Source organism: Anolis carolinensis, unplaced genomic scaffold (assembly GCF_035594765.1).
Source record: "Anolis carolinensis isolate JA03-04 unplaced genomic scaffold, rAnoCar3.1.pri scaffold_14, whole genome shotgun sequence".
Taxonomy (NCBI): domain Eukaryota; kingdom Metazoa; phylum Chordata; class Lepidosauria; order Squamata; family Dactyloidae; genus Anolis; species Anolis carolinensis.
The window spans coordinates 10,653,554-10,891,439 of record NW_026943825.1 but is presented as its reverse complement, the minus strand read 5'-3'; the positions used below and the strand labels follow the sequence as shown (position 1 = coordinate 10,891,439).

General features: G+C 42.2%; 2 protein-coding genes across 5 annotated transcripts; both read left to right on the top strand.

Moving 5' to 3' along the window:
• The first annotated feature begins 24,340 nt into the window (after window positions 1–24,340).
• On the top strand, window positions 24,341–48,353 carry ecm1 (extracellular matrix protein 1). The gene is made up of 6 exons (XM_062965132.1): window positions 24,341–24,661; window positions 30,143–30,262; window positions 32,458–32,762; window positions 40,370–40,590; window positions 42,339–42,426; window positions 45,367–48,353. Exons 1-6 carry the CDS (start codon window positions 24,424–24,426, stop codon window positions 45,562–45,564), a joined length of 1,170 nt encoding a protein of 389 aa, XP_062821202.1. The 5' UTR covers window positions 24,341–24,423; the 3' UTR covers window positions 45,565–48,353.
• A 57,311-nt stretch (window positions 48,354–105,664) lies between these two features.
• On the top strand, window positions 105,665–237,215 carry adamtsl4 (ADAMTS like 4). Of its 4 annotated transcripts, none has more exons than XM_062964805.1 (19): window positions 105,665–105,865; window positions 108,755–108,854; window positions 158,859–159,031; window positions 167,667–167,736; window positions 173,361–174,043; window positions 175,129–176,119; window positions 184,534–184,636; window positions 204,804–204,940; window positions 206,440–206,644; window positions 207,276–207,448; window positions 209,252–209,360; window positions 210,259–210,570; window positions 213,621–213,750; window positions 215,809–216,013; window positions 218,217–218,390; window positions 220,031–220,204; window positions 225,967–226,146; window positions 228,968–229,112; window positions 232,414–237,215. In XM_062964805.1, exons 3-19 carry the CDS (start codon window positions 158,982–158,984, stop codon window positions 232,551–232,553), a joined length of 3,981 nt encoding a protein of 1,326 aa, XP_062820875.1. In that variant the 5' UTR covers window positions 105,665–105,865; window positions 108,755–108,854; window positions 158,859–158,981; the 3' UTR covers window positions 232,554–237,215. The 4 variants fall into 4 exon arrangements, with proteins under 4 accessions (XP_062820875.1, XP_062820874.1, XP_062820873.1 ...); XM_062964804.1 differs by having other exon boundaries at window positions 105,665–105,924; XM_062964803.1 differs by having other exon boundaries at window positions 105,665–106,070.
• Window positions 237,216–237,886: the final 671 nt, after the last annotated feature.

Sequence of the window (237,886 nt, the reverse complement as noted above, 5' to 3'; positions counted from 1 at the left end):
ATAAATCATAGTGAAAAATAAATGTATTAATAATAATAAAAATAGAGTACAATAAATGTAATAGTAACAATAATAATAGAGTAAAATAATAAATGTAATAATACCAATAATAATAGAGAAAAATAATAAATGTACTATATATTCTCAAGTATAAGCTGACCCAAATATAAGCCGACCAGGACCTCCACTCGAGTATAAGCCAAGGGGGGCTTTTTCAGTTCTAAAAAAGGGCTGAAAAACTTGGTTTATACTCAAGTATATACAATACTTTAAATTGAAATAAACAAATATTTTTTGAAACACCATTTTGTCTCCGAGATGACTGGATGCTGGGGATCCATTTTATTTTTTGTTTATTTATTTGAGATCTATATCGTGGGTTTTCCAGCCCACAAAAGCACCCCAGGCAATAAAAAAAAAATATTATTAAAATACTGTTTTATCTCCGAGACTCTCGAAACCAATAATGAAAGGACCAAGGCAGTGACATCTCCGGCCCATCCTCTGTTCGGATATCAGCCAGCACGCCAATGACTTAAATCAAGAAATAGTTTTCTAAGATGTACAGAGATACTTGCAGGAACACCTCAGCAAGCAAGAGTCCAAAAGTGGCAGAAGAGCAAACCACAGACTACCTACTCCAATGCAGCCTGAGCCCTGCCACATGCACAATGGATGACCAGAAGCACTCCCAAGTGGCCAGCTACTGGTCAAAGGACATTTAGTATAGTTTTTAACTTGGTTTGTGATTTTAAATACATTACAACCGTTCGCTTCTGACACGATAAACAAATAAATATGTCGACATCATTGGTTGCCTTTCCCCCATCTCCCCAATTCATAATACTCTTTAATTTTAGCTTGCTGTATTGCGAAACCAGGCTTCAGGATGTCTTGACACATCAAAAAGGGTTTTATTTGTTATTGTGTCAGAAGTGACTTGAGAACATACTGCAAATCTCTTCTGGTTAGGGTTAGATAAATAGAAGACAAGTTACAGTGGGGGGGGAAAGTATTTAGTCAGATATTAATTGTACAAGTTCTCACACTTAAAAAGATGAGAGAAGCCTGTAATTGACATCATAGTAATTGTAATTGACATCAACTATGAGAGATAACATGAGAAAACACATCCAGAAAATCACATTGTCTGATTTTTCACAAATTTATTTGCAAATTACTAAATACTTTTCCCCCCACTGTAGTTAAGTCGATGTGTTCCTGAGCCTGACTTCTTTAACCCAATTTTGTTTATCTTGGAGGTAGAAATGGTGTAGGAAGAAAAGGGATAGATGTTCCGACATATTTCAGCAAGACTTTGGTTCGAAACGGACAAGATGCTCCCATAGAAAGAAACCGCCAGGTCAGGTGAGCCTTGAACAGTAATAATAAATTAATAATAATAATAATAAATAATTGCAAAGACTCTGGCACAAGCCATTCAAGGTGGTCCCAGTGGTGATGGGCACACTGGGTGCAGGGCCTAAAGACCTTGGCCTGCACTTAAACACAATCGGCGCTGACAAAATTACCACCTGCCTGTTGCAAAAGGCCACCCTACTTGGATCTGCACGCATTATTTGCCAATACATCATACAGTCCTCTATACACTTGGGAAGTGTCTGACGTGTGATCCAGTACAACAGCCAGCAGAGTGTCTGCTGTGGACTCATCTTGTGTTTCAAATTATTATTATTATTATTATTATTATTATTATTATTATTATTATTATTATTATTAATTATAATTGGATCATTGATGTCGCCATCCCAGGTGACAGTCGCATTGACGAAAAACAACAGGAAAAACTCAGCCACTATCAGGACCTCAAGATTGAACTTCAAAGACTCTGGCAGAAACCAGTGCAGGTGGTCCCCGTGGTGATGGGCACACTGGGTGCCGTGCCAAAAGATCTCAGCCGGCATTTGGAAACAATAGACATTGACAAAATTACGATCTGTCAACTGCAAAAGGCCACCCGACTGGGATCTGCGCACATCCGAAAATACATCACACAGTCCTAGACACTTGGGAAGTGTTCGACTTGTGATTTTGTAATACGAAATCCAGCATATCTATCTTGGTTGCTGTGTCATACAATAATAATAATAATAATAATAATAATAATATAGGAGCCCCTGGTAGTGCAGTGGGTTAAAATACTGAGCTGGTGAGCTTGCTGACCAAAAGGTTGGCGGTTCAAATCCAGAGAGTGGGGTGAGCTCCCGCTGTTAGCCTCAGCATCTGCCAGCCTAGCAGTTCGATAACATGCAAATGTAAGTAGATCAATAGGTACCACTTCGGTAGGAAAGTAACGGAGCTCCATGCAGTCGTGCCACTGGCCACATGACCTTGAAGGTGTCTACGGACAACGCCGGCTCTTCGGCTTAGGAATGGAGTTGAGCACCAACCCCCAGAGTCAGACACGACTGGACTTAATGTCAGGGAAAAACCTTTACATTTATCTAATAATAATAATAATATCTTCTTAATTTCTTATTCGCCTCTAATCACATAATCATTAGATAAAATATTAAAATATATTTCTACAAATCTACACATAATAGAAGTGAAAATGTGTATGTGTGAGGCTGGGGTGTCCATTACACAGACAATCTCCCACTTCTACTACTCAATAGACACCTCCCTCCAGTGACATTGCAGGTTATTGCGAGCACCATGAACATGTCCAAGAGCCCTGACAACGTCCTCCACAAACACCATTACCCAAGAGAAGGCTTTCAAACAGGGACAATTTCATCTTGGATTTTATGTGTTTCCTCCACCACAGACATCCCAGTGTTTGTGACTCTGTGGGTGTAGGCTCCATGTTGGCACCTGGAGGACCAGATTTGCCTGCAGACACCCACGCACCGTTTCGGGGCATGCAAAGTTGCAAATTGGAATTGCGTTCTTCTTCCCCGTGAGTCAAAAATTACTCACAGTTCCTTTATCAAGTTGCAAAAAGTGCGTGGGAGCGTCAAGTGGCTGCGTGGGAATCTGACCCTCATTCGATGCTGTGGCTTTCCCTCGGACTTCCTTTGGAGCCAGGGCCGGCCCTGGGTAATTTTCAAGTGTAAGCAAACAGTATTTTGTCCCACACAAACAAATCACTGAAAAATATGTATATCTATATCCATATATACTCGAGTATAAGCCGACCCAAATATAAGCCGAGGCACCTAATTTTACCACAAAAAAACTAGGAAAACATTGATTCCAGTATAAGCCTAGGGTGGGAAATTTCAGAAAAATAGATACCAGTAAAATTACATTAATTGAGGCATCCGTAGGTTAAATGTTTTTGAATATTTACATAAAGCTCAAATTTAAGATAAGACTGTCCAACTCTGATCATATCATTATTCTCATCTTCTTCAATGTAAATGTGCTTATGTATCCTTTTAATAAAAATAGAGTAAAATCATACATGTAATAATAATAATAAATACAGGAAAATAATACATGTAATAATAAATAGAGTAAACTAATAAATGCAATAAGATCAGAGTGAAATAATAAATGTATTAATAATAATAAAAATAGAGTAAAATAAATGTAATAGTAGCAACAATAATAGAGAAAAATAATAAATGTAATAATACCAATAATAATAGAGAAAAATAATAAATGTACTATACATTCTCGAGTATAAGCTGACCCAAATATAAGCCAACCAGGACCCTCACCCGAGTATAAGTTGAGGGGGGCTTTTTCAGTCTTAAAATAAGGGCTGAAAAACCTGGCTTATACTCATATATACCGTACAGTATATGCAATATTTATCCTACTGATGCCTCGATTAATGTAATTTTATTGGTATCTATTTTTATTTTGAAATTTCCCAGGAGCTGTTTCATTTCCCACCCTAGGCTTATACTCGGGTCAATAAGTTATCCCAGTTTTTTGTGGTAAAATTAGGTGCCTCGGCTTTTAGTCCGGTCGGTTTACACTTGAGTATATATGGTAAACTCCACTTGCCTAGTTTCCAACAGACCTCACAATCTCTGAGGATGCCTGCCATAGATGTGGGCGAAACATCAGGAGAGAATGCTTCTGAAACAAGGCCAGACAGCCTGGAAAACTCACAGCAACCTGATGAATTTCTTGTTCATTCAGAATGCCCCTATTTGTCTCTGACAGGGCATCTGTGCATGGACAGAGTGCTTCCCTGTGAAGTAAACATAGACAGCCCTTGTTTGGGTTTTCCTCCTATTTCTTCTTACTGGAAACGCTGGCTTTCACGATCACAAACGGAAGCGGAGTCATCTGAAAAAACCTTCGGAAAGTTTTTACGGGCTGCAGAGACTCTTGCAAAAAATGGGGAAGGGGTTGAAAGGTCCCAAACGTTGCAGCGAAAGGTGATTTGGGACAAACCGGTCGCAAAGACTTCGGCCTTTGGTGACTCAGTGGTATGAGAAAACAAAGTGATGTGCTCACGTCGCGTGGGAAGCCTGACGCGCCGCTCAAGATTGGTGCAAACGCAGCGTCCGGTCATGAGTGAACATCCAACGGAGGTGGAGAAATCCCCGAAAGACGGCCCCACGCATTCCACAGATGGAAAGATTGTTTGGCCAAATAACATCGGAAATGGGGTCAGAGTGGCCACGGTGGTGATCCATGAGCTTGGAGAAGTTCACTGCACTTCACTTTATTTCTTAATTAGTCGCTCTCCACCAGAGTGCTCCGAGCGACTTACAATTTAAAATATGAAGTCTTCGCTTCCAGGCTGGTCTTCCCCGGGATCCGCTTCCCTGCGGGGATCTCGTCCGGACCCTTGAGGGGAAAGGCAGCTCTTGGGCCGTCGGTTCGACCCCCTATGGCAGGGGTCCCCAAACCTTTTAAACGGGGCCAGTTCACGATCCTTCGGACCGTTGGAGGGCTGGACTATAGTTGGCCACCGAGCAATAACAATAATTAACAACAACAACAACAATAAAGAGGGTTGGCAGAGACCCCTTGGGCCATTGAGTCCAGTCCCCTTCTGCCTTTGCACAGCACCCCTGACAGATGGCCACCGAGCCTCAATGTTAATAAAATAATAATAATAATAAGAATAATAATCATCATCAACATGATATCAACATGGAGTTTGGTTTGGACAAATGTTCGACAGTGGCATTGAAGAAGGGAAAAATCATTGAAAGTGAGGGCATAAATATGCCCAATGGCCAAACAATAAGGTGTCACCAGCCAGAGGCCTATAAATATCTGGGCATATTACAGCTGGACAACATCAAGCATGAACATGTGAAGACTGTGGTCAGCAAAGAATACACACAAAGGGTCAGAAAAATGCTCAAAAGCAAGCTCAATGGAGGCAACACCATCAAGGCCATAAAGACCTGGGCCATACCTGTCATAAGATATACTGCTGGCATTATAAATTGGACACAAGTGGAACTGGACAATTTGGACAGAAAAACAAGAAAACTCATGACCATTCATCATTCCCTGCATCCTCGCAGTGATGTTGACCGGCTATATCTGCCTAGAAGATCAGGGGGCAGAGGACTCTTGCAAGTCAAACAAGCAGTCAAAGAAGAAGAACATGCCCTGGCAGAATATGGAAAGCAAAGTGAAGAACCTGCTTTGATTGAAGTCAAAAATCAGAAACTCCTCAAAGCACAGCAGACAAAAAACAGTACAAGAAAGCCACACTACAAACTAGAGCTGACAGCTGGCACAACAAAACATTGCATGGAAAGTTCCTTGACAAAATTGAAGGAAAAGCTGATAAGGAGAAGACCTGGCTTTGGCTCAGGAATGGGACCCTGAAGAAGGAGACAGAAGGCCTGATCCTTGCAGCCCAGGAGCAAGACATCAGGACAAAGGCCATTCAGGCCAAGATCGAAAAATCAGCTGATGACCCAAAATGCAGACTCTGCAAGGAAACCGATGAAACCATGTATCATATCCTCAGCTGCTGTAAGAAAATTGCACAGACAGACTACAAACAGAGGCACAACTATGTGGCCCAAATGATCCATTGGAACTTATGCCTCAAGTACCACCTCCCAGCAGGAAAGAACTGGTGGGATCACAAACCTGCAAAAATATTGGAAAATGAGCACGCAAAAATACTGTGCGACTTCTGAATCCAGACTGACAAAGTTCTGGAACACAACACACCAGACATCACAGTTGTGGAAAAGAAAAAGGTTTGGATCATTGATGTCGCCATCCCAGGTGACAGTCGCATTGACGAAAAACAACAGGAAAAACTCAGCCGCTATCAGGACCTCAAGACTGAACTTCAAAGACTCTGGCAGAAACCAGTGCAGGTGGTCCCGGTGGTGATGGGCACACTGGGTGCCGTGCCAAAAGATCTCAGCCGGCATATGGAAACAATAATTGACAAAATTACGATCTGCCAACTGCAAAAGGCCACCCTACTGGGATCTGCACGCATCATCCGAAAATACATCACACAGTCCTAGACACTTGGGAAGTGTTCGACTTGTGATTTTGTGATATGAAATCCAACATATCTACCTTGTTTGCTGTGTCATAATAAAATAATAATAATACAGGGTTTTGGAACACAATACTCCTGACCTCACAATTGTCGATGTTGCAATCCCAGGTGACAGAAGGATTGAGGAGAAACAACTGGAAAAGCTGACACGATATGAGATTTAAAGATTGAATTACAAAGACTCTGGCACAAGCCAGTCAAGATGGTCCCAGTGGTGATCGGCACACTGGGTGCAGTGCCTAAAGACCTTGGCCTGCACTTAAACACAATCAGAGCTAACAAAATTACCATCTGCCAGCTGCAGAAGGCCACCTTACTGGGATCTGCACGCATTATTCGCCGATACATCACACAGTCCTAGACACTTGGGAAGTATCCGATGTATGATCCAATAAAACAACCAGCAGAGTGTCTGCTGTAGACTCATCTTGTTGTGTTTCAAATAATAATAATAATAATAATAATAATAATAATAATAGCTTTAAGAGAAGAAGAGACCCTTCATTTAGCCCAACCCCCTTCTGCCCTTGTGCCGTGGGGGCCGGATAAATGGCTTCGATGGGCCGCATCTGGTCCCCGGGCCTTAGTTTGGGGACCCCTGCCCTATGGGTTTGCGACCTTTCTGGCCTCGATCCGCCAGTGAGGTGGAGGTAAACACTCTCCAGATCCTCAGAGAGCCGTGGTTTTGAGAGAGCCCGATCGACCACCTTCCCGCCGCCATATCCCCCACACGGGAAGTTCCACTTCACTTTATTTCTTATTTTATATTAAAAATTGTAAATAAACAACAATTTGTACGCTATTGTAAGCGGCAGATTACTTTTCTCTCAGCTTATCCCTTTTAAGCACACCAATACTGCAGGAGGATCAATTTTCTCTTTGAGCCAGTATTATGAAACAAGCTGGGCTAAGAGGGATAGTCAAAGATACGAGAGGCTAACTTTGCCTCTATAAGTATTGTCCTGTCGTCCCGATGTTTTATTATATTACTAGCTGTGCCCGGCCACGCGTTGCTGTGGCAAAGTGGTAGTGGTATTGGTTAAAACTTGTTGTGTAATTTTTATTTGACGTTATTTGTATTTTTAAATTAATTTTATTGTAAGTTATCTTTTTATTTATTATATTTTATTATTTTCTTGTATTATTTTTAGTTATTTTCTGTTATTATAGTATTTTATTGTATTAATTTTTTAGCTTTTTAAATTATTTTTTAGTGTTTTTTATTATTTTTATTGGGTTGCTAGGAGACCAAGTTGGAGGAGCTTAGCCTTCTAACTGGCAGCAATTGGATAAAAGCAATTATTCCTCTCTCTCTAATTAGGACTTTATTTTTCTTTTCCTTTTGTTGTATCAACCTAGAGCCGTGGGTGATGGGTTGTGTCGTCAAATTTCGAGGTTGGGGGGCCTGTAGTTTTGTTGTTTTGTGGATCGCCGTGATGCCATCACTCTATATATATGATTGTATTATTATATTATTTCCAAATTTTTCTGTCAGCCAGTATCCACATTTTGATTGACCAACTCTTTTTATATTGAACGAGCCGGTTGAAAGTCACCGTTTACCCGGCTCCCAATTGTTTGCTATATTTACTGCTTGCCATATAATAATCTTTGTGGAAGTTAGTGATCCAAAAAGATATTACTTACATTCCTATCCGGACCCCCCGTACTCCGGATACTCTATTTTCTTGTATTCCTCATTGTATTTTTGAAGTGAGCGGGGCGACCGGCTTGTCCTCCCACTTCACTTTATTTCTTAATTAGTCTCTCTCCACCCGAGTGCTCTGAACGACTTAAAATTTAAAATATCATTCCACAATATAAAAACATTCAACATAAAAATATTCAACAGTGACAAATTTGATCTGGTTTACTTAAATGCACAACCAAACAGCCAAGTCTTGAGCGCTTTTACAAAAGGTCGCAACTCTGACATTGCTCTAACATCTGGAGGCAACGAGTTCCACAGAACTGGAGCATAGTTGCCGCAGTGTGCTTTTGCCTCGTCTCATTCTGCCACGCATGAAGGCACAATCAGAGCCTTCCCAACAGATGGCCACCCCCGTTTTTAAGAATCTACCAAGAAGGTCTATTTTTATTTCTGAAATTTACCACCCTCGACTTATACTGGAGTCAATGTTTTCCCAGTTTTTTTGTGGTAAAATTAGGTGCCTCGGCTTATATTTGGGTCGGCTTATACTCGAGTATAAGATAGATATTTGTGGAAATGGGAGCCTGTTTGTAAGTGGACACCCAGCCACACACATACACTCCAGCCACATACATAGATCTATTTTTTAAGTTTCGTAATTGGAATGTTCACTTTTATTATGTGTATAGATAAGGGACGTGCTCCAAACAACTTGGGGCTTTGTGATCCTTGATGTGTTTCAGTCACGACTTGTGACTGATGCCCTTTTCTTGCACAAGGAAGGAGTGGTCGGGATCCTTCATGTGAGCACAGGATGACTTTCAAGGAGCCTTGTGCAAACCTTTTCGGGACCTTTTCGCTCAATGCATGGCTTTGTTCCTCTTGTGCAACACACTCTCTGGCAAGAAGGCTGCCTTTGCCTACTTCCCCCTCCCCTGGTCGAAAACACACAAATAACATCTCAATAACTAGCTTTGCCCGGCCACGCGTTGCTGTGGCTTATGGGAATCCTTGGTTGGCCAGGTGGAATAGCAGTGAATAGCCTTGCAGCCTCAAAGCCTGGCCATTTTCTGGAGCAGCTGGAGTTGCACCCTCAATCAAAGCCTCTTTGAAGCCCGGCTCCATCCTTAGTCGGGGAATCCTTGTTTGGCCAGATTGAACTGCACAGAATAGTCTTGCAGCTTCAAAGCCTGGCTGCTTTCTACATCGGGCATCATTGCTAGGCCAGGTTGAATGGGGCGAAGTAGTCTTCAAGTAGGCTTCAAAGCCTAGGGATTTTTCACTTAGGGGAAATCTTGGTTGGCCATCTTGAATAGCACTGAATAGCCTTGCTGCTTGCAAGCCTGGCTGCTTTCCACCCTGTTTCCCCAAAAATAAGACATCCCCAGAAAATAAGGCCTAGTAGAGGTTTTGCTGAATTGCTAAATATAAGACCTTCTCCCGAAAGTAAGACCTCGCAAAGTTTGTGTTTGGAAGCATGCCTGCCGAACAGAACACCAGAGCATGCAGGATCAGTAAATGTACATACCATAGAGTGTTGTACATGGAAATAATGGTAGTAACAAGAAATTCTTGATAGGATTCACAGTTTGTCTGGTTATGCTGGTTTGTGATGACAACTACTGTATGGTATATAATAAATGTTCATTTTTTTGTTCAACAATAAATATGAATTCTTCTTCATGGAAAAATAAGACATCCCCTGAAAATAAGACCTAGTGCATCTTTGGCAGCAAAAATTAATATAAGACACTGTCTTATTTTCGGGAAAACACGGTACCTTGTGGAATCCTTGGTTGGCCAGTTTGAATAGCAATTAATAGTCTTGGTGTGGCAGGTATGACTGCTGCCACCTTGATTAGCATTTAATGGGCTTGCAGCTTCAAAGCCTGGCTGCTTCCTGCCTGAGGGAATCCTCTTTTGGGAGGTGTTAGCTGGCCCTGGTTGTTTCCTTTCTGGAATTCCCAATTTCCCTGCTTTTAGAGTGTTGCTCTTTATTTCCTGTCCTGGTTTTAGAGGTTATATTGTTCTTTATTAGTAGTAAAGGTAAAGGTTTCCCCTGATGTTAAGTCCAGTCGTGTCTGACTCTGGGGGTTGGTGCTCATCTCCATTTCTAAGCCGAAGAGCCGGCGTTGTCCGTAGACACCTCCAAGGTCATGTGGCCACTGGCATGACTGCGTGGAGCGCTGTAACCTTCCCGCAGGAGTGGTACCTATTGATCCAATTCCAACATCACACGCTGCTGGTAGTTAATGTATATGTGCCCCCACTGAAGAGGAAACCACAAATCAGAGCCCAGTGATCCGATTTGGAAATCTATGTTGGGATCTCATAATGCGGAACTCAAATGCTTCTGTCATTTTGGGAGAAGACTTTAACGCTAAGATAGGCCCAAATCTACCCCTCCTTATGCGATAATATTGAAACCAGGAAATATTTTTATCTAATTTATTCATTTCCTGTTGTGTTTTTAGTGCCCAATTCCCATTTTTTATTATTAATAGATCTTTATATTTGAGCCTATTTTCCCACCCTATTCTTCTTCTTTGGGAGGCCTCTAATGGTGATATCCATAATGGTGTTTTTTCATATAACTTTTTTTATATTTCTCCCATATCTTAAGAATTGAGGACCTTATAAAACGAAATTATTTTCTATCTTTTTTTCATACCAGAGATAAGAGTGCCACCCTAATCTCAGGTCTATTCCCTTCAGATTCAAAATTTTTGCTATTTTCAAGTTTTGCCCAATCTTTGGCCCACAATAGTGCTGCCACCTCAAAGTATAGTTTTAAATCAGGCGTAGCTAGACCTTCCCTCCGTCTTTCATCAATCATGTATTTTACTTTAATTCTGGGTTTCTTTTTTTCTTTTTGCCAAATAAACTTCATTATAGCTTTATGCCCCCCCCCCCCCCCCCCAAAAAAAAGGCCGGCCAGAATCCTACACGGGATCTTTTTAACAGCTTGTTTATTTTAGCTTCTTTTGTACTGCGGGTTGTATGTTGTATGTATGTCTATGTGCTAAATGTTTTGATACGGCTGATGGGCTAATCAATAAAATGTGATTGATCTACTCACATTGGCATGTTTTCGAACTGCTAGGTTGGCATGAGCTGGGGCTAACAGCAGGTGCTCATTCTGCTCCCAGGATTTGAACCTGGGACCTTTTGGTCTGCAATTTCAGCAGCTCAGCTCTTTAATACACTGCGCCACCGGGCAAGGCATCCCAGGAAACTCACAACCCAGTGATTCTTGCCAGGAAAGCCTTCAACAACAAATCAAAGCCCTCCCGACAGATGGCCATCCAGCCTCTGTTTCTTCTCCTTAGAATTCATGCACAAAGTAAAGGTCAATTGGATACCGTGCCCATCGTCGGGAGACATGTGCCAGTTCGGGATGTGCCCATTAGCGCACAAAGCGTTGCTAAACTTTGCACCTGAAATTTCCTATTTTGTCGCCAAGTCGCAAGATTGGCACACATGTCAAAGGGAGACATTTCCTTGTCCCCGAACAAAGAGCGCAAACAGTGGCATCTTCCCAGGGCCTCCTCCCCTGTCTCCGAATCATTTCACCTGGAGCACACCTTGAAACCCTCCGCGAGAAACCGCAAAACGACAACACGATTGCAACAGCCTTTTGAAAGTCTGGTTACGGCTTGCTACAGTTTTATTTTATTTTCCTGTAAACATTCCTGTCCCGTCGGTAAGATGAAACTCTATCTCGGCGGGTTTACTACAAGGGGGGAGATCGGAGGAGATAAGCCCCGCTGAGTAATATCCTTGTGAGCAAGGAAACAGCCTGAGCGCATCTCAGTGAGGTGGGAATCCTGGAAATGGAGGCGGCAAGAGTGCCGGAGCACGTTCCTTGACGTCGGGATTGTTTGCATGCGTTTTTACTGATAGGAGAGAAAAGGGAACTTTGGGCATCCTTTAAACTTACCATATATACTCGAGTATAAGCCAACCCGAATATAAGCCGAGGCACCTAATTTTACCACAAAAAACTAGGAAAACATTGACTCCAGTATAAGCCGAGGGTGGTAAATTTCAGAAATAAAAACAGATACCAATAAAATTACATTAATTGAGGCATCGGTAGGTTAAATGTTTTTGAATATTTACATAAAGCTCAAATTTAAGATAAGCCTGTCCAACTCTGATCAAATCATTCTCATCTTCAATGTCAATGTGCTTATGTATCCTTTTAATAATACTGTAATAGAGTAAACTAATACTTGCATAATAATAGAAATAATAAATAATATAGGAAAATAATACATGTAGTAATAAATAGAGTAAAATAATAAATGCAATAAAAATAATATGATCAGAGTGAAATAATAAATGTAATAATAATAATAATAATAAGATAAAATAAATGTAATAGTAGCAACAATAATAGAAAAAAATAATAAATGTAATAATACCAAAAATAATAGAGAAAAATAATAAATGTAATACAGTAGAGTCTCACTTATCCAACATAAACGGGCTGGCAGAATGTTGGATAAGCGAATATGTTGGATAATAAGGAGAGATTAAGGAAAAGCCTATTAAACATCAAATTAGGTTATGATTTTACAAATTAAGCCCCAAAACATCATGTTACACAACAAATTTGACAGAAAAAGTAGTTCAATACGCAGTAATGCAATGTAGTAATTACTGTATTTACAAATTTAGCACCAAAATATCATGATGTATTGAAAACATTGACTACAAAAATGAGTTGGATAATCCAGAACGTTGGATAAGCGAGGCTTGGATAAGTGAGACTCTACTGTAATAAATAATACAGAAAAATAATACATGTAGTAATAGAGTAAAATAATAAATGCAATAAAAATAAGATCAGATTGAAATAATAAATTTATTATTATTAATAATAATAATAATAGAGTAAAATAAATGTAATAGTAGCAACAATAATAGAGAAAAAATAATAAATGTAATAATACCAATAATAATAGAGAAAAATAATAAATGTAATAATACCAATAATAATAGAGGAAAATAATAAATGTAATAATACCAATAATAATAGAGAAAAATAATAAATGTACCATATATTCTCGAGTATAAGTTGACCCAAATATAAGCCAACCAGGACCCTCATCCGAATATAAGCCGAGGGGGGCTTTTTCAGTCTTAAAATAAGGGCTGAAAAACTAGGCTTATACTCGAGTATATACAGTATTATTATTATATTATTATAAACCCCACTTCCCTAGTTACCAACAGACCTCACAACCTCTGAGGATGCCTGCCATAGATGTGGGCGAAACGTCAGGAGAGAATGCTTCTAGAACATGAGAACATGGCCATACAGCAACTCACAGCAACCCAACATATTCCAGTGTTGAACCGCTCTTGTCTGTTGGAGGCAAGCGTGAATGTTGCCATTGGCCAGCTTGGTTAGCATTGAATGGCCTTGCAGCTTCAAAGCCTGGCTTCTGGAACATGGCTTTATATACAGCCCGGAAAACTCAACAGCAAACAATTCCTAGGACCGCTGCACTCCAGCTGTAGCTTTCCAGTCAAGAACATCACCAATGGATCTTTGGTTCGGACAAAAAACTTGCCTCGTATCTCAAATGCTAATATTTCTTAATAATAATAATAATTCTATTTTACTTATTAAAATAATATTTTTATTATTTATTAAAATACATTATTTTTAATATAATGTAATACATTAAAATTATTTATTATTATTAATAATAATAAAATCCTAGACACTTGGGAAGTATTCGAAGTGTGATCCAATACAACAGCCAGCAGAGTGTCTGCTGTGGACTCATTTTATTGTGTTTCTAATAATAATAATAATAATAATAATAATAATAATAATAATAATAATAATAATAAAACTTTATTTCTAGACCGCCCTCTCTCTCCAGAGGACTCAGGGCAGTTAACATACATATAAACGGCAAACATTCAATGCCACAATTTCTTCATTAATATCAAAAGTATAAAATGACAATAACATACAAAAAAAATCCACATTAGAAAAACAATAAATTTAAACATTTTACTTATTGGGGGGGAAAGGCAAATAAAAGAAGAGAGTACCGACATAACATAACAGTTGCCACATTGAGTGATGACTCTGGAGACTTGAGTGCATCATCCAAGGACCTATGAGTGGTCATTTCCCAAACCCAAAGGGGAAACTGAGGCACGTCTCCAAAAATTTATTCTGAACCTGAGCTGCTTTTTCTGTGGCTTGCGAGCAGGAAACATCTCAGAATTTCTCCACTTCTGCATCCCGTCCACAGCCATGTGAATTACGAATGGGCTGACGAAAGGGGGTTTGCCTTGGGCAAGAAAGACTTCACTCTTGCCTGATTTTAATCCCATGCTGGATGGCCATCTGTCGGGGGTGATTGGGCTTTTCCTGCCGGGCAGAAGAGAGTTGGATTGCATGCCCTCGTGTGGCCTCTGCTATGATTCTATGACTCCTCATTCATTACAGCTGAGCATTCATCCAGATGAGACACACGTGTCAAAACATCCCCAGGGCCATGCGCTCAACATACTGCACATTGGTTTCGGAGATTGATGCCTGCCTAAGGGGCATCTGTATTGTCGAATGAATGCAGTTTGGCACCACTTTAATTGCCGTGGCTCAATGTGGTGGGATTCTCAAAGTTGTTTGTTTTGCGAAGCCAAAACAGAGAGTGCCAGAGAGGAATAATAATAATAATAATAATAATAATAATAATAATAATAATAGTAATAATAATAATGGGGTAATAATAATATAATGGGGTATTAATAATAATAATAAAAGTGGGGTCTTAGTAATAATAATAATAACAATAATAATAATAATAAAAGGGGTATTAATGATAATAATAAAAGTGGGGTATTAATAATAATAATAAAAAGTGGGGTAATAATAATAATAATGGGGCATTATTATTAATAATAATAATAAAGTGGGGTATTATTAATAATAATAATAATAATAACTCTCCCGACAGATGGCCATCCAGCCTCTGTTTCAAAGCCACCGACACCAGTCATTCCAGCCTAAAACTTCATAGATTGTGTTGTCGAAGGCTTTCGTGGCCAGAATCATTGGGTTGCTGTCAGCTTTCCCAACAAAGGATTCCCCCAGGCAGGAAGCAGACAGTCTTTGAAGCTGCAAGGCTATTCAATGCTAGTCAAGCTTTTCAGTAGCAACATTCACACTTGCCTCCAACAGACAAGAATCCTTTCTCCCACCCTGGACATTATTCCACAGATATATGAACCCCACCTGCCTCATTTCCAACAGACCTCACAACCTCTGAGGATTCCTGTTATAGATGTGGGAGAAACGTCAGGAGAGAAATGTCAGGAGAGTTACGAATTGGGTCGATCCAGGGAATGCCGTGAATGTAGCGTACCTGGATTTCAGTAAGGCCTTCGAGAAAGTCCCCCACGACCTTCTGGCAAACAAACTAGTAAAATGTGGGCTAGACAAAACTACGGTTAGGTGGATCTGTAATTGGCTAAGCGAACGAACCCAAAGGGAAAGAAGTCACGAGTGGAGTGCCGTCAGCAGGGCTCCGTCCTGGGCCCGGTTCTGTTCAACATCTTTATTAACGACTTAGACGAAGGGTTAGAAGGCACGATCATCAAGTTTGCAGACGACACCAAACTGGGAGGGATAGCTAACACTCCAGAAGACAGGAGCAGAATTCAAAACGATCTTGACAGACTAGAGAGATGGGCCGAAACTAACAAAATGAAGTTCAACAGGGACAAATGCAAGATACTTCATTTCGGCAGAAAAAATGGAAATCAAAGATACAGAATGGGGGACGATGCGTGGCTCGACAGCAGTGTGTGCGAAAAAGACCTTGGAGTCCTCGTGGGGAACAAGTTAAACATGAGCCAGCAATGTGATGCAGCGGCGAAAAAAGCCAATGGGATTTTGGCCTGCATCAATAGGGGAATAGCGTCTAGATCCAGGGAAGTCCTGCTCCCCATGCTCTATTCTGCCTTGGTCAGACCACACCTGGAATCACACTGTGTCCAATTCTGGGCACCGCAGTTGAAGGGAGATGTTGACAAGCTGGAAAGCGTCCAGAGGAGGGCGACTAAAATGATTAAGGGTCTGGAGAACAAGCCCTATGAGGAGCGGCTTAAAGAGCTGGGCATGTTTAGCCTGCAGAAGAGAAGGCTGAGAGGAGACATGATAGCCATGTACAAATACGTGAAGGGAAGTCATAGGGAGGAGGGAGGGAGCTTGTTTTCTGCTGCCCTGCAGACTAGGATGCAATGGAACAATGGCTTCAAACTACAGGAAAGGAGATTCCACCTGAACATCAGGAAGAACTTCCTCACAGTGAGGGCTGTTCACCAGTGGAACTCTCTCCCCCGGGCTGTGGTTGAGGCTCCTTCTTTGGAGGCTTTTAAGCAGAGGCTGGATGGCCATCTGTCGGGGGTGCTTTGAATGAGATTTTCCTGCTTCTTAGCCAGGGGTTGGACTAGATGGCCCGCGAGGTCTCTTCCAACTCTACGATTCTATGATTCTAGAAGGAGGCCCGAATGGACTGCTTAAATGTTGTTTACAAATAGATTTGCCATAAGTCAGAAAGGACTTGAAGGCACATGATGACTGTCTGTTTCACGCCATAGACAGACGTCTGACCATCCTTGCAACAGCGCTGGTCTTTCACCTGGATTTGTGGTTTCACGCATGCATCTGATGAACGCATGTTGTCCCCGTGCATCACCCAAACAGCCGTGTTGACGGTTTGGGTGACGCCGGGAGCGGGCCGGACGCATGTCCGAAAGTGAAGCAAGCTTGCAACTGTGACAAAAGTAGGGGAGACGTTTTTGAAACACAAAATTTTGTGCACTATGTCACTGAATCGCAAAGTTGGAAGAGACCGCATCGACCACCTAATCCAACTCTGCCATGCAGGAAAAGCACAATCAAAGCATCCCTGACAAATGGCCATCCAGTCTCTTGTTTCAAAGCCTCCAAGGAAGGAACCTCAGTCAGACTCCGAGGCAGAGAGTTATGTTCAGGTGGAATCTCGTTTCTTGTCATTTGGACTTGATTTCTCCTTTGTGTCCTAGTCTCCAGGTTAGAAGAAAACAAGCCGTCTCCCTCTTCCTTACAGCATCCAATATTTAATAATAATAATAATAATAATAATAATAATAATAATAACAATAACAATAACAATGTTCGACAGTGGCATTGAAGAAGGGAAAAATCATGGAAAGTGAGGGCATAAATATGCCCAATGGCCAAACAATAAAGTGTCACCAGCCAGAGGCCTATAAATATCTGGGCATACTACAGCTGGTCAACATCAAGCATGAACATGTGAAAACTGTGGTCGGCAAAGAATACACACAAAGGGTCACAAAAATGCTCAAAAGCAAGCTCAATGGAGGCAACACCATCAAGGCCATAAACACCTGGGCCATACCTGTCATAAGATATGCTGCTGGCATCATAAACTGGACACAGATGGAACTGGACAATTTGGACAGAAAAACAAGAAAACTCATGACCATTCATCATTCCCTGCACCCTCACAGTGATGTTGACCGGCTATATCTGCCTAGAAGATCAGGGGGCAGAGGACTCTTACAAGTAAAACAAGCAGTCAAAGAAGAAGAACATGCCCTGGCAGAATATGGAAAGCAAAGCGAAGAACCTGCTTTGATTGAAGTCAAAACTCAGAAACTCCTCAAAGCACAGCAGACCATAAACCAGTACAAGAAAACCACACTACAAACTAGAGCTGACAGCTGGCACAACAAAACACTGCATGGAAAGTTCCTTGACAAAATTGAAGGAAAAGCTGATAAGGAGAAGACCTGGCTCTGGCTCACGAATGGGACCCTGAGGAAGGAGACAGAAGGCCTGATCCTTGCAGCCCAGGAGCAAGACATCAGGACAAAGGCAATTCAGGCCAAGATCGAAAAATCAGCTGATGACCCAAAATGCAGACTCTGCAAGGAAACCTACGAAACCATGGATCATATCCTCAGCTGCTGTAAGAAAATCGCACAGACAGACTACAAACAGAGGCACAACTATGTGGCCCAAATGATTCATTGGAACTTATGCCTCAAGTCCCACCTCCCAGCAGCAAAGAACTGGTGGGATCACAAACCTGCAAAAGTCTTGGAAAATGAGCACGCAAAGATACTGTGGGACTTCCGAATCCAGACTGACAAAGTTCTGGAACACAACACACCAGACATCACAGTTGTGGAAAAGAAAAAGGTTTGGATCATTGATGTCGCCATCCCAGGTGACAGTCGCATTGACGAAAAACAACAGGAAAAACTCAGCCGCTATCAGGACCTCAAGATTGAACTGCAAAGACTCTGGCAGAAACCAGTGCAGGTGGTCCCAGTGGTGATGGGCACAATGGGTGCCGTGCCAAAAGATCTCAGCCAGCATTTGGAAACAATAGACATTGACAAAATCACAATCTGCCAACTGCAAAAGGCCACCCGACTGGGATCTGCACGCATCATCCAAAAATACATCACACAGTCCTAGACACTTGGGAAGTGTTCGACTTGTGATTTTGTGAAACGAAATCCAGCATGTCTATCTTGTTTGCTGTGTCATACAATAATAATAACAATAATAATAATAATTATTATTATTATTATTTTATTTTTATACCCTGCCTCCATCTCCCCTGGGGGACTCGGGACAGCCAATGCCTGGGCAAATACAAGAACAAACATAAAACAACATCAAATAACAGAAACCACGCGCAAATAAAAATTAAAAATTAACATAAAAGTAAAAATAACAAACATTAGTAAAACACAAGTTATAACACAACACTAGAATCATAAAAATGAACTGGGCAAAAGTGCGCTAAGTGAGTTTTGTAAACAAGAGGTAATTAAAAGTGCTCTAAGATCATGGGAGAGCACCTTGAAGTGGGGTGAACATGGTTCTCATTCCTCCAGGCAAGAAGCAGCCAGGCTTTGAAGTTGCAAGGCCATTCAGTGCTAATCGAGCTGGCAAATGGCAAGATTCATTGCCTCCAACAGACAAGAGTTCTTTCTCCCACCCTGGACATTATTCCACAGATAAATAAACCTCACTTGCCTAGTTTCCAACAGACCTCACAACCTCTATGGAGGATGACTGCCATAGATGTGGGCGAAACGTCAGGAGAGAATGCTTCTGGAACATGGCCAGACGGCCTGGAAAACTCACAACAACCCAATGGCTCTCCTTTCACCTCTCAACCATCTCGTCTGCAAAAGAATCCTGGTTCGAAAGGTGCCTCTTATCAGGCTTGGAATTTTCCAAAACAAAACCTCTTTCCAAGTCTCTGCAAGTCCTTGATATCTTCCAAAAATTGCACCCTGCAGGGAATAGCGTAGCGTGTTGAAACGCTAATATTTTGCAGGTCAAAAGTCGGACATGGAAAGCCTGGCAGTATAAAAATATGGTCAAACAGAACCAAAGGTATTAATTTGGGGAATCAGACAGGCGAAGATACAGCAGTTTGCTTTTACCTGAGCCTCCAGGGAAGGGTTTCTTTACCCAAGGTTTCATTTTAACATTTTCTAGGTTTTCAGAAAAGGAAGGAAGGAAAATTATAATATTTTTGCATATCAGGTCTGTGTGCCAAGTTGGGTCCAGATCCATCGGTGTTTGGGTTCACAGTGTTCTCTGGGTGTAGGTGAACTACAACTCCCCCAAATCAAGGTGAATTTCTCCCAAAGACATCCAGTATTTTTTGCTGGTCATGGGGCCTCTGTGTACCGGGTTTGGTCCAATTCCATCATTGGTGGAGTTCAGAGTGCTCCTTGATTGCAGGTGAACTATACATCCCAGTACCCACAACTCCAAAATGTCCAGGCCAATTCCCCTCCAAACCCACCAGTATTCTAATGTGGGCATATCGGGTCTGCATGCCAAGTTTGGTCCAGATCCATCATTGTTTGGATTCATGGATGGAGGTGAACTACAACTCCTCTAAATCCCTCCAAAGACCTCCAGGATTTTTTCTTGGTTGTGAAGGTTCTGTGTGTAACTGGAGTCAATGTTTTCCCAGTTTTTTTGTGGTAAAATTAGGTGCCTCGGCTTATATTCGGGTCGGCTTATGTACGGTATGTGTGTGTGGCTGGGGTGTCCACTTCCACAGACAAGCTCCCACTTCCACAAATAGCTCTATCGCCCACTACTCAGGAGACACCCAATCCCATCTGATCCCAAATGCTAAGCAGGGTCAGCCTTGGTTGCTTCTTGGATGGGAGACCGCCAGTGAATCCAGAGCTCTATTTTGGAGGAAAGAAACTGGCACATTTACTGAGGATTCCTGGCCTAAGAATACCCCGTGAAAAGTTTTATGGCGAGGCGGCAACTTCGCTTTGTAAGTCCACAATCTAGCTCAACAAGATACCAAGCGCCTTCCTATCTAGGAAAAAAAAGAGATTTAACTTGGGTTGCCCTGTTTGTTTAAGGTGCTATCTGATATCACACTGACAATAAAGGGCCAAGGAAGAAAGGCACGATTTTCCACTAGGAAAGAAAGACAAACACAATAATATTGACTTTTTTCTATTCCATGCCATTCCAAAGAAAAGGACTGCAGCGGGATCCAAAATCAAGCCACTTCCTTTAGCTTTTGAAAGTAATGGATAATTGCCTGCTTTGTTGGAAGAGCAATTATGTCATTTAATAGAGAACCCATCATTCTGGCTCATTGACTTGACGTGAATCATGCCCAAAACTATAGAGAAAAGGCAACGGGTGGAATGACACATGGGAGGCAAAATATAGTGGATTGTGCATTGGATGAAGACTCCAAAAGGCCAGGGTTCGAATCCTCACGTGGGCATTGGGCAAGTCGCACTCTCTCAGCCTCAGAAGGAGTCAATCGCATTGATCTTCTGGATCAATATTGGGGAGAAAGCCCTGCTTAGGGTTTGCTTTCAGTCACCTCGAAGGCCCAGGACAACAACATATAATGTAGGCAAAAAATTTCCTTTGCAGAGAAAAAAAGCGGGCTAGAAATAATAGCAACAACAACAACAACAACCATGGTTAGAATGCATTGATTTAGAGTGGAGGTTTTTAAGCAGAAGCTGGATGGCCATCTGTCAGGAAGGCTTTGATTTTGTTTCCCTGCATGGCAGAATGAGTTTCTACTTTGTGACCCAACTCTAATAAGATTCAGAATATATTGGACTTTCCTTCTCTGGAGGTTTTAAAGCAGAGGCTGGATTGCCATCTGTCGGGAAGGCTTTGATTGTGTCTCCCTGTGTGGCAGAATGGGGTTGGTCTGGATAGCCTTTGGGGCCCCTTTCAACACTAACATTCAGAATATGTTGGAGTTTTTTTCTCTGGAGGTTTTAAAGCAGAGGCTGGATGGCCATCTGTCGGGAAGGCTTTGATTGTGTCTCCCTGTGTGGCAGAATGGGGTTGGACTGGATGGCCTTTGGGGCCCCTTTCAACACTAATATTCAGAATATATTGGACTTTCCTTCTCTGGAGGTTTTAAAGCAGAGACTGGATGGCCATCTGTCGGGAAGGGTTTGATTGTGTCTCCTTGCGTGGCAGAATGGGGTTGGACTGGATGGCCTTTGGGGCCCCTTCCAACTCTAATAAGATTCTGCCATGCAAGGAGATGCAATCAAAGCCCTCCCGGCAGATGGCCATCCAGCCTCTGCTTAAAAACTTCCAGAGACGGAAACTCCAATATATTCCGAATCTTATTGGAGTTGGAAAGGGTCACAAAAGCCACCCAGTCCAAACCCATTTTTCCATGCAAGATAACACAATCAAAGCCCTCCTGACAGATGGCCATCCAGCCTCTGTTTAAAAACTTCCAGAGAAGGAGACTCCAATATATTCTCTGTGACTCTTTCCACACAGCCATATAACCCAGAATATCAAGGCAGAACATCCCACAATATCTGCTTCTCGGCAGTTCTTATATCTCAGGATCTGATCCTAGGTAAACTGGATTATATGAGTCCGCACTGCCAGATAATCTGGCATAATCTGTGGCACTTTAGTCTTTGAGTTTGCAATTTATAATGTGCACTTTGCTAATCTACCGTTGCAACCTCGCTGTTTTTAATTCTATGTTTTTAGTAAGTATGTTTCTTTCTTTTTCTTTCTTATTTTTTCCTGGTCAATGTTCAAATATTATAACTGGTGCATGTTATTGTACATTGTTATTGTTTTGTATCTGATATTTTTGTGAGCCGCCCCGAGTCCCCTAAATATTATTATTATTATTATTATTATTATTATTATTATTATTATTATTATTATTATTATTATTATTATTATTATTATTATTGTATGACACAGCAAACAAGATAGATATGCTGGATTTTGTATCACAAAATCACAAGTCGAATACTTCCCAAGTGTCTAGGACTGTGATGTATTTTCGGATGATGCTGCAGATCCCAGCAGGGTGGCCTTTTGCAGTTGGCAGGTCGTAATTTTGTCAATGTTTCCAAATGCCGGCTGAGATCTTTTGGCACGGCACCCAGTGTGCCCATCACCACCGGGACCACCTGCACTGGTTTCTGCCAGAGTCTTTGTCAGTCTGGATTCAGAAGTCCCACAGTATCTTTGCGTGCTCATTTTCCAATACTTTTGCAGGTATGTGATCCCACCAGTTCTTTGCTGCTGGGAGGTAGTACTTGAGGCATAAGTTCCAATGAATCATTTGGGCCACATAGTTGTGCCTCTGTTTGTAGTATGTCTGTGCGATTTTCTTACAGCAGCCGAGGATATGATCAATGGTTTTGTCGGTTTCCTTGCAGAGTCTGCATTTTGGGTCATCAGCTGATTTTTCGGCCTGAATGGCCTTTGTCCTGATGTCTTGCTCCTGGGCTGCAAGGATCAGCCCTTCTGTCTCCTTCTTCAGGGTCCCATTCGTGAGCCAGAGCCAGGTCTTCTCTTTATCAACTTTTCCTTCAATTTTGTCAAGGAACTTTCCATGCAATGTTGTGTTGTGCCAGCTGTCAACTCTAGTTTGTAGTGCGGTTTTCTTGTACTGATACTTTGTCTGCTGTGCTTTGAGGAGTTTCTGATTTTTGACTTCAATCAAAGCAGGTTCTTCCCTTTGCTTTCCATATTCTGCCAGGGCATGTTCTTCTTCTTTGACTGCTTGTTTTACTTGCAAGAGTCCTCTGCCCCCTGATCTTCTAGGCAGATATAGCCGGTCAACATCACTGCGAGGGTGCAGTGAGTGATGAATGGTCATGAGTTTTCTTATTTTTCTGTCTAAATTGTCCAGTTCCATCTGTGTCCAGTTTATGATGCCAGCAGTATATCTTATGACAGGTATGGCCCAGGTGTTTATGGCCTTGATGGTGTTGCCTCCATTGAGCTTGCTTTTGAGAATTTTTCTGACCCTTTGTGTGTATTCTTTGCTGACCACAGTCTTCACATGTTCATGCTTGATGTTGTTCAGCTGCAATATGTCCATATATTTATAGGCCTCTGGCTGGTGACACTCGATTGTTTGGCTATTAGGCATATTTATGCCCTCATTTTCAATGATTTTTCCCTTCTTCAATGCCACTGTCGAACATCATTATTATTATTGTTGTTGTTATTATTATTATTATTATTATTATTATTATTATTATTATATATTGGATGCTGTAAGGAAGAGGGAGACGGCTTGCTTTCTTCTAACCTGGAGACTAGGTCGAACATTTGTCCAAACCAAACTCCATGCTGATATCAGCGCTAAAAATTCAGACAGTGTTAGTCAGAGACTGGATTTCAGTTTCCGTTTTTCCATACAGCTTCAGGTCATCCATGTACATCAGATGCGAAATTTTGTGAGATTTCTTAGATGTTGTTGTTGTTGTTGTTATTATTATCATTATTATTATTATTATTATTATTATTATTATTATTATTAACAAATAAACTGGGATCAGATCCTGGGATATAAGGGCTGTCTGGAAGGGTCCTGGGATGTCTGCGTCCACACTGTGGAAGGGGCCTTAGATTCATAGTGGAGGCTTCCAAGCCAAAACTGGTCGTCTTTTGGGAGTGCTTTGATTGTGTCTCCTTGCAGGACAGAATGGGGTTGGACTGCATAGCCTTTGGAGATCCCATTACTGTGAAATAAGCTGCCAGTTGGGACAAGTCGGTGTTGTTGCTTGCGATTGCATAACGGCTTTCTTTCTTGTTTCTTGACAGCTCTGTAAGCTGATCCCTGCCGCATGCCTGGCCGTTGTGTACTTTTCGAGCAGAGAAGAATGACTCTGCCTTTTTCCTTCTCCTTCCCCCTTTGTGGTTTTTTGCGGGGTGGCGATGTGGCCCTTCGTGCGCTGGGCGGGACACGGTCCCACGTCAGGCGGTGACTCAGCCTGGGCCGCCCGGAGCCTTATAAAAGAGCTGGAAGCGCACGGCTTGGGCAGAGCAGAAGGCAGGACGAAGGAGGAGAAGCCCTTGCAGATCCATCTCCAGAAGACGCCTCCAAAGATGTTCCTGGGTCTCCTCTTGACTTCCTGGCTGGTCCTTGCCAAGGCGGCCACTTTGGCACCTAAAGGTGAGTCTGGCAGGCAAAGAGAAATATTACTCTTCCCATTTTCTTCCTCCTAAGAAGAGACCCCAAAGGGCCATCTAGTCCAACCCTGTCCTGCCATGCTAGAGGACACCATCCAAACTGTGGTTTTATATGTCTTTATGTATATGTTAAACCGCTGAGCTGCTGAACATGCTGACCAAAAGGTTGGTGGTTCAAATCCAGGGAGTGGGGTGAGCTCCCGCTGTTAGCCCCAGCTTCTAGACCACTTCATCGGTCTAGAAACATTTGCACTTTGTCCTTGACCCCAAAGCACTTTAGAACTATATTTTTGCACTTTAGTTCAACTGGTCCCTCCATGCTATCCCCTCCACCAACCTGATTGATCCATTATTCTATTTTATTTTAATTTGATTTTAATTGTTAATTGAGTTTTGATGGTCTGTTGCATTGTTTGCTTAAGGTAACTGTTTGTATAATTGTCGATTTTACTGTATTTTATCGTAACATGTTTTAACTGTTTTACCTGTTTGTATTTTCGGGCTTTTGTCCCATGTTAGCCGCCCTGAGTCCCAGATGGGAGATGGTGGCAGGATAGAAAAATAAAGTTACTTACTTATTTACTTCTGCCAATCTAGCAGTTAAAAAATATGCAAATGTGAGTAGATCAATAGGTACCGCTCCAGCGGGAAGGTAACGGCACTCCATGCAGTCATGCCAGTGGCCACATTCTGCCAACCTAGCAGTTCGAAAACATGCAAATGTGAGTAGATCAATAGGTACTGCTCTGGTGGGAAGGTAACAGCGCTCCATGCAGTCATGCCAGCTACATGACCTTGGAGGTGTCTATGGACAACGCCGGCTCTTCAATTTAGAAATGGAGATGAGCACCAACCCCCAGAGTCAGACTTAATGTCAGGGGGAAACCTTTAATCTGAATTGTTTTTAATACTAATGATGTGTTGTCGAAGGCTTTCATATCTGGAATCAGGTTGCTGTGAGTTTTCCGGGCTGTCTGCGATGTTCCAGAAGCATTCTCTCCTGACGTTTCACCCACATCTATGGCAGGCATCCTCAGAAGTTGTGAATGGCTGCCATAGGTGTGGGCAAAGCGTCAGGAGAGAATGCTTCTGGAACATGGCCATACAGCCCGGAAAACTCACAGCAAGCAAATTCTAATGATGTTTAATAGAGTTTTATTATCTGTATATCTTAAATTGTATTGCAATGCTTTTAATGTTAGCCACTTTGAGTACCCTTATGGAGAGAAAAAGCAGGATAATAATAATAATAATAATAATAATAATAATAATAATAATAATAATAATAATATCTCCTGACAGATGGCCATCCAGCCTCTGTTTCAAAGTCATTCCAACTTAAATGTTTCCAACCTAAAACTTCATAGATTGTGTTGTTGAAAGCTTTCGTGGCCGGAATCACTGGATTTCTGTGAGTTTTTCCAACAAAGTATTCCCACAGGCAGAAAGCAGCTAGGCTTTGAAGCTGCAAAGCCATTCAGTGCTAATCAAGCTGGCCAATAGCAACATTCACATTTGCCTCAAAGAGATAAGGGTTCTTTCTCCCACCCTGGACATTATTCTACAGATATATAAACCTCACTTGCCTAGTTTATTACAAACCTCACAACCTCTGAGGATGCTTGCCACAGATGTGGGCGAAACGTCAGGAGAGAATGCTTCTGGAACATGGCCAGACAGCCCAGAAAACTCACAGCAACTTCATAGATTCATAGAACTCTATAGATGGAAGAGACCCCAAGGTCCATCCAGTCCTTGTTCTGCCAGACAGGTGGATACCATCCAAACCCTCCCGACAGATGGCCATCCAGCCCCTGTTTATAAGTCTCCAAAGATGGAGACCCCACCGCCAGCCATTCCAACTTGAATTGTTTTCACCCTTGGAGTTCATAGAACTTCAGAGCTGAGAGAGACCAGTCCAGCCCCTTTCATCATGCAAAGAAGACACCATTAAAGCTCTCCTGACAGATGCCCATCCAGCCTTTTGTACAGCTCATAGTACAAAACCTTATTAGTTACATCTATCCTAGAGTCAGAAGGGAACCCTAAAAAGCCATCCAGTCCAACCCCATTCTCTCAGGCAGGAAGACACCATTAAAGCCCTCCCGACAGATGCCCATCCAGCCTTTGATATGGCTCATAATACAAAACCTTAATCGTTATATCAAATCTGATCATAGAATCATAGAAGGGAACCCTAAAAGGCCATCCAGTCCAACCTCATTCCGCCAGGCAGGAAGACACCATCAAAGCTCTTTAGACAGACGGCCATCTCGCTGCTATTTCTGCTGCCCATCATTCCATCTTGACGGTCTCTAGCCTCAAAGTTCATAGAATCCTAGAGAGATCCCCCAGAGCTCATCCAATACAACCCCTTCCTTTCGTTAGGCAGGAAGACATTATCAAAGCACTCCCGACAGATGCCCATCCAGCCTTTGTTTTGAAACCTCCTGAGGCGGAGACATCATTGGATTCCAGGAAGACATGTTCCATGGTTGAATTGTTTTGACTATCAGGAAGTCTGTAAATGTTTTGTTGCTGCAATTTGAATCCATGTCTTGTGGTCTCGTGGCCTTTGGAGCAGCACAAGGCAAGCTGGCATCCTTGCCCATCCCGAAATCGGTCCCTCTTTCACCTTCTCTTCTCCATAGAAAACAATACGCCGCTGTGTTTGGAATCAAGCCCCATTACAAGGCCTTGCGTCGTAATGCCTCCGAAATCAAAATCAAAATATCTGACATAGTTAAGATGTTTCGCAGTGCGTGGAAGAGGGTTTTCTTTCCCTTCCTGGTTTTGATTTGCAAAGATCTTGTGACTCCTGGTCTGTGTGTGTTTTGGCCTTGTTTGCAGGCCACCCAGGGATTCCTTGCATGTCTTTCCCTTTAATTCCACTTCTGAAGTTGCACTCTTGGGCAACATGTCAAAAAATAAAATCAAGGTCCTTGCTCCGCTTTCTTTTTTTCCTGCATGTTGACATCTGAATCTACATTGCACTCCCTTGAACTGCCCGGGCTCAATGTGGTTTTACAAGGTCTTTAGCCTTCTCTCCCAAACTGCAATTCCTAGCATTCCATAGCCTTGAGCGGCAGCAGTTCACGTGGGGCCAAAACTGCATTAATTCTACAGTGTAGATGCAGTGGTGTCTCCCAAGTAGTGGGAGCTAGAGCTGTTTGTGGAGCTATGTAAGTGGACACATACACACATACATCAAGGGAAGTCATAGTCCCACTCTATTCTGCTTTGGAATTATTATTATTATTATTATTATTATTATTATTATTATTATTATTATTAATACAATCCCAGGCTGCATCAAGATAGAGCTGAGATCAAAGGAAGTCATAGTCCCACTCTATTCTGCTTTGGAATTATTATTATTATTATTATTATTATTATTATTATTATTATTATTATTATTGCAATCCTGGGCTGCATCAAGAGACAGATAGAGCCGGGATCAAGGGAAGTCATAGTCCCACTCTATTCTGCTTTCAAATTATTATTATTATTATTATTATTAATATTAATAATAATAATAATAATAATACAATCCCAGGCTGCATCAAGAGACGGATAGAGCCGAGATCAAGGGAAGTCATAGTCCCACTCTATTCTGCTTTGGAATTATTATTATTATTATATTATGACACAGCAAACAAGATAGATATGCTGGATTTCGTTTCACAAAACCACAAGTCGAACACTTCCCAAGTGTCTAGGACTGTGTGATGTATTTTCGGATGATGCGTGCAGATCCCAGCAGGGTGGCCTTTTGCAGGTGGCAGATCGTGATTTTGTCAATGTCTATTGTTTCCAAATGCCGGCTGAGATCTTTTGGCACGGCACCCAGTGTGCCCATCACCACCGGGACCACCTGCACTGGTTTCTGCCAGAGTCTTTGAAGTTCAATCTTGAGGTCCTGAGTTTTTCCTGTTGTTTTTCGTCAATGCGACTGTCACCTGGGATGGCGACATCAATGATCCAAACCTTTTTCTTTTCCACAACTGTGATGTCTGGTGTGTTGTGTTCCAGAACTTTGTTAGTCTGGATTCGGAAGTCCCACAGTATCTTTGTGTGCTCATTTTCCAATACTTTTGCAGGTTTGTGATCCCACCAGTTCTTTGCTGCTGGGAGGTGGTACTTGAGGCATAAGTCCCAATGGATCATGTGGGCCACATAGTTGTGCCTCTGTTTGTAGTCTGTCTGTGCGATTTTCTTACAGCAGCTGAGGATATGATCAATGGTTTCGTCGGTTTCCTTGCACAGTCTGCATTTTGATTCATCAGCTGATTTTTTGATCTTGGCCTGAATGGCCTTTGTCCTGATGTCTTGCTCCTGTGCTGCAAGTATCAGGCCTTCTGTCTCCTTCTTCAGGGTCCCATTCGTGAGCCAGAGCCAGGTCTTCTCCTTATCAACTTTTCCTGCAATTTTGTCAAGGAACTTTCCATGCAATGTTGTGTTGTGCCAGCTGTCAACTCTAGTTTGTAGTGCGGTTTTCTTGTACTGATACTTTGTCTGCTGTGCTTTGAGGAGTTTCTGAGTTTTGACTTCAATCAAAGCAGGTTCTTCACTTTGCTTTATATATTTTTCATATTATTTTACATATTATTATTATTATTATTATTATTGTTATTATTATTATTGCAATCCCAGGCAATGCGATCCCACGGATCCCACGGATCGCATTGGCCTTTTTTGCTCCCTCCTCTCCTTTGAGCTGGATTTGCAGCTATTGCAAGGAGGAGAAAGAAACCGGGACATTTTAACATCGGCTGGGAAAATGGGACGGCAGAGGATTAGATGCCATCCTTTGGCCGAGATCGCCAAAGAAAACAGGGACCTGCCCCAGGAAGGCGCCAGAGCTGCCATCCTTTGCCGCCAAAGCAAATGTGCACCTTATTTGCTCCTTGCTGCCCCAATTCCTCCAAAAAGGAAGGAGATGAATCCATTGAGGAAACAGAGCCGGATTTTCCTGTTTGCTCTTCTTCCCATATCAGACAGCTGGCTTTGTCACGGAGAGAAGAAGCCCTTGGAACGGATCAGAAACCAAAACACCGTGACTGTCATATTTGTTTGGGGCTCTTTTTGCTTTCCGACTTCTTGACATCCCCAAACAGTTTTGATTTGATATATATATATATATTTTAAAATAATTTAATATTGACGAGTCACAGATCTCCCGGAGGAAATCGGTGTCACAATAATCGGAGATGATGTCAATCAACGCTGCGAAACACCCAAAAGACATTGGGCAATGCTTTGAGTCATCATTTTTTTGCATTGCAGCAAACTTGGGCCCTCCAGGTGTTTTGGACTGCAACTCCCACAATTCCTAACAGCCGGTAGGCTGTTAGGAATTGTGGGAGTTGCAGTCCAAAACACCTGGAGGGCCCAAGTTTGCCCATGCCTGGTCTACACTGTTGAGTTTAATGCCATTTTAATCCCGTATTTCTGTTTTTTGCAGGGGTCAGCGTTGAACAGGCCCCTCCGCCGGCCTCCTTCGATGGCGTCCTTCAAGAGCAAGTGCAGCCAGAAAAGATCCCGCTGGATTTTTTCCTCCAGAAAGAAATAGACTTGACGGAAGGTACGGATCCAGAGAGATTTACTTTTACCTTAAGTCAAATGGAAATGCGTATGGTTCTCCAAGACATTTCCTGCAGAGAGAGCACCTTTCTTTATAATAATAATAATAATAATAATAATAATAATAATAATAATAATAATAATAATAATAATAATAATACAGTAGAGTCTCACTAATCCAAGCCTCGCTTATCCAAGCCTCTGGATAATCCAAGCCATTTTTTTAGTCAATGTTTCCAATATATCGTGATATTTTGGTGCTAAATTCATAAATACAGTAATTACAACATAACATTACTGCATATTGAACTACTTTTTCTGTCAAATTTGTTGTATAACATGAAGTTTTGGTGCTTAATTTGTAAAATCATAACCTAATTTGATGTTTAATAGGCTTTTCCTTGATGAGTCCTTATAATCCAAGATATTCGCTTATCCAAGCTTCTGCCGGCCCATTTAGCTTGGATTAGTGAGACTCTACTGTATCACGATCTGCCAACTGCAAAAGGCCACCCTACTGGGATCTGCACGCATCATCCAAAAATACATCACACAGTCCTAGACACTTGGGAAGTGTTCGACTTGTGATTTTGTGATACGAAATGCAGCATATCTATCTTGTTTGCTGTGTCATAATAAATAATAATAATAATAATAATAATAATAATAATAATAATAATAACAACAACAGGAAAAACTCAGACGCTATCAGGACCTCAAGATTGAACTCCAAAGACTCTGGCAGAAACAAGTGTAGGTGGTCCTGGTGGTGATGGGCACACTGGGTGCCGTGCCAAAAGATCTCAGCCGGCATTTGGAAACAATAGGCATTTACAAAATCACGATCTGCCAACTCCAAAAGGCCACCCGACTGGGATCTACAGCATCATCCGAAAATACATCACACAGTCCTAGACACTTGGGAAGTGTTCGACTTGTGATTTTGTGAAACAAAACCCAGCATATCTATCATCTATCTTGTTTGCTGTGTCATAAATAATAATAATAATAATAATAATAATAATAATAATAATAATAATAATAATAATAATAATATTTTATACCCTGCCACCATCTCGCCAGAGGGACTCGGGGCAGCTTACAGATATAAAACAAGCATACAATGATATCAAATACAAAAAACACACAAATAATATTAAAAGGCATAAAATAAAATCACAATCATTTTAAGATTTCTAAAGGTGGATGCAGCCTGACACACTTTGGCAGGACTTTAAGCAGAGGGCTGGATGGCCCTCTGTCGGGAGGGCTTTGATGGTGTCTTCCTGCATAGAGAAAGGGTTGGACTGGATGGCTCTTGGGGTCTCTTCCAACTCAAGGATTCTAAGACTCAGAGGCTGGATGGCTATCTGTCGGGAGGGCTTTGAGGGTGTCTTCCTTTGCATGGAGAATAAGGTTGGACTGGGAGTTCCTTCCAACTCTAGGATTATATGATGTCATGACAGGCTGGATGGCCATCTGTCAGGAAGGCTTTGAGGGTGTCTTCTTTTGCATGGAGAATATGGTTGGACTGGGAGTCCCTTCCAACTCTAGGATTATATGATGCCATGACAGGCTGGATGGCCATCTGTCAGGAAGGCTTTGAGGGTGTCTTCTTTTGCATGGAGAATATGGTTGGACTGGGAGTCCCTTCCAACTCTAGGATTATATGATGCCATGACAGGCTGGATGGCCATCAGTCAGGAGGGCTTTGAGGGTGTCTTCTTTTACATGGGGAATATAGTTAGACTGGGAGTCCCTTCCAACTCTAGGATTATATGATGCCATGACAGGCTGGATGGCCATCAGTCAGGAGGGCTTTGAGGGTGTCTTCTTTTGCATGGAGAATAAGGTTGGACTGGGAGTTCCTTCCAACTCTAGGATTATATGATGCCATGACAGGCTGGATGGCCATCAGTCAGGAAGGCTTTGAGGGTGTCTTCTTTTGCATGGAGAATATGGTTGGACTGGGAGTCCCTTCCAACTCTAGGATTCTATCATGCTATGACAGGCTGAATGGCCATCAGTCAGGAGGGCTTTGAGGGTGTCTTCCAGCATAAGACAATGGGTTGGACTGGATGTTGGACTGGATGGTCCTTGAGGTCTCTTCCAACTCGATGCTGATGCTGATGATAATAATAATAATAATAATAATAATAATAATAATAATAATAATAATAATTTTCTCTTGTGTAGGTCTTGACCTCCCCATGCAAGTCCAGAATCGGCCATCGTCTCCATTCAACCCCAGAGGGTTCGATCCCTCAAAGCTCCCCCAATCCAACCTGGCAGAGTTCCCCCCGGCCCGCCCGGCCCCCTCCAACATCGCCAACATCTGCAGCGAAGGCCGGAAGAAGCTCTCCTACGGGCCCTGGAACCTGCCCCAGACCAGCTTCAGCCACCTCTCCCGCCAAGGAGAGGCCCTCAACGAGTTGGAGGCCGGGGTCAAGACGTGCTGCCAGCTGGACGAGGGAGAGAAGCTGCCCTGCTGCCTCGAAGCGGTAAGTTGGCAACCTCTTCCGCCAAGACGGTCGATTCACATCCCTGGCCACTTCAACCCAAGAGATCCCAGATTACACTATATACCGTATATACTCGAGTATAAGCCGACCCGAATATAAGCCGAGGCACATAATTTGACCACAAAAAACTGGGAAAACATTGACTCCAGTATAAGCCAAGAGTGGTAAATTTCAGAAATAAAAATAGATACCAATAAAATTACATTAATTAAAGCAACAGTAGATTAAATGTTTTTGAATATTTACATAAAACTGTAATTTAAGATAAGCCTGTCCAACTCCAATTAAATCATTATTCTCATCTTCTTCAATGTCAGTGTGCTTATGTATCCTTTTAATAATAAAAGAGTAAAATAAGACATGTAATAATAATAATAATATCAGAGTGAAATAATAAATGTAATAATAATAATAATAATAATAATAATAATAATAATAATAATAATAATAATAATAGAGTAAAATAAATGTAATTCTTAGATGAACATGTCAAATTAGTAAGACGGTCCCACCAAGTACTTGATGGTAGTACTTCCTCATTCCTTTCTGCACGTTGCTGGCAGTATTATGGTGTTGCATAAAGCGGTACCTAGAATTTTCTACTAAACAGATGCAACTGTTTTTCGAGCTGCTTAAGTGGGCAATAAGCTAGGCTATCAACAGTTGGGAGCTCAATCCAACCCGGGCTTCGATCCCATAACCTCTCTGTCAGTAGTGATTTATTGCAGCTGGTTACTAACCAGCTGCTCCACAGCCTAGCATTTTAATAACATTTCCCAGTGTTTTGATGATTTTTTTTCGTGTCAGGAGCAACTTGAGAAACTGCAAGTTGCTTCTGGTGTGAAAGAATTGGCTGTCTGCAAGGACGTTGCCCAGGTGACACCCGGATATTTGATGTTTTACCATCCTGTGGGGGGCTTCTCTCATGTCCCCGCATGGGAAGCTGGAGCTGACAGATGGAAGCTCACCCTGCATATTCAAGCTGTCAGTCTTTCAGTCAGCAGTCCTGCCTTTACAAGGGTTTACCCCATTGCGCCATTGGGAGCTCCTACATGTTTTGATGATAAAACCAATTGGGAAATGACATTTATAATCGAGCAACAAAGTCATGCTACATAGTGAAATCTGGGATCAGATCCTGGATTATATGGCAGTGTAGATCCGGCTTGAATATGCATTTGCCTATTAACTTCCTTCTTCCCTCCCGGTCCTTGTGGTGCCAGTTCTCACCCTCCACTCTGCTCTCCGTCTACCTTCTCTCTAATTCTTTCACATTTCATAATTCCATTGTTTGAACTGGATCGATGGCGGAAGTACCACACTTCATGAGATTTGTTTATTTATTTATAGTATTTATATTATGCGGGTCTCAAAACAAATATATGGCAAACATTCAATGCTGATTATAGCAATAACAAGACAGACAGCAGATAGAGGTATATATAGGCTTTTCCGTCTTTCGGCACCTTTGGAGGCTGTGCTTGGATCCGGCCACTGGGTGGTGCTGTCGCTCCGTCTCCGTGCCGAAGAGCTTTCTTTGTTTGTAAACTTCCTCCTTTTTTCTGATCGAAATGCCGAGCCTAAATACTTCCCCCCTTTAATGTGGTTCCTATTTATCTACTCACATTTGTTTCCAAACTGCTAGGTAGGCAGAAGCTGGGCTAAAGGTCAGGAGCTCACCCTGACCTGGGCTTCGAACTGGCAAGGTGTATTGCAGCGTGGTGATTAACCTGCTGTGCTAAAACCCGGCCCTTTGTAATCTCGTCATTCCTATGACGTTGCAAGGATGTCCGTCATGGTACGCTCCGATGCTTGCAGTGGACATCAGTAAAGAATTGTGTTTCCAAAGGGTTTGAAACCCTTCCTCATCCATGTCAATGTGGTGTGTTTACGTCCCTGTGTTGCCACTCTCGGCATATTCCAAGGGAAGCCATTCCTTTTCTCCTTCTCACAAGGAGTTTGTTTGCGCAGCCAACGTGCCATGCACGCAAACATAGTATCATAGAGTTGGAAGAGACCCCAAAGGGCAATCCAAGTCCAACCCTCTGCCATGCAGGAAGACACAGTCTGAGCCTTCCCGACAGACGGCCATCCAGCCTCTGCTCGAAACTTCACTAAACTCCGAGGCAGTATATTCAGCTCTGACCATCAGGAAGTTCTTCTCAATGTTTAAGTGCTGCAATTTGAATCCATTGACCCTCGGTTCCTCCTGCCATTGACCCTCCTCCGTCTCTCCAATCCTGCCCCAGTGGTCTGACGCCTTGGAGTACTACTGCTTGTCCGAATTTGCCGTGAAGACCACCCCCTACGACTGCTGCAAGCTGGAGGGACGACGTCGGGAACGCTGCTTCGTCCAAGGAGCCCGCTTCCCGCGATACGACTTCTAGGGACAAACCTCTCCCGAGAGGAAAGAAGAAGCCCTCCTCCTCCCAGCAAGAGGCTGAAGACCCCCGGACCTCTCCTTTCCAACCCACTCTCAGAGACTGCAAATGCCCACAGACAATTCTCTTATGGAAACAACCTTTATTTCAGCCTTCACAATAAAACAAAGAAAGCTAATTCTACCAAATCAACAATTCTTTTATGCCCCTTTGCTGATTTTGAAGATTGTGGGCCTCTAAAGGCAGCTTACTTTCCTAACAATATTCACTAAACTAGATTTACGGGAGGTGTACTATAGGATCAGAATTAAGAGGGGAGATGAGTGGAAAACAGCATTCAATTACCTATTGGGATCCTTTCGGTATAAAGTGATGCCCTTTGGATTAAACAGCTCACCTCGTGTTTTCATGCAATTCATCAACGAACATGACAAAAGCCAGCTGTCCCAGTACTTATCACCTCAACTCCACTGTTCTCCTTTTATCACCCTCCCTGTTCAAAGTTCTCAAAGCAGCAGCCTAATGACATGGATTCTCCTTTGGCTGCAACAACAGGCAAATACGGGATCCATGGCATATCTCCTCTCCCAAAGTGAGTCCAGCCCCAATAGCACTGACTGTAACAGGAAGAAAAAAGGGAGCAGAAGGGGGGAAATAATTATTATTATTATTATTATTATTATTATTATTATTATCATCATCTTTTTTATATCCCAACTTTCTCCCCATGGGGAGGCTAAGTGGCTAATGTCTATCCACACTAGATGTTAACAGGGGTTAGCCAGTTGGCATATGCAGGTAATTTTGGTGAAACAATTTCTTCAATCGAGAGGTGTGAACACGTTCAGCATCCAACCCAGTCAGGATGGAGAGAACGTGCTTTCCACTGTACCAAGTATTGTGGCTTTCCATTATATTTTCAAGAGTCAAGAATGTATTTTGATTTCAAAATGGTTATGTCCGTCCCCCCCCCCCCCCCCGCCAATAATGGGAATTGGGGCCTTCTCCCATTGTTTCAACGCATTGTTTTGCTGAGATGGCAAAATCCCAGCATTGATTGGAAAACAGAGATTTTTTTCTTTCTTGATGGGAGTTATCGGCCAAATAGAGGCTGCACAGAGGAGCAGAAGAAAGAAATGGCCGGGGTGGGGTTCAGTCAACAATGGGAAATCAGAGGAGGTGCCCCTGGATAAAATCCCAGCAGTTTAGCATGATTTTGATTTAAATTTGACTTGGGATTTCATTGAGCTGGCTAACTTTCCTATGGTGGCCCCTGTCCTGTTCCAGCCGAAAAAAGATAGTACACTAAGATTATGTACTGATTATCGTGGGCTGAACGCTGTTTGTACAACAAATAAATATCCATTACCATTGACCAAAGACATGCTAGCCCATCTAGCCCAGGCCACAATATCCACCAAACTAGATTTACGGGAGGTGTACTATAGGATCAGAATTAAGAGGGCAGATGAGTAGAAAAGAGCATTCAATTGCCCATTGGGATCCTTTCAGTATAAAGTGATGCCCTTTAGATTAAATAGTTCACCCCACGTTTTCATGCAATTCATCAACAAATTACTCCATCCGTGGTTGTACAAAGGAGTTCTAGTCTACCTTGATGATATCCTAATGTCAGGAAATTCTTAGATGAACATGTCAAATTAGTAAGACGGTCCCACCACCATCTCTAAAATGGTTGGTGGGGACGAGAGAGAGGGCCTTCTCGGTGAGGGCACCTGGCTCTGGAATGCCCTCCCTAGAGAGATCAAGCTAGCTTATTTGATTCAAGCCACGTAGTTCCAGCTTAAAAACATGGCATTTTAAGAAAGCCTTTAATCTTATGTAGGTTTTTTAGGATTAGTCTGAGGACTTACTGTTGGCATCATGTCAGCATTGGGCTATGTCAATCAAAACAACTTGTTTTTATTTGCAGCTATGACTGCATTTTATGAATTTTAATGTTTTACATTGTAATTATGTATATGTGTGATTGTAGTTCTATGGTTTTATCATTTTAGATTTATGTATTATCTATATGCACTTTGCTGTATTTTGTTAGCTGCCCCAAGTCCCTTCAGGGAGATGGTGGCAGAGTAGAAATAAAATTTATTATTATTATTATTATTATTATTATTATTATTATTATTATTATTATTATTATTAGACTGGTGTTGGGAAAACTGTATGCCAAATTGTCAAAATGCGAATTTCATAAGGAAGAATTGGATCATCTTGGGTTCCACATATCTCCCAGCAAATTGCAGGATGTACTGGACTGGGAGCTCCCCCCAAACTAGAAAACAACTTCAGTGATTTCTAGGATTTGCCCATTTTTATCAGCAGTTTATCAAATAGTTTGCTAAGATGGTACTGCCGCTAACTGATCTATTGAAAACAAAGGGAAGGGGGGAGACCTGAAAGTAAAAACTCTCAGATCAAAGTTAAATTGGATATTAGAATGCCAAAAAGTGTTTGAACAGCTTAAAACTCAGCCCATCCTGGTGGAAATAATCCTTTGCTGTAAGAGCCACGCTACTGATGTGGCGTAATTTTGGAGGAGACCAAAATACCCCTTGAAGTCTGAACCGATCACAAAAACCTCCAAGCCTTACAAACCCCGCAGTGGTTAAACGCTAAGCAGCTACACTGGGCCCAGTTCTTTAGTCGTTTTAACTCCACGCAGCTGCATTTTTCCCTTGGTAAACAGAGCTCCCTGTCGGATGGTCTATCCAAAATGCCACAAGCAGATAACAATTCCCCGGAAGTAGTGGGCACCGTGTTTGGCCCGCAGCACTTGGGCTTGGCAGCTCAAACGCTGTCCTAGTCTAAGATTAAGAATTTACCAGGGAGCATAAGATAGGGATGTCCAAGATATTGCAAGAGGATGCTAACAAAGACACGTGGTTCAAAGCGCATAGTGAGTGATGGACTGTGGTTTTGTGGGGATAAAATATGCATCCCTAGTGCACTGAGGTTCCCAACATCGGGAACATCTGCAAGCTGTGGAGATCTGTTTCCGGTGCCGTCCCTTTGCGGGATTCCACCCTGTTCGTGCACCGGACGCGGGTCATGTGTCGCACAAAGAAGTTCTGCCGGATGGAAGACGTCGACTGTGCCCTCAAAGGGGTGAGTTTGATCCGACCTTGGACTTCTGGAAAGACACGGATTCGTGTCCTCGATGCACATTCATCGGGTGGCCCCTCCTGGGTCGTAGAATCATAAAATCTTAGAATCGCATCTGAATCATAGAATCCTCGAGTTGGAAGAGGCCCCCAAAGGCCATCCAGTCCAACCTCCTTCTGCCAGGCAGGAAGGTACCATCCAAGCCTTCCCGACAGATGGCCTTCCAGCCTAAAACATCCAGACCCCACAAGAGGCCCGGGCAGCACATTCTGCTGCTGAAAAGCCCTCACCGTCAGGATGCTCTTCTCAATTTGCAAGGCTCATTTGTTTGCTTCCTGCAAACAAAAAAGGAGCAAAAAAGGAAGCCGTGCAAACTCCTCCTCTCTTCTTAGTTCAATACGCAATAATGTAATGTTGTAATTACTGTATTTACGAATTTAGCACCAAAATATCACGATATATTGAAAACATTGACTACAAAAATGCATTGGATAATCCAGAACCTTGGATAAGCGAGTCTTGGATAAGTGAGACTCTACTGTATTAGTATTGGAGACCCCGCTGGCACAGCATGTTAAAGCGCTGAGCTGCTGAATGTGCGGACTGAAAGGTCGCAGGTTTGAATCCGGGGAGCGGAGTGAGTTCCAGCTTCCGCCAACCTAGCAGTTCAAAAGCATGCAAATGTGAGTAGATCAATAGGTACTGCTCCGGCGGGAAGGTAACATTGGCGCTCCATGCAGTCATGCCGGCCACATGACCTTGGAGGTGTCTATGGACAACGCCAGCTCTTCGGCTTAGAAATGGAGATGAGCACCACACCCCAGAGTCAGACACGATGGGACTTCATGTCAGGGGAAAACCTTTACCTTTATTATTATTATTATTATTATTATTATTATTATTATTATTATTATTATTATTGTATGACACAGCAAACAAGATAGACCTGCTGGATTTCATATCACAAAATCACAAGTCGGACACTTCCCAAGTGTCTAGGACTGTGTGATGTATTTTCGGATAATGCGTGCAGATCCCAGCAGGGTGGCCTTTTGCAGTTGGCAGATCATAATTTTGTCAATTTCTATTGTTTCCAAATGCAGGCTGAGATCTTTTGGCACGGCACCCAGTGTGCCCATCACCACCGGGACCACCTGCACTGGTTTCTGCCAGAGTCTTTGAAGTTCAATCAATTATTATTATTATTATTATTATTATTATTATTATTATTATTATTATTAGATCACACATTGAACACTTCCCAAGTGTCTTAATAATAATAATAATAATAATAATAATAATAATATAATTAATGTTATTAATATTACTAATAACAATATTATTCTTTTTTCCTCTCCAGTGGGAAAAAGTCCTCATGTAGTACTGAGGGTGGGAGTTCTCCACCAATAATAAATAACAAAAAATTATAAATTATTATTATTATTATTATTATTATTATTATTATTATTAGATCACACATTGAACACTTCCCAAGTGTCTTAATAATAATAATAATAATAATAATAATAATAATAATAATAATAATAATATAATTAATGTTATTAATATTACTAATAACAATATTATTCTTTTTTCCTCTCCAGTGGGAAAAAGTCCTCATGTAGTACTGAGGTGGGAGTTCTCCACCAATAATAAATAACAAAAAAATTATAAATTATTATTATTATTATTATTATTATTATTATTATTATTGGATCACATGTCGAACACTTCCCAAGTGTCTATTAATAATAATAATAATAATAATAATAATAATAAATGTTATTAATATTAGTAATAACAATATTATTCTTTTTTCCTCTTCAGTGGGAAAAAGTCCTCATGCAGTACTGAGGGTGGGAGTTCTCCACCAATAATAAATAACAAAAAAATTAGAAATTACTATTATTATTATTATTATTATTATTATTATTATTATTATTGGATCACATGTCGAACACTTCCCAAGTGTCTATTAATAATAATAATAATAATAATAATAATAATAATAATAATAATATAATAATATAATTAATGTTAATAATATTACTAATAACAATATTACTCTTTTTTCCTCTCCAGTGGGAAAAAGTCCTCATGCATTACTGTAGGTGGGAGTTCTCCGTCAAGACCAAGCCCCACGAATGCTGCCTGAAGGACCAGAAGGAGGACCGCTTCAGCTGCTTCACCAACCTGGCCCCTTTCCCGGCTTACGATATGGCGTTCCCGTTGGTCAGCCTGGCCGAGATCAATCCCCAACTTCTGGACACGCTATGTGGCCAGTTCACGCTTCTGAACAAACAGTAAGTCGCCAGTCTTCTTACGCACAGAACTAGGATGCTATAACTCCCAGTTTTGGAGAGTTGTCACTCACAGGATCCCCCAATTGCGGGTGTCATACAGTTGGCCCTTTGCATTTGTGGGTTGAACTCCTGCAGATGTGATTCATGTCCTCACTATGGTCAAGTGACCCTAGGGATGCCCTGGAGGACATGCAAAATGCCTAGGGAATTTCCTGGTCCTCCAGTATGACTTTATAGTACAGTTGCCTATATTTATATTACATGTAATATTACTAATGGTATTGCAATATAATGTTATAGTACAATATCTATATATATAAAAGAGTGATGGAATCAGGGCACTGGACAAAACAAAAAAACTACAGGCCCCCCAACCTCGAAATTTGACAACACAACCCATCATCCACGGCTCTAGGTTGATACAACAAAAACAAAAGAAAAATAAAGTCCTAATTAGAGGGACAGGAATAATTGTTTTTATCCAATTGTTGCTAGTAGTAATATATAATGCTTATATTGTGCTATGCTAATAATATAATATAATATATGTAAATATAACTTGTAAGCCCCCCTGAGTCCCCTTCGGGGTGAGAAGGACGGAATATACTAAATGTTGCTAATAAATAAATAAATAAATAAATAATCTCAGCTTGTTGTCGACTTTCATAGCCAGAATCACAGTGGTGTTGTGTGTTTTCCGGGCTGTATGGCCATGTTCCAGAAGCATTCTCTCCTGACGTTTTGCCCACATCTATGGCAGGTATCCTTAGAGGTTACCTCACAACGCCTGCCATAGATGTGGGTGAAATGTCAGGAAAGAATGCTTCTGGAACATGGCCATACAGCCCGGAGAACACACAACAACCCTGTTCTCAACTTAATAACAAACCTATAAAACCCACCTTGTGCACAGAAGAATAGGGTTGGACTGGATGACCCTGGGAGTCCTATGATGCTATGACAGGCTGAATGGCCATCTGTCAAGAGGGCTTTGGGGTTAAGACAATGGGGTTAGACTGGATGTTCGACTGGATGGCCCTTGGGGTCTCTTCTGTTGGAAATAGCAACCTCCAAAGCCTTTCACTATTTATCTGCTAATGTATGTATTTGTTGACCTGTATTCCATGTGTATGTTGATTTGCCAGTTTGACTGGACCTCTTTGGTGTGGGAGGTATTGTACTGAGCATGTTCAGGCTCAGGACTCCATTTTGCATTCAGTGTCTGCTTTACACCTCAGTGGAGGTGGATGAATGTTGCTATTTGGACTTCTGTAGAGAAATATGCTTATGGACTTCAGTGAGTACAATTATACCTGTTTGTAATTTGGGGACTTTATTTATAGTGTATCTGCAACCACATGGCCTACATTACAGGGCTGTTTTGCAGGTGACGGGGATCATATAAATACCATCTTCCACAGACTTGAAAATCAATGAGAGGGATATGCATCTTAATAATTATTGTTCCAGTTCGGCACCATAGACGAGAAAATGACTGCTCCATGTGGCACTTCTGGTTTGTTTACAAGAAACCACAAATGACACATGTGCATACCAAGAATGCTGTGGGTGGGTGCGAAATACATCATTCGGATGGATTCAGTCCTTGCTGGGTTTGCTGCTCCCTCTTGCGGGCAAAATGCAAAACACCAAGGCCCTAGGAGCATTGATGAGGAATATAAATTGCATTGAATATAAATTAAATTAAATATAAGTTAAATACAAATGTCAATTTCTCCTTTCTCCAGGAAACTAATCCCCAGCCTCATTCAGAATATCACCGAATCCTGTTGCCAACTGCAAGGCAGTGAGCGAATTCAGTGCTCCAAGGATGCGGTGAGTCACTGGTTGGAAGAAAGGCACAACGCATCTTTAAGGGATGGTTATAGTGAGGAAAGCATTAGGGCGCTCCCCGATATGCACCTGGACCCTGGTTGGAAAGCGCTGAAACACAGTAAGAGTGCCCAACGGCCCTCTAAAGTCCTCAATGCGCATCAGGAGTCTTCAAGGCACATTGGAAGTCCTCAGTGTGCATTAAACGTCCCCAGGGCACACTAGAAGTTCCCACTGGGCATCAAAAGTCCCAAATTCACATCAAAAGTCATTAATTTGCACCAGAAGTCCCACATTATTATTATTGATATCCAGTCCTAATGGATGATACATAATGACATTATTATTGATATCCAGTCCTAAGAGATGATATTTAATGACATTGTTATTATTGATATCCAGCCCTAATGGATGATACATAATGACATTATTATTGATATCCAGTCCTAAGAGATGATATTTAATGACATTGTTATTATTGATATCCAGTCCTAATGGATGATACATAATGACATTATTATTGATATCCAGTCCTAAGAGATGATATTTAATGACATTGTTATTATTGATATCCAGCCCTAATGGATGATATTTAATGACATTGTTATTATTGATATCCAGTCCTAATGGATAATACATAATGACATTGTTATTATTGATATCCAGTCCTAATGGATGATATTTAATGACATTATCATTATTGATATCCAGCCCTAATGGATGATATTTAATGACATTGTTATTATTGATATCCAGCCCTAATGGATAATACATAATGACATTGTTATTATTGATATCCAGTCCTAATGGATGATATTTAATGACATTATCATTATTGATATCCAGCCCTAATGGATGATATTTAATGACATTATTGTTATTGATATCCAGTCCCAATGGATAATGCATAATGACATTATTATTACTGATATCCAGCCCTAATGAATGATATTTAATGATATTGTTATTATTGATATCCAGACCTAAAGTAGAACACTTAATGACATTGTAATTAGTGATATCCAGCCCTAATGGAGAACACTTAAGGATATTATTATTATTATTATTGATATCCATCCCTAATGGATAATATTTAAAGACATTGTAATTAGAGATATCAAGCCCTAATGGAGAACACCTTATTATTATTATTATTATTATTATTATTGTTATTGTTATTGTTGTTATTATTGATATCAATCCTTAATGGATAATACTTAATGACATTATTATTATTGATATTCAGCCCTAATGGAGAACACTTAAGGACGTTGTTGTTGTTGTTGTTATTATTATTATTATTATTATTATTATTATTGATATCCAGCCCTAATGGAGAATACTTAATGACATTGTTATTATTGATATCCAGCCCTAATGGAGAACACTTAAGGATATTATTATTATTTTATTATGACACAGCAAACAAGATAGACATGCTGGATTTTGTATCACAAAATCACAAGTCAAACACTTCCCAAGTGTCTAGGACTGTGTGATGTATTTTCCGATGATGTGTGCAGATCCCAGTTGGGTGGCCTTTTGCAGTTGGCAGATCGTGATTTTGTCAATGTCTATTGTTTCCAAATACCGGCTGAGATCTTTTGGCACGGCACCCAGTGTGCCCATCACCACCGGGACCACCTGCACTGGTTTCTGCCAGAGTCTTTGAAGTTCAATCTTGAGGTCATGATAGCGGCTGAGTTTTTCCTGTTGTTTTTCGTCAATGCGACTGTCACCTGGGATGGTGTGTGCAGATCCCAGTCGGGTGGCCCTTTGCAGTTGGCATTGTTATTAGTAATATCCACCTCTAGTAAAGAACACTTAATGACATTGTAGTTAGTGATATCCAGCCCTAATGGAGAACACTTAAGGGCACTGGATGGCCATCTGTTGGGGGGTGCTTTGATGGTGTTTTTCCTGCATGGAAGGGGGCTAGACTGGATGACCTTTGCTGGTCTCAATGCTAGGATCCTGTGCTTCTATGACATTGTTGTTATTGCTGTCCAGGCCTAATGGCATTATTATTCATGACATCCAGCTCTAATGGATTATACTTAATGGCATCACCAACGGGGTCCTTGTCCTTAAGGTTCAGCCTTGGCCAGAAACCTTGGAGCAGGGGTTCTCAAACCTTTTAAGTGGAGGGCCAATTCCCAGTCCCTCAGACTATGAAACAGTCCAAAATTAGGATTGTTGTTGTTGAGTGCCTTCAAGTCATTTCAGACTTAAGTCAACCCTAAGTCTAAAGTTTAGGACAGAGGCCAGGTCAATGAGGCCTTAGTTTGGGGACCCCTGATCTAGATGATCTCAAGGCCATAGGTAAGCAATGAGACCTCCAAAAACCATCTAGATGGTGTCATAAGACCATCAGTAAGGAAAGAGACCTTCAAAGACCATCTAGATGATCTCATAAGGCCATCGGTAAGGAAAGGGACCCTCAAAGGCCAACTAGATGATGTCATCAAGCCATCAGAAGACTATAGATAAGGAAAGGGATCCTCAAAGACCATCTAGATGGTCTCCTAAGACCATAGGTAAGGAAAGGGGCCCCCACAGGCCATCAAGATGATCTCATAAAACCATAAGTTAGTAAAGGAACCCCCAAAGGCCATCTAGATGCTCTCATATGACCACAAGTAAGGAAAGTGACCCCGAAAAGCCATCTAGATGGTCTCATAAGGCCGTAGCTAAGCAAAGAGCTTAGACCATCTGATCTCATAAGAAAAAGGTAAGCAAAGAGGCCTCCAAAGACCAGGTAGACTTAGATCAACCCTAAGTCTAAAGTTTAGGACAGGGGCCAGGTCAATGACCTTGAAGGGCGGCATCTGGCCCCCGGCCTTAGTTTGGGGGCCCCTGCCTTGGAGCTTGGAATGATGAACCAGAGACACTAAAGGGGAGTCCATGGCCCTCCAAAGCTGACACAGTTTTTCTTCTGCCCAGAAATCCCACTTGGTCTCCACTCTGTGCACCTCCCGGAGGAACACCTGGAAGGACCCCCAGCGGTGCTGTGCCCACGCGGAAGACGCCCCCCGGGAAGCCTGCTTCGGGGCCAACTACCTGGACAGCCTCCCCCTGGCCAGCCTTGCCGAGCCCGGCCCGGACCCCATGGAGATCGACATAGACATCCCCACGGAATGATTCCCGCATCGCAAAAAACCTCCTCTCCTTCCATCCACCGCTTGGCACGCCTTCAGCCCTTTCCCTGTGCTGAGAGTGGGGCACCGTATATGCTCATGTATAGGGCAGATTTGGAGGCCACGATTATAGCTTTTGATAGGACTTGTGGATAAGTAGAGTGGATTACCATATATATTCGTGTATACGTCGACCTCGTGTATAAATCGAGGGCAAATTTAGGAGCCAAGAGTATGGATGTTGAATAGAATCACTGATAGATTGCAGAGGGGATTACCGTATATATTCATGTATAAGTCGACCTCGTGTATAAATCGAGGGAAAATTTAGGGGCCAAGAGTATGGATGTTGAATAGAATCACTGATAGATTGCAGAGTGGATTACCGTATATATTCATGTATAAGTCGACCTCGTGTATAAATCGAGGGCAAATTTAAGAGCCAAGAGTATGGATGTTGAATAGAGTCACTGATAGATTGCAGAGTGGATTACCGTATATATTCATGTATAAGTCGACCTCGTGTATAAATCGAGGGCAAATTTAAGAGCCAAGAGTATGGATGTTGAATAGAGTCACTGATAGATTGCAGAGTGGATTACCGTATATATTCATGTATAAGTCGACCTCGTGTATAAATCGAGGGCAAATTTAGGAGCCAAGAGTATGGATGTTGAATAGAGTCACTGATAGATTGCAGAGTGGATTACCATATATATTCGTGTATACGTCGACCTCGTGTATAAATCGAGGGCAAATTTAGGAGCCAAGAGTATGGATGTTGAATAGAGTCACTGATAGATTGCAGAGTGGATTACCATATAAGTCGACCTCATGTATAAGTCGAGGGCAGATCAATTGAGGAGTGGATTACTATATATGTTTGTGTATAAATGAACCTTGTTTATCAATTGAGGGCAGATTTAGTGGCCAAGATTATGGATTTTGATAGGACTCATTGATAAATTGTGGAGTGGATTACCGTATATATTTGTGTATAAGTCAACCTTGTGTATAAATTGAGTGCAGATAAATCGAGGAGTAAATTACCATATACAGTAGAGTCTCACTTATCCAAGCTAAATGGGCCGGCAGAAGCTTGGATAAGTGAATATCTTGGATAATAAGGAGGGATTAAGGAAAAGACTATTAAACATCAAAATAGGTTATGATTTTACAAATTAAGCACTAAAACATCATGTTTTACAACAAATTTGACAGAAAAAGCAGTTCAATACGTAGTAATGTTATGTTGTAATTGCTGTATTTACGGGTTTAGCACCAAAATATCACAATATATTGAAAACACTGACTACAAAAATGGTTTGGATAATCCAGAGGCTTGGATAAGCGAGGCTTGGATAAGTGAGACTCTACAGTATATATTAATGTATAAGTCGAGGGCAGATTTAGGAGCCAAGATTATGGGTCTTGATAGGACCTGTAGATATCTAGGAGTAAATTACCATAAATATTCTTGTATAAGGCAACCTTGTGTATAAATCGAGCACAGATTTGGGGGCCAAAATGATGGATTTTGATAGGACCCTTTGATATCAAGGAGTAAATTATCGTATATGTTCATGTACAAGTCGACCTCATGTATAAATTGAGGGCAGATTTAGGAGCCAAGATGATGGATTTTGATTGGATCCATAGCTAATCAAGGAATATATTATCATATATATTCGTGTACAAGGCAGATTTGGGGGCCTAGGTTATGAGTTTTGATATGACGCATGGATTGACGCATGGATTAAGTCGAGGGTCGTTCCATGGAGAGGGGAAAGCATCGATGTTATCACTGCCATTTGCATTGCCAGGCATTAAAATGGCCAGAAATTTCGCTTCTATACTCTTTTATTTTGCCCCTCTATTCAGATACAGTAGAGTCTCACTTATCCAACACTCGCTTATCCAACGTTCTGGATTATCCAACGCATTTTTGTAGTCAATGTTTTCAATACATCCATGATATTTTGGTGCTAAATTGGTAAATACAGTAATTACTACATAGAATTACTGTGGATTGACTTACTTTTTCTGTCAAATTTGTTGTATAACATGATGTTTGGTGCTTAATTTGTAAAATCATAACCTAATTTGATGTTTAAAAGGCTTTTCCTTAATCCCTCCTTATTATCCAACATATTCGCTTATCCAACATTTTGCTGGCCCGTTTATGTTGGATAAGTGAGACTCTACTGTAGTTCCTTTTTTGATAAGTGTGAAGGTACAATATTTACACTGACCCAAGTTGGATTGATTTTTAAGCATTTCTAGACTTATACACCAGTATATACGGTAAGTCCCTCCTTGGCCCAAGATCTTGGATAAGAGTTACAGCACAGTATTTGCCCATGGATAAGTCAGTTTTGGGGTTGATATTTTTAATTAACGTTTCTAGACTTATACACCAGTATATACGGTAATGTGACCCCAGTGCCCTCCCTCCCAAAATCAAATGCAACCAGGAAAAGTGAATAGGCTTGATGCCTATTAGGAGGCTATTGGTTTGGGGCTTTTGAGGAAGACCCCCCCCCCCCAAAAAAAAAAACCTGAAGGAGTTGCGGAAGGGAGAGCAGTATTTATTTCTTCTTGAGCAGCTTTTCTTGCAGAGCTTAGGCGAGGTGGAGCACCCCCAAAATGAAATACAGGGGTTCATGACATCAGCCGAACTCCACGTCAGGAGAAACGTGTCCGCCTTTCTTGCCTTTGCAGCCTCCTTGCCGACGCTTGGTCAAACTCTTTGCTGGAAGACAAACGTTTCAAATAAACCACTTTTGGAAAGAATGCGCTCCTTGGCTCCACTCTGGCTTCTTTCTTTTCCGCCTTGGAAATAGTATCTAATAATAATAATAATAATAATAATAATAATAATAATAATAATAATAATAATAATAGTGTCCAACGTGTGATCCAATACAACAGCCAGCAGAGTGTCTGCTGTGGACTCATCTTGTTGTGTTTCAAATAATAGGAATAATAATAATAATAATAATAATAATAATAATAATAAGTGTCCGATGTGTGATCCAATACAACAGCCAGCAGAGTGAACTCATCTAGTTGTGTTTCAAATAATAATAATAATAATAATAATAATAATAATAATAATAATAATAATACTTTATTTATATCCCACTACCATCTCCCAGAGGGATTCGGTGCGGCTCACAAAACACTCAAGCTGTGACACGAAAATACAAAATACAACAAGTGCAAAACATAGGCAATAAACAGTCAACACAACATCATAAATTCATAGTAAAAAATTAGGTAAAGGTTTCCCTTGACGTTAAGTCCAGTCGTGACCGATTCTGGGGGTTGGTGGTCATCTCAATTTATAAGCCGAAGAGCCGGCGTTGTCCGTAGACACCTCCAAGGTCATGTGGCCGGCATGACTGCATGGAGCACCGTTACCTTCCCGCCGGAGCTGTACCTATTGATCTACTCACATTAGCATGTTTTCGAACTGCTAGGTTGGCAGAAGCTGGAGCTAACAGCGGGAGCTCATCCCACTCCCTGGATTCGAACCTGCGACCTTTAGGTCCGCAAGTTCAGCAGCTCGGTGCTTTAACACACTGTGCCACTGGGGGCTCCATGTAGTAATAATAATAATAATAATAATAATATGAATAATAATATGAAATCCAACATATAGATCTCATTTGCAGTGTCATACTATGTCTTTGTGTCAATAATAATAATAATAATAATAATAATTTATTTATATCCCACCACCATCTCCCAGAGGTGGTGCAAAACAAAACATAGGCAATAATCAGTCACCACAACATCATAAATTCACAGGACCCCTTGGTAAAAACAATAAAATACAGCAATTACTGTACATAGAACAGTATTCAAACCCATATCACACTTCATTGCACATATCGCATAGAATCCTAGACCTCACAACCTCTGAGAATGCCTGCCATAGATGTGGGTGAAATGTCAGGAGAGAATGCTTCTGGAACATGGCCATGCAGCCCAGAAAACTCACAGCAACCCAGTGATTCCGGCCATGAAAGTCTTCGACAGCAAAATACTAGAATTGGAAGAGACCCCAAGGGCCATCCAGTCCAATCCCATTCTGCCATGTCAGGAAAACACAATCAAAACCCTCCCAACAGATGGCCATCCAGCCTTTGTTTGAAAACCTCCCAAGAAGGAGATTCCACCATATTCATATTCCACAGGCAAACAGCTTTTTACCATCAGGAAGTACTTACTAATGTTTAAGTGTAATTCTGTTCCTACAGTTTGAGTCCTTTGCGCCACATCTTAATAACAGTGTGTATATATATATGTGTGTGTGTGTGTATATACATATAGCATGTTAAACCACTGAGCGGCTGAATTTGTAGACCGAAAGGTCACTGGTTCAAATCTGGGGAGCGGGGTGAGCTCCCGCTGTTAGCCCCAGCATCTGCCACCTGAGCAGGTTATTCCTACTTGTTGCACCGAGACTATTAATTCCTATTCAACCTGGCCAACCAAGAATTCCACAAGGTAGAAAGCAGCCAGGCTTGCAAGCAGCAAGGCTATTCATTGCTATTCAACCTGGCCAACCAAGAATTCCACAAGGTAGAAAGCAGCCAGGCTTGCAAGCAGCAAGGCTATTCATTGCTATTCAACCTGGCCAACCAAGAATTCCACAAGGTAGAAAGCAGCCAGGCTTGCAAGCAGCAAGGCTATTCATTGCTATTCAACCTGGCCAACCAAGAATTCCACAAGGTAGAAAGCAGCCAGGCTTGCAAGCAGCAAGGCTATTCAGTGCTATTCAACCTGGCCAACCAAGAATTCCACAAGGTAGAAAGCAGCCAGGCTTGCAAGCAGCAAGGCTATTCAGTGCTGTTCAACCTGGCCAACCAAGAATTCCACAAGGTAGAAAGCAGCCAGGCTTGCAAGCAGCAAGGCTATTCAGTGCTGTTCAACCTGGCCAACCAAGAATTCCACAAGGTAGAAAGCAGCCAGGCTTGCAACAGCAAGGCTATTCAGTGCTGTTCAACCTGGCCAACCAAGAATTCTACAAGGTAGAAAGCAGCCAGGCTTGCAAGCAGCAAGGCTATTCAGTGCTGTTCAACCTGGCCAACCAAGAATTCCACAAGGTAGAAAGCAGCCAGGCTTGCAAGCAGCAAGGCTATTCAGTGCTGTTCAACCTGGCCAACCAAGAATTCCACAAGGTAGAAAGCAGCCAGGCTTGCAAGCAGGAAGGCTATTCAGTGCTGTTCAACCTGGCCAACCAAGATTTCCCCTAGATAGAAAACCCCCGGGCTTTGAAACCATGAGGCTACCCATCCCATTCAACCTGGCCAACGAAGGATGCCCTATGTAGAAAGCAGCCAGGCTTTGAAGCGGCAAGGCTATTCAATGCAATTCAAACCATTCCCCTAGAATGCAAGTACCCAGCCTTCCAAGCAGCAAGCCTATTCTGTCGCATTCCAGCTCACCAAACAAGGATTCCCATAAGAAGAAAACGGCCAGGCTTTGATGCTGCAAGGCCATTTCACCTGGCCAACAAAGGATTCCCATAAGCCACGGCAACACGTGGCCGGGCACAACTAGTCCTCTCTAAATCATCAGTTAAACCATCAGCCTCTGGCGACTGATCTACAACTTGTAAATTCTAAGAATGATCCCCGCCAGAGGGCATATCGCAACCTCCGCACACTTTGGTTCATGCCTCGAAGGCTCTCTTTCGCATGAGCAAAGTTTTCTTGGCCGCGTCCACTTTGCACAGATCGCTGGAGATAGGCGCGGAGCCGTTGGGAAGGACAAGCTCTGTCCTCTTCTGTTTCCCACCCACCCTTCCCTTGCATCTGAGAGACTTGAGAATGACAGAAGACATCTGCCTCGGCGTGTATATGGTTTACGTCAACCTGGCCACAGCACAAGAGCAAGTCCTTGGAGAAAGACTGGAAATGAAAATCAAACTTTTAGGCTTTCTCTCTCTCTTTTCCCGGTTCAAGATCATCCAAAATCTGGGACAAAGTAACATCTACACACTAGGAATTTATTTACCATATATACTCGAGTATAAGCCAACCCGAATATAAGCCGAGGCACCTAATTTTACCACAAAAAAACTGGGAAAACATTGACTCCAGTAGAAGCAGAGAGCAGTAAATGTCAGAAATAAAAATAGATACCAATAAAATTACATTAATGGAGGCATCAGTAGGTTAAAAGTTTTTGAATATTTACATCAAGCTCAAATTTAAGATAAGACTGTCCAACTCTGATCAAATCATTCTTCTCATCTTCTTCAATGTAAATGTGCTTATGTATCCTTTTAATAATAATACAGTAAAATAATACATGTAACAATAATAATCTCCTGTCAAGTTCGAAAACATGCAAATGTGAGTAGATCAATAGGTACTGCTCCGGCGGGAAGGTAACAGCGCTCCATGCAGTCATGCCGGCCACATGACCTTGGAGGAGTCTATGGACAACGCCGGCTCTTCGGCTTAGAAATGGAGATGAGCACCAACCCCCAGAGTCAGACAAGACTGGACTTAACATCAGGGGAAACCTTTACCTTTACCTTACTTGTATATCTGTATCCATATATATACATTATTTAACCTACTGATGCCTCAATTAATGTCATTTTATTGGTATCTCGGCTTATACTGGAGTCAATGTTTTCCCAGTTTTTTTGTGGTAAAATTAGGTGCCTCGGCTTATATTCGGGTCAGCTTGTACTCGAGTATATATGGTACATGTAGATCCATGTACCTCTATATCTGTATCCATATATATACATTATTTAACCTACTGATGCCTCAATTAATGCCATTTTATTGGTATCTCGGCTTATACTGATGATGTTTTTACTGGGATAATTGTTTTATTGCTCTGTGACTGTTATTTGTTTGTTTTATCAGGCAAGGCCCCATGTAAGCCGCCCCGAGTCCCTTCGGGGAGATGGGGCAGGGTATAAAAATAAAGTTATTATTATTATTATTATTATTATTATTATTATTATTATTATTATTATTACTGGAGTCAATGTTTTCCCAGTTTTTTGTGGTAAAATTAGGTGCCTCGGCTTATATTTGGGTCGGCTTATACTCGAGTATATACAGTAATTAATATTATATTGTATTCTTATTAGTATAATATTGTATTACATTATAATATTACATTATAACATTATGTAAAATTAACATTAATTGGAATTCATGCAGTTTGATCTGCCATGGCTCTGTGGTAAGGAATCGTGCAAGTTGTAGTGTGACGTGGTTGTCTCTGCAAAAGAGTGCTGGTGCTTCACCAAACTACAGCTCCCATAAGCCATGCCAATGAACGTGGCACCAGTCGGCATTAATTTGACAGTGTGGATCAACCCAAAAGGGAAGGGCGCTGCCGTTAAGCATGATCCCTTAAGTAGCGGCCACAAAATTGCTTAAAGGGAGAGACAATTCCCTGTTTGGACATGGAGAGAGCAATCTTCCTTAAGGTGGCTGTTCTCAGATCAAGGTGAAGTAAGAGGATTAGTCCTTCTCACTTACTAAGACAGAGGATAAAGAACATTTAGGAGGCATCTACACAGTAGAAGTGATGCAGTTTGACACCACTTGAACTGCCATGGCTCTATGGTATGGAATCCTGGGGGTTATAGTTTAGGTAAAGAAGATCTTGGAAAACTACAAATCATGTAATATGAAGCCATGGCAGCTCAAGCAGTTTCAGACTCCATTCATCCTATAATGTATACACTGTATATACTTGAGTATAAACCTAGTTTTTCAGCCTTTTTTTTAAGGACTAAAAAAGCCCCCCTCGGCTTATACTCGGGTGAGGGTCCTAGTAGGCTTATATTTGGGTCAGCTTATACTCGAGAATATATGGTACATTTATTATTTTTCTCTATTATTATTGGTATTACTACATTTATTATTTTACTCTATTATTATTACATTTATTATTGTATTCTATTACAGTAGAGCAGGGGTCCTCAAACTTTTAAAGCAGAGGGCCGGTCCACAATCCTTCAGACTGTCGAGGGGCCAAATTATCATTTGGAAAAAAAAAACGAACAAATTCCTATGCACACTGCACATGTCTTATTTGTAGTGCAAAACAGCAACAACAATGAAAGAACAATACAATATTTAAAAATGAAAACAATTGTAACCAACATAAACGTATCAGGATTTCAATGGAAAGTGTGGGCCTGCTTCTGGCCAATGAGATAGTCAAGTTAAGTAGGATTGTTGTTGTTGTTGTGTGTCTTCAAGTCATTTCAGACTTTGAGTGAGTCTAAGTCTAAAATGAATTATTTATTTATTGCATTTATTTATATCCTGCCCTTCTCACCCTGAAGGGGACTCATAGCAGCTGTATGTATATACAATATTTTATATTATTATTATAGCACAATAGAGTCTCACTAATCCAAGCCTCGCTTATCCAAGCCTCTGGATTATCCAAGCCATTTTTGTAGTCAATGCTTTCAATATATCATGATATTTTGGTGCTAAATTCATAAATACAGTAATTACAACATAACATTACTGTGTATTGAACTACTTTTTCTGTCAAATTTGTTGTATAACATGATATTTTGGTGCTTAATTTGTAAAATCATAACCTAATCTGATGTTTAATAGGCCTTTCCTTAATCCATCCTTATAATCCAAGATATTCGCTTATCCATGCTTCTGTCGGCCCATTTATCTTGGATAAGTGAGACTCTACTATATTAGCATTATATATTACTATATTGAACTATACCACTATACTGTAATATTATATGTAACATATAACATATAATTAATATTATTACATGGTATAATTATTAGTATTATATTGTATAACATTATAATATTATTATCAATACTATATGTATATACAATATTTTATATTATTAGCATGGCACAATATTAGCATTATATATTACTATATTGAACTATATCACTATACTGTAATATTATATGTAACATATAACATATAATTAATATTATTATATGGTATTATTATTAGTATTATATTGTATAATGTTATAATATTATTATCAATATTATATGTATATACAATATATTATATTAAAACTGATATTAAAATATCATATTATAAAACTGAGGGCAGGGGCCAGGTAAATGACCTTGGAGGGCCGCAGCCGGGCCCCGGGCCTTAGTTTGGGGACCCCTGCAGTAGAGTCTCACTTATCCAAGCTAAACGGGCCGGCAGAAGCTTGGATAAGTGAATATCTTGGATAATAAGGAGGGATTAAGGGAAAGCCTATTAAACATCAAATTAGGTTATGATATTACAAATTAAGCACCAAAACATCATGTTATACAACAAAATTGACAGAAAAAGTAGTTCAATACACAGTAATGCTATGTAGTAATTACTGTATTTACAAATTTAACACCAAAATATCACGATATATTGAAAACATTGACTACAAAAATGGCTTGGATAATTCAGAGGCTTGGATAAGCAAGGCTTGGATAAGTGAGACTCTACTGTATTGTTGCTACTATTACATTTATTTTACTCTATTTTTATTATTGTTGTTAATACATTTATTTTTTCACTCTGATATTATTATTATTTTACTCTATTTTTTTACTACATGTATTATTTTCCTATTATTATTATTAATATTATTATTTATTACATGTATTATTTTACTCTATTATTATTAAAAGAATACATAAGCACATTTACATTGAAGAAAATAATGATTTAATCAAAGTTGGAAAGCCTTATCTTAAATTACAGTTTTATGTAGCTATTCAAAAACATTTAACCTACCGATGCCTCAATTAGTGTAATTTTATTGGTATCTATTTTTATTTCTGAAATTTACCACCCTCGGTAAATTTCCGTATATATTATTACCGTATATACTCGAGTATAAGCCGACCCGAATACAGAGGCGGTCCAACCATAAGGCGAAATAGGCATTTGCCTGTGGCGCCATCGTCCCGGGAGGAGGGCACACTCTCCACCTCCTTCTCTTTCGGGCCTTCCGGCCGGCGCAGACCCACCTTCGCACCACGCAAGCCCACCTTTGGGGCCTTCAGAGATTGTGAGGTCTGTAGGAACTTGGAAGCTAGGTATGTGGGGTTTATATATCTGTAGAAGGTCCAGGGTGGGAGAAAGAACTTTTCTTTGAAGCAGGTGTGAATGTTGTAATTAATCACCTTGATTAGCATTTAATGGCCCTGTGGCTTCAAGGCCTGGCTTCTTCTTGCCTGGGAGAATCTTTTTTTGGGAGGAGTTAGCTGTCCCTGATTGTTTACTGTCTGGATTTCTTCTGTTTTCAGAGTGTTGTTCTTTATTTATTGTCCTGATTTTAGAGGTTTTTTTTTTAATACTGAGGGCTATCTGGGTTATCTAAGTCCACACTGCCCTATATCCCTGTTCAATGTTTAGTGCTAAATTTGCAAATATAGTAATCCCTACATAACATTACCATGTATTGAACTGCTTTTTCTATTGATTTGTTGTAAAACATGATGTTTTGGTGCTTAATTTTTAAAATCATAATGTAATTTGATGTTTTATAGGCTTTTCCTTTATACTTCCTTATTATCCAACATTTTCGCTTATCCAACGCTTTTATTTTTCAGTGATTGGTTTGGGGGGGGGGGGGGCGCCAAAATTCTGTTCGCCTACACTTGAAAAATACCTAGGGCCGGCTCTGCCCGAATATAAGCCGAGGCACCTAATTTTTACCAGAAAAAAACTGGGAAAACGTTGACTCCAGTATAAGCCGAGGGTGGTAAATTTCAGAAATAAAAATAGATACCAATAAATTACATTAATTGAGGTGTCAGTAGGTTAATTGTTTTTGAATATTTACATAAAGCTCAAATAAGACTGTCCAACTCTAATCAAATCATTATTCTCATCTTTTTCAATGTAAATGTGCTTATGTAGCCTTTTAATAATAATAGAGTAAAATAATACATGGAACCATCTAGTCCAACCCCACTCTGCCAGGAAGGAAGTCACAATCAAGGCCCTCCCAACAGATGGCCATGCAGCCTCTTCTTCAAAACCTCCAAAGAAGGAGATTTCACTGGACTTCGGGACAGCATATTAGGTGATTTCCAAAGCTGTCCATCTTGGCTACAGGCTTCTTCTTCTTCTTCTTATTATTATTATTATTATTATTATTACTACTACTACTACTACTTGCTTGGGTACCCGGCATTGCTCGGGTTATTTGAAAAATGCATAAGGTTGTAGAAGAACTACAACTCACATCATGCCAGGTTAACCCCCAGAAACTCCATCAGTACTTAAAGTTTGTGATGTTGGGTGAGTTTGCTCTGGATGCATCAGTGGTGAAGTTCAGTGTGCTTTCTGGCTGTAGGTTGAACTACAACTCCCACTATAGTGAGTCTGTCCCCTCAAACCCCTCCAGTAGGTTGGGTTAGTCCTGGGGGTTCTGTGTGCCAAGTTTGGTCCATGTCCATCATCAGTGGAGGTCACAGTTCCTCTGGTTATGGGTGAACTACAACTCCCAGAAAGGAAGGTCAGTTCCCCCAAACCCCTCCAGTAATCAAATTTCAGAAAATCCAGTATGTGTGTCAAGTTTGGTCCGGATCCATCCATGTTTGGGGTCACAGTGCTCTCTGGATGTAGGTGAACTACAACTCCCCCAAATCAAGGTGTATTTTCCCCAAAGTCCTCCAGTACTGATTCCTGGCCATGGGGTCTCTGTGTGCCAAGTTTGGTCCAATTCCATCTGTGGTGGAGTTCAGAATGCTCATTGATTGCAGGCAAACTATAGATCCCAGTCCCTACAATGCCTATAAATCATGGTGAATTACCCCCAAACCTCTCTAGTATGCTCACTTGATGATCAATTCCTCTGTTTGCTGTGTGGCATAGAAAAGAGTAGGAAAGGGTTAAGGGAGAGGCAGTGGGCGGGGTTATGCAAATTCCACACCAATTGAGAGAATAAGAAACATTGGGATGTCTGTGGTGGAGGGAAAACAGAAAATCTAGGATTAAATTGTCTTCTACACTTGGTTGGTGGGCAGTGTGGTGTTTGTGGAGGACATTGTCAGAACTCTTGGGCATGTTCACGGCACTCGCCATAACCTGCAATGTCATTGGAGGGAGGGCCATTGGTGTCTCCTGAATAGTGGGAGCTAGAGCTGTTTATGGAGCTGTGTAAGTGGACACATACACACATACACATTTTCACTTTTATTATATGTATACATAATTATTATTATTTAACTGATGTCCCATTTTAGTTAATGTTTATTATTATTAAGTGTCCCATATTAGTTAATGTTTCAAAAGTTGCACACTTGGGCTATATTATTATTATTATTATTATTATTATTATTATTATTATTATTATTATTATTAAACTGATGTCCAATATTAGTTAATGTTTCCAAAGTTGCACACTTTGGCTGTAGGATTATTATTATTATTATTATTATTATTATTATTATTATTATTATTATTAAACTGATGTCCCATATTAATTAATTTTTCCAAAGTTGCACATTTTGGCTGTAGGATTATTATTATTATTATTTAACTGATGTCCCATATTAATTAATTTTTCCAAAGTTACACACTTTGGCTGTAGGACTATTATAACAGTAGAGTCTCACTTATCCAAGCTTCGCTTATCCAACGTTCTGGATTATCCAATGCATTTTTGTAGTCAATGTTTTCAATACATCATAATATTTTGGTGCTAAAATTGTAAATACAGTAATTACTACGTAGCACTACTGAGTTTTGAACTACATTTTCTGTCAAATTTGTTGTATAACATGATGTTTTGGTGCTTAATTTGTAAAATCATAACCTAATTTGATGTTTAATAGGCTTATCCTTAATCTCTCCTAATTATCTAACATATTCAGTTATCCAACGTTCTGCCGGCCCGTTTATGTTGGATAAGTGAGAATCTACTGTATTATTATTATTATTATTAACTGATGTCCCATATTATTTAATGTTTCCAAAGTTGTGCACTTTGGCTGTAGAATTATTATTATTATTATTATTATTATTATTATTATTATTATTATTAAACTGATGTCCCATATTAGTTAATGTTTCCAAAGTTGCACACTTAAGGCTATAGGATTATTATTATTATTATTATTATTATTATTAATAATAATAATAATATTTAACTAATGACCCCCTAGGGCTCCAGTTTATTTTGGCTCTGGTGCAGGAATGAAAGGCAAATGACCAGGGGGCCAAAAAGGGAACTTGGCACTTGCCGGGTTTCAAGCAAACACTTCACGGCGGGTGCCAAGGTCGGCGGGTTGGCAAGGCCTGGCTACAGGGTGGGCACAGCTCCCAAGCAAACAGCCCGCCGTTTATCCGAGGGCTCTTTGAACAACGGGACAGATGGAGACACCCACGCTCTCGCGTCCAAAATATCTCACTGCAGAGAGTTTGAAAAGGCAGGGTTGAGATGACAAGAGGGCCCGGGTCCCAGCCGAGACCGGACAGCGACCCGAATTGACCCCGCTTCCACTGCCAAATTCAACTGAAAGGGATTGTTTTAGGGTGACTGTTCCCCAAATCCCCCAAAACGACGGATCTAATAAATGCATACAATGCAAAATTAGATCTCAGCGAACTTTTCCATCTCTACAAAGAACTCCCTTTTGAATGAAAAGTAATGCCTCCACCTTCCTAACTCCTCAACAGATGGCAGTTCAGGTATGTCTTGTTCAGTAGACTCTCCTCTACAGTTAGTTCCATTTGGCGGGAAGCCTTAGCATTGAACAGTTGTGTTGTTAAAGTGCGAAGTCTGGAACCCTGCACAGACGGGGAAGCCTTAGCATTGAATGATTGTGTTGTTAAAGCGCGAAGTCTGGAACCCTGCGCAGACGGGGAAGCCTTAGCATTGAATGGTTGTGTTCTTAAAGCGCGAAGTCTGGAACCCTGCGCAGACGGGGAAGCCTTAGCATTGAATGGTTGTGTTCTTAAAGCGCGAAGTCTGGAACCCTGCGCAGACGGGGAAGCCTTAGCATTGAATGGTTGTGTTGTTAAAGCGCGAAGTCTGGAACCCTGCGCAGACGGGGAAGCCTTAGCATTGAATGGTTGTGTTCTTAAAGCACGAAGTCTGGAACCCTGCGCAGACGGGGAAGCCTTAGCATTGAATGGTTGTGTTGTTAAAGCGCGAAGTCTGGAACCCTGCGCAGACGGGGAAGCCTTAGCATTGAATGGTTGTGTTCTTAAAGTGCGAAGTCTGGAACCCTGCGCAGACGGGGAAGCCTTAGCATTGAATGGTTGTGTTCTTAAAGCGCGAAGTCTGGAACCCTGCGCAGACGGGGAAGCCTTAGCATTGAATGGTTGTGTTGTTAAAGCGCGAAGTCTGGAACCCTGCGCAGACGGGGAAGCCTTAGCATTGAATGGTTGTGTTCTTAAAGCGCGAAGTCTGGAACCCTGCACAGACGGGGAAGCCTTAGCATTGAATGGTTGTGTTCTTAAAGTGCGAAGTCTGGAACCCTGCGCAGACGGGGAAGCCTTAGCATTGAATGGTTGTGTTGTTAAAGTGCGAAGTCTGGAACCCTGCGCAGACGGGGAAGCCTTAGCATTGAATGGTTGTGTTCTTAAAGCGCGAAGTCTGGAACCCTGCGCAGACGGGGAAGCCTTAGCATTGAATGGTTGTGTTGTTAAAGCGCGAAGTCTGGAACCCTGCGCAGACGGGGAAGCCTTAGCATTGAATGGTTGTGTTCTTAAAGCGCGAAGTCTGGAACCCTGCGCAGACGGGGAAGCCTTAGCATTGAATGGTTGTGTTCTTAAAGTGCGAAGTCTGGAACCCTGCGCAGACGGGGAAGCCTTAGCATTGAATGGTTGTGTTCTTAAAGTGCGAAGTCTGGAACCCTGCGCAGACGGGGAAGCCTTAGCATTGAATGGTTGTGTTCTTAAAGCGCGAAGTCTGGAACCCTGCGCAGACGGGGAAGCCTTAGCATTGAATGGTTGTGTTGTTAAAGCGCGAAGTCTGGAACCCTGCGCAGACGGGGAAGCCTTAGCATTGAATGGTTGTGTTGTTAAAGTGCGAAGTCTGGAACCCTGCGCAGACGGGGAAGCCTTAGCATTGAATGGTTGTGTTCTTAAAGCGCGAAGTCTGGAACCCTGCGCAGACGGGGAAGCCTTAGCATTGAATGGTTGTGTTGTTAAAGCGCGAAGTCTGGAACCCTGCGCAGACGGGGAAGCCTTAGCATTGAATGGTTGTGTTCTTAAAGCGCGAAGTCTGGAACCCTGCGCAGACGGGGAAGCCTTAGCATTGAATGGTTGTGTTGTTAAAGTGCGAAGTCTGGAACCCTGCGCAGACGGGGAAGCCTTAGCATTGAATGGTTGTGTTCTTAAAGTGCGAAGTCTGGAACCCTGCGCAGACGGGGAAGCCTTAGCATTGAATGGTTGTGTTCTTAAAGTGCGAAGTCTGGAACCCTGCGCAGACGGGGAAGCCTTAGCATTGAATGGTTGTGTTGTTAAAGTGCGAAGTCTGGAACCCTGCGCAGACGGGGAAGCCTTAGCATTGAATGGTTGTGTTCTTAAAGTGCGAAGTCTGGAACCCTGCGCAGACGGGGAAGCCTTAGCATTGAATGGTTGTGTTGTTAAAGTGCGAAGTCTGGAACCCTGCGCAGACGGGGAAGCCTTAGCATTGAATGGTTGTGTTCTTAAAGCGCGAAGTCTGGAACCCTGCGCAGACGGGGAAGCCTTAGCATTGAATGGTTGTGTTCTTAAAGCGCGAAGTCTGGAACCCTGCGCAGACGGGGAAGCCTTAGCATTGAATGGTTGTGTTCTTAAAGTGCGAAGTCTGGAACCCTGCGCAGACGGGGAAGCCTTAGCATTGAATGGTTGTGTTGTTAAAATGCGAAGTCTGGAACCCTGCGCAGACGGGGAAGCCTTAGCATTGAATGGTTGTGTTGTTAAAGTGCGAAGTCTGGAACCCTGCGCAGACGGGGAAGCCTTAGCATTGAATGGTTGTGTTCTTAAAGTGCGAAGTCTGGAACCCTGCGCAGACGGGGAAGCCTTAGCATTGAATGGTTGTGTTGTTAAAGTGCGAAGTCTGGAACCCTGCGCAGACGGGGAAGCCTTAGCATTGAATGGTTGTGTTGTTAAAGCGCGAAGTCTGGAACCCTGCGCAGACGGGGAAGCCTTAGCATTGAATGGTTGTGTTCTTAAAGCGCGAAGTCTGGAACCCTGCGCAGACGGGGAAGCCTTAGCATTGAATGGTTGTGTTCTTAAAGCGCGAAGTCTGGAACCCTGCGCAGACGGGGAAGCCTTAGCATTGAATGGTTGTGTTCTTAAAGCGCGAAGTCTGGAACCCTGCGCAGACGGGGAAGCCTTAGCATTGAATGGTTGTGTTGTTAAAGCGCGAAGTCTGGAACCCTGCGCAGACGGGGAAGCCTTAGCATTGAATGGTTGTGTTCTTAAAGCGCGAAGTCTGGAACCCTGCGCAGACGGGGAAGCCTTAGCATTGAATGATTGTGTTGTTAAAGCGCGAAGTCTGGAACCCTGCGCAGACGGGGAAGCCTTAGCATTGAATGGTTGTGTTCTTAAAGCGCGAAGTCTGGAACCCTGCGCAGACGGGGAAGCCTTAGCATTGAATGGTTGTGTTGTTAAAGTGCGAAGTCTGGAACCCTGCGCAGACGGGGAAGCCTTAGCATTGAATGGTTGTGTTGTTAAAGTGCGAAGTCTGGAACCCTGCGCAGACGGGGAAGCCTTAGCATTGAATGGTTGTGTTGTTAAAGTGCGAAGTCTGGAACCCTGCGCAGACGGGGAAGCCTTAGCATTGAATGGTTGTGTTCTTAAGGTGCGAAGTCTGGAACCCTGCGCAGACGGGGAAGCCTTAGCATTGAATGGTTGTGTTCTTAAAGTGCGAAGTCTGGAACCCTGCGCAGACGGGGAAGCCTTAGCATTGAATGGTTGTGTTGTTAAAGCGCGAAGTCTGGAACCCTGCGCAGACGGGGAAGCCTTAGCATTGAATGGTTGTGTTCTTAAAGCACGAAGTCTGGAACCCTGCGCAGACGGGGAAGCCTTAGCATTGAATGGTTGTGTTGTTAAAGCGCGAAGTCTGGAACCCTGCGCAGACGGGGAAGCCTTAGCATTGAATGATTGTGTTGTTAAAGCGCGAAGTCTGGAACCCTGCGCAGACGGGGAAGCCTTAGCATTGAATGGTTGTGTTCTTAAAGCGCGAAGTCTGGAACCCTGCGCAGACGGGGAAGCCTTAGCATTGAATGGTTGTGTTGTTAAAGTGCGAAGTCTGGAACCCTGCGCAGACGGGGAAGCCTTAGCATTGAATGGTTGTGTTGTTAAAGTGCGAAGTCTGGAACCCTGCGCAGACGGGGAAGCCTTAGCATTGAATGGTTGTGTTGTTAAAGTGCGAAGTCTGGAACCCTGCGCAGACGGTTGGTCTATGCAACTTAAGCAACGTGCAGTCATTGAATTATTGACAGCAGAAGGTGTCACCGCAATGGAGATTCATCCGAGAATGTAAGCTGTTTAAGGTGATTGTGTTAATGTGAGTCCTGTGCGTCGTTGGGCGAGTAAGTTTAAAGTTGTTGAGATGGGAACATCGGACTTGTGTGACAAACAAAGAGTTGGGTGTCCTGTGACGGCAACCACCCAGTTTCACAAGCAAAAGGTCGACAGATTGATTCAGGACAATCGTCGTATCACTCAGTGAGAAATTTCAAGCACAATCGGCATTTCACAAGAATGTGTGGGTCACATGATTGCTTTGCTTGGCTATCGGAAGATTTGTGCACAATGGGTCCTGTAAGACGCCGGTTGCAGAAACAGAGTGTCGACTTCTTCTGTGACGGCTTCAGAAAACTTGTTCATCGTTGGCAGAAATGTATCCAATAGTGGTCGTTAAAGAGCACATTCTAAGGATTGGAGGGTTGTTGTATGTTTTCCGGACTAAGGATTATTTCTGCGTTTGATTTATTAAAATATTCTCATCCAAACCCAAGTAATGAATGTGGAGGCATTACTTTTCATTCAACCCTCGTAGTAATGGCCCAAACTTAGTTTTATGGGGTCTTCTTTCCATGCTCTTCAAGAACACTATTATCCCATATTGTTACGGAGCTGAGTTGATGTTTTTTTCAAAGCACTGGAATTCTAGGCCCATTAAGTCTGGGACAACATGCCCCAACATCCCCTATCTTTCGCAAGGGAATGATGGGTGTTGCACTCCCATCACAGATGGTTTGGCTGCATGACGCATTATATCCTTCCAGTTGCAACATGGGAGTTGTCCTAAACCTTTTCAGTCTCCATAGAATCCTTGAGTTGGAAGGGACCCCAAAGGCCATCTAGTCCAACCCTCAGTCATATAGGTAAAGTCCAGTCGTGTCTGACTCTGGTGCTCATCGCCATTGCTAAGCTGAGGAGCCGGCATTGTCCATAGACTCCTCCAAGGTCATGTGGGCGGTGTGACTGCATGGAGCGCCATTTCCTTCCTGCTGGAGCAGTACCTATTGATCTACTCACATTTGCATGTTTTCAAACTGCTAGGTTGGCAGAAGCTGGGGCTAACAGCGGGTACTCACTCTGCTTCCCGGATTCGAATCGGAGATCTTTCGGTCCGCAAGTTCAGCAGCTCAGCGCTTGAACACGCTATATATAAAATAATATAATATATAAATAATAGTATATATATTTACCATATATACTCGAGTATAAGCCGACCCGAATATAAGCCGAGGCACCTAATTTTAACACAAAAAACTCGGAAAACATTGACTCCAGTATAAGCCGAGGGTGGTAAATTTCAGAAATAAAAATAGATACCAATAAAATGACATTAATTGAGGCATCAGCAGGTTAAATGTTTTTGAATATTTACATAAAGCTCAAATTTAAGATAAGACTGTCCAACTTTGATTAAATCATTTTTCTCATTTTCTTCAATGTAAATGTGCTTATGTATCCTTTTAATAATAATACAGTAAAATAATACATGTAATAATAATAATAATAATAATAATAAATAGAGTAAAATAATAAATGTAATATTAAATAGAGTAAAATAATAAATGCAACAAGAAGAAGATCAGAGTAAAATAATAAATGTATTAATAATAATAAAAATACAGTAAAATAAATGTAATAGTAGCAACAATAATAGAGAAAAATAATAAATGTAATACAGTAGAGTCTCACTTATCCAACGTTCTGGATTATCCAACGCATTTTTGTAGTCAATGTTTTCAATACATCGTGATATTTTGGTGCTAAATTTGTAAATACAGTACAGTAATTACTACATAGCATTACTGTGTATTGAACTACTTTTTCTGTCAAATTTGTTGTATAAGATGATGTTTTGGTGCTTAATTTGTAAAATCATAACCTAATTTAATGTTTAATAGGCTTTTCCTTAATCTCTCCTTATGATCCAACATATTTGCTTATCCAACGTTCTGCCAGCCTGTTTACGTTGGATAAGTGAGACTCTACTGTAATAAATGTATTATTAATAATAATAAAAATAGAGTAAAATAACTGTAATAGTAGCAACAATAATAGAGAAAAATAATAAATGTACCATATATTCTCGAGTATAAGCTGACCCAGATATAAGCCAACCAGGACCCTCACCCGAGTATAAGCCAAGGGGGGCTTTTTCAGTCTTAAAAAAGGGCTGAAAAACTAGGCTTATACTCGAGTATATACAGTATATTATTAAGATATGGAGCAAAGGACTTAAACTGTAGGAACTGGGGGCTCCTACTCATTTAGGAAGATGCAATCCAAGCCCTCCCGACAGATGCCCATCCAACTAACCCGGTTTCAAGTGGGACAACAGACACAATCATTGGGTAATCCACCATTAATTTGGATTCAGAGGGAGATTAGATATGGAGGATTTATTACTGAGAAATCTATGGCAAGTCATTAAAAAAAGAGGAAAAGGCTGCTGTGCCTTTAATATTGTGCTACCTGTCATTTCGGTGATCAGTTTCACCTGTGGAAGGAGGCTTGAAGGTGCCAGAGAGATAGTTGATGGAGTTTGGCCTGGAAAAGGGCTTCTGCTGCCTTAGAAGGTAAGACAAAAATTTATTTATCGTGTCAGAAGCAAATTGAGAACACAGTTATAATATACTAGCTGTGCCCGGCCACGCGATGCTGTGGTAAATGGTGGTGATGTTGGAAATAAAGTACTGAAGAAGTGGCGGTAGTTAGTATACGTTAGTTTCTCAAGTATGTGAATATACAATATTTCTGGCTGTTAGTTGTTTTGTCTGTTGGAGGCAAGTCTGTAGGCCGCAGTTTTGCATCATTTTTTGGATGTAATGGGCGTTCAGCTTCAAACCCTGGCTACTTCTTCCCTGGGGGGATGTTTTGTTCTGAAGGTGTTAGCTGGCCCTGATTGTTTCATGTTTGGAATTACCCTGTTGTTAGAGTGTTGTTCAGAGTGAACCTGGTTCAAAGCAGGATATGGGTGATGGCATTCAGTTGTGTGGAAGGGACCCTAGAATATCGAGGTAGGCAAATCACAGTATCTGCTTTGAGCTGGGTTATTTGAGTCCAGACTGCTGTATAATCCAGTTCAATGGGCATTTTATTGAACTGTTGAAGCGAGTTTAGGCATTCCCCCCCCCCAAAAAATATATTATTTCCTTGGTTTGAGAGCACCCCCATTTACCGTTTGCTGTGAGGACCCTCTGTTCTTAGTGTATCATTATTATTATTATTATTTTTATTATTATTATTATTTTCTGTTCACCCCAAAGATCCCCCATTCCCCTCTGCATTGGCCCCATGTGATGATGATGACCATGATGATGTCTCCTCACCCCAAAGACCTCCCCCATTCCCCTTTCCCTCTTCATTGGACCCTTGTTGTTGTTGTTGTTTCCTCACCCCAAAGTCCCCCCATTTCCCCTTCCTTGTCCATTGGCCCCCATTTCCACTCTGTTCAAGGACACCCCTATTATTTTATCACCCCCAAAGAGACCTTCCAATTTCTCCTCATTGCCTCAGAATTGTTTGGAGGCCTAGTCGCATCCTCGGAGCCAGAATTGTTATTGCGGCCGAGGCCTAGTTGCGTCTTCGGAGCCAGAATTGCTTTGAGGCCTAGTTGCGTCTTCAGAGCCAGAATTGCTTTGAGGCCTAGTTGCATCTTCAGAGCCAGAATTGCTTTGAGGCCTAGTTGCATCTTCAGAGCCAGAATTGCTTTGAGGCCTAGTTGCGTCTTCGGAGCCAGAATTGCTTTGAGGCCTAGTTGCGTCTTCAGAGCCAGAATTGCTTTGAGGCCTAGTTGCGTCTTCGGAGCCAGAATTGCTTTGAGGCCTAGTTGCGTCTTCGGAGCCAGAATTGCTTTGAGGCCTAGTTGCGTCCTCGGAGCCAGAATTGCTTTGAGGCCTAGTTGCGTCCTCGGAGCCAGAATTGCTTTGGGGCCTATAATAATAATAATAATAATAATAATAATAATAATAATAAATAACAACTTTATTTTTATACCTCGCCCCATCTCCCCGAAGGGACTCGGGGCGGCTTACATGGGGCCTAGCCCGATAAAACAATCAAATATCAATGATACAACAATAAAACAATTATACCAATAAAACCTCAATTATCAGTAAAACATCGATAAAATCGACATGAAGCATACAATATTAAAACAGGAGACTAATTCATAAAACCCAGTGCAGAATGTGCCGGAATGGGGAAGGTATTTCACGGTTGAAATGGACAATAAAGTGCAAAATAACATTGGCAACACCTCAAGAATGGGGCTATTATAAAATGGGCAGAGAGATCAGTCCAACAACAAATTAAATGGCCTAGTTGCGTCTTCGGAGCCAGAATTGCTTTGAGGTCTAGTTGCATCTTCGGAGCCAGAATTGTTTTGAGGCCTAGTCGAGGCCTAGTCACGTCTTCGTAGCTAGAATTATTTTGAGGCCTAGTTGAGGCCTAGTCACGTCCTCGTAGCTAGAATTATTTTGAGGCCTAGTTGAGGCCTAGTCACGTCCTCGGAGCCAGAATTGTTTTGAGGCCTAGTCAAGGCCTACTTGCGGCCTCGGAGCCTTCCGTTCCGTAGACGGGCAGAGGACCCTTCGCTCTCCCCCCCCCCCCCCGTGCCATAGCAACATGCTATGCTAATTTTATATACATATATATATATATATATATATATATATATACACGGTATATACTTTATAAAAATTTATCAATATATAATATATTGGATATACATATAATATTGATAATATTATAATGGAATACAATATTATACTACTAATACTGTAGCGGAAGCCAGACTTCCCCTCTTCTCGGCTTCTCGTGTGTCTGTGCGGACGCAGTGGAAGTAGGAGACAGACAACTGGAGTTTTTTCCAAAGAAAGCAGTTTACTAAAATTCATGCAGCTGCAGAGGTTCATCCCACGCACAACTAGGTGCTGAAAAGGGAAAACCCCGCCGACAGGGTCAAGTGTCTATTTATACAATTCAATGGATTCGGTTTACGACCGCCCACATATCAAACCATTGGTGCATATTTGTGGTGCAGTATTACATTTCATTATTACTTTCGTTTCTCTCAAAACACATGATTTCGGGGAAATCATGTGATAACCCATTGGCTGTGTACCTGGCCTGCTCGTACCTCCTTATATGGCCATTTCCTCCTACCCCTTCATTCCTGCCTTAATACTACAATATAATAATACTAATTATATATTATATATTAAATGTAATATTACTAATAATATTACCGTATATAGTACAATATAGTAATTTAATGCTTATATTGTGCTATGCTAATAATATATTGTATGTACATTTGATTTGTAAGCTGCTCTGAGTCCCCTTCGGGGTGAGAAGAGCGGGATATAAATGTAGTAAATAAATTAAATAAATAAATAAATAAATGCACATTTTTCTCGGGAGAAGGCGATTATTTACAGTATCATAAGCTGCTAACAGGTCTAGGAAGACAGCAATTGCAGAGATGAAAGCGGGATATAAAACTACATGTTGCACCCCAAGGCAGCGTGAGCACTGGAAACTAGACTTTTTGGACCAATAATCATATAATATCTTTATTAAAGCAAATATAAATTCAGGAATGCATAAGCGGAATGGATGAGTGGGAAATAGTCCTTTGTGAAAAGATATGAATAAGTCCAAAAAGATGAAGGAAAATGTCCAATATTATTGTCCAAAGTCCAAAAACCGAAACACGCTCAAACTGTATGGGAAGTTTGAGCAGGGAAACAAGGCTGCATAACAAGGTCTCAAGTCACTAGGAGATCGTGGATATCAAAGCAGGAACAAGATGAAGCGAAGATCAAACTTGATTCAGGAACAAGGCAAGGAAGTGAATTTACTCCAGTTTAAATCGGGAGTCGCGGCTCGACTTGCCAGGAACAGGAAGCTTAGCTTGGTGAAATCAGGGAACTGAAGTCGGTGAAGTGTTCTCAGGAAATCGCTATGTTGACACCGCAAGGTGTATGCGTGCAAGACACTTTTATGGAACGAAGATCGGATCCCAATGAAGGGAAACCAACTCCCCAAAAGTTCCCAAGGGAATCTTCTTATCCACAATCCCCTCGAGATGCCAAGCGGTTACTCCTTCTAAGTCCTTGTTTTTCTGATCTCTGGCGATGCAGAAACTCCTTTTGGTTGAAGGGCACGTTCTCTGGGGAACTCTGGACATCTGCTCAGCCACGGGAGTAACATCTCCAGTATCTCTCCCAATTAAGGAAGCATCTGAACTGTCAACAAGCCGGCAGCTGTAATTGAAAAGAGCTCGGAGAACTGGGCAAAAGGTCAGAATAAGCTTCATCCTGGTCAAAGTTCATTTCTGGATCGGGTTCAGAAGCCAAAGGTGGCTGGGGGTATGACACTACATAATATAATAACAATAATGAAAAGCAAGCAATGCAACTTACGTATCCTCCCAACCACACTTGTGCAATGCCGGAGTGTGGTCCAACACGTCTACGCTATAGAATTAGTGCAGTTTGACTCCACTATGACTGCTATGGAGACTTGGGTAGAGGAGACCTCTCCAAAAAATAGGATTGCATTGCAAGTCACATACTGTGCCTTTCCCCAAATGCAACTGTTTTCCCACTGACTCCTGGAGTCTTTCTCTCCTAAGGAAAAGCTTCCAAGCCTGTAATTGTCACTAATAAATTACACGCTTCCTTCGATTACAAGCCCAGAAAGGAATCCAGTGTTTTTAATCTCTCCCTGCTCCCATCCCGCTGCTGCTTCTCCTTCGAAACAATTCAAAAAGGGGGATTGTTTCTTGGAAATAACTTGTGCCAGAGTCTCGTCAGTCCTGGGCACTTTTCTCAAATTGTGGTACTACAACTCCCATTATGCTGTTGATGTCCCCTAAGTTGTACTACAGCTCCCATCATGCCGGTGACTGAAATAAAGGAGAGTCACTTGAGAATAGCATGTGCAAGTTTAACCCGTTATGGGGACTTTTCCAAAATGTAGTACTACAACTCCCATCATGCTGGTGAGTGAGGTAAATAGGTATCATACTACAACTCCCATCACATTTGCTAGTGAGAATAAATGTGTTTTGTGCCTCCTTTGTGGAGAGAAATTGCAGGGTCATAATAATAATAATAATAATAATAATAATAATAATAATAATAATAATAATAATAATATATAAACCAGTACAAGAAAACCGCACTACAAACTAGAGCTGACAGCTGGCACAACAAAACTTTGCATGGAAAGTTCCTTGACAAAATTGAAGGAAAAGCTGATAAGGAGAAGACCTGGCTCTGGCTCACGAATGGGACCCTGAAGAAGGAGTCAGAAGGCCTGATCCTTGCAGCCCAGGAGCAAGACATCAGAACAAAGGCCATTCAGGCCAAGATCGAAAAATCAGCTGATGACCCAAAATGCAGACTCTGCAAGGAAACCGATGAAACCATGGATCATATCCTCAGCTGCTGTAAGAAAATCGCAAAGACTACAAACAGAGGCACAACTATGTGGCCCAAATGATTCATTGGAACTTATGCCTCAGGTACCACCTCCCAGCAGGAAAGAACTGGTGGAATCACAAACCTGCAAAAGTATTGGAAAATGAGCACGCAAAGATACTGTGGGACTTCCGAATTCAGACTGACAAAGTTCTGGAACACAATACACCAGACATCACAGTTGTGGAAAAGAAAAAGGTTTGGATCAATCATGTTGCCATCCCAGGTGACACTCGCATTGACGAAAAACAACAGGAAAAACTCAGCCGCTCTCAGGACCTCAAGATTGAACTTCAAAGTCTCTGGCAGAAACCAGTGCAGGTGGTCCCAGTGGTGATGGGCACATTGGGTGCCGTTCCAAAAGATCTCAGCCAGCATTTGGAAACAATAGACATTGACAAAATTACGATCTGCCAACTGCAAAAGGCCACCTGACTGGGATCTGCACGCATCATCCAAAAATATATCACACAGTCCTAGACACTTGGGAAGTGTTGGACTTGTGATTTTGTGATACGAAATCCAGCATATCTATCTTTTTTTGCTGTGTCATACAATATAATAATAATAATAATAATAATAATAATAATAATAATAATAATAATAATAATATATTGGGACCAGAAAGAGGTCTTCTTTTCCACCCCGTTTCCTTAAATGCTTGCACATGGCGCGAGGCGGGGAAGATGCCGAGGGGCCTGACGGGCTCCCTGTTTGTTCTCCTTTTTGCTTTTGGTGCCAGATTTGTAAGCCAGCGGGGTTTTCGGTGCCAAGGGTTGGAAATTACACGGAAAACAGCTGGCGCAAAGCCAAGCCTTGGCCTGGAATAAGAGCCACGGCACACGCTTCGGGGACATCTCATCCATAGGGTCCTATACGGCGTATGGATAAGAAAATAAACATTTTCTTAAACAGCAGTATTAAAACTCCACGTATGCAGAGAGCAGGATAAACAACGCCATGGTGGGAAGGCTCTCTTTGAGGCTGTCTGTCCTTCCTCTATATTTCCTTCTCTCTTCTTCTTATTTCATACACCTTCCCCTTTTTTTCTTTCCTTCTTGTTCCCTTCTTTTCTCTCTTCCCTTCCTTTCTCATCCTTCTGAGATTAAAATCCAAAACCAAGGCTTGACTTGAACCAAGAACAAGAGAATTCAGGCTTAGCTTCTCACTCTAACACAGCATTGCCTGAACTGACTTTAAAGTAAACAACTTGTTGTTTAATAGCCACCCATGAAAGCATTATGTCTCCTGTGACAACTTTCCGCCGTAATCTCTCAACACAGCATTAATCTATTTTGGATCTGATTTGTAAACAAAGGCTTTTGTTGATCTCCGTAACTACTGGTGGTTTCTCCTGGGAACCCTCCTTATCACTCAGCTCTTCACTCAATTCCTTATCTGCTGTTCCTACTTCTGGCTCCTCAAATTGGCCTTGAGGCCTTGCACTTTCTGAACCAGTTACTGTATATACTCGAGTATAAACCTGGTTTTTCAGCCATTTTTTAGGCCTGAAAAAGCTCCCCTCGGCTTATACTCGAGTGAGGGTCCTGGCCGGCTTCTATTCAGTTTGGCTTATACATGAGTATAAAGGTATTCAGAGTTGGACAGTCTTATCTTATTAAAGTATTATTATTATCTTAAATTGCAGTTTTATATAAATATTCAAGAACATTTAACCTACTGATGCCTCAAATGATGTAATTTTATTAATATCTATTTTTATTTTTGAATTTGACCCGTAGGTGCTGCATTTCCCACCCTCGTCTTATAAGTTTTCCTAGTTTTTGTGGTAAAATTAGGTTCCCCGGCTTATATTCGGGTCGCCTTATACTCGAGTATATACGGTAGATTGGTAGAAGCTGGGCTAATAGCTGGAGCTTACCCTGCTCCCCGGATTCAAACCTGGCAACCTTTTGGTCAGCAAATTCAGCAGCTCAGCAGTTTAACCCTCTGCGCCACTGCCAGTGGGTTAAATGATATATTATTATATTTAAAATAATTAAATATTATTATATTATAATATAATATAATAAAAATATATCTATATATATGAAAGAGTGATGGAATCCTGGCGACCAACAAAACAACAAAACTACAGGCCCCCCAACCTCGAAATTTGACAACACAACCCATCCACGCCTCTAGGTTGATACAACAAAAATAAAATAAAAATAAAGTCTTAATTAGAGGGAAAGGAATAATTGTTTTTATCCAATTGCTGCCATTTAGAAGGCTAAGCTCTGCCCACTTGGTCTCCTAGCAACCCACTCAGCCCAGGGGACAGGCAGAGTTAGGCCTCTTCCACACTGCCTATAAAATACAGATTATATTACTGTGGACTCATCTTGTTGTGTTTCAAATACTACTAATAATAATAATCATCATCATCATCATCATCTCCATCTCCCTGTGGCGCAAAGGCACCTTTCCCCATTCTCTGGAACTTATGGAGATCCCATGCATTTTGATAGAGTTTTCTACAGAGCCTGGTATTTCTCGGCGGTCTCCCATCCAGGTACTAACCAGGGCTGACCCTGCTTAGCATCATCAGACCAGACACAATCTGGGGGCTTCTTGCTCTCCGCACAGATTTTCTATAAATAATGTCTATAGGTAGTAATATGTCTATAGCTAGAGGAGAACGAGGGGAAAATTCTTCATGGCGCCTTGTTCCAAAATATTCCGATTTGTGGGACGATCCTACAAGGCTTCCTTTACTTAAACCTGGCCGAGTTCAAGCTGGGAGTCGCTGCCAATTCTGCAGGCCTTGGCTCGCAGGGCCTTTGCCGTGCTTGGCTCCGGTGAGGTGTGACATTCCCTTGATGCTGGGATTTGTTCTTATTTCTTTTTTTCCCTCATTGATCCCAGCTCCGTTTGCATTGGACAAAGAGAACTGGATCATCTTAAATCCTGGCTGCACGATTGAGGAGGGCTATTTAGAGTTGGCGGATTATTATTAGGCTTTTTAAAGAGCACGACTTGAAAATTCAAGACGGCTTTTTGCATTGAACTGGTTGTCCTTGTTCCACTTTTTCCTAGGGTTTTCAGTTGAGTCGCTGTGTGCCTTCAAGTTAATGCTTGAAAAGCTAAGGCCTATTGGACAAAGATACATAATAAAACACAAAAGATGTTACAAATTAATATAAAGCTGGACCCCAAATATTATTTATTAGGTCTGCTAAATATTGAGGAGGACAAAAACATAGAAACTCTTTTCTTCTATTTAGCAACGGCCGCAAGAATGGTGTATGCTAAGCTTTGGAAGGAAAAAGAAGTCCCGGAGATAATGAATTGGTACAACAAAATTCTTGAAATTATGAATATGGACAGATTAACATATTTATTAGCAAATAATTATGGCAGACCAAAAAGACAAACAAATTGGGAGCAAATCAAGATGTACTTGAACAATGTTAACATTAAGATACTGATGTAACTGACCTGATACGCCAAATAGAGGGAGAACATGAGTCCGGTCTATTAATATAAGACGCTCAATTAGGGAAGGTACAAACTATAAAGACATCAGACATTTGATGGAAGTCATGTTTTTATTTTTATGTTCACACAACTGGTCATAGGTTTGGATTTTGTCTTTGTCTATGATGCAACATACATACATATACACACACACACACATACACGAGGGAGTATATTGTTTTAGGTAACACGATATTATCTTATTTTATGCAAATCCCTTCCCATTTCCCCCTTTTTATTTTTATTTTATTTTTATTTTGTTTTTCTTCCCTCTTCTCCCTTTTCTCTCTTTCCTTCTCTTTCCCCCCTTCTAGACTTCTTTTAATCCGCTATTTCTTTCACTGGGGGACTCACAGGGGTGTTACTGTGTTGTTGGTTTTTTGTAAAGTCCTATTGGGTGTCCATATTGTCTTTGTGTATCATAAACTTCTTGGAACTAGAATAAAAATATTTTTTTAAAGTTAATTGTGTTTTTTATTTTAAATAAACCATATAATAATAATTTAATTTTAATATGTTAAAGGCTTTAGATTGCATTTTTAAAATGTGAGTTGCTTTGAGTCTCGTTAAGAGAAAAATTGGGTATGTATAAATGTATAGATAATAATCTATATATATAAATCTGTTCTGTCCATTTCTACCTTAATAAAAACAGCAAAACTACAAAACCCAGAACCACGAAACTTGGCAACAAAAGACATGGTCCTACCCGCTGTGTTTAGACGACAAAACCAAAACCCAATTCAAAGTCCATGTCCCTCAAAATCCAAAAATCCAAAAACAGATATGTGCGCATGCGTGGAGCTGGCCCTTGCCTCCACCCTTGGAAGACATACGGGTATTTCAGCAGTGTGTGAGCAGCCCAACCGCTGTGTCTATGGACAACGCCGGCTCTTCGGCTTAGAAATGGAGATGAGCACCAACCCCCAGAGTTGGACACGACTGGACTTAATGTCAGGGGAAAAACTTTACCCTTTTCCTTAACTACCACCAATTCCTCAATACTTTATTTCCCATAACACCATACTTCACCACAGCAATACATGGCCAGGCACAGCTAGTATATACAGTAGAGTCTCACTTATCCAACATAAACGGGCCGGCAGAACATTGGATAAGTGAATATGTTGGATAATAAGGAGGCATTAAGGAAAAACCTAATAAACATCAAATTAGTTTATGATTTTACAAATTAAGCACCAAAACATCATGTTATACAACAAATTTGACAGAAAAAGTAGTTCAATAGGTAGTAATGCTATGTAGTAATTACTGTATTTACGAATTTAGCACCAAAATATCACGATATATTGAAAACATTGACTACAAAAATGCGTTGGATAATCCAGAACCTTGGATAAGCGACTGTTGGATAAGTGAGACTCTACTGTATATACATTAATAATAATAATAATAATAATAATAATAATAATAATAATAATAATAATAGCAACAACATACATTTAAATTGTATCCGTTGTAGGTTTTAAATTGCATTTTATAATATTGTGACCGAGTCAGAAAAATAGGGTATTATTATGGGATTTATAGTTTGGTACTCAAGGACTTAGAAAATGACAACTCCGCGGAATCCATTGCATTGAGTCATGGAGGTGAAAGCTGGGGTCAAAGCACATTAATTCTGCAATGTAGATGCACCCACGGGAATGGGAGGCCCCGAGAATTGGCAATCTGAGCTCGAACCAAGAGTCGAGTCACCGTTTCGTGGATCTTGGGTCCTTGCTGCATTTGGAGGCCCGTCCTCTCTGCTCCGGCTTGCCCTCCTCACCTCTTCTGAGGACTCAAAGCAGCAAGAAAGCGAGATCCCAAGACCGCCTGAGGACAGGACATGGATCCGGGCGATCCCATCAAACCCATCGGCCTCCTCGTCTGGCCTTCCCCTTCGAGGCCTCGGCTCTTCCCTTGACCTTCCCTTCCTGGCGTGGCTGCCCCTGCCCTCCCGCTTGGCTCCCGGCCTTCTCTTTGCCAGATCTATCTTTAGAAGACTAAGTGCCGGCTGACCTACAAATGGGCCACTAATTCGCCCGCTGCTTATGAAGCCGCACCATGGATGGCACTTCTGCATTCAAGGGGACCTCACATGCCCATCGGTTAAAGGCAGTCAAAGGGAGCCCCAAAGGCCATCCAGTCCAGCCCCCTTCTGCTAAGGAGGAAGATCCACTCAAAACCCTCCCAACAGATGGCCATACAACCTCTGAATCATAGAAGAAAACCTCAAGGGCCATCCAGTCTAAATCCATTCTGCCAGATAGGAGGACACCATTAAAGCTCTCACGACAGATGGCCATACAGCCTCTGAATCATAGAAGGGAACCCCAAGGGTCATCCAATTTAAACCTATTCTTCCAGACAGAAAGACACAATCAAAGCCATCCCAATAGATGACCATCCAGTTTCTGAATCATAGAAGAGAACCCCAAGGGCCATCCAATTTAAACCTATTCTTCCAGGCAGAAAGACACAATCAAAGCCCTCCCGACAGATGGTCATACAGCCTCTGAATCATAGAAGGGAACCCATAGGTCCATCTCATCTAAACCTATTCTTCCAGGTAAAAAGACTTAAAGCCCTCCCAACAGATAACCATCCAGTTTCTGAATCAGAAAAGAGAACCCCAAGAGTGATGCAGTCTAAACCTATTCTTCCAGAGAGGAAGACACCATCAAAGCCCTCCCAACAGATGGCCATCCAGTCTGCAAATCATAGAAGAGAACCCCAAGGGCCATCCAGTCTAAACCCATTCTGCCAGACAGGAATACACCATTAAAGCCCTCATGACAGATGGCCATCCAACCTCTCAATCATAGAAGGGAACCCCATGGATCACCAAGTCTAAACCCATTCTGCCAGGCAGGAAGGACCATCAAAGCCCTCTTTACAGATGGCCATCCAATTGGTAAATCACAGAAGAAAACCCCAAGAGATATCCAGTCTAAACCCAGTCTTGCAGATAGGAGAACACAATCAAAGCCCTCCCGACAGATAGCCATCCAGCCTCTGAATCATTGAAGAGAACCCCAAGAGCCATCCAGTCTAAACCCATTCTTCTAAGCAGTAGTACACTTTCAAAGCCCTCCCAACAGATGGTCATCCAGCCGCTGCTTAATAATAATAATAATAATAATAATAATAATAATAATAATAATAATAATCCTAGAGTGGGAAGGGACCTCCTAAAGACCATCCAGTCCACCCCCCTTCTGCCAGACAAGAAGAGTCCATCAAAGCCCTCCTGACAAATGACCATCCAGCCTCTTAAACCCTGTGAGTTTTCCATTTTTCAAGTATATATCCTGACTTTTGCACCCAAGGAATCAAAGCAACCGTTCCTTGAAATGCCTCTTTGTGCAAAGGATCCATCCTGAGATCAAAGCGGGCCAAGTTGTATTATTATTATGAATGTTCCGCTATCTCAATGCTGGATTGAATAGATGTTTTCTTTCATTGCAAAGGGCTTGTTTCCCAGCCTTTGCCAAGCAAACATGTTTTCAACCCAAGGAAGCTTTTAACTCAAGTGAGAAGTGATGGGGACAAAGGGAATGCCAGAGGATCGGGTTTCAGAGCAAAAAAGGAGAATGGATGGGCAAGGCAGAAGGAACGGCCAGGATTGGAATCATCTCCTATTTGATTCGTGCCAGAAATGGAAAACAAACAAAGCAAAACACACACACACACAAAACCTAAAACAAAACTTGGACGGAAGGAGAAAGATATGTATTTATTTATTTATTTTATTACAACACTTATATCCCACCCTTCTCACCCATAGGGGACTCAGGGTGGCTTACAATAAAACACAATATAAAAATATTACAGACAATTCAATCAATTAAAATTAAATACATTAAACATTGATAAAATAACAGAGTGTGCGCACGTACATATACATACACACATATTATACATATACACACACACACAGAGTAGAGTCTTACTAATCCAATGTTCCAACGCATTATCCAACGCATTTTTGTAGTCAATGTTTTCAATATATTGTGATATTTTGGTGCTAAATTAGTAAATACAGTAATTACTACATAGCATTACTGTGTATCAAACTACTTTTACTGTCAAATTTGTTGTATACCATGATGTTTTGGTGCTTAATTTGTAAAATCATAACCTAAATTGATGTTTAATAGGCTTTTCCTTAATCTCTCCTTATTATACAACATATTTGCTTATCCAGCGTTCTGCCGGCCCATTTATGTTGGATAAGTGAGACTCTACTGTATATCTATATATATAAAAGAGTGATGGCATCACGGCGACTCACAAAACAACAAAAGTACAGGCCCCGCAACCTCGAAATTTGACAACACAACCCATCATCCATGCCTCCAGGTTGATACAACAAAAAGAAAAGAAAAACAAAGTCCTAATTAGAGGGAGAGCAATAATTTTTTTTATCCAATTGCTGCCAGTTTAGAGGGCTAATCTCTGCCCACTTCGTCTCCTAGCAACCAACTCCTAGCAAGCCAAGGGACAGCCAGAGTTCAGTTAGGGGACAGGCAGATTTAGGCTATGTAATTTGCACTGGATTATATGGCAGTGTAGACTCAAGGCCCTTCCACACAGCTATAGAACCCATTTATTATCTTATATTATCTGCTTTGCACTGGATTATCTTGACTCCACACTGCCATATAATCCACTTCAGTGGGCATTTTATACAGCTGTAAAGAAGGGGCCTCATATAATCCAGTTCTAAGCAGATGATATAAGATTAGAAATATACAGTAGAGTCTCACTTATCCAACATAAACAGGCCGGCAGGATAAGTGAATATGTTGGATAATAAGAAGGGATTCAGGAAAAGCCTATTAAACATCAAATTAAGTAATCGTTATACAAATTAAGCACCAAAACATCATATTATACAACAAATTTGACAGAAAAAGTAGTTCCATGCGCAGTAATGCTATGTAGTAATTACAGTAGAGTCTCACTTATCCAACACTCGCTTATCCAGTGTTCTGGATTATCCAACGCATTTTTGTAGTCAATGTTTTCAATATATCGTGATATTTTGGTGCTAAATTCGTAAATACAGTAATTACTACATAGCATTACTGTGTATTGAACTACTTTTTCTGCCAAATTTGTTGTCTAACATGATGTTTTGGTGCTTCATTTGTAAAATCATAACCTAATTTGATGTTTAATAGGCTTTTCCTTAATGCCTCCTTATAATCCAACATATTCGCTTATCCAATATTCTGCCGGCCCGTTTATGTTGGATAAGTGAGACTCTACTGTACTGTATTTACAAATTTACCACTAAAATATCACAATGAATTTAAAACACTGACTACAAAAACATTGATTATGAAAAGGCAGACTGCGTTGGATAATCCAGAACATTGTATAAGTGAATGTTGGATAAGTGAGATTCTACTTTAATATGAAATAATTACTGGGATAGAATAATGCAAAACAATATAATCTCTAAAACCAGGACAGTAAATAAACAGGGGAATTCCAGACAGGAAACAATCAGGGCCAGCTAACACCTCCCAACAAAGTATTCCCATCATCAAAGTCTGGCAAATCCTCTGTTTTCTCAGGGCCACAGACAGTAGAAGCACATAAAATATCGCAAACAACACCACTCTGAAAACAAGGGAATTCCAGACAGGAAACAATCAGGGCCAGCTAACACCTCCCAACAAAAAATTCACTCAGGGAGGAAACAGCCAGGCTTTAAAGCTGCAAGGCCATTACATCCTAATCATTTTTCCTAATTGCAGCATTCATATTTGCCTCCAACAGACAAAAAAAATCAGAAATATTGTATATTCACAACCTTTAGGAAATAATATCCCCTGATGGTGCAGCGTGTTAAAGCACTGAGCTGCTGAACTTCTGGACCGAAAGGCCACAGGTTTGAATTGGGGGAGCGGAGAGAGCCCCCACTAATAGCCCCCCAGCTTCTGCCAACCCAGAAGTTCAAAAACATGCAAATGTGAGTGCATCAATAGGTACTGCTCCGGCGGGAAGGTAACGCCGCTCCATGTAGTCATCCCACATGACCTTGGAGGAGTCTACGGACAACGCCGGCTCTTCGGCTTAGAAATGGAGATGAGCACCAACCTCCAGAGTCAGACACGACTGGACTTAACGTCAGGGGAAAACCTTGACCCTTTACCTTAACTACCACCAATTCCTCAATACTTTATTTCCCATACCACCAGACTTCGCCACAGCAACGCGTGGCCGGGCACAGCTAGTGTGTATGTATGTATGTATGTGTGTGTGTGTATATATATATATATATATATATATATATATATATATATATATATATATATATATATATTATATAGTATATATGAGTGTGTGTGTACATACACACATACACACACATATATATATATACACACACACATACACGCACATACACACCAGGGTGTGTGTGTGTGTGTGTGTGTGTGTGTGTATGTATGTATGTATGTTTATGTGTTTGTATGTGTGCATACACATATATGTATATATACATATACACACACACATACACATACATATCAGGATGTGTGTATGTATATATATATATATATACAGTATATACAGTAGAGTCTCATTTATCCAACACAAACGGGCTGGCAGAACATCGGATAGGTGAATATGTTGTATAATAAGGAGTGATTAAGGAAAAGCCTATTAAACATCAAAATAGGTTATGATTTTACAAATTAAGCACCAAAACATCATGTTATACAACAAATTTGACAGAAAAAGCGGTTCATTACACAGTAATGCTATGTAGTAATTACTGTATTTATGAATTTAGCACCAAAATATCACAATATATTGAAAACATTGACTACAAAAATGCGTTGGATAATCCAGAACGTTGGCTAAGTGAGTGTTGGATAAGTGAGACTCTACTGTATATATATACACACATATATACACACATACATACATGCCAGGGTATGTGTATGTATATGTATATGTGCGTGTGCATACTCCAAACATATACTTAAAACAGTGGTGATGCTGTGAGTAGTCAGAACTTTAAAGGGGCTTGGAAGGTGCTGAACCTGTCCCTACTCAGTTTTAGTGTCCTGCTTGTCACTCTGCATATAATAAAAGTAATAATAATAATAATAATAATAATAATAATAATAATAATAATCCTAGAGTGGGAAGGGATTGCTAAGTGTGGGGCTGAAAATGGCCAGAGGTCAAGACAAAGGAAAAGTGTTAGATGTCATTCTTTGTTATAGGATGTCCTCCAGGATTTCCTTTTTGGAAGCATAGAAGATATCAGCTGAGCTCCTGGTCCTGTTGACAGGACTCTTCGCCATCATGTCAGCCAAGCTGGAAGGAAGCTTGGCATGGAGGAAATAATAATAATAATAATAATAATAATAATAATAATAATAATAATAATGACTGAGGGCTGTGCTGGCAGTAGTGTAACTACCGGCAGGTCCAACCAAGCCAGAGAGGCCTCAGCTGAGGAGCAGAACTAAGTGCACCTAACCCATCAGCATTATGGAGAATCAAACCCAAACGAAGTCTATACTGGCTCAGTCGTTGCCCAGGATAACAAGGACCGCGGTGGATGCTGGACATCCATCGACAAGTGGGCTACGGAATCAAAATACAAATGAACAGTCACAGAAGCGGCAGAAATATACAATGCCAGACAACCGCACAGTTAATAAATGCTATTACAACTCTGAACCTGAAAAGCGCGGCTACCAAAAAAGGATGCATCAACTGTGGAAACAAGAGTACCCTGACTCACGGATAACAGAACCCTGACTGGCTGACCAACGAAGATTCATAATCAGAAACAAAGTGTTCAGTGAAGTTGAACTCGAAAAAATCCAGAAAATCTGCAAAGCAAATTACCATCAGACCACAGCACAGATAGCAGTAGAGACTCTAGCAACACTTGGAATGGTGGAACAAATTGAACCGGAAGAAAATGTGGAGCTTTTGCAAGAATTTGAAGAACCAGCACTTGAAACACCTGTTGAACCACTAGGAACCTTGACAGCAAGATAACAAGAGCTCAAGGATAAGATCATGGCTCATGCTGCAGCAAATGCAATAAGAAAGCGGCTCCCAACTCTAACAGTGCCCAAGAGACACCTGGCGCCTCTCATTTTCTTTGGGGCTGCCTTGGTTGTAGGAGCCCAAGTTCTTCTGTTACTATCACCGCTGCACTGTAGGCAAACTGGTTTGTTTGTTCAATTGATGTTATTTGGACAGTGGAGAGTACTGTATTCACATCTTTCATGAGAGGCGCCAGGTGTCTCTTGTGCACTGTTTTTAGAGTTGGGAGCCGCTTTCTTATTGCATTTGCTGCAGCATGAGCCATGATCTTATCCTTGAGCTCTTGTTGTCTTGCTATCAAGGTTCCTGGTGGTTCAACAGGTGTTCAAGTGCTGGTTCTTCAAATTCTTGCAAAAGCTCCACCCTTTCTTCTGGTTCAGTCTGTTCCACCATTCCAAGTGTTGCTGGAGTCTCTGCTGATGTCTGTGCTGTGGTCTGATGGTAATTTGCTTTGCAGATTTTCTGGATTTCTTTGAGTTCAATATTATTATTATTATTATTATTATCATCATCATCATCATCTCTTGTATCACAAGTCCTTCTGGCTGCAGTTGACATTATTATTATCATTCTTTCTACATCACAATTCTTTCTAGCTGTGGTTGATATCATCATCATTTCCCCTTCTTTATCATGATTCCTCCTTGCTGCAGCTGACATCATTATTATTATTTGATACACAACAAGATGAGTACACAGCAAACAAGATCACTATGCCGGCTATTGTATTGGGTCACACGTCAGACACTTCCAAGTGCCTAGGACTATGTGATGTACTAGCACATAATGCGTGCAGATCTGAGTAGGGTGGCCTTTTGCAGCTTACAAGGGGTGATTTTGTCAGTGCTGATTGTTTTTAAGTGCTATTATTATTATTATTATTATTATTATTATTATTATTATTATTATGTTTTTGTTCTTATTACCCCTTACTGGGAGAGGGGATAATAATAATATTCTGGGTCCGGTGCTGAGTGTAAGTTGTTTTTTACATGTTGAGTTCCGTCGGTTCTGCTCGAAGCCAAGTTGGAAAAGTTTTTAAAATGGTAATATACTGTATTTTGTATTTTACTGGATATTGAATTATTTAATTGTTCATTGTATCGATTGTTGTTTTAGCACCGTTTTTAGTTATTGATACAGTAGAGTCTCATTTATCCAACATAAACGGGCCAGCAGACGTTGGATAAGCGAATATGTTGGATAATAAGGAGGAATTAAGGAAACGTGTATTAAACATCAAATTACATTATGATTTTACAAATTAAGCACCAAAACATCATGTTTTACAACAAATTTGACAGAAAAAGCAGTTCAATACACAGCAATGTTATGTAGTAATTACTGTACTTACGAATTCAGCACCATTGTATTGTAAAGATTGACTACAAAAACATTGACTATTAAAAGGCTGACTGCGTTGGATAATCCAGAATGTTGGATAAGAAAATGTTGGATAAGTGAGACTCTACTGTACTTGTTTTAACTTGTTATGTTTTGTCTTGTTTAGGGCTTGGCCCCATGTTAGCCACACCGAGTTCCTTCGGGGAGATGGTGGCGGGATAGAAAAATAAATTATTATTATTATTATTATTATTATTATTATTATTATTATTATTATTATTTTATTATGACACAGCAAACAAGATAGACATGCTGGATTCCGTATCACAAAATCACAAGTCGAACACTTCCCAAGTTTCTAGGACTGTGTGATGTATTTTCGGATGATGCGTGCAGATCCCAGTAGGGTGGCCTTTTGCAGTTGGCAGATCGTGATTTTATCAATGTCTATTGTTTCCAAATGCTGGCTGAGATCTTTTGGCACGGCACCCAGTGTGCCCATCACCACCGGGACCACCTGCACTGGTTTCTGCCAGAGTCTTTGCAGTTCAATCTTGAGGTCCTGAGAGCGGCTGAGTTTTTCCTGTTGTTTTTCGTCAATGCGACTGTCACCTGGGATGGCGACATCAATGATCCAAACCTTGTTCTTTTCCACAACTGTGATGTCTGGTGTGTTGTGTTCCAGAACTTTGTCAGTCTGGATTCGGAAGTCCCACAGTACAACAACCATAATTCTTTATTGATTAGTCACTTTTGACCGTATCAAAACATATAAAACATGCAGGTTTGTGATCCCACCAGTTCTTTGCTGCTGGGATAAGCTGGATTTCATATCACAAAATCACAAGTCGAACACTTCCCAAGTGTCTAGGACTGTGTGATGTATTTTTGGATTATTATTGTTATTATTATTATTATTTATTAAATTAAATAAATGATGAATTGGTTTTTTTGTGTGGGCGGTCACATCTCAGTGGAAAATGGCAGGACTTATGGCTCCAAATTTCACTGTTTTACTAGGCCTTGAGCCTTCGCTGCCAAATAGTTCCTTTGCCAAACTTCAACTCCCATACTCTCATAACATGGACCCATGGCAGTTAAAATAGTGTCAAACTACATTCTACGGTGTATGTTCTGTTTCTAAATCTGTCTAGATCTGCTGATTTTTCTGCTTTCATATGTTGCAGGTGATGATATATTGCATCCTCTTTGCCAGATGGAATTACCAAGGTTCTTCAGAGCACGTGCAGAGTGATTTTCCCTTCTGTGAAAGAGGGTTCCCTTTTTAGATGCATCTCAGACAAGCATTGCATGCTGCCTTTCTGCGTTCATTTATGATAGGTAATAATATCAAGTATCCTTCTTGCTGCGTATAAGATAAGAGGGTCTCCAGGGCATGTGCAGAGTGATTTTACTTTCCATGTCACAGATGAAAGTTCCCTTTTGTGTTGAAATAAGCTTTGCCAGCTAACTTTGTACCTCCATGTGTGGCAGGTTATCAATGTGCAGTGTCCTCCCTGCTACATGTGATAACAAAAGTTCTCTAGAGCATGTGCAGAGTGATTTTCCCTTCCATTGCCCAGATGAAAGTTCCCCTTCTCTGTGCTGGGACAGGCATTGGCAGCTGACTTTCTATTGGCATATGTGGCAAGTAACGCTGTATAGTGTCCTCCCTGCCACATGTGAGAATAAGGGTTTCCAGAACATGTGCAGAGTGTTTTTCCCCTTCCGAGACAGAAGGTTCCCCTTCTAGATGCATATCTGAGATCAGAATTGCACGCTGACTTTCTGCCTGCATAACTGGCAGGTAACAATACATGCAACATGTAATAAAGGGTCTCCAGGGCATGTGCAGAGTGATTTTCCTTTCCATGTTACAAATGATGGTTCCCTGCTAGATGCATCTTTATGCAGAGATAAGCATCACTAGTTTTCTGCTTCTATCAGGTTACAATATATAGTCTCCTCCCTGCCACATGTATCAACAAAGGGTCGCCAGAGCATGTGCAGAGTGATTTCACCATCCACAATCTAGTTCGGAGGAGGCGGTTGGGCTCTGCAAGTCTTATTTTTAGGCAAGCGCTTCCGGACTTTTTAGCAGAGCGATAAAACCCAGACTGTTATCTCGGTGGCATTCGGTCACCCACCCACCACAATGTTCTGTGGACTAATATTAGCGCTCTTTTGTGTCCTTGTTGGTTTCCTGCTCCCATCCAAAGGAAATACGGGCGGAATGAGTCACAGACCTATCTATATATGAGAACACAGAACAGAGGGGAATGTTGTTTAATTCGGGTCAGGGTTCACTGAGCGGAGCCTGGGAAATGTCAATAATAATAATAATAATAATAATAATAATAATAATAATAATAATAATAATAATCTGATTGAAGTAAAAATCAGAAACTCCTCAAAGCACAGCAGACAAAAAACCAGAACAAGAAAACCGCACTACAAACTAGAGCTGACAGCTGGCACAACAAAACATGGCATGGAAAGTTCCTTGACAAAATTGAAGGAAAAGCTGATAAGGAGAAGACATGGCTCTGGCTCACGAATGGGACCCTGAAGAAGGAGACAGAAGGCCTGATCCTTGCAGCCCAGGAGCAAGACATCAGAACAAAGGCAATTGAGGCCAAGATCGAAAAATCAGCTGATGACCCAAAATGCAGACTGTGCAAGGAAACCGACGAAACCATGGATCATATCCTCAGCTGCTGTAAGAAAATTGCACAGACAGACTACAAACAGAGGCACAACTATGTGGCCCAAATTATTCATTGGAACTTATGCCTCAAATACCACCTTCCAACAGCAAAGAACTGGTGGGATCACAAACCTGCAAAAGTATTGGAAAATGAACATGCAAAGATACTGTGGGACTTCCGAATCCAGACTGACAAAGTTCTGGAACACAACACACCAGACCTCATAGTTGTGGAAAAGGTTTGGATCATTGATGTCGCCATCCCAGGTGACAGTCGCATTGACGAAAAACAACAGGAAAAACTCAGCCGCTATCAGGACCTCAAGATTGAACTTCAAAGACTCTGGCAGAAACCAGTGCAGGTGGTCCCGGTGGTGATGGGCACACTGGATGCTGTGCCAAAAGATCTCAGCCGGCATTTGAAACAATAGACATTGACAAAATTACGATCTGTCAACTGCAAAAGGCCACCCAGCTGGGATCTGCATGCATCATCCAAAAATACATCACACAGTCCTAGACACTTAGGAAGTGTTCGACTTGTGATTTTGTGATATGAAATCCAGCATATCTATCTTGTTTGCTGTGTCATAATAAAATAATAATAATAATACACTGTACTCTCCATCAGTTTATTGAGAGTTATAGCCCCAACTCCCAATAAACTCCCTCCGGGGAGAGAGGGTGGTCTAGAAATAAAGTTTTTATTATTAGTATTATTATTATTTATAAAAAGTGTGGTTTTTCCAAGGCGTTTGTGGAATTGGGTTGGTGGTGATGGTTCTTGTTGTTGTTGTTGGAATGCCAAGTGGCTTACCCCAGCTAAGCCCTTGCCACTTGGTCCATCAGAACCTGGTGTTTGTCTCCAAAGTGTTGGAGGGTCTTTAGACTCTCCAAGTGCATCTACACTGTAGATTTAATTCAATTTGACACCACTTTTAACTGTGATGGTTCAGTACTATGGAATCATGGGAGGAGCTGTGGTTTCACAAGGACTTTCGCCTTCTCTGCCCAAGAGTGCCAGTGCCTCTCCAAAATGCAACTTGTACTATTTCACAGCCTTGAGAAATGGAAGTTCAAGCAGGATCAAACTGCATTAACTCTGCAGTGTAGATTCATCCCTCATTCTTATAGATGCATCCCCTGTTCTTATAGATGGGTCCGCGTTCTTAACATTTACACAAAAGACCAGCCACTGCCAGAAGGGACAGAAAGTTTCATCTATGTTGACGATCATGCCATCACTGCCAAAGCAGAGAGCTTTGAAATGGTCGAACAGAAGCTCTCTGAAGCTTTAGGTGCTCTTACTGCCTATTACAGGGAAAACCAGCAGATTCCTCATCCATCTAAAACACAGATGTGTACTTTTCGCCTTAAGAACAGACAAGCATCTAGACCTCTAAGGATTACCTGGGAAGGAATCCCACTGGAGCATTGCAGCACAACACAATACTTGAGAGTTACACTGGACCGTGCTCTGATTTACAAGAAGCACTGTTTGACTATCAAGCAAAAAGTGGGTGCTAGAAATAATATCATACGAAGGCTGACTGGCACAACCTGGGGATCACAACCAGACACAGTGAAGACATCTGCCCATGTGCTTGGCTACTCTGCTGCTGAATACGCATGCCCAGTGTGGAATACCTCTGACCATGTTAAAACAGTGAATGTGGCTCTTAATGAGACATGCCACATTATCACAGGATGTCTATGCCCAACACTGCAGGAGAAATTATACTGTTTAGCCAGTATTGCATGTTCTGACATCCTTCGGGAAGTCACAGCATGTAATGAAAGGACTAAGGTCGTGACATCTCTGGCTCATCTTCTGTTCGGATATCAGCCAGCACACCAACGCCTTAGATCAAGAGATAATTTTCCAAGATTGAAGCTGACATTAGTAGTATTATCCCTTCTACATCTTGCAGCTGACATCATCATCATCATCATCATCATCATCATCATCATCATCATCATCATCATGAATATACAGTAGAGTCTCACTTATCCAACACTTGCTTATCCAACGTTCTGGATTATCCAACACATTTTTGTAGTCAATGTTTTCAATGCACTGTGATATTTTGGTGCTAAATTCGTAAATACAGTCATTACTACATAGCATTAATGTGTAATGAACTACTTTTTCTGTCAGATTTGTTGTATAACATGGTGTTTTGGTGCTTAATTTGTAAAATCATAACTTATTTTGATGTTTAATAGGCATTTTCTAAATCTCTCCTTATTATCCAACATATTCGCTTATCCAACGTTCTGCCGGCCTGTTTATGTTGGGTAAGTGAGACTCTGCTGCAGGGGTCCTCAAACTTTTAAAGCAGAGGGCCGGTCCACCATCCTTCAGACTGTTGAGGGGCCGAATGATCATTTGAAGAAAAAACATGAACAAATTCCTATGCACACTGCATATGTCTTATTTGTAGTGTAAAAACAACAACAACAACAAAAGAAAAATACAATATTTAAAAATAAAAACAATTTTAACCAACTCAAACCGATCAGGATTTCAATGGGACGTGTAGACCTGCTTCTGGCCAACAAGATAGTCAAGTTAATTAGGATTATTGTTGTTGTGTGCCTTCAAGTCATTTCAGATTTTGGGCGAGCCTAAGTCAAAAATTAATTTATTATTTATTTATTTACTACATTTAGATCCTGTCCTTCTCACCCCGAAGGGGACTCAGAGCGGCTTACAATTTATATCTATATATAATATATTATATTATTAGCATAGAACAATATTAGCATTATATATTACTATATTGAATTATACCACTATATTGTAATATTATTAGTAATATTACATGTAATATATAATATATAATTAATATTATTATATGGTATTATTATTAGTATTACATTGTATTACATTATAATATTTCTATCAATATTATATGTATATACAATATTATATTATTAAAACTGATATAAAAATATTATATTATAAAACTGAGGGCAGGGGCCAGGTAAATGACCTTGGAGGGCCGCATCCAGCCCCTGGGCCTTAGTTTGGGGACCCCTGCTCTACTGTATATTCACAGGAACACCCCAGCAATCGAGAGTCCAAAAGTGGCAGGCTAAAACCTGGAACCTCAGGTCATGGCTAATACCAAATGACAGGCGCTGAACAGATGGCACTCCGGCACCACGAGATGCAGGGCCAATGTTAGGAAATGGGGCTTCAAAGTGGAGTCCACGATATGTGAGTGTGGAGAAGAGCAAACCACAGACCATTGACTACAATGCAACCTGAGCCCTGCCACACGCACAGCGGAGGACCTTCTTACAGTGACTCCAAGTGGCCAGCTACTGCTCAAAGGATATTTAATATAATGCCAAGATTTAAAACTTTGTGTTTTCAAATACAGTACAACTTGTACCCTCAGTTCGCTTCTGACACAATAAATAAATAAAATTATGCAGATGGGAGAGAGACCTCCAGGGGCCATCCAGTCTGGCCCCCTTCTGCCAAGCAGGGAGACACAGTCAAAGCAAATTTCAGACCATACAGATATTTTCATGCAACCAGTTAATTAAATAAACATGACAACAACAACAACTGGAAAGGGACAACACTGCCACTAAGTAACTTCACTTAGGTCTTTTCCATCAATGACTCCTTGCAACATTATAGCAAGTGGCTGCTTCAATGTGGATCTTTGCACATGTCTTTGGAGGATTTCCTCTTTATTTCTGCAACCTGCAGGAGCACAAGGCCTATATTGATGTGCTGCCTAAAGGCCGGTCTCCATGGAAGCTCTCTATGATCCAGACCAGAATTGATTCCCGATCTTGCAAACTTTGTAAACCACACCGATAATAATATAATACTGGGTTGTCGTGTGTTTTCTGGGCTGTACGGCCATGTTCCAGAACATAACAACCCAGTGATTCTGGCCATATAAAGCCTTCGACAACACAATAATATACCATATATACTCTAGTATAAGCTGACCCGAATGTAAGCCAAGGCACCTAATTTTACCACAAAAAACCTGGGAAAACATTGACTCCAATATAAGCTGAGGGTGGGAAATTTCAGAAATAAAAATAGATACCAATAATAATAATAATAATAATAATAATAATAATAATAATAATAATAATAATTTTATTCTTATACCCCGCCCCATCTCCCCGAAGGGACTCAGGGCAGCTTACATGGGGCCAAGCCCAAACAGAACAATATAAAAACAAAACAATAAAACCAATCAATCAGACAATAAAAGCAAGTCATAAAAAACCACATACAAGATAAAGAGTTAAAATCAATTACATTACATTAATTGAGGAATCAGTAGGTTAAATGTTTTTGAATATTTACATAATGCTCAAATTTAAGATAAGACTGTCCAACTCTGATCAAATCATTATTCTCATCTTCTTCAATGTCAATGTGCTTATGTATCCTTTTAATAATAATAGAGTAAAATAATGCATGTAATAATAATAATAAATACAGGAAAAAAATACATGCAATAATAAATAGAGCAAAATAATAAATGCAATAATAATAATAATAAGATCAGAGTGAAATAATAAATGTATTATTAATAATAATAAAAATAGAGTAAAATAAATGTAATAGTATCAACAATAATAGAGAAAAATAATAAATGCAATAATACCAATAATAATAGAGAAACATAATAAATGTACCACATATTCTCAAGTATAAGCTGACCCAAATAAAAGCCAACCAGGACCCTCGCCCATTTATAAGCTGACGGGGGCTTTTTCAGTCTTAAAAAAAGGGCTGAAAAACTAGGCTTATACTCGAGCATATACAGTAATACTGCTTAATGCTTATCCAATTTGCAGGCGGGACACTCTATTCCATGATATCTCTCTCATAGAATCCTACGATAAAACACTCCCCAAGGGTCATCCAATGCACATCTCCTTCCGCTAACCAGGACAACACCATCCGATCCCTCCCGACAGATGGCCACCCAGCCATAGATATGATAAATATCTATATACTATGATACTAGAGTTGGAAGGGACCCCCAGAGGGCATCTAGTCCATCCGGCCATAGATATGATCGATATACGAAATTCTATACTTTTAATAGAATTCTAGAGCTGGAAGGGATCCCTAGAGGCATCTAGTCCATCTAGCCATAGATATGATCAATATACTAAATTCTATACTTTTAATAGAATTCTAGAGCTGGAAGGGATCCCTAGAGGCATCTAGTCCATCCAGCCATTAATATGATAGATGCATACACTATATTCTATAATATATCTATCATAGAGTTGGAAGGGATCTCCAAAGAGGGCCATCCAGTCTAACCCGCTTCTGCCGTAAAGGAAGACCCATCTGATCCCTCCCGGCAGATGGTCATCTGGCCTTTGATAAAAAACCTCTCCTGGCCACCTGTTTCCTCAAAGCCTTAAGCCGCAGTGGTTCAGGGGTTTTTCTCCAAGCAGCAATTGCTCAAACCTGACCCACACCGCAGGCAGTCTGGGGCTTTTCTTTTCTGGCCACTGTTGGGAGCGAAAAACATCCACAAGAGCCCACAAAACACTGGGTTCGGCTGCCAAAAAAACCAGTGCCGCTCAACTCAAATATTGAATCAAGGCATAGAGAGGGATCAGGGAAGTGGCTTCATTAGAGCTGTGTTTGCAACAGAGAAAAATGTTTTTCATTGAATCCTAGTACTGCAAGGGACCCTAAAAGTGATCTCGTCCAACACAGGGATAAACAACCTAAACCAGGGGTCCCCAAACTTTTGAAGCAGAGGGCCGGTCCACAATCCTTCAGACTGTTGGGGGGGCCAAATTATCATTTGAAAAAAACAAAACAAATTCCTATGCATACTGCACATGTCTTGTTTGTAGTGCAACAACAATAACAACGAAAAAACAATACAATATTTAAAAATGAAAACAATTTTAACCAACATAAACCTATCAGGATTTCAATGGAAAGTGTGGGCCTGCTACTGGCCAATGAGATAGTCAAGTTAATTAGGATTGTTGTTGTTGTGTGCCTTCAAGTCATTTCAGACTTTGGCCGAGCCTAAGTCTAAAATTAATTATTTATTTATTGCATTTATTTACTGCATTTATATCCCACCCTTCTCACCCCGAAGGGAACTCAGAGCAGCTGTATGTACATACAATATATTATATTACTAGCATAACACAATATTAGCATTATATATTACTACAGTAGAGTCTCACTAATCCAAGCTAAACGGGCCGGCAGAAGCTTGGATAAGCGACTATCTTGGATTATAAGGACTGATCAAGGAAAAGCCTATTAAACATCAAATTAGGTTATGATTTTACAAATTAAGCACCAAAACTTCATGTTATACAACAAATTTGACAGAAAAAGTAGTTCAATACGCAGTAATGTTATGTTGTAATTACTGTATTTACAAATTTAGCCCAAAATATCACGATATATTGGAAACATTGACTACAAAAATGGCTTGGATTATCCAGAGGCTTGGATAAGCGAGGCTTGGATTAGTGAGACTCTACTGTATATTGAACTATACCACTATACTATTATATAATATGTAATATATAACATATAATTAATATTATTATATGGTATTACTATTAGTATTATATTGTATAACATAATATTATCAATATTATATGTATATACAATATATTATATTATTAAAACTGATATAAAATATTATATTATAAAACTGAGGGCGGGGGCCAGGTAAATGACCTTGGAGGGCCGCATCCGGCCCCCGGGCCTTAGTTTGGGGACCCCTGACCTAAACCCTCCCGACAGATGGCTGTCCAGAGAAGGAGGCTCCACAACACACCCAGGTTGTGCAGTCCTGTATCGAACAGCTCTTACAATATGTTGTCGAAGGCTTTCATGGCCAGAATCACTTGGCTGCTGTGAGTTTTCTGGGCTGCCTGGCTATGTTCCAGAAGCATTCTCTCCTGACATTTCACCCACATCTATGGCAGGCATCCTCAGAGGTTGTGAGTTCTTTCTCCCACCCTGGACATAATTCCACAGATATATAAACCCCACTTGCCTAGTTTCCAACAGACCTCACAACCTCTGAGGATACTTGCCATAGATGTGGGTGAAACATCAGGAGAGAATACTTCTGGAACATGGCCATACATATATTGTTGTGTCCTGGCTTGGCCCCATGTAAGCCGCCCCGAGTCCCTTCGGGGAGATGGGGCGGGGTATAAAAATAAAATTATTATAATAAAATTATTATTATACAAAACTCATAGCAATTCAGTGATTCTGGCTATGAAAGCCTTTGACAACACAAAGAATTGAATGGATGGTTAGGGCTGTTCATTAGTGCCTGGGAGACTGGATGGTCATCTGTCGGGAGGGGTTGGATTATGCTCTTCCATCATGGCTGAATAGAGTTGGACTGGATGGCCTTTGGGGGTCCCTTACAACCAAATGATTGGCCGCCTTGACCTCCGCCTCCTACGGCTATAATACCAGGCCTTTTCCTTTCATTTCCAGCTGATTTGATTTGGGAATTTCTTGCCCTCCGAAGCACGTTTTGCACATAAAGCAGGGACTGTTTAGAAGCCGTCTCCCACAAGGAACAGACGGCGACTGTGCCTCCGACGGTCTCAACTCTCCAAAGGGACCCATTCCTCCCCATAGATCCCTCCAAGCCTGACTCTCATTCCTGGATGGGATTTGGGCACAAAAAGGAGCCTTCACAAGACCGGAGCCAAGCCAGGCCAAAAACAGAGTAGAGTGTTTACGTTTCCGATTTCCACCGAATTTATTTTCCCGAGGCTTAGCTCTCCTCCACTTTTAAGTTACTGAAATGAAAAGTAAATTAGCCTTTTTGGGGGGATGTCCAGGTTTTAAAAAGTTGCTCCCTTTTTGAGCAGCTTGCATGGACTTTTCCCTGTGATGCACAGTTCGAACTTCCTCAGTTGCGGCTTCAACATTTGTGGATTTGGATAATTCCTGGGTTCGATCAAAATGAATCTTGATGTTCTAAAGCAGGGGTCCCCAAACTAAGGCCCGTGGGTCATTGACCTGGCCCCTGTCCTAAACTTTAGACTTAGGGTTGACCTAAGTCTACCTGGTCTTTGGAGGTCTCTTTGCTTACGTATGGTCTTATGAGACCACCTAGATGGTCTTTGATGGTCTCTTTGCTTAGCTACAGCCTTATGAGACCGTCTAGATGGCCTTTGAGGGTCCCTATCCTTATCTATGGTCTTCTGATGGCTTGATGACATCATCTAGTTGGTCTTTGAGGGTCCCTTTCCTTACTGATGGTCTTATGACACCATCTAGATGGTCTTTGGAGGTCTCTTTGCTTACCTATGGTCTTATGAGATCGTCTAGATGGTCTTTGGTGGTCTCTTTGCTTACCTATGGTCTTATGAGATCATCTAGATGGTCTTTGGTGGTCTCTTTGCTTACCTATGGTCTTATGAGATCATCTAGATGGTCTTTGGTGGTCTCTTTGCTTACCTATGGTCTTATGAGATCGTCTAGATGGTCTTTGGTGGTCTCTTTGCTTACCTATGGTCTTATGAGATCATCTAGATGGTCTTTGGTGGTCTCTTTGCTTACCTATGGTCTTATGAGATCGTCTAGATGGTCTTTGGTGGTCTCTTTGCTTACCTATGGTCTTATGAGATCATCTAGATGGTCTTTGGTGGTCTCTTTGCTTACCTATGGTCTTATGACACCATCTAGATGGTCTTTGGAGGTCTCTTTGCTTAACTATGGTCTTATGAGACCGTCTAGATGATCTTTGAAGATCTCTTTGCTTAGCTACAGCCTTATGAGACCATCTAGATCAGGGGTCCCCAAACTAAGGCCCGGGGGCCGGATGCGGCCCATCGAAGCCATTTATCCGGCCCCCATGGCACAAGGGCTGAAGGGGGTTGGACTAAATGACCCAAGGGTTCTCTTCTTCTCTTACAACCATTATTATTATTATTATTATTATTATTATTATTATTATTATTATTATTATTATTATTAATAACATTAAGGCTGGGTGGCCATCTGTCAGGGGTGCTTTGCTTGTGCTTTTGTTCCGCAGAGGCAGAAGAGGGTTGGACAAAATGGCCCAAGGGGTCTCTTCCAACCCTCTTTATTATTATTATTATTATTATTATTATTATTATTAATTAACATTGAGGCTGGGTGGCCATCTGTCAGGGGTGCTTTGCTTGTGCTTTCGGTGCACAAAGGCAGAAGGGGATTGGACTCAATGGCCCAAAGGGTCTCTTCCAACCCTCTTTTTTATTATTATTGCTGTTGTTATTACTGTTGTTATTATTATTATTATTATTATTATTATTATTATTATTTATTAACATTGAGGCTGGGTGGCCATCTGTCAGGGGTGCTTTGCTTGTGCTTTCGGTGCACAAAGGCAGAAGCGGATTGGACTCAATGGCCCAAAGGGTCTCTTCCAACCCTCTTTATTATTATTATTATTATTATTATTATTATTATTATTTATTAACATTGAGGCTGGGTGGCCATCTGTCAGGGGTGCTTTGCTTGTGCTTTCGGTGCACAAAGGCAGAAGGGGATTGGACTCAATGGCCCAAAGGGTCTCTTCCAACCCTCTTTTTTATTATTATTGCTGTTGTTATTACTGTTGTTATTACTGTTGTTATTATTATTATTATTATTATTTATTAACATTGAGGCTGGGTGGCCATCTGTCAGGGGTGCTTTGCTTGTGCAGTCGGTGCACAAAGGCAGAAGGGGATTGGGCTCAATGGCCCAAAGGGTCTCTTCCAACTCTCTTTTTATTATTATTGCTGTTATTATTATTATTATTATTGTTCGGTGGCCAACTATAGTCCGGCCCTCCAATGGTCTGAAGGATTGTGAACTGGCCCCCTGTTTAAAAAGTTTGGGGACCCCTGATCTAGATGGCCTTTGAAGGTCTCTTTGCTTACCTATGGTCTTATGAGATCATCTAGATGGTCTTTGGTGGTCTCTTTGCTTACCGATGGTCTTATGACACCATCTAGATGGTCTTTGGAGGTCCCTTTCCTTACCTATGGTCTTATGAGATCATCTAGATGAAGAGTCCCCAAACTAAGGCCCTTCGGAGTCATTGACCTGGCATCCGTCCTAAACTTTAGACTTAGGGTTGACCTGAAACGACTTGAAGGCACTCAACAACAACAATCCTAATTTTGGACTATTTCATCATAGTTCAGTCCCACAGCAGTTTGAGGGACTGTGAAGCGGCCCTCCACTTTAAAAGTTTGAGGACCCCTGTTCTAAAGTATGAGATTACACATAAACATTAGGAAGAACTTCCTGAAGATAGGAGCTGTTTGCCAGTTGGATAAGATGCCTCAGTGATCGGTGGAGCCTCCTTCTCTGGAGGTGTATTTAAATACGCTGGATGGCCATCTGTCAGGTGGGGTTAGATTGTGGCTTCCAGCCTGGTAGAAGGGGGTTGGACTGGGTGGTCCTTGGGGGTCCTTTCTGACTAGGATTCTAGGATGCTATGACAGGCTGGATGGCCATCTGTCGGGAGGGCATTGATGGTGTCTCCTTGCCTTGTAGAAGGTGGTTGGACTGGAAGTCTTCTGGGGGTCTCACCCAACTAGAATTCTATGAGTCCCCCTGGGGAGATAAGTTGGCCTATAAATAAATTATTATTATTATTATTATTATTATTATTATTATTATTATTATTATTATCTGGATGGTCATCTGTCAGGAGAGCTTTGATTGTGCCTTTTAGTCTGTTAGGTTTGGACTAGATGGCCCCTGGGATCTCCTTCAAGTATAGGATTCTATGATTCAGAGGCTGGATGGCCAACTGTCAGAGAGCTTTGATGGTGTCTCCTTGCCTGGTAGAGGGTTGGATTGGATGGCACTTGGGGTCCCTTCCAAGTCTAGGATTCTATGATTCAATGAGGCTGGGTGGCCATCTATCAGGAGGGCTTTGATGGTGTCTCCTGCCTGGTAGAGGGTTGGATTGGATGGCACTTGGGGTCCCTTCCAAGTCTAGGATTCTATGATTCAATGAGGCTGGGTGGCCATCTATCAGGAGGGCTTTGATGGTGTCTCCTGCCTGGTAGAGGGTTGGATTGGATGGCACTTTGGGTCTCTTCCATCTCTACGATTCTTATATAGGCTGTATGGCTATCTATCAGGAGGGCTTTGATGGTGTCTCTTTGCCTGGTAGTAATGGGTTGGACTGGATGTCCCTTGGAGTCTCTTCCAAGTCCAGGATTCTATGATTTAGGGGCTGGATAGCCATCTGTCAGGAGGGCTTTGATGGTGTCTCCTTGCCTGGTAGAGGGTTAGACTGGATGGCCCTTAGAGTCTCTTCCAAGTCTAGGATTCTATGATTCAATGAGGCTGGGTGGTCATCTGTCAGGAGAGCTCTGACAGTCTCTACCTGCCTGGTAGAGAGTTGGACTGGATGGCACTTCCAATTCTAGGACTCGATTATTTAGAGGCTGGATGACCATCTGTCGGGAGGGCTTTGATGGTGTCTCCTTGCCTGGTAGAGAGTTGTACTGGATGGCATTTTGGGTTTCTTCCAACTCTAGCATTCTATGACAGGCTGGCCATCTGTCAGGAGGGTTTTTTATTGTGTCTTCCTGCCTAGTAGAAGGGGGTTGGACTGGATAGCCTTTGGAGGTCCCTTTCAACTCTAGGATTCTATGAAAAATAGGTGTGAATCCCACCGGAGCAGAACAAGAGTGACGCCAATATCTTAAAATTGGGGCTGAAATGAGGAATGGGTGTCAAGCGAAGCCACCGCTTCACTGGGGGGACACAATGCGGCCTGTCAGGCTTCATTTGGAGCGTTGTCGCGGACACTGTCATCCGCTGAGCCCAGCCAAGTGGAAACCCTTCTTGGACCTCTTCTTCTCTGCTTGCGACTCATTAGAGGCCCGGGCCACGGGTTCGAGGGGCACGCATTGCTTCCAGGCCAAGAGAGATGCAGAATTGCGGTGGCCTTATTTTTGTTGCAGACATAACAAAGGCTCGTCTGGCCGGGCCCAGTTTGGCAGCACTTCTTGGACTTGTGGGTTTTAGCCGGCTTTGGTCCCAAAATAGCCCCGGGAATTGGTTGAGCCAAACTCAACCTTGTTTGGTTTTCTCCTAACGTTAAGTCCAGTCATGTCTGACTCTGGGGGTTAGAGCTCATCTCCATTTCTAAGACAAAGAGCCAGTGTTGTCCGTAGACACCTCCAAGGTCATGTGGCCATTGGCATGACTGCATGGAGCGACGTTACCTTCCTGCCAGAGTAGTATCTATTGATCTACTCACATTTGCATGTTTTCAAACTGCTAGGTTGGCAGGAGCTGGGGCTAACAGTGGGCGCTCATTCCACTCCCAGGATTTGAACCAGGGACCTTTCGGGAACTTGCAAAATATGACACACCGTCCCAGTGAGCCTCGCCATTTGGGTCATGCTTGGCCTCCATCATTGCACCTTGCCATCACGTTGGTCCCAATGGCTGGAGAAGAGATTCCACCTAAACATTAGGAAGAGCTTTGTATGTTCCAGAGAAAGGGAATTGTTTCCACTGCAAAGTTTTGAAGTTAATCCCTGATGAGCAGTCCCAGCTCAGATTAAGTCCCGGCTCCACGTGGGCTCCTTTCCTTCCATTTTTAAAATCATTGCAGTTGCGTTGTCAAATGTTTTCATGGCAGGAATCCTTATTAACATCTTTATTAACGACTTAGACGAAGGGTTAGAAGGCACGATCATCAAGTTTGCAGACGACACCAAACTGGGAGGGATAGCTAACACTCCAGAAGACAGGTGCAGAATTCAAAACGATCTTGACAGACTAGAGAGATGGGCCGAAACTAACAAAATGAAGTTCAACAGGGACAAATGCAAGATACTTCACTTCGGCAGAAAAAATGGAAATCAAAGATACAGAATGGGGGACGATGCGTGGCTCGACAGCAGTACGTGTGAAAAAGATCTTGGAGTCCTCGTGGGGAACAAGTTAAACATGAGCCAACAATGTGATGCGGCGGCGAAAAAAGCCAACGGGATTCTGGCCTCATCAATAGGGGAATAGCGTCTAGATCCAGGGAAGTCTATTCTGCCTTGGTCAGGCCACACCTGGAATCACACTGCGTCCAATTCTGGGCACCGCAGTTGAAGGGAGATGTTGACAAGCTGGAAAGCGTCCAGAGGAGGGCGACTAAAATGATTAAGGGTCTGGAGAACAAGCCCTATGAGGAGCGGCTTAAAGAGCTGGGCATGTTTAGCCTGCAGAAGAGAAGGCTGAGAGGAGACATGAGAGCCATGTACAAATACGTGAAGGGAAGTCATAGGGAGGAGGGAGGGAGCTTGTTTTCTGCTGCCCTGCAGACTAGGACGCAATGGGACAATGGCTTCAAACTACAGGAAAGGAGATTCCACCTGAACATCAGGAAGAACTTCCTCACTGTGAGGGCTGTTCAGCAGTGGAACTCTCTGCCCTGGACTGTGGTGGAGGCTCCTTCTTTGGAGGCTTTAAAGCAGAGGCTGGATCGCCATCTGTCGGGGGTGCTTTGAATGAGGTTTTCCTGCTTCTTGGCAGAATGGGGTTGGACTGGATGGCCCATGAGGTCTCTTCCAACTCTACGATTCTATGATTCTACGATCACTGGGTTGCTGTAATTTTTCCGGGCTGTATGTCCATGTTCCAGAAGCATTCTCTCCTGAAGTTTCACCCACATCTATGGCAGGCATCCTCAGAGGTTGAGATGTCCATGCTCCTCTACTCTCCCAAAACACACTATATGGGGTTCCCCTACACACAAACTCTCTTTGGGGCTCCCCTATTCCCAAATAAACTCTATGGGGCTCTCCAGCCTTCGGACTCTTTATGGGGCTCCCTTGCTCTCTGAAAAAAACTATTTTGGGGGCTCCTAACTCCGAAATAAACTCTCTTGGGGCTATTGTATGTATTCCGGGCTGTCTGGCCATGTTCCAGAAGCATTCTCTCCTGACGTTTCACCCACATCTATGGCAGGCATCCTCAGAGGTTGTGAGGTATGGAGAAACTAAGCAAGGAAGGTTTATATATATCTGTGGAAAGTCCAGGGTGAGAGAAGAACTCTTTGTCAGTTGTAAACCAGTGTGAATGTTACAGTTAATCACCTTTGGAAAAGTTCATCTCCTGGCTTTTCCTGCCTGGGGGCATCCTTTGTTCAGAGTCATTAACTGCCCCTGGAACTCATCTGTTTTTAGAGTGTTGTTTCTTATTTACTGTTCTGATTTTTGAGTTTTTTAATACTCAAAGCATGTGGACAACTTCAGCAGAAAGGAGGAAACCATGAAAATGAACAAAATCTGGCTACCAGTATTTAAAAAACCTCAAAAATCAGAACAGTAAATAAGAAGCAACTCAGAGGGTTTTTAATAATCTATCCTGTATTTATTACGGTCTTACCATTTAGGTGTTTTAAATGTAATTTTTTATCCTGTATTGTTGTTTTAATTGATATATTACTGTTTATCTTTTTTTATATTGTGATTTGTATTATGTTGCTTATATTTTGTCTTTATGTTGTTTGGGCCGCTGCCCCATGTAAGCAGCCCTGAGTCCCCGCGGGGAGATGGTGGTGGGGTATAAATAAAGTTTTTATTATTATTATTATTATTATTATTATTATTATTATTATTATTATTATTATTATTAAGCAACACTCTAAAAACAGAAGAGTTCCAGGGGCAGCTAATGACTCTGAACAAAGGATGCCCCCAGGCAGGAAAGGCCAGGAGATGAACCTTTACAATGCTAATTAAGGTGATTAACTGCAACATTCACACTGGCTTCCAACTGACAAAGAGTTCTTCTCTCACCCTGGACTTTCTACAGATATATATTAACCTTCCTTGCTTAGTTTCTTCATACCTCACAACCTCTGAGGATGCCTGCCATAGATGTGGGTGAAACGTCAGGAGAGAATACTTCTGGAACATGGCCATACAGCCTGGAAAACATACAACAATCCTGCAACTCTTTTGTCAGTTGGAGGCCAGTTAATCACCTTAATTAAGCATTGGAAAGGTTCATCTCCTGGCTTTTCCTGCTTGGGGGCATCCTTTGTTCAGAGTCATTAGCTGCCCCTGGAACTCTTCTGTTTGCAGAGTGTTGCTTCTTATTTACTGTTCTGATTTTTGAGTTTTTTAATACTGGTAGCCAGATTTTGTTCATTTTCATGGTTTCCTCCTTTCTGTTGAAGTTGTCCACATACTTGTGGATTTCAATGGCTTCTCTGTGTCGTCTGACATGATAGTTGTTGGGTGGTCCAGTATTTCTGTGTTCTCAAATAATATCCTATGTCCAGGTTGGTTCATCGTATGGTCTGCTATGGCTGATTTCTCTGGTTGAGTGAGTCTGCCATGCCTTTCATGTCCTTTGACTCGTGTTTGGGCAATGCTGCTTTTGGTGGTCTCTTGGGGCTCCTCTACTACCAAATAATTTCCTTATGGAGCTCCCCAACTTCCTTTGGGGCTCCCTTGCTCCCAAAAGGGGCCCTTTCTGGCCTAAAATCAGACCGAAGTGAAACCTTGCATAAGCCTGACTTATCAAGGAAAAGTCCCACTGGGGATGGGAAAAACCCCGATGTTTTATGTCGCCTCTTGGATCCAGCGACAGACATTTCCTGGCAAAACATTTGTACATTTGGAGCCGGTGTCCCAGACCAAGGGGCGACAAGCATTTTTCCCAAAAGGATGGGGACAGCTGTATGCAAGGGTTTCACAATGCCTGTGTGTGTGCAAAGGGGGGGATTTGGTGACCCCTCAACCCAGTCCCACTCCCCCAGAAATTGGCAGCAAAGAGAGAAAGGAGATCCACTGAGAAAGAAGGAAGAAAAGGAGGAGGAGAAAAAAGAGAGAGGAAGGAATCTGGAAAGGATGGGGATAAGAAGTGCAATGATAGGTTGCTGTGAGTATTCCGGGCTGTCTGGCCATGTTCCAGAAGCATTCTCTCCTGACATTTTGCCCACATCTATGGCAGGCATCCTCAGAGGTTGTGAGGTCTGTTGGAAACTAGGCAAGTGGGGTTTATATATCTGTGGAATAATGTCCAGGGTGGGAGAAAGAACTCTTGTCTGTTGGAGGCAAGTGCAAAGGTTTCAGTTGGCCAGCTTGATTAGCATTAAATAGCCTGGCAACTTCAAAGCCTGGCTTTTTCCTGTCTGGGAGAATCCTTTGTTGGGAGTGGTTAGCTGGCCCTGATTGTTTCTTGTCTGGAATTCCTGTTTTCTGAGTAAGGTAAAACGTAAAGGTTTCTCCTGACGTTAAGTCCAGTCATGTCTGACTCTGGGGTTGGTGTTTATCTCCATTTCTAAGCCGAAGAGCCGGCGTTGTCCATAGACATCTCCAAGGTCATGTGGCCACTGGCATGACTGCATTGAGCGCCGTTACCTTCCCGCCGGAGCGGTACCTATTGATCTACTCACATTGGTATGTTTCCGAACTGCTAGGTTGGCAGGAGCTGGGGCTAACAGTGGGCGCTCACTCCGCTCCCAGGATTTGAACCTGGGACCTTTCGGTCTGCAAATTTAGCAGCTCAGTGCTTTAACACACTTCGCCACTGAGTATTTTTCTTTGTTTACTGTCCTGATTTTGGAGTTTTTTAAATACTGGGAGCCAGATTTTGTTCAATTCATAGTTTCCTCCTTTCTGTTGAAATTGTCCATGTGCTTGTGGGTTTCAGTGGCTTCTCTGTGTAGTCTGACATGGTAGTTGTGAGAGTAGTCCAGCATTTATATGTTGTCAAATAATCTGCTGTGTCCAGGTTGGTTCATCGCATGCTCTGCTATGGCTGATTTCTCTGCTTGAGCCAGTCTGCAGAGCCTTTCATGTTCCTTGACTCCTGTCTGGGCAATGCTGATACATCTGGGGATCTCTCTCTAGCCTTGTCCACAGCTGCATGGGATACAGTAGACTCCTGCTGAGATGAGAGGATCCCTCTTGTCCTTTGCTGAATGGAGAATTCATTGGATTTTCTTGGTGAGTCTTTAGATAGTTTGTCGGTTGTGTTTCTTCATTGGCTTCCCTATGCAGTCAGCAGTTCCCTTGATGTATGGTAAAAAACACTTTTCCTCTGGGTGGATCTTTGTCTTTACTCTCCATGTCAGGCTACACAAGAAGCATGAGGACAATTTCAACAGAAAGGAGGAAACCCTGAAAATGAACAAAATCTGGCTCCCAGTGTTCCCTCACTTATTGCTAGGGTTAGGTTCCAGGACCACCCGCAATAAGTGAAAATCCACAATGTAGGGACACTATGTTTATTTTAATATTTATACATTATTTTAGTAGTTATACACTATCTTAAGTCTTTATCAACCAATCGTGTGTTGATAAATCGCCTCCTTCTCCTCCCGTTGCCGCTTGGGCTCCTTTTCTCTCCCTTCGGCTTCTCCTTCCTCCCTTCCTTAGGCTATAAATTGTAATTTTTAATTATTTAAGAGTTTATTGAAAAACCGCGAAACAGCGAATGCGCAAAAAGTGACCATGAAGTAGTGAGGGAACACTCTATTTAAAAACCTCTAAAATCAGGACATTAAGTAAAAACCCCGGTGGCACAGCATGTTAAAGTGCTGAGCTGCTGAACTTCCAGACTGAAAGGTTGCAGGTTCGAATCTGGGGAGAGGAGTTAGCTGCAGCTTCTGCCAACCTAGCAGTTCGAAAACATGCAAATGTGAGTAGATCAATAGGTACCGCTCCGGCGGGAAGGTAACGGTGCTCCATGCAGTCATGCCTATGGCCACATGACCATAGTGTCTGTGTCTACGGACACAGGTGTCTACTGGAGGTGTCTACGGTCAACGCCGGCTCTTCAGCTTAGAAATGGAGATGAGCACCAACCCCCAGAGTCGGACACAACTAGACTTAACATCAGGGGAGGGAAAACGTTTACCTTTGCCTAAATAACGAACAGCACTTAAAAAACAAAAGAATTCCAGACAGGAAACACTCTGGGAATCCAACAAAGGATTCCCCCAGGCGGGAAGCAGCCAGGTTTTGAAGCTGCAAGGCCATTCAATGCTAATCAAGCTGGCCAATGGCAGCATTCACACTTCCAACAGACAAAGAGTTCTTTCTCCCACCCTGGACACTAATTCAGAGATATATAAACGCCACTTGCCTAGTTTCCAACACACCTCACAACCTCTGAGGATGCCTGCCATAGATGTGGGCGAAACATTAGGAGAGAATGCTGCTTCTGGGACATGGCCAGGCAGCAAGGAAACCTCCCAGCGACCCAGCCTATCTATCTATATATATATAGTAGAGTCTCGCTTATCCAACGTAAACGGGCCAGCAGAATGTTGGATAAGCGAATATGTTGGATAATAAGGAGAGATTGAGGAAAAGCCTATTAAACATCAAATTAGGTTATGATTTTACAAATTAAGCCCCAAAACATCATGTTATACAACAAATTTGAGAGAAAAAGTAGTTCAATACGCAATAAAGCTATGTAGTAATTACTGTATTTACTAATTTAGCACCAAAATATCACGATGTATTGAAAACATTGACTACAAAAATGCGTTGGATAATCCAGAACGTCGGATAAGCGAGTGTTGGATAAGTGAGACTCTACTGTAAAAGGGTAATGAAATTTCGGCCTAGGACAAAATAACAAAACTACACATCCCAGAAACACTAAACCTGGCAGCACAACCCCTCATCCATGCCTCTACGTTCATACAACAAAAATAAAATAAAAATAAAATCCTAATTAGAGGGAGAGGAATAATTGTTTTTATCTAGTTGCTGCCAATTAGAAGGCTATGCTCTGCCCACTTGGTCTCCTAGCAACCCACTGAGCCCAGGGGACAGGCAGAGTTAGGCCTCACTTAGGCCTCTTCCACACTGCCTATAAAATACAGATTATCTGATTTGAACTCGATTATATGGCAGTGTAAAAGGGGTCCCTGATGGCACTATGTGTTAAAGCACTGAGCTGCTGAACTTGCGGACCAAAAGGTCCCAGGTTCAGATCCTGGGAGCAGAGTGAGCACCCGCTGTTAGCCCCAGCTCATGCCAACCTAGCAGTTCAAAAACATGCCAATGTGAGTAGATCAATAGGCACCGCTCCGGCGGGAAAGTAAAGGCGCTCCATGCAGCCATACCAATGGCCACATGACCTTGGAGGTGTCTATGGACAACGCTGGCTCTTCGGGTTAGAAATGGAGATGAGCCCCAACCTCCAGAGTCAGACATGACTGGACTTAATGTCAGGGGAAAACCTTGACCCTTGACCTTAACTACCACCAATTCCTCAATACTTTCTTTCCCAGACCACCAGACTTCGCCACAGCGACGCGTGGCCGGGCACAGCTAGCTCTTCTTATTTCCCTTCGCCCAGCTGGGAGAAGGAATGCACCGTCGGTTGCCTCCCCAGCCCTGCCTTCGGGGCGAAGGAGGCGAGGGAAAAGGCAAGGGAAAGGCAAGCTCTTGCAGGAGGAAAAAAATTAAGACAGGGGGGGGGGGGGTGTTGGAGGGAAAGGGGCGGGGCTTACGGGCCCTGAAGGGGGCGTGGATGTGGGGCGGAGGGGCTCAGATTGGGAGGATCGATAGATCAGAAAGCGGGGCAGGCGCGAAGCGAGCGGAGTGGAGCCTTGCAGCAGGGAAAGGCTGGGACGGAGAAGGAGGGAAAGAAAGAAAGAAAGACAGGAAAGAAAGTGCGGGCATTTCGAGGGGGAGGTTTTGGGGGAGAAAGAGGCACAAGGAAGGAGAGAGTCAGGTTCTAGGTTTGTTTCTTTTTTTGAGAGGGGGTTCTATTTTTCCTTTTTTGGGCAAACCCGACCAAGTACGCAAAACTTTGCAGCAGCAGGAAAGAGAGAGAGAGAGAGAGAGAGAGAGACTCTTTTGGACCCCTCTTTGTGTGTGTGTGTGTGTGTTGGGGGGGGGGGTCTTCCACGTGGAGCCCCGGATCCGGACCCCAAGGGGAGCCAGGTGAGGAGGGGAGGGGGGGGGCTGGGCTTGTCACCCCTCTTCTTTGGGGCACCCCCCCTCTCTCTCTATCACTCTTCTCCCCACATTTGCCTCTCAGTTTATCTGCCTCCCTGCTCTGTCTGTCCATTCATCAGTATCTGTTTGCCTTGTCAATCTAGGTACCTACCTATCCACCCACCTACCTACCTACTCATCTAACTACCTACCTTTCTTCCTACCTACCAACCTACCTATTCGCCTACCGACTTAGATAATTATCTATTTATTTATCTACCTGTCTACCTATCTACCTATTTACTCACTTTTCTACCTATTTACCTACCTATTCGCCTACCTACCTGTTTATTTATCTACCTGTCTACCTACCTACCTACCTACTCACTTTTCTACCTTCCTACCTACCTTTCTACCTATTTACCTACCTATTTGCCTACCTACCTATTTGTTTATTTGTCCATTTATCTACCTATCTACCTTCCTTCCTACCTAACTTTCTACCTATTTACCTACCTATTCGCCTACCTACCTACTTATTTATATGTTTATTTATCTACCTACCTTTCTACCTACCAAACTTTCTACCCATTCGCCTACCTACCTATCTGTATCTATTTTTTATCTGATGATGCTATTTTTATATTGCTGCTGCAGTTCCCCCATCTATGAAGTCGACTGAATTGTACTTGGTGGTTGATTTATATTATTACTGTTGTATTAACTCTTGTATTATTGCCTTCTTGTGTTTTATCTTTTGTATATTGTGCAATGTATTTATGCTGTTGTTTTTGTAAACTATGCTGATCGGGCTTTGCCCCATGTGAGCTGCCCCGAGTCCCCGTGGGGAAATGTTGGCGGGGTATAAATAAAGTTGTTATTATTATTATTATTATTATTATTATTAGCTGTCTATCTACCTACTCACCTTTACCTATCTACCTACCCACATGTCTGTCTGTCTATCTTATCTGTATATCCAACTTTCTACTTAACTACCTACTCATCTATCTATCTAATCTACCTAATCTACTTACCTACTTTTCTATCTTCCTACCTATCCAACTTTCTCTCTAACTACCTACTCATCTATCTATGTATGTTTCTACCCAGCTTTCTACCTAGCAACCTACTCATCTTTCTATTTGTCTGTCTGTCTCTCTACCAATCTATTTATCTGTCTGTCTATCTCATTCCATCTACCTGTTATTCTATCTATCTGCTCAATCTTTCTGTTTCTCAGTCTATGTATTTACTATCTCTCCCCTGTGTGTCCATCTCCATATTTTTCCACCTCTCTATTTATCTATCAACATGTTATAATATATCTATCATGTTTATCTCTCATCTATCTTCTATTTCCATCATCTGTCTGTCTGTCTGTCTATCTCTTTTTCTACTTATTTATTTTTCTACTTATTTATTTTTCTACCTGTTTCCCATATCTGTCTCTCTGTCAGTCTCTCATCTTTTCTTCATCTGTCTACCAATCTATACAACTATTACTCCATCAATCTGTCTATCATCTCTGCTACCAATCTCTATATATCTATCATCTGTCTATCTGTCAATGGGTTGCTATGAATTTTCTGGGCTCTGTGGCCATGTTCCAGAAGCATTCTCACCTGATGTTTCGCCCACATTTATGGCAAGCATCCTCAGAGGTTGTGAGGTCTGTTGGAAACTAGGCAAGTGGGGTTTATTTATCTGTGGGAGAAAGAACTCTTGCCTGTTGGAGGCAAGTGTGAATGTTACAATTGGTCACCTTGATTGGCATTGCAGTTTCAAAGCCTGGCTGCTTCCTACCTGAGGGAATCCTTTGTTGGGAGGTGTTAGCTGGCCTTGATTGTTTCTTGTCTGTTACACTGTTTTCCGAGTGTAATTACTGTCCTGATTTTTTAAAATACAAATAGCCAGATTGTGTTTTCAGATTTTCATGGTTTCCTCCTTTCTGTTGACATTGTCCACATGCTTGAGGATTTCCGTGGCTTCTCTGACATGGTGGTTGTGAGAGCAGTCCAGCATTTCTATGTTCTCAAATAATATGCAGTGTCCAGGTTGGTTCATCAAGTGCTCTGCTATGGCTGACTTCTCTGGTTGGATCACTTTGCAGTGCTGTTCATGTTCCTTGACTTGTGTTTGGGTAACACGGCTGCGCTTGATGGTCCTTAATGTAGACTTGTCCACAGCTGCATGGGATACGCTGGACTTCTGCAGAGGTGAAAGGATCCGTCTTGTCCTTTGCTGAACGAAGCATTTGTTGGAAACAATCAGGGCCAGCTTCCCAACAAAAGGGTTGCCCCAGGTAGGAAGCAGCCAGGCTTTGAAGCTTCAAGACCATTCTATGCTAATCAAGCTGGCCAAATGCAACATTCACACTCAAACAGACAAGAGTTCTTTCTCCCACCCTGGACATCATTCCACAGGTATAGAAACCCCACTTGCCTTGTTTTCAACAGACTTCACAATCTCTCAGGATGCCTGCCATAGATGTGGGCAAAACGTCAGGAGAGAATGCTTCTGGAATGTGGCCAGACAGTCCGGAAAACTCACAGCAGCCCAGTGATTCTGGCCATGAAAGCCTTCAACAACACATCCCTAAAGTCTGCTGAGCTTTAGGTGAAATCTGGATACTTTCTCCGTTCACTTTCTTTCTTACCAGTTTATCTGTTTGTCCTTTTTGTCTATAGATCCGTACTCATCTGTATATATGTGTAAAAAACCAGAAATATCCCATCTTTCGAGAGTCAAAGACACAGGCCAACTTTCTCCAAACTCCAAGGTCTAAAGGTAAGTTCTGCTTCTATTTTAACAAGGAGCTGGCGTTGCTTCGAGTGGGGCAATGAACGTTTAAAAAATCCCAATTCACACTGTATTTAGTGCTGTTAAAATATGTGCATTTTGAAACACAAATGGAATTGTGGGAGCTCTAGTTTTCCATGGTCAAACTTCAGCCAAATGAGAACTTCCAGAGATTTCATAGCATAGAGCCCTGGACGTGTTGTGTATTTATGTTTACCATTTGTATTATTATAAATTGTTGTATGGTTCTGTTTATTATGTGTATTGTATTGTTTTTATCATGTTGGAAACCATCCTGAGTCCCCTGAGGAGATGGGGCGGTATATAAATAAAGTTTTATTATTTATTATATTACAGTAGAGTCTCACTTATCCAAGCCTCGCTTATCCAAGTTTCTGGATTATCCAAGGCATTTTTGTAGTCAATGTTTTCTATACAGTAGAGTCTCACTTATCCAACATAAATGGGCCAGCAGAACGTTGGATAAGTGAATATGTTGGATAATAAGGAGGGATTAAGGAAAAGCATATTAAACATCAAATTAGGTTATGATTTTACAAATTAAGCACCAAAACATCATGTTATACAACAAATTTGACAGAAAAAGAAAAAGAGAAAAAGAGATTCGCTTATCCAAGTTTCTGCCGGCCCGTTTGGCTTGGATAAGTGAGACTACTGTATTATAAAAGAGGATCACACAGCATTGATTTTGCACTGCGGAGAAAGCAAAAGACCTTGTAAAACTACAACTCCCATTCTTGCATAGCACTGAGCCATGGGAGTGAAACATTAGAAAGACCTTCCTGGTGGTAAGAACAATTGGTTTGTCATTGGGAATCCTTCTTTTGAGGTTTTTAAGTGGAAGCTGCATGGCTATCTGTCAGGCGGGCTTGGATTGTGATTTCCCAGAATGGGGTTGGACTGGATGACCTTTGGGGGTCCCTTCCAAAGTCAATCTGGAACTGATCCATCCTTTCAAAGCTATTATGTAATGACTTGTACAACTTTTTTTTTACTTGGAAGGTAGATAGAGGGATTGTGTTGTTTGGATGCATTCCTCGTGCCTTTGTGGATTAAATAATAATAGTAATAATAATAACAATCTGGGCACAATCCAGCCAGGGCTAAACTCAGTCCTTGGCTTTGGTGGCCGGCTAAGCCAGTGCTTAATCCCTCCTGATTGTAAACCAGTGCGACATTCTTTTCTTTCCCCCTCCTCTCGCTCTGTGCCTCTTTTTGTTTTCTCTGCCTTTGGAATAATTCTGACTTAGAGACCACCCACGGCAAAGACCGTCTATGGAGATAGACATATCGGGATGGGGAAAGCAACCTACACTGCGAAACTAATGCAGTTTGACACCACTTTAGCTGCCCTGGCTCGATGCTGTGGGATCTGCCGTTATTCTGCAGTGTACTTTCCACGATCCATCTTTTAATAGCATCTTGTTAAAGCAATGATCCTTGTTGCTATTGTCTGCCCCTTTCAACGAGTAATTTGAGCTGCAAGTTATGGGATGGTTTAATGCGCTCGAGGCGGCTCTCTTTGAGGCCGGAGGAAACGGCGTGGAAGAATGTGGTGTGCCATGGCATCTTATATAAGCGCTGCCCTTTCGGGATATTGTAAAAAAATGTTTTGGGTATTAAATTTCCAATGCTGGGCAAAGCAAAAGGCAGCGGAAATGCACAATCTATCCTTGCAATGGAGGATGGTATTGTTGAGGTAGACTGCTCCTGACTATGGAGGCTCCATCTACTTACTGTTCATATGTATTTCATTATGAAGTTATTCCAGAAGTAGTCTGCTCCTGAACATGGAAGCTCTATCCTTTTACTGTTTATATATATTTCATTATGAAGTTCTTCCAGAGATAGACTGCTCCTGAACATGGAGGCTTTATCTTGTTGTTTATATGTATTTCATTATGAAGCTATTCTAGAGGTAGACTGCTCCTGAACCCGGAGGCTCCATCTAGTTGCTGCGCATATATATTTCATTATGAAGTTATTCCAGAGATAGACTACTCCTGAATATGGAGCCTCTACCTAGTTACTGTTTATATTTATTTAATTATGAAGTTATTCCAGAGGTAGACTGCTCATGAATATGGAGGCTCTGTTCTGTTACTGTTTATATGTATTTCATTATGAAGTTATTCTAGAAGTAGACTGCTCCTGAATATGGAGGCTCCATCTAGTTGCTGCGCATATATATTTCATTATGAAGTTATTCCAGAGGTAGACTGTGCCTGAACTTGGAGGCTCCATCTGCTTACTGTTTATACTCTCCTCCTCTTTGTCTTGTTTTTATTTGTGTTGAAATGGTCATATGACTGGTCAAATAAATAAAATTATTATTATTATTATTATTCTGTTTATATGCATTTTATTATGAAGTTATTCCAGAGGTAGACTGCTGCTGAACATGGAAGCTCTATCCTTTTACTGTTTATATATATTTCATTATGAAGCTATTCCAGAGGGAGACTGCTCCTGAATATGGAGGCTCTATCCTGTTACTGTTTATATATTTTTCATGATGAAGTTATTCTAGAAGTAGACTGCTCCTGAACATGGAAGGTCTAACCTTTTTACTGTTTATATATAAAGTAGAGTCTCACTTATCCAAGCTAAACAGGCCGGCAGAAGCTTGGATAAGCGAATATCTTGGATAATAAGGAGGGATTAAGGAAAAGCCTATTAAACATCAAATTAGGTTATGATTTTACAAATTAAGCACCAGAACATCATGTTATACAACAAATTTGACAGAAAAAGTAGTTCAATACACAGTAATGTTATGTTGTAATTACTGTATTTACGAATTTAGCACCAAAATATCACGATATATTGAAAACATTGACTACAAAAATGGCTTGGATAATCCAGAAGCTTGGATAAGTGAGGCTTGGATAAGTGAGACTCTACTGTATTTCATTATGAAGTTATTCCAGCGACACACTTCTCTTGAATACAGAGGTTCTATGCTTTTATTGTTTATATGTATTTCATTATGAAGTTGTTCCAGAGGTAGTCTGCTCCTGAATATGGAGGCTTCATCTAGTTGCTGTTATTTGAAAGAGTCAATGTTTTAATTGTATGAAATGCATAAGATTGTGAATTAACTACAGCTCACATCATGCCAGGTGAATCTCCAAAAACTCCATCTGTACTTAAAGTATGTTATGTTGGGCAAGTTTGCTCTGGATGCATCATGGGCGGGGTTTATTGTGCTCTCTGGCTGTAGGGTGAACTACAACTCCCACTATGATGAGCCAGTCCCCTCAAACCCCTCCAGCAGAGGCATTCCAGAAGTTTTTTACTGATAAAATCACCGTGCTTCGGCAGGAACTGCCCCCTACAGCTGATACCTTAAGTGAGCTTGAGACTTTGTGGCCGCTTAGTGGGCCTATCTTTGACCGATTTACTCCGCTTGACAAGGAAGATGTCGCTAGAATCCTGGCTGTTGCAAAACCAACCACCTGTTCCCTTGATCCGTGTCCCTCCTGGCTGGTGAAGAGCTGCCTGGAAGGTCTACTCGATCCGTTGAGTAATATCATCAATGGCTCTCTTGAACAGGGGGTCTTCCCGGACATCCTAAAAGAGGCAAGGGTTCGTCCCTTGCTAAAGAAGCCTAGCTTGGATCCCATGACCCTTGCCAACTATCGTCCTGTCCCATTCTTGGGTAAGATGATAGAGCGGGCTGTGCTGGGACAATTGCAACAATTTCTGGATGATACAGCCGGCCTGGACCCTTTCCAGTCAGGCTTCCGCCCTGGCCATGGGACGGAGACAGTCCTGGTTGCCATTACAGATGAACTTCGTCGCCAGTCTGATAGCGGCGGATCAGCGCTACTGGTACTTCTCGACCTTACCGCAGCGTTTGACACCGTTGACTACGATCTAATGATTCACCGTCTCGCCATGTCCGGAGTTCGCGGTCAGGCCCTCAATTGGTTCAACTCATTTCTGCGAAACCGGAGCCAATGTGTGGAGTATATGGATCAAGTCTCTGACAGATCTCCCCTCCTATGTGGGGTTCCCCAAGGTGCAATCCTCTCCCCTCTTCTCTTCAACATCTACGTTAGACCCCTTGCTAGCTTGGTTCGGAGTTTTGGCCTAGACTGCTATCAATATGCAGACGACACCCAACTCCTTCTGCGCTTGGAGCCTGGAGCAACGTCAATACCAGAAAATTTCACCTTATGTCTGGAGGCTCTGTCGAACTGGCTACGTGCTAGTAGACTGAAGGTGAACCCGGCAAAGACTGAGATTCTCTGGCCTGACCCACTTGCTACCCACCTTCGATGGTGCTGCCCTATCTCCTTTGCCCACCGTTAAGAGCCTGGGTGTCGTTTTAGATTCGCAGCTGACAATGGAAGCTCAGGTCGCTGCTGCCAGCAAACTGGCCTTTTTCCATCTACGACAAGCGAGGCAACTGGCACCCTATCTATCTGATGAGGCTCTGGCAACGGTCATCCATGCCACGGTCACGTCTAGGCTGGACTATTGCAACGCCCTGTATGTTGGGCTTCCGATGTCCACGACCCGAAAGCTCTGTATTGTTCAGAATGCAGCAGCCAGGCTACTCACAAGAACACCCATGAAATGCCACATAACACCAGTGCTGCAGCATCTGCATTGGCTTCCAACTGATTACCGTGGTCTATATAAAATGCTAGTCCTGACTTTTAAAACTCTTTACGGCCAGGGCCCATCGTATCTTAGGGACCGTCTCTCCTTCTCCCATCATCGGAGGTCACAACGACCATCCCAATGAGACTTACTCTATGTACCGGGTCCTAGAGAAGTGCACTTGGAGAGGACCAGGCGCAGAGCTTTTTCTGTTTCTGCCCCTGCCTTTTGGAATGCCTTGCCGCCCTAGATGAGAGCCATGCGTGAGTTGGGGCCTTTTACCCTAGCACTCAAGACATGGCTCTTTACTAGAGCTTTTAATCTATTTTAATATTTTTTAATCAATATTTGTATGTATGTATTTTTATCTTTTACAATTTTATCTTGTAAATCGACTAGAGCATCGTGGATGGAGGGCGATTAATAAGTAATTAAATGATGATGATGATGATGATGAGGGTTCTGGGTGCCATGTTTGGTCCATCATCGGTGGAAGTCACCGTTTCCCTAGTAGTGGGTGAACTACAACTCCCAGAAAGGAAGCTTAGTTCGCCCAAACCCCTCCAGTAATCAAATTTTGACATATCTGGTATGTGTGCCAAGTTTGGTCCAGATCCATTGGTGTTTGGGTTCACAGTGCTGTCTGGATGTAGGTGAACTACAACTCCCCCAAATCAAGGTGAATTTCCCCAAAGACCGCTAGTATTTTTTTGCTGGTCATGGGGGTTCTGTGTGCCATGTTTGGTGCAGGTCCATCGTTGATGGGGTTCGGAGTGCTCCTTAATTGCAGGTGAACTATAAATCCCAATGCCTACAACTCCAAAATGTCCAGGCCAATTCCCCTCCAAACCCACCAGTATTCCAATGTGGGCCTATCGGGTCTGATGCCAAGTTTGGTCCAGATCCATCATTGTTTGGGTTCACAGTGCGCTCTGGATGGAGGTGAACTACAACTCCTCTAAATCCCTCTAAAGACCATCCGTACTTTTTGTTGGTCATGGGGGTTCTGAGTGCCAAGTTAGTTCCAGGTCCTTCATTGGTGGGGTTCAGAGTGCTCTTAGATTGAGGTGAACTACACATCCCGGTACCTACAGTTCCTATAATTAATGGTGAATTCTTCCCAAACCTTTCTAATATGTTCACTTGCTGATCAAGTCCTCTGTTTGCTGTGTGCTATAGAAAAGAATAGGAAAGGGTTACGGGAGAGGCAGCGGGCAGGGTCATGCAAATTCCACACCAGTGGAGAGAGTCAGAAACATTGGGATGTCTGTGGTGGAGGAAAAACAGACAATTAAGATGATATTGTCCTTATCTGAAATCCTTCACTTGGGATAATGGGCAGAATGGTGTTTGTGGTAAACATTGGCAGGGCTCTTGGACATGTTCACAACACTCGCCATAACCTGCAATATCATTGGCGGGAGGGCTTTTGATGTCTCCTGAGTAGTGGGAGCTATAGCTATCCGTGGAAGTGGGAGCTTGTATGTGCAAGTGGACACCCCAGCCACACATATACATAAATATGTTCACTTTTATTATATGTATAGATAGATAAAGAACATGTGAATGTGGTTGCAGAGCAGAGCAGAGGGTGAGCCTTGGCTCGGCGGGAAAGGAAAAGAGGGAGGGAAGCAAATCCATAGCACTCTGAGATAATACCGTATATACATGAATATAAGCTGACCCGAATATAAGCCGAGGCACCTAACTTTACCACAAAAAACCTGAGAAAATATTGACTCCAGTATAAGCCGAGGGTGGGAAATTTCAGAAATAAAAATAGATACGAATAAAATTACATTAATTGAGGCATCAGTAGATTAAATGTTTTTGAATATTTACATAATGCTCAAATTTAAGATAAGACTGTCCAACTCTGATCAAATCATTATTCTCATCTTCTTCAATGTAAATTTGCTTATGTGTCCTTTTAATAATAATACAGTAAAATAATACATGCAATAATAATAATAATAAATACATGAAAATAATACATGTAATAATAAATAGAGTAAAATAATAAATGCAATAATAATAAGATCAGAGTGAAATAATAAATGTATAGAGTAAAACAAATGTAATAGTAGCAACAATAATAGAGAAAAATAATACATGTAATAATACCAATAGTAATAGAGAAAAATAATAAATGTACCATATATTCTCGAGTATAAGCTGACCCAAATATAAGCCAACCAGGACCCTCACCTGAGTATAAGCCCAGGGAGGCCTTTTCAGTCTTAAAAAAAGGGCTGAAAAACTAGGCTTATACTCGAGTATATACAGTATTTGCAAACTGTAAATCCGGCACCGTTGGGAAAAGGAAGAATTCCTCCGCTGTCAGCTGTTTCTTTCTTTCTGCTACTCCGGAGGCCTTCTTGTCATTACCGCCCCGTTCTTGGAAAGCCTGGGATTGCTCATGTTTTCCAGGTATTATTTGGGCCTGGTGCGGAGCCAGGCTACGGTTTGGCTGACCGACCGTGGAAGCATTTACGGCTCGGTGGAAAAATCAAATCTCTTTCCTTTTTGGATGGAGCAGAAGGGGTCCTTTCGAGGGATGTTTGGTTCCGTCTCATGTTCCCAAACCGTTGCCTTTTGAATCCTAGGAGTTTGATTGCAGAGTGGTCCCCTCGGGGAGATAGGGCGGAATACAAATAAAGTATTATTATTATTGTTGTTGTTGTTGTTGTTGTATGACACAGCAAAGAAGATAGATATGCTGGATTTCGTATCACAAAATCACAAATCGAACACTTCCCAAGTGTCTAGGACTGTGTGATGTATTTTCGGATGATGCGCGCAGATCCCAGTCGGGTGGCCTTTTGCAGTTGGCAGATCGTAATTTTGTCAATGTCTATTGTTTCCAAATCCCGGCTGAGATCTTTTGGCACAGCACCCAATGTGCCCATCACCACCGGGACCACCTGCACTAGTTTCTGCCAGAGTCTTTGAAGTTCAATCTTGAGGTCCTGATAGCGGCTGAGTTTTTCCTGTTGTTTTTCGTCAATGCGACTGTCACCTGGGATGGCAACATCAAAGATCCAACCCCTTTTCTTCTCCACAACTGTGATGTCTGGTGTGTTGTGTTCCAGAACTTTGTCAGTCTGGATTCGGAAGTCCCACAGTATCTTTGCGTGCTCATTTTCCAATACTTTTGCAGGTTTGTGATCCCACCAGTTCTTTGCTGCTGGGAGGTGGTAATTGAGGCATAAGTTCCAATGAATCCTTTGGGCCACATAGTTGTGCTTCTGTTTGTAGTCTGTCTGTGCGATTTTCTTACAGCAGCTGAGGAGATGATCAATGGTTTCGTTGGTTTCCTTGCACAGTCTGCATTTTGGGTCATCAGCTGATTTTTCGATCTTGGCCTGATTTGCCTTTGTCCTGATGTCTTGCTCCTGGGCTGCAAGGATCAGGCCTTCTGCCTCCTTCTTCAGGGTCCCATTCGTGAGCCAGAGCCAGGTCTTCTCATCAGCTTTTCCTTCAATTTTGTCAAGGAACTTTCCATGCAGTGCTTTGTTGTGCCAGCTGTCAGTTCTAGTTTGTAGTGCGGTTTTCCTGTACTGTTTTTTTGTCTGCTGTGCTTTGAGGAGTTTCTGATTTTTGACTTCAATCAAAGTAGGTTCTTCACTTTGCTTTACATATTCTGCCAGGGCATGATGATGATGGGCATGATGATGATGATGATGTTGTTGTTCTTCTTCTTCTTCCTCTTCCTCCTCCTCCTCCTCCTCCTCCTCCTCCTCCTCTTCTTCTTCTTCTTCTTCTGCAGACAGGGATAAATGAGTGGCTTCTCATAAGGATGCCCTCCAACTTTGGCAAAGACAGTCCTGATTCGTTCTCTGCCTTCCCGCTTTTCCAGCTGCTTTGAAAAGGGCCCGGTTTCTTGCTCCCTCTTCCACTTTACCTTCAGCTTACTTCAATTAATATTAATATAAACAATATTAGGTAAAGGTTTCCCCTTGAGATTAAGTCCAATTGTGTCCGACTCTGGGGGTTGGTGCTCATCTCCATTTCTAAGCCGAAGAGCCAGCATTGTCCGTAGACTCTTCCAAGGTCATGTGGCCACAGGCATGACTGCATGGAGCGCTGTTACCTTCCCGCCGGGTGCATTACCTATTGATCTACTCACATTTGCATGCTTTCAAATTGCTAGGTTAACAGAAGCTGGGGCTAACAGCGGGAGCTCACCCCACGCCCCAGATTCAAACTGCTGACCTTTTGGTCAACAAGTTCAGCAGCTCATTGGTTTAACCCACTTCATATTAAACATATTGTTTACACTCATATTATTAATATTCAAGATATTAATAATATTAACATTGATAATATTATTAATATTACTAATGTTATCAATATGATTGATATCATTGATATTGATATTGATAGTGTTATCAATATTATTATATTTATAATCTTAATATTGATAATGGTATTGATTTTATTAATGTTATCAATATTATTGATATTATTGATAATGATATTGACAGTGTTATTAATGTTATTAATATCTACAATTCTATTAATATAATGATTGATATTATTAATGTTATCAATATTATCACTGATATTGATAATATTAGTAATGTTATCAATATTATTGATTAAAATATTGTTAACACTAATATTGTTAATATTCAAGATAATAATATTAATATTGATTGTGTTATTTATATTATTAATAATTATATTGATTAATGTAAATATTATGGTATCAATATTATTGATAATGATATTGATAGTGTTATCAATATCATTAATATTTACAATCTTATTAATATTGATAATGTTATTGATATTATTAGTGGTATCAATGTTATCAATATTATTTATATTGTTAGTTGATTGGTAATATTACTATTATTACTATTATTAATATTATTGACATTGATAATGTTATTATATGTTATATTAGTAATATTAATATTAATAAGGTGAGGTACAACTGTGTGGACGCAACTCATTGCTGTGGGACTCAGCGAGGTGGAAAGACTGCTTGGACTGTCTCCAAGGGTGAGATGATTTATTATCTTAGTCCCAAAGGGTTGCTGTCGCTTTGGGAATAAAAAGGCTGGGTTGGCGGCTTTGAACTCCCTTCCAGTTGTCTAACCCGTTCAAATAATAAAAAGTTTCTAACCCTTTTGAATAAAAGCGGCCTGGTCATCTGGAGCAGTGCTGGGTTCGGATCCTACAGCTTGAGCAAAGGGAAGGCCTGCAAACCCGGCCAAAGCGGTGAAGAAGCAAGACATTTCTGAACCAGTTCTGGGGTGGTGTTCATCACGGGACGCAAACTATTACTCATTTTCTTGGCGAGGTGTCTCTCCTCCTGCTCCAGTTTTGCTCCATTCCCCCACCTCCTTGCAGCTGGATTAGATGTGACTTTCAGATCACGTCCTGAGTCTGATCCCTGACGTGGTGGTTATCCCTACTCCTGGAGTCGCCCTTCTGTTGCTCCGTTCTTGGGGTCTCTTCCAACTCTAAATAAGGCTGGAGAGCTATCTGTCAGGAGGGCTTTGAGAGTGTCTTTCTGTGTGGTAAGGAGTTGGACTGGATGGCCATTGGGGTCTCTTCCAACTTTAGGATTCTATGATTGAATGAGGCTGAATGACCATCTGTCGGGAAGGCTTTGATAGTGCCTTCCTGGATGGTAAAGGGTTGGACTGATTAATCCTTGGAGTCTCTTCCGACTCTAGGATTCTGCTATTCAATGAGGCTAGATGGCCATCTGTCAGGAAGGCTTTGATAGTATCTTCCTGCATGATAAGGGGTTGAACTGGATGGCCGTTGTGGTCTCTTCCAACTTGATGGCCATCTGTCGGGAGGGCTTTGAGGGTGTCTTCCTTCATAATTATTGTGGTTTTTATTGTTGTTTTTATTGTTGTTTTTATTGTTTTTATTGTTATTTTAAAGCTAATTGTATTGTTTTAATCTATTTCTGTAAACCGCTCCGAGCCAAACTGGGAGTAGCGGTATACAAGTCTAATAAATAAATAAACTCAATGGCCATCTGTCGGAAAGGCTTTGAGGGTGTTTTCCTCCATGATAAGGATTTGGACTGGACGGCCTTTGGGATCTCTTCCAACTCAATGGCCATCTCTTGGGAGGGCTTTGATAGTGTCTTCCTGTATGGTAAGTGGCTGGACTGGATGGCCCTTGGAGTCCCTTCCAATTCTAGGATTTTGTGATTTAATGAGGCTGGAGAGCTATCTGTCAGGAGGGCTTTGAGGGTGTCTTTCTGCGTGGTAAGGGGTTGGAATGGATGGCCCTTGGGGTCTCATCCAATTCTATGATTCTGTCATTTAGAGTTTGGATGGTCATCTGTCATGAGGGCTTTGATGGTGTCTTCCTTCATTGTAAGAGGTTGGACTAGATGGCCTTTGGGGTCTCTTCCAACTTTAGGATTCTATGATTCAATGAGGCTGGATGGCCATCTGTTGGGAAAGCTTTGATAGTGTCTTCCTGCATGGTAAAGGGCTGGATTGAATGGCCTTTGGGGTCTCTTCCAACTCAATGGCCATCTGCCAGAAGGGCTTTGCGGGTGTCTTCCTGCATAGTAAGGAGTTGGACTAGATGGCCTTTGGGGTCCCTTCCAACTCTAGGTTTCTATGATTCAAACTTAGCCCTGTAAATGTCACTGGATTCAGGAATATGCAGATGGAACTTTGTTAGTTTGCCCATCACACTTGTCAACATGATGATAACTATATAGCAAGCCAATGCAGAATTTGCCAAACGGTTTCTGGAGGTGAGTGGGGATTCGAACCCAGGACTTCCCGGGTCTCAGTCCAGCACTCTGACCACTTGCACCATATTGGATCAGTTGTTATGGACCTGGAAACCCAAACCGAATTATTCCCGCACCTTTTTAGGAAATGCAGGCGTCTCCGTAGACCATAAACGGGACATGAGCCAAGAGTGTGATGCAGCAGCAAAAAAGGCCAATACTATTTGAGGATGCATCACTATTGACTTTGTTAGGACTTTTGGAGCACAATGAATGCCGTTTGACACCACACAGTGTGGGTGCACCCTTAAATTATGCAATACCTTGAAAGAGAAGAAAGAAGGTCCCCAGATCTGGAAGAGTTAATGCCGAACCCCGCAAAAAAAACTCATTTAGACCTTAATCCTGAGCCCAAAACCATGCAAATCCCTTTCCTGTGTCTGCCTGGAGCTAGTACAGAAGCCGGATTTAAATCTTAGCGGCAATATAGTGGGTGGAAGGCGGACTCCGGGCAAGCTGAGACGCTCTCGTCTGGACCGCTTTAAGGGATTTTGTTTGCTATAGTAATCACCTGAAAATTGCAAAAATGTGACCTCTTTGCATAGCCTGGGGGGATATGGAGGGGAAAATAGGGGTCTGCACATTGTTCTTAGCTGGGGTCTGAGACCTCAGAGGCCATCCAGTCCAAGCCTGTGGAGGAAGACACAATAAAAGCACTCCCGGCAGATGGCCATCCTGCTTTGATGTGGAAAGGAGACGCTAGTGGACTCTGAATCATGGTCATCAGGAACTTCTTCCCAATTTTTACATGGAATCCCTTTCCCGTAAATTTGCACTCATTGCCGTGTGTCCTTATCTCTCAATGCTCCTTTTGACGCAGCCCAGAATCGTATTGGCCTTTTCTGCTGCCGCATCACACAGTTGGCTCAGGTTCATCGTGGGGTCTATTAAGACTCTGAGAGCCCAAACCAGGTGCAAAGATATGAGTATGGGTGCCAATTGGGTGTGTACATATTTGTAATGCCATGCCAAGGTATGGGGTATGGAATGGGTGTGTTTGCATGCCCTCAAGTCACCTGCTAACTTGGGCGATCCCAAGCATTGCAGGGTATGTTCAAGAGGCCAAGAATCTCCAGACATTTTGCCAGTTCCTTCCTCTGAAGTATATTGCCTGGCATTCCTTGGCAGTTCTCCTGGGCTCTTTTGGGGTCTGCCAGTCTCAGAATACTCCATCCTTTATTATTATTATTATTATTATTATTATTATTATTATTATTATTATTATTATTATTTATATTGTATGACACAGCAAACAAGATAGACATGCTGGATTCCGTATCACAAAATCACAAGTCGAACACTTCCCAAGTGTCTAGGACTGTGTGATGTATTTTGGGATGATGCATGCAGATCCCAGTAGGGTGGCCTTTTGCAGTTGGCACATCGTGATTTTGTCAATGTCTATTGTTTCCAAATGCCGGCTAAGATCTTTTGGCACGGCACCCAGTGTGCCCATAACCACCGGGACCACCTGCACTGGTTTCTGCCAGAGTCTTTGAAGTTCTATCTTGAGGTCCTGAGAGCGGCTGAGTTTTTTCTGTTGTTTTTCATCAATGCGACTGTCACCTGGGATGGCAACATCAATGATTCAAACCTTTTTCTTTTCCACAACTGTGAGGTCTGGTGTGTTGTGTTCCAGAACTTTGTTAGTCTGGATTCGGAAGTCCCACAGTATCTTTGCGTGCTCATTTTCCACGACCTTTGCAGGTTTGTGATCCCACCAGTTCTTTACTGCTGGGAGGTGGGACTTGAGGCATAAGTTCCAATGAATCATTTGGGCCACATAGTTGTGCCTCTGTTTGTAGTCTGTCTGTGCAATTTTCTTACAGCAACTGAGGATTTGATCCATGGTTTCGTCAGCTTCCTTGCACAGTCTGCATTTTGGGTCATCAGCTGATTTTTCGATCTTGGCCTGAATGGCCTTTGTCCTGATGTCTTGCTCCTGGGCTGCAAGGATCAGGCCTTCTGTCTCCTTCTCCAGGGTCCCATTTGTGAGCCAGAGCCAGGTCTTCTCCTTATCAGCTTTTCCTCCAATTTTGTCAAGGAACTTTCCATGAAATGCTTTGTTGTGCCAGCTTTCAGCTTCAGTTTGTAGTGCGGTTTTCTTGTACTGCTTTTTTGTCTGCTGTGCTTTGAGGAGTTTCTGATTTTTGACTGTAATCAAAGCAGATTCTTCACTTTGCTTTACATGTTCTTCTTCTTTGACTGCTTGTTTTACTTGTAAGAGTCCTCTGCCACCAGATCTTCTAGGCAGATATAGCCGGTCAACATCACTGTGAGGGTGCAGTGAATGATGAATGGTCATGTGTTTTCTTGTTTTTCTGTCCAAATAGTCCAGTTCCATCTGTGTCCAGTTTATGATGCCAGCAGCATATCTTATGACAGGTATGGCCCAGGTGTTTATGGCTTTGATGGCATTGCCTCCATTGAGCTTGCTTTTGAGAATTTTTCTGACCCTTTATGTGTATTCTTTGCTGACCACAGTTTTTCTCCTTCTCCTTCTCCTTCTCCTTCTCCTTCTCCTTCTCCTTCTCCTTCTCCTTCTCCTTCTCCTTCTCCTTCTCCTTCTCCTTCTCCCTCTCCCTCTCCCTCTCCCTCTCCCTCTTCCTCTTCCTCTCCCCCTCCCCCTCCCCCTCCCCCTCCTCATTATTATTATTATTATTATTATTAATATTATTATGGCATTGTAGATTCAGCCTTTGTTCACTTGGGCCAGGGAATTTCGCTGGTTCTCCGCATCCACAGATTTTTGCGTCTTCGGATACAGCCATATATGACTTGGAAATGTATATTTTTGAATCCAAGAAACTAAGCTTGGCTTTGCATTTTATATAACTGATGCCACTTTACTGCATACTTATATATAAAGGGACTCATACATATACGTCATAGAATCATAGGTCTTAATGGCAGGGTCTCAATATGAATCTCAATGCAGAGTTTATGATAGGGTGCAGTATTAGTTAGTTAATAGTAACTCTTCAGCAACTGTAATAATAATAATAATTCATTATTATAATTGTATATTTATAAGGTAAAGGTAAAGGTTTCCCCTGATGTTAGGTCCAGTCATGTCTGACTCTGGGGGTTGGTGCTCATCTCCATTTCTAAACCGAAGAGCCGGCGTTGTCCGTAGACACCTCCAAGGTCATGTGGCCATAGGCATGACTGCATGGAGCACTGTTACCTTCCCGCCGGAGCGGTACCTATTGATCTACTCACATTGGCATGTTTTCGAACTGCTAGGTTGGCAGCAGCCACTTATGAGCTCCCGGGATTTGAACCTGGGACCTTTCGGTCTGCAAGTTCAGCCGCTCAGTGCTTTAACACACTTTGCCACTGGGGCTCTTAGTCGTATAGTATAATATAGTAATATATAATCCTTTTGTAGTGCTTATATTGTGCTATAATAATAATATAATTTATTGTATGTATATATAATTTGTAAGCCACCCTGAGTGCCCTTCGGGGCGAGAAGGGCGGGATATATATATGTCGCTAATAAATAATAAATAAACAAACTGGGAATGACACTGATCCTTGTGTTGTCAAAGGCTTTCATGGCTGGAATCACTGGGTTGCTGTGAGTTTTCTGGGCTGTATGGCCATGTTCCAGAAGCATTCTCTCCTGACATTTCACCCACATCTGTGGCAGGCATCCTCAGAGGTTGTGAGGATATTCCACATACCGTATATACTCGAGCATAAGCCGACCCAAATATAAGCTGAGGCACCTAATTTTACCACAAAAAAACTGGGAAAGCATTGACTCCAATATAAGCCAAGAGTAGTACATTTCAGAAATGAAAATAGATACCAATAAAATTACATTAATTGAGGCATCAGTAGATTAAATGTTTTTGAATATTTACATAATGCTCAAATTTAAGATAAGACTGTCCAACTCTGATCAAATCATTATTCTCATCTTCGTCAATGTGCTTATGTATCCTTTTAATAATAATAATAATAATAATAATAATAATAATAATAATAATAATAGAGTAAAATAATACACATAACAATAATAATAATAAATACAGGAAATAATACAAGTAATAAATAGAGTAAAATAATAAATGCAATAATTATAAGATCAGAGTGAAATAAATGTAATAATAATAATAATAATAGAGTAAAATAAATGTTAATAGTAGCAACAATAATAGAAAAAATAATAAATGCAATAATACCAATAATAATAGAGAAAAATAATAAATGTACCATATATTCTCGAGTATAAGCTGACCCAGATATAAGCCAACCAGGACCCTCACCCGAGTATAAGCTAAGGAGGGCTTTTTCAGTCTTATAAAAAGGGCTGAAAAACTAGGCTTATACTCGAGTATATACAGTATATAAACCCCACTTGCCTGGTTTCCAACAGACCTCACAAACTTTGAGGATGTGAGCGAAAGGTCAGGAGAGAATACTTCTGGAACATGGCTAGACAGGCCAAAAAACTCACAGCAACCCAGACACTGATCCTGCATGTATGGATGTCGGTTAGCTGAGAGTTTGCTGGTTTTCCATATGGCTGCATTTCCAAACCCCAATGCAAAACAAACAGGAACATCTGGAAATGCATTATTTTTCTGGAAGGGATGGAAATGCCTTTGATGCTCTTGGTGACCTCTGGCCCAACTGGCAACCTTTTCCCCAAAATCCACAATTCTTCAGCTGCGGAATGCCGGCCTCCGCCATCGGAAATCCCTCGGAGATCTCCGGTTTCGAGTAAGGAGATCGAACCGTTGCGGACCTCCGGGGTTGCAAAGCTGGCTCCCCCAAGGAAATTCCCCAAATCGGGATGTCCAGTCCAACCTTGGAGAGGTTGGGGTTGTTGAATCCGGAGACGTGGTCCTTCTTAAGCCTCGGGGTCTTTTATTTTCCCCAATTACGCACTTTATTTTTGCTCCGGTTGCGGAGCTTTGGGGCCACACCTGACACCTGGACATTGCAAAAAGAGGGGTTTTAGGTTGTTTTCATAGGATTCTAGTATTAGAAGAGACCCCCAAAGGCCATCTAGTCCAACCCCCTTCTGTTGTACAGGGGAACACAATCAAAACCCTCCCAACAGATGGCCATCCAACCTCATAGATTCCTAGCATTTCAAGAAATCCTTCCAGAGGAGGAAACTCCACCACATTCTCAGGTTCCTATGTCTCTTAGAATTGGAAAAGACTGTGAAGGCCATCCAGCCGAACCCTTTCTATACAGGGGGACACAATCAAAGCCCTCCCGACAGATGGCAATCCAGCCTTGGTGTAAAACCCTTCTCCAGAGAAGGAGACGCCACCAGACTCTTAAGCACTTTAGTGGGAGTCGGAAGGGACTCCAAAGACCATCCAGCTAAATCTTATTCTGCGATACAGGACACAATTGAAGCCTTCCTGACAGATGGCCATCCAGCCTTGGGTTAAGAATCTCCAAAGAAGGACGCCACCAGACTCTTAAGCAGTCTAGTGGGAGTTGGAAGGGATGCCAAAGACCGTCCAGCTCAACCTTTTTCTGCCATACAGGAAGACACAGTCAAAGCCCTCCCGAAAGGTGGCCATCCTGCTAATTGTAATAATACAGATTTCTTCCTTTTGACTCTCCTTCCCCATGCAAATACAAACACAGAACCTCTTTTATTGGAAATAACCTATTGGAAATAACTGCATCCAGTCTCTGGGTAGATATCCCTTTGAAAATAAATGGCAACCATAAACTTATTGAAAAGTAATAAATGATGTCATATCCGTTTGGCAAATTTGAATCTCCATGAACATGTGGAGACCACCTTTTGAAAACCACTAGTCAAGAAAAGCACGGCCTTGTTAGAAGCCAACCCTTTGAACAGGTGATATTCATAAGCATTCATGTAATGGCACACAGGTAACTCAGCTGTTAGACTGAAGAACCATGTCTTTGAACTGCCAAGGACCCCCTTCTACCAGCCAAGGAGACACCATCAAAGTCCTCTCAACAGATGGCCATCCAGCCTTATAGAAGCATAGAATTCTAGTTGGAAGAAACCCCCAGAAGACATCCAGTCCAACCCCCTTCTACCTGGCAAGAAGACACCATCAAAGCTCCCTTGACAGATGGCCAAACAGCCTCATTGACTCATAGAATTCTAGTTGGAAGAGACCCCCAGAGGACATCAAGTCTGACCCCCTTCTACCAGGCAAAGCCCTCCCAACAGATGGCCATCCAGCCTCATTGACTCATAGAATTCTAGTTGGAAGAAACCCCCAGAGGACATCCACCCCTTCTAGACACCATCAAAGCCCTCCCAACAGATGGCCATCCAACCTTATTGACTCATAGAATTCTAGAGTTGGGATCCCAAAACGCCATCTAGTCCAATCCCCTTCTGCCATAAAGGAAAGCAACATCAAAGCCTTCCCGACAGATGACCAAGAGAGCCAAAGAAGATCTTAAGATCATAAGGGGGGGGAGGCGGGCCCCAGTGGGGTGTATCTAGATGCTGTTTTCATGTTTTAATATCTTAATGTTAATTGTTTTAAATTCCATTTATATGTTGATTGTTTCTATTGATTTTATATTATGTTTTATTTACTTTGTATAATGAAGCATTGAATTTTTGCCTAAATGTATGTTGTATGCCGCTCTGAGTCCCCTGCGGGGTGAGAAGAGCAGGATAGAAATGAAGATGATAACAATAATAATAATAATAATAATAATAATAATAATAATAACAGCAAAGAATACACACAAAGGGTCAGAAAAATGCTCAAAAGCAAGCTCAATGGAGGCAGCACCATCAAGGCCATAAACACCTGGGCCATACCTGTAATAAGATATACTGCTGGCATTATAAATTGGACACAGATGGAACTGGACAATTTGGACAGAAAAACAAGAAAACTCATGACCATTCATCATTCACTGCACCCTCGCAGTGATGTTGACCGGCTATATCTGCCTCGAAGATCAGGGGGCAAAGGACTCTTGCAAGTCAAACAAGCAGTCAAAGAAGAAGAACATGCCCTGGCAGAATATGTAAAACAAAGTGAAGAACCTGCTTTGATTGAAGTCAAAAATCAGAAACTCCTCAAAGCACAGCAGACAAAAAACCAGTACAAGAAAACCGCACTACAAACTAGAGCTGACAGCTGGCACAACAAAACATTGCATGGAAAGCTCCTTGACAAAATTGAAGGAAAAGCTGATAAGGAGAAGACCTGGCTCTGGCTCACGAATGGGACCCTGAAGAAGGAGACACAAGGCCTGATCCTTGCAGCCCAGGAGCAAGACATCAGAGCAAAGGCCATTAAGGCCAAGATCGAAAAATCAGCTGATGACCCAAAATGCAGACTGTGCAAGGAAACCGACGAAACCATTGATCATCTCCTCAGCTGCTGTAAGAAAATTGCACAGACAGACTACAAACAGAGGCACAACAATGTGGCCCAAATGATTCATTGGAACATATGCCTCAAGTACCACCTCCCAGCAGTAAAGAGCTGGTGGGATCACAACCAGAGCCGGCCCTAGGTATTTTTCAAGTGTAGGCGAACAGAATTTTGGCGCCACCCCCAAAACCAATCACTGAAAAATAAAAGCGTTGGATAAGCGAAAATGTTGGATAATAAGGAAGTATAAAGGAAAAGCCTATAAAACATCAAATTACATTATGATTTTAAAAATTAAGCACCAAAACATCATGTTTTACAACAAATCAATAGAAAAAGCAGTTCAATACACGGTAATGTAGGGATTACTATATTTGCGAATTTAGCACTAAACATTGAACAAGGATATAGGGCAGTGTGGACTTAGATAACCCAGATAGCCCTCAGTATTAAAAAAACCCCTCTAAAATCAGGACAATAAATAAAGAACAACACTCTGAAAACAGAAGAAATCCAGACAGTAAACAATCAGGGACAGCTAACTCCTCCCAAAAAAAGATTCTCCCAGGCAAGAAGAAGCCAGGCCTTGAAGCCACAGGGCCATTAAATGCTAATCAAGGTGATTAATTACAACATTCACACCTGCTTCAAAGAAAAGTTCTTTCTCCCACCCTGGACCTTCTACAGATATATAAACCCCACATACCTAGCTTCCAAGTTCCTACAGACCTCACAATCTCTGAAGGCCCCAAAGGTGGGCTTGCGTGGTGCGAAGATGGGTCTGCGCCGGCCGGAAGGCCCGAAAGAGAAGGAGGTGGAGAGTGTGCCCTCCTCCCGGGACGATGGCGCCACAGGCAAATGCCTATTTCGCCTTATGGTTGGACCGCCTCTGATCACAACCCTGCAAAAGTATTGGAAAATGAGCATGCAAAAATACTATGGGACTTCCGAATCCAGACTGACAAAGTTAGACATCACAGTTGTGGAAAAGAAAAAGGTTTGGATCGTTGATGTTGCCATCCCAGGTGACAGTCGCGTTGACGAAAAGCAACAGAAAAAACTCAGCCGCTCTCAGGACCTCAAGATTGAACTTCAAAGAGACTGGCAGAAAATGTAGCGGAACCTTCGTGCTACGGTTCTTGTTGGCGCAGTGGAGGAATTTTGAAGACGGACAACTGAAGGAATTTCCCAGAAAGCAGTTTTATTTCGCTAATGGCCACTAGGGGTCCCCCTAGCACAAAGTAAGTGCTTCTCCAGGGGAACCGGCCAGTGGCATGCTGAGTGAACATTTATACACACTACAGGGTTCGGGTTATGCCCGCCCACAAGCAAATTCATTGGCTTAGAGTTGTGACGCTGCCCAATCTGTGCTGACCAGCAGGCCGGCTGCACCCTTTTTGTGCCGTGCTCACAAATCTTTCAGAGCGCCTGCGTACGCATGCTCTGTTTGTTTATCCTTAGCTTTCATTTCTTCAGAAACACATGATTTCCCAGAAGTCACATGTTTCTGTGAGTTTATGCACCCGGGTCGCTAGCTGTCGCCATCTCTGCCCATATATGGTATTTCCTGGGGTTCCTTAACCCCCCCCCGCCTCACTCCCCCATTTTCTTTTTGCGAAGCGCATGTACAAAAGCTGAAGCAAAGCATTATGGTTCCATCCAATCCCGCTTGGCTTGGAGTATGGCTATCTTTTTTTCAGGTAAAGATTGTGTGACACACCTAGTACACATTTGCATCATTATTGGAGTGCAACACATAACTATGAGAACAATGAACAATCCTAAAATCCCTACCAACAATATGTTCTTCAACCATTCTATTGAGGGTAACCAGCTAGTCACCCAGGAGAAGGGAGACCAACCTTCTATCTCCTGGACATTATTGTAAATTAACTTTTGTAATGACTCGATGTCATCTTCAATAGTATTATTCAAGTTATGAAATTTCACTACACAACGTCCTCTAACCATGGCGCATAACCCCCCCCTGGCCGCCAGTAGGTAGTCAAGGGCCAACTTATGCTGTAGGGCCATCTGGCTGATTTCTTCTACTTCAGACTGGATTTCCCGGAAAATTTTACCAGTGGCATTTATGGACTTTTCAAGGCGGCAAGTCAGGCCTAGAACACTTCTACGGTTTGCTTGAGCTACAATCCCTGGGTAAGCACCCAGTGTCAACAAGCCTGTGATCAGGCCTCCTCCTACACGGGAGGCTTCTGAACCTGACAGGGCCTTGTTGATAATGACCTCATCCGAGCATTCTGGTCCTAGAGGGCCTGTTTGCACAATGTCCCGTTTCAGGCGCTGATGCCCTTTGTGTAAGACCTGAACTGGGAATGTCAAATAACCCACACCGACACACTGGTAGTTGCCGGGGTGATAATTTGTGGCCCATTTATCAAAGAAAAACCATAGATTTGGATCCCTAATTTGCCATAACGGACAGAGGCTTTTACCTAGGCTCAGTTGGGTTAATTGTTGCAGTATGTTCATATAAGATTTTAGGCCCTCAATAGAATCATTCACACTAAATGTGGGATAATCTGGATACATGCTAGCCCACTCGGTTGCGGTTAGATTTAATCGTGAGACATAAGATGTATTAAATCGTCCATGTAGATAGAACCGGTCTCGACAATGGGAATAATTGCCTAATCGGGAAAAGAACGCCTGCCTAGTTCCCCAGTGTTTCCACTCAGAATTCCATATTCCCGATCCTCCACAACAGAAGCACAAACCCCTGGTGGAGGTATGGTATCTAAACCGTCGAAACCGAGTTTTATTTATCCTTTGCGGTATGCTAGAAAACACGGTAGGTGGACCCTCCTGAGCCTTGGACAATCCCTCCAACACAATCTGTGGTTCATCAATTAAATCGGGAAGAAATGAAAAATCTCCTACGGTGAGGGGGTGTTCATATATTAATGCTACCTCTTTCCCGTGCTGCTCAAACATATAATTGGCATGTTCTTTTATCCAATTCCCATGTGCTCTTTTTCCAAAAGAGAGAATAAAACTCAGCACAAATAATATACCAAACACAGTGCGCTTTCCTCCCCTCCTCATAGCTTGTCTCCCACTTTTTCCTCTCAAAATGTCTAGCCACCATCTCCCGGAGAGCGCCTTTGTTGGGCCATGCTGCGACATACTTGACCACCGACGCTCCGTTGCACCCGAAGGGATCAGCTTCATGGCCTTGTTGACCCCTTAGGGAGTTGCCGGATGATCCTGAGTCTCAGGTCCTCACCAGGAACTCGCTCCGTCCGCCACTCCTCAGGTGCTAGTTTTACACGGGTGTAATGTATCCACGGCTTAATCTCCTTCACCTTCACTGCAGTGGGGGTAGACAGGAGCACAACATAGGGTCCTCGCCACTTGGGTCCCAATGGCTCAATCTTCCAATCCTTGACCAGAACCTCGTCACCTGGTGAAAAACAATGTAGAGGTGTGGTAGGGAATGGTGGGTTCAATTCAGAAATGTATTTTTCTAACTGCTGCATTTGTCTGCCCAAAGCCTGAACCTGGGCCAATGTCTGTTTCTCTCCTATGAGGTGCTGCTCAGCTCCTGTCTCTAAGGCTCCCTTCAAGTTCAAAGGGGGTCGTCCATAGAGTCTTTCAAAAGGGGAGAGTCCTGTCCGTTTGTGTGGTGTACATCTGATTCCTAATAATGCCATGGGCAAAACCACCGTCCACGGCAATCCTGTCTCTTGGCAAAGTTTCCCAAGCTGAGCCTTTAATGTCCTATTCATTCTTTCCACTTTTCCAGAAGATTGGGGTCTATATGCACAATGTAACTTCCATTTTATGCCCAAAATTCTACATAATCCTTGCACAGCCTGTTGAATATATGCGGGGCCATTATCTGATCCAATTTCTAAGGGTATGCCAAATCTGGGAATAACATCTTTCATTAGAGCTCTTGACACCTCTACAGCCTTCTCAGTTCTTGTAGGGTAAGCTTCCACCCATCCTGTGTATGTGTCCACGAACACCAGTAAATATTTGTATCCTTTGTATGGGGGCATTTCTGTAAAGTCAGTGACTAAAGCTTCAAAGGGTACCCCACCCACATGTTGGACTCCTGGTGGCTTGAGGGGTCCTTCTCTGGGGTTATTTTTGATACATGTCCAGCATCTTCGGGCTGCTGCTGCCGTTAGGCTATGTAATCCATCGATATACAACTGTCGTCCTAGCAGATTTGCCAATGCCATTTTTCCTAAATGTGTGTTTTGGTGCATGTGTTGGACTAAGTGCCATGCCAAGTCCTTAGGGACGTAGACACGGGCGTCTGGCATCACTATGAGTTCTCCTGACCACTGACCCTTCTCCTTTAAGGCCCATTCTTCTTCCTCTGGTGTATATGTAATGTTATGTTCAGTTAATTCTACCTGTAGGGCCATTACCTGATGTTCAATATAGGGCAGCCTAGCTGCCTCTTTGGCTGCCAGATCAGCCTGCCTATTTCCTTGCACTACGGGATCGTCTCCACGTTGGTGCCCTTTACAATGCATCACAGCCACCTGCCTTGGCTTCCAAACCGCCTCCAGGAGATCCACAATCTCTCCAGCATGTTTCACGCACTTTCCTCCAGACGTGAGGAGCCCGCGCTCCTTGTACAGTGCTCCATGTGCGTGGAGGGTGGTGAAGGCATATTTTGAGTCTGTGTAGACGTTAACCCGCTTTCCGCTTGACAATTCCAACGCTCGGGTCAGGGCAATCAATTCGGCCTTCTGGGCAGACGTCCCCGGGGGCAGTGACTCTGCTTCCAGCGTCTCTCCCCCCCACCGAACAACCGCATAACCTGAGTGTCTTTGATTATTTTCCATAAAGGAGCTTCCATCTGTGAACAGAGTGTCGTCCACCTTAGTTAGTGGCACATCCTTCAAATCCGGTCGACTGGAGAATACCTCATCCATCACCTGGGCACACTGATGGATCGTGGTGTCTCCTGGAGTCGGGAGCAAGGTGGCCGGATTCAGAGTGGAGCAAGTTTCCAGGGTCACCAGTGGGTTGTCACACAACAATCCCTCATATTTCATTAACCTCTCACTTGTGAGCCAGCGCGGTCCCTTAATGTCTAACAGTGCCTTAACGCTATGGGGCACCTTAACTGTCAGTGGCTGTCCTAGGGTCAATTTATTCGCTTCTTTGATTAAATCTACTGATGCTGCCACAGCCCTCAGGCAAGGTGGCAATCCACGAGCCACTGTGTCCAATTGCTTTGACAAGTAGGCAATCGGCCTTTGCCATGAACCTAGTGGTTGGGTCAATACTCCAACCGCTGTTCCTTCCCGCTCTGCAGCGAACAGAGTGAATGGTTTTTCCAAATCGGGCAGTCCTAATGCTGGAGATGACATCAATGCTTCTTTTAATGCCTTAAATGCCTGTTGACATTCTTCTGTCCACTCAAATGGATCTTCTCTTCCACCTCTCGTAGCCTGGTACAGTGGCTTAGCCAACACGGCGTAGTTGGGGATCCACTGTCTACAATATCCTGCTGATCCCAAAAATTCCCGCACCTGTCGCCGGGTACTGGGAGTGGGGATGGCACAAACAACTTCCTTTCTTTCAGCTCCTAACATCTTCTTTCCTTCGGTCAGATGGAACCCCAAATATTTCACCGTGGGACAGCACAACTGGGCCTTTTTCTTTGACACTTTGTAACCCTTTTCTTCCAATGTCTTGAGAAATCTCAAAGTATGCTCTTTACAGCCCCCTAGTGTCCGGCAAGCGATAAGCAGGTCATCTGCATATTGAAGCCAAATTCCCTCTTCCTTAGGTATTACAAAATCCTGTAAGTCTTTGGCCAGGGCTTGACCAAAAATGGTCGGGCTGTCCCGGAACCCCTGAGGAAGGCGTGTCCAAACATACTGGGTCCTTTGCCCTGACTGCTGAGATTCCCACTGGAAAGCAAAGATCGGTTGGGATACAGGGGCCAATCGAATGCAAAAGAATGCATCCTTTAAATCCAATACAGTAAACCATTTGGCAAATGCTGGTACTAGACTCATCATGATGTATGGATTTGGCACTACCGGGGTTAGGGGAACGGTGACTTGATTTACAGCCCGCAAATCTTGGACTGGGCGATATTCTCCTTGTCCTCCTGGTTTCTTGACTGGGAGCAGGGGCGTGTTCCATGGGGAACTGCATGGTACCAATATCCCATGCTGCAGAAGTCGCTCTAGATGCTTTCTGATCCCCTGCACTGCCTCTCGACTGACGGGATACTGTGGCTTGCATATGGGCCCCATTCCTCTTTTCACTTCCACCACCACCGGTGGAACATATTTAGCTAATCCTGGAGGATTATCTTCTGCCCACACTAAAGGAGTCTCATGCCATGGCCATTGTATTTCTTCAGTAAAAATCCTAACTTGAAACAGTCTCCATTCCTCTTCCATGGGAAATGATAGCTCCACTTGTCCATTCTTCATGAACTGGAGTTGTGCTTGTAATTTTGATAAAATGTCCCTTCCCAATAAAGGGACTGGGCAGTCTGGGAGATATAACATCTTATGCTTGACCTGATGTCCGGCCAGATTGCAGGTGCGTTCCTTAAGGAAGGGGCACTTCTGGGTCTTCCCAGACACCCCTATTACTTTCGTAGTTTCCCGAGTTGGTGGACTAATTTTTGTATTTACTACTGATTTTTCGGCACCTGTGTCCACTAAAAAGTCCAATTGTTGGTCCCCGATTTCAAGTGTGACCATCGGCTCCCCGGGGTCCAACAAAACAAGAGCCTGGCTTCCTCATTCCTCTCCTCCATCCATATCTTCCCATTCTTCTTCCATCACAGCTGCTGCAGCTATCACCTCTCTTGCAGGAAAAGGTACGTAGTTCCCACGCCCTCTTCCCCTTCCTGGGTTTCTTCCTCTCTCAGGCCTTCCTCTTTCTCTCGGTCCTTCCTGACTTCCTTCTCTTCCTTCTCTTCCTTCTGGGCATTCACCTTTCCAGTGTCCAAACTTCTTACATTTAGCACATTGGTCTCGACCTAACCTCCGAGGGGGCCCCCTTCTTCCTCCTTGTCCCCCTCTGGCATATCCTCCTCTTCCTCTCTGTCCACTTGCACTTTGTTCCATCATGGTAACTAATGCTTGGTATTCCTGCTTCTTCTTCCTGTCCTTCTTCTCTTCTTCTACCTGGTCCCTCGCCATATAAACTTGATCTGCGAGTGCCAACAATTCATTCATAGTCTTTCCTAGAAATCCTGGTTGCTTTTGAATCTTTCTCCGGATGTCAGGAGCCGCTTGACTGATAAAAGACTGTTGAATCGCCCTCCTACCGTTTTCATCCTCCAAATTATACGGGCTATACTTTCTATATGCTGCCTCCAGCCTTTCCAAAAAGGCTGTTGGTGACTCAGATTTTTCCTGTACCACTCCCTGAATTTTTACAATGTTGACGGGTCGCGGCGGGCCCCTCTTTACCGCTTCTACCAATATACGCTGGAATCCTCTCAGTCTCTGCAAATGTCCTTCTTCTGCGGTGTCCCATTGGGGATCTATTTCCACAGGAAACCTCTGTGCTCCCCACTCGGCTGCATCACCATCTTGTGGGGCACCAACCTGGGCTATGGCTACCCCATTATTCAACACTGCTCTTCTCTCCTCTGATGTGAACAACATATTCAACAATTGTCTGCAATCTTGCCAGGTGGGATTATGGGTTGCCATAATCCCTTCCAATAGCCTAGCCATAGCTTGGGGTTCTTCACTATAAGGTGGAGTATTATTTTTCCAATTCAAAATGTCACTACTACTGAAAGGCACTACCTGGTATGCTTGAACTATCTCATTCCTGTTGTTTATCACAGGCACCGTTCTCAAGGGCATCTGGAGGGCCGGTCCGGTCGGTGAATCACCAGACCACACCGGAGCTCCATGTCTCCGAGTTTGTGCCGGAGAAGCATCACTGGGCATCCGTTGTGACTTCTTCTTTTCCTTTGTTTCCTCCTGATATTTTTCTAGGCTAGGATAGTGTTTCTTGGCCGCTTCGGTTGACTCCGAAGAGTAGGGTGGGGGTCTCGTTCCTAGTGTGGGGGCTGTTCCCTGGGGTGGGGGGGGGGCGGTGGCAAGGGTGGCGGCAATAATTCCTGTTGTCTAGCCTGTACACTCAACTGTAAATCTGGGTAGTCCTCCTCATTGGATTGGAAAACTTCCTTCTTTTTCCCCTCCTTCTTCACCACCATACATTTGCCATTCCTGCACAGTCGAACCCAACCTGGATCTTCTCTAACTACCCGTTCCCACGTAGCAATATAGACCCACTGGTTCGGATGATTCACAGCACAATATTCTTCCACTGTTCGGATCAGTTTCAGATCCCACGTTCCTTCTACTTGCCAACCTAAACCAAAATCTGGCCATTCTCCCTGACACAAATTTCTCAGCCTATAATCTCTTAGGTCCCTTGGATTCCCTGCTACGGCTCTGCTAGCAAAAGAGCCAAAATTATCTAAGATGCATTGTAAGGGAGTGGAGCTCTTTGAATTTTTCCCTCCCATCCTGCCTAATAGAGGGGACTGTCCTGGCCTGGGCACCCGGCCACTCACGGCATGCGTCAGGAAACACAAGACAGAACCCCTTTCTACCTCCCTGGGAACTTTTTTTTTTTTTTTTTTTGTCCCTCCCAGCGCTGGCGTTCCCTTAATATCTCATGCAAACCCCTATACTTGCCAGATTTCTGTAGACGTCGGACCAACCTTCGCCCCTGGGCTTTTTCCCCTGGATCCTTTTCCTCCTAGCCGGTTTCTGTGGAACCTCGCTGATGTTGCAGCTCTCACCGTCAGTCGGCGTTGGCAATCAGAGGCAAGCACCGCAGCCGGTCGTGTAGTATTCAGGGGCCCCTTCTCGTCTCACGGTAGTTGCCTCAGGCCCCCACCGCTGAGTTGAGGCCGTCCCGCCAACGGGATCCGTCTCCAAATCTCCTGGCCCGTCTTATAGGAAAAAATCACGTCGGGGTCACCAGAAAATGTAGCGGAACCTTCGTGCTACGGTTCTTGTTGGCGCAGTGGAGGAATTTTGAAGACGGACAACTGAAGGAATTTCCCAGAAAGCAGTTTTATTTCGCTAATGGCCACTAGGGGTCCCCCTAGCACAAAGTAAGTGCTTCTCCAGGGGAACCGGCCAGTGGCATGCTGAGTGAACATTTATACACACTACAGGGTTCGGGTTATGCCCGCCCACAAGCAAATTCATTGGCTTAGAGTTGTGACGCTGCCCAATCTGTGCTGACCAGCAGGCCGGCTGCACCCTTTTTGTGCCGTGCTCACAAATCTTTCAGAGCGCCTGCGTACGCATGCTCTGTTTGTTTATCCTTAGCTTTCATTTCTTCAGAAACACATGATTTCCCAGAAGTCACATGTTTCTGTGAGTTTATGCACCCGGGTCGCTAGCTGTCGCCATCTCTGCCCATATATGGTATTTCCTGGGGTTCCTTAACCCCCCCCCCGCCTCAAAACCAGTGCAGGTGGTCCCGGTGGTGATGGGCACACTGGGTGCCGTGCCAAAAGATCTCAGCCGGCATTTGGAAACAATAGACATTGACAAAATTACGATCTGCCAACTGCAAAAGGCCACCCTGCTGGGATCTGCGCGCATCATCCAAAAATACATCACACAGTCCTAGACACTTGGGAAGTGTTCGACTTGTGGTTTTGTGAAACGAAACCCAGCATACCTATCTTGTTTGCTGTGTCATACAACGTCATTGTGTCAATTATTATTATTATTATTATTATTATTATTATTATTATTATTATGTCCATTTAGCCTCTACTTAAAAAGCTGCAGAGAAGGTGACTCCATCCATATTCCACTATCAGACTGGAAACCCTTCCTAATTTTAAATGAGATCTCTTTTCGTGTGATTTGAATCCATCACTCTGTTCCATCCTCGTCTTTGGAGCGTCCTTTAAAACATTTCTCGGTCTCTCAGGTGCCCTTGTCTCAACCAGGCTCAACATCTCCTTGGGTTGCCTTTCTCTGGGCGTTTGTCCATCTTGTTCATATCTTTCGCGAATGGCTTTGCCGTGATCTGGAAGCCCCTTCGCCGTGGGGCTGAGAATAAATGACGCCTAATCGGCCTGATTTGCATAGATTATCTGGATGGATGCCTCCGAGTTATGCCGGCTCAGACATGTGCAGAGTGCCATTTCCCCCTTTCCAAATTCTGCAAATTCTGTGGGACTTAATGGCTGCATCTACACTGTAGAATGAATGCAGTTTGGCCCTGCTATAACTGCTATTGCTCAAGGATATAGACTCCTGGGAGTTGTCCTTTCGCAAGGCTCTTTGCCCTCTCTGCCTATTCGCCCTGACCAAACTACACATCCCAGGATGCCATGGTCATTAAAGTAATGTCAAACTGCATTAATTCTACAGTGTAGATAAGTGGTTCCCAAACTTATTTGGCCTGCCACCCCCTTTCCAGAAAAAATATGACTCAGTGCCCCCTGGAAAGGGGGCGTGGTTTAGAGGGGTGGGCGTGGCTCCTGTTCAAGAGGGCGGGGCTGAGCTTCTCCCCTATTCCAAGATGCAGGGCTGGTAGGGGGAGGTGGGCGGGGCCACAAATGGGCGGAGTTATGAGCTCTGAGGCAGGGTTGAGCTTCTATCCCTGTCCTGCGGTGCCTGCCAGGACACAGGGGGCGGGGCTAGAGGAGGGGGAGGGGCCTCTTCCCAAGTGCCTGACGGGGCTGAACCTCTATACCCCCGTGTTCTAACAAACGCCTTAGGGGAGGTATACAGAGGCTCTTGGGAAGAGGCCCCGCCTCTAGCCCCGCCCTTTACTCCTAAAAGGCCTCTCAGGAGAGGTATAGAGGCTCAGTCCTGTCTCAGGCTCTTGGAAGGAGGCCCCGCCCCCTTCCCTAGCTCCGCCCCAACAAGCGCGTCAGGAGAGGTATAGAGGTTCAGCCCTGTCTCGGGCTCTTGGGAAGAAGCCACGCCCACTCCTCTAGCTCCGCCCCTTGTGTGTCCTAGCAGGCACCTCAGGTGCTCAGCCCTGTCTCCGGCACTTGGGAAGAGGCCCCGCCTCCTGGCCCCGCCATCTCCTAATAGGTGCCATCACCACCCCAGGGGGCAGTAGCGCTCACTTTGGAAATCACTGGTGTAGATGCAGCCTAGGTTGTAAATATGACGCGAGACTATTACTTCCGTTGATGCCGCCTCAAATTACATTGGCCTTTTTAGCTGCCGCATTGCACTGTCGGCTCACTGTGGCTCCCTAGATCCATTTTGCACGGACCGTTTTCAAGCCAAGTCTCACCCATTGTCTATATCTGTTCCTTTTTATTTTATTTACTAGGTGGGTACTTAGCCTTGCCCGGATTATTTGAAGAAGTCATTTTTTACTTCAGTAATCATGTTTTATTAATTAACCAATCGGCCAATTTTTTACTTGCACAAAATGTATAAGGTTGTGGGTGAACTACAACTCACATAATGCCAGGTTAACCCCCAGAAACTCCATCAGTACTTAAAGATTGTGATGTTGGGCAAGTTTGTTCTGGATGCATCGGGGGGGGGGGTGGTGATTCAGTGTGCTCTCTGGCTGTAGGGTAAACTACAACTCCCACTATGTTGAGTCAGTCCCCTCAAACCCCTCCAGTAGGTTGAGTTAGTCCTGGGGGTTTTGTGTGCCAAGCTGCGTCCAGGTCCATCATCGGTGGACATCACAGTTTCCCTGGTGGTGGGTGAACTACAACTCCCAGAAAGGAAGCTCAGTTCCCTAACCCAAACCCCTCCAGTATTCAAATGTCAGCGTATCAGGTCTGCGTGCCAAGTTGGGTCCAGATCCATCGGTGTTTGAGTTCACAGTACTCTCTGGATGTAGGTGAACTACAACTCCCCCAAATCAAGGTGATTTCCCCCAATGATGTCCAGTATTTTTGGCTGGTCATGGGGATTTGTGTGCCATGTTTGGTCCAATTCCACTTTGTTGGAGTTCAGAGTGCTCCTTGATTGCAGGTAAACTATACATCCCCGTACCTACAACTCCAAAATGTTCAGGCCAATTCCCCTCAAAACCCACCAGTATTCAAATTTGGGCATATTGGGTATGCATGCCAAATTTGGTTCAGATCCATCATTGTTTGGGTTCTTAGTGCGCTCTGGATGTAGGTGAACTACAACTCCTATAAATCCCTTCAAAGACTTCAAGTATTTTTTGTTGGTGCCAAGTTAGTTCCAGGTCCATTGTTGGTGGGGTTCAGAGTGCTCTTAAATTGCAGGTGAACTATACATCCCAGTACCTATAACTCCTATAAATCATGACGAATTCTCCCCAAACCTCTCTAGTATGTTCAGTTGCTGATCAATTCCTTTGTTTACTGTGTGCCATAGACAAGAATAGGAAAGGGTTAAGGAAGAGGCAGTGGGCGGGGTTATGCAAATTCCACACCAATGGAGAGAGTTAGAAACACTGGAGTGTCTGTGGTGGAGGAAAAACAGAAATTTAGGACAAAATTGTTCCCGTATGAAAGCCTTCACTTGGGTGGTGGACAGGGTGGTGTTTGTGAAGGACATGGTTCAGTTTCTGATCAATTCCTCTGTTTGCTGTGTGGAATAGAAAAGAGTAGGAAAGGGTTATGGGAGAGGCAGTGGGTGGGGTCATGCAAATTCAACACTAATGGAGAGAGTCAGAAACAGGGTTGTTGTGTGTTTTCTGGGCTGTATGGCCATGTTCCAGAAGCATTCTCTCCTGATGTTTCGCCCATATCTATGACAGACATCCACAGGTTGTGAGGTCTGTTGGAAACTAGGCAAGTGGGGTTTATAGATCTGTGGAAGTTCCTGGGTGGGGGGATGAACTCTTGTCTGTTGGAGGCCAGTGTGAATCTTGTAATTAATCACCTTGTTAGCATTAAATGGTCTTCCCCGCCTCACATCCTGGCCTGGGGGAATCCTTTGTTCAGAGTTGTTAGCTACCCCTGGTTGATTCCTGTCTTGGATTCTTCTGTTTTCAGAGTGCTGGTCCTTATTTGCTGTTCTGATTTTGAGAATTTTTTAATACTGGTAGCCAACAACTATTTATTTATTTATTTACTACATTTATATCCCGCTCTTCTAACCCCGAAGGGGACTCAGAGCGGCTTACAAATCAAATGTACATACAATATATTATTAGCATAGCACAATATGAGCATTAAATTACTATATTGTACTATATTATTATATGGTAATATTATTAGTAATATTACATTTAATATATAATATATAATTAATATTATTATATTGTATTATTAGTAGTATAATATTGTATTCCATTATAATATTATTATCAATAATAATTATTATCAATAAACTATCATGTCAGACTACACAGGGAAGCCATTGAAATCCACAAGCATGTGGACAACTTCAACAGAAAGGAGGAAACCATGAAAATGAACAAAATAGGGCTACCAGTATTTAAAAAAAACTCCAAAATCAGAACAGTAAATAAGAAATAATACAGGGCCAGCTAACACCTACCAACAAAGGATTTCCCTAGGCGGGAAGCAGCCAAGCTTTGAAGCTGAAAGGCTATTCAATGCTAATCGAGTTCCAGACATGAATCAATCAGGGGCAGCTAACGACTCTGAACAAAGGATTCAAAGAAGAAAACCCTACAAATCACCGAAGGGTGTGGTGTGGTGTTGGGCAGAGCCATTGGGTGTCCAGGGAATGGCGTGGTGTGTTCAACCTTGGCTTCGAAGCCTCCTGTTCTGCTTTTTCCCGGGGATGAGAGGAGCGCCTCGCTTTCCAGAATCCCGGGCCAAGTGGCCGAGGGAGCGACCGGAGGGATTGTCCTCCCCTGCTTGACTTTGTTTGCAGTGAAGTCACTGGAGGGGAATGTTACTGTAATGCTCTGAGCCAAAACGGGAAAGAGTTGGCGGGTCTCCTCGCTGGACTTACGCTCCATTGCTCCAAAAGATGCTTTTCAATGAAAGGCCTTGGACTGCAACTCCCACAATCCCCAGGCCTGGGATGTCCATGCTGTGGATTCAGTGTCAGGGATTATGGGAGTTATAGTCCACCACCCATCCGAAATACACCCAGTCCTCTACTTTGACGGATGTGATTAATAACACTATGTAACAACATTTGCCATTTTTTTTCCAGTTCCTAGTTTGAAAGTATTATTTTCTATTTAATTGTGCAGGCCCTATTTTGGAAGTACAGTAGTTGCTCTACTCCAGAAACTTTGTTTTGGTGGAGAGGTTTCACCAATTCCTCCTCCTCAAATATGGCCTACCGCTATGCTATGTATGGATGGCCATCTGTCAGGAGGGCTTTGATGGTGCCACCTTTCCTGATAGAAGCAGATTGGACTGGATGTCCTCTGGGGGTCTCTTCCAGCTAGAATTCTATAGGTCAGTGAGGCTGGATGTCCATCTGTCAGGAGGGCTTTGATGGTGTAGACTGGATGTCCTCTTGGGTATCTTCCAATTAGAAATCTATGAGTCAGTGAGACTGGATGTCCATCTGTCAGGAGGGCTTTGATGGTGTCTCCTTGCCTGGTAGAAGGGGGTTGGACTGGATGTCCTCTGGGGGTCTCTTCCAACTAGAATCCTATAGGTTAATGAGGCTGGATGGCCATCTGGCGGGAGGGCTTTGATTGTGTCTTCCTGCCTGGCAAAAAGGGGGTTGGACTGGATGGCCTTTAGGGGTCTGTTCCTACTCTAGGGTTCTAAAATTAGGCAAGGAGTTCCATATCACTGCAATTTCCCCATTGAGCCGCATCCGTGGGATTCTGGGAACTGCAATCCATCCCAAGCAAAATTTAGCCTGATTTTTGGGGTAGAGAAAGAGGGGGAGATGCAGTCCTGCTTCTGCATTCTTTTGTCATCTTTTTCAGAAGGGCGGCTGTTTCGGCATCCCCAGCTGTCTTGGCAGCCCCGCTCGGCTCTGTCCATTGTTCTCAAATGAAATTTTGCTGGCAGCTTGGGATGCGAAAACATCTTCCTTTCTCCCTGTACAGTTTCGTCGCTCATTGAATCCTCTCTCGAGTGGGAAGAGGGAACCCCAAAGGTCATCTAGACTGACCCCCATTTCACCTTATAGTAAACACACATGCTTGGAGTTGGGTAACTCTCTCCTGGAGGCCAATTTCTGCATATTTCCTTCAAAATACTGTATATACCCAAGTGTAAGCCTAGTTTTTCAACCCTTTTTTTAAGACTGAAAAAGCCCCCCTCGGCTTATACTCGAGTGAGGGTCCTGGTTGGCTTATATTTGGGTCAGCTTATACTCAAGAATATATGGTACATTTATTATTTTTCTTTATTATTATTGGTATTACTACATTTATTATTTTTCTCTATTATTATTGGTATTACTACATTTATTATTTTTCTCTATTATTGTTGCTACTATTACATTTATTTTACTCTATTATTATTATTATTAATACATTATTATTTCACTCTGATCTTATTATTATTATTGCATTTATTATACTGTATTTATTATTACATGTATTATTTTTCTGTATTTATTATTATTATTATTATTATTATCATCACATGTATTATTTTACATCGTGATATTTTGGGGCTAAATTCATAACTACAGTAATTATTACATAGCATTACTGTGTATTGAACTACTTTTTCTGTCAAATTATTGTATAATATGATGTTTTGGTGCTTAATTTGTAAAATCATAACCTAATTTAATGTTTAATAGGCTTTTCCTTAATCTCTCCTTATTATCCAACATATTCGCTTATCCAACATTCTGCCGGCCCGTTTACATTGGATAAGCGAGACTCTACTGTATTATTATGTCTATTATTTTACTTTATTATTATTATTATTATTATTATTATTATTATTAGGATATATAAGCACATTTACATTGAAGAAGATGAGAATAATAATTTGATCATAATTGGACAGTCTTATCTTAAATTTGAGCTTTATGTAAATATTTAAAAACGTTTAACCTACCGATGCCTCAATTAATTGAATTTTATTGGTATCTATTTTTATTTCTGAAATTTACAACCCTACACTTATACTGGAGTCAAGGTTTTCCCAGTTTTTTTTGGTGGTAAAATTAGGTGCCTCAGCTTATATTCGGGTCGGCTTATACTCGAGTATATACGGTAGATTCAATTCACCATTGGGTGGGATTTGCCATTGTTCAGTCATGCAGAGAAGCCGGACAGATTACCTGAAACACCTGAAACACCTGATTATGGGTTGGGCTCGTATGGGTGTTCTCAAACGCTTTTTATTTGTCAGCTCACGTTTATCGAGTTTCCTTCAAGTTGATTCTGACTTTTGCAGCCTCTCGGGCCCTTCCTCTGAGGCTGAGAGAGTGTGACTTGCTCATCGGGTCTTTCAGAAGCCTAATCCAACACTCAAAGCTGCATAGTATGCGGGATCTACTCTCTAAGGGTGCATCTTCACTGTCGAATTAATGCAGTTTGCCACTACTTTAACTGCCAAGGCTCAAGGCTTTGGTGATGCTTTGGTGAGGCCCTGGCACTCTTGGGCAGAGAAGGCTGAAGACTTTGCAAAACTACAACTCCCAGCATTCCATAGCATTCAGCCCTGGCAGTTGAGGTATCAAGCTGCATTAAAACTACAGTGTAGAGCAGCATGGGCAAACTTTGGTCCTCTAAGTGTTTTGGACTTCAACTTCCACAATTCCTAACAGCAGAGACTAGATGGCCATCTGTTGGGAGGGCTTTGATTATATAGTGGAAGAAGGCTGAACTGGATAGCCTTTGGAGTCTCTTCCATCTTTAGTGGGATATAGACTGCCTGAGAGTCTGGTAGTGTCTCCTTCTTTAGAGCCTTAAAAAAAAAAAGATTGTACCGTATATACTTTGCACTTTAACAACACAACCGTTCAATGCTAAGGCTTTCCTCCAAATGGAACTAACTGTAGAGGAGAGTCTACTGAGCATGCCAGGACTGCCATTTGCTGAGGAGTTACGAAGGTGGAGGCATTACTTTTCATTCAACCCTCGTATTTTTGATATAAGACCTTTTGGTTTCTGGAACATCACCACATCAAACCATGTTTTTGCAATCTGGAACCCCAAGGTTCTAAGTTCTTTAAATTTCTCACATAGCTTTCTATATAGAAACCAATTGCATTTAAGTCCCATTTGGTTCAATTCTTCTCGGGGTTTCATTTCTGAGTTTTGTAGGTCGGTCTGACTCCTTGTAAGTTAACAATTTCCCTTGTAGGATGTTCTCCCTTTTATAGTATGCCTCATGTGAGGGCATCCACTCCGGTGTCTTTGTGTAAATTCTTCTTTTATATCTGTTCCAGGTGTTTAGAGTTGGTTTCCGTATGTAATGGTCATTAAATATGCCTGTTGGTTTGGCCTTTTGTATGTCCAAATATGCATGCCATCTAATTGGCAAATTTATGCCTTCTAAATTTAATAGCTCATTGTCTTCTAGGGGCTTTTAAGCCTAAACTGGATGGTCATTTATCTGTCAGGAAGGCAATAATAATAATAATAATAATAATAATGCGGTTTTCTGGCATTGTATATTTCTGCTGCTTCTGTGACTGTTCATTTGGGTTTTGATGATTCCGTAGCCCACTTGTCGATGGATGTCCAGAATCAGCATCATCCACCGCGGTCCTTTTTATCCTGGGCGACGACCGAGCCAGTATAGACTTTGTTTGGGTTTGATTCTCCATAATGCTAATGGGTTAGATGCTCTTAGTTCTGCTCCTTAGCTGAGGCCTCTCTGGCTTTGTTGGACCTGCCGGTAGTTACACTTCCGCCAGCACAGCCCTCAGCATCCTCGGAATGTTTAAGCCCCCCCACCACGTCAAGGTGGCACCTGCGGAAAATTTGGACAGGAAAAACAAGAAAAATCATGACCATTCATCATTCACTTCACCCTCGCAGTGATGTTGACCGGCTATATCTGCCTAGCAGATCAGGGGGCAGAGGACTCTTACAAGTAAAACAAGCAGTCAAAGAAGAAGAACATGCCCTGGCAGAATATGTAAAGCAAAGTGAAGAACCCGCTTTGATTGAAGTCAAAAATCAGAAACTCCTCAAAGCACAGCAGACAAAAAACCAGTACAAGAAAACCGCACTACAAACTAGAGCTTACAGCTGGCACAACAAAACATTGCATGGAAAGTTCCTTGACAAAATTGAAGGAAAAGCTGATAAGGAGGAGACCTGGCTCTGGCTCACGAATGGGACCCTGAAGAAGGAGACAGAAGGCCTGATCCTTGCAGCCCAGGAGCAAGACATCAGGACAAATGCAATTCAGGTTAAGATTGAAAAATCAGCTGATGACCCAAAATGCAGACTGTGCAAGGAAACCGACGAAACAATTGATCATCTGCTCAGCTGCTGTAAGAAAATTGCACAGACAGACTACAAACAGAGGCACAACTACGTGGCCCAAATGATTCATTGGAACTTATGCCTCAAGTATCACCTCCCAGCAGCAAAGAACTGGTGAGATCACAAACCTGCAAAAGTCTTGGAAAATGAGCACGCAAAGATACTGTGGGACTTCCGAATCCAGACTGACAAAGTTCTGGAACACAACACACCAGACCTCACAGTTGTGGAAAAGAAAAAGGTTTGGATCATTGATGTTGCCATCCCAGGTGACAGTCGCATTGACGAAAAACAACAGGAAAAACTCAGCCGCTATCAGGACCTCAAGACTGAACTTCAAAGACTCTGGCAGAAACCAGTGCAGGTGGTCCTGGTGGTGATCGGCACACTGGGTGCCGTGCCAAAAGATCTCAGCCGGCATTTGGAAACAACAGACATTGACAAAATTACGATCTGCCAACTGCAAAAGGCCACCCTAGTGGGATCTGCATCATCATCCGAAAATACATCACACAGTCCTAGACACTTGGGAAGTGTTCGACTTGTGATTTTGTGATACGAAATCCAGCATATCTATCTTGTTTGCTGTGTCATAATAAAATAATAATAATAATAATAATAATAATAATAATAATAATAATAATTTTATTTTTATACCCCGTCTCCATCTCCCCTGGGGGACACGGGGTGGCTCACATGCCCGGGCAAATACAATAACAACCATAAAACAACATCAAATAACGGAAACCACACACAAATAAAAATTTAAAAATTAACATAAAAGTAAAATAACAAACATTAGTAAAACAAGTTAAAATACAGCAATAGAATCATAAAAATGAACTGTGCAAAAGTGCACTAAGTGAGTTTTGTAAACAAGAGGTAGTTAAAAGTGCTATATGATCATGGGAGAGCACCTTGAAGTGGGGCTGAACCCTGTGGCTAAATCAGCGAGATTAACAATGCAAAGGTACAACCGATCAAGAATTAATCGCCAGTACGAAATTTATCATACAAACTAGCTGTGCCCGGCCACGCGTTGCTATGGCTTATGTAGATATTATTATTATTATTATTATTATTATTATTATTATTATTATTAAGAGGTTATTAAGAGGTTAAAATGATTAAGGGTCTGGAGAACAAGCCCTATGAGGAGCGGCTTAAAGAGCTGGGCATGTTTAGCCTGCAGAAGAGGAGGCTGAGAGGAGACATGATAGCCATGTACAAATACGTGAAGGGAAGTCATAGGGAAGAGGGAGCAAGCTTGTTTTCTGCTGCCCTGCAGACTAGGACGCAAGGGAACAATGGCTTCAAACTTCAGGAAAGGAGATTCCACCTGAACATCAGGAAGAACTTCCTCACAGTGAGAAGGGCTGTTCGACAGTGGAACTCTCTCCCCGGGGCCGTGGTGGAGGCTCCTTCTTTGGAGGCTTTTAAGCAGAGGCTGGATGGCCATCTGTTGGGGGTGCTTTGAATACGATTTCCTGCTTCTTAGCAGGGGGTTGGACTAGATGGCCCATGTGGTCTCTTCCAACTCTACTATTCTATGATTCTATGATTCTATTATTCTAGGTTGGATGGCCATCTGTTGGGAATGTTTGGATTGTGTTCTCCATGGCAAGAAGGGATTGGACTGGATAGCCTTTAGGGGTCTCTCCTATCTCTGTGATTGTAGGATTCTATTATTATTAGTGTGGAGATATTGAATGGCCATCTGTCAGGAGTGCTTGGATTGTGTCCTGCTGCATGGTAGAAGGAAGTTATATTGGATGATCCTGAGTGCAAACCTTAGGATTCTCTGATGATATTATTATTATTATTATTATTATTATTATTATTATTATTATTATTATTATTATTATTTCATTATGACACAGCAAACAAGATAGACATGCTGGATTTCATATCACAAAATCACAAAAGTGTCTAGGACTGTGTGATGTATTTTCGGATGATGCGTGCAGATCCCTGTAGGGTGGCCTTTTGCAGTTGGCAGATGGTGATTTTGTCAATGTCTGTTGTTTCCAAATGCCGGCTGAGATCTTTTGGCACGGCACCCAGTGTGTCCATCACCACCGGGACCACCTGCACTGGTTTCTGCCAGAGTCTTTGCAGTTCAATCTTGAGGTCCTGAGAGCGGCTGAGTTTTTCCTGTTGTTTTTCGTCAATGCGACTGTCACCTGGGATGGCAACATCAATGATCCAAACCTTTTTCTTTTCCACAACTGTGATGTCTGGTGTGTTGTGTACCAGAACTTTGTCAGTCTGGATTCGGAAGTCCCACAGTATCTTTGCGTGCTCATTTTCCAAGACTTTTGCAGGTTTGTGATCCCACCAGTTCTTTACTGCAGGGAGGTGGTACTTGAGGCATAAGTTCCAATGAATCCTTTGGGCCACATAGTTGTGCCTCTGTTTGTAGTCTGTCTGTGCAATTTTCTTACAGCAGCTGAGCAGATGATCAATGGTTTCGTCAGCTTCCTTGCACAGTCTGCATTTTGGGTCATCAGCTGATTTTTCGATCTTGGCCTTAATTGCATTTGTCTTGATGGCTTGCTCCTGGGCTGCAAGGATCAGGCCTTCTGTCTGGGCATCTGTTGGGAATGTTTAGATTGTGTTCTCCATGGCAGGAAGGGGTTGGACTGGATGGCCTTTAGGGGTCTCTTCTGTGATTGTAGGATTCTATTACTGTTATTAGTGTGGAGATATTGGATGGCCATCTGTCAGGAGTGCTTGGATTGTGTCCTGCTGCATGGTAGAAGGAAGTTGTAGTGGATGATCCTTAAACAGCGGGGTAGACCGCTCCCTGTAATTCGCTCCAGTTAGTTGCCTGGCTGCTGAACGCTGGACTAGTTGGGAGTTTCCGGGCCGTCTTCAAGGGCAGCCCCACGTAGAGTGCATAATCCAACCTAGAGGTAACTAAGGCATGGACCACCATAGCCAGATCAGACTTCACAAGGTAAGGTCGCAGCTGGCACACAAGTTTTAGTTGTGCAAAGGCCCTCCCAGCCACTGCCGACACCTGAGCATCAAGTGTCAGCCCTGAGTCCAGGAGGACCCCCAGACTGCGGACCTGCGCCTTGGGGGGAGTGCAACCCCCCCTCGAGCACAGGTGGCCACCCGATGCCCTGATCAGACGTACGACTGACCTGGAGCACAAAAAGAGGATGACAAAACCATGGTCAGCTCAAGGCCAGATGTGGGAAAGCAACGGGCTGAGCTCACACCACTTGTGAAAATGCCATTGTGCCCAGGGGATTCTTGGTGCCTGATTGACTTTCAGTGGTTCATGAAGTGGAAGAAGTACGTGGGTTTTGAGTATTGGGACCTGTATTATGCGGAAAAGCCTAATCTTTACCCAGGACCCATTGACAACGCAAAACATTTTGCAGATTCAGAAACTCAGACTTTAAAAAAGTATCGCATTAATAAAGTGGACTATGAGTTGGTTCTTACTGCAGCCTGGAATAAGTTAGTCAATTGGTATGGCTGTATAAAGGGACAGAGACCAATTGAGAGAGAAGTTGTGGAGTATGGAGAGTATTTCAAGTACAATAGAGTCTCACTTATCCAACATAAAACGGGCCGGCAGAACGTTGGATAAGTGAATATGTTGGATAATAAGGAGGGATTAAGGAAAAGCCTATTAAACATCAAATTAGGTTATGATTTTACAAATTAAGCACCAAAACATCATGTTATACAGTAGAGTCTCACTTATCCAAGCCTCTGGATAATCCAAGGCATTTTTGTAGTCAATGTTTTCAATATATCGTGATACTTTGGTGCTAAATTCGTAAATACAGTAATTACTACATAGCATTACTGCGTATTGAACTACTTTTTCTGTCAAATTTGTTGTATAACATGAAGTTTTGGTTCTTAATTTGTAAAATCATAGCCTAATTTGATGTTAATAGGCTTTTCCTTAATCCCTCCTTATTATCCAAGTTATTCGCTTATCCAAGCTTCTGCCGGCCCGTTTAGCTTGGATAAGTGAGACTCTACTGTACAACAAATTTGGCAGAAAAAGTAGTTCAGTATGCAGTAATGCTACATAGTAATTACTGTATTTACGAATTTAGCACCAAAATATCATGATGTATTGAAAACATTGACTACAAAAATGTGTTGGATAATCCAGAATGTTGGATAAGTGAGACTCTACTATACTGTGAAGTAGAAATTTACCCATCAAAGTTGAAACTATGTCAAAACAACGACTCTACTGATCTTGTAAGCTCTCATTTTAACCAAGCAGAAGGATCTGCTGGAGATGGAGGAATCATAAACCTCCAAGAGAAATTGTCTGCGTCGCAGCTTAAGATTCATTACGAGGCTGAAGTAAATGAAACACCAATAGCTGAAATCCCTATTCAATACCGTAATGGCACAGGAGTAGGGCAAGCTGTAGTAATGGAGGATTTAGAAGTACCAGTCATTCATGACAATGATTTACTTGAGCACTGTAAAGAAATGAATGTTATTACAAGGAGTCAGAAGTTAAAGGAAGATAGCGGTAGTTCAGCAATAGAAATGCCTTCAAGTGTTGTAGGTGAAACTGAGGATGCTGTAGCTTTAAAAATAAGTGGTGCGCATGCTAAGGCATTTAAAAGGGAACAGAGAACTGAAGAGACTTTAGAGGCCTCATTGGAGAGAGAGAAGGAAGATGAAGTTTTGAGGGAATTTTGGGAAATGGCAGAATTAAACATTTCAGGGCCTGACAAAGGAGAAGTTAGGAGTAATGTTTTGAAAAGTGTCTGTGCCTTAACAAAATGGCCAGAGAAAGATAGTGACATGAAGTTGCTTGGTGCCAACAGAGCAAACAATGTGGTTCCCAGTGAAGAAAAAAAGGAAGATGGCAGTTGGTCAGGACAGACTTTGCAGATAAAGTCCAGTACTACGAAGGGCAGAGGTCTGGATGCCTCTTCACAGTCTTCAACTGATTCTGTCTACTCGGTGGTTGCCTCCTTCGTCACCGCAAATACAGAACATGGTCAACAGTTGTGGCCAGAAAAAGATTTACCTCAGGAAAACACCAAATTTGGTCAATTTGAATTACTGTGTGCAGGAGAGCCTAAGGGACCGATGGACACCTGGAAGGAGGACAGAGCAGTGACCGGTACCTCAAAGGACATCTCTGTGAGAGAGAAAAAGAAGATGGACATCTTGAGCCCAAGAGTTTTTGCTGATTGCAGCGAACCATGTCTTGTCAGGATTAAGCTTCATCTTGTTTGCCCTCCTGTCTAACAGAAGAGGGTTGACTTGTTTGGGAATGGAAATATAGTGCAAAGAGTGTTTCTAGGCCTTTGGTTGGCGAAATCAGCAAGCTCTATCGTGCTTCAAACCAGCACTGATGGGCACTGGTGGAGAGGCGATGGGGCGAATACGATCCCTCCTTCTTCACCTTCTATCTCTTTCTGGCCTTCAATGCCAGATGGCAGATCTCCAGCCGGGCCCCTTTCCTCCTCCCCCCCCTTCCTTATCCCCGGCCACATTGCAATCTTCTCTTGTCCTTGGATCCCGGCCACTCTGTTTGTTTGCAAGCAATCCCGTCCCGCTCACCCGCCCGACCTTCGCTTTCCCGGGCCCGCGTGCCAACCTCCTGCCAACCCCATCATCCCCTCCCCGGGGGAGGATTAGAGCAGTGGAAGAAATGCGATCCCATCCCCAAAAGCGCTCCGAAAGTGGTTTAGCGCTAAGCTCCATCTGCGTGGGGCGGGAAGGCCACCCCAGCGCATGGGACGGTGCCATGGCTTTGGGGTTTGGTGCAGAAGTTGCATCTATTCTGTGGTTTTGCACTTTACTCGTCTTCCGTCTTCTCTTCTCCATCTATTCTTCCTTCTCTCCTTCCTCTCCTCTCTCCTCTTTTCCTTCTCTTTGCTCTTTCTCCTTCCTTCTCTTTTTCCTCATTCTCTTCTTGTTCCACTTCCTTCTCTTCTTCCTTTCTTTGTTCTGCCCTCTTCCATTATTTCATTTTCTTCCTCCTCCACCTCTTCTTTTCCCTCTTTCGCCCTTTCTCCTCCCCCTCTTCTCCCTTTTTCTTCCTTCTCTTTGTTCTCACTTGCTTCTTCCTTCTCTTCCTCCTCACTTTGTTCCTCCTCTTCCTTAATCTTCCTACTCTTTGTCCTCATTTGCTTCTTCCTTCTTTTCTTTCTTTCTTTCTTTCTTTCTTTCTCACTCATCCTTTCTTTATTTTCTTCTTCCTCCGCCTTCTCTTCTTTCTTTCTCTCCCTCATTTCCCCCTATTTTTCTCTCTTTCTTCCTCCCTTCCTCCTCTTCATCTTCTTCTGTGAACATCAGCAGCAAACAACTCAGGCCTCACTGATCTGCTTCAGTGAAGATGAGCAGCAAACAAGGCCTCAGAAATCGTCAGGCCTCTCTGAGTACAGAGCCGTTTTCTTTTCAGCCAGTACTCAGTGCATACACACAGAGAGAAACCTGTTCGAACTGTGCTGTCGAAGCCTTTCATGGTCAGGATCACAGGGTTGTTGTCTGTTTTCCGGGCTGTATGGCCATGTTCCAGAAGTATTCTCTCCTGATGTTTCGCCCACATCTATGGCAGGCATCCTCAGAGGTCGCCCACATCTATGCCTGCCATAGATGTGGGCGAAACGTCAGGAGAGAATACTTCTGGAACATGACCATACAGCCCAGAAAACAGACAACAACCCTGTCCGAACAGGTTCTCCAGCAGCAGGATATCAATAGTTACAAAACCAATTCCCCAGGTCCTTGCAAACTCATGCATTTGATTTTCCAGTTACCACACACATAGTATCTTTGCAAACCATGGCATTCATTTCTTCCTCCTTTATATTTTCCTTCTTTCTCCTCCTCCTCCTCCTCTTCTTTTTCCTCCCTTCCTCCTCTTCATCTTCTTCTATGAGGATCAGCAGCAAACAAGGCCTCAGAAATAGTCAGGCCTCTCTGAGTACAGAGCCATCTTCTTTTCAGCCAGTACTCTGCAGATCAAATCAAATGCATAAAGCTGATTGGCTGAGTTTGCAAGGGCCTGGGGAATTGGTTTTGTAACTGTTGCTATCCTGCTGCTGGAGAACCAGTTTGAACAGGTCTCTCTCTCTCTCTCTCTGTCTCTCTCTCTCTCTCTCTCTCTCATACACACACATACACACACACACACACAGAGAGAAACCTGTTCAAACTGGTTCTCCAGCAGCAGGATAGCAATAGTTACAAAACCAATTCCCCAGGTCCTTGCAAACTCATGCATTTGATTTTCCAGTTAACACACATATAGTATCTTTGCAAACCATGACATTCCTTTTTTCCTCTTTTACATTTTCCTTCTTTCTCCTCCTCCTCCTCTTCTCTTTCTTCCTCCCTTCCTCCTCTTTATTTTCTTCTGTGAAGATCAACAGCAAACAAGGCATCAGAAATAGTCAGGCCGCTGTGAGTACAGCCAGTACTCAGTAGACTCTCTCTCTCTCTCTGTGTGTGTGTGTGTGTGTGTGTGAGAGAGAGAGAGAGAGAGAGAGAGACCTGTTCAAACTGGTTCTCCAGCAGCAGGATAGCAACAGTTACAAAACCAATTCCCCAGGCCCTTGCAAACTCAGCCAATCAGCTTTATGCATTTGATTTGATCTGCTTCAGTGAAGATCAGCAGCAAACAAGGCCTCAGAAATAGTCAGGCCTCTCTGAATACAGAGCCATCTTCTTTTCAGCCAGTACTCAGTAGACACACACACAGAGAAACCTGTTTGAACTGGTTCTCCAGCAGCAGGATAGCAACAGTTCCAAAACCAATTCCCCAGGTCCTTGCAAACTCATGTATTTGATTTTCCAGTTAACACACATATAGTATCTTTGCAAACCATGACATTCCTTTTTTCCTCCTTTACATTTTCCTCCTTTCTCCTCCTCCTCCTCTTCTCTTTCTTCCTCTCCTCCTCCTCTTCATCATCTTCTCCGTTTCTCAAATGAGCTTATCTTGGGAGAGACTGCATCTTCAGATCTCTTGGACGTGAGCCATGTAGGGCTTTACCAGTCACCCCCATCACCTTGAACTGAGCACAGCAACAGTCCCATACATTCCCCTACATGAGCGAGGCCGATGGGAGACTCGTTCTTTCCCCTCGCTCTGTTTTCCCTGGCCACATTTCCATGGTGCTGGGTGGGTATGTGTTTTCTTGCGATGCCCTTTCGGGCCCTGTTTTGATCCCGCCAAGCCCCGACCTTTTTTCCCACACGTCCCCGGGACTGATTTGGAAAGATAGATGGGGAATTTAGCGGGGGTGATATTTGGATTGGCCACCCGATCCGGTGCCACATAACAAAGGATTTGGAGCGTGCCCAACGGGGATAAAAATACCCCGAGGACGGATTACGCTTGAGCCCAACAAACACACCGAGTCAAAAGACCGCAGTTTTTCCAGAGGTGAGAATCCTTGTGCGAATCTGCCGTATCGGGGTGAAATTTCGATCCTTCTGCCGTAATGAACGCAGGATATTAAGGGCATATTAAGACGTCACTGTCCAAAGTGTATAAGCATCCTATTTCTCATGCAAGAACAAATCATTTAACTCCTTTCTGTGCAAGAAGGAGGAATATCTGAGAATACGGATAACAAATCCCTCCACATTCACTGGGGTTCAGGATATAAGACCCCACAAAAGTGGAAAAACCACGAGGAATAACCTAAAAAGCCACCATGTTCAGTTGGCCATGGGTGTCTGTGCCAGATTTGGTCCCGGTCTATTGTTGGCTGTAGTCACAGTGTCTCCTGATGTAGGTGAACTACAACTCCCAAAAATGAAGATTAGTCCCCAAGCCCCGCCAGTTTGTTCAGTTGGGTATGGTGGTTCTGTGTGCCAAGTTTTATCCAGGTCCATTGTCTGTGGGATTCACAGTTTCTCTGGTTGTAGGTGAACTACAACTCCCAAAAATCAAGGTCAATCTCTCCCAAACCCCTCCAGTATTCAAATGTGGGCATATCAGGTATGTGTGCTAAGTTAGGTCCAGGTCTGTTGTTGGTGGGGTCCAGAGTGCTCTTTCATTGAAGGTGAACTATACATCCCAGTACCTACAACTCCCAAATGTCAAGGCTAGTTCCCCCCAGAACCTACCAGTATTCAAAATTGGGCATATCAGGTATGTGTGCTTAATTTGGTCTGGGCATATTGGGTAAATTTGGTCCAGATCCATCATTGTTTGCGTTCACAGTACTCTCTGGATGTAGGCGAACTACAACTCATATAAATCAAAGTGAATTCTCCCCCAAACCCCTCCAGTATTTTTGTTGGTTATGAGGGTTCTGTGTGCCAAGTTAGGGCCAGGTCCATTGTTGGTAGGAATCAGACTGCTCTTTAGGTGCAGGTGAACTATAAATCCCAGTAACTACAACTCCCAAATGTCAAGACCAGTTTCCCCTCAAATTCCTCCAGTATGTTCTGTCCATCGTGGGGATTCTGTGTGCCAAATGTGGTCCAGGTCCATTGTCAGTAGGGATCACAATGCTCTGTCTTGATGCAGTGTCAACTACAACTTCCATCCTGTTGGGTCAGTCCCCCAAACCCCTCCAGTATGTTCAGTTTCTGATCAATTCTTCTCTGTTTGCTGTGCGCCGTAGGAAAGGGTTAAGGAAGAGGTAGTGGGCGGGGTCATGCAAATTCCAAACCAGTGGAGAGTCAGAAACTTTGGGATGTCTGTGGTAGGGGAAAAACAGAAAATCTAGGATGTAATTGTCGCATGAAAGCCATCATTTGGGTCGGGGCAGGATGGTGTTTGTGGAGGAGATTGGCAGGGCTCTTGGACATCTTCACGGCGCTCGCCATAACCTGCAATGTCATTGGAGAAGGGCCATTGGTGTCTCCTGAGTAGTGGGAGCTACAGCTGTTTATGGAAGTGGGAGCTTGTCTGTGTAAGTGAACACTCCAGCCACACACAAACATATGTATTTTCACTTTTATTATGTGTATAAATAATGTATTCTTCAACCCCCTCTCTCTCCATAACACTACTACCGTGTTTCCCCGAAAATAAGACAGTGTCTTATATTAATTTTTGCTCCCAAAGATATGCTAGGTCTTATTTTCAGGGAATGTCTTATTTTTCCATGAAGAAGAATTCACATTTATTGCTGAACTAAAAAATAAACATTTATTATATACTGTACAGTAGTTGTCATCATAAACCAGCATAACCAGACAAACTGTGAATCCTATCAAGAATTTGTTGTTACAACCATTATTTCCATGTACAACTGGTATGTACATTTACCAATCCTGCACGCTCTGGTGTTCTGTTTGGCAGGCGCTGGGCATGCTTCCAAACAAAAACTTTGCTAGATCTTACTTTTGGGGGAGGCCTTATATTTAGCAGTTCAGCAAAACTTCTACTAGGTCTTATTTTTCGATGATGTCTTATTTTTGGGCAAACGGTAGTTGTGCCTGGACACACGTTGCTGTGGCATAGTCCTAAGTGGGGTTTTCTTCATGGCATTCAAGGTATCCTAGAAAGGATTCCCCTAGGTATGAGGTAGCCAGGCTTTGAAGCTGCAAGGCTAGTCAATATTCAAGTTGGATAACAATGGGATTTTTCTGGCCTTGTCTCTGTTTTCTTTCTCTTTTTTGATGGTCATTCCTTGGAAAGTGATGAGTATTGTGGCCAAATTTGGTGTGTTTTGACCCAGCGGTTTTGTTGTTAACTCGGTCCTAATTATGCACATTACATTTATATATACAGTACTAGCTGTGTACTACCGTGTTTCCCCGAAAATAAGACAATGTCTTATATTAATTTTTGCTCCCAAAGATGCTCTAGGTCTTATTTTCAGGGGATGTCTTATTTTTCCATAAGGAAGAATTCACATTTACTGTTGAACAAAAAAATGAACTTTTATTATATACTGTGCAGTAGTTGTCATCATAAACCAGCATAACCAGACAGTGAATCCTATCAATAATTTCTTGTTACTACCAATATTTCCATGTACAACACTCTATGGTACATACATTTACCGATCCTGCATGCTCTGGTGTTCTGTTCGGCGGGCATGCTTCCAAACAAAAACTTTGCTAGGTCTTACTTTCGAGAGAGGCCTTAAATTTAGCAATTCAGCAAAACCTCTACTAGGTCTTATTTTCTGGGGATGTCTTATTTTAGGGGAAACAGGGTAGCTGTGCCCGGCCACGCGTTGCTGTGGCGTCGTCCTAAGTGGAATTCCTAGGGGAATCCTTTGTTGGGAGGTGTTAGCTGGTCCTGATTGTTTCCTGTCTGGAATACCCCTGTTTTCAGAGTGTTGTTCTTTATTTACTGTCCTGATTTTAGAGATTATATTGTTCTGTATTATTATACCACAATAATTATAATATATGATATTTATAATCCTATATTATATGCTTAGGATCTCTGGTTTCTCTTCAGATCGTATAAATCTTTCGCTTAGGACTTGATTATACTATGAGGCCTTTTCTACACAGCTGTATAGAATCCACACTGAACTGGATTATATGGCAGTGTGGACTCAAGATAATCCAATTCAAAGCAGATACTGTGGATTATCTGCCTTGGCATTCTGGGTTATATAGCCTTGAGTCTACACGGCCATATAATCCAGTTCAAATCTGATAATCTGTATTTTATAGGCTGTGTGGAAGAGGCCTAACTGAATCTTGGCTGTCCCTCCACACCATTGTGGCCGAGTGGGAAACAGCTCTTCCTCGTCATCTAATTTGGACTTTATTTTTATAGGGTTTTTTTTGTTTGAAAGATGTAGATTGGATGACTATGTCTTTTGTGGCCAAATTTGGTGTTGTTTGGTTAAGTGGTTTTGGTGTTTACTCAGTCCTACAAACGTACATTACATATTTTTATATAGATAGATATAGATACATCATATGTATATCTATATATATAAAAGAGTGATGGAATCACGGCAGTGGACAAAACAACAAAACTAAACACCCCACAACCTCGAAAATTGACAGCACAACCCCTCATCCACGCCTCTAGGTTGATACAACAAAAAGAAAAGAAAAATAAAGTCCTAATTAGAGGGAGAGGCATAATTGTTTTTATCCAATTGCTGCCAGTTAGAAGGCTAAGCTCTGCCCACTTGGTCTCCTAGCAACCCACTCAGCCCAGGGGACAGGCAAAGTTAGGCCTCACTTAGGCCTCTTCCACACTGTTTATAAAATACAGATTATCTGATTTCCCATACCACCATACTTTGCCACAGCAACGCGTGGCCGGGCACAGCTAGTAGCATATAAGTTTCATATAATCTTTACTGTATAAATTAGGTTTGGATTTTTCCTTTTATGCTTCTTATGTTCTACAGTTCATTTTTGTGCAGTTTCCTCTGTAGCTGCTCCATATGTTTCATCACAAACATCATTGTCAAGAGATTGCCTTTTCTTCAATGGAAACTGATGCATTTTAGTGATAATTACTGCAGCTCAATCGACAAATTGTGCAAATTATAAGAGTTAGAACAGTCCCTATATCTGAACAGCACCAGCTCTTCATTTCTGTAGTGATTGAACATCTCTGGAGGTCTTAAAATGCTTTAATTCTGCAGTGTAGATGTTCCCACTGCCTTCTGTAATAAGGACGACATGGCAACCCCTGTTTGTGTTTACGGGCCCCTCTTCCTTCCCCATTTCATTCCTGAAAACATCCAATTCCGAATCAATAAAAGGCTTGATAAGGAATTTCTTGAGTTTCCTCTCTTCTCAATTCGGGCGGAGGGTTAAAAGTTCAAAAGTTTTAACAGAAGCCTGGTGTATATATAACACCGAAAAAAATGCAAATACGCCCCACGCTGAAGCTTTCCCCCTTGTAAAGCCCACTCCTCTAAGTCAATATTTAAAAGTGGCAAAACGAGATGGGAGAGAAAACTCCGTCTATTGACTTCTTCCTGTGTTTATTCTTTTTAGGAAAGCCGAGGGTCCGATGCCTCCATCCCGTCCCAGTTTGAGGACTGAAAAAGGCTTCGAGGACGGAATGGGGAGGTGAAGGCCTTGCCGAGGATTTTGGGAAGTCCGACGTCTTGGAAGGAAATGCATGAATGCAAAGTGACGAGGATGGCCAGTCGAGGACGGATCGGCAAGTAAGTTGGGTTAGCTTTGGTTAGCCATTGGACACATGGGTTGCTGTGAATTTCCCGTCCCGACAGACAGCCACCCCTGTTGTCCATGCAAGAAGATACCCTCAAAGCCCTCCTGACAGATGGCCATCCAGCCTCTGAATCCTAGAATCCTAGAGTTGGGACCCCAAAAGGCCATGTAGCCCAATCCCATTCTGCCATGAAGGGAGGCACCTCGCAACAGATGGCCATTCTCTGAATTATAAAATCCTAGGGTTGGGATCCCAAAAGGCCATGTGGTCCAACCCCATTCTATCATAAAGGGAAACACCATCAAAGCCCTCCCGACAGATGGCCATCCAGCCTCTGAATAATAGCATCCTAGAGTCGGGATCCCAAAAGGACATCTAGTCCAACCCCCTTCTGCCATAAGAGAAGGCACAATCAAAGCCCTCACAACAGATGGCCATCCTCTGAATCATAGAATCCTAGAGTTGGGACCCCAAAAGGCCATGTAGTCCAGCCCCATTCTGTCATAAAGAGAAGCACCATCAAAGCCCTCACAACAGATGGCCATCCTCTGAATCATAGAATCCTAGAGTTGGGACCCCAAAAGGCCATGTGGTCCAACCCCATTCTGTCATAAAAGGAAGTACCACCAAAGCCCTCACAACAGATGGCCATCCTCTGAATCATAGAATCCTAGAGTTGGGACCCCAAAAGGCCATGTAGTCCAGCCCCATTCTGTCATAAAGGGAAGCACCATCAAAGCCCTCACAACAGATGACTATCCAGCCTCTGAATAATAGAATCCTAGAGTTGGGACTCCAAAAGGCCATGTAGTCCATCCCCATTCTGTCATAAAGGGAAGCACCACCAAAACCCTCACAACAGATGGCCATCCTCTGAATCATAGAATCCTAGAGTTGGGATCCCAAAAGGCCATGTAGTCCAACCCTCTTCTGCCATAAAGGCAGGCACCATCCAACCTCTCCTGACAGATGGTCATCCAGCCTCTGAATAATAGCATCCTAGTCAGGATCCCAAAAGGACATCTAGTCCAACCCCCTTCTGCCATAAGAGAAGGCACAATCAAAGTCCTACCAACCAATGGTTATCCCAGCTCCAAGGGCCATTCAGTCCTACCCTGTTCTGTCATAATGGCAGGCATGATCAAAGCCCACTCGACTGATGGCCATCCAGCCTCATTGAGTGTCCAGAGAAGAGTGAGCGAAAGGATCAGTGGTTTGGAAAGTATGTTTGGCTTGGGCCCCTTGAATCCCTGCTTCATGTCCTTGAGATATTTGTAGTCCCTTCAGTGCTGAATTTCACACATGGGCTCTAAGGATGCTTTTAATCCCAATGGCCACCCAAGCTGAGATTTCAGAAAAAAGAATGCTTTAAAGTCTGCATTGGGCTCCCCTGGCCAAGCCTATTACAGAGACATAGAAGTTGAGAATTGGAAGTGACCCCAAGGGCTATTCAGCCCAACCCCCTTCTGCCACTCAAGAAGACACAATCAAAGCCCTCCTGACAGATGGCCATCCAGCCTTTCCAGCTTGTCATCCAGGATTATTCTAGGTGAGGTCTGTTGTTGTTGTTTCTACAGTGACTGGATAATAATAATAATAATAATAATAATAATAATAATAATAATAATAATAATATAATAAAACTTTATTTATACCCCGCCACCATCTCCCCACGGATGGATGGCTTTCTGTCAGGGCTGCTTTGATTGTGCTTTTCCTGCATGGCAAGGGTTGGACTGATGGCCACTGGGATTACTATTGTTACTATTACTATTATTATTATTATTGTTATTAAGAGTAATATTACTACTGTTACTACAGAGGCTGAGTGGTCTTTTGCCAGGGGTGCTTTGATTGTGCTTTTCCTACTGGGCAGAATGGGATTGGACTGGATGGTTCTTGGAGTTGTTGTTGTTGTTGGAATGGTTGTTGTTATTATTATTAGTATTATTATTATTACAGAAGCTGGATGGCCTTCTGTCAGGGGTGCTTTGATTGTGCTTTTCTTGCCTGGCAGGGGGTTGGACTGGATGGCCTCTGCGGCTGCTATCTGTACTATTATTATTACATTATTATTATTATTATTATTATTATTATTATTAGTAGTAGTAGTAGTAGTAGTAGTAGTATTGTTTTCACAGAGGCTGGATGGCCATCTGTTGATGGTGCTTTGATTGTGCTTTTCTTGCCTGGCAGGGGGTTGGAGTGGATGGCTTCTGGAATTGCTATTACATTATTATTATTATTATTATTACTACGGTTGTTGTTGTTGTTGTTGTTACTACAAAGGCTGGACGGTCATCTGTTGGGGTTGCTTTGATTGTGCTTTTCCTGCCTGGCAGAGGGTTGGACTGGATGGCCTCTGGGACTGCTATCATTACTACTACTACTACTACTACTACTACTACTACTACTACTAAAGAGATTGCATGGCCATCAGTCGGGGGTGCTTTGATTGTGTCCATATGGTCTCTTCCATTATTCTATGAGCCTATGACGTCCCTTGATCTAGACACTAGATAGCCTAGAATTGCATTGGCCTTTCTTGCTGCCGCATCACACTGTTGGCTCATGTTATGATCTGCCAAGATTCCTAGATCCCTTTCCTATAGACCAGGGGTCCCCAAACTGAGGCCCGGGGGCCGGATGCAGCCCTCCAAGGTCATTGACCTGGCCCCTGTGCTAAACTTTAGACTTAGGGTTGACCTAAGTCTACCTGGTCTTTGGAGGTCTTTTGGCTTACCTATGATCCTATGAGATCATCTAGATGGTCTTTGAAGGTCTCTTTGCTTCGCTACGGCCTTATAAGACTATCTAGATGGCTTTTGGAGGTCACTTTCCTTACCTATGGTCCTATGAGACCATCTAGATGGCCTATGAGAGTCCCTTTCCTTACCTATAGTTTTATGAGATTGTCTAGATGGCCTTTGGGGGCCCCTTTCCTTATCTATGGTCTTATGAAAACATCTAGGCGGTCTTTGAGGGTCCCTATCCTTATCTATGGTCTTATGAGACCATCTAGATGGTCTTTGGAGGTCTCTTTGCTTACCTATGGTCTTATGAGACCTTCTAGATGGTCTTTGGTGGTTTCTTTGCTTACCTATGGTCTTATGAGACCATCTAGATGGTCTTTGGAGGTCTCTTTGCTTACCTATGGTCTTATGAGACCTTCTAGATGGTCTTTGGTGGTTTCTTTGCTTACCTATGGTCTTATGAGACCGTCTAGATGGTCTTTGGAGGTCTCTTTGCTTACCTATGGTCTTATGAGACCGTCTAGATGGTCTTTGGAGGTCTCTTTGCTTACCTATGGTCTTATGAGACCATCTAGATGGTCTTTGGAGGTCTCTTTGCTTACCTATGGTCTTATGAGACCGTCTAGATGGTCTTTGGACGTCTCTTTGCTTACCTATGGTCTTATGAGACCATCTAGATGGTCTTTGGACGTCTCTTTGCTTACCTATGGTCTTATGAGACCGTCTAGATGGTCTTTGGACGTCTCTTTGCTTACCTATGGTCTTATGAGACCATCTAGATGGTCTTTGGAGGTCTCTTTGCTTACCTATGGTCTTATGAGACCGTCTAGATCAGGGGTCCCCAAACTAAGGCCCGGGGGCCGGATGCGGCCCTCCAAGGTCATTTACCTGGCCCCTGCCCTCAGTTTTATAATATAATATGTTTATATCAGTTTCAATAATATATATTGTATATACATATAATATTGATAATAATATTATGCTATATAATATAATATAACATATGGTATAATAGTAATACCATATAATAATATTAATTATATGTTATATATTACATATTATATAATAGTATAGTGGTATAGTTCAATATAGTAATATATAATGCTAATATTGTGTTATGCTAATAATATAATATATTGTATGTACATACAGCTGCTCTGAGTCCCCTTCAGGGTATAAATGTAGGAAATGTAGGGTGGGATATAAATGTAGTAAATAAATGCAGTAAATAAATAATTGATTTTAGACTTCGGCTCAGCCAAAGTCTGAAATGACTTGAAGGCACACAACAACAACAATCCTAATTAACTTGACTATCTCATTGGCCAGTAGCAGGCCCACACTTTCCATTGAAATCCTGATAGATTTATGTTGGTTAAAATTGTTTTCATTTTTAAATATTGTATTGTTTTTTCGTTGTTGTTGTTGCACTACAAATAAGACATGTGCAGTATGCATAGGAATTTGTTTTGTTTTTTTCAAATGATAACTCGGCCCCTCAACAGTCTGAAGGATTGTGGACCGGCCCTCTGCTTCAAAAGTTTGGGGACCCCTGGTCTAGATGGTCTTTGGAGGTCTCTTTGCTTACCTATGGTCTTATGAGACCATCTAGATGGTCTTTGGAGGTCTCTTTGCTTACCTATGGTCTTATGAGACCATCTAGATGGTCTTTGAGGGTCCCTTTCCTTACCTATGGTTTTATGAGATTGTCTAGATGGCCTTTGGTGGCCCCTTTCCTATGGTCCTATGGTCTTATGAAAGCATCTAGATGGTCTTTGAGGTCCCTTTCCTTATCTACGGTCTTCTGATGGCCTGATGAGATCATCTAGATGGCCTTTGGTGGCCCCTTTCCTTACCAATGGTCTGGACGCCTTCCGCCCTGCCCATCTCCTCCTTGCATTGCGGTGCCCAGTCCTTTGGTTCTATATCTCCCTGGCAACCCTCCTACCCTCCGGGGGAACGGAAATTCCTCATTTGTGAGTCACCTCCACAAAAAAACACCTGCTTTCCCCTCCTTGTGATCTCGGCTTTGCGTAGGTGCTGTTTGTTTGGCCCGTCCTAATCTAAATCAGAGAAGGCAAGGCGACAGTCCTGGCTCGCTTCCGCCTCGGTCTGAAATCACCCTTGGCTTGATGCACAGCTCCGTCACTTGGCCATCGATAAGACTCCCTTCTTGTCAAAACGCTCCGTTGGTTCCCGGTCCACCAATTCTGGCCCGTCCCAAGATAACATGTATTTATTATTGTTTTTTCTAAGCCAGGATCGGGAGGGTGGATGGATGCCCATGGGTTGGATGAGTCACTTCGGTGAAAGGACAGGACGTGCGTCCGGGAACGGAGAGAGCGGAGGATAAAACTGGAACCGTTCTGATCTAAATCACGGGAGGAAAGAGCCCAGAAAAGGACATTTTCAAAGTAGTAAACTACATTTTACACTCTATGGCCAAACTTGGGCCCTCCAGGTGTTTTTGACTTCAACTCCCACAATTCCTAACAGCCCATGCCTGCTCTAAAGAAAGTAATAAATAGTACTAATAATAATAATAATGAATAATCTTGGGAAGAGCCTGATATTCAGAGACGAATCCCAGGCCCTTGGACCTAATGTGCATGTGTTGTTATGTACATACAACAACAACAATATATTTGTTTGTCGTGTCAGAAGTGCATGCTCCACAGTGACTCCCAGGTATATTGGTGTGTTGCAATGCTCCAGTCGGATTCCTTCCCAGGTCATCCTCAGGGCCCAAGATGATGATGATGATGATGATGATGATGAAGAATAATAATAGTAATAGGGCCCCCGGTGGCGCAGTGTGTTAAAGCGCTGAGATGCTGAACTTGCGGACCAAAAGGTCCCAGGTTCAAATCCCGGAAGCAGAGTGAGCACCCGCTGTTAGCCCCAGCTTCCGCCAACCTAGCAGTTCGAAAACATGCCAATGTGAGTAGATCAATAGGTACTGCTCCGGCGGGAAGGTAACAGCGCTCCATTCAGTCATGCCAGTGGCCATGGAGGTGTCTATGGACAACGCCGGCTCTTCGGCTTAGAAATGGAAATGAGCACCAACCCCCAGAGTCAGACATGACAGGGGAAACCTAATAATAATAATAATAATAATAATAATAATAATAATAATAATAATAATAATAATAATAGTCCTAGACACTTGGGAAGTGTTCGACATGTGATCCAATTCAACAGCCAACAGAGTGTCTGCTGTGGACTCATCTTGTTGTGTTTCAAATAATAATTGTAATTATAATAACAACAACTTTATTTTTGTACCCTGCTTCCATCTTCCCGAAGGGACTCAGGGCGGCTTACATATGGTACAAGGTGCCTAATACAACACATAAAATAAACACACAGTATAATACAAAATAAAACCACAACAATTTGTACTTGGCACAGCGCCAATAACCTAAAGTGTCATCAGTCGTAAAAACATGGCCAACTGTAAACAAGAAGAAAGGAAAGGGATAGTGCAAGTCTGTTCATCTGTTATTAAGGGGAAAAGCACACGTCTGTGTTTTAGATAGATTAGGAATCAGCTGGTTTTCCCTGTAATAGGCAGTAAGAGCACCTAGACCATCTCATAAGACCATAGGTAAGTATAGAGACCTCCACAGACCATCTAGATGGCCTCAGAAGACCATAGGTAAGCAAAGATACCTCTAAAGACCATCTAGACGGTCTCATAAGACCATCGTAAGCAAAGAGACCTCCAAAGACCATCTAGACAGTCTCATAAGACCATTGGTAAGCAAAGAGACCTTCAAAGACCATCTAGATGGTCTCATAAGACCATAGGTAAGCAAAGAGACCTCCAAAGACCATCTAGATGGTCTCATAAGACCATAGGTAAGTAGACCTTCAAAGACCATCTAGACGGCCTCATAAGACCATCGGTAAGCAAAGAAACCTCCAAAGACCATCAAGATGGTCTCATAAGACCATCGGTAAGCAAAGAGACCTTCAAAGAGGCCTTAGTTTGGGGACCCCTGACCTAAAGCTTCAGAGAGCTTCTATTCAACCATTTCAAAGCTCCCTGCTTAGGCGGTGGTGGCACGATCATCAGCATACATGAAACTCTCTGTCCCTTCCGGCAGTGCCTGGTCACTTGTGTCAGTGTTAAACCATGCTGGAGCCAACAATGCTAATCAAGCTGGCCAATTGCAACATTGACACTCGCCTAAAAGTTTGGGATAGTACTAATAACGCAAATTATTAGTATCTGTATGCCAAATGCCTGCTTGGCTGTTGTGCACCAAGAAAGCATTTTCTCGCATTTTGAAAAGAAATCATAATGAGACCCATAATGAGAGTTTTTGGATTGGGGGAGAGGGATGTAGGGCGGAGTGCGCAATATGCAAAAATTAAAAGCAGAAAACAAGTGTCCAAGAGGAAAGGAATGTGAAACAACACAAGAATCTGGAATGGTTTCGTTTGACACCTTCAAGTCAGACTTGTCCAAAGAGGAGGGAAGGGGAGAAGATGCCCTTTGGCCCTGTACTAAGATGTTGACAGTTCATTAGGCCAGATGAGAGAAAGAGGGGCAAAAACAACATTGTCCCCATAAGATTTTCAACTCAGCTACAGTTTGCAAGGCATCTTTGATTTCTTGCTGCAGCTTCAAAAGACTCCATAGGCTTTACTTAGTTAGTTAACATCTTTGGCAGTCTTTGGCTTGCCAGGACTCACCTTCCACTCTGCTCTACATCCATTTTAAAGCTAGAAGTGAGGGACTAGATTCTATTATTATTACTGTATATACTCAAGTATATGCCGAGTTTTTCAGCCCTTTTTTAAGACTGAAAAAGCCCCCCTCGGCTTATACTCGGGTGAGGGTCCTGGTTGCCTTATATTTGGGTCAGCTTATACTCGAGAATTATTATTATTATTAGTAGTAGTAGTAGTAGTAGTAGTAGTATTATTTTACTCTATTATTATTTAAAGGATACATAAGCACATTGACATTGAAGAAGATGAGAATAATGATTTGATCAGAGTTGGACAGTCTTATCTTAAATTTGAGCTTTATGTAAATATTCAAAAACATCTAACCTACTGGTGCCTCAATTAATTTAATATTATTGGTATCTATTTTTATTTTTATTTTTGCAATTGACCCGTAGCTTATACTGGAGTCAATGTTTTCATAGAATCATAGAATAGTAGAGTTGGAAGAGACGTCATGGGCCATCCAGTCCAACCCCCCGCTAAGAAGCAGGAAATTGCCTTCAAAGCACCCCCGACAGATGGCCATCCAGCCTCTGCTTAAAAGCCTCCAAAAAAGGAGCCTCCACCACAGCCCGGGGCAGAGAGTTCCACTGCTGAACAGCTCTCACAGTCAGGAAGTTCTTCCTGATGTTCAGGTGGAATCTCCTTTCCTGTAGTTTGAAGCCATTGTTCCGCGTCCTAGTCTCCAGGGCAGCAGAAAACAAGCTCCCTCCCTCCTCCCTATGACTTCCCCTCACATATTTGTACATGGCTCTCATGTCTCCTCTCAGCCTTCTCTTCTGCAGGCTAAACATGCCCAGCTCTTTAAGCCGCTCCTCATAGGGCTTGTTCTCCAGACCTTTGATCATTTTAGTCGCCCTCCTCTGGACGCTTTCCAGCTTGTCAACATCTCCCTTCAACTGCGGTGCCCAGAATTGGACACAGTGTGATTCCAGGTGTGGTCTGACCAAGGCAGAATAGAGGGGAGCAGGACTTCCCTGGATCTAGACGCTATTCCCCTATTGATACAGGCCAGAATCCCGTTGGCTTTTTCAAGTGGTATCAAATTGGGATAATTCTGGAGTGTAGATGCACCCGTGCGTGGCAGCAACAATAACAAAACCAACGCGACGGCTGTCTTGTTTTTCTTTCCAGGTTTTCCTTGGCTGGCTTTTCGCTGACTCTCTCTGTCCTCATGGCCGGCTGCAGCCAAGGCCTCGAGAAGGTGAGTCACTCCAAAACAATGGGATTACTCAGAGATTGGCGGGGAAACATGCATGTGTTTTGCGTGTTACTTGTGTAACCATTGCCATGGCTCCCAGCTGCTGACTTTGCTGTTCGGCAGTGGAACTCTCTCCCCCAGACTGTGGTGGAGGCTCCTTCTTTGGAAGCTTTTAAACAGAGGCTGGATGGCCATCTGTCGGGGGTGCTTTGAATGCGATTTCCTGCTTCTTGGCAGGGGGTTGGACTGGATGGGGTGACCATGAGGTGTCTTCCAACTCTACTATTCTATGATTCTAACAATCATGGAATGATCCTTGGAAGGGGCTTATACTCGAGAATATATGGTGCATTTATTATTTTTCTCTATTATTATTGGTATTATTAAATTTATTATTTTTCTCTATTATTGTTGCTACTATTACATTTATTTTACTCTATTTTATTATTATTATTGTTATTATTAATACATTTATTATTTCACTCTGATCTTCTTCTTCTTAATATTATTATTGCATTTATTATTTTACTCTATTTATTATTACTTGTATTATTTTCCTGTATTTATTATTATTATTATGACATGTATTATTTTACTCTATTATTATTAAAAGGATACATACTGTATATACTCGAGTATAAGCCTAGTTTTTCAGCTCTCTTTTTAAGACTGAAAAAACCCCCCTCAGCTTATACTCGGGTGAGGGTCCTGGTTGGCTTATATTTGGGTCAGCTTATACTCGAGAATATATGGTACATTTTTTATTTTTCTCCATTATTATTGGTATTATTACATTTATTATTTTTCTCTATTATTGTTGCTACTATTACATTTATTTTACTCTATTTTTATTATTATTATTAATTCATTTATTATTTCACTCTGGTCTTATTATTATTAGATTTATTATTTTACTCTATTTATTATTACATTTATTATTTTCCTATATTTATTATTATTATTATTATTATTATTATTATTATTATTATTATTATATGTATTATTATTGCATTTATTATTTTCCTGTATTTATTATTACTTGTATTATTTTCCTGTATTTATTATTATTATTATTACACATATTATTTTACTCTATTATTATTAAAAGGATACATAAGCACATTGACATTGAAGAAGATGAGAATAATGATTTGATCAGAGTTGGACAGTCTTATCTTAAATTTGAGCTTTATGTAAATATTCAAAAACATTTAACCTACTGATGCCTCAATTAATGTAATTTTATTGGTTTCTATTTTTATTTCTTAAATTTACCACTTTCTGCTTATACTGGAGTCAATGTTTTCCCAGTTTTTTGTGGTAAAATTAAGTGCCTTGGCTTATATTCGGGTGGGCTTATACTCGAGTATATACGGTAACTTTCCCAAACTTTCCCAGATTTGTTCAGACGGGTTTACTGTATTCCAGTTTTGCCTTTGAGTGTGTGTATCTATATTTGTCTGCCCGAGAGTGTGTTTACACAATGGCGCTCATTTATCACCGATCCCCCTATTTTCTGCAAACCTGAGAGCGAAAACATTTTGGCATATTTTTGGCCCCAAAACGTGGCACGTTCCCCACCAAGTTCTTATCCATTGGATTAGCTGTCTCTTTGGCAATTCCAAACAATATTATTTCTGGTTCAGAGGGTATTTATATCTATCTAAAATATTGTGTGTATTCTATAATAATCCTGGCTCTCCGTCACCTCGTTTCCCCAGAAGGGTTGCGTGTCAGGATGTCCGTAGGAGAAATGGCTTGGGGTGCATCACGTCCAGCCTCTTGCGGTTGGGAGTTGTAGTTTTGCCCTCTTTGGCAGAGAAGGCGAAGAGTTGGAGGAGACCCCAAGGGGTATCTAGTCCAGCCACTTACCATGCATGAAGACACCCTCAAAGCCCTTCTGACAGATGGCCATCCAGCCTCTGAATCATAGAATCCTAGAGTTGGAAGAGACCCCAAAGGTCATCCAACCCCTTACTTTGCAGGAAGACACCCTCAAAACCCGACAGATGGCCATCAAGTTGGAAGAGACCCCAAAGGCCTTCTTGTCCAACCCCTTACCATGAAGGAAGACACTATTAGAGCCTTCCCAACAGATGGCCATCCAGCCTCATTGAATTATAGAATCCTATATAGAGCCCTGAGTTCCTTCAGGTGAGAAGGGTGGGATATAAATTCTGGAAATGAATAAATAAAGTTGGAAGAGACCCCAAAGGCCATCTAGTCCAACCCCTTACCATGAAGAAGGACACTATTAGAGCCTTCCTGACAGATGATCATCCAGCCTCATTGAATTATAGAATCCTAAAGTTGGAAGAGACCCCAAAGGTCATCTAGTCCAACCCCTTACCATGAAGAAAGACACTATTAGAGCCTTCCCGACAGATGGTCATCCAGCCTCATTGAATTATAGAATCCTAAAGTTGGAAGAGACCCCAAAGGTCATCTAGTCCAACCCCTTACCTTGCAGCAACACACCATCAAAGCCTTTCCGACAGATGACCATCCAGCCTCTGAATCATAGAATCCTAGAGTTGGAAGAGACCCTCAAAGGACGTTTAGTCAACCCCCTTCCTTGCAAGGAACACACAATCAAAGCACTCCTAGGATCCCATGGCACTGAGTATGGCAGTTTAAGTAGTACGAAACTGCATTAATTTGACAGTGTGGATGCACCCATGGTTGAATACATTGGTGCTATTGCCTCTCTTCAACACATGCTGCTACGGACCTGGCTTTGCAGGATGCACGTATTATTTTACTCTATTATTACATTTATTATTTCACTCTATTAGTATTATTACATTTATTATTTCACTCTATAATTATTGTTACTATTCTGTTTGTTTTACTACTACTATTACTACTACTATTGTTAACACATTTATTATTTCACACAGATGATATTATTGTTACATTTATTATTTTACTCTATTTATTATTACCTTTATTATTTCACTCTATTAGTATTATTACATTTATTATTTCACTATTAGTATTGTTACTATTCTGTTTATTTTACTACTACTACTACTACTACTATTGTTAACACATTTATTATTTCACACTGATGATATTATTGTTACATTTATTATTTTATTCTATTTATTATTATCTTTATTATTTCCCTCTATTAGTATTATTACATTTATTATTTCACTCTATTAGTATTGTTACTATTCTGTTTATTTTACTCTATTATTAATATTAACAGATTTATTATTTCACACTGATGATATTATTGTTACATTTATTACTTTACTCTATTATTATTAAAAGGACATTTACATTGAGAATAATGATTTAATCAGAGTTGGACAGTCTTATCTTAAATTACAGTTTTATGTAAATATTCAAAAACATTTAACCTACTGATGCCTCAATTAATGTAATTTTATTGGTTTCTATTTTTATTTCTGAAATTTACCGCGCTCGGCTTATACTCGAGTCAATATTTTCTCAGGTTTTATTGTGGTAAAATTAGATGCCTCGGCTTATATTCAGGTCGGCTTATACTCGAGTATATACGGTATTTATGGATTTGACTAATATGCCCTCTGCAAAAGTTACATGGCTGTCAATGGATCTGATTTTAAATATCCCATCAATCTCTAGGGATCGTTTGGCAGGGAATGCTCGTGAAACTACAACTCCCAGGATTCCATCATATTGAGCCTTGGCAGCCAAACTGCATCAATTTTACTGTGTAGATGCACCTCAGGATCAAACTACAACCTTCGCTTGATGTCATTGGAGGTCTCAGCAGCTCACATTCTGCATAACTAACTGGGATACTGGGAGTTGTAGGCCTTGAAAGAAGGCTTTTTATGCCAGATTCCGTAGAAAGACAATGTTTTCAGGCATCCATGGAATAATAATAATAATAATAATAATAATAATAATAATAATAATAATAATAATACTTTATTTGTACTCCACCCCATCTCCCCAAGGGGACTCGAAGCAGCTTACAACAGTATAAATAATAACAATAATCAAAATAAAACAATGATAATAAACCAATACACTAATTATATATATATACATGTAATGTTCGTTTTACTATGGAGCAAACAACAAAATCACTGAACCAAATCACACCAAATTTGGCCACAAAAGACATAGGCATCCAAAATATGTCTTTCAATCAAAAACATCTAGAAAAATAGTCCAAATTACAGAGGATGAGGAAGAGCCTTTGTTCCCCTAGCTGTCAGTTAGAAAGGTAGACCCGGCTGCCTTTAGGCCCCGCCCCCTTCGTATCCTAGCAACTCAGCCAAAATGGCACCCAGGGCACAGGCAGAGCGCACTTAGGCCTGATCCATACAGCCTATAAAATACAGATTATCTGATTAGAACTGGATTATATGGAAATGTAGACTTTATAATCTTATATTATCTGCTTTGAACTGGATTATCTTGAGTCCACACTGCCATATAATCCACTTCAATGTGGATTTTATACAGCTGTGTAGAAGGGGCCTCATATAATCCACTTCTAAGCAGATAATATAAGATTATAGATATAATATGAAATACTTACTGTGGTATATGGCCATTCAGTCTGGAAAGCTCACAGCAACCTAGTGATTCCGGCCATGAAAGCCTTCAGCAATGCATATGAATCAAATCCACAAATAATCTAGTACAAGTGTCAACCGCATTGACAAAATGTAGGGTTTGCTGTATTCTCAGGTATCTGTGGAGGGCCTTGGGATGCATTGTGTTGTGCCAAAATAGAAGAAACCAATGAGGCAGTTGGAAGGTGTTGACCCTTGCAGAAAACCACATGAATCACTTCCAAAAGTGCAAATGTTGAGTGCAAAGGGTTTGCCATATTCTCAGGTGTCCATAGAGCAGTGGATCCCAAACTTATTTGTCCTGCTGCCCCCTTTGCAGAAGAAATACTACCCAGCGCCCTCTGGAAAGGGGGGCATGGCTTAGAGGGGTGGGCGTAGCTCCTGCTCAAGAGGGTGGGGCTGAGCCTCTCCCCTAGTCCAAGATGCAGGGCTGCGAGGGGGAGGGGGAGGTGGGTGGGGCAACAAATGGGTGGAGTTACGAGCTCTGAGGCAGGGCTGAGCTTCTATCCCTGTCCTGCGGTGCCTGCCAGGACACAGGAGGCGGGGCTAGAGGAGGGGGCGGGGCCTCTTCCCACGTGCCTGACAGGGCTGAACCTCTATACCCCACCTATGTGTTCTAACAAGAGCCTCATGGGAGGTATACAGAGGCTAAGCCCTGTCTCGCGCTCTTGGGAAGAGGCCCGCCCCCACCCCTAGCCCCTCCCTTTAGTCCTAAAAGGTCTCTCAGGAGAGGTATAGAGGCTCAGCCCTGTCTTGGGCTCTTGGGAAGAAGCCACGCCCACTCCTCTAGCTCCGCCCCCTGTATCTTACCAGGCGCCTCAGGTGCTCAGCCCTGTCTCCGGCACTTGGGAAGAGGCCCCTCCCCTCCTCTGGCCCCGCCCCCGTGTCCTCATAGGTGCCATCACCGCCCCCCTGGATTGCTCCAGCACCCACTTTGGGAATCACTGCCATGGAGGGTCTTGGATGCCTTGTGTTGTGCCGAAACAAAAGAAGCTGATATGGTGGTTGGAAGAAGAGAGTCCGTAACCCTTTCTCCTTCCCCCGCAGACCCCGCAACGTGCACCCCGTCAGGCTTCGGAGGATGACAGCACGGGGAGCTCGGTGCCCGGCGTCTGGAGTGTTTGGGGCCCTTGGTCAGCGTGTTCCCAGCGCTGTGGAAGGGGCGTCTTGGAGCGGAGCCGGGACTGCCAATCCCCCCATTTACGTGTCCCGTGGGCCGGGAGAACAGACTCTGTCCCACCGCCGGTTTACCCGCCTCACCCAGGATCCGCCGGACCACATCCGGCCCGCCCGTCTTTCCCGCTCCATACGGATCGGAACCCTAATCTGGCTCTGACCTTCCCAAGCAGCGGCTCAGTCCTTCCTCTCCATAACCCGGGTCCTCCGTATAATTCCCCAAACCGCTACAGCCGGCAAGAGGAGTGGCCCCCGACTCGGCCAAGGGGCGTCGTGGCCCCCCAGCACAACCGCCGGAGGGATCCCGCAGCCCTTCGAGGGCAGGTCTCGGGTCACGTTTCGTCCCAAAGGGCGTCGCTCAGCTCCCCGGTTGGGGCCGCGTCCAGGCCCCACGTTCCGGCCCCCCGCGAGACCCTGCCCTTGTTCAAGCCTCCAAGGAGAGACGGCCCAAACGGGGGGCCGCGGCCTGATGGGCCTCATCACGGGAGCCAATCGGATAGCGGACGCCACAGATGGGGGTCTTCTCCGACACCTGAGTCTCAAGCAGCCCGGAGGTGAGAATCAGGGTCCAATTTTGAAGCCAAGACTATCATTCAGTAATGGCTTCCATGCACGTGATCGCGGTGAATGCATCTGGTGTCAGTCAGGAGATTTGCATGTGTACCTGGTGTTTGCTTAAGTGTCATAGAAGCTATTCCCCTCTGCTTTCATCCCTTCTTTCTCTTCCTTTGTTTCCATAACATTTTAAAAAATAAGTCGAACCCCAAGAGAGGGTTCTGGGAATTGTAGTTGCCAGTTGTGTCCATTTTCAGCCAGTCAGAGCATGGACACTGTTGGTGGTTGTAGAAATAAATAAATAGAAGCTTTACCACCGTTTCTGAATCAAGATAAACCCTGCAGTATAATAAAGTGTCACTCAGGCTTGTGTAACAAGTAACGGTATCTTTACTTCAGTTCAAAAGATCAAACAGGACAACAATATATACAACAGTCTTTCTGAATTCACATAGAGAACATAAACAGTCCCTTTAAATAGTCTTTTAATATGCCTCATTTGCTTTATAAATAATCAGGCTTTGGAGAGTTGGCAACCATTTTCTTCCTGACCATTTCCAGTCAGCTGCTGTCCTCCCTCTCCGATGTGAAGCTAGAGACAGCAGCCAATCAGAAATCTGGCTTCTGGCTGGCTCATCCAATCAGCTGTTGACACATGCCCTTTCCTGTCAATTCACTACATCATGGTGCCTCTTTTCCAAATCCTCACATCAGCCAATCAGAGCATGGACACAACCAGGCCTTTTATTGGCTGGGAAATGGAGAGAGAAAAACTTCAGTTCCCATCATGCTCTGAGAGGAACTCGGAGACTTTTCAATGCTCGCCTCATGCAAGTGCTGCTGGGAGGGCAAGTTCCCAGCAGGGCCCTCTCTGGAGGAGGAGCCTGGAGAACTTTTCCTCTGCTGGGATGGGAGAAAATAAACACAAATCTAAATTCAGCACAAAAAAAATCTAAAAGAATAACGTAAAATTATATCTGATGAAAAATACTTGTTGGCTCGTGTTATCTTGTAGATCTTTTGATTGGAAATAATCCTACAGACCAGGGAATTAAACCCCACACATGTGCTTTGTTGCTCCCAGGTCCCGGGTTCGGGAGGCCATCAAGCCCGGGAAGTACGGCTACGGGAAGGTGCCGTTCGCTTTGCCGCTCCATAAAGACCCGGCCGAGGAGGCTGCCGGCCGCGCGAAGAGACACCAAGCGGAGCATCCCGGGCCTCCGCCGCCTCCGCCTCCGCCGCCTCCTCGCCCTACATCGAAGAAGCCCAAACGCAAAGCCTCTCATGAAGAAGTGTCCCGGAGCCAGGAAAAGGACCCGCCGGATTCTGGAGCGCATGAGAAGGAGAAGCATCCTCCGCTGGTCCGTGCTGTGGAGGGACACGATTCAGGGCACGGTGACAGCGTCAATATCCGAGGTCCAGAAGACACGTCTCAACCTGAGGCTGATTTGACAGTATCTCATCCTGTGGAACCAGGTATGGCCACGGCGACACGTAGTGAACATCACCATGGGAAAGCGGCTACTGTGTCCTCCGGCGATGCCTCTGCGGCTGGAGAAACCCACCCGGAAGCAAGACCCCGAGAAGGAAAGAGGCCTCATGACAAATCCCCAAAAGGAGCAAAATCAGGTGCTCCAACTTCTGGAGTCAGTCCCAACTCCCAGGGTCGAGTGGAGCTTCGCTTGTCGCACCGAGTCCTGAAAAACCAAAGCTCTGCTTCCAAGCAGACGGCAAAAACGCTGGAGCCGTCGGCCCGTTCCAGGGGCCCACAGCCACCCTCGGGGCTACCTCGAACGCGGGCGCACAGGCAGAACGAGCCCCGGACGGGAGGAAGCGGCAATTACGGGTCGCGGTCGACACACAGCCTCTTCGTGGACCGTCCCGTGGCCCCTCCGCGGAACACGGAGCCCGACATTTGGCTCCTGCACCACGGGAACCCCGTGCAATTCCACGCCCGGGGTCAAGGGCCGCCCCAGGCGGGGCCCGAAGTGCCGCAATGGAACCTGTATTATCCTGGGACGGAGACCTTCCGCTGCGAAGGAGAAAGCAAGCAATACAAAGCCTGCAGCCAAGAGGTGAGCATGCCAAGTCCTTTCCCATACGACCACAGGGGAATCCCAGATGGCCACTCTCTTCTTCTCTATGACATCGTTGAATGGCTCCACCCCTTTCCCATTGTTTTATTTCATCCATATCTGTATGTGTGTGTGTGTGTGTGTGTGTGTGTGTGTGTATATATATATATACATACAGTAGAGTCTCACTTATCCAAGCTAAACGGGCCGGCAGAAGCTTGGATAAATGAATATCTTGGATAATAAGGAGGGATTAAGGAAAAGCCTATTAAACATCAAATTAGGTTATGATTTTACAAATTAAGCACCAAAACTTCATGTTATACAACAAATTTGACAGAAAAAGTAGTTCAATACGTAGTAATGTTATGTTGTAATTACTGTATTTACGAATTTAGCACCAAAATATCACGATATATTGGAAACATTGACTACAAAAATGGCTTGGATTATCCAGAGGCTTGGATAAGCGAGGCTTGGATAAGTGAGACTCTACTGTGTATGTGTGTGTGTGTGTGTGTGTGTGTGTGTGTGTGTGTGTATATATATATATATATATATATATATATATATATATGTATATATGTTGTTCCTGGCCACACGTTGCTGTGGCTTATGGGAATGCTTTGTTGGCCAGGTGGAATAGCAGTGAATAGCCTTGCAGCCTCAAAAGCCTGAATGCTGGCTGTACCCCAGTGCCATTGTGGCCAAGGGGGTTGCTAGGAGATGAAGTGGGCGGGGCCTAAAGGCCGCAGGGCCTACTCTTCTGACCAGCAACCAGGGTTGAAAACGGCTCTTTCTTGTTCTCTAATTTGGATTTTATTTTCCAGGTTTTTGTTTGAAAGACATAGATTGGATGACTATGTCTTTTGTGGCCAAATTTGCTGTGATTTGGTTCAGTGGTTTTGTTGTTTACTCAGTCCTACAAACGTACATTACATTTTTATATATATACAGTATATATAGCAATATATGTCTGGACTTCAACTCCCACAATTCCTAACAGCCTACCTGGAGGGCCCAAGTTGGCCCAGGCCTGGTATATACACATACGTTAAAAGTAACTTTTGATTTGAATTAACATAGGCTTAATTCTACTTCAGTACAGTAGACTCTCATTGGTAGATGCTGTCGTTTCCAGTTGCTTGAGAGTTACTGTTAAAAATAAGCCTTATTATTATTATTATTGATAATAATATTATTAAGACATAATATCACACAGGAAACGAGATATATATGCTGGATTTTGTATCACAAAATCATAGAATCATAGAATCATAGAATCATAGAATAGTAGAGTTGGAAGAGACCTCATGGGCCATCCAGTCCAACCCCCTGCCAAGAAGCAGGAAATCGCATTCAAAGCACCCCCGACAGATGGCCATCCAGCCTCTGCTTAAAAGCCTCCAAGGAAGGAGCCTCCACCACAGTCTGGGGGAGAGAGTTCCACTGTCGAACAGCCCTCACAGTGAGGAAGTCGAACACTTCCCAAGCATTTAGGACTGTGTGATGTATTTGTCAGAGCGCGCGGTTTGGAGAAACACAATCATTCCCACTTCAACAATATTATTATTATTATTATTATTATTATTATTATTATTATTATTATTATTATTATTATATCACATACTATACCCTGTTTCCCCTAAAATAAGACATCCCCAGAAAATAAGACCTAGTAGAGGTTTTGCTGAATTGCTAAATATAAGGCCTCCCCTGAAAGTAAGACCTAGCAAAGTTTTTGTTTGGAAGCATGCCCGCCGAACAGAACACCAGAGCATGCAGGATTGGGAAATGTACATACCATAGAGTGTTGTACATGGAAATAATGGTAGTAACAAGAAATTCTTGTTAGGATTCACAGTTTGTCTGATTATGCTGGTTTGTGATGACAGCTACTGTACAGTATATAATAAATGTTCATTTTTTGCTCAATAATAAATGTGAATTCTTCTTCATGGAAAAATAAGACATCCCCTGAAAATAAGACCTAGCGCATCTTTGGGAGCAAAAATTAATATAAGACACTGTCTTATTTTGGGGAAACAGGGTACCAATACTGTAAGCTCTGTGTTGACCTGTTATTAATGTTGCAATACAGACATTAAAAGCCAATTAAGGCTAGTAAAGACAAACTTAATGCAGTACAGTTTTTCTGTTGGTCATGGGGGTTCTGTGTGGGAAATTTGGCCCAATTCTATCATTGGTGGGGTTCAAGGGCCTCTTTGGTTATAGGTTAACAATAAATCCCAGCAACTACAACTCCCAAATGCCAAGGTTGATTTTCCCCAGACTCCACCAGTGTTCAAATTTGGGCATATTGAGTATTTGTTAGGTTCAGATCCCCCAGTAACATGCTATGCTAATATAATATAATATAATATAATATAATATAATATAATATAATATAATATAATATAATATAATATAATATAATATCTCCTGCCAACCTAGCAGTTCGAAAACATGCAAATGTGAGTAGATCAATAGGTACCGCTCCGGCGGGAAGGTAATGGCGCTCCATGCAGTCATGCCGGCCACATGACTTTGGAGGTGTCTATGGCTCTTCGGCTTAGAAATGGAGATGAGCACCAACCCCCAGAGTCAGACATGACTGGACTTTACGTCAGGGGAAACCTTTACCTATAATATAATATATTTATATATTATATATTACATATAATATTACTAATAATATTACAGTATAGTGGTACAGCTCAATATAGTTATATCTAATGCTAATATTGTGCTAAGCTAATAATATTTGTAAGCCACTCTGAGTCCCCTTCGGGGTGATAAAGGTGGGATATAAATGTAGTAAATAAATAAATAAATAAATAAATAAATAAATAAATAGTTTGAGTCCACAGTGCTCTCTGGATGTAGGTGAACTACAACTCCCAAACTCAAGGTTAATGTCCACCAAACCTTTCCAGTATTTTCTGTTGGTCATGCAAATTCTGTGTGCCAAGTTTGGTTCAATTTCATCGTCGGTGGAGTTCAGAATGCTCTTTGATGGAAGGTGAACTATAAATCCCAGCAACTACAACTCCCAAATGTCAAGGTCTATTTTCCGCAAACTCCACCAGTGTTCAAATTTGGGCATATTGAGTATTTGTTTCAAGCTTGGTTCAGATCCATCATTGTTTGAGTCCACAGTGCTCTCTGGATGTAGGTGAACTACAATTTCCAAACTCAAGGTCAATGTCCACCAAACCTTTCCAGTATTTTCTGTTGGTCATGGGAGTTCTGTGTACCAAGTTTGGTTCGGTTCCATCGTTGGTGGAGTTCAGAATGCTCTTTGATGGCGGGTGAACTATAAATCCCAGCAACTACAACTCCCAAGTGTCAAGATCAATTTTCTCCAAACCCCACCAGTGTTCAGTTGGGCGTATCAGGTATTTGTGCCCAATTTGGTGAATGAAAATGCATCCTGCATATCAATATTGACATTAAGATTCATAACAGTAGCAAAATGACACTTACAAAGTAGAAATGAAAATAATTTTATATTTGGAGGTCACCACAACATGAGGAACTGTATTAAGGTGTCACGGCATTAGGAAGGTTGAGAAACACTACATTAGACCCAAGATGCCAGCTTTTTGGGAATGATGGAACTGTTAGTCCTGAACCTCCTGAAAAGATGCTGCTATGTATTGGAAAGGCTTGATCCTTTCGGGGAGGAAAAGCATCATTAAGACAGAAGGTTTGCCAACCAGACTGGGATCAATGCCAGGAAAAAGGGGGAAGAATAGAAGAGACAATCCTTCAATTATATTCTCATGATTTTTGAACTCTTCACCTCTGGGAAAACCCTTTCCCCCACTGGCTTGCCTGGCACGGATTGGTCCAACGCCGGGAGATTTTCGGATGTATTCTGAAAGGGCCCTTTCAGCACAAAAATGCATTTAAAAATGCAGAAATGCCATGAATGGAAGCCTAGGAAGGGAATTTCCGATCCTGGCATTTTACTATAAGGAATATCTATATATATATAAATGTAATGTGCGTAGTTCCCATGGAATAAACAACAAAACCACTGAACCAAATCACACCAAATTTAGCCACAAAAGACATAGTCATTCAATCTATGCCATTCAGTTAAAAAAAAAACCTAGAAGAATAAAACCCAAATTATAGAGGACGAGGAAGAGCCGTTCTCCCCTAGCTGCCAGTCAGAAGGGTAGGCCCCGCCCCCTTTAGGCCCTGCCTTTTCATGTCATAGCAACCCCCTCAGCCACAATGGCGTCCGGGGGACAGGCAGGGTTCACTTAGGCTTCTTCCACATCTATCTATCTATATATATAAAAGAGTGATGGCATCACGGCGACCCACAAAACAAAACTACAGGCCCCCCAACCTCGAAATTTGACAACACAACCCCTCATCCATGCCTCTAGGTTGATACAACAAAAAGAAAAGAAAAATAAAGTCCTAATTAGAGGGAGAGGAATAATTGCTTTTATCCAATTGCTGCCAGTTAGAAGGCTAAGCTCTGTTCACTTGGTCCCCTAGCAACCCACTCAGCCCAGGGGACCCTTTACCTTAACTACCACCAATTCCTCAATACTTTATTTCCCATACCACCAGACTTCGCCACAGCAACGCGTGGCCGGGCACAGCTAGTTGCTTATAAAATACGGATTATCTGATTTGAACTGGATTATATGGCAGTGTAGATTCAAAGCCCTTCCACACAGCTATATAACCCAGAATGCCAAGGCAGATAATGCACAGTACAATATCTGCTTTGAACTGGATTATCTTGAGTCCACACTGCCACATAATCCAGTTCAGTGTGGGTTTTATACAGTTGTGTAGAAGGGGCCTCAAGATAATCCAGTTCTAAGCAAGTAATATAAGATTATAAAATATAATTCTGGCCCTATAAGAGATGGGTTTCTGGCCCTATAAGGTGTGTTTCTGGCTTAAAATAAGAGGCCATTCGCAGCTCTATAAGAGATGAGTTTCTGGCCTTATAGGTCCTATAAAGGGTGTGCTTCTGGCTTCAAATAAGAGATGCTCCACAGCCCTATACAAGTTTGATTTCCAGTCCTATAAGGGATGTGTTTCTGGCTTTATAAGCCCTATAAGGGATGTGTTTAAGGGCTTCAATTAAGAGACACTTCCCAGCACTATAAGGAATCTGTTTCTGCAACGTAACTGCAACGTGGGTGGTGGTCTGTCTATAAATGTGTATGTGTACATGTTTGTATATGTGTATTGTAGTTGTATCATAATATCCGTTTCTGCCCCTGAAATAAGGGACATGCCTTTTAATAAGGGATGTGAGATGGTCCTACAAAGGACAAGCTTTCTAGACCTCAAATAGTGGATATATATTGTATATACATATAATATTGATAATAATATTATAATGCAATACAGTATTATACTAATAATAATACAATATAATATCATTAATAATATATTATATATTAAATGTAATATTACTAATAATATTACCATATAATGAAATAGTACAATATAGTAATGTAATGCTTATATTGTGCTATATTAATAATATATTGTATGTACATTTGATTTGTAAGCCGCTCTGAGTCCCCTTCGGGGTGAGAAGAGCGGGATATAAATGTAGTAAATAAACAAATAAATAAATATATATAAAAATGTAATGTATGTTTGTAGGATTGAGTAAACAACAAAACCACTGAACCATATCACACCAAATTTGGCCACAAAAGACATAGTCATCCAATCTATGTCTTTCAAACAAAAAACCTAGAAAAGAAAGTCCAAATTAGAGAACAAGGAAGAGCCGTTTTCAACCCTGGTTGCTGGTCAGAAGGGTAGGCCCTGCCCCCTTTTGTCTCCTAGCAACCCGCTCAACCACAATGTGCTGGGGTACAGCCAGGGTTAAGGCTTTTGAGGCTGCAAGGCTATTCACTGCTATTCCACCTGGCCCACAAAGCATTCCCATAAGCCACAGCAACACGTGGCCGGGCACTGCTAGTCTCTTATAATAAGGGACAGCACCTATAAGGGTCATGCTGTCTTCCTAATACAGAAAGCAGCCTTTCCATGGCGTGCCTGAATTCGCGCTCGGAACGCAGAACCGCCTTCCTTTTCTGCGTTTGTTCTCCTTTTATTGAATTAGAAAAAGAAAAGAAAAAAGAAGCTGATGAATAACAGGCCTTCTTTCTGGTTCAGAGAGAAGGCAGGGATGAATTCCCAGGGACGAAACAATGGGCGTTGGTATTGATTCTTTCCAAATTTCCCTGATTGCTCTTTGGGGAGAAGAACCTCAGCTCGTTTCGGCTTTATTGAGGTTGGGGACCCCTCAGTGGAATAGGAGGGGTGTCCTTGCAGAGGCATTAATCTGGGGGTCAAGCCAGACCTTGAAAAAAGGTCTTATTTTGGACAAGTACTCCCATAATTATTATTATTATTATTATTTTATTATGACACAGCAAACAAGATAGACATGCTGGATTTCGTATCACAAAATCACAAATCGAACACTTCCCAAGCATCTAGGACTGTGTGATGTATTTTTGGATGATGCCCGCAGATCTCAGTCGGGTGGCCTTTTGCAGTTGGCAGATCACGATTTTGTCAATGTCTGTTGTTTCCAAATGCCGGCTGAGATCTTTTGGAACTGCACCCAGTGTGCCCATCACCACCGGGACCACCTGCACTGGTTTCTGCCAGAGTCTTTGAAGTTCAGTCTTGAGGTCCTGATAGCAGCTGAGTTCTTCCTGTTGTTTTTCGTCAATGCGACTGTCACCTGGGATGGCAACATCAATGATCCAAACCTTTTTCCTTTCCACAACTGTGATGTCTGGTGTGTTGTGTTCCAGAACTTTGTCAGTCTGGATTTGGAAGTCCCACAGTATCTTTACGTGCTCATTCTCCAATACTTTGCAGGTTTGTGATCCCACCAGTTCTTTACTGCTGGGAGGTGGTACTTGAGGCATAAGTTCCAATGGATCCTTTGGGCCACATAGTTGTGCCTCTGTTTGTAGTCTGTGCAATTTTCTTACAGCAGCTGAGGATATGATCAATGGTTTCATCAGCTTCCTTGCACAGTCTGCATTTTGGGTCATCAGCTGATTTTTCGATCTTGGCCTGAATTGCCTTTGTCCTGATGTCTTGCTCCGGGGCTGCAAGGATCAAGCCTTCTGTCTCCTTCTTCAGGGTCCCATTCGTGAGCCAGAGCCAGGTCTTCTCCTTATCAGCTTTTCCTTCAATTTTGTCAAGGAACTTTCCATGCAATGTTTTGTTGTGCCAGCTGTCAGCTCTAGTTTGTAGTGCAGTTTTCTTGTACTGATTCTTTGTCTGCTGTGTTTTGAGGAGTTTCTGATTTTTATTATTATTATTTGAAACACAACAAGATGAGTCCACAGCAGACACTCTACTGGCTGTTGTTTTGGATTACTTATTATTATTATTATTATTATTATTATTATTATTAGGGGAGTAGTAGTCCAAAATAAGATAATAATAATTATAATATTATTATAATATTATTATAATTATATTGTTGTTATTATTATTATTATTATTATTATTATTATTATTATTACTATTGTTGAAGGCTTTCATGACTGGAATCACAAGGTTGTTGTGTGTTTTCCGGGCTGTATGGCCATGTTCCAGAAGCATTCTCTCCTGACGTTTCACCCACATCTATGGCAGGCATCCTCACAACCTCTGAGGATGCCTGCCATAGATGTGGGTGAAGCGTCAGGAGAGAATGCTTCTGGAACACGGCCATACAGCCTGGAAAACACACAACCCTATAATCAATATTGTTATTAGTGTTATTGTTGTTGTTAATACCAGCCTCTGGATACTAGCCACTTTGCTTAAAAGTGGGGTAATGATAATAATAATGTGTTGTTGTTGTTGTTGTTGCCCCACTTTTAAGCCAAGTAGTTTAAATTATAATTGCCTCTGATCCTCCAGGCCTTCAAGGCTGTTCATGGGAGTTGGAATCATCCTCCCCAGATAAGGAGTCTAGTGAAGATGAATTGATCAGAAGTTCTCATGAAAAGACATCTGGGGACATGGACCTAAACTAGGAGGCTCGCCTTCTAATTCAAGCAGGTCAACACGCCTCTCAATACACCTTTGTGGGAAGCAAAAGTTCCAGGGGAGTCGTAATGCTTTTATGTCTGTATATTAGGAGTTACCAGCTCTTTGCTATTCAGTTCAGGCAACATGGCTTTCAAGTTACAGTCAGGCCTGGGTTCTCTAGTTCTTGTCTTGGTTCTGGGATTCAAATATTTTGGGAATTTTTCCATGTTCATGTTGTGTATCCTTGATCTTATGGACTCAAGTTGCTTTTGAAGAATGACAGATCTTTCCTGTATCAAGGTGTCTTTGTTTAGATGCAACTGCACTTTGAAATATCCATGGTTTCACACTCTTCTATTTTCCTTCCACAGCCCTGTCCTCCCGAACGTCCAGATCCGCGGTCGGTCCAATGTGCTGCATACAACAATCAGGAATTTATGGGCCGGTTTTACGAGTGGGAACCCTTCAGAGACGGTAAGAACGCGGACAGTAAAGCCCCAAATCCCCAATTTTCTTGAACTTCCACTGAGTCTTTCGAAAATATAATTTGGGTACGCTGAAGGTGAAGGTGTCACTCTCTCAGCCACCAATGCGCACAATTTAGATTTTTGGATTTCTGCTAAGGGGTGGTTTGTCTATAATAAGAATGATTTTCAAGGTTGAAAAGTAGAGGAAGATTGCTCCAAGATTGCCAGTTTTCTGCATGGAAATACGGTCACCCATCACTCATTTTGGTATGGAAATATCTTTCTCGTTTTGGCATGGAAAGACCCTTTGAATAATTTTTATTAATGCTTTCAACATATAAATAAAATCACACCGATATAAGATAAGGTGGGGGGGGGGGGGGGAGAGGATCCGAAAAAGAAAGAAAAGAAAAAAAAACCCATCGACCCAAAAACAAATATAGATATACAAAGACAAATATTCAGACTTTAGCTTAAAATTGACTTCCATCTTTGCACTGTGTCCTATACAACAATAAATCACAAAATTTTGTTCCTTCAACCATTTCCATCTAGTGTCCTTATTTTGTATGTTTCCATTTATATACATGTTCTATTCTTTTATGAGACTTTTTTTTCCCTTTAAACTTTTATTCCATTCTAGATAATTACCTTGTGTTCTTTTTCTTTCAGATAGTTAATTACCAATTCCCAGTTTGTCTGTTTTTTTGGTCTCCCTTGTTTGTTTTGTAGCAAATAAGTTAATTTATCCATATTCATCACATCCCAGATCTTTGTTAACCAACAACTTACATCCGGTATTTCTTTGTCTTTCCAAACTTTGGCAAAGTTCATTCTTGCTGCGGTGGTGAGATAGTTAAAAAGGATTTCCTTGTTCCTATCTTTTTCTATATTTAACATCCCCAAGAGGAAATATTTTGGATTCAGATCAATTCTAATCTGCAACATCTTTTGAATTCTTTGGTGCACTTCTTTCCAGTAGGACATTGCCTTTTTACATGTCCACCAACAGTGAAAAAAGGTCCCCACTTCCTCCCCACACTTCCAGCATTTATTTGATGTCTTATTGTAAAATTTTGCAATTATTTGTGGCGTCCAATACCATCTGTAAAACATTTTTATCCAGTTTTCCCTCATATCTGTAGCATATGTAAATTTGAGTCTAATATTCCAACTTTTTCCCATTCAGCCAATTGTATCGGTTTCCCAAAATTTTTTGCCCATTCTGTCATACACACCTTAATTGGTTCGGTTTCTGTTTCCCATTCCAGTAATTTTCGATATTGTCTTCTTTTCCATTTGCATTATCTTGTCCCAAAAACTTTCTTTGTCCTCGAATCCTAATTTTTTATCTTTATTATAGTAGTCTCTTAGTTGAATATACTGGAGCCATCCTATGTTTTTGAATTCTTTACTTAATTCTTCCTGGTTTTTCAAATTGTAAGAATTATTTTCCCTAATTAATATGTCTTTATATCTTGGCCAGTTTTCAATACCCATTTCCCTTCTCTGGCAAGCTTCTAACGGGGATATCCATAACAGTGTTTTTAAGTATAGTCTCCTCTTGTATTTATCCCATATTTTCAACAGTGATGATCGAATAAAATGATTCCCAAAATTTTTTTCTATTAATTTTTGTTATACCATAAGTATGCGTGCCACCCTGATCTTAAGTCCGCCCCTTCTAATGCTGTGATTTTTGTTTTTTGGAGTGTAGCCCAATCTTTTACCCACATTAGTCCGCAGGCGTCATGGTAGAGTTGGAGGTTTGGGAAGCCTAGCCCCCCCCCCCCCTTTTTTCTCATCCATCAAATATATTCTTTTAATTCTTGGTTTTTTCCCCATCCATATAAATTTACTCAAATCTTTACTCCAACTTTTGAATCTTAGGGTGTTTCTTATGATTGGAATGTTTTGGAAGAGAAATGTCATTTTTGGTAATATAGTCATTTTTATTGCGGCTATTCTCCCTAATAATGATAATTTTAAATGTTTCCACTTTTCTAATTCTTTTTTAATTTCTTTCCATTTAGTATCATAATTATTTTCTAAAAGTTGGGAGTTTTTAGCAGTTAGTATTATTCCTAAATATTTAATTTTTTTTAATTTGGATACCTGTTAATTCTGTCAATTCTTTTTGTCTAGTGTTAGTCATATTTTTTGTTAATATCATAGTTTTGTCTAAATTTATTTTTAGTCCTGAGATTTTTTCAAATTCTTTAAATTTGGCTAGCCAATTGTTTATTGTTTTAATTGGATCTTCTATTATACATATCAGATCGTCAGCGAATGCTCTAATTTTATATTTGTGTTTCCTGATACTGGCTCCTTTTAATTGGGGGTCATTTCTAATATTGTTTAGTAACAGTTCTATTGCAAAGATAAATAGAAGAGGGGACAGTGGGCAACCCTGTCTTGTTCCTTTCTGGATTTTAAAGTTTTTGGATTCCAGTGAATTTATTTTTATTTTAGCTTCTTGTTGGTCATAAATTTGATTAATCGCGTTAGTAAATTTATATCCCATATCCAATTCCTTTATCATTAATTTGATAAGATCCCAATTTAGATTGTCGAAGGCTTTTTCCATGTCTATTGTTAGTAAAGCTAATTCTTCCTTTTTTGTACCTTCGTAGTGTTCGATTATGTTTATGATTTCCCTCACATTATCTCTCATTTGTCTTCTGGGCAGAAAACCCGTTTGATCCTCCCCTATCCAATCGGTCAGAAATTCCTTCAATCTCTCTGCTAATATATATGAAAAAAATTTATAGTCCGAATTTAACAAAGATATGGGTCTGTAATTCTTCGCTAGTCTTGGGTCTTGCCCTTCTTTTGGGATAACTGTTATCGTTGCGTAACGCCATGAGTCTGGCACATTTTTATTTTCTAAGATTTCATTCATGATTTTTTTTTAAGAATGGGATCATTTCTTCCGCGAACGTCTTGTAGTAGAGCCCATTTAATCCATCAGGGCCTGGCGCCTTGTTGCTCTCAATGTTATTAATTGCTTTTTGGATTTCTTTTTCCGTTATTTCTTTATTTAATAATTCCCTCTGTTTTTCCGATATTTTGGGCATTTTTTGATTGCTAAGAAATTCCCCTATCTTGTCTTTTCTAATATTATCTTTGGAGTATAGTTTACTGTAAAATTTGTTAAATTGGGCCGCTATCTCTTGCTCTGTTGTATATCTTTTCCTGTCTGATTTTAGTTCTGTTATTGTTCTAACCTTTTTTTTCTTTCTGATTTTCCAGGCTAGTCATTTTCCCGGTTTATTGGCATTTTGAAAGTGCTGCTGTTTAAGAAATTTTAATTTTTTGGCCATCTCTTCTAAATCTATAGAGATCATTTGTTTCCTCAGTACTTCCAATTCTTGTTTTACTTTGCCATTAGTCGGGTCTTGTTTTAGTTTATTTTAATTCAGTTTGATTTCTTCATTTAATTTGATTCTAATTTTATTTTTAATTTTGTTTTTCTGGACATTTTGTTGAATAAAGTGTCCGCGCATGAATGCTTTACTCACGTCCCAGATTACTTGTGGGGGGACATCAGTCGTGTTGTTTATTTCGAAGTATTCCTGGAGGATTTTTTTTTTTATAATATCTCCTTCTGATTTAATAAGATTCCCATTTAATCTCCAGTTAAAGTTTCTTTGTTTCTTATTAATTATGAATTCTATTGGGCAGTGGTCTGAGATATATCGAGGCAAGATATTTATTTTTGACACTTTGGGGATCATTGGAGAAGTCATCCAAACCATATCTATTCTCGTCCAGGTATTATGTCTATTGGAGAAGTAAGTGTAGTCACTTTGCTTGTCATGGTGGATCCTCCATACATCTTTTAGTTCCCAGTCTTGTAGTGCCTTCACAAATTTTGCTGGTAGTAAGCCTGATCGTGTTTTTACCTTCTTCTTTTTTTTTTGTACAGCCACCCTTTTTGTCTATTTCAGGGTCAATTATTCCATTAAAATCCCCCAATATTATTAATTCATCGAATTCTTGCTCATCTATTTTCTTTTTTAAGTTTTCTAAGAATGTTGTTTTTGGACCATTCGGAGCATAGATATTGCAAATTAGAATTGTCTGATTATCTATCCTGATCTTTGCACCCACCCATCTGCCATCCTCATCCTTAAATGCTAGTTCTGGATTCAATTTCTCATTTATATACAGTGCTACCCCCCTTTTTTTCTCCTTAGCTGTCGAGGAGAATACAATACCTAGACCCTTATGGGATAATAGTTCACCGTGTTTATGGCAGATGTGTGTTTCTTGAAGGGCTATTAAATCAAATCTCGACTTCTTTAAGTGGTTGAATAATCTATTTCTTTTATTAGGAGTATTTAGTCCATTAATATTATTTGAGTGACATTTTATTTCCATGTTGTTTTCTTAGTCTTCTTTTTCTTCTAAGTCTATCAAATTTGGGAGTTGTGCGACGAGTTTAATAGAGTGATTTTCTGGGGAAATGGCTCTGGCTCTTTTCTTATCCCTTTCCAATTCTTCTTCCGAGGGGCTAATATTTGGGTTAGGTTTAGTTTTTTCTTTCATTAGTATTTTGTAGAAATCTTTCGCCTTGTCTTCTGTTGTGATCCAGTGTTGTTCTTGTTTGTAGGTGGCCATGATTCCTTCTCTTCTTTCCCACCTAAATCTAATGTGTCTTTTTTTTAGTTCCTCCGTGAGAAAGAGATATTTCTTCCTTTTTTGCATTGTACTAGTCGGATATTCCCTGAGGATTGTTACTTTTAATCCTTTAAACCGGATAGTATTTTTTTTACTTAGTCTCAATACTTCCTCTCTGGTTTTCCTTCTCTCAAAATGGACCACAACGTCTCTTGCTACTTTGTTTTTCTTTGAAAAATTTGTTGTTACTCTGAAGGCTTTTTCTATGTTCTCTTCCATTTCTTCATCTTGCACTTGTAACAAGTCTGCCAGAATTTGAGTTACAATTTGCTTCACATTTTCTTTTGGCTCTTCTACTATATTTCTTATTCTCACTTGGAACTCTAATTCTTTCCTTTCTAGCCTTTCTTGTCTTTCTTCTAGTTTGGCATTTCTCGATTCTAATTTTTCTAGTTTTTAAAATTGTCTTGTGTTTTTTCTAATTTTTTATTGTCTTCTTTTATGTCTTTAATGTCTTCCTGCAGGCCTTTCATTTCTTTTTTAATTTCTGTAAATTCTTCTGTTAGGTCTTTTTTCATTGTTGTCAACTGGTCCTGGAACGTTTTTTGATTCTCTGCAATTCTCTGAAGTTCCCTCATAATATCTTTCAAGTTCACCTCCTCCGAGATTGATCCTTTTCTTGCGGAGACTTTCTTGTCTTCCATCTTCGTTTTTGGGGTAGTCATCTTCAGTGAATTTATTTTCGGTTTTACTTTCTCTAAATTAATGGGTTGAATTCAGATATAAGAACATTAACAGTATTTCATAGCATTACCTTTTGATTTTATCCTAATCTGTTATGGAAGGGTTAGCACACTGAAGTCCTTTCCCAAAATTTCTCAGTTAGTCTATTGGCACTTTTTGTAATTGATGAGGAGTTTCTTACTAGCTCCCTCCCTTACTCCTTATCTTCACCTCCCCTTTCTCTTCGAACCAGCTTTAGATTGTTATGTAAACTTTGAGTTAGTTTTTTTTGCTCTTATTATTATAGACCCTTCTCCTTCCCTTCTTTCTTCCCCTTGTGTCTTCTTTTACCCCTTATTAATTACTCTTTGGAGCCTCCAAGTTTCTGTATATATATATTCCGTTTATCCCCCTCTGTTCCTTAATCCACTGCTTTCACCGTGGCTCTTATTACCACTTTCCCCCTACCGTCACCCAGTATGGTTTGAGTCCTCGTCTTCTTTCCTCTCTCTACCGCCCGTCTCCTTCTCGTTCCTCGTTCCTCGTTCCTCTCTCTACCGCCCGTCTGCTTCTCGTCCTCGTTCCTCTCTCTACCGCCCGTCTGCTTCTCGTCCTATTTCGTGTCTTCTTTTCTTCTCTCTGTCACCCGTCTGCTTCTCGTCCTTGTCAGCTCCTTCTTTCCTTTCTCCTCCACTCCTCCTGCGTCTCCTGCTTCTCCGTCTGCTTCTCGTCCTCGTTTCTCTCCACGTTCGACCACTCCGTCCTCCGTCCTCCGTCCTCCTCTCGTCTCCTTATGGCTCCTCCCTCTTCACCGTCTGGTTCTTACGCAGACCATCCGCTGTGTCTAACTTTCTTCTTTTCTTCTTTTCCCCACGCACTCTGCTTTCGCGCCTCAGCCTCCGTAGTTACTTGTTTGTTTATCTTTATCCTCCCAAAACTCTATGGTGCGCTTTCTCAGCGGTCTTTCTTGCCTCCTCTCTTTGCTACTTCTTCCGGTGATCCGTTTCTGCCTCTCTCCTTCATCCGGGGATCTCGACCACTCCACTGACGCAATTGCCCGGCTAGACCAAACAATCTGGCCTCAAGGTCGACCCTCTGCTTCCTGGTCTCCTCCCCGTCACTGGGACCTGGCACTTTTCCAATTTCTGAGTGAGTTTTTAGTGTTTCGCAGTTCTAAATAGTTACAATATTTCCAATATTTCTCGCCTCTTCCCTGACATAGGTCTTCGCCTCATCCCCCCCGGCCTTTCCTCCTCTTTCTTTAAGTTTTAATTTTCTTTCTCTCTCTTTGATAAGGGAGAGGGAGAGGGGTACCTTATTTCTTTATTCTTCTTTATACACGTCCGACACCAGGTCTCTCAACACCGCACTCCGATCCTCTCTCTTACATTCGTTCCTCTATAGAGTTTCTTTATATTTTGGAAGTGCGGCTGGCGGCTGTACTGGGTTCCTTTTGTACCCTCTGCTCTCTTCTGACCTGCTACCACCTCCCTTGCCGGACCTCTTAGCCGTTCTCCTTGAGGGAGAACGTCTTTTGGGTCTCTTGGCCAAGGGTCTGGGGTGGTTTGGCTGTCTCCGGAGCTCAATCCTCCTGGAGATGGGGTGTACTCGACCCCAAATTGGTCCTCGAAGAGGCTAGTGCCCGAGAGCTCTCAGGACACTCGACCAGTCGCCATGCTGCCGCACCCGGAAGTCAAAGTCGGCATGGAAAGACCCTTTGGACCACCAGTTTATGGTACTTAAAGACCCCTCCGCTTCACCTCTTTTTGCCCGTCATCATTTGGCATGGAAAGATCCCTCTGCACCACTATAATCTATATATATAAAAACTAGCTGTGCCCGGCCACGCATTGCTGTGGCGAAGTATGGTGGTATGGGTAATAAAATATTGAGGAATTGTTGGTAGTTAAGGTAAAGGGTAAAGGTTTTCCCCTGACATTAAGTCCAGTCATGTCTGACTCTGGGGGTTGGTGCTTATCTCCATTTCTAAGCCGAAGAGCTGGCGTTGTCCGTAGACTCCTCCAAGGTCATGTGGCATGACTGCATGGAGCGCCGTTACCTTCCCGCCGGAGCAGTACCTATTGATATACTCACATTTGCATGTTTTCGAACTTCAGGGTTGGCAGAAGCTGGGGCTAACAGTGGGGGCTCTCTCCACTCCCCCAATTCAAACCTGCGACCTTTCGGTCCAGAAGTTCAGCAGCTCATAATACACACTGCTTCACTCCCTTCTCAGTTTCCTTTCTGGAAAAATCCTTTCTTTGGGGGGGGGGGGGGGTGTTAGCTGGTCCTGATTGTTTCATTCCAAAGACTGGTGTCCAAGCACAGCAGGATAAACCACCGTGTTGCAGAAAATCCTGCCGATCAAAAGGTTGGCAGTCTGAGCCACTTTTTCCCACCAGTCTTTTCCCACCAGTTTTGGGGCATGGAAATAGCCTATTTCACTAACTTAGCCGTTCCTTTTGGGGCATGATTTGCTCTCTACTTTTTAGCATGGAAATACCCCTCCACTTCATCCCTTTTTTCTTCTTCTTTGGCATGGAAATATCCCTTCGCTTCATTATTTTTGCCCATCCTTGGGCAAGGAAATACTCTATGGCTTCACCACTTCTGCCCATGTTGTTTGGCATTGAAATACCCTCCACTTCACCACCTTTGCCCATTGGTCTGGGGCATGGAAATACCCCTCTGCATCACTCTCCTCAGCCATTTGCTTTTGGACATGGAAATACCCCTCTCGTGAACCCAATTCCCGGACCTTTACGGGAAGGAGCTGTGATTAGCTTTGTCCGTGGCCTCCTCTCCCTCTCTTCCCAAATGGCAGCCAACCCTGCCGCCCCTTTGTTCCCGTGCCAGTCTTGGCAGGAGCAAGTGCCAACTCTCATGACAGCCGAGAAATACGATCCAGATTCCCTCCCAACTTTGCCGTCATTCTGCAAACAGCAGCAGCAAAGGACCTCCTTTGAAAATGAGGAAGGCAAGAAAGGAATGGGTTCCCGTCTCTTGTCTTCTCTCCTCCAGCCCAATATTTCAATGGTCGGTTCATAGCAGCTGGGAGGGCGTGCTTTTCACTCTAGTTGATATAATCCACTTTGGACGGGTTGGAGAAAGCCAGAAATGCGTATCTTCCATCTGTCACCGTTTGACAAGGACAGTCCCAATAATCTATATATATAAAAAGCTTCTGGCATTTTTACCTAAAGGTAAACAACGAAACTAAACAACCCAGAGCCACGAAATTGGCAACACAACCCTCAGTCCTCCCGCTAGGTTCCGACAACACAACCAAAACTCCAACTCACATCCATGGCCCAAAAAAGCCAAAAAACACAAAAAAAACCATCTGTGCCTCACAGACTCACAAACCTCATCAGGCGCACTTTAAACTAGATCCACTGGGGGAGGGGAACAACAGCCTGGCGAACACTATATTACCCACGGCCACAGGGAACTGCCAAAAGGCTAAACGGAGGGCTGCACAAACACAGCAAGGACCAAGTACAGAGAGCACAATTATCCCAAATAAACAGCTCGGGGGAAGGTCACAGGGGCTTACATGTCTTTACACTAATGCACGGAGCATGGGAAATAAGCAAGACAAACTCCAACTCTTAGCACAGCACCACACATACGATGTCATAGGCATCACTGAAACCTGGTGGGATGACTCCCATCACTGGAATTTAGCCATTGAGGGCTATAACCTCTTTCACAGAAATAGAACAAAGGGAAGAGGAGGGGGAGTAGCTTTATATGTCACAAACAGTTACGTTGCAGAAGAAATGCAAGACTGTAATCCGGGAAACCAGCTTGAAAGCATCTGGATAAGAATCAAGGGAACTGGGACTCAAAAAGATCTTGTTGTGGGTGTCTACTACAGACCTCCGAGTCAGGATGAAGGACTTGATGAAGCCTTCTGTCAACAGCTGACCAAACAGGCACAAAGAAGAGATATAGTAGTCATGGGCGATTTCAATTATCCCGATATCTGCTGGAAAACAAACTCAGCCAAGAGTACAAAGTCCAACAAATTCCTCACTTGCCTTGCAGACAATTTTATGGTCCAGAAGGTAGAAGAGGCAACAAGGAGATTGGCTACTCTTGATCTAATCTTAACAAATGTGGAAGACCTGATCAATACAGTCGAAGTGGTTGGATCCTTAGGGGCAAGTGACCATGTGCTCCTGCAGTTTGCAATACAAAGGAATGCTGAAACTAAGACAAATCAAACACGCATTCTGGACTTTAAGAGAGCTGACTTCCAAAAAATGAAGGAATTACTGAGCGGCATTCCATGGACGCCAATATTAAAAAACAAGGGAGTTAAGGATGGATGGGAGTTTTTCAAAAGTGAAATACTCAAGGCGCAAAAGCAAACAGTGCCAACAAAGAAGAAAAATAAGACAAGTGCAAAGAAGCCAGAATGGATGTCCAAAGAACTTCTAACTGAGCTAAGACTCAAAAGTGACATGCACAAGAAGTGGAAAAGGGGAGAAATCACCAAAGAAGAATTCAAACGTATAGCCAACTCCTGTAGGGAAAAGGTTCGCAAGGCTAAAGCGCAAAATGAGCTCAGGCTTGCCAGGGACATAAAAAACAACAAAAAAGGCTTTTTTGCTTATGTTGGTAGAAAAAGGAAGAAAAAGGAGGCGATAGGGCCACTGCAAGGAGAAGATGGGGTGATGGTGACAAGGGACAGGGAAAAGGCAGAACTACTTAATGTCTTCTTTGCTTCAGTCTTCTCACAAAAAGAAAGCCATCTTCAACCTCAGCGACATGGAATGGACAAAGGATTGGGGGAAATCCAACCCCAAATAGGGAAACAAGCTGTCCAGGAACACCTAACCTCTCTAAACGAATTCAAGTCCCCAGGGCCAGATCAGCTACATCCAAGAGTATTGAAGGAACTAGCGGAAGTTATTTCAGAACCACTGGCAATTATCTTCGAGAGTTCTTGGAGAACGGGAAAAGTCCCAGCAGATTGGAGGAGGGCGAATGTGGTCCCTATCTTCAAGAAGGGAAAAAAGAACGACCCAAACAATTACCGTCCGGTCAGCCTCACGTCGATACCAGGCAAGATTCTGGAAAAGATCATTAAGGAAGTGGTCTGCAAACACTTAGAAACAAATGCGGTCATTGCTAATAGTCAACACGGATTTACCAAAAACAAGTCATGCCAGACTAATCTGATCTCTTTTTTCGATAGAGTTACGAGTTGGGTCGATACAGGGAATGCTGTGGATGTAGCCTACCTGGATTTCAGTAAGGCCTTCGACAAAATCCCCCACGACCTTCTGGCAAACAAACTAGTAAAATGTGGGCTAGACAAAACTACGGTTAGGTGGATCTGTAATTGGCTAAGCGAACGAACCCAAAGGGTGCTCACCAATGCGTCGTCTTCATCATGGAAAGAAGTCACAAGTGGAGTGCCACCAGCAGGGCTCCGTCCTGGGCCCGGTTCTGTTCAACATCTTTATTAACGACTTAGACGAAGGGTTAGAAGGCACGATCATCAAGTTTGCAGACGACACCAAACTGGGAGGGATAGCTAACGCTCCAGAAGACAGAAGCAGAATTCAAAACGATCTTGACAGACTAGAGAGATGGGCCGAAACTAACACAATGAAGTTCAACAGGGACAAATGCAAGAGACTCCACTTCGGCAGAAAAAATGGAAATCAAAGATACAGAATGGGGGACGCCTGGCTTGACAGCAGTGTGTGCGAAAAAGACCTTGGAGTCCTCGTGGACAACAAGTTAAACATGAGCCAACAATGTGATGCGGCAGCTAAAAAAGGCAACGGGATTCTGGCCTGCATCAATAGGGGAATAGCGTCTAGATCCAGGGAAGTCCTGCTCCCCCTCTATTCTGCCTTGGTCAGACCACACCTGGAATCACACTGCGTCCAATTCTTGGCACCGCAGTTGAAGGGAGATGTTAACAAGCTGGAAAGCGTCCAGAGGAGGGTGACTAAAATGATTAAGGGTCTGGAGAACAAGCCCTATGAGGAGCGGCTTAAAGAGCTGGGCATGTTTAGCCTGCAGGAGAGAAGGCTGAGAGGAGACATGATAGCCATGTAAAAATACATGAAGGGAAGTCACAGGGAGGAGGGAGGGAGCTTGTTTTCTGCTGCCCTGCAGACTAGGACACAATGGGACAATGGCCACACAGCCCGAAAGACACACAACAACCCAATGGGACAATGGCTTCAAACTGCAGGAAAGGAGATTCCACCTGAACATCAGGAAGAACTTCCTCACTGTGAGGGCTGTTCAGCAGTGGAACTCTCTGCCCCGGGCTGTGGTGGAGGCTCCTTCTTTGGAGGCTTTTAAGCAGAGGCTGGATGGCCATCTGTCGGGGTTCTTTGAATGCGATTTCCTGCTTCTTAGCGGGGGGTTGGACTGGATGGCCCATGAGGTCTCTTCTAACTCTACTATTCTATGATTCTATGCCTGCGCGGAGCAGGAAGCAGTGCGCAAGCAAAGTGGGTTTGCGGACTGCAACTCTCGCGACCTTGGGGGGGGAAGGGGGGGCGGGCGCATGGCAGGCGAGGAAAGGCGGCGCATGCCCGTCAGGAGATTTAAAAAGGCTGCGCCGCTGCCGCCCTAACCGCCGCCCACTTGGTTGCGGAAAGCAGAGCTCGGCACCCTAAGGAAGGGAAGGAAGGTGCGTGGCAGGGACGGATAGAATCAAAGAATCTTCCTTCTACCATGCAGGAGGACACAATCCAAGCACTCCTGACAGATCCAATATCTGCACAATAATAATAATAATAGAATCATAGAATCATAGAGTTAGAAGAGACCTCTAAAGGCCATCCACTCCAACCCCTTTCTGCCGTGGAGGACACAATCCAAGCACTCCCAACAGATGGCCATCCAGCCTCTTAATAATAATAATAATAATAATAATAATAATAATAATAATAATATCATAGAATCCTAAGGTTTGAAGAGACCCGTAAGGACCATCCAATTCAACTTCCTTCTACTGTTCCAAACACTCCTGACAGATGGCCATCCAGCCTCAGCATAATGATGATGATGATGATGACAATTATAATAATAATAATAATAATAATAATAATAATAATAATAATAATACAACCATAAAATCTAATAGTTTGGAGAGACCCCAAAGGGCCATCCAGTCCAGCCCTTCACAATCCAAGCAGTCTTGAGAGGTGGCCATCCAGCCTCTACATACACCACAGCAACGCATGGCCGGGCACAGCTAGTAGAATATAATAATAATGATATACTTTATATTCCACTCTATCTCCCCGAGGGGACTCAGGGCGGATTACAGTACACATTCAATGCCATTATGCAATTAACAAAGGCAGACAGTACATAAACAGAGGTAAGGCTTCCCATCTTTCTGGAGGATGTGCTCGACTCCAGCCATGGCGGGGTGCTGTCGCCCAATCTTCCGTGCTGAGGAGCTTTGTTGTCTTTAGATACTCTCCCGGTCGAATTGCCGGCATGTCCGCATGGGTGCCTTTATTACCTCCCCGCCAAAGCGGTACCTATTTACCTACTCACATTAATGTTTTGAACTGCTAGGTGAACAGAAGCTGGGCTGACAGTTGGGAGCTCACCCCAACCTGGGCTTGAACTGCTGACATTTTGATTGGCAATATTTTCTTCAGCTAGCGGTTTAACCCACTATGCTAAAGCCAGCTCTCTATGCCTGATGAACTCTCTGCCTTCCCAGTTTTCAATTTTCAGGACCTCAAGATTGAACTTCAAAGACTCTGGCAGAAACCAGTGCAGGTGGTCCCGGTGGTGATGGGCACACTGGGTGCCATGCCAAAAGATCTCAGCCAGCATTTGGAAACAATAGACATTGACAAAATTACGATCTGCCAACTGCAAAAGGCCACCCTGCTGGGATCTGCACGCATCATCCAAAAATACATCACACAGTCCTAGACACTTGGGAAGTGTTCGACTTGTGATTTTGTGGAATGAAATCCAGCATATCTATCTTGTTTGCTGTGTCGTAATAAAATAATAATAATAATAATAATAGTAATAATAATAATAATAATAATAATAATAATAATAATAATAATAATAGAAACAGTGATTTTTAAATAGACGATGTCCCCCAGTATCCCCCAGGAGTTTCTGATTTTTGACTTCAGTCAAAGCAGGTTCTTCACTTTGCTTTCCATATTCTGCCAGGGCATGTTCTTCTTCTTTGACTGCTTGCTTTACTTGTAAGAGTCCTCTGCCCCCTGATCTTCTAGGCAGATATAGCCGGTCAACATCACTGCGGGGGTGCAGTGAATGATGAATGGTCATGAATGTTCTTGTTTTTCTGTCCAAATTGTCCAGTTCCACCTTTGTCCAGTTTATGATGCTAGCAGTATATCTTATGACAGGTATGGCCCAGGTGTTTATGGCCTTGATGGTGTTGCCTCCATTGAGCTTGCTTTTGAGCATTTTTCTGACCCTTTGTGTGTATTCTTTGCTGACCACAGTTTTCACATGTTCATGTTTGATGTTGTCCAGCTGTAATATGCCCATATATTTATAGGCCTATGGATGGTGACACTTTATTGTTTGGTCATTAGGCATATTTATGCCCTCACTTTCCATGATTTTTCCTTTCTTCAATGCCACTGTCAAACATTTGTCCAAACCAAACTCCATGCTGATATCAGTGCTAAAAATTTGGACAGTGTTAGTCAGAGACTGGATTTCAGTTTCCGTTTTCCCATACAGCTTCAGGTCATCCATGTACATCAGATGTGAAATTTTGTGAGATTTCTTAGATGTTTGATAGCGGAGATTTGTTTTTTGTAAGATTGTTGACAGAGGGATCATGGCAATAATGAAAAGCAGAGGGGACAGTGAGTCTCCCTGGAAAATTCCTCTTCTGATGTTCATTCATTTCATGATGTTGACAAGTCCATAGCTTTCATTTCCAACAAACAGTTCAGTTTTCCAGTGCTCCATCATGTTTTCAATGAAGGTGCCAACGTTTTTACTAATCCTGATGGCATCCAGGCACTTGATGATCCAGCTGTGTGGGAGTCAAAGGCCTTTTTGTAGTCAATCCACGTCATGTGAAGATTAGCTTTTCGGCTTTTACAGTTCTCCAGAATCATTTTGTCAATCAATAACTGGTCTTTTGTGCCCCTGCTTTTCCGTTTGTTGCCTTTCTGTTCATCTGGCAAGATGTTTTTTTCTTCAAGATAGTCTTGAATTCTATCAGCTATGATGCCAGTCAGTAGTTTAAACATAGTGGGCAGACACGTTATTGGCCTGTAGTTTCCTGGTGCTGCTCCTTTTGCTGGATCCTTTTGTATCAGGTATGTTCTTCCAGTTGTTAGCCATTCACTGATACTTCCTTTCTGCAGCATCTCATTGAATTATTGGGCCATTTTTCCATGTAAACTAATCAGATGTTTGAGCCAAAATCCATGAAGTCGATCACTACCAGGCGATGTCCAGTTCTTGACTTTTGCACTCGTTTGCTGGTCATTTCAGTTGTTATTTCCATCTGTTCCATTTTGTTCTGTGAGAATTTTCCTTCAAACTCCTTTATCCACCCAGCGTTTTTGTTGTAGTTCTTATTATTTTCCCAAAGTTTTTTCCAGAACTTCGTTGTTGCAGTTTTCTCTGGCTTTATGGTTACTGTGTCTGTTGTTTGGTTCAGACTCTGGTAGAACCGTCTTTGGTCTGATTGAAACAGTTGATTTTGTCTGCACTGGATGATTCTGGCTTCATATCTTTCAATTTTTCTGGCTGTTGCTGTAATTTGTTCTTTCACAATTTCCAAAGCTTCTTCAATTTTTCTGGTGTATTATTATTATTATTATTATTATTATTATTATTATTATTATTATTATTATTATATACTAGCTTGGGTCCCTGACGTTGCCTGGGTAATTTGAAAAAGGCAATGTTTTAATTGTACAAAATGCACAAAGTTGTGGATTAACCAAAACTCACATCATACCAGGTTGACCCCCAGAAACTCCGTCAGTACTTAAAGTTGTCATGTTGGGCAAGTTTGCTCTAGATGCATCATCAATGGGGTTCAGTGTGCTCTCTGGCTGCAGGGTAAACTACAACTCCCACTAGGGTGAGTCCGTCCCCTCAAACCCCCCCCCCCAAGTAGGTTGAGTGAGTCATGGGGGTTCTGTGTGCCAAGTTTGGTCCAGGTCCATCATCGGTGGAGGTCACAGTTTCCCTGGTTGTGGGTGAACTACAACTCCCAGAAAGGAAGGTCAATTCCCCCCAAACGCCTCCAGTAATCAAATTTTGGCATATCAGGTCTGTGTGCCAAGTTTGGTCCAGATCCATCGGTGTTTGGGTTCACGGTGCTCTCTGGATGTAGGTGAACTACAACTCCCCCAAATCAAGGACAATTTCCTCAAGGAGAGAGGGCTATTGGTGTCTCCTGAGCAGTGGGAGCTATAGCTATTTGTGGAAGTGGGAGCCTGTCTGTGGAAGTGGACAACGTATTTCCACTTTTATTATGTGTGTAGATTGTTATTGTGACACACTTGGTCAGCTATCGTGAACAAGTTCTTTTTTTCAGGAAACAGGCAAACCTTCCAAGCTATCTGCAAAAGTGGAAGAGCCAATTAAACCTCAAAAAGAGGATAAAGTCAAAATATGTTTTTCTTTTAAAAAAACAACATTTGTGGTTAAACCATATACAATGTTCTATAGTGGTTTCTGCTGCAATCCCATTGAAGCAAATGGGATAAGCAGCCCACTTCAGTGCCATTGGTTGTCTTCTATTTAAGTAAGGATTTCAAGGAACTGCGGGGGGAATGAATGTGGGCCTTTTGAGAGCCGAGAGCTTAGATTTTTTTGGCTCCAACCAGGGTCAGGAAGAGAAGCAAAGGCGAGACTTAGCCGCCTGCAGACCCGCAGCGGAGCCAACCTCGCAGGGTCGGCGCCTTGACCCTCAGCTGTGTTGAACCAGTGGGACAAAGCATTCCTTGTGCGGCTTCTCCTCGCTGGCCAAACGGGCCAAAGAACATAAATAATGGCTCCAAATATAAACGAGGAAGGCTGGCGGAGAGAGAGGCTCTCTTTCTATACCTCTCTCCCCTCCGCCTATTTATTTAAAGAATATTATTTCGGTGCATTGCGGAAAAACTGTTTATCTGAGGCATTTGCCGCAGCGGATAACTACAAAGGCCTGGGAGAAAGGCATTTACTGTTGGAACAACACCTTCCAGAATCCTGTCTTTGGGAAATACAAAGACCAGCATTAAAAAAAATTAAAAACTTGACTTTTTCAACTAACCCGGGCCATGCTAGATACCCAAACTAGTAGTGTAATACTGTAATAATAACAGACAGACTACAAACAGAGGCACAACTATGTGGCCCAAATGATTCATTGGAACTTCTGCCTCAAGTACCACCTCCCAGCAGTAAAGAACTGATGGGATCACAAACCTGCAAAAGTATTGGAAAATGAGCACGCAAAGATACTGTGGGACTTCCGAATCCAGACTGACAAAGTTCTGGAATACAACACACCAGACATTACAGTTGTGGAAAAAAAAAGGTTTGGATCATTGATGTTGCCATCCCAGGTGACAGTCGCATTGACGAAAAACAACAGGAAAAACTCAGCCGCTGTCAGGACCTCAAGATTGAACTGCAAAGACTCTGGCAGAAACCAGTGCAGGTGGTCCCGGTGGTGATGGGCACACTGGGTGCCGTGCCAAAAGATCTCAGCCGGCATTTGGAAACAATAGACATTGACAAAAATACAATCTGCCAACTGCAAAAGACTGGGATCTGCGCGCATCATCCGAAAATACATCACACAGTCCTAGACACTTGGGAAGTGTTTGACTTGTGATTTTGTGAAACAAAATCCAGCATGTCTATCTTGTTTGCTGTGTCATAATAATAATAATAATAATAATAATAATAATAATAATAATAATTCACAGCCGCAAGACTAGTCTTAGCTAGTCTGGAAGCAAAAAAATATACAGTACCTACTATTGATGTATGGTTCATAAAATTGTTTGATTTAATACAAATGGACAGTCTTACACAGAAACTATGAGACGTTAAAGACAAAACGGATTGGTCTGGCTTTAAAGATTTCATCCGAAATGGAGGAAATAGAGTCTCACTTATCCAACATAAATGGGCCGGCAGAATGTTGGATAAGCGAATATGTTGGATAATAAGGAGGGATTAAGGAAAAGCCTATTAAACATCAAATTAGGTTATGATTTTACAAATTAAGCCCTAAAACATCATGTTATACAACAAATTTGACAGAAAAAGTAGTTCAATACGCAATAATGTTATGTAGTAATTACTGTATTTATGAATTTAGCACCAAAATATCATGATGTATTGAAAACATTGACTACAAAAATGCGTTGGATAATCCAGAATGTTGTACTCTCATAATAGACCTGTCCGACATATGAAAATTCCAAAACCTAAAGAAGGAAAACTGAGTAATACAAAGGACAATGATGAACCTATGAAAAGTAATTTCCTCAAGAGGACAATGGGAAGTCCCTTCCACCTTTTTTATTATTTATTTTTTTTAAAAAGTTTTGCTCTTTTTTCATTTCTTTATTCTTTCTACTCCCCCCCCCTTTTTTCCAGCACTCCTCCTTCACGATCCTCCATTGTTATGTTTCCTCGCTTTCACTGTAAATATCACTTTTGACACAATAAAAAAGAAAAATTAAAAACCCGAGCCATGCTGGATACTCAAGCTACCGTGTTTCCCCGAAAATAAGACCTCCCCAAAGAATAAGACCTAGCAGGGGTTTGGGGGGATTGCCAAATATAAGGCCTCCCCTGAAAGTAAGACCTAGCAACTAAGGCTGCAGCAGAGTTCCATTGGGAAACGTGGCTGCAGGGCTAAAGCAGTACTCATTCATACACCGGAGGGAGGGAGGGAGGGAGGGAGGGAGGGAAAGTGCTTGCTGGCCTTGCCTTGCCTGTCCCCCAGCCTCTGTGGCTGCTGCTGCGCTGCCGTTTCTTCCTTCCGTCTCTGTCCTGGCCATGCTCCCGGAGCCAGGGCAAGGGAGGGTGGGGGGGGGGGGGGGGGAAGGAAGAGGGCTTTCCACTCGTCCTGCTCTTTCTGTTTCTTAAAGGTACAGGACGCATAGGGATTCTCCTCTCATCCTTATTCCTATCCTATGCCATGAAACTTATTATTTTATACTATTATTCTATTACCATATTATTATCATCATATCTGTTACTATTATTATATCCCATTATTATATTATCCTATTAATATATTTTATATCATTATATTATATTTTTCTATTATTATTATTATTATTATTATATCATTATATTATTATTCTATTATTATTCTATTATATTTTCATATTATAATATTATTATTCTGTTATTATTATATTCCATTTAATATTATCCTATTAATATATTTTATATCATTATATTCTATACTATTATTCTATTATATTATCATATTATTATTTTATTATTATTAGCATATTCTGTTTTATTATTATATTCCATTTTATATTATCCTATTAATATATTTTATATCATTCTATTCCATTCTATTATTCTATTATATTATCCTATTTTTATATTATTATGCTATTCTGTTATTATATCCCATTATTATATTATCCTATTAATACCATATTATCATATTCTGTTATTTTTATATCCTATTATTATATTATCTCATTAATATATTGTATATCATTATATTATTATTATATTATATTATTATTATAGTATATTATATTATTCATCATTCATGACTACATTGAAACTAGAATAGAGAGAAATCAGCGTGGAAACCTTGTGAAACCTAAATTGCAAGAGGTACCATAGATTGTTGTACATGTAAATAATGGTAGTAACAAGAAATTCTTGATAGGATTCATAGTTTGTCTGGTTATGCTGGTTTGTGATGACAACTACTTTACAGTATATAATAAATGTTCATTTTGTTGTTATAAATATGAGCTCTTCTTCATGGAAAAATAAGACATCCCCTGAAAATAAGACCTAGTGCATCTTTGGGAGCAAAAATTAATATAAGACCCTGTCTTATTTTCGGGGAAACAGGGTAGTAGTGTGATCTATATATATATAAATGTAATGTGTGTTTTTCCCATGGAGTAAACAACAAAACTACTAAACGAAATCACACCAAATTTGGCCATAAAAGACATAGTCATCCAATCTATGTCTTTCAATAAAAAAAAAACCTAGAAAAAAAGTTCAAATTACACAGGACAAGGAAGAGCTGTTCTCCCCCGGATGCCAGTCAGAAGGGTAGGCTCCGCCCCCTTTAGGCCCCACCCATGTCATGCCATAGCAACGCTCTCAGCCACAATGGCACCCAGGGGATAGGCAGGGTTCACTTAGGCCTCTTCCGCACTGCCTATAAAATACAGATTATCTGATTTGAACTGGATTATATGGCAGTATAGACTCATGGCCCTTCCACACAGCTATATAACCCAGAATGCCAAGGCAGATAATCCACAGTATCTGCTTTGAATTGGATTATCTTGAGCCCACACTGCCATATAATCCAGTTCAGTGTGGATTTTATACAGCTGTGTAGAAGGGGCCTCATATAATACAGTTCTAAGAGGATAATATTAGATTATAATATATTATTATAATTAGCCTATTCAATGCTAATCAAGGTGACAAATTACAACATTCATACTTGCCTCCACAAACAAAATCCAGTTAGGACGACGCCACAGCAACGCGTGGCTGGGCACAGCTAGTACTGTAATAATAATAATTCACAATTGTGTCAACCCACGACCCATCTTTTTCCGGTCTTCTTTTTTGTCCTCCAGTGCAGGGCTCCCAGCGCTGTGAGCTCAACTGCCGGCCCATCGGCTACCGATTCTACGTCCGACACACAGAAAAAGTGCAAGACGGCACGCCGTGCGAGGACGACTCCCCGGAGATCTGTGTGACCGGGCAGTGCCTGGTGAGTCTTCGTGTTTCTCACTCATTTGGACGCAATTGGGTTTTGAGGCGATGACACCCCCGGGGTCTTGGGAGTGATATTCCCAAAAGTTGTAATCCTTCAGAAAGGATCAGCAAGAATATAACAAGCAAATATACTGTATATACTCAAGTATAAGCCTAGTTTTTCATCCCTTTTTTAGGACTGAAAAAACCTCCTCGGCTTATACTTGGGTGAGGGTCCTGGTGGGCTTATATTCAGGTCGGCTTATACTCAAGTATATATGGTATATTTATTATTTTTCTCTATTATTATTGGTATTGTTACATTTATTATTTTATTAATTATTATTACAGTAGAGTCTCACTTATCCAACATAAACGGGCCGGCAGAATGTTGGATAAGCAAATATGTTGGATAATAAGGAAGCATTAAGGAAAATCATCAAATTAGGTTATGATTTTACAAATGAAGCACCATGTTAGACAACAAATTTGGCAGAAAAAGTAGTTCAATACGCAGTAATGCTATGTAGTAATTACTGTATTTATGAATTTAGCACCAAAATATCACGATATATTGAAAACATTGACTACAAAAATGTGTTGGATAATCCAGAACGTTGGATAAGCGAGTGTTGGATAAGTGAGACTCTACTGTATTACGTTTATTATTTTACTCTATTATTGTTATTACTTTTATATTTATTTTACTCTATTTTTTATTATTATTAATACATTAGGAGCCCCCGATGGCAGAGTGGATTAAAGCCTTATGACTTGAAGGTTGGGTTGCTGACCTGAAGGTTGCCAGGTTGGAATCCCACCCGGGGAGAGCGCAGATGAGCTCTGTCTGTCAGCTCCAGCTCCATGCGGGGACATGAGAGAAGCCTCCCACAAGGATGGTAAAAACATCAAAACATCCAGGTGTCCCCTGGGCAACGTCCTTGCAGACGATCAATTCTCTCACACCAGAAGCAACTTGCAGTTTCTCAAGTCGCTCCTGAGTCGGAAAAAAATTAATACATTTATTATTTTACTCTGTTTATTATTACATTTGTTATTTTACTGCATTTATTATTATTATTATTATTATTATTATTATTATTATTATTATTATTACATTTATTATTTCACTCTATCATTATTAAAAGGATACATAAGCACATTTACATTGAAGAAGATGAAAATAATGATTTGATCAGAGTTGAACAGTCATATATTAAATAACAGTTTGATGCAAAGATTCAAAAACATTTAAACTACTGATGTCTCAATTAATGTAATTTTATTGGTATCTCGGCTTATACTGGAGTCAATTTTCCCCCATTTTTTTTGTGGTAAAATTAGATGCCTTGGCTTATATTTGGGTCAGCTTATACTTGAATATATATGGTATGCCAGATTAATTGATTGGTTGATTGGTTGCAGGGGGAGAAGGGGATTCCCTCTCCTTTGTAGATCATGCTCAGTTCCACCCCGAGTCCCGTTTGTCATTTCTCTTGTCTGTTTCTTCTCCAGACCCCTGGTTGTGACGGGATCCTGGGCTCCAACCGCAGCCTGGACAGCTGTGGGGTGTGCGGCGGAGACCACACTCGGTGCAAGCTGGTAGTAGGCAACTACACGGACAAGGACGTGCCCATTGGGTACCACCGCATCTTGGAGATTCCGGCCGGGGCCACACGGATCCAGGTCAAAGAGATGGGTGTTAGCCCCAACTATCTTGGTAAGTGATCTGACTGTTCATGGATCTGACTGTAGATTTCACTGTAAATCTGCCAGTTTGTCTAGGGCAGTGATGGCCAACCTATGACACGCGTGTCGGCACTGACACGCCTAGCCATTTTTACTGATACACTGCTGCATGCAGATTGATTGGATGACTATGTCTTTTGTGGCCAAATTTGGTGTGATTTGGTCCAGTGGTTTTGTTGTTTACTCCATGGGAATTATGCACATTACATTATCATTATATCATTCTATTATTGTTCTATTATTATTGTAGTAGTATATTATCATATTATTTCTCTTATATTATTATTATATTATTCATTATTCATGACTACATTGAAATTAGAGAGAAATCAGCGTGGAAACTGCAAGAGGTACCATAGATTGTTGTACATGGAAATAATGGTAGTCAGTAGTTTTTGATTTATTAAATAGTTATATATTACAATTATACATTTTTGTTATGTAAACTATACATATTGTGAAATTATGGTTTTTGTCTCGAAGTGACGCACCACCCAAGTCATGCTAGGTTTTTTTTGGTGAATTTTGACACACCAAGCGCAAAAGCTTGCCCATCATTGGTCTAGGGTCTCTAGGATCAAATCCACTCTCTCTCCTTCCAGCCCTTCGGAGCCATAATGGCAAATCAATCATCAATGGAAACTGGGCAGTGAACCCGCCAGGCAGCTATGAAGCAGCCGGCACCGTTTTCGTCTATAGCAGACCCGGGAATGACAAGCGGGAGGGCGAATCCCTGGCTGCCGACGGTCCCACCACGGAGCCTATAGATGTGTATGTGAGTACGCAATTGTGGAGGGAGGGGGAATGGGGAAGCCGGCATTGCTCATTGGTTTGGTTTTTTAAAAATAAAAAATCACATTTTTTGAGTTAAGCGCATTCATGCTAACACAGCAAAAGTGCATTCAGCTTAATGAAGTATAGCACGTTCAGGCTAACATAGCCTAATGCAATAATAATAATAATAATAATAATAATAATAATAATAATAATAATAGTAATAATAGCAACAACTTTATTTTTGTATCCCACCTCCATCTCCCAGAAGGGACTTGAGGCGGCTCACATGGGGACCAGTAAAATAACATTATAACCACATAAAACAACATAAAACAACATCAACAACAATTTAATTCCCGAACAGTAATAATTACTGGAATTCAGAGGGTAGGAGTTTGTGCATAGAACTTCCGGGTAGGACTAAGGGCAATCATAAATAGCGCTGGAAGGACACAGTCAACCTAATGCAGAAAAACCATATACAGTCAAAGCAGTAAAAAAAAGTGCATTCAGCCTAATGCTGCAGAGTGTATTCAGCTTAAGGCAGCTAAAGCATTGTCAACTGATTGCAGTAAAAGCATATTTATCCAAACCCAGTAAAAGCATCTTCAGTCTAAGGCAATAAAAGGATATTCAGCCAAATGCAGTAAAAGTGCATTCAGTCTAATGCAGTGAAAGATCATTCAACCTAATGCAGCTAAAACACATTCAGCCTAATGCAGTAAAAGCACATTCAATTTAATGCAGTAAAAGCACATTCAGCCTAATGCAGTAAAAGTGCATTTAGTCTAGTGCAGTAAAAGCACATTCAACCTAAAGCGGTAAAAGCACATTCAACTGAATGCAATAAAAGCGCAGTAAAAGTGGTAAAAGCAAATTCACCCTAATGCAGTAAAAGCACTTTCAGCCTAATGCGGTAAAAGCACATTCACAGTAAATGAATGTGCAGAATGTGAAATAAGTTTACTGCATTTTCTGAATGCAGTAAAAGCACATTCAGCCTAATGCAGTAAAAGTACATTCAACCTAATGCAGTAAAAGCACATTCAGCCTAATGCAGTAAAAGCACATTCAATCTAATGCAGTAAAAGCACATTCAACCTAATGCAGTAAAAGCACATTCAGCCTAATGCAGTAAAAGTGCATTTAGTCTAGTGCAGTAAAAGCACATTCAACTGAATGCAATAAAAGCGCATTCAGCCTAATGCAGTGAAAGTACATTCAGCCTAATGCATTAAAAGTGCATTCAGCCTGATGCAATGAAAGCACATTCAGTCTAATACAGTAAAAACACATTCAACCGAATGCAGTAAAAGCACATTCAACCTAAAGCGGTAAAAGCACATTCAGCCTAATGCATTAAAAGTGCATTCAGCCTGATGCAATGAAAGCACATTCAGTCTAATACAGTAAAAACACATTCAGCCGAATGCAGTAAAAGCACATTCAACCTAAAGCGGTAAAAGCGCATATAGCCTAATGCAGGGAAAGTACATTCAACCTAATGCAGTGAAAGCACATTCAACTGAATGCAATAAAAACACATTCAATCTAATGCAGCTAAAGCACATTCAGCCTGATGCAGTAAAAGCACATTCAGTCTAATGCAGTGAAACCACATTCAACTGAATGCAATAAAAGCACATTCAGCCTAATGCAGTTAAAAGCATGTTCAGTTTAACCAGGAAATCCTATTCAGTTTAACTCAGAAAAGTGCATTCAGCCTCGTGCAGCAAAGAGATTCCCCATGCCCTTCTGCCTTGCCTGAATGCCTTCTTTTTCCCTTCCCTGACCGCTGCAGATGATCTTCCAGCAAGACAACCCGGGCGTCTCATACCAGTTCTTCCTGGCCTCTCCTCCCTCGGAAAGCCCTCGCCAGGAGCAGCCCCGGAACCCTCAGCAAGAGTTTGGTGAGCAAAGCCACCTCTTTCCCTATGTTAATGGGAGCAGGGCCTTTTCGGTTGCGGCTCCATCATGGCAGAACAATCCTCGAGATTTGGCAGCTGCTAAGGTTACTTTCTTTCTGGTGCCCAAACATAGGGGAATCATAGTTCTCAGTACACATGTGCATTCAGCCCTCTGTGTTTGCTGGCTTCTATTGGTGTTGGATCTTTCTTGTTGTATATGTATTTAATAGTTTTGTGTTTTATCTATCTTGTTTTAACTGTGTTGTACCCTGCCCCAAGCAACAAGGAGAGGCAGATAACGACTGATGATGATGTTGATGATAGTAGTAGTAATAATAATAATAGTTGGAGCCCTTGGTGGCACAGTGGGTTAAAGCCTTGTGACTTGGAGGTTCGGTTGCTGACCTGAAGACTGCCAGGTTTGAATACAACCCGGGGAGAGCACGGATGAGCTCCCTCTGTCAGCTCCAGCTCCATTCGGGGACATGAGGGAAGCCTCCTACAAGGATGGTAAAAACATCAAAACATCCGGGCGTCCCCTGGGCAATGTCCTTGCAGACGGCCAATTCTCTCACACCAGAAGCGACTTGTAGTCGCTCCTGACACAAAATAAAATAAAATAAAATAATAATAATAGTTTTTGTGATACTAGCCTCTCCTCGTGGCTTGATTCAGGACATAATATAGTTAAAACACATCACTATAAAATACATACCACATTATCATTATCATCATCATCATCATCATCATCATAATACCTCATGACTTGAGATGGGCCATAACACAGTTATAATACAAAGTTATAATACCACTATTGTGTTGTCAAATAAAAGCATTTGACAACACGACGATGATGATGATCACCTATATATATATATCTCTTTCTCTGATTCCCAACCAGGTGCCTTGACGGTGGTGTCCCCCGGCCACACACACGAATCCCCAACTAGCCATCTGCGACCCGTATTACACAATTCCCAGAGCCACGCTCCGCCACGCCTCCCCGTCCCCTCCGGCCAATCGGGACGAAGCCGTGGGGTGCCCCCTCCGCCGGCCGGCCAATCGGGACGCAGCCCTGGGACCCTGCAGCGGAACGTCCGCGTCCCCCCTTTGCCCCCGCCCCCGCCCCCAGTCCAGCATCACTCCGAAAACCCCCACGACTTCTATTGGCGGCGGACCGGCACCACCGAGTGTTCGGCCACATGCGGAAAAGGTAAGTCCATTCTATTATGGATTGATGATGATAAATGGAAGAGTTACCTGCAAAACAATTACATGCCACTCAGGTTTGCAGAACAAAAATACAGGAACTTTACTGACTTCAAGAGATCAAAAACAGTAGTATTTACAGTGGTCCCTCTGGTCATTTACAGAAGTCCATAGTCATAAATGGTCCACAGTCTCAGCAGCAAAACAGGCCTCAAAATAGCAAGGCCTCTCTGAGTACACACTGTTCTCTGGCAGTACTCAGCTAGCACTGAAAAACTTGTCCAAACTGGCTCTGCAGCAGCAGAACAGAAACAGTAACAAAATCAATCCCCAGGTCTTTTGCAGGCTCAGGTTTGCAGAACAAAAATACAGGAACTTTACTAATTCCAAGAGATTAAAAAAACAGTAGTATTTACAATGTTCCCTGTGATCGTGTATAGAAGTCCACAGTCATAAACAGTCCTTTCTCAGTCCATAAATCTGCTTCAGAGAGGAATACAGTCCTGGTTCTTCACCTTCGTTTCTCAGCAGCAAACAGGCCTCAAAATAGCAAAGCCTCTCTGAATACACTGCTCTCTTTATCAGCAGTACTCAGTCAGCACTGAAAAACCTGTCCAAACTGGTTCTGCAGCAGCAGAATAGAAACAGTATCAAATTCATCCTCAGGTCTTTACAGGCTCAGCCCATTGGCTTCATGCACTTCATTTTCCAGTTAACACACACAGCATAGTGCCTTTAATAATAATAATAATTACTATTATTATTATTATTGACACAACAACATTGTATGGCACAGCAAACAAGATAGATATGGTGGACTTTGTATCACAAAATCACAAGTCAAACACTTCCCAAGTGTCTAGGACTGTGTGATGTATTTTCGAATGATGCGTGCAGATCCCAGTAGGGTTATTATTATTGTTGTTGTTGTTATTATTATTATTTGCCGATACATCACACAGTCCTAGACACTTGGGAAGTGTCCGACGTGTGGTCAAATTCAACAGCCAGCAGAATGTCTGCTGTGGACTCATCTTGTTGTGTTTCAAATAATAATCCTCAGCTGCTGTAAGAAAATTGCACAGACAGACTACAAACAGAGGCACAACTATGTGGCCCAAATGATTCATTGGAACTTATGCCTCAAATACCACCTCCCAGCAGTAAAGAACTGGTGGGATCACAAACCTGCAAAAGTATTGGAGAATGAGCACGCAAAGATACTGTGGGACATCCGAATCCAGACTGACAAATTTCTGGAACACAACACACCAGACATCACAGTTGTGGAAAGGAAAAAGGTTTGGATCATTGATGTCGCCATCCCAGGTGACAGTCGCATTGACGAAAAACAACAGGAAAAACTCAGTCACTATCAGGACCTCAAGATTGAACTTCAAAGACTCTGGCAGAAACCAGTGCAGGTGGTCCCGGTGGTGATGGGCGCACTGGGTGCCGTGCCAAAAGATCTCAGCCGGCATTTGGAAACAATAGGCATTGACAAAATCACGATCTGCCAACTGCAAAAGGCCACCCTACTGGGATCTGCATGCATCATCCGAAAATACATCACACAGTCCTAGACACTTGGGAAGAGTTCGACTTGTGATTTTGTGATACGAAATCCAGCATATCTACCTTGTTTTCTGTGTCATAATAATAATAATAATAATAATAATAATAATAATAATAATAATACTTTATTTATATACCGCCCTATCTCCCGAATGGGACTCAGGGCGGTTTCCAATCATAAAAGCAACACATTACATTGCAGCGTAATTGCACATTATTAAACAAAATAAAACTATACAATTAAATAGCAATAAATAACACTTATACAACCTGATCAAGGGGCCTTTGCAAACCATGACACATTCCCCCCGGCAGGAAGCAGCCAGGCTTTGAATCTGCAAGGCCTTTCAATGCTAATCAAGCTGGCCAAATGCAGCATTCCAACAGACAGACTGTTCTTTCTCCCACCCTGGACATTATTCCACAGGTATATATGTAAACCCCACTTGCCTAGTTTCCAACAGACTTCATTATTTATTTATTTATTTATTAATTTAATACATTTATATCCCGCCCTTCTAACCCCGAAGGGGACTCAGAGCGGCTTACAAATTAAATTTACATACAATATTATATTATTAGCATAGCACAATACTGGCAATAAATTATTACATTGTACTATATAAATATATTGTAATATTATTATTAATATTACATGTAATATATAATATATAATTAACATTATATTGTATTATTAGTATTATATTGTATTACAAAATAATATTAATATTATATGTATATACAATATATTATAATATTATATATTATTGTAAAATATATTTATTTATTTATTTATTTATTTACAGTATTTATATTCCGCCTTTCTCACCCCGAAGGGGACTCAGGGCGGATTACAATGAACACAGATATGGCAAACATTCAATGCCAACAGACAAACAACATATATAGACAGACACAGAGGCATTTAACATTTTTTTTCCAGCTTCACGATTCCGGCCACAGGGGGAGCTGTTGCTTCACTGTCCACTAGTGGTTGTACTTCCTCACTCCTTTATTCATGTTTTGCTGGCAGTTTTTATGATGTTGTAAATTAGTTAAATTAGCCTCCTGCATAAAGCGTACCTAAATTTCCCTACTTGACAGATGCAACTGTCTTTCGGAGCTGCATAGGTCAACAGCAAGCCGGGCTATTTAATGGTCGTGGGCTTAACCCGACCCAGGCTTTGAACTCATGACCTCTCGGTCAGTAGTGATTGATTGCAGCTGGTTACTAGCCAGCTGCGCCACAGCCCGGCCCTATATATGCATACTATACTATATATGTATACTATACTATATATGTATTACTGATAGGTAACTTCATAATCCCTGAGGATGCCTGCCATAGATGTGGAAGAAACGTCAGGAGAGAATGCTTCTGGAGCTTGGCCATACAGCCTGGAAAACTCATAACAACCCAGTGATTCTGGCCATGAAAGCCTTTGACAACGCAATAATAATAATATTTGTTCTTCCCAGGTTTTTGGCAGTCGGTCTACAGCTGCGTCTCTCGGGTTTCCCAGGAAGAAGTGGGAGATGACAAATGCCACCTTATTCCCAAACCTATTGTGGCCGAAGAGGTTTGCAACACCGAGCCTTGCCCGGCATAGTGAGTTTTTACAAAAATTCACTGTGAAAAATATAAATAATGCTGCTGCCCTCTGTCGGCTCGGAAAGCCCACGACACCCCTTCCGTTCTACACTATTAGCAAGAATTAGGAAGAAGTTTTCAGCCAAGCACCAGTCGTTCTGATGGTATTGTTTTTCTGGTGTCTGTTGAAAACTTCTGTTGCATTTCCCCATTGCACAAATGGCTTCGCAACCAATGCACCAACCTTCTGATGAGCACCTTTCCCCCAACTTCTCCAAACACACACCGTACTCACAGAGCACACCTTGTACATGAAATGAGTAGGCCAACCAGGGAAATCCACTGAACCATTTGGGTTGAAATCTTAGATGTCTCTTATCCACAGGAAGTACATATCCTGGCAATGGAGTCTGTGGATTTTAGACTAATTGAACTTTGACTTGGTCATGAGAAACAGTCTTGTTCATATAAAGTCCAGCTCCTTGTCTTTGTGCCTGTTCCATGGTTTCTTTGGCAGGGCTTGGATTAGCTCAGTGGTTCCCAAACTTATTTGGCCTGCTGCCCCCTTTCCGGAAAAATATGACTCAGCGCCCCCTGGAAAGGGGGCGTGGCTTAGAGGGGTGGGCGTGGCTCCTGCTCAAGAGGGCGGGCTGAGCCTCTCCCCTAGTCCAAGATGCAGGGCTGCGAGGGGGAGGGGGAGGTGGGCAGGGCCACAAATGGGCGGCCAGGATTGGGGTGGGCGGAGTTATGAGCTCTGAGGCAGGGCTGAGCTTCTATTCCTGTCCTGCGGTGCCTGCCAGGACTCAGGGGGCGGGGCTAGAGGAGGGGGTGGGGCCTCTTCCCAAGTGCCTGATGGGGCTGAACCTCTATACCCCGCCCCTCTGTTCTAACAAGTGCCTCAGGGGAGGGATACAGAGGCTCAGCCCTGTCTCGCGCTCTTGGGAAGAAGCCCCACCCCCACCCCTAGCCCCGCCCTTTAGTCCTAAAAGGCCTCTTAAGAGAGGTATAGAGGCTCAGCCCTGTCTTGGGCTCATGGGAAGAGGCCCCGTCCCCGCCCCTAGCCCCGCCCTTTAGTCCTAAAAGGCCTCTTAAGAGAGATATAGAGGCTCAGCCCTGTCTTGGGCTCATGTGAAGAGGCCCCGCCCCTAGCCCCGCCCTTTAGTCCTAAAAGGCCTCTTAAGAGAGATATAGAGGCTCAGCCCTGTCTTGGGCTCATGTGAAGAGGCCCCGCCCCCACCCCTAGCCCCGCCCTTTAGTCCTAAAAGGCCTCTTAAGAGAGATATAGAGGCTCAGCCCTGTCTTGGGCTCATGGGAAGAGGCCCCGCCCCCACCCCTAGCCCCACCCTTTAGTCCTAAAAGGCTTCTTAAGAGAGGTATAGAGGCTCAGTCCTGTCTCGGGTTCTTGAGAAGACGCCCCGCCCCCACCCCAGCCCCACCCTTTGGTCCTAAAAGGCCTCTCAGGAGAGTTATAGAGGCTCAGTCCTGTCTCGGGTTCTTGAGAAGAGGCCCCGCCCCCACCCCAGCCCCACCCTTTAGTTCTAAAAGGCCTCTCAGGAGAGTTATAGAGGCTCAGCCCTGTCTCGGGCTCTTGGGAAGAGGCCCCGCCCCCACCCCAGCCCCACCCTTTAGTCCTAAAAGGCCTCTCAGGAGAGGTATAGGTGCTCAGCCCTGTCTCGGGCTCTTGGAAAGAAGCCACGCCCACTCCTCTAGCTCCACCCCTGGGTGTCCTTAGGTGCTCAGCCCTGTCTCCGGCACTTGGGAAGAGGCCCCGCCCTGCCCCTGGCCCCACCCCTGTGTCCTAATAGGTGCCATCACCGCCCCCCTGGATCTCTGCAGCGCCCACCGGGGGGCAGTAGTGCCCACTTTGGGAATCACTGGGCTACAGGCTTGGTAAGAGCTGTCTGATAGTGGAATATGCTTCCTCTGAGTCTAATGGGGTCTCTTCCTCTGATTATAAGCAGAGGCTGGATGACCATCTGTTGGGAGGGCTCGGATTGTGTCTTCCAGCCTGCCAGAACGGGGTTGGACTGGATGGCCTTTGGGGTCCCTGCTCATGCCGTTTCTCCTTTGTTGCAGCTGGGACGTGGGCGAGTGGTCGGCCTGCAGCAGGTCCTGTGGCCTGGGCACGCAGCACCGCCAGGTCCTCTGCCGGCAGATCTATGCCAACCGCAGCACCATGGTGCACCCCCAGCGCTGCGGGCAGTTGGAAAAGCCCAACGCCACCCAGGCCTGCCAGGTGCAGGTTTGCAGCCACTGGGAAATCCACACCAACTGGAGCTCGGTAAGGGAGCTGCATTGATTTCTGCTTATTATTATTATTATTATTATTATTATTATTATTATTATTATTATTTATTTGGATTACTTTTTTAATGTTTCCATTTTGGGCCGGGGAGGGGGTTAATAAATCAAACATATGCATCCTAGGCAGTCTTTGGGTACAAATCTATTAAACTGGAAGCGAAAGGGATACCCAAGGGTTGCATTTGCCCCACTCTCAGATAGGTAATAACAATAAGGATACAAAATAATAATATTATAGTAATAATAAAGGTAAAGTAAAGGTTTCCCCTGACGTTAAGTCCAATCATGTCTGACTCTGGGGGTTGGTGCTCATCTCCATTTCTAAGCCAAAGAGCCGGCGTTGTTTGTAGACACCTCCAAGGTCATGTGGCAGGCATGACTGCATGGAGCACCGTTACCTTCCCGCCAGAGCGGTACCTATTGATCTACTCACATTGGCATGTTTTCGAACTGCTAGGTTGGCAGGAGCTGGAGCTAACAGCGGGCGCTCACTCTGCTCCCGGGATTTGAACCTGGGACCTTTCGGTCTCCAGCTCAGTGCTTTAACGCACTTCGCCACCGGGGCTCCTATAGAAATAATAACAATACAAAATAATCAGACATATGTATTCTAGGCAATGTTTGGGTTCAAATCTATTAAACTGGAAGTGTGAGGGATACCCAAGAGTTGCTTTTTCCCCACTCTCAGGTAGGTAATAATAAGAATACATAATAATAATAATATCAACAGCAACAACAACAACAGCAACAGCAATAACAACAACAACAATATAATACTAACACAAAATAAATCAAACATATACATTCTAGGCAATATTTGTATTCAAATCTATTAAACTGGAAGCGAGAGGCATAACCAAGGGTTGTATTTGCTCCACTCTCAAGTAGGTAATAATAAGAATACAAAATAATAATGATGATGATGATGATAATAAATCAAGCATATGCATCCTAGGCAATCTTTGGATTTAAATCTATTAAACTGAAAGTGAGAGGGATACCCAAGAGTTGCATTTGCCTCACTCTCAGGTAGGTAATAATGATAGTAATAATAATACAAGATAATAATAATGATATTGTAACAACTATAATAATATGATACATAATAATAATATAAAATAATATAAAACAATACTTATAAATAATAATACAAAATAATAATTAATAATAATTTATTGCCCACCTCTCCTTGCAGGGTACAACATCGTCAAAGCAAAGAGATAAAACACCATCATATTGCAAGATTATTAGTGAATTGTAACCTGTCTTTTTAGCTCTGTGTGTATCTTGCAATATGATGGTGTTTTAGCTTTGACCATGTTGTACCCTGCAAGGAGAGGTGGGTAATAAATTATTGTTAATTACTTTTTTATTTTATTTACTTTTTTATTATTATTATTTTGTAAGTATTGTTTTATATTATTTTATATTTTATTGTGTCATATTATTATAGTTGTTATTTATTATTATTATTATTATTATTGTGTCATACTATTATAGTTATTATAATATCATTATTATTATGTGTCATAGTATTATAGCTGTTATTATAATATCATTATTATTATTTTGTGTTATTATTATCATCATTATTACCTTTCTGATATAATAATAATAATAATAATAATAATATAAAAATAAAACAATAGTACAAAATAACAGAAAATAAATAATTATAATTACAATAGTACATTTATTATCCACCTGTATTTGTGGCTCCAGGTGAGGTCCAACATCATTAGACACTATTCAAATGCAAGATACGCAGAGTTAAAATGCAGGTTGCAATTTATTGGCAAATGCAGATTTAATAATAATAATAATAATAATAATAATAATAATAATAATAATACATAAATATAATGTCAGCCTTCTACCTTTGCCGTGGTAAGGGGTGCATGATATTGTGAAATTTAAAAAACAAACAAATATAAATGTTTTCAAGCCAAGTTTAACCCAGATATAGGATGAGTGAGTCCATGGGAAAGGGATCTCGGAGTCTGAGTAAGACCCCCAAGAACATGAGCCAGCAATGTGATGCAGCAGCAAAAAAGGCCAATGCGATTCCAGACTTCGTCAGTAGGAGATAAAAAGTAATCTCCCCAAAGATCAGTCCTGGTGGGAGTGATGTATTTGCTCCCGATGATCCCAACTTCTCTGCTCTCCTTGCCCGTTTGTAGTGCTCCGTCCTTTGTGGCATGGGCCACCGGACACGCCGTGTGCGCTGCGTCGGCAACGACGGCGCCTTCTTGAAGGACAGCGACTGCCCCAGCCGCCACCGGCCCAAGACCAGCGAGGCCTGCGACATGGGACCCTGCGTGCGGACCTGGTTCTACAGCGAGTGGAGCAACACGGTACCTCTTTCTTGATCTTCTCCAGCCTTTCCATCCCTCCTGGCCCCTTTCTGCTTGGGTTCAAAGCATAGAAAGAGACCCCAAGGGCCATCCGATCCAACCCCATTCTGGTATATGGAAAGACACAATCAAAGCCCGCCCGACAGATGGCCATCCAGCATCTGAGTTATAGACTCCTAGTGTTGGGAGGGACCCCAAAGGCCATCCAGTCCAAATACCATTCTGCTATGTAGGAAAACACCATCAAAGCCCTCCCGACAGATGGCCATTCAGCCTCTGCTTAAAGACTTCCAGAGGAGACACTATTATTATTATGATTGACACAACGACGTTGTATGACACAGCAAACAAGATAGATATGCTGGATTTCGTTTCACAAAACCACAAGTCGAACACTTCCCAAGTGTCTAGGACTGTGTGATGTATTTTCGGATGATGCGTGCAGATCCCAGCAGGGTGGCCTTTTGCAGTTGGCAGATCGTAATTTTGTCAATGTCTATTGTTTCCAAGTGCCGGCTGAGATCTTTTGGCACGGCACCCAGTGTGCCCATCACCACCGGGACCACCTGCACTGGTTTCTGCCAGAGTCTTTGAAGTTCAATCTTGAGGTCCTGATAGCGGCTGAGTTTTTCCTGTTGTTTTTCGTCAATGCGACTCTCACCTGGGATGGCGACTTCAATGATCCAAACCTTGTTCTTTTCCACAACTGTGATGTCTGGTGTGTTGTGTTCCAGAACTTTGTCAGTCTGGATTCGGAAGTCCCACAGTATCTTTGCGTGCTCATTTTCCAGTACTTTTGCAGGTGGCACCTGCGGGGGGGATTATTATTGTTATTATTATTATTATTATTATTATTATTATTATTATTTACTCCTATATTTGGGACAACAACTGCATTCGGCCATGGGATACCATGCAAGCCCTCCCAACAGATGACAATTCATCCTCTGCTTAAGAGCTTCCAAAGAAGGAGACTCTCCCAGACTCCAAAGCAGTCTATATTTCATTATACAGTAGAGTCTCACTTATCCAACATTTGCTTATCCAATGTTCTGGATTATCCAACGCAGTCAGCCTTTTAGTAGTCAATGTTTTTGTAGTCAATGTTTTCAATACATCGTGATATTTTGGCGCTAAATTCGTAAATACAATAATTTCTACATACCATCACCGCGCAGTGAACTACTTTTTCTGTCAAATTTGTTGTATAACATGATGTTTTGGTGCTTAATTTGTAAAATCATAAGATTAATGGGTAAATATATATTCTTCTTCTAGACTTGCAAGGGTTTCTTTCCCTTTTCAAAACATTCCCATGGTTAAGAGTGAGGGGGGCTTTGGAAAAGAAAACACTGATAAGGGAGAGTAAGATGAGAGGTAAATATATCATACATTGCAAGCAATGGTGAGACCGCTGCAGGCTTGACCTTGATCCGATTATAAGCCAGGGGAGGCTTTTTCAGCTCATAAATAGGGGCTGAAAAACTTGGCTTATTTTCAAATATATATGGTGTTCCACTTTCCAACAGTTCAGACCAAAACCCAGATTCCCAACCCTGATGTGAAAGCCTTTAACCCACCCCACCTTTACCTAATACTTCCCGTTTCCCGTTTCCCATGCTGTGTCTCTTTCCGTCCAGTGTTCGGCCGAATGCGGCACCGGCATCCAGCGGCGCTCGGTAGTCTGCCTGTCCAGCGACGCCAGCGGAGACCCCGAGGAGAACTGTGCCGGCACCAAGCCGGCCGACATGCGGGCCTGCAACGGGGGGCCCTGCCGGAAGGTGAACCTTTGGTACGTGGGACCCTGGAGCCCGGTGAGTGAGCGGGGATCGAATGAGCCCAGTGGGGAAGGGGGTTGGACTAGATGGGCACTGGGGTCCCTTCTAACGATGTTATTCCCCTTACGACGTGTTAAACCGGCGAGGCAACATACAGCCCACAAGGATGAGAAAACGTAGCCCACAGGCTGTGCTAGCTGCAGGATTTTGTTGTGGTTGTTGTGGTTGTTGTTGTTATTAATCAGAGGCCACCCGTGGAAAGGGCTTTGATTTTGTGTTCCTACTTGGCAGAAGGGGGTTGGATTGGATGGCACTTGGGATTCCTTCCAACTCTAGGATTCTATTGTTCTATTGTTATCATCATCATCATCATCATCACTAGCTGTGCCCAGCCACGTGTGGCTTATGGGAATGCAGGTGGAATAGCAGTGAATAGCCTTGTTGCCTCAAAGCCTGGCTGTTTTCTTCTTGTTTGGTGAGCTGGAATACAAAGGAATAGGCTTGTTGCTTGGAAGGCTGGGTACTTGCATGGTAGGGGAATGGTTTTTTGGGCTGCTAGAATTGCGATGAATAGCCTCACTACTTCAAAGCCTGGCTGCTTGCTACCTAAGGGAATCTTTGGTTGATCAGCTTCAATAGTACAGAGTAGTATTGCTGCTTTAAAGCAGCCTTCTACCAAGGTTGGTTTTTTGTTGGTCTGGTTGAATTGCACTGAATAGCCTTGCAGTTTCAATGCCTGGCTGTGTTATACCTAGGGGAATCCCTATTTGGCGAGCTGGAGACGCTTTGAAGCCTGGCTGCTTCCTTTGTAGGGGAATCCTTGCTTGGCCAGCTTGAATGGCACTGAATAGTCTTGCAGCTTCAAAGCCTGGCCGCTTGCTACATAGGGCATTCTTGCTAGACCAGGTTGAATGGGACGGAGTAGCCTCGTGGCTTCAAAGCCTGCAGATTTTCTACCTAGAGGAAATCCTGGTTGGCCAGGTTGAATAGCACTGGCCGCTTGCAAGCCTGGCCACTTTCAACCTTACAGAATCCTTAGTTGGCCAGGTTGAATAGCAGTGAGTAATCTAGTTGCGGCAAGTATGAATGCTGCAATTACTCACCTTTATTAACATTTAATGGCCTTTTAGCTTCAAAGCCTGGCTGCTTCCTCCCTGGGGGAATCATTTGTTGGGAGGTGTTAGCTGGCCCTGATCACTTCCTTTCTGGAAATTCCAATTTCCCTGTTTTCAGAGTATTGCTCTTTATTTACTGTCCTAATTTCAGAGATTTATAATGTTCTGTATTAATATACCACAGTAATTATTATATATTTATAATCTTATATTGTCTTTTTAGAACTGGACTATATGAGGCCCCTTCTACACAGCTGTATAAAATCCACACTGAACTGGATTATATGGCCTCAGGATAATCCAGTTCAAAGCAGATACTGTGGATTATGTTCCTTGGCATTCTGGGTTATATAGTTGTGTGGAAGGGCCTTAAGTCTACGCTGCCATATAATCCAGTTCGAATCAGATAATCTGATTTTATAGACAGTGTGGATGAGGTCTAAGTGAACTTTGCCTGCTCTCTGGGCACCATTGTGGCTGAGGGGGTTGCTAGTAAACAAAGGGGGCGGGGCATAAAGACAGCGGTGCTTACCTTTCTGACTGGCAGCCAAGGGGAGAAAGGCTGTTCTTCATTCTCTGTAATTTGGACTATTCTAGGGTTTTTTGATTGAAAGACATATTTTGGATGACTATGTCTTTTGTGGCCAAATTTGGTGTGATTTGGTTCAGTGGATTTGTTGTTCACTCCATAGGAAAAATGCACATTACATTTTTATATAGAGAGAGATTACTATTATTATTTTATTATGACACAGCAAACAAGATAGACATGCTGGATTTCGTATCACAAAATCACAAGTCGAACACTTCCCAAGTGACTAGGACTGTGTGATGTATTATTATTATTATTATTATTATTATTATTATTATTATCATTATTATTTAGCAGAGGTTGTATGGCCATCTGGCAGGAGGGCTTTGATTAAGTGTTCCTGCCTGGCAGAAGGGGTTTGGATGGGATGGCCCTTGGGGGCCTCAGTAAAAGAAGGCCTCAGTGTAAGAGAGGCCTCAGCAAGAGGCCTCAGTGTTAGTAGGCCTCATTCTGAGAAGGCCTCAGCATGAGGGTGGGCCTCAGTAAGAGAAGGCCTTTGTCTGAGGTAGGCCTCAGTCTGAGAAGGCCTCAGCATGAGGGCCTCAGTGTTAGGCCTCAGTAAAAGAAGGCCTCAGTGTGAGTTAGGCCATAGTATGAGAAGGCCTCAGTGTGTCAAACTCCAGTGTGAAGGCTGCTGTGTGTGAAGCTCCTGTGTGAAGCTCCTGCATAAGTTCAGTGTGAGAGGAGGCTCTGTGAGAGCAAAGCTGTTTATCTTCATGAGAAAGAAGCCAAGGGTGGAAGCAAAGAAGGAAGTATAAAGAACTTTACTTGTGTTATGGAAACCTTGTTCTTGGACAGAGCTGGTCCAACAATGAGGCGAATTAAGCGGTCTCTTGGGGTGCAAAACATACAGGGGTGCAATTGAGACTGCTTTTTCTGCTTGATTTCTTGTAAAACATGATATTTTGGTGCTTAATTTGTAAAGTCATAATGTATTTTTATGTTTAATAGGCTTTTCCTTAATCCCTCCTTATTATCCAACATTTTCACCATGGGTCCTCAAACTTTTGAAGCAGAGGGCCGGTCCACAATCCTTCAGACTGTTGTGGGGCCAAATTATCATTTGAAAAAAAAATACTAATTCCTATGCATACTGCACATGTCTTATTTGTTGTAGTGAAACAATAACAACAACAACAACGAAAGAACAATAGAATATTTAAAAATGAAGACAATTTTAACCAACATAAAACTATCAGGATTTCAATGGAAAGTATGGGCCTGCTACTGGCCAATGAAATAGTCAAGTTAATTAGGATTGTTGTTGTTGTGTGACTTCAAGTCATTTCAAACTTTGGCTGAGCCTAAGTCTAAAATTAATTATTTATTTACTGCATTTATTTACTACATTTATATCCCACCCTTCTCACCCAGAAGGGGACTCAGAGCAGATGTATGTACATACAATATATTATATTATTAGCATAGCACAATATTAGCACTATATAATTCTACTAGCTGTGCCCGGCCACGCGTTGCTGTGGCGAAGTCTGGTGGTATGGGAAATAAAGTATTGAGGAATTGGTGGTAGTTAAGGTCAAGGGTAAAGGTTTTCCCCAGACATTAAGTACAGTCGTGTCTTACTCTGGAGGTTGGTGCTCATCTCCATTTCTAAGCCAAAGAGCCGGCGTTGTCCGTAGACTCCTCCAAGGTCATGTGGAATGACTACATGGAGCGGCGTTACCTTCCCGCCGGAGCAGTACCTATTGATGCACTCGCATTTGCATGTTTTCGAACTTCTGGGTTGGCAGAAGCTGGGGCTAACAGTGGGGGCTCTCTCCGCTCCCCCAATTCAAACCTGTGGCCTTTCAGTCCAGAAGTTCAGCAGCTCAGCGCTTTAACACGCTGCGCCATCAGGGGATATTATTTCCTAAAGGTTGTGAATATACAATATTTCTGATTGGTTTTTTTTGTTTGTTGGAGGCAAGTATGAATGCTGCAATTAGGAAAAATGATTAGGATGTAATGGCCTTGCAGCTTTAAAGCCTGGCTGTTTCCTCCCTGAGTGAATTTTTTGTTGGGAGGTGTTAGCTGGCCCTGATTGTTTCCTGTCTGGAATTCCCTTGTTTTCAGAGTGGTGTTGTTTGCGATATTTTATTTGCTTCTACTGTCTGTGGCCCTGAGAAAACAGGATTTGCCAGACTTTGATGATGGGAATACTTTGTTGGGAGGTGTTAGCTGGCCCTGATTGTTTCCTGTGTGGAATTCCCCTGTTTATTTACTGTCCTGGTTTTAGAGATTATATTGTTCTGCATTATTCTATCCCAGTAATTATTTCATATTAAAGAAGAATCTCACTTATCCAACATTCGCTTATACAATGTTCTGGATTATCCAACGCAGTCTGCCTTTTCATAATCAATGTTTTTGTAGTCAGTGTTTTAAATTCATTGTGATATTTTAGTGGTAAATTTGTAAATACAGTACAGTAGAGTCTCACTTATCCAACATAAACGGGCCGGCAGAACGTTGGATAAGTGAATATGTTGGATAATGAGGAATTAAGGATAACCCTATTAAACATCAAATTAAGTTATGATTTTACAAATTAAGCACCAAAACATCATGTTAGACAACAAATTTGTCAGAAAAAGTAGTTCAGTACACAGTAATGCTATATAGTAATTACTGTATTTATGAATTTAGCACCAAAATATCACGATATATTGAAAGCATTGACTACAAAAATGCGTTGGATAATCCAGAACGTTGGATAAGCGAGTGTTGGATAAGTGAGACTCTACTGTAAATACTACATAGCATTACTGCGCATGGAACTACTTTTTCTGTCAAATTTGTTGTATAATATGATGTTTTGGTGCTTAATTTGTATAACGATTACCTAATTTGATGTTTAATTGGCTTTTCCTGAATCCTTTCTTATTATCCAACATATTCACTTATCCTGCCGGCCTGTTTACGTTGGATAAGTGAGACTCTACTGTATATTTCTAATCTTATATTATCTGCTCAGAACTGGATTATCTGAGGCCCCTTCTTCACAGCTGTATAAAATGCACACTGAAGTGGATTATATGGTAGTGCGGAGTCAAGATAATCCAGTGCAAAGCAGATAATATAAGATTCTAAATGGGTTATATAGCTGTGTGGAAGGGCCTTGAGTCTACACTGCCATATAATCCAGTGCAAATTAGATAATCTGTGGAAGAAGCCTAAGTGAGGCCTAAATCTGCCTGTCCCCTAACTGAAACCTGGCTGTCCCTTGGTTGCTAGGCAACCAAGTGGGCAGAGATTAGCCCTCTAAACTGGCAGCAATTGGATAAAAAAAATTATTGCTCTCCCTCTAATTAGGACTTTATTTTTCTTTTCTTTTTGTTGTATCAACCTTGAGGCATGGATGATGGGTTGTGTTGTCAAATTTTGAGGTTGAGGGGCCTGTACTTTTGTTGTTTTGTGAATTGCCGTGATGCCATCACTCTTTTATATATATAGATATTGAACTATACCACTATACTATTATATGTTATGTAATATATAACATATAATTAATATTATTATCTGGTATTATTATTAGTATTATATTGTATAACATAATATTATTATCAATATTATATGTATATACAATATATTATATTATTAAAACTAATACAAAAATATTATATTATAAAACTGAGGGCGGGGGCCAGGTAAATGACCTTGGAGGGCCGCATTCGGCCCCCGGGCCTTAGTTTGGGGACCCCTGATTTTCACTAATCCAATGCTTTTATTTTTTAGTGATTGGTTGGGGGGAGGGGCGCCAAAATTCTGTTCGCCTACACTTGAAAAATACCTAGGGCCAGCTCTGTTCTTGGAAATAGTGCACCCATATTGTTTTGCTACAAAGAAAGAGATAACATTGGTATGTACGTTTTTTGTTCTTTTTATTACCTTTGATTACTAGTGCTGGGACACGCTGCTAATAATGTTACTCTGCTGTGCATTTATGAGGAGGGTCTTTGATTTACCATGATCTGGACTCCTATTGATGCTACCTATTATCGCATTGGTCTTTTTCGCTGCTGCATCACAGTGTTGGCTTGTGCAGCTGTGGTTGTTTTCAGCCTCCAACCGTTGTTTCCCACACTTCACAGTGCTCTTCGGACTGCGGCACTGGCACCCAACGGCGTGATGTGGTCTGCCTCAGCAAACTGGGTGCGGATTACAATGTGTCAGAGGCTTCGGAGTGCGCCCATCTGGAGAAGCCGCCCTCCCTCCAGCCTTGCCACGGCACCGAGTGCGAAGCACGATGGTATAACACTGCCTGGAGTGCGGTAAGTGAGATGTGGGATACGTTTCCAATAGAACAGCCCTTGGGAGAGCTACCAAAATCTCTTACATGGAAAGAGTTGGAAGGCACCCCAAGTCGAGTTCACCGCTTCTGCCACAGTCAAAGCCCTCCCTACAGATGCCCATGCAGCCTGTTTAATAATAATAATAATAATAACAACAACAACAACAACAACAACAACAGTAATAGAACGATAGAATCCTAGAGTTGAAAGGGACCCCAAGGGCCATCTAATCCAACCCCCTTCTGCCAGTCAGGAAAACACAATCAAAGTCCTCCCCACAGATGGCCATACATCTGCTAAATAATAATAATAATAATTATTATTATTATTATTATTATTATTATTATTATTACTGGGTCCCGTGCCAAAAGATCTCAGCCGGCATTTGGACTCCAAGGGCCATCCAGTCCAACCCCATTCTGCAGTCAAAGCCCTCTCAGCAGATGGTCATCCATCCCCTGAATCATAGAAACATAGAATCATAAAACAGGAAATACCACTTCCACAGCAGGAACAGAATTATTTTCAAATGTAGTTACAAAGTGCAATAATAACAATAATAATAATAATAATAGAATCAGAATGATAAAATCCTAGACTTGGAAGGGACACCAACTCCTTTCTGCCAAACAGGAAGATACAGTCAAAACCCTCCTGACAGAAGGCCATGCATTCTCTGCTAAATAATAATAATAATAATAATAATAATAATAATAATAATAATAATAATAACAAACAAGAAAACTCATGACCATTCATCATTCACTGCACCCTCGCAGTGATGTTGACCGGCTATATCTGCCTAGAAGATCAGGGGGCAGAGGACTCTTACAAGTAAAACAAGCAGTCAAAGAAGAAGAACATGCCCTGGCAGAATATGGAAAGCAAAGTGAAGAACCTGCTTTGATTGAAGTAAAAAATCAGAAACCCCTCAAAGCACAGCAGACAAAAAAACAGTACAAGAAAACCGCACTACAAACTAGAGCTGACAGCTGGCACAACAAAACTTTGCATGGAAAGTTCCTTGACAAAATTTGAAGGAAAAGCTGACAAGGAGAAGACCTGGCTCTGGCTCACGAATGGGACCCTGAAGAAGGAGACAGAAGGCCTGATCCTTGCAGCCCAGGAGCAAGCCATCAGAACAAATGCAGTTAAGGCCAAGATCAAAAAATCAGCTGATGACCCAAAATGCAGACTGTGCAAGGAAACTGACGAAACCATGGATCATATCCTCAGCTGCTGTAAGAAAATTGCACAGACAGACTACAAAAAGAGGCACAACTATGTGGCCCAAATGATTCATTGGAACTTATGCCTCAAGTACCACCTGCCAGCAGCAAAGAACTGGTGGGATCACAAACCTGCAAAAGTATTGGAAAATGAGCACACAAAGATACTGTGGGACTTCCGAATTCAGACTGACAAATTTCTGGAACACAACACACTAGACCTCACAGTTGTGGAAAAGAAAAAGGTTTGGATCATTGATGTTGCCATCCCAGGTGAGAGTCGCATTGACGAAAAACAACAGGAAAAACTCAGCCGCTATCAGGACCTCAAGATTGAACTTCAAAGACTCTGGCAGAAATCAGTGCAGGTGGTGCCGGTGGTGATGGGCACACTGGGTGCCGTGCCAAAAGATCTCAGCCGGCATTTGGAAACAATAGACATTGACAAAATCACGATCTGCCAACTGCAAAAGGCCACCCTACTGGGATCTGCATGCATCATCCGAAAATACATCACACAGTCCTAGACACTTGGGAAATGTTCGACTTGTGATTTTGTGATACGAAATCCAGCATGTCTATCTTGTTTGCTGTGCCATAATAAATAATAATACAAGTACCACCTCCCAGCAGCAAAGAACTGGTGGGATCTTTATAATGCGGCCACCAAATGTAAAGGGGATTATTAACGCTTGCCACCACTATGGAGATGTAGCCACTAACTTCTCAGAGAGACCTTTTAAATTTTGTTTTTCTTCCTTCTTCTTGTTTACTTTTGATGGTAAAACAACTTAGTTCATAATATATGTGACAGAGGCTGAGATGTTTGAAAGAACAATAACAAGTTTATTCAGGCACAGAGGCTAGTGGTTACAATAACTTCTCTCCTTAGAGGCACTTTGATTAACAGTTGCAATATTAGAATGAGGTGATTCAAACTTCCTAAAATGTCACTTCTTTCTCTACTGCATTTAAACCGCAGTCACCCTGTAATATGCAATCACAGAATCTCTGTTCCTTATCAGGACACAGACTACCTTAAAATAAGTCACCAAACTTATTTTAAACTGACTCAAAAATAAGCAGTTGAGCCTCCCTGATCCCTTCACTTAGGATCAGTCTTCCATGTGCCTCATCAGAGCACAGACTGTTTTTTTTAAAACCTGCACTTCTCCACCAAAACGGCAGTTGACTCCGCCCACTTCTCCATGGCAACCAACTTCTGAGTGCAGAGATGCAATAACTGAAATATTGACCCTTTTAAAACAGAAACACACAATTAAACATAACATCTGTAAACCAAAAATTCACACTTCATTACAGAAGGGATCCCAAGGGCCATCCAATCCAACCCCCTTCTGACAGGCAGGAAGACACAATCTAAGCCCTCCCGACAGATGGCCATGCAGCTTCTGTTTAGTAGTAATGATGATGATAATAATAATAACAACAAAATGATGGAAGGGTTGGAAGGGATCCCAAGGGCCTGCCAGGCAGGAAGACACTATCTAAGCCCTCCCGACAGATGGCCCTCCAACCTCTGCCTTTTCGATCCCCTGTCTCTCTCCCAGTGCTCCCAGTCCTGCCAGGGCGGCGTCCAGGTGAGAGAAGCCCAGTGCCTGACCCCAAACCGGACCCTGAGCCGCCTCTGCCCGCCGGACTTCAAGCCGGCCACCAAGCGGCCTTGCAACGCCCAGCCCTGCCTCCCCGAGATTGGTAAGAATCCCTGCCTGGAGCCCATTTGCCACTCGCGGCCGCAGGAGCCCTAAAGCTGGAGCAGGTGGGACTGGGAGGTAGGCCTCTTTTCTCAACAAACGCACACCTTTCGCCTGTGTTTTTCCATTCACTCGAACGTGGTTCCCTTGATGCCTCGGGGTGGGAGGTGCCGTGCTTGGAAGGACGTCTTTTGTGCAAATGAGGGACTGCAAGGCCCAGAATCCCCCAACCAGCATGGCCGTTTGGGGGAGACGCCTGGCCTGCTTCGAGTTGTTTGCTCTTAATGGATTTTCAATTAATTTGTTTTGATTTAGGTTTTTGATTTTCAATTAATTTGTTTTGATTTAGGTTTTTGATATACCATATATACTCGAAGATAAGCTGAGTTTTTCAGCCCTTGTTTGTTGAAAAACCCTCCCTCGGCTTATAATGGGGCCGAGCCTGGACATTGCTTGCAATATACAAGGGTTATCCAGAAAGTACATTACGTTTTGGAATTAAAACTGAACAAAGTATAGGAGAAAACATTTACCATATGCAGTTGAAAGCCACACCCAAATACCACATCTCAACATAGTCGCCATTCAAATCTAGGCACTTATCATAGCGATGAAGGAGCTTGGAAACTCCTTCCCCACTAAATTCTGCCGCTTGCTTCCTTAACCACTTGTTTCCAACAATGGGGGCATGGCTGGCAATGCAGGGTTTTGGCGATGATGCGCAGCTGCGGAAAGGGGTGACCGGCTGGTTGAGGACAAGCGGCAGAATTTAGTGGGGAAGGAGTTGCAAAGCTCCTTCATCGCTATGGTAAGTGCCTAGATTTGAATGGTGACTACATGAGATGTGGTATTTGGGTGTGTCTTTCAACTGCATATGGTAATTGTTTTTTCCTATACTTTGTTCATTTTTAATTCCAAAACGTAATGTACTTTCTAGATAGCCCTCGTATTATATATTTCTCTCTCCTCTTCCCCTCCCTTAACAGTGTGTTTTCTTTTCCAAAGCCTCTCTTACTCTTAACCAAGGGAATGTTTTGAAAAGGTAGAGAAGCCCTTGCAAATCAGAAAGAAAAAAAAATCATTAATCTTATAAAAGCATTTCCCCCTAAATATCTCTCCTACAGATACAAGCCTTTGCCATCCCTATGCAACTACAGTAGAGTCTCATTTATCCAACATAAATGGCCCGGCAGAATGTTGGATAAGCGAATATCTTGGATAATAAGGAGGGATTAAGGAAAAGCCTATTACTCATCAAATTAGGTTATGATTTTACAAATTAAGCACCAAAACATCATGTTATACAACAAATTTGACAGAAAAAGTAGTTCAATACGCTATGTAGTAATTACTGTATTTACGAATTTAGCACCAAAATATCATGATGTATTGAAAACATTGACTACAAAAATGCATTGGATAATCCAGAACATTGGATAAGCGAGTGTTGGATAAGTGAGTATCTACTGTATATATCTGTGTCTATCTAACTATATACATTAATTTTATATTTGAATTTTCCCCTCATATGTTTGCAGATCTTTGATAATCCTATATCTAGATATTTCCATGTGCCTATAAATATGTATCTATCCGTATACATTATTTTATATATGAATTTTCCCCTCACTTGTTTGCAAGACTTTGCTAATCCTATATAGATATAATTATCTTTATATAGAGAGATGTCTAGATAGATAGATATGAAAATAGATATATAGCGCTTGCAAATATTGCAGGGGGAAATGCAAATACAAATATATGGAGACATGTCTAGATAGATATGAATATAGATATATAGGGCTTACAAATATTGCAGGGAAAATGCAGACACATATATATAGAGAGATGTGTAGATAGGTATAAACATAGATATATAGGGCTTGCAAATATTGCAGGGGCGATGCACACACATACACACACACACACATATAGAGAGAGAGATGTCTAGATAGATATAAGCATAGATATATAGGGCTTGCAAATATTGCAGGGGAGATGCACACACACACACACACGTTCTCTTACACACACACACACATATAGAGAGAGATGTCTAGATAGATATAAACATAGATATATAAGGCTTGCAAATATTGCAGGGGAGATGCACATGCACGCACGCACACACATATAGAGAGAGATGTCTAGATAGATATAAACATAGATATATAGGGCTTGCGAATATTGCTGGAGGAAAATGCACATAAGGAGAGAGAGGATTTGCAAACATTTCGGGGGAAATGCATATGTGAAATTAATATATATAATTATAGATCTATTTCTAGCTCTGCATTGTTTATATCAGCATTGAACGTTTGCCTGTTACTATGTTGGAAGCCAACCTGAGTTGTTGGGGATTGTGGATGATGGATAGAAGCTCTTATTTGTGCCCATGAGCCCAGAGTCACCCTGCAGAATGATGCACCACTCAGCTTTGCAGAACAAATAACACAGGAACTTTTACTAAGTCCAAGAGATCAACAGAACAGTGGTATTTACAACAGTCCTCTGATTGCTTACAGAAAACAACAGTCATAAGCAGTCCTTTCTTTAGTCCATAAATTTGCTTCAGTGAAGATCTGCAGCAAACAAGGCCTCAGAAATAGACAGGCCATTCTGAGCACAGAGCCATCTTCTTTCCAGCCAGTACTCAGTAGACTCACTCTCACACATAGAGAAACTTGTTCAAGCCGTATCTCCAGCAGCAGGCCAGCAACAGTTGCAAACCAATTCCCCGGGTCCTTGCAAACTCAGCCAATCGGCTTCATGCATTTGATTTTCCAGTTAATACACATATAGTATCTTTGCAAACCATAACATCTCTCCCCATGAGGAGATAGATAGGCCAGGACACAAACAAAGTATTATTGTTATTATTATTATTATTATTATTATTATTATTATTATTATTATTATTATTAAAGTTATTGTTGATACCATATAGTTTTTGTTGACCCTACTTTTCCACTTACAGAGCTAGTTTACTGTTTTTCTTTGAAATATGGTAAATATGCAGAAACATTTAACTTACAGATGCGTCAAGTAATGTAATCTTATTGGAATCTATTTCTATTTTGAAATTTACCTGTAGCTGTTGCATTTCCCACCCTCGGCTTATACTCGAGTCAATTAGGTTTTCCCAGATTTTTGTGGTAAAATTAGGTGCCTCAGCTTATATTTGGGTCAGCTTATACTCGAGTATATACGGTAAGTCCCACTCTCTTAGCAGCACGTTCCCAAAGGTACTTTGTAAGCCCTGCGGTCATTCTCCTCCTCCTCTTCTCCTCATTTCCTCCCAGACGAGAACTGCAAGGACATCCTCCACAACTGCCCGGTGATCATGCAGGCCCGGCTGTGCGTCTATTCCTACTACAAGGTGATTTGCTGCGCGTCCTGTGCGCACGCCTTGGAGCGGCACCAAGTGGGGCCCAACCGGTAGCGCCGACCCCGAACTCACTGCGAGGATCCCGTTCGTGATCCTGAACTGCAGTTGCGGACCGGTCCCGCGACACGCAAAGCCCTCCTCGACAAAGAGGTTTGGACTCCGGAACGAGATCCCCTTCATGCCGATTCTCAGAGGGGAGAATTACGGGAAATAACCCCATAAAGCACGGACTTTCCATCGGGGAAACGCCACCTCCGCACAAAGGAACTCGCCCTCCTTTAATCTAGACTCAGTGCATCATCCTCTTTCCCAAAGAGGATGATGCACAAAGCGACAGGACGATCAGGACCCAAAGAGGGTTTTGTTTTGCTGCAGATCCTCGACGCTTTGTTCCCATGAATGTTTGGCTACCCCATTGAGGTCGATTGTGCCTTCTTTGAGGACTGAGAGACACTATGCATGGACTTTGATGCCGTCTCCATATAGTTTGAATTCGAGATGCCAGGACCTTGAATGGTGCTGAATGAATCCCAATCAACTGCACTTTGTTCCAAAGTAATGGCATATACAAGGGCTATCCAGAAAGTAGATTACGTTTTGGAATTAAAAATGAACAAAGTATAGGAGAAAACATTTACCATATGCAGTTGAAAGCCAGACCCAAATATCACTTCTCAACATTCAAAGGCGGGCGTCCCTTCCCATAGCTGCGCATGTGCATGCGCTCAACTTTTCCCTACTCTCATCCTGGATCGCTTTTCTGTTTTGCAAATGCTTGCAAGGAAGTTTATGGTGACCGTATGGCGATCCAGGACGAGTATGCACATGCGCAGCTGCGGAAAGGGACGCCCGCCTGGTTGAGGATGCAAGCCAAGCAGCAAAGTTTGGTGGGGAAGGACTTTCCAAACTCTTTTATCGCTATGAGAACTGCCTAGATTTCAATGGCGACTATGTTGAGAAGTGGTATTTGGGCCTGGCTTTCAACTGCATATGGTAAATGTTTTCTCCTATATTTTGTTCATTTTTAATTCCAAAACGTAATCTACTTTCTGGATAGCCCTCGTAGATATATCAAGCATGGGCGAACATTGGCCTTGCAGGTGTTTTGGACTTCAACTCCCACAATTCCTAACAGCCTAGAATTATGGGAGTTGAAGTCCAAATACCTGGATGGCCAAAGTTTGCCCGTGCCATATATGTGTGTGTGTGTGTGTGTGTGTGTGTGTGTGTGTGTGTGTGTGTGTGTGAAATTGGTTCTCTAAATGAAACCCAAAGTGCTGAGCTAATGTCTCATTTGATTTTCCCATTCTTGCCTTGAAATCACCTCCCAATCACACACACACACACACATATATGGTATACAAATGTATAGGGTAATAAAATGTATTTTGTCATATATCTGTATGTATGTGTGTATGTATATGTATGTGTAGAGTCTCACGTATCCAACAAAAAGGCCGGCAGAACATTGAATAAGCGAAAATGTTGGATAATAAGGAGGGATTAAGGAAAAGCCTATTAAACATCAAATTAGGTTATGATACATCATGTTATGCAACAAATTTGACAGAAAAGGTAGTTCAATATACGGTAACGTTATTTAATAATTACTGTGTTTACGAATTTAGCACCAAAACATCAACATGTATTGAAAATGTTGACTACAAAAACATTAGCTACTAACAAATTGACTACAAATAAAGATAGAATTGCATAAAATGAGAAACAGTAGTGGATCCGGGTGGGAGGCAGACTGTGTTGGATAATCCAGAACGTTGGATAAGAGAATGTTGGATAAGTGAGACTCTACTGTGTGTGTGTGTGTGTGTGTGTGTGTGTGTATATATATATATATATATATATATATGAGAGCTTGGGTACTGGCGTTGCCTGGGTTATTTCAAAAAGTCAGTTTCTTAATGTATAAAATGCATAAGGTTGTGGGTGAACTACAACTCACATCATGCCAGGTTAACGCCCAGAAACTCCATCAGTTTATGAAGTTGGGCAGGTTTGCTCCGGATACATCATGGGTGGGGTTCATTGTGATCTCTGACTATAAGGTAAACTACTTCTCCCATTGTAGTGAGTCAGTCCCCTCCAACCCCTCCAGTAGGTTGAGTGAGTCCTGGGGGTTCTGTGTGCCAAGTCTGGTCCATCATCGGTGGAGGTCACGGTTTCTCTGGTTGTGGGTGAACTACAACTCCCAGAAAGGAAAGTCAGTTCCCCCAAACCCCTCCAGTAATCAAATTTCAGCATATTAGGTATATGCCCCAAGTTTGGTCCAGATCGACTGGTGTTTGGGTTCACAGTGCTCTCTGGATGTAGGTGAACTACAACTCCCCTAAATCAAGGTGAATTTCTCCCAAAGACCTCCCGTCTTTTTTGCTGGCCACGAGGGCTCTGTGTGCCAAGTTTGGTCCAATTCCATCGTTGGTGGAGTTCTGAGTGCTCATTGATTGAAGGTGAACTATAAATCCCAGTAGCTACAACTACAAAATGTCCAGGCCAATTCCCCTCAAAACCGACCTGTATTCAAATGTGGGCACACTGGGTCTGCATGCCAAGTTTGGTCCAGATCCATCCTTGTTTGGGTTCATAGTGCGCTCTGGATGGAGGTGAACTACAATTCCTATAAATCTCTCCAAAGACTTCCAGTATTTTTTCTTGGTCCATGTGGGTTCTGTGTGCCCAGTTAGTTCCAGGTCCATTGTTGGTGGGGTTCAGAGTGCTCTTAGATTACAGGTGAACTATACATCCCAGTCCCTACAACTTCTATAAATCATGGTGAATTCTCCCCAAACCTTTCTAGTATCTTCAGTTGCTGATCAATTCCTCTGTTTGCTGTGTGCCATAGAAAGAATAGGAAAGGGTTAAGGGAGAGGCAGTAAATTCATGCAAATTCCACACCAATGGAGAGAGTCAGAAACACTGGGATGTCTGTGGTGAAAGAAAAACGGAAAATCTAGGATATAATTGTCACATATGAAAGCCTTCACATGGGTGGTGGGCAGTGTGGCATTTGTGGAGGACACTGGCAGGGCTCTTGGGCATGTTTACAACGCTCGCTATAACCTGCAATGTCATTGGCGGGAGGGCCATTGGTGTCTATTGAGCATTGAGAACTATAGCTATTTGTGGAAGTGGCAGCCTGTCTGTGGAAGTGGACACCACAGCCATACATACATATTTTCACTTTTATTTGTATATTTTTATTTGTATATGTATATACGACACAATGCATTTTATTACCCTACATAAGTCAAAAATTTCTGTATTCAATTTCATGCCGAATCTTGCCATCGTCCCAGAGAGTGTTTGCAATTTTCTCAAGTTTTCCTTTTCCAGATCCGTTCTCTGAACTGTAATTACAGTAGAATCTCACTTATCCAAGCCTCACTTATCCAAGGTTCTGGGTTATCCGAGGCATTTTTGTAGTCAATGTTTTCAATATATCATGATATTTTGGTGCTAAATTCATAAATACAGTAATTACAACATAACATTACTGCATACTGAACTACTTTTCCTGTCAAATTTGTTGTATAACATGATGTTTTGGTGCTTAATTCGTAAAATCATAACCTAATTTGATGTTTAATTGGCTTTTCCTTAATCCCTCCTTATTATCCAAGATATTTGCTTATCCAAGCTTCTTCCGGCCCGTTTAGTTTAGATAAGTGAGACTCTACTGTATAATTGGGGTTTATCTGCCAAGCCGAAGGTAGCCAACTCTCTCACCAACCCCGCTCCTGTGCTTTTCAAAAGCCAAAAGCACAAGAGCGGAGCAAACTGTTGAAATTGTCAAACTGTTTGGTTATTTTGTCTTCTTTCTGGAAATGTTGCCAACTGACCGGCCCTGGCCTGCTCTTGTGTTTCTTGTCAGAGCACCATTTGCTGAAAGTAGGCATTAAAGTTTTGGGGATGAGTCAGGATCTCTTTTGGGTGTGTTTACAAATGGATGTTAAAAGACAGAGGAGCAGGTCCCGGTCAAATAAGTTGGCAAACAGAGAATACATATACATATAGGAAGTATATTTTCTTATGATGACTGCATTTTCTCCTGGAACTCGCAGGCAATTTTTAATGATTTCTGCATCGGGGTTGCCAGCTTTTTTCTCCCCTTCGGCTCCTGTGCCCTTAACGATCTGAAATCTGAACAGCCATAACTTGTTGAATTTGCACAGGAATGATACGAAAAAAATAGGTTGATTTTTTTAAAGGCATGTTTAAGCCATCAGGGTTGCCAACTTCGCTACTCTGGCAGGGCTCCTTTGCCTTTTAAAAACAATGAACACCCGACTTGCTGCCATTGTAGCTACAGCAATGCCATACAAAGAACTTCACCGGTTGGATCCTTCCCTGTTATATTTGAAATATTTGGAGGCGGAGGAGCCCTGCCGGAAGGAAAAGGTGGCATCTTTGGTCATTATAATTTAAGCAGGTAAAAGAAGAAGAAGAAATATCTATGAATGTAAATGACAGCACTGGTTGAATTTCTTGAACTGTTCTTAAAGGTACAGCTGCCTTTTCAGAGCAATGGGTTCAGCGTCCTCCAGTTATATCAAAGTACAAATAGAGTCTATATGCGTTATATTAAAAAGAAGCTCTATGATAAAGTTGAATGTATCGCCAGGTCGGTTTTGTTGCCCCGAATCCACTTTTGCTTTCGGTCCAAATCTAATTTATTTTTATTAAAGATGATAATTATTATGATTTGATGTTTGCAACTATTGTTTCTCTCTCCTTTGGAATCATAAAGAGACCCCATGGGCCATCCATTCCAACCGTATTCGGCCAAGAAGCAGGAAAATCACATTCAAAGCCCCTTCGACAGATGGCCATCCAGTCTTGGTTTCAAAGCCTCCAAAGAAGGAGCCTCAACCACACTCAGAGGCAGAGAGTTCCACTGCTGAACGGTGCTCTCTCTCTCTCACACAGTGAAGTTCTTCCTCATGTTCAGGTGGAATCTCCTTTCCTGTCGTTTGAAGCAGAATAGACGGGTAGATATTAACATTGGGAAGTGTTAGCTGGCCCTGATTATTTCCTGTCTGGAATTCTGTTTCCCCTCCGAACAAAGGATTCCCTCAGGCAAGAAGCAGCCATTCAGGCCAACCCAATTCTGCCATGCAGGACACAATGCAAGCACTCCGAACAGATGGCCACCCAGCCTCTCAACACTAATAATAATAATAATAATAATATTAATAATAATAATAATAATAACAACAACATCATACAATCCTAAGGTTTCGCTTATCCAATGTTCTGGATTATCCAATGCAGTCTGCCTTTTAGTAGTCAATGTTTTTGTAGTCAATATTTTAAATTGCATTACTGTGCATGGAACTACTTTTTCTGTCAAATTTGTTGTATAACATGATGTT

Excerpts from the sequence above, each read along its gene's own strand:
- ecm1 (XM_062965132.1), top strand. The coding sequence starts at position 24,424 with ATGTGGCCCTTCGTGCGCTGGGCGGGACACGGTCCCACGTCAGGCGGT. Across the intron at positions 24,662-30,142 it reads GGCCACTTTGGCACCTAAAG|GGGTCAGCGTTGAACAGGCC; the intron begins GTGAGTCTGGCA and ends TGTTTTTTGCAG. Across the intron at positions 40,591-42,338 it reads TTCACGCTTCTGAACAAACA|GAAACTAATCCCCAGCCTCA; the intron begins GTAAGTCGCCAG and ends TCCTTTCTCCAG.
- adamtsl4 (XM_062964805.1), top strand. The coding sequence starts at position 158,982 with ATGCATGAATGCAAAGTGACGAGGATGGCCAGTCGAGGACGGATCGGC. Across the intron at positions 220,205-225,966 it reads ACGTGGGACCCTGGAGCCCG|TGCTCTTCGGACTGCGGCAC; the intron begins GTGAGTGAGCGG and ends CACACTTCACAG. Across the intron at positions 226,147-228,967 it reads ATAACACTGCCTGGAGTGCG|TGCTCCCAGTCCTGCCAGGG; the intron begins GTAAGTGAGATG and ends TCTCTCTCCCAG.